General features: G+C 39.1%; 3 protein-coding genes across 3 annotated transcripts; all 3 read right to left on the reverse strand.

Annotated features, from left to right (window-relative positions):
* Positions 1-444: 444 nt before the first annotated feature.
* Positions 445-159638, reverse strand: DNAJC13 (DnaJ heat shock protein family (Hsp40) member C13). The gene is made up of 56 exons (XM_069565527.1): positions 159206-159638; positions 136818-136898; positions 112899-112974; positions 111968-112117; positions 111503-111544; positions 104324-104524; positions 101339-101545; positions 101152-101247; positions 100694-100785; positions 98619-98785; positions 98435-98514; positions 98183-98352; positions 97620-97719; positions 94597-94704; positions 93731-93886; positions 92917-92973; positions 90439-90560; positions 88298-88373; positions 85281-85376; positions 84392-84535; positions 80864-80946; positions 79297-79450; positions 73976-74079; positions 73734-73893; positions 72433-72495; positions 71557-71658; positions 66719-66823; positions 64389-64591; positions 63237-63321; positions 60250-60404; positions 59531-59576; positions 57487-57641; positions 55819-56020; positions 53065-53180; positions 51285-51363; positions 49533-49668; positions 47342-47526; positions 46846-46920; positions 45391-45510; positions 42459-42638; positions 33216-33383; positions 32108-32221; positions 30560-30676; positions 29260-29437; positions 24469-24560; positions 22592-22691; positions 20604-20678; positions 20260-20372; positions 16901-17070; positions 16689-16731; positions 16048-16221; positions 14657-14836; positions 14091-14231; positions 12360-12503; positions 6779-6878; positions 445-1311 (listed from the first exon to the last, which is right to left on the reverse strand). Exons 2-56 carry the CDS (start codon positions 136883-136885, stop codon positions 1205-1207), a joined length of 6732 nt encoding a protein of 2243 aa, XP_069421628.1. The 5' UTR covers positions 136886-136898; positions 159206-159638; the 3' UTR covers positions 445-1204.
* Positions 76038-79242, reverse strand: LOC138427022 (large ribosomal subunit protein uL30). Its single transcript, XM_069566196.1, has one exon. It carries the CDS (start codon positions 77848-77850, stop codon positions 77107-77109), a length of 744 nt encoding a protein of 247 aa, XP_069422297.1. The 5' UTR covers positions 77851-79242; the 3' UTR covers positions 76038-77106.
* A 19754-nt stretch (positions 159639-179392) lies between the features above and the next one.
* ACP3 (acid phosphatase 3) lies at positions 179393-239381 on the reverse strand. The gene is made up of 11 exons (XM_069550523.1): positions 239187-239381; positions 228166-228261; positions 224072-224158; positions 223464-223616; positions 218918-219016; positions 215407-215499; positions 214304-214436; positions 208304-208386; positions 206010-206113; positions 201487-201653; positions 179393-182405 (listed from the first exon to the last, which is right to left on the reverse strand). The coding sequence occupies exons 1-11, from the start codon at positions 239310-239312 to the stop codon at positions 182287-182289; spliced, it is 1260 nt and encodes a 419-aa protein (XP_069406624.1). The 5' UTR covers positions 239313-239381; the 3' UTR covers positions 179393-182286.
* Positions 239382-288358: the final 48977 nt, after the last annotated feature.

The raw sequence follows: 288358 nt of genomic DNA on the forward strand, positions 1-288358 counted from the left end.
AAGTGTCTACTCCAGTTCTTCTTGCACGCCAACCCTGTAATAAACGTGGTTCTTATACGTATTTTACATGTTTATATTTTTCTTTGTAGTTTGTGATCATATAAGATGACCTGAATGCTGAAATCTTTATTTGAAACCTCCTCTCCCTCTTTAATCTCCTCTTAAAAATATTGTAATTAATGTGTCACACACATTAAACTATATTTATTAACAGTTTGACCCCTCCTTGAATACTGTGTGAAAAATAAATGAGATGCTGTGCCTGGAAATATAGATGTGCGGAAATATTAATGAAGGGATTTAGGAATGATCAGGCATGTCAATGTAGCTGTCTGTATGAGATATTGGAATTGTGAGGCAAAGTCTGTGTTTACTACCACTACTAAATCTATCTTAGAAATAAAAATATAAAGTCTTTAAAGGGAAAAATTAAACTAGAATGGATATCATTAACAAAGCAGTCAATTCCCTTTATTTTTAAAATTTTATGTACACATATGAATGATCTGTATAATGTACATTCAATATAGAAAGTTTTATATATTTGATAATGTATAGAACATTTCACAATTACACTAATTTCTTACATAACATCTTGACATCTGTTTTTAAATTTTTTTGCACAAGCTCCTTTTTCATTCAATTTGGTAAAGCCAGTTATATATATCAACGTGTACTGTGAGCTCTCAGGAGGTTAAATGATTGAGGAGAGGATACCAGTGAACAGCTGCAAGGACAAAACCTCAAAGTGTTCAACAATGGGAGAACAGCCAGGCAGACTTGAGGCAGGAGAGGGAGATGCCCTTCTAGGGGCTGAGTGACTTTGATTTCCCAATCTCTGTAGACTGCAGTTCAACCCCACAGTCACACTAATTCGAAAAAACATTATAAAAACTAGGAAGAAAGCTTTGTCTTTTTGCTTCACAGTCTTGTAAACAGATATAAAGGAACAAAATGTGCTTACATACATCAAGAAAAAAAATTCTTGTGTATCCACTTAGGTTGATCCACAGAGTGCTTTCTTACAACGTGATACAATTAGAATCACTGACTTTTTTCCTAAATAAAAATATATTTATAGAAAAAGGAATAACACTGTCATGAAACCAGGAGAAAGGCAGTTAAGAGTTTTCTTCAATGGGTCAGCTGGAGGAATGTGGACAGGGCTCTGGCCTTTCAGCGTTTATTGTCTCTCATGAAAGTTTCATGTCTGATAGCCAAGGTCACCTGCCTCATGGTCTACAGGAGGCGGCAAGTTGGACATGACTGATGAGGATGTCCCTGCAGTAAGGTAGCCAGCAACTCCAGGTCCTGCAAGAGAAAAAAAGGAAAACCTTCTAAAGAGCAGTCATGTGAGAACACGGACCTTTATGAAAATGTGAGAACCAGGTCAAGCATCCCATTACAAGGACCTGATGCAATCTATTAGGATTATCTAAGCATACAACGAAATCTTAAACACCTGCAACACCATTTTCATGGTTTGCCTTTACTATATGACAAAGTTAAAAATCATTTCAAAATTTATGCTAGACAGTAACACTGGTGAGGGAACATGGAAAAATTTTCCCGTCTCACATCTGGGAAGTTCATTAAAAAAAAAATCTTGGGCACTGAAGGATACAGCTAATGTCAAAAGAGAAAAAAAAAAAATGGGAAATAAACTCTGTACTTGAGTTAGCCCATTTAAAAGTCATACTTGATGAAATTCACAACAAAAACACCTCCATCTATACTTAAGTTAAACCTATTTTCATTTGGCGAAAAAAAAAAAAAGCTACTGTAACAAATAACACCAAATGAACAAGGGTCTCTGAGAAAGATAAGGGAAACTCTGGACACCTAGTCATAGGTCAAAACATGAATGCTATGGAAAAGGTATTAGTATTTTAGTTTTATATGTCTTGACTCTTAAGTCTCTAGTGCATAAAAATGCCATTATCCCAGCATTTATCAAGATGTGTCCTATGAGCATATAATGGCTTTAGCCTTCTAGTTTAACTTAAGACACTGCAGGGACATTTAATTACACCTCAGAATCATTGCACAACTGTACAAAGTATTTGTAAAAGACACTGTACTATAGCATAATTCTACATATTGAGCAATATTTTTAGCTGAAATCATAGGAAACAAAGCAAACAGCTAGGGAACATTGACGGGTTAGGACTAGAAAGGCAGAGGAAGTGGCATGCATTTAGCAAAATGGTTCTCTACCTGCTTCAGAGAGCTACACAGAAGTTAGCAAGCTGCCTGGCAGAGCGGATCTAAAGTCCGCTCCTGAGGTGAAGGGGGCTGCTGCCAGTGAGAAGGGAAGGAGAGACACCTGAGGGGAAAAAAGAAATATAAGCAGCAAGGGAAGTTGTAAGGAAGTGCAAACAGCAGAGCAGGTTGAAAGGCTAAGGTGTAATAGGGACTGAAGTAGGACAAAAGGGAACAATATAGATTCATCTTTTTTTTTTTTAACCTCTTGAGCATTTGTACTGAGGATTTGAAGAAAGCAGACACTGTAGCACGTGGTTACACACAGCCAGAGACAACTCAGCCTGCATGAACTGCCACATGCCACCTGGAATGCCCAGGCACCTGGAACTGTGAACTTAGAAAACTTAAGGATTTTCTGCCTTTTAAGGCATGGTGGGCTTACATCTATCAACCCCTACTGTGAATTAATCAGGACACCAGGCCTTATACAGACTGCTCAGCAGAGACAGTAGGGAGGACAGGAGACACACCCCCTTGACAGGCAGAGATACACCCCGTTGACAGGCAGTTCAGAGCTACAGTGCCACACCATTATATTACTTCCTGCCAATGTTCCACTCTGGACCCTAGGCAGCAGCAAGATTGCTAGGGGATAAACCCTTAATAACAACCCCCTGAACACTACAGATTGGTATAGTCCCTGAGCACTTCTGATTGTGGGGTCAACTTTGTTCACATCAAACGAATTGATTATGAGACCAAATCACGAGTGCTACATATACAAAATGGACCAAGGACGTAGTTCTCAGACTACATGCTGAGGCACTCAGGCAAATTCTGGGACACCACTGAATATTTTAAATCTGGAGACACAGTGACATCTGTTGGATACCGTACAACTACTCTCAAGTTGTTTGAATGTAACTACTTAATAAAATTAATTACTATTTCTTTTGGTCTAGGGATAAAGAAAAAAAATCACTAAGCTATGAAGGCACTGTGAACTGAGAAAGTTTGGGAACCTCTGGGCTAAAATATAAACTGTGGACAATGGACCCTGAAGGATTATCCAGGGGAGATCAAATTCTAGTGCCACCATTTGCCTCTTTAGGAAAGACAGGTCAATTCCTGATATTTCTTTAAATGAAGTCTGAGATGCTCTCTCCCTCACATCTCTGGCCTCTTCCAGACATGTCTGGTTTCTAGGGGCAAGAAGCTACAGTCTGCTAGGATGGAGCAGTGTTTTCTCCAGAGACATGTGGGAACAAAGAGTAGGGCCTGCCAGAAATGGGGTACATGGCACACCGTGTAAGGCTGCTGGACTTAAGAGGGAAGAGAAAAGATAAAAATCAACAAAGAATCCCACAGAATGGAATTGGCTACCACAATAGAGTAGTGAAAGGACCGTGGGCTTTGGTGAAAATGAACATGGGATATTCAGTGCGGAAAATTAAAAAAAAAAAAAAAAAAAAGGGAAGCCCTGCCTCGGCAGCAGTGTCCTACTATAAACTGACACTGACCTTAGGAAATCTTTCCTAACATGGCTCCCATTGTGTAGTCTTGGACATATATAAAGACAAAAACAAAAGGTAATAAAAAACCCAATTGTGCAAAGATCTAATGAACTAGTCTGATGAGAGGCCCAAGAAACACTCCCTCTCTCCCTCTGATGACCTTAGGAAGCCAAGTTAACTATCCTACCTGCCTCTAATTAAGTAGAATAATTAAGTGTACAGTACAAAGTTCTCCATCTCCAATTCCAGCTCCTAAAAGCATCTTTGCCTTGGCCTTCTCTCCCTTTCCCTGTTTTTTCTTTCTCTATTGATTTCCTAGGTGAGGAAATTTGAGGATTTTCACTGCTGAAATGCTTGTCAGCACCAAGCTCTTCTAGAACCTAAGAAATGGTTAAGTAACCCAGGGCCCTGGACAGTGAGCAGATACAGCTAATCCAGACCATGGGTAAAGTTCCATCGAGGCACTTTTGATGAACATTTATCATAAGACATAACAATATGCCAGGCTAGGGAGTCAGTCCCATCTCAATTTATCAACACTGAGTAATCTGGCCTAGAATATTTTAATTTTTATTCCAAACTCTGAGCATGTGACTGAATGACATTTCCTCAGCAGCCAGGAAGAAAATCATAAATGTATTTTTGGTCATTCCAATCTTATTTTGAAATAGTAATTAACTTTATCTCCATCTCCTAAGTAAGTCCACATATCAGAGAAAGGGCTGATGATGACTTGTGTTTTCCAGTACCTTATTTTATTTGCAAACTGATTAGAGAGGGGCTTGGTACAATCTGAATCTTCTCAAGACTGAAGGAAGTATGGAATAAATTTAAAATTCCAATTCAATACAACATTGTATACACTCCATGGAGTTTCACATAATGAGCTCTTATCATTATTAGTAGTACTTGCCCCTTTTATCAAACAATGACACGCAACATATCAACAGAAAAGTTCAAACACAAAAATAACTGGTAACCCGAGCAATAAATAAACATCAGTTCAACTGGCAGTACTTTCACAACAAAAGAACATACCAGCTTGATGATGCACCATGAAACGGACAGTTTGGGGGCCAACACAGCTCAGAACTAGTCCAGATTGTCCTGTGTTGACTGATGTGACTGCAGGCTTCAGCAATGAGGTTCATAATAGACACAGTAACCCGAGGCCCTTTCCAGGGTGGGATTTATACCACCCTCCACTTTGATGGCTTTATTAGAATTTCTGCCTCTTGAGCTGGACCAAGGATGTGAAAAAATTCACAAACTGAAGCCTTTCTCCTCTGCTAACCTTCACTCTTTACAGCTCATCAAAGCTGCTTCCCACAACTCATTCAGAAGCCACGACAAGGATCCCAGTAAAAAGAAAGGTAAGACAGAAATCTTTTTAATCCCTGAACTTTTTCTATAATATTAGGAAATCCGAGTCGGGCTGAGGACCCAAATGATTTTGAAAGAAACTCTAGGTCTCTAAAGATAAATCCTTCTCTCTTCTGTTTTCTAACCATAGACCACTTGACCCACAGCTGTTAGTACATCAAGGACCACCTGCAGTCTTTTATTCCATCCAGTAAGGTCAATGGATGTGAAGGTCACTCAAGGACAAAAGAATTAGATGATGCCTTCCTAGGGATGCTTATAACCTACATATCTCCCTATTCTTCAAGGTCAAATTTTAAGTAAGTTTACTCTGAGCTAGAAAAAAATAAGGCAGATTTTTCAATCATACAATTCTTACTTACAAAAAAGGTGGCATTGTGTAAACTTTCTGGGCAGAATTTAAAGAGGTAAAGTTCTTGGTGTGTCTATGAGATCATACTCCTACTTAGAAGCTACAGCTTGAACGATCTGGAAGAGACTAAGACCATATTCTAGGTATCTCTCTCCATAGTCAACATGGGGCAGGTGATGGGAAAGTGAGAAGGGAGACCTATGGTACTCTACTCTTATGTACACACATGGCTGGCAGTCACAGCACCCCATGTTTGTAAACTCTACAGCTCTGATTATAAATTTGAGTGGATTAATATTAAAGAGGTCACAGTGGAGAAAAAAGCAGTAATGTCACAATCAATTCTAAAATTAAAACCATGCAAACTTTCTCCAAAGTCCCTATTTTGGATTATTCAAGATTTAGTCTTCAGGATTTATAAATTTCTATACTAGCGATGAGGATTATTAAAACAATCACACTGGTATGAGAAATACTGGGTAGTCATTTTTTCTCTTAATTTACCTACATCATCTCTGGTTAGAGGAGGTTGCAGGGCTGACATTTTAAAAAATACACTATAATTTCAGGCTGGCAAGAACTACTTAATACTCCTAAGGTTAATTTCAAACTAAAAACTTTAATACCAAAGACTATATTTCATTTTTCAGCATTTAGTAGTTTAATGCTATGACCTTCTTTTTAAACAGAAGCTAATATGAAAATGAGTATTTCAGAATTATTATGTTAAAATAAGTGTGCCAAATGGACAAATATCTGGAGCTTCTTTTGACCCCCAGGCAGCAAAATATCCTTTCCTTCATGGCATCCATATATTTCCTCCCATGAGCATACAAGCCCTAAATATTTAACAAAATTACAGATTAATCACTGGTAACTCAGAAGAAAAAATATTTGACATGTGAGCGTGCACAGGTAGAACTTCAATCTATTAATCTGACAGAACGGAATGATGCTATCACGTTTCTGATACTGATAATTCTGAGTAAATACTTCTCCAATCTTTATGTGCATGTTTAAGATAAACATTTTAATACAGCCATACCCAAAATATTAAGTATGACATCCTGGATTAGCTGGGTTAAAAACTGATCAGGGTCCGCTTTGCAGTCAGCATACATTCAACACCACAACAGTCCGTATGTTGTCTGGGCTAGAATCAGGGGTCCACTGCATGTCCATGACATCTCCAAGATGGGCAGTTATAATAGGAATCTAGGAAAACTCTCTAAACGCTGTTTTCAGTCTAGACAGGGCAAAAGGAAGGTCCATATGGCTACTGCCGTATGTCTTAGGAAAGAGAATTGGGTGTGCTTTGGTTTACCTGTGAGGTATCCTGCTGTTTGTGACTCAGAAATAAACAAATCATGTTTCTGATCTTTGAAGGCACTCCAGACTGAAGAACGAGACAGGATTTCATTCACCTAGGGAAGTAGAACAAACTCTTTGAACATAAACAAACTGGATGTTGGTAGATTAGATTAAAAAGAAAAAGCAAACTTCCAAGACAAACCAAAGAGGCCAACTCAGGAAAGGGGCAAAGATGAACCGAGACCTCACATTCATCAAACATTCTACACCAGGCAGATCTCATTAAACCAGACCCAAAGAAATGCCTAACTCAGTCTTCCCTCTAAACTTGGACTCGACTATTCAGACTTATTGGTTTGTATGTAATTTGGGCAGTAAGATATTCATGTGATAGTAACAACTGGCTGACCGTGGTGTCGGCTCATGAAGTATTTCTGAGGAAGCGATTTGGGGACAAAGTATTGCAAAATTCAAGCTAAAACTTCAAGCACTCTTTCAAACTATGGATGTGACCTGTTAGAAGGAATCAGTGAACTAAAATAGACAGGACTGGGTGAATTTAATTCATATGACCATTATATCTACTCCTGTGGCCAAGAATACCCTAGAAGAAATCCTCAGAGTCAACAAAGAGTCTGAAATGCAGTACTTGGGTGCAATGTCAACAACAGAACCTGATCTTGGTTCATTTCCAAGGCAAAATATTTAACATCACAGTAATCTAAGTCTATGTTCCAACTGCTGATGCCAAAGAAGCTGAAACTGAGTGGTTCTATGAAGACCTAGAATACTTCCTAGAACTACTAATAATACCCCCCAAAAGATGTCCTTTTCATCATAAGGGATTCGAATGCAAAAGTAGGAAGTCAAGAGATACCTGGAATAACAGGCAAGTTTGGCCTTGGGGTACAAAATGAAGTAGGGCAAAGGCTAACAGTTTTGTCAAGAGAACATGCTGGTCACAGCAAACATGCTTTTCCAATAACCCGAGAGATGACTCTACACATGGACATCACTAGATGGTCAATACAAAAATCAGAATGATTATGTTCTTTGCAACCAAGGATGGAGATGCTCTACACAGTCAGTCAAAACAAGACCTAGAAGTCACTGTGGTTCAAAGTATCAGATACTTATTGCAAAATTCAGGCTGAAATTGAGGAAAATCACTAGGCCATTCAGGATGCCCAAAGAACTATGAATGGAAGTTCATAACATTGTACAGGAGGCAGGGACCAAAACCATCCCAAAGAAAAAGAAATCCAAGAAGACAAAATGGTTGTTGGATGAAGCTTCACAAGTAGCTGAGGAAAGGAGAGAAGTGAAAGGCAAAGGAGGAAGGGAAAGATATGCACAACTGAATGCAGAGTTCCAGAGAATAGCAACAAGGGATAAGAAGGCCTTCTTCAATGAACAATGCAAAGAAATAGAGGGGGGAAAATAGAATGGGGAAGCCTAGAGAGCTCTTCAAGAAAACTGGAGGTATCAAGGGAATATTTCATGCAAGGACGGGCACAATAAAGGACAGAAACAGTAAGGGTCTAACAGAAGCAGAAGAGATCAAGAAGAGGTGGCAAGAATACATAGGATAACTATACAAAAAAGGTCTTGATGACCCGTATAAGCACGATGGTATGGTCACTCACCTAGAGCCAGACATCCAGAAGCATGAAATCAAGTGGGTCTTAGGAAGCATTACTATGAACAAAGCTAACGGAGGTGACTGAACTCCAGCTGAATTATTTAAAATCCTAAAGGTTGATGCTGTTTTAAAGTGCTGAACTCAGTACGTCTGCAAATTTGGAAAACTTAGCCATGGCCACAGGGATGGAAAAGGTCAGTTTTCATTCTAATCCCAAAGAAGGGCAACATCAAAGAATGTTCAAACTACTGTACAACTGCACTCATTTCACATGCTAGCAAGGTAATGCTCAAAATCCTTCAAGCTAGGATTCAGCAGTATGTGAACCAAGAATTTCCAGATATACAAGCTGGGTTTAGAAAAGGCAGAGGTATCAGAGATCAATTTGCCAACATCCACTGGGTCATGGAAAAAGCAAGAGAATTCCAAAAAATTCACTTCTGCTTCACTGACTACAAGAAAGTCTTTTGACTAAGTAGATCAAACTGTATAGCTCAAACAAACTGGAAAATTCTTAAGAGATGGGAGTAACAGATCACCACTCCTGTCTCCTGAGAAACCTGTAAATGGGTCAAGAAGCAACAGTTAGAGCCAGACATGGAACAACTGACTGGTTCCAAATTGGGAAAGGAGTACGTCAAGTCTGTATATTGTCACCCTGCTTATTTAACTTATATGCAAAGTACATCATGTGAAATGCCAGGCTGGATGAATCACAAGCTGGAATCAAGACTGTTGGGAGAAATATCAACAACCTCAGATATGCAGATGATACCACTCTAATGGCAGAAAACAAAGTGGAACTAAAGAGCCTCTCAATGAGTAAAAAAGCTGGCTTGAAACTAACCACTCAGAAAACAAAGATCATGGCATCTAGTCCTATCACCTCATGGCAAATAGAAGGGGAAAAAGTGGAAGCAGTGACATATTTAGGCTTCAAAATCACTACAGATGGTGATTACAAATATGAAATTAAAAGACGTTTGCTCCATGAAAGAAAAACTATGATAAACCTAGACAGCATATTAAAAAGCAGGGACATTACTTTGCCAATAAAGATCCATCTAGTCAAAGCTATGGTTTTTCCAGTAGTCACGTATGGATGTGAGAGTTGTATCATGAAGAAGGCAGAGCACTAAAGAATTGATGCTTTTGAACTGTGGTGCTGGAGAAGATTCTAGAGAGTTGCTTGGACACAGGGAGATCAAACCAGTCAATCTTAAAGGAAATCAACCCTGAATATTTATTAGAAGGACTGATACTAAAGCTCCAATACTTTTGCCACCTGATGTAAAGAGCCGACTCACTGGAAAAGACTCTGATGCTGGGAGAGACCGAGGGCAGGAGGAGAAGGGGTAGGGAGGAACAAAGGATGAGATGGTTGGACGGCATCATTGACTCAATGGATGTGAGTTTGACCAAATGCCAGGAAATAGTGCAGGACAGAGAAAACATGGTGTGCTGCAGTCCACGCGGCTGCAGACTCAGACACGACTTAGCGACTGAACAACAATGAACAATCTAGAAAGTATCAGTCTATCACATATAAAATGTGCAGTATAAATGACTTGTGTGTAAATGTATCCTAAGAGGCAAGACATGTTTCTTTCTAGGAAAAAGATTAAAAAAAAAAAACTTAGGAAATTCCAACGTAGAGGGTATCTTTCACATATCAAGGTTCAGATCAAATATTTATGGAGCGCCCAAGTCATGGGTTCCACAGTGGACACAAAGATGAGAAAGACATTTTCTGTCCCTGAAGTGCCTATAGTCTAGGAAAGAGATAGATGGTGCCAGATAACATAATGGGAAGCATTAAAGTAGATACACACATGGGGACCATGAGAGTCCAAAAGACTCTCTGTCTTCTGGAGCAAAGCAGTGGTGAAAGTGATTTGCTGTGAATGTGCTGAAGGTCCTACTTTGGAAACTAGTGTAATTCTTTCCTTCCCTTGTGAGTGGAAGGTGGTTATCAAGAGTTGCTGCGTTAATTCTCATCAACAGGAATCCAGTGGCAAGTTGAGGGGAGCATGACTGGGGGTACATGGTACAAAGGAATGCCTGTGCTTGGCATTCAGAACACCCACAGTAAGTTTAATAAACATATAGTTAATGACTGCAATAGCACATGCCATCTCTCTTCTTTATTTTCACCCCAAACAGCTCAAACAATAAGTCTGCTAGAAGGGAAAATGGCATAAAAAATGCTTTAGTTGGAACATACACACACAGTGGATTCACTAAAGGAAAGCTTTAAGTCAGTTTAAACCTACAGAAGAACATTAGTAAATAGAAACAGTCCAAATACCTAAGAATGGATAAATGGGTAAACATGGCATATACATACAATGGAACATTATTCAGCCTTAAAAAGGTATTAAGTGTTGAAACACATTGTAACACAGTTGAACCCTGAAAACATGCCAAGAGGCAGAAGCCAGACACAGGTCACATACTGCATAATTCCACTTATGTGAAATGTCCAGAATTCCTAGAAAATAAGAGTGGTGACTGCCAGAAGCTGAGGGAAAGAAGAAATGGGAAACAACTACTTAATTACTATTTGGGGGAACTAGGTAGGCAGCAGTTATGTAACTTTTTTCGGCTGTGCTCATATTCACTGCTGCACGTGGGCTTTCTCCAGTTGTAGAGCAGCGGCTACCCTGCTTGTGGCGTGCATGCTTCTCATGCAGTGGCTTCTCTTGTATACAGGTTTTCTCTTGTGCACAGGTTTCACCTTGTGCTCTAGGGTGCGGGGGTCTCAGTAGTTTTGGTGCACAGGCTTAGTAGTCCCGAGCCATGTGGGATTCTCCACATGTGGGATCAAGGATCAAAGCTGCAACCTCTGCATTGGCAGGTGGATTTTTAACCACTGGACCACCAGGGAAAACCCACAACATTGTTAATGTACTGAGGATCAGTGAATTTTTCAGTTTAAAAGGGTTAATTTTACATTATGTGAATTTTGCTTCAATTAAAAAAAAAAAAGAGCATTACTAAATGGACTATATAATAATACTGAATGAGGAATTCCTCAGAAGCAATATTAAGAATAAAACCAATGAGGAAAATAAAATTATTGAACTGGTTTGAACTAGGTGTGTGCATGTAGCTGAAACAATTGTAGAGTGGAGTGTTACTCTCAGCTATGTCTGACTCTTTGCCACGCCATGGACTGTAGTCCCTCAGCCTCATAAGTTCATGGAATTCTCCAGTTAAGAATACTGGAGGGGTAGCCATCCCCTTCTCCAGGAGATCTTCCTGACCCGGGGACTGAAACTGGGTCTCCTGAATTGCAGGTGGATTCTTCACTGTCTGAGCCACCAGGGAAGCCCAGCTGATAATACATTAATACACATCTAAGTTACAACAAAAGAGACTTTGTTGGGCTAATAGCCAACACTTTGTAAGTGCTAATGAAAGAGATGAAACTAAAATGATATTCTGTATCTTTTTAAAGGTATTATGGTAGAGTCAGCAAAACTGGTTATCACTATTCCACAATATCTTCTAGAATTGAAAGTTAATCTTAGTCAGCACTAAATGTTCAACATTCTTCTACGCTTAAGAATGTACAACATGCTATCACTATCCAGAGAAAGAATCCTCCTGCTGACTATTTGTTGTTTAGTTGCTAAGCTGTGTCAGACTCTTTTGCAACCCCATGGACTGTAGCCTGCCAGGATCCTCTGTCCACGGGATTTCTCAGATAAGAAGATTGAAGTGGGGAGCCATTTCGTTCTCCAGGGGATCTTCCTGACCCAGGGATCAAACCCACATCTCCTGCACTGGCAGAAGGATTCTTTACCGCTGAGCTACCAGGGAAGCCCCATTTGAGTATGTGGTTTGTGTTTATGAGGCAGCTATGCTAGTATCACCAACAGTCAAGACCCCTGGTTCGAAAATGCCTTGTCATAATTAACAGATCAAAGTTACCTCTGTGCAGACTCACCTGTTCTCCATGCTGCAGGCTTCTAGTCATTGCCTTGAGAGCTTTAACAATCTGAGCCTTTGTGGCTGCTGGGCTGTCCAGATTTTCAAGGCCAATGCCTTCAAGTAATTTTAAAAGGTATGGGACCAAATCTACTTTCAAGGCCTAGAAGAAAATATTAAGTATATGTGTGTGTGTATGTATGTGTGCATATACACATACATATGCTTTAAAAAAAATGTAAGCCATCCACTGAGGAAATAATTTCACTCCCAGGACCCTACCTGGAAGAGGACACTCCGATTTAATTCCAGAGACAGAATTTAGGGGTAGGGTGGGTATCTAATGATAGAGACATTTTTACTAAATGAGATGTTATTCTCTTCCATCAACTATTCTAAATGTTATATGCTGATTATTTTACTTAATCCTCCCCAAATTAAATGATGAAGGCACAATTATTATTGATGGAAAAATCAACACATGAAGGCCTTGACAGTCACAGAGCTAGGTGGCAATGGACTCTGTATCTAGACCTATTAAGAACAGAACCTGGGCTTATAGCCAGTATACTGGCCTGCCTCTTCTAATGACATATACTGATGTGAAACAATATTTGGAGAATATTAATGTTTTTCACATTCTCCTAAAACATCAACCTTTACAGTCACCATACATTTTCTACCAGCCTAATAAAAGCTAAGTAATACTCTGGTACCACACAATTTTCAATGCCCACTCTGAAATTCAAAATGAAGAGGTGAAAAAGCAACTAACATTTAGTAAGTGTTCCTCTTTTTACAGATATTATTCTCAGAACAACCTTGTGAGAAGCCATAGCTTTATTTTACAGATGAGGAATCTGAGTACTGTTAAGGCTAAATAACATGCCTGAGGTCACAGAGCCATCAAGTGGCAGAACTAGCTCATGTTCTTTCTAATACAACAATCCGCCTAGTCAGTTATAAGTCTGAACCTCAAGCATCTAATTATCTCCTTGAAATGTAGCCAGTACTTCTAACTTGCGTGAATGAGGAACAGGGATGGAAGCAGGGGTGGGTGGAGAGAGATGATCTGAGAGGAAAAAGGGCTGGAAAATAGGAGAGCCAGATAATAAGGATGTAGGGCCTTGTATTCAGGTTCAGGATGTCAGATGTAACTTTGTCATCTGGCAGATAATGAGAAACCACTGAAGAATTTTTAAGTGCAGAATGACTTATATTTTAAAGAGTTATATTTTAGAAGGGTAACTATTTCAATGCTTTTTAAATTGATTGTATGTTTTTTGTTCCCTTGATGTCTGCTACTACTTTACACTGGAATCCATCAAGTCTTCATTAGTCTTCTTTTATATTCTCTTTGAAAAGGACTATAAAAACCTTGGTGTGCTTTTCAAACGTGACTTAAACAAAGAAATGAGTAAACAAGAATGAATCTTTCAAAAAGGATAAACCAAATTTTATAAAGCTAGTTAAGGATAAATGCTTAGTAAACAATCAAAATTTAAAATTCAAACATCACAGAAGTACTTTGACACTGGAAAGATTTTTGGTAGCTGGCCCATCTTTTCTGTGTGTATATAAACATGTTTCATCTGGTATGTGTATCTGTATAAAATAAAAAATTGTACATGCACCAGCTCACAAGTTACCTCTCTGCCAAGTCAGGGAAGCCAAAATCAGTGCTAAATAAGTGAAAATCTATGTTTGGTATGTTGCTTTCCCTAAAATAGGAATCTAGAAAGTTATTTACCTGTGCTACTAATTCACTCTGCTCCTTCTGAAACATTCTATTAATTGCTTCACAGGCTAGACCAATGGTATCTGGTCGTTTTTTCATTCCATTTATCAGTGGGCCAATGGTCTCCAAAGATGCCATGGTTCGAACACAGAGCTAAGAAAAGAGAAGGTTACTTGTAGAAAGCAATAATTTATGTAACACAATAAATACCACAATAATATACGAAAAACCTACATTCAGTTCAAGTTTTGTTTGGCCATGCTGTGAGGCATGCGGGATCTTAGTTTCCCAACCAGGGATCAAACCCATACATCCTGCAGTAGAAGCATGGAGCTTTCACCTCTGGACTGCCAGGAAAGCCTCATCAGTTCAAGTTTAATAATGAACTGAGTCAAATTCAGTCTCCTATTAATCATATCATTTAAACCAGTTTAAGAACCTTTACAATATCAAGCAGTTCATATGGATGAAGGTACGTGGCAGGAAAGGGATTGATTCTGCAATGTACATTAGTCAGGAAGAGGGAGTACAGATAAATTCTACAGTTATAAGCTACCAAATGGATTCATCATCAATACCTCATTTTCAGATAGGGCATGAATAACTCGAATGGCGCTCTTAGGAATGGCATTGTTCCTATGATTCATTGCCTGGATAATTTTGGGAAGATGGCCCAATGGTGGAACCTGATCAGCCAGCTGAGGCTGTGCACTGAAGAGACATACTGTTGCCGTTGTCAAAGTTTCCAGAGTCTCTCCCTGGAGGAACAAGCAAATTATAAAAAACTGATAAAGTCTTAAATGTCCCTGGTAATTATTTTGTGTTCAAAACAGATTCTAAATGCTGGCACTTGAACACTGATCCATAAATCCTGAAAGAACAACAAACATCTCCATCTTGATAAAAGCGTAAAGGACTCTACGAAAGTGATATCTGAATCTACACAGATTTTCTCTGGGCATTTCTATTTTTACATCTCATTTCTACTGCAGACAGATATCTCTATTTAGAGATCATCTCTCAAAAAATATTAGTAGATATTTTTAGGTAATGTTACAGAATTGTCAGTACTGGAGAATATCAATAATTCAGGAAAATGCAACAACTAGTGGAATGTTTTCCCCAGTTCTGTAAAAATCAGAGTAAAGGAAATCGTGACTATAGAAATGAGATATATATAAATATCTGGCATACTGTTTATATTTTTTTAAAAGTCTTGAAAAGCTAATGATACCAACTAATGATTTCTAAGTACTTGAGATTATACTAAGTGCTTCACATTTATCAAAACTCATGAAAACTTCAGCCTTAGAGGCAGATGCTGTGACCTTTCTATGATGCAACTGAGGCAGAGTCGGGAGGTATTACTCCAGGCCACAGAGCTTTATCATAGGCTAACAACACAGGCTCTTAGCCACCTCAAAAGCCAGCTTTTTAAATTAATTCAACAACAATCACATACCTCAGCCACCAGGGAAGTCCAATTATTTTCAATATGTAGATTCAAATAACAAAACTTTATATTTCAGGGTTTATGACTGGCCAAACCAAGACCAAATCTACTTTCTTACTCACTCTTGCCTTCCTGCTAGCCTTTGAGCACAGGTACAGGGTTCATTCATTTATCAATAGTTAAGACTCTCCTGTCAATTTCTTTAGCTGAGTGAAGAATATGCCCTAGCAGGACACACTTCCATTTAGATTTCTACACTAAACCTTTAGGTTTCTCCTTAAAAACCACACAATCACTGGAAACGGGATGGCAGAAACCTTTCAGAACCTCTGCAACTGTTCTTCAGACTAAAAAGTTTCACTTTTGATCAAGCATATACGAATTTAAGTGTGGGGGCTACATTGAAAGAGGTAGCCAATTCTTAATGCGTGGTCAATGAGAATGGTGTTTTAACAGAAACACTGTCAACATATTTAGCAAAATATGTGAAACGTCTGACTGATGACTAAAGCTTACATGAGGACTGTTCTTCTCCAGAAGCTCAGTTAATTTTTCTAGCAGTGCAGTAAGAAATTCTCTAGGCTTTCTTAGAACCCAAGCTGGTTGTGCAATAAAGATTCTCAAGAAAACTCCTCCAACAGCAAGTTCACCTTCTGCTTCTCCAAACACCACAGCAAAATCTTCAGGCAACTTTAAATAGAGAAAGAATAGTCAAGTCATTTACTAATCATTAGTTGTATTGAGTTGGGCAAAAAAAATCTTGTTTGGGCACCAAACAAACTTTTTTGCCCAGCCCAATACATTAACAAGAAAGAAATAAAAAACCCTATTAAAGAAATCTTCATGCAATGAACTAGGCTTTAAATAGTCATTAATACAATAAAGTCAAAATTATTTCTTTTCACTTGATAAATTTCTATAAAAGTTCCTTTGATTAAGTTACTCTTTTCAGGAAAAAGTCCTTTGATTAAGATACTCCAAAAGTGAATATTCCTACTTTTTTAAAAAAATGTTTAAAACCTTGTTTTCCAGGGGAAGATTTAAGTATCTTAGTAACAAAGCAAAGGATGGTTTTATACTCACTTAGCAGGAACTTACAAACAATAAATTTACAATAAAATGTAAAATTCCTTCCTCTGAATAAAAGTATACTTTACCTTCCAGGTTACGTCAGGGTTGTCTTGCTGATTTTTAAAGTGCCTTGGGAAAAAAAAAGAAGGACAGGACGTCAAACTTCAGTCACAAGACACCACGTTCATTACCCTTTATAGAGTAAGTCCTGGAGAGCTGACAGACGATGCGGAAAATGGTTGCCTCCCTGGCGACTCCACCTGAAGGTCCTAAGCTGTTAATATGTGTCTTTACTTACTCAAGCATCATTTCTCTAACTGTTGTGGACACTTTATCTCTGGAACTATCATTCCAAATTAACTCAGGATTTTCATGCGTTCCTTCAAAAATATGGACAGCAGCTTCAGGGTTGTCTCTCATGGCATCCATAAAAACGCTTGGGAGAAATTTCATCAATGTAATTCGAACCTGGACGAGGAAATTTGAGAAAATAAAAAAGACCTATTGAAAACATCGCAATATTTGGTTTGCTTTACATTTCTCTAAGAATGATGCTATAATGTGTGTTAAGGCTGATACGGGCCATAACTACCATCCAAAAGTCCCGGATAACAGATAAACCTTGGTTTATGGTGGCTCAGTAGTAAAGAATCCACCTGCCAACGCAGGAGATGTAGAAGAAGACTCAGGCTCGATCTCTGGGTTGGGAAGATCCGATTTCCTGGAGAAGGGGATGGCAACCCACTCCAGTATTCTTGCCTGGAAAATCCCATGGACAGAGGAGCCTGACAGGCTCATGGGACAGCAAAGAGTCAGACACAACTGAGTCCGTACACACATACAAAGGTCACAAGACTCCCTACGACCTCCTACTTCTTACCTATCTGGGTTAATTTCCTCTCTCCACCTCAAATTTAAGTAACGTTAAGAAATTCAGCACCACGGGTGTTTGAAGTTCCCAGAGCACATCAACCTACCAGATCCTGCCCTGTACATGCTGTCCCCTCTTCCCAGAAAGTCCTCAGCTGATCTGTACCTCCACCTCTCCCCAAAACCCCCGACACCCTCACAAATTCTTCTCATGCTTTGTGTTACACAAGTAATTTTTAGTACCATGTTTTACATTTTACTATGCCTTTCCCCAAAAAGGATTTAAAAAGCAACTTAAAAAAAGAACATCCAACACATATATACAAACAGAAAATTAGTGTGAGACGTAAGGACAAAGGGAAAGTGAAGGTTGAGAAGACAAGCTTTTCCCTCAGATCTTCACATAGTTTTATCTCCTTTGTGTGATTCAAGTCTATGTTAAATCTCATCTTATAGAAACCTTTCCTGGCCCAGTCTGTCTTGTCAGTGCCTGTATTTTCATTCCCTGGCACAAGCTGATAGTCAAGAACTTATTTGAATGAATGAGACTAATGTACGAATTAGTACATAAAGAAAATATCAAAAGCTCTGTATAACTGCAAGCAATATATAATAAATTTAGCCCTGAACTTCCTGGCAGTCAGGTTCATGTTTGGGAATGCATGTACACCCGTGGTGGATTCATGTCAATGTATGGCAAAACCAATTAAAAAAAAAAAAAAAGGAAACAATATTAGTCACATGATAGAGAGCATCCACAAAATAGGATGTATGTCACTCTCTTGGTGAAATTGATCTAAGATGTAAATACAACAGTTAAAACTATAAAACACCTAGGAAAAAACATAGGCATAGATTTTTTAACTCTGGATTACATAATGGCTTTTATATAATAAAAGCACAAGCTGCAACAAAGACACATTGGACTTCATCAAAATTAAACAACAAGAAAGTGGAAAAACATCTACAAAATGGGAGAAAATATTTATAAATCATATATCTGATAAGGGACTGGTATCCAAAATACATAATGTAGGGAACAAAGTATAAGGAAGGTTGAGAAGAACAATTACAACTCAACAGTAAAAAGACAACTCAATTAAAAAATGAGCAAAGAATGAGAATAGACATTTCTCTAAAAAGGATGTTCAAATGGCCAATAAGCACATGAAAAGGTATTCAACATCATTAGGCACCAGGGAAATGCAAAGCAAACCCTGATACAGCACACTTCACACCCACTAGGACGACCACACTCAATGAAGATCTATATAGTAAGTGTTAAAGAAGAGGTGGATATCACCATCAGCGGTGGTATGTAAAATGGTGCAGCCACTGTGGAAAATAGTCTGATAATTCCTTGAAAGGTTAAAAATAGTGTTACCATATTACCCAGAAATTCTACTCTCAGAGAAATAGAATACATATCCACACAAAAACTTGTCCACATGTGTTCACAGCATACAGAATAGCCAAAAACTGGAAATAATCCATGTGTCCATTTTCAATCAATAAATGGAAAAACAAAATGTGGTGTAAGTATAGGGAAGTGACTGCTAAATTAGGAAATGGGTCTTTTCCCTGGCTTGATGAAAATGTTCTAAAACTGACTGTTGTTGCCCAAAACACTGAAGTGGATACTTCATGTGTGTGAATTGTATGGCATGTCAATTATATCTGAATAAAGTTATAAAAATGGAAAAGAAATTTACTGACCCCACTTCTAGGCTCTCTTGTTGCAAATCATTCAATTAAGGAGCTGACACTTATATTTTTTCCTATATAGAAAATTTAAGTACAAATATATTCACTTTGGTAAAATTTGTCCCTCATGTATTTCAAAGGTTAAAAAATTACTAAAGAGCTCAAAAATTAATTCTAGTACATATTTTAAACATCTAAAACATTATTTAAAATATAACAGCAGACATTATAGTTATGGGCTACCCAACTCTAGCTTTAAGAAAATTCAGTATTAAATATCAATATTCATGATTTTATGGGCCCTTGCTACAGGCACCCAAATGTAATGTTCCTTATCCATTAATCCTACTGATGACAGATTATTAGCCATATTCCCCAAGTAAAACTATTCCAGGTCTTGTGACATATTCTCAATATCTAAATCAGGAGATCAGGTAAGAAAAACATGCAACTGAATCTAGCTTGTTTTCTGTAAGGGGGTGCTCAAGAGCCTTTATTTCATATTTGGGCTGGCATAGACAGTGCTTCAGTGAGCATTACTTCACATGAAACTGATTCAATAACAGAAGAAAGAAACTGAGTACAACTATGTCTGGATGCAATTCTACTTAGAAGTATTATTCTAATAGGTTTCTGCTCTATGAACTGAACCACAGTTCCAGAGATCATTTTGTCTTCTTCAGATTCTTAATGAGAGATCTCCCTGAGGAGAGGAGAAGCAAAGGCACTGTAATACTCACTTTCACAAGCCAGTTTTTTCAAAGTGTGAAATCTAACCTATCTATCTTCTGTCACAACTTAAAATATACTTTCAAAATATGTTTTGGCTCCTTCAAGGGAGATGAACAGTCACTATAATTCAAACACTATCTTAAGACTTCTCAATTCTAGTGCAGGCTTCCCTGATTATAATTTTTCTCTAACTAGTAACATATAGGAATAATTCAGGTATGTCAATCTTTCAACTTTCATATCAAGTCACTTCTTTACTATTTCAGACTTTGGTAATCCTCATGAAATTAGTTACCAAAGTAATAGAGCTTTAATAATTAATTTCTTTCTAAGAACCCATTTTGTGCTCACCTTTGGACCTATTAGTTTATCTGCTGTCATTTTAGCAAAAAGTTCTGCTGTCTGGGCTCGAACCTGTGGATGTGTTGAATTGCAGAACATATCTAGTAAATAAATCAAAGCTCCTGTGAAGGAAAAAAAGCGTTAGCGTTTATATGCTAAATAAAAAAAAATATGACTTTTCTAGTCAGTAGAATTTACTTTCAACCTTATTTCAACTCAATGCAGTTTGTTTTCTTAAAAAAATTGTAAGCCTTCTAAAGCATTCTTCTAATTTATCAGACTATATAAAGTAGCTCAAAATAAGCTTTACCATTACGAAGCATGACTAGATGAGAAAGCACTCTATACACTACCTCTTGCCATTGCTTCTTTGATAATTTTTGTACTTGATGTCAAAGCATAAAGAGTCTCCAGAACAAGCTGACGACCTGCAGAACAAAAGAGATTACAAGAATCGAATCATCACACTACCTTACATTTACTAGGCATCAGTGCCAGCCATTGAACAAGGTGCTTTACAAAGGGCATCATACTTTCAACTTCACAACAACCAGCTAGACAGGTATTGTGGTCTTGCTATGAGTGAGGAATCTGAGATCCAGTTTGAGTAGCCCATGAAGTCACAATTAGTGAGTGGTATAACTCACTATACCACTGAGGTATATAGAGGTTTACAGAGGTCTGACTCCAAAGTCCACAATCATAAGCACGATGCCATACTGTCCTCCTACCTCACTGCTCAATATGCAAACAAAATCTCACCTCCTGACATTCTGAGGATACTATATTCAGGATCTATTATTTTTATATGGTGCTAGTATCTTAGAGAAATGAGTAGGAAGTAGCAGTTGCAAGACACTGTTCCAGTCTAAAACACAATAGCATCTTTCTGCACAACGTCTGTGTGCTTCTCACCCCTTCCTTGTCATTGAAGTAGACTGGACAACTGGACTTTACTCTTCCAAAGTCAAGGGGCAACAAGAGACAGGTGACCAGAGGAGTGAAGAGTTGGCAAAGAGGGTGAAGGCTGCCAGGTATTAGGCCGAGATGAAAACCAAGGATGGTAGCCAGACTGAGCTAAGTTAACAGGCAGGAGAATAAACACGCAAAATGAGACTTTTGTTAAAATGAGACTTCTTTTAAGACAGGAAACAATATTTCACTGAAAACCAGTCACTGTTCTAACCAAAAGTTCAAAGGAAAACAAGACTTTGGAGGGGACAGAAGAAGTCAATTATTTTATGTTTTTAATGTTCCTGAGCAAACAGTGAAAGATAATTTAGTCTAAAATATAAATGAGAACAGAGTAGGCTGAGATATCTAAACATCAGCTATTTTACCAGAAAGATTAAAACCATGACTGCAGTATATAAATTCAGTATGAGTATACTTTTAAACCATGACTTCTGTAACATTCAATCAGTTTAATTTTGCATTGTTTGTAGCTGTTAAAAGCTAATAAAAGAGAAAAACCAACTAAGGCTGTAGGAATGACCAAAAAAAAAAAAATCTGCTAGTAACTTTAAAATGCTGTCATTTAAAAGCTAACAAAAATATTCAATAATAATTGAATTCCACTCAATTCACTGAACATAACACATAACATGTGCAAGGTACTGGGGCAGAAAATGAGTGAGACTGGTTGCTGCTCTCAAGGAGGCAGACAAGTGTGAAGTCAAGATTAACGTTGACTTCTGAAGGGCTGGCAAAGCTGACTGAGCAATGCATGTTGATGGAGAAGTGACAAAGTTGGAGTTATATCACAACTGTCTTTGAAAAGCAACCTCAAGGTAGATCTAACACAACTACACACTTATGTGAGACATAACTACAGTGTGTAAGGAGTCTATATTATTGCAGGCTGTACTCAAGAAATCAGATTGCTATATTTTTAAAAACTGATCTCATCTGGTGCTAAGTTACTATTAGCATGAAATCAGTAAAGGACAAATAATGCAGGACTGAACTTTAAGTAAAACATAAGGTGATTTTTATATTAAGCATTTTTTTCTATCACACAAGTTCAACTGAGTGTTTTTTTAATAAAACATGGAGTATCAGTTAATTCTCAATCATTCATATATAGCTTATACTTAGCAAATTGAAAATCCTAGATTATTTTCATATTGCTTTTGGATCTCTATCATCTCTTCCAACTTTGGATGTGGAAATACAAAATAGTTAACTTCTGTAAAAATAAACTAGGAAGACAAATCTAATATAAAGAATACCACTTAAAATATTTTAAAACACTATGTTGGAGGTTTTGTATCATCTATGTAACTGCTCCCCTCTATGCTGACTGTGCTGTGGTTCTGAAAATTCCAGTGAATATACATACTTGATGGCAAAGAATGCAGAAGAGCCAATAAACTGGACAAAACCATTGATTCAGCAATATTGTTGACACAGTCTTGGTTAGATGTCACTATATTCACAACCTGAAAATCAATCAATAGGACAGTAAGAGTTCTGGAAATAACTTCAAACCTAAACAAATTAAGGTAAATTAGTCAGACCTAAATAAACTTAAGGTTTATTACCAAAATGAGAAAAATGCTTGGAGGACAAAATATTTAACTTTTAGGCAAGAATTTAATTCTTAAAAATTGGCTTTATTACTTTGCTCTTTTGAGAATTAAAAATGTTAATGCTAGTGTGTGTGTGTTTGTATATATAAGTTTTCTATTAACTTAAAGGTAACAATCAAATATAACAACCTAAACAAATATTTTAGCACCAATTCACAATCCTTAGGCTTATAAGAAGCCTTCAGTCCTACACCAGTTCATGCTCCAGAATTATGGTGTACACTATCGTGTTTTCCAATTGGTGATTTGGGGTGGGAAGTGATTAGCAAGATAATCATCTTCACTACTTGGACTTTTTCTTTTAGAGGGAGAAAGTAAATGTCTCTGGTGTCCAGTACAATATATTAGTCTATCTTTCTATTATAAAGAAATAGGCATGTTTTTTGAAGATGACCGCTCAAGTCTAACTTATACATCTAAACTTATACATCTAAAGATTAATGCCACAACTTGAACCATGTGGTCAGCATCTCAAAGAAAAATATCACAGACACAATCAGTTCAGTTCAGTTACTCGGTCGTGTCCAACTCTTTGTGATCCCATGAATCGCAGCACGCCAGGCCTCCCTGTCCATCACCAACTCCCGGAGTTCACTCAAACTCACATCCATCGAGTCTGTGATGCCATCCAGCCATCTCATCCTCAGTCGTCCCCTTCTCCTCCTGCCCCCAATCCCTCCCAGCATCAGAGTCTTTTCCAATGAGTCAACTCTTCGCATTAGGTGGCCAAAGTACTTATTTTAAAAATTACAAGGTACTTGAAGGAATTAAGTGGAGAAGCATGCTTTTCAAAGAAAAGACTATGCTTGTTAAGCTGTTGACCAACTTAACCTTTATTATTTTATTAAACATTTTTAAACTAAAATGCAATCTAAGAACACTTAATCATTCATAAAGTTCATTGTTACTGAAAGGTTGAATTTGGTGTTCTTTATAATAAATTGTGTGTGTTACAATAAGCAGGATCACATGAAAAAAGATCCTGGGTATTCACTCTGGATTGCCTAGACAAGGAGTACCCTGTGACCAAGGTCTTCCTGCTTCTTCCAGAGGAAAAGGCTCCACACAAACAGCTTCCTACAGGACCAATGATTTCATTCTCCTGGAGGAGGGCCCTCCAACTACTCTTGGACCTCTAAGACCCACAGGTTCTGGGTAGCTGGAAAGGATGCTTTTGTACCAGACCCATAAGAAGGGAGAGCAATTGAGGGAGATGGAACACAAACTCACAGTGTATAGTTTGGTCTCAACATGTCTCTCTGTGGAAAAACAGAGATCTTGGAAAGTTCTGCTCCCTTTTTTTGTCATCTGTGGCTTTCAAGCATCCCGAGTAAAGTCCATTCCTTAACTCATCCCATATGACACTACACAAATGCATCCCAAGTTCTAATTCATGACAGATGATGACCACAGAGGGAAGCACCTTGAACACTGTACAATATTTGCTCTTCAAAATGGGCATATAATTCAAGTTTTAAAGACATTCACTTGCCTTAATAGGCAAAATGAAAAAAAAAAATAAACCACACAAATTTCCATGCAACTTTAGATGATGATTAACGAAGGTTTAAACCATGTACAGTATGTTGCAAGAAAGACAGCATGCTTTAGAACAAAATTCTTTTACCTCTAAAGCCAACTGCTGCACTTGACCAGCTCCATGGACTCGAAGAAGAGAAAATATTAACTTAAAATGACCAATGCATTCACTTTCAGAGCCTACAAAGAAAAATAAAATGCTTATCTTTTATTTCCAAGCGATGTTCTATCAATCTTCTGGAAACAGATATATTTTGTTTACTGTCAAGTCTGTGGTAAACTTTTCTCAAAAATTGTGACATGAAGTGAGTACAGTATCACTAAGGAGAAGTAAATCTTAAGAAGTTAAACAGTATTAAAGTTTCTCTGGTTTGTTTTGTCTTCATTTCCATCCCAATGCCTAACTAACCAACAGGCTAAAAACAAGAAATTTATCAAATACAATTCAAAAATTGAAAGTGTATAGTGGTACTTTTACACTTTACCTGTAGACCTCAGAGCTAACCCTGTCAGCCTAATTACATCTGGAGACAGTGTGACATCATTCGGCTTTTAAGTAAGACTGAGTTAGAACTCTGTCACTTGAGAACTACATTACAGACAAGTTCCAAATCAATTCCCAGGTTTGCAGTAATTTCTTTGTACCTAACATGCCAAAATCAAAAAATGAAGTTTTCTTCAGATTTTATAACACTGCCTTTAAAAACATCTCCATGTATACCATGGGAATGAAATTTTGTTAGACAACATTTAATTACTGTTGGTTATTTTATTTGAATAATTTGTTGGCAATACAACTATAAATAATAATAGTACTGTAATACATACTGGCAAGAGCAAAGGAATACAAGAAACATTAAGTGTTAATAAAAAGTTTTGAGGTCTTCAGGTAAGAAACTGAATATTGAATGTAATTTTATAATCCATATTTTATTTCTACATAATACTCTATTTTATATTCTATAGTTTATGTTTCATATTTTATATTCAGGTTTTATGTTCGGTATTTTATCAATATATTCTATCAATTCAGTTGAGCTGCTCAGTTGTGTCCACCTCTTTGCGACCTCATGGACTGCAGCACACCAGGCTTCCCTGTTCATCACCAACTCCCGGAGCTTGCTCAAACTCCTGTCCGTTGAGTCAGTGACGCCATCAAACCATCTCATCCTCTGTTGTCCCCTTTTCCTCCTAACTTCAATCTTCCCCAGCACTTTTCTAATGAGTCAGTTCTTCATATCACACGGCCAAAATAGTGGAGCTTAAGTTTCAGCATAAGTGCTTCCAATGAATATACAATATTGATTTCCCTCAAGATTGACTGGTTTGATCTCCTTGCAGTTCAAGGGACTGCCAAGAATTTATCCAACACCACAGTTCAAAACTTCAATTCTTTGGCGACCAGCTTTCTTTTGGTCTAAGTCTCATATCCATACATCACTACTTGAAAAATCATAGCTTTGACTAAATGGACCTTAGTTGGCAAAGTAATGTCTCTGCTTTTTAATATGCTGTCTAGATTGGTCATAGCTTTTCTTCCAAGAAGCAAGCATCTTTTAATTTCATGGCTGCAGACATCATCTGCAGTGATTTTGGAGTCCAAGAAAATAGTCTGTTACTGTTTCCATCATTTCCCCACCTATTTGCCACAAAGTGATGGAACTGCAAGCCATGTCCTTTGTTTTTTGAATGTTAAGCCAGTTTTTTCACTCTTTAAGCCTGCTCTTTCATCAAGCGGCTGGCTCTTTAGCTCATTTTTGCTTTCTGCCATAATGGTGGTGTCATCTGCATATCTGATGTTATTCATATTTCTCCTTGCAATCTTGATTCCAGTTTCTGCTTTATCCAGCCTGGCATTTCATATGATGTACTCTTCATATAAGTTAAAAAAGCAAGGTGACAATATACAGCCTTGATGTACTTCTTTCCCAATTTGGAACCAGTCTATTGTTTCATGTCCAGTTCTAACTATTGCTTCTTGACTTGAATACAGATTCCTCAGGAGGCAGGTAAGTTGGTCTGGTATTCCCAACTCTTTAAGAATTTTCCAGTTTGTTGTGATCCACACAGTCAAAGGCTTTGGCGTAGTCAATGAAGCAGAAGTAGATGTTGTTTTGGAATTCCTTTGCTTTTTCTATGATCCAACGGATGTTGGCAATTTGATTTCTGGTTCCTCTGCCTTTTCTAAATCTAGCTTGAACATCTGGAAATTCTAGGTTCATGTACTGTCAAACCTCACTTGGAGAATTTTGAGCGTAACTTTACTAGCGAGTGAGACGAGTGCAATTGTGTGGTAGTTTGAACATTCTTTGGCATTGCCTTTCTTTGATACTGGAATGAAAACTGACCTTTTCCACTTCTGTGGCCACTGCTGAGTTTTCCAAATTTGCTGACATATTGAGTACATGCAGCACTTTAACAGCATCATCATTGAGGATTTGAAATAGCTGGAATTCTATCACCTCCACTAGCTTTGTAGTGATGCTTCCTAACACCCACTTGACTTTGCACTCCAGGATGTCTGGCTCTAAGTGAGTGATCACATCATTATGGTTATCTGGGTCATTAAGATCTTTTTCTGTATAGTTCTTTTGTGTATTCTTGCCACCTCTTAATATCTTCTGCTTCTGTCCTACTGTGCCCATCTTTGCATGAAATGTTCCCTTGGTATCTCTAATTTTAACGAGATCTCTAGTCTTTCCCATTCTATTGTTTTCCTCTACTTCCTTGCACTGATTGCTGAGGAAGTTTTTATCTCTCCTTGCTATTCTATGGAACTCTGCATTCAGATGCTTACATCTTTCCTTTTCTCGTTTGCCTTTAGCGTCTCTTCTTTTCTCAGCTATTTGTAAGGCCTCCTCAGACAACCGTTTTGCCTTCTTTCTTTTCTTTTCCTTGGGGATGGTTTTGATCACTGCCTCCTGTACAATGTCACAAACCTCCATTCATAGTTCTTCAAGCACTCTATCAGATCTAATCCCATGAATGTATTTGTCACCACTGCATATAATTGTAAGGGATTTGATTTAGGTCATACTGAATGGCCTAGCAGTTTTCCTTACTTTCTTCAATTTAAGTCTAAATTTGGCAATAAAGAGTTCAAGATCTGAGCAACAGTCAGCTCCTGGTCTTGTTTTTGCTGACTGCATAGAGCTTCACCATCGTTGGCTGCAAAGAATACACTCAATCTGATTTTGGTATTGACCATCTGGTGACGTCCATGAGCAGAGTTATCTCTTGGGTTGTTGGAAGAGTTGTGCTTGCTACAAACAGTGTGTTCTCTTCACAGAACTCTGTTAATATTTACCTTGCTTCATTTTCTCCTCCAAGGCCAAACAAACTTGCTCGTTACTCGGTAACCCTTGACTTCCTACTTTTGCATTCCGTCCCTATGATGAAAAGGCCATCTTTTTTGGGTGTTCTGGAAGGTCTTGGAGGTCTTCAGAGAACTGTTCAAGTTCAGCTTTTTCAGCATTAGTGCTTGGGGCACACACTTCAATTACTATGATACTGAATGGTTTGCCTTGGAAATGAAAAAGATCTTTCTGTTGTTTTGAGACTGCACCCCAGTACTGCATTCTGGACTCTCTTGTTGACTATGAAGGCTACTCCATTTCTTCTAAGGGATTCTTGCCCACAGTAGTAGATATAATCATCATCTAAATTACATTCACCCATTCTGCTTCATTTTAGTTCACTGATTCTTAAATGTTGATGTTCACTCTTGCCATTCCCTGTTTGCTCACTTCCAATTTACGTTGATTCATGGACCTAACATTCAGGTTTCTACGCAATATTGTTATTTACAGCATTGGACTTTACTTTCATCACCAGATATATCCAAAACTGGGTGCTGTTTTCACTTTGGCTCATCCTCTTCATTCTTTCTGGATCTATTTCTCTGCTCTTCTCCAGTAGCATACTGGGCACCTACTATCCTGGGGAGTTCATCTTTAAGTGTCACATCTTCTTACCTTTTCATAGTGTTCCTGGAATTCTCCAGCCAGGAATACTGAAGTGGTTTGCCATTCCCTTCTCCAGTGGACAATGTTTTGTCAGAATTCTCCACCATGTCCCGTCCATCTTGGGTGGCCCTACATGGCATGGCTCATAGTCTCATTGAGTTAGACAAGGCTGTGGTCCATGTGATCAGTTTGGTTAGTTTTCTGTGATTATGGTTTTCATTCTGTCTCCGTCTGATAGATAAGAGGCTTGTGCAAGGTTCCTAATGGGAGGGACTGGCTGTGGGGCAAACTGGGTCTTGCTCTGATGGGTGAGGCCATGCTCAGTAAATCTTTAATCCAATTTTCTGTTGATGGGTGGGGGACTATGTTCCCTCACTATATATATATTCCATATTTAGTATCAAAGTTAGAATTGGAATAAGCTTTCAGACTTTCACTCCAGCATATTCCCTGAAGTCAGGCAAGAGTGATAATGTTACTATAAATGTCTTTCTTAAAGATGTTTTAAGAATGACAATTCTCATTATTTCAATTTTTAAGCACCAAAAACTTCAGGCTTTTTTTTTTTTTTTAAGTATAGCATTGTAGGGACCAGTGGTGGAACTTAAATAATCTCATCAATAACTCTAACTTAAGCACTTATACCTTGTATGTCAATTTATGTCATCAATGTGGTTTTACACTATCAAGTTATTCTGCCTTTTCAACTTATTAAAACTCATTTGCTCTTAGAGATATGAATTCTAAGCATGATGACTGACCTCTCTTTCCAGCTTATTATTTAGAGGTAAAAATATTATGGGGTCAATAACCAAGCATAAGTTTCCCAGAGTTTTCCTGGTAAAATTGAGAGCTGGTAATTTTAGGGCTCTTCTATTTTAAGGATCTTATTTGTCAAGGGTACAATCACATACCTGGATTATATTTTATAACATTCCTCAGAGCCTCCAAAGCCATTTCAACTCTTGGCAAGCGGTCTCCATGTTGCTCTGACTCCACTTTTGCAGCATGAGTGATAGCCATGAAGGTGTGGAGGTACTGGGCCTGGGAGCCTATATAATCCAAGAGACTTGCAGCAAATGCTTTTGGAACCTAAATCAAGTAGAAAAATATTTAAAAACATGTATGTCCTTAGAAATAACCTATAACAAAGACTTCACAGTAAAAGCAACAACGAAACATTTCAAGTCATGGAAGTTATTAAATTATACAGACACAAGAAAATACCTATGCATTAAATGAGAACTGAGGAGAAAAGGGATAAAACTCAACAGCATTAGAAAATGTTTATCACTGTGGGCCTAAATCCATTAGAAATCTGATTTACTCCCTTTGGTAATACAGTATAATAATTCTGTGATAAGAATATACCCCTACTTTACCGAGATAATTGATAGTATGATATGTAACTTCTATAAATTGGTTGCATTTTTAGATTTAAAAATTATATATATTAGATTATAAATTTAAAAGGAAGTTTTCAAAGAGACTTCACAAATCACTAAACTCATTCTTCTTAGCAGCTATTTTTATATATTATTCTGTGATAAATAACATACATCACAGTTTAGTAAATTCCTTTTTCCAAGAGCAAACTCTAAAACAAAGCCTCACTTCTTTCTTCCTTACAAACCAATCAACCACTGAATCTTTATCACCCCCTCCAAAAAGCTATAACAAAACTTTCGTATGTGATCCCTAAGAACTAAGGAAAGAAAAGATTATTTGCTTTTGGAAGTGATTAGGGGTCATCACAAGAAATAACCTGATGTGACCCAGTCATCTTCTAAAAATTCTCTTTGCTCTCCCCTTCTATTTTCTTAATTTCTTTTAAAAACTGGCCAGAGATAGACTACTGTCTGGTGGTCTGATATTTAACATAATAGAGTGAGTATGTAAAAGGCCTTACAGTTCCACAAGAGACGGCAGAGCTGCAGGTATATATACATGATACAGTGGAGTAGCATTATGCATAAAATATAAGCAACAGCTGGGAAAGGAATAAATCCTTATTCATGAATCCATTAAATTCCCCAAGATTCAAAACAAAAAGTCTCATAAGTTATCAATGGTCACCCTATCACATACCCAAGTTAGTATAAAATATTTGGCAAAAAACAGATATTATTTCAATATATACAGTGTGAATAAACCAGTAGCTTTTAATAACAAATGATCAAAAGTTACAGACAAAATCAAAAGTAGAGAGCTTACCTCAAGTGGGAAAGTAGGGACTTCATTATAGACCCTAACAAAAATCTCCCCTACAATAAGTTCTTTGGCATGATCACTGTAGACAAATTCTGATCCGTAAGTTTTGTCACAGTCACCCTTTAAAAAAAAAAAAACTAATTGTTAGATATAAATCAGAATCTTTAGTGTGTAGATTATAAATCTATCCATATTCAGTTTAATAACTTATCAGATAAATAACTTCAATAAATAACTAAAGATCCATTCATTTTTCCATAGGAGAAAAATGTGGTGGGATACATATCACAGCACTTAATGCAATTTTAACATTTATAATTAGTAATATGGACTCTGGAAAAGGCATGCATGCGTGAACGTGTGTTAGTCACTTAGTCATGTCCGACTCTTTGTGACCCTTTGTAGTGTAGCCCGCCAGGCTCTTCTGTCCATGGGATTTTTCAGGCAAAAATACTGGAATGGGCTGCCATTTCCTCCTCCAGGGGATTATTCTAACCCAGGGATCAAAACTGTATCTCCTGCAGCAGGCAGATTCTTTACCTGCTAACCCATCAGGGAAGACCCTAACAGAGTTATGTTATATATAGGCAGAGAGTTATGTTATTTTTTAGTCCAAAATTGAAACTCATTTTAAAATTTCAAAAGATCACTGAGGTCAGCCAATGAAGTATCTTAGACCTAGTTTTTACAAGTAAGTATGACATGTGGCTCTCCTCTCAGCAGACATTTGGCCTGGTCAGATGTAGGGCAATAGAATTAAGAGATGAACATGTCTGAACTGGTTTTAAAAAGTAATACATTAAGTGATAAAGTGCAAGAAAACAGGGTCTCTGAATTAAAAAAGCAAGGTGACAAATCAAGAAGAATTTCCATTTAAGGACAAAGAAAAAGATAGGAAAATAGGAAAGGAACTGGGAAAAAAATAGCCCAAAGAAGATTTTGGTTGAAATTACATAAAATTTAGATTGGACTGAAATAATATGTAAAAGTGTATAATAAATTGTAAAGAAAAGTGAATGCTCCTCTGTCCATGGGATTCTCCAGGCAAGAATACTGGAGTGGATCACCATTTCCCTCTCCAGGGGATCTTCCCGACACAGAACTCGAACCTGGGTCTCCTGTATTGCAGGCAGATTCTTTACCAACTGAGCTAGGAGGGAAGCAGGAATAAACTGTAAAGGGCTAAACAAAGAAAGAATGATATTCTCTCTCTTCTGGTAAAAAAACAGATGATATGTAGAAATCTGAGACTGGTTCTTCCTAGCTCTGCACTTCTCAAAACTTCTATCAATGAAGAGCTCTGAGTGACTATCATGAAATGAGTGGTAAGCCAAATTTTGCACAATCCAGGACACTGAGTGATGGTTACTCTTTAATGAAGTCCAAACTCACAAACATAAATGTCTTCCAAACCATCAAGATTCAACCGTCTAGTTATGTGTTATCCAGGCCAACTCCTTATTTCCCATTCTACTCTCTGTCTTTTGATTTTTTCTGACTTACTACCTTCTCCACTATAAGGTGGCAGGATGCAAGAAATTATTAACTTACTTTTTTAATCATGCTTTCCTGTTGAGATTCAAGAAATTCAAGTAGTTCTGCTCTTGTAGAATTGTTCCATATCAAATAGGGGCTCTCTGTGTTACTGTTAAGCATCTTCAAAATCTAGAAGACAGAATATTACTGTTTTATAATATTTAGGAAAAATATTGAAGTTATCATTATTGAAATTGTCTATGACACACCAAGCTCTGTAACAGGAACCTTAAGTACAATGTACTTGAATAATTTTAACGAGTTTGAAAATATAATGTTTACCATTCTGCAGCTGAGAAAAATCAAGACTTCTTTGACAAAGATCAAATTATTTGCTCCAGGTCTCACAACATTTAAGTGGTGAAACTGGAATTCAAATTTGAGTCTGTTTTCACATCTCATTTTTAACATTTGCTCTGCTTTGGTGAAAATCACACTCGCTATTTTATTAAAGCATTTTATAAACAGTAAATATAAGCTTAAAAAGACTACCACACGACCTTTATATACATATATTTGAAAACAAAATCTAAGTCTTTATGAAGCATACTCCTAGAAAGGGAAGCAGAATTTACGGGCAGAGATTCAGTTCCAATTTTCTCAGCCAAACCCTGATTCAAGGCTGCATTAAGTAGTTCTGCAGACATAAGCTTATGCCTGCTTAGCCATCTACAGTGCTTTCCCTTTGTGTCGCTCTGCTCAATTTTAAGTGTACACATACACAGTTAACTCTCCTTTAAATGTTTTTTTGTGGGGAGGGAGAGTGGGGGTGTGTGTCTCACGGCTTGCAGGATCTTATTTCCTCAACCAGGGACTGAATCCAGGCCCTTGACTTGAATCCAAATCCTAACCACTGGACCATGAGGGAATTCCCTAAGTTTTTACACTTTACATTTTCTGAGCTTTGTGCTAGGAGGAAAGAAGGGAGTTATTATCCCCAGACGTATAGAGCTGCTATCATCAGCACCAAGGCACAATAACCAAATTTCTTAGTTGAGAGAACAAGTGTGTGCGCATTTTCAATTTTTAGATTTCTGAAAGCAATCAACATTGTTATATTCCTCTATTATGTAGAGGATCTTGCAGTATCTATCAAAACACAGGCTAGCTCTGAAGCACATACCTCAGTAGCACTAATAACAGCAAGTTTTCTAGCAACATAGGGGGTCAGCATGCCAGCTAAACTTTTCCTAATGGTTGGATTTTCTGGTGTTGCTTGTTCTTCAGGCAGATAACCTCCAAGGCGACTTAGAGCTCGGACACTCAGTTTGGCAAGGCAGTTGGCTACTTCCTGTTACAAAAGAATTAACACATTTATTAAAATAGATCTCTTATCAGGAAATAGTACATTTATGGAATCAAAACAGTATGGAACATATTAAGGAAGAGAAAGCAAAGAAAAAGAAACAAAAAAGGTACTGAAGTCCCCAACACTAATGTCGAGTTTATGAAAAGTGAAAGTCAAGAGAATTCAGTACCACCAAATCAGCTTGAAAACAAATGTTAAAGGGACTTATATAATTAGGAAATACAAGACAAGAAAAAGATATTAAAAAAAAAAAAAAGAAAAACCCAAATAATTAAGAAAATGGCTAAAGGTTCATCAGTTTAGTTCAGTTCAGTCGCTCAGTCGTGTCTGACTCTTTGCGACCCCATGAATTGCAGCACGCCAGGCCTCCCTGTCCATCACCAACTCCCGGAGTTGAATCAAACTCATGTCCAACGAGTCAGTGATGCCATCCAGCCATCTCATCCTCGGTTGTCCCCTTCTCCTCTTGCCCACAGTCCCTCCCAGCATCAGAGTCTTTTCCAATGAGTCAACTCTTCGCATGAGGTGGCCAAAGTACTGGAGTTTCAGCTTTAGTATCAGTCCTTCCAATGAACACCCAGAACTGATCTCCTTTAGGATGGACTGGTTGGTTCTCCTTGCAGTTCAAGGGACTCTCAAGAGTCTTCTCCAACATCAAAGTTCAAAAGCATCAATTCTTTGGCATTCAGCTTTCTTTACAGTCCAACTCTCACATCCATACATGACCACTGGAAAAACCATAGCCTTGACTAGACAGACCTTTGTTGGCAAAGTAATGTCTCTGCTTTTGAATATACTGTCTAGGTTGGTCATAATTTTCCTTCAAAGGAGTAAGCATCTTTTAATTTCATGGCTGCCATCACCATCTGCAGTGATTTGGGAGCCCAAAATGTAAAGTCTGACACTGTTTCCCCATGGGACTAGATGCCATGAGCTTAGTTTTCTGAATGTTGAGCTTTAAGGCAATTTTTTCACTCTCCTCTTTCACCTTCATCAAGAGGCTTTTTAGTTCCACTTCACTTTCTGCCATAAGGGTGGTGTCATCTGCATATCTGAAGTTATTGATATTTCTCCCGGCAATCTTGATCCCAGCTTGTGCTTCTTCCAGTCCAGCGTTTCTCATGATGTACTCCGCATGTAAGTTAAATAAGCAGGGTGACAATACACAGCCTTGACGTACTCCTTTTCCTATTTGGAACCAGTCTGTTGTTCGATGTCTAGTTCTAACTGTTGCTTCCTGATCTGCATATATAGGTTTCTCAAGAGGTAGGTCAGGTGGTCTGGTATATATTAATAATTGCCTTAAAAATAAATGTATTAAATGCTGCAACCAAAAGACACAGACAGCTGAATGGATAATACAAAAATAAGACCCATATATATGCTGTCTAGAAGAAATCCACTTCAGACCTAAAGACACATATAATGACTGAAAGACACATATAATGACTGAAACTGAGAGGGTAGAAAAATATATTCCATGCCAATGTACACCAAAAGAAAGCTGGAATAGCAATCCTCATATTAGACTAAGGAGACCTTAAAATAAAGAATATTACAAGAGATAAGGAAGGACACTACCTAATGATTGCAAACATCTATACAAACAACATCGGAGCACCTCAGCACGTAAAACAAACACTAACAGACACAAAAGGAGAAACTGACAGTGACACAATAATAGGAGGAGACTTTAACACCCCACTTATACCAATGGACAGATCATGAAAACAGAAAATGAATAAGGAAACACAAGTCTCAAATGATACATTAGACAAGATGGATCTCACTGATCTCTTCAGGACATTTCATCCAAATACAGAAGAATACACTTCCTTCTCAAGTGCACATGGAACATTACATTCTCCAGGATACACCACATCTTGGGTCATAATTCTAACCTCAGTAAATTTAAGAAAATTGAAACTGTATCAAGCATCTTCTCTGACCACAATGCTATGAGACGAGACATCAATTACAAGAAAAAAAATGTAAAAAACACAAACATACGGAAATTAAACAATACGTTTCTAAATAACAAACTGGTTACTGAAGAAATCAAAAGGCAAATCAAAAAATTCCTAGAAACAAATGACAAGGAAAACACAACTCAAAATGTATGGGATCCAGCAAAAGCAGCTCTAACAGGGACGTTTATAGCAACACAATCCTGCCTCAAGACACAAGAAAAAAAATCACACAACCTAACGTTACACCTAAAACAACTGGAAAAATTATTAAAAAAAAAAAAAAAAACCCCGAAAACTAGCAGAAGAATCATAAAGATCAGAGCAGAAATCAATGAAAAAGAAATCAAAGAAACAATAGTAAAGATTAACAAAACTAAAAGATGGTTCTTTGAGAAGATAAACAAAATTTACAAACCTTTAGCCAGACTCATCAAGAAAAAAAGAGAAGAATGAAATCAACAAAATTACAAATGAAAAAGGAGAGGTTACAACAGACAGTGCAGACATATAAAGGATTATGAGACTATTATGAACAACTATATGGCAATAAAATGGATAAACTGGAAGAAATGGACAGACTCTTAGAAAAGTTCACAATCTTTCAAGACTGAAACAGGAAGAAATAGAAATTATGAAAAATCCAATTACAAGTACTGAAATCAAAACTGTGGTCAAAAATCTCCCAAAAAACAAAAGCCCAGGACCAGATGGTTTCACAGGTGAATTCTATCAAACATTTAGGGACGTGCTAATGCCTATCCTTCTAAAACTCCTTCAAAAAACTGCAGAGGAAGAAACACTTCCGAACCCATTCTATGAGGCCACCAATACCCTGGTACCAAAACCAGACAAAGACAACACACAAAAAAGAAAGCTACAAGCCAATATCAGTGATAAACATAGATGTTAAAATGCTCAACAAAATTCTAGCAAACAGATTTCAACAACACATTAAGAAGCTAACACACCATGATAAAGTTGAGTTTATTCCAGTGATGGAAGGACTCTTCAATATAGGCAAATCAATCAATGTGATACACCATATAAACCAACTGAAAGATAAACATATGATAATTTCAATAATGTGGAAAAAGCCTTTGACAAAATTCAGCATGCTTTTATGATCAAAACTCTTCAAAAAATGGGCACAAAAGGAACCTACCTCAACATAGTAAAGGCCATATATGATAAGCCCACAACAAACATTATTCGCAATGGTGAAAAACTGCAACCATTCCCCCTAAGATCAGGAACAAGTCAAGGGTGTCCACTCTCACCCCTAGGATTCAACAGAGCTTTGGAAGTCCTAGCTACAGAAATCAGAGTGGAAAAAGAAATAAAAGGAATCCAGATTGGAAAAGTAAAGGTCTCACTGTTTGCAGATGACATGATATTGTACATGGAAAACCTTAAAGATACTATCAGAAAATTACTAGAGCTAATCAGTGAATTTAGCAAAGTCACAGGACAGAAAATCAATACACAGAAATCACTTGCATTCCTATATACTAACAATGAAAAATCAGAAAGAGAAATTAAGGAATCAACCCCATTCATGACCGCAACAAAAAGAATAAAATATTTAGGAATACGACTACCTAAGGAGACAAAAAAAAACCGCATACAGAAACCTATAAGACATTGATGAAAGAAATCAAAGATGACATTAACAAATGGAGAGATATTCCATGTTACTGGGGTGGAGGAATCAACACTGCGAAAATGACTACACTACCAAACAATCTACAGATTCAATGCGATCCCTATCAAATTACCAATGGCATTTTTCATAGAACTAGAACAAAAAAAAATCTCACAATTCACATGGAAATGCAAAAGACCCCTAAGAGCCAAAGCAGTCTTGAGAAAGAAGAACGGAGCTGAAGGAATCAACCTTCCTGACTTCAGACTATACTACAAAGCTAGAGTCATCAAAACAGTATGACACTGGCACAAAAACAGAAATATAGACTAATGGAACAAGATAGAAAGCCCAGAAATAAACCCACATACCTATGGGTACCTTATTTTTGACAAAGGAGTCAAGAATATACACAGGGGAAAGATAGCCTCTTCAATAATTGGTTCTGGGATAACTGGACAGCTGCACATAAAAAAATGAAATTAGAACACTTTCCTAATACCGTATACAAAGATAGACTCAAAATGGATTAAAGACCTAAATGTAAGACCAGAAACTATAAAACTGTTAGAGGAAAACATAGCCACAACACTTGATAACATAAATCAAAGCAAGATCTTATATAAGCCCTGTCCTAGAGAAATAAAAGCAAAAATAAACAAGTGGGACCTGATTAAACTTAAAAGCTTTTGCACAGCAAAGGAAACTGTAAACAAGGTGAAAAGACAACCCTAAGAATGGGAGACAAAAATACCAAATGAAACAATGGACAAAGGATTAATTTCCAAAATATACAAACAACTTGTATAACTCAAGGCCAGAAAAAAAAAACAACTCAATCAAAAAGCGGGAGAAAAGACCTAAACAGAAATTTCTCCAAAGAGGCCATACAGATGGCTAATAAACACATGAAAAGACGCTCAACACTGCTCATCATTAGACAAGTGCAAATCAAAACTACAATGAGATATCACCTCACACTGGTCAGAAAGGCCATCATCAGCTAGAGGAGGTGTGGAGAAAAGGGAATGCTCTTGTGCTGTTGGAAGGAATGTAAACTGATACAGCCACTATGGAAGATGGTATGGAGATTCCTTAAAAAACTAGAATAAAACCACCGTATGACTCAGCAATCCCACTCCCAGGCATATACCCTGAGGAAACCAAAACTGAAAAAGACACATGTACCCTTATGTTCATTGCAGCACTATTTACAATGGCTAGAGCATGGAAGCACCTAGATGTCCATCGACAGATGAATGGATAAAGAAGTTATGTACATATACACAATGGAATATTACGCAGCCATAAAAAGGAACACATTTGAGTCAGTACTAATGAGGTGGATGAATCTATAGCCTATTATACAGAGTGAAGTCAGTCAGAAACAAAAAGATAAATACCATATACTAATGCAAATATAAGGAATTTAACAAGATTGTACCTAAAAATTTATTTGCAGGGCAGTAGTGACAGAATGTGGTCAACTGGAGAAGGGAATGGCAAACCACTTCAGTATTCCTGCCTTGAGAACCCCATGAACAGTATGAAAAGGCAAAATGATAGGATACTGAAAGAGGAACTCCCCAGGTCAGTAGGTGCCCAATATGCTATAGGAGATCAGTGGAGAAATAACTCCAGAAAGGATGAAGGGATGAAGCCAAAGCAAAAACAATACCCAGCTGTGGATGTGGCTGGTGATAGAAGCAAGGTCCGATGCTGTAAAGAGCAATATTGCATAGGAACCTGGAATGTCAGGTCCATGAATCAAGGCAAATTGGAAGTGGTCAAACGAGATGGCAAGAGTGAACATCGACATTCTAGGAATCAGTGAACTAAAATGGACTGGAATGGATGAATTTAACTCAGATGACCATTATATCTACCATTGCGGACAGGAAATCCTCAAAAGATAGGGAGTAGCCATCATGGTCAACAAAAGAGTCCAAATGCAGTACTTGGATGCAATATCAAAAATGACAGAATGATCTCTGTTCATCTCCAAGGCAAACCATTCAATATCACAGTTATCCAAGTCTAGGCCCTAACCAGTAACGCTGAAGAAGCTGAAGTTGAATGGTTCTATGAAGACCTACAAGACCTTTTAGAACTAACACCCAAAAAAGATGTCCTTTTCATTATAGGGGACTGGAATGCAAAAGTAGGAAGTCAAGAAACACCTGGAGTAACAGGCAAATTTGGCCTTGGAATGCGGAATGAAGCAGGGCAAAGACTAATAGAGTTTTGCCAAGAAAATGCACTGGTCATAGCAAAGACCCTCTTCCAATAACACAAGAGAAGACTCTACACATGGACATCACCAGATGGTCAACACCGAAATCAGACTGATTATATTCTTTGCAGCCAAAGATGGAGAAGCTCTATACAATCAATAAAAACAAGACCAGAAGCTGACTGTGGCTCAGATCATGAACTCCTTATTACCAAATTTAGACTTAAATGGAAGAAAGTAGGGAAAACCGCTAGATCATTCAGGTACGACTTAAATCAAATCCCTTATGATTATACAGTGGAAGTGAGAAGTACATTTAAGGGCCTAGATCTCATAGAGTGCTTGATGAACTATGGAATGAGGTTCATGACACTGTACAGGAGACAGGGATCAAGACCATCCACATGGAAAAGAAATGCAAAAAAGCAAAATGGCTGTCTGGGGAGGCCTTACAAATGGCTGTGAAAAGAAGAGGTGAAAAGCAAAGGAGAAAAGGAAAGATTTAAGCATCTGAATGCAGAGTTCCAGAGAATAGCAAGAAGAGATAAGAAAGCCTTCTTCAGCAATCAATGCAGAGAAATAGAGGAAAACAACAGAATGGGAAAGACTAGAGATCTCTTCAAGAAAATTAGAGATACCAAGGGAACATTTCATGCAAAGATGGGCTTGATAAAGGACAGAAATGGTATGGACTTAACAGAAGCAGAAGATATTAAGAAGAGGTGGCAAGAATACATGGAAGAACTGTATAAAAAAGATCTTCATGATTCAGATAATCATGATGGTGTGATCACTCATCTAGAGCCAGACTTCCTGGAATGTGAAGTCAAGTGGGCCTTGGAAAGCATCACTACGAACAAAGCTAGTGGAGACGATGGAATTCCAGTTGAGCTGTTTCAAATCCCGAAAGATGATGCTGTGAAAGTGCTGCACTCAATATGCCAGCAAACCTGGAAAACTCAGCAGTGGCCACGGGACTGGAAAAGGTCAGTTTTCATTCCAATCCCAAAGAAAGGCAATGCCAAAGAATGCTCAAACTACCGCACAATTGCACTCATCTCACACACTAGTAAAGCAATGCTCAAAATTCTCCAAGCCAGGCTTCGGCAATACGTGAACTGTGAACTTCCTGATGTTCAAGCTGGTTTTAGAAAAGGCAGAGGAACCACAGATCAAATTGCCAACATCCACTGGATCATGGAAAAAGCAAGAGAAAGTTCCAGAAAAACATCAATTTCTGCTTTATTGACTATGCCAAAGCCTTTGACTGTGTGGATCACAAGAAACTGGAAAATTCTGAGAGATGACCTGCCTCTTGAGAAATCTGTATGCAGGTCAGGAAGCAGCAGTTAGAACTGGACATGGAACAACAGACTAGTTCCAAATAGGAAAAGGAGTACATCAAGGCTGTATATTGTCACCCTGCTTATTTAACTTATATGCAGAGTACGACATGAGAAACGCTGGACTGGAAGAAGCACAAGCTGGAATCAAGACTGCCTGGAGAAATATCAATAACCTCAGATATGCAGATGACACCACCCTTATGGCACAAAGTGAAGAGGAATTAAAAAGCCTCTTGATGAACGTGAAACTGGAGAGCGAAAAAGTTGGCTTAAAGTTCAACATTCAGAAAACGAAGATCATGGCATCTGCATGGGAAATAGATGGGGAAACAGTGGAAACAGTCTCAGACTTAATTTTTTTGGGCCCCCAAATCACTGCAGATGGTGATTGCAGCCATGAAATTAAAAGACGCTTACTCCTTGGAAGAAAAGTTATGACCAACCTAGAGAGCATATTCAAAAGCAGACATTACTTTGCCGACTAAGGTCCATCTAGTCAAGGCTATGGTTTTTCCAGTAGCCATGTATGGATGTGAGAGTTGGACTGTGAAGAAGGCAGAGCGCCAAAGAATGGATGCTTTTGAACTGTGGTGTTGGAGAAGACTCTTGAGAGTCCCTTGGACTGTAAGGAGATCCAACCAGTCCATTCTGAGGGAGATCTGCCCTGGGATTTCTTTGGAAGGACTGATGCTAAAGCTGAAACTCCAGTACTTTGGCCACCTCATGGGAAGAGTTGACTCATTGGAAAAGACTCTGATGCTGGGAGGGATTGGGGGCAGGAGAAGGGAACGACCGAGGATGAGATGGCTGGATGGCATCACTGACTCGATGGACGTGAGTCTGAGTGAACTCCGGGAGTTGGTGATGGGCAGGGAGGCCTGGTGTGCTGCAATTCATGGGGTCGCAAAGAGTCGGACATGACTGAGCTACTGAACTGAACTGAAGTGAAGAAACAGACATAAAGAACAGACTTAGGAACTCAAAGAGGGCAGGAGAGGGTGAGATGTATGGAGAGAGTAATATGGAAACTTACATTACCATATTTTTAAAATAGATAGCTAATGGGAATTTGCTGTATGTCTCAGGCAACTCAAACAAGAGCTCTATACCAACCTAGGGGGTAGGGTGGCGAGGGAGAAGGGAGAGAGGTTCAAGAGGGAGGGGACATATGTATACCTATGGCTGATTCATGCTGATGTTTGACAGAAAATAACAAAATTGTTTAAAGCAATTATCCTTCAACTAAAAAGTAAAGAATTTGAAATAAAAAAATGATTAAAAGAAAAGTTCATGCATTACAGCTTATTCTTCTATTTATATGAAAGACAATCAGGATCTATGTTGTCATTTATATCCAATATAGTAACTTGTTGATAACTGGAACAAGCACCCTGGGGGATAGGATGGGGAACAAGAGATGATTAAGTAGATTTGATCACTAGAGGCACATACTCACAATATGAATAATGAATAAGAAAGGAGTGACAGAAAAAGTATCTGTAAGTTAAAAAAAAAAATCTGTAAAAAAAAATCAGGTAAGTTCTCAAGCGTTTAGGTAAACAAGCTTCAACAGGACTGTTATCACTTCCTTGTTTTATACAACCATAATTCTGCAATCACAAAGGTGATTCTGAGTAATCAAGAAAAGATTAAGTTATGCCCAGTATATGCTATTGCAAATTCCATGGTCTTGAATTCTTCTGGGATAAGTGGTTAAAATAAAAAGATTTGGGGCTTAAAGAACAATAAGCTTAATAATCTTGAAAAACAGTTTATGCCTTGAGGGCTCCAGATAGCTAGGGCTTTGCTTTTGCATTAATCTACAGTTTGGGTTCAAATTCAGTGTTAAAGTAATGTTCACATTACCTGCTGGTTTGTTTCTTCACTTTTCTGAATACCACTCTCTTCCAGGGTGTAGTCATAATTAAACAGATAACCAAGCAGATGCCACAAAATTCCAGCTTGTAATAGGTGTGTCTGTAGCCAGAAATCCACAGCAAAAGAGCTAACACATTCTACCCCAAGGGCAGCCACTCTTGGAATACTCTGAGAATAAAAGTAATGGAATTAAAGGATTTTTAAAAAAAGCTCCCAAGAGAAACAGACTGTGAATGTATGAGAAGCTACTTAACTATCTTATTGTATGTGTGTTTACCTCCTCTTATATTTTCTATTCTGGTTTATATCTGAGTCCTATATCATTTAAAGCCTAAAATTAAAGTAACCATGTGACAAGACACAGAATTACTATTTTAAAAAATTAATTTGAAAACTGAAGCATGGTTGTTTACAATATTGTATTAGTTTCAGGTATACAACACAGAGATTCTTTTTTTTTGGAGATTATATTCTATTATAGTTAATACAAGATATTGGGTATAAGTCTTTGTGTTATACAATTGGATAACAAATCCTTCCTATCTATTTTATGAATGAAAGTGAAAGTCACTCAGTCATGTCTGACTCTTTGCGACCCCATGGACTATACAGTCCATGGAATTCTCCAGGCCAAAACACTGGAGTGGGTAGCGTTTCCCTTCTCCAGGGGATCTTCCCAACCCAGGGATAGAATCCAGGTCTCTTACATTGTAGGCAGGTTGTTTACCAGCTGAGCCATAAGGGAAGCCCAAGAATACTGGAGTGGGTAGCCTAACCCTTCTCCAGCAGATCTTCCTGACCTAGGAATCAAACCAGGGTCTCCTGCACTGTAGGCAGAATCTTTACCAACTGAGCTATCAGGGAAGCCCATTTTATACATAGCAGTTTGTATTTGTTATTTCCATTTTCCTCATTTGTCCCTCCTTGCCTCCCTCTTCCTTTTCTTTTTGGCAACCATAAGTTTGTTTTCTATGTCTGTGAGACTGTTTCTATTTTGTATATATGTTCATTTGTATTATTTTTTAGATTCCACATTTAAGTGATATCATACAGTGCCTGTCTTTGTCTGACTTGTTACACTAAGCATAATATTCTCTAGGTCATTCATACTGCTGCAAATGGCAATATTTCATTCTTTGTTTATGGCTCAATAACATTCCATTGTGTGTATTTGTGTGTATATATAAAGTGTGTGTGTGTATACACATCAACTTAAGCCAACCATTTGTTGATGAACACCTGGGTTGTTTTCATGCCTTTGCTATTATGAATAGTGCTATGAACACAGGGTGCACATATATTTTCAAATGTGTAGTTTTCCAGATAGGTACCTAGGAGTGGAACTTCTGGATCATATAGTAGCTCTGGGGCTTCCCTGGTGGTTCAGGCAGTAAAGAATCTGCCTGCAATGCAGGAGACCCAGGTTCAATCCCTGGGTCAAAAAGATCCCATGGAGAAGGGAATGGTTACCCACTTCAGTATTCTTTCTCTATTTTTAGTTTTATTAGGGAACCTCCGGAGAAGGCGATGGCACCCCACTCCAGTACTCTTGCCTGGAAAATCCCATGGACAGAGGAGCCCGGTGGGCTGCAGTCCATGGGGTCGGGAAGAGTCGGACATGACTGAGCGACTTCACTTTCACTTTTCACTTTCCTGCATTGGAGAAGGAAAGGGCAACCCACTCCAGTGTTCTTGCCTGGAGAATCCCCAGGGATGGCCTGGTAGGCTGCCATCTATGGGGTCGCACAGAGTCGGACACAACTGAAGCGACTTAGCAGCAACAGCAGCAGGGAACCTCCATGCTGTTTTCCATAGTGGCTGTACTACACCAACTTATATTCCCAACAACAGTATACAAGGGATCTCTTTCTCCACATCCTCTCCAGCATTTATTATTTGTAGACTTTTTGGTGATAGACATTCTGACCAAAGTGAGGTGATACCTCAATGTGGATTTGATTTGTACCAGAATTACTATCTTTGAAGCCAATTAGTGTTAAAGACTTGAGAATACTGTTTTGTTTCACCTCTTGTATTTTTAAAAACAGTGATGAGGCATTAGTAGCAATACATGTGCCAGTAATCTTAAGTGTATCAATGAAGCCTTTAGTGTAAGTGTACAGATTTACTTCTTTATACCAGCATTTCTTTCTTATTAGACACACCTAAGTATGTCAAGTAAATATAGCTGGGGACGTGTTTTCATCAGATTCCTTATTTCTAGGTACCTTAGCCCAGGATCAGCAAGCTAATCCTATTCTATTCCAACACAACTGTCACTCTGCTCAGTTACCAGAGAATCTCTTTCCTTTCCCATCACTTAACACATCACCCATAGTCAACTTCCCTCAGCAGTGCTGGACTGGGAAGAACAGCAAGCTCTCAGATCCCTATGGCCTTTTCATGCTATGACTTGACTCTTGGCTCAGAGATTAAAAGCGTTTGCCTACAATGTGAGAGACTCGGGTTCGATCCCTGGGTTGGGAAGATCCCCTGGAGAAGGAAATGGCAACCCACTCCAGTATTCTTGCCTGGAGAATCCCATGGAGAGAGGAGCCTGGCAGGCTACAGTCCACGGGGTCCCAAAGAATTGGACACGACTTCACTTTCACTTTCCTTCACTTTACTTTCACTAGACTGATAGCTTAGTCTTCTCTCTTGCTTCCCTGCCTGTTCAAATGTTCAGAGGAAACCAACTTCCATCTAGATATGTCACTCTTGTCTTATTCTTTGTGGGCCAGCCCAGGAACAAAGTCATCATTTACAGCAAGGATTCAGTGAAAAACGTTTTTAGAGATCCATGTCATTTACTTGAAAATAATTTTAGGAAAACAACTTATTTATAAATTGAGGACTGGCTACTTGACGAGAAAACTAATTGCTGACTGAATCCAGAAAAACAGTAAACGGTAACATCTACCTTGCCGAAATAGAGCACCCGACAGAGATCCCTGATGATGCCGGGCATTTCTGTAATCTTCTCTCGGCATTCTTCAAACTGGGCAGCCACACTATAGCATCTGCTTATGTGTCCACACACCTGCAGATAACACAACAGAGTAAAAAAAGGTCACTTGTGCATTCCTGTTTAAGACAGTGGAAATCAAATCAGCAGAGATTCGTAATAATGTTTAATGATATATATGACGCTCCAAAATTAAACAGAACATTTCTACTGAATTATCAGTATTTCTGGTTAAGATACCCTATAGATACAAGGTTGGCAAACCACGGCCACTATATGGCCACAGGCCAAGTCAACCATGATCTGTCTTTGTATGGTCAGGAAGCCTTAGCTTTTACATTTGCAAAGAGTTGTAAAAGTCACAAATAAGAAACATGCAATAGGATTTCCCTGGTGGTAGTGGACAAGAATCTATCTGCCAATGCAGGAAACACAGGTTTGATCCCTGGTCCAGAAAGAGTCCACATGCCGTGGGGCAATAAAGTCCATGTGCCACAACTACTAAACCTGTGCTCTAGAGTCCTCCAGCAGCAACTACTAAAGCCCATTCACCCTAGCACCAGTGCTCAGTGACAAGAGAAGTCACTGCAATTAGAAACCTGTGCACCATGATAAAGAGAAGCCCCCACTTCCGCAAGGAGAAAGCCCATGCTCTGCAACAAAGACCCAGTCCAACCAAAAATAAATAAATAATTTAAAAGATATGCAACAGACTACATGTAACCTGAATGTCTCAAATAATCACCCTCTAGCCCCTTATAAAAAAAAGTTTGCCAACTTCTGGATTAAAGTATTTTTGCCCTGAATTGTAATAATGTACTATACTTATTAATAAAAATACAGATGAAACTCAAAAGCCTGTACCGAATTGTTTTCTATTCTAAATTTTGCTGGCATACACAAAAGGTCAAAAAGATGCATTTTACAGTGATCTTAATGTTCCTGATGGATCTTCTACCAAATAATCCAACAGAAAAGAAGAAAATGAAAAATTCTAGGTATGGGAGTAAAGTATGGAAGTAAAGAAGGAATTAAGGAAGGGGATGGAAGATTAAGTGAAACAAAAATGGAAAAATTACAGATGTTTGAAACTGGGTAAAGGGGATATGGGATTCATTATATCACTCTATTATAAGGAAAAAAAATTAAGCCAACAGATTACATATGATTTACCACAGTGCTTATTAAAGTGTGATACACAGAATAACAGCATCAGAATCATCTGGGAATTTTGTTAGAAAAGCATATTCTCAGGCTCCTACCCTAGCCTTTCTGAATCAGAAACTTTGGGCAGAGGACCTGGGAGGCAGACCTCAGCAACCCAGGTTTTAATGAGCCCTCAAAGTGATTCTAAAACACACCTAACATCTGAACTACTAGTCTAGAGTAACTTTCTTGGAATAGCCTTACCTGTACTGACATGTCACTTGGTTTACTAGAACGATTCAAGATAGCCACACAGCGACTAAATGCCTCTTGTAACACCTGCACAGAAAGAAGTCTGCAGTTAACTCTCAAAGTTTGAAACAAGCCTCCTCTGCTAGGAACAAAACATTAATTAACCTTCTAGTATTAGAAACTTGGCAAATAAATGTTGGCTCAATTAACATTTGATAAATAAACAAGTAAACAAAGAACCCTGCAGTTTTTTCAAAGCATCCTGCTACACTATTTTGCAAGTAATATTAAGTTCACCAACTTTGAATCTAATATTCTCCAATTCATATTATGCAATAAGGCTCCATTTATTTTAATTTTGGTATTAGAATATAAAGAACATGGTAATCTGTTGCAATAAATTAAAGAAACTGTATCAACTGTATTCATACTTGGTGAATTCTTTATTGCTAAGAGACAGTTTGCCTAAACTAGCTTTAAGACAAGGACAAAGATCATTCCATATTACCTCAATCCCATTCTCCCGTCTAAGCTCTTCAGCATTGAGGGCTGAGCAGTTAACCGTATGGAAAGCCAGCTCTGCAGCAGCAGGCAACAATGGTGATTCTTTTGAGAAAAGGAGGTCATCTGAAGTTTCCATTGTTATAGTCCTAATTAGCATGGGGTATCCTGCATATTTATAAGGCTGTAAATCTGAGATAATTATGATTTTAAGTTAATTTTTAATTACATTGTCAAAAAAAAATTAAAACAGTCAACATCTTAAATGTTTCCTAATTCTAGTTTATATAAAGAAATTAAACTGAGAACAAATCCCTTGGATCTTTTCTACTAGCAAACTTGTTTGGTTGACCTCTCTAAAATGCTTCTACTAGAAAAAGAGTATTTCCTGGTATAAACTTTGTGTATAGTGGTTTTGATCCTTCGCAGAGTATCTACTTTCTGTATGGTCCATGTGATCTTTATAACTTTTACCTTTTGAGAATGACCAATAATCTACTTTAACCCATTTTTAAGACAGCTTAAATAAAAAAAGCTCCTTGGAACTGGTCCTGGTAGTCCTAACACATACATACATAAGGAAAAGAGTGAATGAATTAATGTTAAGTTCTATCAGATGAGGACCCACTACCGTAGAACTTACTGAGTATAAACTCCCTTTGTGAAAAGTAGAAGACAGCGTGAAAAAAAATTCTCACCTTGATAACACATAAAATGAGCTACAGCTGCACTATGGTGGCTAAAATAGAGTTATCAGCCAAAAAACAAACCAATGGTTTGAAAAGACTTCTTTAAATTTATTCTCATTAGTGATAAATGTCATGTAACTAAATGTTTTACAAATGCTTTCTGTTGAATTTATATGCAAAACTCAATCAATTAATCACTGCTCTAATGTCCAAGCTGCTCAATCCCCATGATGTCCCCTCCAATAAACTAGAATCCTACTTATCTTAAATTACCCAACACTCCTGTTTATCTCAGATTTCTCATTATTCTCTTATCTCCCACCATCCTACAGAGCAAATAGGTTTCCCATTTTGTGTGTAAGCCAAGTTTAGCTCCAAGCCAATGGACACACCTGTTATACTGAAACTAAATCCAACCTCCCCAACAAAGTCTAACTGTTAGGCTACCACAAATCACCCTAAAAACAACATCGGAAATTCCCAATAACCTGTACCAAAAAATCACTTATTTCATTTATAAAATTTTCATAGTGTTCCACAAGATCAGAGGATTTTGAGAGCTACCACAGAAAAATGAAGCGTGAGGGGATATATATGACCATTTGAAAAGCCTCTCTTGCCTTTTTTTTAAAAGATTTATTTATTTAATTTTTTGGCTGTGGTGGGTCTTCATTGTTGCACACGGGCTTTCTCCAGTTGCATAAAGCAGCGTGCAGCTTCTCATTGTGGTGGCTTCTCCTGTTCGGAAGCATAGCTCTAGGTTCAAGGACTTCAGTAGTTGCACCTTGCAGGCTCTAGAGCATGGGCTCAGCAGTTGTGGCACACAGGCTCAGTTGCTCCAAGGCATGTGAAACATTCCCAGGCCAAGGACTGGACCAGTGTCCCTTGCACTGGAAGGTGGATTCTTAACCACTGGACCTCGAAGGAAGCTCTGTTGCTTTTTAAAAAACAGAACACCCTAGATGTTTTCAGCCTTTAGACGTTTATAGATAGGTGGAGTCTTACAAAAGACATGATCCTTAAATTCCAGGTCCATTTTAGATCTCATTTAAATATGTTTATTATTAAATGGCTAAAGACAAAACTAACCAAGTACCTCCACAGAACAGAAATGTCCTTTAAGAAGGAACAATGAAATCTTATTGAGAATGTAAACTACTGAAAAACATAGGCAAGAATTGTAAGGTATAAAACAAACATTTTGGGTCTAACTACAGAAAACTACTCTTTTACTGTATTTAAAATGGAATTCCAAGAGTCTTCTGCATAAATAATTAGAAATACGTAGGAGGAAGGTTCAAGAGGGAGGGGACATATGTATACTTACGGCTGATTCACAGTGTTGTACAGCAGAAACCAACACAACATTGTAAAGCAATTATTCTCCAAATAAAAATAAATTTAATAAAAAATAATAAAAAAATATTAACCCCCTCCAAAAGAAATAAGCGGCAGAAACAAGGAACATGGTAGAATTAGCTAGAGGAAAAATCATAACACATGCCTTACCTTCTTTATGACGGTTGAAGAGAATGCTCTGAGTTTTCAGAATTAAAATTATATTCTCTGGATCTGGTCCATCCATAATTTTTGCTGATTTGGTACATAAAAATTCATAGGCTTTATTTACCTTTTCAAACATATCCTGTATGTAACCAAAGACAATCAACCTTGAATTCAGAACACCTAAAATCACAACTTAGAACACAGCTAGTTTGTATTTTACTAATAACTTTAGTTACTATTTTGTTCTGTTTTTTATATTAAGGAATTCATTAGAACTGTAATTTAGGTGGCATAGTTTTCAGATGAAACAACTTTTTTTTCCCCATAAAAGGTATTCAATGATCTCAATACCATTTACTGAAAATTTTTTCTTCACTGGCTTATACCATAAATGTTATATTAAATTCATATACACCAGATATAGTTTCTGAATTATTATAAAAAGTTATAAGAGGTACTATTTTTTAAGCACTATGGCAGGCACTTTGCTAAATGCTTTACATACATTATTTCACATAATTCTCAAAACACTATATAAGGTGTGTACCCTTAATAACCTCATTTTTAAGATGTTACATAACTTGCCTAAGGTCACAAAGCCCACTGCTGACAGAGCTAAGACTCCTATATCCATGCTCTTAATTACTATTCTATAATGTTCCTTGATCTATATGTTGATCTTTGTGCCAGTAGAATACTGTATTACTATTGTAGTTTTACAGAGTACTTAGTATCTGGTAGTTTAAGTCTAGAAATATAATACTGATTTCAAAATTTCTTCCTATATTGACTGTTTTCTTTCCTAGATTAATCTGAACTGCTTTAAATTTCTCAAAAAATGTCCCAGGTTTTTTGATTAAAACTACCTTAAGTACATAAAAGTGATTTTTTTTTCAATGCTATCTTCCTACTCAGGAATATTGCCTATCTCTAATAAAAAACACTAGCCTTGAATCAGGGGAAACTACCTGAAGTTTTTAGCAACAGACTATGAGCACTAGTTTTAGGGGTCCTTATGTGATTTTATGAGTGTCCACTGGCATTATAGTAGGAAGCTGCAAAAGACAAGATCAGGGAATGCTGGCAGCAGATGACTTTAACTCTGAACCAAATTTTCTGTTTTTTCATTAACAGTCATAAGAAGTTGGATGTCATTAGAAAGAAAGAAACTACCCAAAGCAATCTGAGTGGCAATGGATCACCGACAAATGAATTAAGTTCACCCATCTCTTGGCTGTCTTCAATTACTCATATGACAGCTCATTAGAGTTCATTTTCAAACAAACATGGGTAAGAAAAGAGAATTAAAACCTTAAGTTACTAGTCGTGCTTCCCCAGTGGCTCAGCTGATAAAGAACTGGCCTGCCAATGCAGGAGACGCCAAGAAATGTGGGTTTGATCCCTAAGTCAGGAAGACCCACTGGAGAAGGAAATGGCACCCTGCTAAAGTATTACTTATTCTTGCCTGGAAAATTCCATGGACAGAGGAGCCTGGTGGGCTACAGTCCATGGGATCACAAAGAGTCAGACATGACTGAGCACACTCACACTAGTCAAAGAACAGTCCTTTTGATAAAGTGAGAGATGACCATCTATGCAAAAAATGAGCACGTCGATCAGAAGTTAATTTAACCTATACTAGACATATATTATGAGGCAGACACTGGTGCATAAGTATATCTTTTCTCTACCTGAAACAGCAGTAGAACAAAAGCAAGTCAACCCCAAGGCCCTAACTCGAAAGGCAGTACATACCCTCCCTTCTGGATTTTTATCAGGATGATATTTCTGTGCAAGTCTGAAGTAAGCTTTTCTAACTTTGCTCTCATCATGCCTGCAAAATAGGAAAACTGTTTCATGAATTGAGTAATGTACAAGAAAAATATTTACACAATCATCTAAAATGATTATTTTAAGAACCTTACTTTTATTGTGTATGATCATATATTAGGCACCTAATTAAATCAGTAAGACTTAAGTAGGTTTGTTCTTTTTTAAAAAATGTTTTATCTATTTTAATTAAAGGATAATTCCTTTACAATATTGCGATGGTTTCTGTCATAAATCAGTATGAATCAGCTATTGGCATACATGTGTTCCCTCCATCTTGAACCTCCCTCACAATTCCTCCTCACCCTATCCCCCTAGGTCTACACAGAGCACCAGCTTTGGGTGCCCTGCTTCATGCACCAAACTCTCACTGGTTATCTATTTTACATATGGTAATGTATATGTTTCAATGCTATTTTTTCAAATTATCCCACCCTCTTCTCCTGCTAAGTCCAAAAGTCTGTTCTCTACATCTGTGTAGCCTTTGCTGCCCTATATGTAGGATCATTGATAAAGATTATTCTTATGTATAATCTTTACCCTTAAAAAAAAGTTGCCTATACAAGGTTACCATATTCACTTCAAATAACAAAACCATATTTGTGGTTCAAATAACTTAGAATTAATTTTAAATCAACTTTTCAAAATGTCACTTCAAACTATAATTCTAAGTTATTTTAACCTTCAGTTCAGTTCAGTCACTCAGCCGTGTCCAACTCTTTGCATTCCCATGGACTGCAGCACACAGGTTTCCCTGTCCATCACCAACTCCCAGAGCTTGCTCCAACTCATGTCCATTGAGTCCATGATGCCACCCAACCATCTCGTCTTCTGTCGTCCCCTTTTCCTCCTTCGTGAATCTTTCCCAACATCAGGGTCTTTTCTAATCAATCAGTTCTTCGTATCAGCTGGCCAAAGTATTGAAGCTTCAGCATCAGTCCTTCAAAAGAATATTCAGGACTGATTTCCTTTAGCATAGACTGGTTGGATCTCCTTGCTGTCCAAGGAACTCTCAAGAGTCTTCTCCAACATCACAGTTCGAAAGCATCAATTTTTCGACACTCAGCTTTCTTTATGGTCTAACTCTCACATCTATACATGTGGTGTTGGAGAAGACGCTTTAGAGTCTCTTGGACTGCAAGGAGATCCAACCAGTCCATTCTGAAGGAGATCAGCCCTGGGATTTCTTTGGAAGGAATGATGCTGAAGCTGAAACTCCAGTACTTTGGCCACCTCATGCGAAGAGTTGACTCATTGGAAAAGACTCTGACGCTGGGAGGGACTGAAGGTGGGAGGAGAAGGGGACGACAGAGGATGAGATGGCTGGATGGCATCACTGACTCGATGGACGTGAGTCTGAGTGAACTCCGGGAGTTGGTGATGGACAGGGAGGCCTGGTGTGCTGCGATTCATGGGGTCGCAAAGAGTTGGACACGACTGAGCAACTGAACTGAACTGAACTGGAAAAACCATAGCTTCAACTATCAGGACCTTTGTCGGTAAAGTTTTAACTTTCAGCCTATACTTAAAATGTTTTTCTTTTTTTTTCCTATCATATGTATTCTACTATAAACTTCACTGATTAATAAATCTGCATTCTTTCCTATACGTATTTACTATCCTAGACACACTGCTATCAAATGTCTTCCTTAGGTATAAGACAAATTGCAAGGAGATGGGAAAGATGATACTAAAAATGACTCACGGTCCCTGTCCTTGAGGGAGATTAAGCAGTTCATAAGCATCATCTATTGACATTGTAGGTGGCTTCTTTTCTACTTCCTTCTTCCAGGCATCAAGGGTATCTTTTAGAAGCTTGACCTTAAAGACAGAATCAAAAGTTATGTTTAGCAGCAGCAGCAGCAAAGTAAAACTATTTCAGAATATAATTTGTAAGTTATGAAACTGTTGTGTTATATTTACTTAGATTGACATTTTAGGCTAAACAACGAACAGCTTTCTAAATACAAATAACCAGAATTTCCTTCTAGTATTGTTAAATGTTAGGTAGCAAAGTATTTGTTACAGGGCTATTATTTTTTTTAAGTGGTATCTTAATTCTCGGCCAATTTTTGCCTCTCCTTTTAATTGTTAAAGAAACAGAAAGTATGGAAAATGTAGAAATTAGTAATGAACTGGCAAAAATAAGAGTGTCCCAGGAATTAATGCTATGCTTTTTATGTGAACTCTCAGTTAATCTTACCAACCACCACAGGAATAGCTGCTATTAGTAGTAACAGCACTATTATCATACCTGAGGTTTAGAGAAGCCAAGCAATACACTCAATAATATGTTGTTGTTGTTTAGTTGCTAAGTCATGTCTAACTTTCTACAGCCCCATGGACTGTAGCCCAGGCACGAATAGTGGAGTGGATTGCCATTTCCTTCTTTAAAGGATTTTCCCAACCCAGGGATCAAACCCATGTCTCCTGTACTATGGGTGAATTCTTTACCTCTGAGTCACCTAGTAAGTAAGTAAGTGAAGTCACTCAGTCGTGTCCGAGACTGAGTGACCCCATGGACAGTAGCCTACCAGGCTCCTCTATCCATGGGATTTTCCAGGTAATAGCACTGGAGTGGATTGCCATTCCTTCTCCAGTGGATCTTCCCGACCCAGGGATCAAACCAGGGTCTATCGCATTGTAGACAGATGCTTTACCGTCTGAGCCACCAGGGAAGCCCATAAATAGGTGACCCACAAAGAGCCTGTCCAGGATTAGAAACCGAACCTTACACAACCAAACAGATAATCGTACCCTAGACTGATGAGCTATCAATCACCAAACAAACTCAACCCCAAACTGCCTAACTTCAGCATCTGTGAGCTTAATCATTCTCTTATAAAGACAAGCTCCCACCAAGCTATTATAACATGTAATTATATTATATAATTACCTAACCTTAGTATATTATATAATCTCTTAATAGATTAAGAAGATTAAGAGATTAAGGAGAGGTGGCAAGAATACATAGAACTATGCAAAAAAAGGTCTTAATGACCAAGGTAAGTATGATGGTGCCGTCACTCACCTAGAGCCCGGCATTCTGGAGCATGAAGTTAGGTTGGCCTTAGGAAACACTACTATGGACAAAGCTAGTGGAAGTGATGGAATTCCAGCTGAGCTATTTTAACTCCTAAAAGATGATGCTGTTAAAGTACTGCATTCAATATGTCAGCAAACTTGGAAAACTAAGCATGGCCACAGGACTGGAAAAAGGTCAGTTTTCATTCCAATCCCAAAGAAGGGCAATGCCAAAGAATGTTCAAACTACCATACAACTGCACTCATTTCACCTGCTAATAAGGTTATGCTCAGAATTCTTCAAGTTAGGCTTCAGGCAGTATGTGAACTGAGACTTTCCAAATATACAAGCCGGGCTTAGGAAAGGCAGAGGAATTTGTTGGATCATGGAGAAACCAAGGGAGTTCCAGAAAAACACCTACTTCTGCTTCATTGACTACACTGAAGCCTCTAACTATGTGGATCACAACAAACTGCGGAAAATTCGTAAGAGATGGGACTACCAGACCACCTCGTCTCCTGAGAAAACTGTTCGCGGTAGAGAAGCAACAGTTAGAACTGGACATGGAACAACAGACTGGTTTAAAATTGGCAAAGGAGTATGTCAAGGCTCCAAAATCACTGTGAACAGTGACCACAGGCATGAGATTAAAAGATGCTTGCTCCCTGGAAGGAAAGCTATGACACATCTAGACAGCATATTTAAAAGCAGAGACATCACTTAGCTGACAAAGGTCTGGACAGTAAAAAATACGGTTTTCCTAACAGTTATATACGATGTGAAAACTGGACCATAAAGAAGGCTGAGCGCCAAAGAACTGATGCTTCTGAATTGTGGTGTTGGAGAAGACTCTTGAGAGCCCTTTGGAGAGCAAGGAGATCAAGCCAGTCAATCCTAAAGGAAATCAACCTTAAATATTCACTGGAAGGACTGATGCTGAAGCTGAAGCTCCAATACAACCTGATGGCAAACAGCTGATGCAATGGAAAAGAACCTGATGCTGGGAAAAACTCAGGGCATGAAGAGAGGGGGGCAACAGAGGATGAGATGGTTGGATAGCATTACCAACTCAATGGATATGAGTTTCACCAAACTCCAGGAGAGGGTGAAGGGCAGGAAAGCCTGGCACACTGCAACCCATGGAGCGGAAAAGAGTCAGACACAACTTAGCGATGGAACGTCAACAAATTTTGTTACATGTATGAAATTGAGTTTGTTTTTTGTCAGAAAAGATCAAGATTGTAAAGTCCTTTTATGCTCCCTGTAAAAACTTTCAGTTTAGGATTTACCCAAATACAGTCAAATTACAGAGTGCTTAAGTAAAAAGAACTATTTAAGAAATCTATTATCCTTCTTAGAAAGAAGAAATTACCCAGAAGCAATTAGAGGTTATTTTTATGATTTAAGAAGGCACAAATTAATCTGCTGACTTACCGGGTCTTTAATTGGCCAATCTGGAAACCGGAGTGTATCACAAAGTTGTTTGAGATAATAAATACTACAAAATAGTTCATTTTCTAGTTGTGGGTAGTTGATAACTGGGATGGGGCAATATTGATAAAGTGCTCTTGTGTTACTCTGAAGACGAGGTGTAAAATCAGCAAGATGGGCAGCAATCTTCTCTATCATGAGGCGCCTACAATTAGAAAAGTCTCCAAGCATTATGATGACATTATTTACTTAAAAAAACATTTACCTATTTGGTTGTACCCGATCTTAATAGAGACCTGTGAGACCTAGCTCCCTGACCAGGGATTGAACCTGGGCCCTCTGCATTCGGAGCATGGAGCCTTAACCACGGGGACAACAGGGAAGTCCCTATTTTATCTTTTATGTTAAAGAAAAGTTTACGACAGGAAATCATGCAAGATAATTACATGGATCTTCTTCAGAGTAACTCAGTTATTGACCTAAATGAGAGCTTTAAGAATGTTACTCAGAGTATTCTAAATTTATTGTGTACAAACACTTTATGGATATAAATTTGTTTGTAATACTATCTGTGGAGAAAACCAAAGAGAAAAAGACTGAGAATACCAATCCTTCTTACTGAAAATTCAGTCATTAGACGGTCAAAAGGTATGGAATCTGCACATGTGAGGGCACAGCCATGGAATCAAGTCAGCTCTCTCGCCAAAGAAGCTCACTCTGTGGGCTTTATTTTAGTTAAATTAGCACACCTAGGATCTGGCCCTCAGCTAAGCAGAAACCGGATCTGCTCAGGATACACAAAGCTTCATCCTTCAGATGAGGGACTCATACCAACCAGTCTCAGAAGAAAAATATTACACAGAATAATTACAATAAACTTATTCATATTCCTATACATTTGTTCCCAATGAAAAATATGACAGTCATACAGAATATAGTCAAATTGGTGGCTAGTACATGTCAAGCCTATAGGTCAAACTGTTAGAGAAGCCAAATGACCACCAGCAGGTAGCACTGTGAGTGTGGGCCAGCCAAAAAAAGTGGGTAACTGACTCAGAAAATCAACTGCCATCCAGCTAGGAAGACTGAGGGGTTGTCCAGAGAGGCAAACTTGACACTGGAATCATGAACTGCCAAGTCTTTACCAGACACACCCTGTATAGATACTGATATAGGCTTCTGGGCCTCTCCTTTTTCTTGGTGGAAAATGGACTTTCCTATAGCATTCCTCTGGCAACCTCCAGATTACGGTCAATGTGTGCTGGCTAGGAAGCCCTAATTAAAATGACTCCAGTATCTCTAGTCCGATCTACTTTTTGTGGGCATAGTTTTTAAATGGGACAGAGTTCTAGTTCCAAATACTCAGAAGAAGTATCTAAATTTAAGCCCCATATGTCCCATACATACACACTAATTCACTGCCTGAAAGTCCGGTGGTAATAGGCTCCACACCCTTATGTAAAACTCCACTAAGGTAACAGTAACTTTGTCACATCAAGTTAGAACAAGAAAAAAGCTGAGGGCTTTGTGAACAAGTCACTTGATTTGGCACCAATGACTACTGTAGCTTGAGATTAAGCAACTAGTAAAAGTAAATCTTTTCACAGAAGTCAAATCAGAAGGCAAAAGGTTGAGAGTCTGTGTATAATATACAATCGACTAGCTATTTACCTCATTTCACTGCTCCAGATTGCTTCTGGAGTATCAAATTCTCCTAGAAAGATCTCGGAAAACTTTTCAGGCTCGTAATTTTCTAAGTAACAAACCATTGCTTCCGGTAGAATGTGCCCAAGTATACTTCTCTGAAAAATATCCTGTCCTTTTGTCTTTAAAACGAAACAAAACAAAACAAAACAAAATATAGTTAGAAACACTTTAAAACTTTAGTTATCTTCCAGTTTTCTAATAAATGAATTGGGATTAGAGAACATTTTAAGAAGCTAATTGGAACATACTGCTTTTATGCTTTGGAAATTTGATGAAAAAAATGGCAAAAAGAGAAGTGCAAGGTTTCTGGTATGAACTGCCTTGGCATGAGCTCCAAGATGGAACTACCCCCTCTAGCCCTGCAGCAGCCTTAATTCTCCTCAGGGGTCAGGTACTGCCAACATTATTTAGGGCATCTGGCCTCTGACCATGTGTAATGGTAGTGACCCAGCAAAGATTTACATCAATTATTCTATTACACTGTTGGCAGTAGTTCCCAACCTACACTTGCTTCTGTTTTCAAAAATAAGTCTAGAAAAATCAAGATCTTAAAGAGTCTATCGTCATGAAGTGTGGCTAAAACTTAGACGGAGAATTTCTATTAAAAGTAATTATAATTAATGGTATTAAGAACTTCATATTCTCTGGTTGGCCAAATGGAGTCAGGGTAATGTTCATACTTTTACCATGGTAAATTTTTAAACTCATTTCTTTACCTAACTAGGAGAGGAGAAAAAAAAAACCCTACGGACTATAAATACTTTTCTTATTTCCTTCTAGGCAAACGGAGAACGTTTTGTTCCTCTAGGATCTGACAAAGAAGTGAAAAAAGCCCACATATGGTTTTACTACTTAGTGCACAAATTAGATGATGAATATTTCAGGCTTTTTACTAATAAAAGCCATAAATTCATTGTTAAACTTTTAGGTGAGGAACTGCTGTTCTGTCCTTTAGAACAGAACCTTATTTGGTTCTACATCTAGAGTTCTGCTATAAACAAATACTGTTTTGCTGTAATTATTCAAAAGTTAGGTGAAATGATTTTATAATATAAAACTTGAAAAAAGATTACATATACATAACTGCACAGAAAAAAGGGGAAAAAAAGAATGACAAAAGTGCTTTATGTTGCGTTAATGTGGTAGCATTAGAGGCAACTTTTTAAGAAACTTGTTATTCTCATTTTCTATTTGTATAGAGCTATAGAAACCATACTTCCATGGGCATCACTTTAATATTATTAGATTGTAGATAGATTACTTTCTAGGATTTTACTGGCTTCTCTATAAAATAGGCAGTTTTGGTCTTGTGTCTGTTGTCAAAGTAATGTAACACTCTTTGGTTAGTCTCTTAAACAGAGGTCCAGTTTCGATTTATACCACTCTCAATAAAATCTGAAAATCAATGTTTCATGAAAAGTATAACAAAATTTCAAACAAGATTCAGTTATTTATTTACAGTAAACATTCCTGCAAAATGTAGGTACAAAGTTACATTTGTCAAAGCTACCTGGATAAAGTCTCATTTTTTATATTCCTATTATTCCTCCCCAAGTAAAATGGCAAGAATACTTGAGAGCACCTGAAGAAGTAAGTAGCCTCAAAATAAAAACTTAGCACGTCTCCCACACTGGGATCTGAACAAAAAGAATGTGAAAGTCTTACTAAATCTGAGCTGACTATATGAGACTCAGGCATATAATGAATTATTTATTACCACTACTAATTAAATTTTACACAAAGGGAACAAATTATACTCATAGATAGCAAATGTCAGGTTATAACCACATCTATAATTTAAATATTAAGTCTAATAGGCAACATTTATTTTAAAACATTAGGTTAGACTTTCTTTGTGCAAGGTACCACAAGGAAAGCAAAATATCAACAAAAGAATATCTGCCTTCAAGCGCTTATAATCCAATAAACATATACAACTTAGGAAACATTAGTGCCAGGACAGGTTCCCAGTATTAAGTCCCATATTCAGAGGATTAATCTGGCTTACCTCTTCTGACTTGAAGGCCTGTTTGGTATGTGTGTACTTCAAAAATCTAGGGGAAAAAAAACTACTTATCAGATACAGGAACTGATTTAGATTTAATAACCTTAATTTTCTAAGACTGGGTGGGTTTTTTTTTTTTTTTGAAGTATCGTTGATTTACTATGCTGTGCCAGTCTCTACTGTATGGTGAAATGACTCAGTTATACACATATATTCTTTTTATATTATTTTCTATTACAGTTTATCACAGGATATTGAATATAGTTCCCTGTGCTATACAGTAGGACCTTGCTAAGACCAGACCTTTTTTATAAATAAAAGCCATAAAAGGCTCTTAAACTTGTAAATCCATATTCTCAAACTGCTGAATTTTTCTTTAAGGCAAGAATTTATACAAATTAGAAAAATTTTTAATGATGGTCATATTATAATTAAATAATATAAAAAATTACCCAATTTTAAGAAAAAAGCAAAATGTAAAACAATATAAATATATTAAATCTATCTGATTAAAATACTAGATGATGATACAATTTTTATGTTAGATGTGGTAAAATGGTGTGATTCTGAATAACTTTTGCCCAATCTTCTAATTTTCATATTTTCAAACATATAAACACCTCTTAAAATGAAAAATGTAATAAAGGCAATGGTATGCTCACAAAATATAAATTTAATAAATCTGTCCATGTACAATTAAAATAATTTCAAATAAATTTTACCGAGCAACAGGAAGCACATTGGAACCTGTATACATCATGATGAAGAAAAATACTCCACTTAGATAAAGTCGAGGTAACTGTGGGTTATCTTGCATAATATGGTATAACAAAATAGCAACCTTCTCAACAAGGATAGGGTCAAAGGTCAACAGTAGCTACAAAAAGAAATAAAATGTTTTTGTTACTGGGCTATTAAAACTTGCAACATCATCATTCATCTTAGGTTTATGCATTTCATGCGCTCAAGTTACAGTTTCTCCTAAGTAGAAAGTGGTGGTGGTCTAGTCGCTAAGTCGTGTCCGACTCTTACGATCTGTGGACTGTAGCCTGCCAGGCTCCTCCGTCCATGGGCTTCTCCAGGCAAGAATACTGGAGTGGGTTGCCATTTCCTTCTCCAGGGGATCTTCCCAACACAGGACTCGAACCCGGGTCTCCTGCATGGCAGGCAGATGATTTATCAACTGAGCTATGAGGGAAGCCAAGCAGGAAGCAGTAAAATAAAAATCAGACTGACTCAGTATGTTTGTCTACTAGCTTCTAAGCAGATTTGAAAAATATTTTATAGATTTAATGCAGAGATAGTAAAATATTAATACAGAAGTAATCAAAACTTATTCATTAAAAGCCCAACCATGCCTGAAGCTGTTTTGTTTGATTAGAGGGAAAATTGTTTTTTGTGCAGGACTCTTCCTGAATGGACTTCTCTGTTAATGATAAAAGGAAAAAGAAGAGTAGCTACACTTTGGGTTAGTTTCAGGTCAGTTGATTTGAAATGAAGCATCCTGTGAAGACTATTTGGGAACTCAAAGAACTGAGCAGAGCACAGCTTTCAGTGGAACAGCACTAAAAAAAATAGTGCAAGTGCAGGTACAAGGCAAGAGGGTAACCAAATACCAGCAAGGCTGCTACTACCAGACAGTACCAAGAGGTGCCATCTCTAGAAACCTGATCTAGCAATACTGAAGGAACTATTTGGAATCTCTGGAATGCCTCTGGACTAATTAAAAAAAAGTGTCAAGTACTGCTATGACTAAACCTGATAAATTTAGTAAGTTTTATCTTAACAAAAGTAACATTTCAATTTGCTATGAACACTTACTTCTGAGGAATCCCCAGTTTGGAGTCAAACGCTACCAGTAAAAAAATTACAATAATGAAAATAAGTATTAGCTCAGACTAGAGGCCAAAGTTCTAGACTCAGTATATGAGACTGCATAGCCATATGTCTTCAAGTAATTTAAATTTTTCTGTTTTTGGTGTCTTATCTATTCATCAAGGTATTTTGATTGTACATAGTAAAATAGTACTATGACGTATTTTACAAAAGAAAAACTGAGACACAATAACATAGGATTTTTCCTAGAGTTAATGGTGTTAAGATTAGACATCACTCTAACAAAAATATGGAAATTAACAGGCAACAACCTACAATATCTGAAATAGTGACTATACTAAAAACCTTAGGATATTCATTTGCTATATTCTAGACCATTCCAAAAATCCTGAAGTTGTATTAGATGGTAAAACTGGTTATTACTCTTATGGTCAAATAATGTACAGAAACCTGTACCGAGCAATGTAGATAGATAATGTTCCTGAAAAACACTACAGCTGCCTAACTATGCTTTGCAAGCATAAGGCCTCCCAGAATATAGAAAATTAAGTGAAAACAAAAACAGCTTCTAAGAAACTTTTTTTGTTAACAGTATAAAAAAATAATGGAGGCACAAACTGCTTAAAAGCAGCTAGGTTTATCAATAAATTTCTTCTATCATTCTATTGATACTTGCGCAGATATTACCAATAATTTTTGGTTAATTAAAATACATCTTCCCCTCAAAACTTCATGGTACGCTGACCACATCTCTTAAAATTTGTTTTCCAGTCAATCCTTCCTGGCCCGAAATTCAACCTTATTTACATCTACTTCTTTCCTCTCGGTTTCTAAGTATTGGAAAATGTTTGGCAGAGGCAGATGTTTTAGGCATGGTCCTTTATCTACATGAGGAGAGAGGCCAGGATGGAAAACAAGCCCTTCCCCTTGTACCATGTCACATGTGCAGCTACAGAGACATCTAGGCTAGGGTGAGAGTAGCTGCAAGAAATAACTGCAGTGCTCTTCAGAAGAGTGCACGAACACTGAAAAGCTGGCATGCTTAAATAACAGAAGTTGGGAAGATTTTTTAAAAAGTTGATAGGGCCCTGTCACTGTCATATTCACAATTTTTTTTTCATTACCAGTGACTTTCACAGGCATCTATTATTTATCTGTGGACATAAAATGATACTCTCCTCTCCCTTCTCACACCAAAGTACAACTGAAAGATACAAACTGCACAAGTTACTGACATATTTTAAAGTCACAAAATGTGTGGTTAATATAAAAAATTAGATCTGACAACAGAATAATCAACAGATAGGGAAAACAATGACCTGAAATCTCAAGGGCCGGACTTAGTTAGGGCTCATCTAGAGTTTAGGCAGCTTACTTCCCAGAGTAGAATAACAATAAGGAATAAATAAAAGATACTTTAGTACATCCTACATAATTTCAACTCAATACTCTGGATCATCTGAGATCCATGGAAACATATAACTAAGAAGACTCAAAACGCTGACAAGACCGCTGCATCCATATCTTAAGATACAACCCAGCACGTCTCCATCTGTGGCCTGCTGTATGCTTCCCTGAAACAGTACCCCTAAAACACCATCATGCACCATGAACTTGAGCATGTCACCTTTCAGTTATTATGCTGTTGTGATTTTTAAGAACAGATAATAAATAAAACATCTTGAGAATAATTCTGGAGCTTGGAGGCTTCCCAATTCTAGGCCCTTGGATGTGCAGCCTTCCACAGTAATTCATGTTTTTTGAAAATGGAACAGACTACAATAAAACAAAGACCGGTGCTCACAATACAGTTAAATAAGGGAAAACGATTCTTAAAATATTATTCCTAGTTTATTACATAAAAGTAACTTACCTGAATAATATGGGGAAGGCAAGCATTGTCTGACAATAATCTTTTCACTCTGGGTAAAGGCCGAATGATGGCATTATCTTGATCCCTAGAAAAATATTTTCTATGGTAAATATTTAATACATTTATTAAAATTTGTATGTTCAGAGCATGTGACATTCTACTAGGCATGAAGCATTATTACCTTATTTTTTTTGTTAATGAAGACTAAGCTCTCATACAGCTGGGAACATGATTAGGTATTTTGGTTTAAATCTATTTGACTGCTTATAGGATTTCATTTCCTTCCATAAGATTTCCTTGAAAAACAGTACCCTAAAACAGCCAGAGGTTCTTATTTACTATTTAACTGATTAAATCTGATGTTATCCAAAACACTGTCAGTGGCTACTACCCCCAAAGGGCATATCAAACCTTTTCACATAAATTTAAACTTTAACTACTCAGTATTTTCCAGGTCAGGCCTTAATTTTTATGATACATCACTTATGAATACTAATTGTATGTTTTTAAGCCTGACCTGAATTCATATTTTAGAGAACTGGAATTATGAAAGCCTCAAGTGCTATAAGATCAACAACTAATCAGTAAATTCCATGACAAAACATCTTTATTATAGTAACAAGATGATATATATTCAAGTTGTATAAAGATTGAAAAGTGCTATGTAAGGATTACACTTATGACTATCACTGGATACCTTCACTAGTCAAGTGGGGCAAGATATGGGCCTAGACTCAGGTTCTTAAAACAGGAGAGATTAACCTGACAGATCAGGAGCAGGCACTAGGCACTAACTACCATGAACTACAGTGTTTATTTCAAAAGGTTCCTACCCCAATCACATGAATATGACAACCTGTACTGTTGATAGAGAAGAGCTAGTAAACCTCAATTTTGTAAGATTACTTGAAGTTTTCCAGAGGAAGTTGCTTTTTAGCTACCCTATTAATAAAATTTGCAAATTATTTCATTATATCTTGTTTCAAGAAGCTCCAAAATTCAAAACTGCATTCCCTCAAAAAACCACAAATGGAAAACTTTTGCTCTAACTCACTAGAAAAATCCAATGCCTTAGAAAACATCCATAAAAATGAGGAAAACAACATGTTTTAGAGTCCCTGTTAACCATGGAAATATTCAGTTACATTTTACCTGCTTGGAAAATATCCACACATTGTGATCAACATGTTCAGTATAAGGGTGGCAAGGTCAGTTTCATTTAGTACAGCCTGTCCACTGGCTAACAGACACCACTTAAGCTGGGGTATTGCCTGAAGTGGTCGCCATCCATCCATGCCTTGAGCCCAGCATCTGGTTTTTGCATTTAACATTCCTTTGGTCCACAATTCTTGCATCTAAATGAATCAAAGGCATCATTACTACAAGCAGACCAAACAAAATGAAGTTTGCTAATGTTTTCTATTTCACAAAAAATACAAAGCTATGAAATATATATACAAATTCACTATTAGAAAACAACAGATTTTGTTGGGAGGGCTTCAGGCACTCAAATTTAATATTAGAAAATAACCACTTACTTGGTTAAACTGCAGAGCATTAGAAACATACGAAATAATAAAAACCATAGGCAGAGTATAAACAACCAAATTACATATAAGCAGAAGGCCTGGTCTTCTACAAAACTATCTTTGACTAAATGCCAACTTAGCCTGAAAGTCAAGAATGAGAGGGCAGGACTTCCCTGCATGGCAGGTGGCCCAGGGGTAAAGAATCCTCCTGCCAATGCAGGGAACGAACATGGGTTCGATCCCTAGTCCAGGAAAGTTACACATGCCACAGGGTAACTAAGTCCACGTGCCATAGGCACTAAAACCCTGTGTGTGACAACTATCGGGCCCACGTGCTGCAATCACTGAAGCCCACGCACTCGAGAGCCCATGCTCCGTAAGAGAAGCCGCTGCACTGAGAAGCCCATGCACCACAACTAGAGAGTGGCCTCCACTTGGCACAACGAGAGAAAGCCTGGCCTAGAAACAAAGACCCGGTGCAGCAGCAAGAAACAAACAAACAAAAAAACAGAGAGGAAGGACCAAACATCACCAGATGTTCAGATGGAAATTGCTCTTGGACTGGATATGCAATTTTCAATTACTTTAAGACTGCATATTAAAACTTAACCTGTTCATACCATAAAGAAGCATTGCCCTTTAACATAATTATTAAGATAGCTATTGTTATATAAAAGTCATTAAAAATCTGAGCACTACCTCAAAACTTTATAATTTTTATTTTCTTAATAATTTTTTGTTGAGGTATACTTGATTTATAATGTTAATTTCTGCTTTACAGCGAAGTACATTCTGTTATGCACATACACTTTTCCATTATGGTTCATCACAGGATCTTGAACATAGTTCCCTGTGCTATACAGTAGGACCTTGCTGTTTATTCATTCTATTATATATACACACTAGCTTGCATCTGCTAACTCCAAATTCCCAATCCATCCCTCCCCCACTTTTTTTCCTCCTTGGCAACCACAAGTCTCTGAGTCTATTTAGGTTTCATGTATAAGTTCACTCATGTCATGTTTCAGATTCCATATATAAGTGATACACAGTATCTCTTTCTGACGTATCTCACTTCGTATGATCATCTCTAGTTGCACCCATGCTCCTACAAATGGCATTATTTCATTCTTTTTTGTGGTTAAGTAGTATTCCATTGTATCTATGTACCACTTGTTGCATGTGTTATTCTTTATCCACCCATCTGTCAACAGACATTTAGGTTACTTTCACGCCTTGGTTACTGTGAATAGTGATGCTATGAACACATAGGTGCGCACACCTTTTGAATCACAGTTTTGTTTGGATATATGCCCAGCAGTGAGACTGCTAGATCATGTGGCAACTCTATTTTCAGTTTTTCTGAGGAACTTCCATACTGTTTTCTACAGTGGCTAGACCAGTTTACAGTCCCATCAACAGTTTAGGAGGGGTTCCCTTTCCCCACACCCTCTCCAGCATCTGTTATTTGTAGAGTTTTTAATGATGGTCATTCTGACTGATGTGAGGTGGTATCTCATTGAGTTTTGTTTTAATTTCCCTAATAATTATTAGGGATGCCATGACAACAGCTTTTAAAGTGTTTAATTGCATTCTGAGGATGCATTCCTCTTGAAATATTTTTATTGATTGATTGACTGATCATGCCATAGCATGGGGGAACTTAAGTTCCCACACCAGGGATTAAACCTGGGCCCCCTACAGTGGAAGCACAGAACCCTAATCACTGAACCACTATGGAGGTCCCAACAGCTTTTAACACTAAGAACTAAAGACATGGTTGTGTGTGTGTGTGTCTACATATGTGAGTCTTTCAAATGGAAGTGAAGTCCTTAGAACTGATGATAGTAAATTAAATCACAGATTTAAAATACTACACATCTCTATATGTGCTACACAGGAGGACATTAAAAAGGCTAAGACTTCCATGAAAAGTTTCTCTGAAACACATACCTCATGAAATCCATACGGCCCACTCCTTTCTTTGTCTGCATTGCCGAAGTACCATTCCTTTTCACTCTCTCTCTTCATATCTGGAGCAGCTTCAATCACATTGCTCTAAGTTTTAAAAGGATTTAGTTATTTTTCAAGGCAGAAGTCTAAGGGGACAGATAACATAAAAAGTTGAACAGTACCAATTTCTTGAGTTTATATATCTTTAGAAATCCATCTAGGGAGAAGGCAATAGCACCCCATTCCAGTACTCTTGCCTGGAAAATCCCATGGATGGAGGAGCCTGGTAGGCTGCAGTCCATGGGGTCATGAAGAGTCGGACTCGACTGAGGGACTTCACTTTCACTTTTCACTTTCAGGCACTGGAGAAGGAAACAGCAACCCACTCCAGTGTTCTTGCCTGGAGAATCCCAGGGACGGGGGAGCCTGGTGGGCTGCCGTATGTGGGGTCGCACAGAATTGGACACGACTGAAGTGACTTAGCAGTAGCAGAAATCCATCTAAAATTTAAATTACCTGATTTGAAGAGTTGAGAATTAGATACTTAATAGTACTAAAATGCTACTTATTATGCATTTGAAGTAAACAGTTTCCTAAATTCACTTGGCAATCTAAGCTAAATTCAAAGACATCTATATGCCTGATTAGTAAGTGTTAGTCACTCCGTAGTGTTGGACTCTTTGCAAATCCATGGACTGTAGCCCACTAGGCTCCTCTGTCCATGGAATTCTCCAGACAAAAATACTGGAGTGGGTAACCATTACCTTCTCCAGGGGATCTTCCTGATCCAGGGATCAAACCTGGGTCTCCTGCTTTGCAGGCAGCTTCTCTACCATCTGAGCCACCAAGGAAGCCCAGTAATAAATTATCAAGACACTAAAATTTTAGTAGCGAAGAACACTGTAAATAGTTACATACTCAAAAACGGGCCATTAACCAAAAATACAATGCTTAAAATATTAAAGTTGTTTTGAGGGAAAAAATTTACAACAACTGAAAATTTCAATAAACACCTAAGGTCAAATAGTTAAACAGGAAGACTTTCAGTTTTTTTAAATAGTTACTTTCAATCTACTACCCTCATGACAGATAATTCTTTTAATTTCATATACCATTGTTTATGAGAATCTAGGACAAAATTTTTATGTACTTAGTATATTTTATTAAAACATGATTTAAATACCCTCATTACTATCAGCTTTCAGTTAGATTCACAGAGGTATAGGAAAGTAGTTAAGAACATAGACTCTGGCTTCTAACTCCGGCTCTGTCCATTATTAGGTATCTTGGAAAACATACTTAACCTCTCTGTTGTTCTTTTACCTCATCTGTAAAATGAGAGGGCTGTTATGGCATTTAGAGAGTTATTACATTTTGTGTACCAGAATAGTACCTTGGTTCAGTTCAGTCGCTCAGTCATGTCCAACTCTTTGCGGCCCCATGAATTGCAACACGCCAGGCCTCAATGTCCATCACCAATTCACGGAGTTTACCCAAACTCATGTCCATCGAGTCGGTGATGCCATCCAACCATCTCATCCTCTGTGATCCCCTTCTCCTCCTGCCCCTAATCCCTCCCAGCATCAGGGTCTTTTCCAATGAGTCAACTCTTTGTATGAGGTGGCCAAAGTATTAGAGTTTCAGCTTCAACATCAGTCCTTGCAAAGAACACCCAGGACTGATCTCCTTGCAGTCCAAGGGACTCTCAAGAATCTTCTCCAACACCACAGTTCAAAAGCATCAATTCTTCAGCGCTCAGCTCTCTTCACGGTCCAACTCTCACATCCATACATGACCACAGGAAAAACCATAGCCTTGACTAGACGGACCTTTGCTGGCAAAGTAATGTCTGCATTTTAATATGCTATCTAGGTTGGTCATAACTTTCCTTCCAAGGAGTAAGCATCTTTTAATTTCATGGCCGCAATTACCATCTGCAGTGATTTTGGAGCCCAAAAAAATAAAGTCTGACACTGTTTCCACTGTTTCCCCATCTATTTCCTGTGAAGTGATGGGACTGGATGCCATGATCTTAAGTTTTCTGAATGTTGAGCTTTAAGCCAACTTTTTCACTCTCCTCTTTCACTTTCATCAAGAGGCTTTTTAGTTCCTCTTCACTTTCTGCCATAAGGGTGGTGTCATCTGCATACCTGAGGTTATTGATATTTCTCCCGGCAATCTTGATTCCAGCTTGTGCTTCTTCCAGCCCAGCATTTCTCATGATGTACTCTGCATAGAAGTTAAATAAGCAGGGTGACAATATACAGCCTTGACGTACTGCTTTTCCTAGTTGGAACCAGTCTGTTGTTCCATGTCCAGTTCTAACTGTTGCTTCCTGACTTCCATATAGGTTTCTCAAGAGGCAAGTAAGGTGGTCTGGTATTCCCATACATTGTAATTCAAGTGTTATAATTACTATTACTTGTACCCAGTAATAGAAAATGCCATTTCTGCTTTATTGACTATGCCAAAGCCTTTGACTGTGTGATCACAATAAACTGTGGAAAATTCTGAAAGAGATGGGACTACCAGACCACTTGACCTGCCTCTTGAGAAACCTGTATGAAGGTCAGGAAGCAACAGTTAGAACTGGACATGGAACAACAGACTGGTTCCAAATAGGAAAAGGAGTATGTCAAGGCTGTATACTGTCATCCTGCTTATTTAACTTATTATATGCAGAGTACATCATGAGAAATGTTGGGCTGGAAGAAGCACAAGCTGGGATCAACATTGCTGGGAAAAATATCAATAACCTCAGATATGCAGATGACAACACCCTTATGGCAGAAAGTGAAGAAGAACTAAAGGGCCTCTTGATGAAAGTGAAAGAGGAGAGTGAAAAAGTTGACTTAAAGCTCAACATTCAGAAAACGAAGATCATGGCAGCTGGTCCCATCACTTCATGGGAAATAGATGGGGAAACAGTGTCAGACTTTGTTTTCGGGGGCTCCAAATACACTGCAGATGGTGATTGCAGCCATGAAATTAAAAGACGCTCACTCCTTGGAAGGAAAGTTATGACCAATCTAGATAGCATATTAAAAAGTAGAGACATTACTCTGTCAAGAAAGGTCCGTCTGGTCAAGGCTATGGTTTTTCCAGTCGTCATCTATGGATGTGAGAGTTGGAATATAAAGAAAGCTGAGCACCGAAGAATTGACACTTTTGAACTGTGGTGTTGGAGAAGACTCTTGAGAGTCCTTTGGACCACAGGGAATTCCAATCAGTCCATCCTAAAGGAGATCAGTCCTGAGTGTTCATTGGAAGGACTGACGCTGAAGCCGAAACTGCAATCCTTTGGCCACCTGATGCAAAGAGTTGACTCACTGGAAAAGACCCTGATGCTGGGATGGATTGAGAGCAGGAGAAGGGATGACAGAGGATGAGATGATTGGATGGCATCACCGACTCGATGGACATGGGTTTGGGTGGACTCTGGGAGTTGGTGATGGACAGCGAGGCCTGCCATGCTGCGGTTCATGGAGTCGCAAAGAGTCGGACACGACTGAGCGACTGAACTGAACTGAGTATTGAAATAGCACATTTGTATACAATTCTACCCACCTCCTCAAAGAAGAAGATTAAACAAAAATTTAACATTAACACTAAAAATATCACCAATGAAACAAGTATAGATCCTTTCTCTAAGTTAGGTATTAGAAGAAGTCTTTCAGTTAAAGTATAGTTTTGATGATATAGAGTTCTATTATTTTTCTGCTGACTAATTATCAGACAATGGTATTGAGTAATAGTTATATAATCATGGGTAATTACAACTGCAAGCCATAATGAAAACATGATTTGCCTAACAATAAAAAATAATTACATACAATTTGGGGGGGGTTCAAGCAGAGTGATATGGTAAATGGCAGTGCATATATGCACATGTTTTCATCTGCTCAGGCAGTCTATGTCTTTTGCTTGGTGCATTTAATCCATTTACATTGAAAGTTAATTATCAATATGTATGATCCTATTATTTTCTTAGTTGTTTTGGGTTTCTTTCTATAAGTAGGTCTTTTCCTTCTCTTGTTTCCTGCCTAGAGAAGTTTCTTTAGCATTTGTTGTAAAGCTGAATTCTCTTAACTTTGGGTTGTCTAGAAAGCTTTTGATTCATCAAGTCTGAAGGAGAGTCTTGCTGGGTAGAATATTCCACCCGGCAAGGTTGCAGGTTCTTCCTTTTCATCACTTTAAATATATCATGCCATTCCCTTCTGGTGTGAAGAGTTTCTGCTGAGAAATCAGCTGATAGCCTGATGGGAGTTCTCTTGCATGTTCTCATTTTTCCCTTGTTGCTTTTAATATTTTACCTTTATCTTTAATTTTTGTCAGTTTGGTTACTATGTGTCTTGTATGTTCCTCTTGGGTTTATACTGACTGGGACTCTCTGTGCCTCCTGGACTTGGTTAACTATTTCCCTTCCCACGTTAGGTTAAGCGTAAGTTGCTCAGTCGTATCCTACTCTTCGTGACCCCATGGACTGTAGCCCAGCAGGCAACTCTGTCCATGGAATTCTCCTGCCAAGAATACTTAAGTTGCTTGCCATTCCCTTCTCCAGGGACCAAACCTAGGTCTCCCATACTGCAGGTGGATTCTTTACCCTCTGAGTCACCAGGGAAGCCCTCGAGTTAGGGAAGTTTTCAGCTATTATCTTTTCACATATTTTCTCAGGTCCTTCTCCTCTCTCTCTTCTCCTTCTGGGACCTCTATAATGTGAATGCAGGTACTGGTTTAATGCTGTCCCCGATTCTTTTGATCTGAAGTCATGATTCTTTTGATCCTAAATTCATATTCAAAGAAGGTTAAACTTATGAAATCTAGATAAGCATGCATACCTGCAGTGGTACTGTAGCTCGGCTTACATGGAGGTGTGCAAGGGTAAGCAAATCCACAAGGATTCTAATTCCATTTGAATCCATCAGGTCCTTAACATTTTTCTGAAACACAGAAACATGTTTATACAATTTAAAATTTTTCTCTCCAACAGATATGACTACCTAAAAGGTTCTCAAAGAAGAGAACCTTTTATGTGGAATATATGGAATATATATGTGGAATATGTGGAATCTCTTTGGAAAAACTAATGTATAAATGGTATTACTCAGTATTTTCAGAATTTTGTGTTCAAGGAGTATCAATTTAGATAAAAGTTAAAAAGGGAAAACAACATTACAGAGAGTTCACATAAAGAATTTTTACTTAAATATGTTCTGAGCAAAACAAAAATAAATTAAAGACTGGGTGGAATAAACTCTGGTTCTACAGTTATCCTCCATCTTGCCAGTATCTTTTTGTTAATAAATAGATTATTCTATAATTAGAAGTAGAATCTAGTATATTAAAGAATTTAACTCCAGTTTGTTTTTGTAAGCAAGATAAAAACTGGTAATTTCTTAGAAGTTAGGAAGAGATTATAATTGAAATTAAATTTTCATAGAACTTATTTCATTGATAAACATCTGTATTATTTACTAAAAATGAGAATGAAATTAAGCAAGTCAGTGTCAATTTCAAAAAAAGAAAACAAAAAAAATGGACATTTGGCAAGAACTCTTCCCTTCAAGAGTTGAGTGCAGAGTTTCCTGATCTAAAAAGAAAAAATGAGACAAGAACCATGTCTTGCTAATTAATCCAAACTGTAATCATTTATCTTTTCTACATATGTGTGACTTAACTTGGAAACAGCAGCATATTTATGCAAAATACTGTACCTTATTAAGGATCAACTTGTTAAGGAAGAGGATCAACCTATCTCGTTCAAGTTTATCTGTACACTATTGAAATAAACAAGAATTTAGTCAGAAGTGAATAAATACAAACACAGATTAAGACATTATCATCACTGGACAAAGCCAACCAACAGCCAAAAAGAAATAATGTCATCCTGTAAACAAAGAATATCAGAGAAGACTGTCAATTACTGCAATTCTTCGATGTCTTACAGTTTTTATAACTTTATAAAACATGTCTAATTTCTCTAGAAAAGCAGATACTTTAAGTCATAAACAGATTAATACATAGCCTTTAAGAATGCATATTAAAAACTGAAGTAAATGAAAAAATTGGCCCAAATGATACTCAAGTAAAAATTCTAAAGAACTGATTAGTGATATTTCACATAAATCACATAATCATGAACACAATAAGGAAAAATTTATCTGCCTAAAACACAAATGTTATGTCACAAGTACTCAGGTTCACTGGAATAAGAGTGAATTAGAATTCAATTGTGAAATCTGGTGTAACAGTGAAATTAAGAATTTTCATCTAGTTATTTCCTGGGTCTGTTCTCTGAACTTACTCAGAACCAGTTTTCTACCCCACAAAGCATGGCTGAGAGTTAAGGCATTATAGCAAGCACCAATGACCATTTTAAAAACTGGTGAAATGATTCTAAGGCTGAAACACTGAAATTTAAATTGTTAAAAGGAATGCAAACACAAATAAAAGAATAAGATGTATAAACTGTCTAAGAGGTAAATAATGCTCAAATTTGAGCTGTATAATGGATGGATAGGTCAGTTTGTTCTTGTCTCACCTTGCTCAAATGTTAAACAAACTTTATTAAATTAAAAGAAAAACAACACTCCAAAACTATGCTAACTCAAGGTTCCCTTTCTAAAAGTCTTACTGTTTTTACATTTTGAAGCTTAGTATGCTAGCATCATTTAAGATTCTTCCAAAATGTCCATTTCAAAAGAATATTCAACTCTAAAAGTCACTATTTATTTTATACACCTGTCCAGTTCATCCATACTTAAAGACTGGCAAATAGGTCACTAAAATTCACAAGCAGCAACTAAAAAAAATAAACTGACATGGACAAATGCTAACCCATTAGTTATTTTCCTGTTTTCCTAACTTATATTTAAATAAGTATAATATAAACAACAGAAAAACTCAGGTAGAAAGTTCTGGCAGCAACGTGATCAAATAGCACTTTAGTTCTGAAAATTTAACATATACTCCAATGACATTATCAAATAGCATTTTCTTTTAAAGACATCCTTACCCTTTCTAACATTCCAATGATATATCTTGTATCTGTAAAAGGTCCTATTTCTTCATGACATCTGCCATAAACAATAGCAAGGGCTTGTAAACATAAACACTTCATGTTTACTTTTGGGGTGAGCAGGAAACGATGATAAAGTTCATTGAAAAATTCATACCTAGATTAAAAAAAAATTCACAATAGAATTACCCATGAGACTAACAGTGAAAACAAATATAATGATATGAAGAGTAGCTTACGATCGCTTAATTGATCCACTGTCTTCATTCTCATCTTCCTCCAATAGTAATCTCAGGTAATAATCTCCTATTTTGATCTCCTCTGCCAAGCACTCATATTTAACCTTTATTAATAAAAGCAAATTACATTATTATAGTTTACATTTTTAGAAATTTTCACACAATCACTTCTTAATTCTTCCTGTTCAGAGCTTTCTTTTCTTGATGAGTTAGTCTTTAACAAACAAACAAAAATCATTTCTTAAAATATCTCATAATTAATTATTATTAATATGACTTAGTAGTTCAGTTAAATGTTGACAGTCAGAATTCCACACTAGTTTTATGGATGTAAGGCTTTCAAATAAAAACTGTCAAGAGGACTATATAGTGTCCATGAAGATTTAAGGGAAGAAAATACCAAAAACCTTAAAGAGACAATCTAGCTACAACTAGGCAAAAAGTAAATGATCGCACACCACACAGTTTGCCAAACTCATACATGGTACTTAGGGCCTTCTTCAATCTCCCAACACATCAACTATATTTTATAACATAGTACTCATTTTTATGTAGTATTCATTCTCCCTATGTCCAGGTTACACACTGGAATTAATATGTGAGGGAGTAGCCTATGACCCAGAACTGGAGTTTGTCTCAGTGAAGATTTGCGAACAACTGTAAAAAGGAATTTCTTGACCAATTTATCAAAATCCTTTTACCAAAGCCTATGATGACTGTTTCCTAAAATTATAAACTATACAGTATAAAATATATGTATATCCATTTCATTTTTTCCCATAATTTCTGAGTTTCAATTTGTTCAACTCCATTTATTAAGAACATAAGGTATGCATTATGCACTGTACTAGTTATTAGGGATGTAGTATTAAACTAACAATTCTGTTCTTACGGAAGTAGCAGATAAAAAAGAAATATATATATGATAGTTGGGTGATAGTATGTACTATGGAATGAAATAAAGCAAGGAGGGAGTGGGGAGACCGAATATGTGTGCATACGTGTGTGTGTTCACATGTGTATGAAGAAGGCTGTAATTTTAAACACAGTGGCCAGAGAAGGCCCACTCAGATGATGACATCTAGCAAATGACTTGAAAGAAATGAAACTCTCTGTAGAAAATAAGATTTTAAGCAAAGGGAACTGCAAGTAGAAAGACCTTGATTCAAGAATATGAATTTCATGTTTTCGGGGAAGCCAGAGTGGCCAGAGCCAACAGTGGGAGCATACTAGGAGATGAGATCAAAGAAACACTGCTTCGATTTAGGGGATACCTATTTTGTTTTGTAAGTCATTTTAAAGACCCAGGCTTTTACAAATGTGAGTTGGGAACCTTTGGGAAGTACCAGAGTGCTTTCAGCAGAGAAGTGACAAGATCAACTTACACTATAACAAGATCATACTGCTAACCAAGTGGATAACAGATTGTAGAGAGGCAATGGTGGAAGCGCAGAAATTGCTACAATCCCATAAAGAGAAGAGGGCTGGATTCTGGGCAAAATTTGAAGGTGCACTGAATAGAATTTGCTGACAAACTGAATTGCGGCATAAGAAAAAAGATGATTTCAAGGGTTTTGACTAGAAAATAAGTAGTCATTAACTAAGATTAGAAAGACTGTATGTGAACTAGATTTGAGGGAAGAAGCAGAGCACAGTTTTAGAGCTAAGTTCTAGAAGTTTATCAGATATCCAATTCATAAGTCAAAAGTATGAAATCTAGGAAAGAAAGTCTAAGCAGAAGATAAAAGTCTTAAAGCCATCATTGTGTGTATGTGTTAGCTGCTCAGTCGTGTCCGACACTTTGCAACCCTATGGACTCTAGCCCACCATGCTTCTCTGTCCATGGGATTCTCCATCAGTTCAGTTCAGTTCAGTCACTCAGTCATGTCTGACTCTTTGCGACCTCACAGACTGCAGCACACCAGGCTCCCTGTCCATTACCAACTCCAGAAGTTTGCTCAAACTCAAGTCCATCCAGTTGGTGATGGCATCCAACCATCTCATCCTCTGTCATCCCCTTCTTCTCCTGCCTTCCATTTTTCCCAGCATCAGGGTCTTTTCCAATGAGTCAGTTCTTCGCATCATGTGCTCAAAGTATTGGAGCTTCAGCATCAGTCTTTCCAATGAATATTCAGGATTGATTTCCTTTAGGACTGACTGGTTTGATCTCCTTGCAGTCCAAGGGACTCTCAAGAGTCTCCAATACCACAGTTCAAAAGCATCAGTTCTTCGGTGCTCAGCTTTCTTTATACTCCAACTCTCACATCCATACATGTCTACTGGAAAAACCATAGCTTTGACTAGACGCCAGCGAAGTCTGCTTTTTTAATATGCTGTGTAGGTTTGTTATAGCTTTTCTTCCAAGGAGCAAGCATATTTTAATTTCATGGCTCCTGTCACCATCTGCAGTTATTTTGGAGTCCAAGAAGATAAAGTCTCTGTTTCCACTGTTTCAGAATCTATTTTCCATGAAGTGCAGGGACCAGATGCCATGATCTTAGATTTCTGAATGTTGAGTTTTAAGCCAACTTTTTCACTCTCCTCTTTCACTTTCACCAAGAGGCTCTTCACTTCTTTATTTTCTGTCATGTGTCATCTGCGTATCTGAGGTTATTGATATTTCTCCCAGCAATCTTGATTCCAGCTTGTGCTTCATCCAGTGATGTACTCTGCATGTACTTTTTTTTTTTTTCTACCGTTTTTGTGTGCTTTCAATTTTAAGTTCTAACTTAACTCAATTCTAACTTCAAGTTCTTCCAAACACAAGGCCCCAGGAAACCCCAGGTTCAACATGCTCCTGGGCTTGGTCCACTGCTGTCTTGTACTCAAAGGTAAGTGTTCAGTCACCAACAGTACAGCCCAGGAGAGACGTGATAGAAGAGGACTTCTTCCTCTGTGGCATGAGCCTTTGCTGGTTTCAGAGGTGGACGGTGGTCACCACAGGAACTCTTCCTTGGAACTGAGGTGGGATGCAGTGCAGGCTGGGAACATCACCGTGTTTCCCCTGGCCCTTTCCTCCAGTTTCTGAAGATATATTCTAGCAGAAAACAATCTTCCCTGAAGATACTGAGTGACAAGTCCATAAAACAACAACACACGCTTCCAGTACACTATTTTCAGGTATGCTGGGTTTAGTTCAGCTGCCGGATGAGCTGATTGATGCGTTCACCTCGATAGCCTGGTGAGCCCACTTCCTTGAGGAAGCCCACTCTATTCTTGGTAGCATGACGGGCCACTGAGAGTTGGAAAGGGCATAGGAACCTTGAGATCGCCAGGAAATTCTTCCCCGGGAAGGCAATTTCATGAATGAGGTCTTCCAAGCAAATGACATCAAACTTTCCCAGGTGCTCCTCAATAACTGTGTTGTCTGTCAGAGGGATGACCTTGTTCTTGACCTTCGCTTGTCCACGTTTCAAGATGAGTTCCTGAACAGACTTCAGATTTGGAAATCCCCAGGTCACATAAGGTTCCACGATACGAAGCGTCTTTATGGTTTCAGGGGTCACTTTCACAAAGACACCACTGAAAATCTTATTTAGGCGAAGTCTGGCAATGGTCCTTTGCACCAGTGAACTCACCCCATTAATCCTTTCAATGCGTACAACAAAGGCCAAGGAATGTTTGTCTGGCACTTCCAAGCCATGCGGTTTCACTTTTAGCCGTCTGAGTCGCACTCTGTCCCGTAGTTGCCGCCAGGAATCATGTACAAACCATTCTAGTCGCTTAAACTTGATTTGTTTTCCTTTCCTCTGCTCCTTCCTTTGCAAAAGCGCCTGTTTTGCCTGGGTGGCTTTGAGGGCCTGATAAGCCTTCCTCTTTTTCAAGAGATTCTCTGGAACCAAAGGGATCTTTCTTCTTGGTTCTTCCTCCGCCATTTTTCCAACGCTGCAGCTACTTACTCCTCTGCATGTACTTTAAATAAGCAGGGTGACAATATACAGTCTTGACGTACTCCTTTCCCGATTTGGAAACAGTCTGTTGTTCCATGTCCAGTTCTAACTGTTGCTTCTTGATGTGCATACAGATTTCTCAGGAGGCAGGTAAAAAATGTCACTCAGTCATGTCCGACTCTTTGCAGCCCTATGGACTACAGCCTGCCAAGCCCACCAGGCTCTTCCATCCATGGGATTTTCCAAGCAAGAATATTGGAGTGGGTTGCCATTTCCTTCTCCAGGGGATCTTCCCGACCCAGGGATCAAACCCAGGTCTCCACACTGCAGGTGGTCTCTTTACCATCTGAGCTACCAAGGAAGCCACAGGCCAGCAAGGTGGTCTGCTATTCCCATCTCTCTTAAGAATTTTCAACAGTTTTTTGTGATCCACAGAGTCAAAGGCTTTGGTGCAGTCAATAAAGCAAAAGTAGATGTTTTTCTGGTACTCTCTTGCTTTTTCGATGATCCAACAGATGTTGGCAATTTGATCTCTGGTTACTCTGCCTTTTCTTAGCCCAGCTTGAACATCTGGAATTTCACAGTTCACATACTGTTGAAGCCTGGCTTGGAGAATTTTGAGCATTACTTTGCTAAAGTAATTACTTTCTCCATCAGTAAATAACAACAACAACAACAAAAACCCATAAGAATGGATGAGAGTACTGAGTCAATAAATATAAATGAAAAAGAAGACCAAGAACTGATCCTTCAGGGCCAATCAACATTTAGCCATTGAACAGTAAGGAAAAATTTGAGCAAAGGAGGCAGAATGGACAGTGAAGGAGAAAATCCCCAAGAATACAGATTCCCAAAACCAAAGTAAAGAAAGGTTTTTCAAATGGGAGGCGATGAGCAATAACAAATAATCAGTAAGTTTAAGAAAAGCAGTTGGGATAAAGAGCAAAGTCAGCAGAGTCATGAACATGATCAAATTTACAGCTAAAATAAAAATTTAGACACACTAGAGACAATATTTCTTGTTCTTGTTTTGTCATTATTCACATCACTATTTTAATAGAGCAGCAAAAAAAAGGCCACATTCAGAATTAAAATACACAAGAAGTCTACTGAACAAGGTACAAGAAATAAGAGGAACAGATATGTTTCAACAAAGAATCTAAAGGGAAAGAAAACAAGCAGAGCACAGATCTAGAATGCATAGGATCAAATTTATTAAAACTCCTACATGGTTTTCAGGTACAAAACTCAGGTACTTAACAAATTTAATCTTTCATTTGCCTCAGGCAAAGTGAAAGTTTTCCAATTTCTCGTATATAAAATTGTAAGTGAAAGGGAGAGATATACATAAAGCAATTACAAATTTTTAAAATGCATAACTTCAAGCTAATACTTTTAAAAAATAAATACACTACAAAAATTAACATTTACCTCAAATTCATGATGGTTCCAGGAGATAACATTAGCACTACCAAGCTCTCTATCAATATTAAATGCTCTCATTTCAGATTCAAGACTATCTCTCAATTCTTCTCGTGTTTTGAAATTCCAAATTAAGTTTGACTTGGCATGGTCCTGACCAAACCTAGATATACATGTAATCAGAAAATAGTAGGAAGCAATAAATAATTTTAAAAATCTACAAATATCCCTAACAATAACTTATAATAAGCAACAGGAGAATTTTAAACTTTAGCAAACATAAATAAAGCAAATAAAATCTCTGTGAAGTTAGTATAGTAAAATATTAATAGTAAAATTTCAGTCACAGGTATATAAGCGCCCATTGCAAAATTCTTTTACCTCTTCTGTACATTTGAAAGTTTTCATTATAAAATGATACGGGGGAAAAATGAAGCTAAACCATAAAACAAATCTGTATGGATTTCAAAACAAGGAACTGATATTTTAATTTTAATATTTATTGCTAATATAAATAAAGAAAAGAATTATAAACAGATATGACATTACAGGTTGGGGATAAGAATTTCTGGATAATTGAGTGTGGCAGTGTGTGGGACGAGCAACATTCCAGATTAGAACCTTACAAACTATCCAAGAAAAAATACTACTAAACTGTCAACCTCTGATGGATATTTTCAAAATACCTTTCTTTTATTCCTGGAATTATTTAACTATCATAATAAATTCGAATTCAAGTCTGAACTATGGGTGGGTGGGCTTCCTACCATTCACTTTTAACCTGCAATCATCTTAAAAAGTCTGATACCAGAATTTCAAGGGAATTTTAGAGAGGACAACACAACTGAGAAATTCCAGAAGAAGAAAACCAAGGAATATTTTTAAGGCCATATTATAAACACACTACCCTCATAAAGTACTGTGGGAAGATTCTAAAGCACTTAATTTCCCCTATATAATCAATAGTAGCTTCCGGACTGAGTACTATGAATTATCTCAAAAAAGTTTTTGCAAACTCTGCCAAATGTTTCAAAGTCCTTCAGTGTGTGTCTAACTGTGACTATGTGGGGAGGGTGTTAAGATGGAGGGTGTTGGGATGAAACAGTGGATGGGGAGAGATGCTACCATATTAAAAAGGCTAGAACAGTATATGAGGTCAGCTCCCTGGATGTCCATTTCCCACAAGTCTCTTTATGTTTTCATCATCCAGCTCTTTTAAGACTGTATTTCCAACAAGGCTTAAAGAAGTTACAGTTATATCTAAGCCACAATAAAGTGTGTGTTTTAAAGTAACCCTCTCTAAGCCTTAATAATTCTAAAGGTTCTTTTGGGTCATCAGACTACCAACACTCTATAAAAAGTCTTAATTTTATGAAAGCATCACTAATCATACCAATCTTTCTTTTTTAATCATACCAATCTTGACAGCTATAATTCTTAACCCTGATAGCATAAAAAATACCTACAGCATAAAGCACTGCATTCAGGCAAAAACGAACAAACAAACAAAAAACTGTCATGATTTTTCTAAGACCAATGCTAAATTTAAAAACTGGAAAAGAGGCCTAAAGTTTACCTATAATAGAAGAGATCCCAGTTTGCTTCTATTTTTATTCTTTGTCTTCTCTTTCGAAGAACTACTGGCTTTTGATTTATATTCTGGAAAAGAAAAAAATGTCATAGTGCTCAATCAGGAACTATTAAATAAGCTCAGTGAGAATATCATTATTTTGTAAGTGATGAGAAACATTTCCATTATCAAATTTTGGCAGAGACAAAATTAATGAGATAGAATCTATAAAATATAATATAGAATATGAGATTATATCACAATGTATTTATAATACTTTGTCAGCATATATTACTATAGTGTTGCTGAAATAGTTTCCATGTAGCCTGACGTTATTGTTTCAAATCCAAATTTTGTTAATAACAGTCAAAAACAGGTGACTTATTTTAAACATTTACATGCAGTTAATATAAAAATCATATCACAGCAAAACAATAAACACAAAAGAGTAGAGGTTACTAAACTGCTACCAAAGCCAAGAGGAACAAGTATAAATTGAAATAGCTGATGGACAAAAACTAAGTCACTATATTCATACACATGTGAAGTAAAACTTGAATTAATTTACTAAACCAAGAATATCTAAGACAACTTCACATACCAGGCAGTTTAGTCATTTCACACATGTAGCAGGGACTTAAACTCACCATATTGTTTCTGTCCTGAAATTAATTGTTAAAAGGGGGGGAAATTTTTTTTAAAATAAAAATGAGTGAGCCTGTATCTCTACACTGTTTCTATTACACAAATTCCACAAGGATGACATCTGTACAAATTATCTTTAGGACTAAAGGCCCACCTACTTCTCTAAAGTCTATGAACCAAATTTTAGGCAGTCATAAATGTATCTGAGAATTATGGTCCCATTTCACAGAAAGGCACATACATAAGGTTTATAACTGGAGAGGAAGGTTTCAAAGATTTTTTGGAAGTCTGAAGGTTAAGAATCTTTGTTCCAAGTAAAATATGTAGATATTTCAATCATGAAATACTAATCGTCAACGTGACAGAAGCTAAAAGTAGAAAGTAGCATAGACTAAAACACCAAAGTCAGTAACTTCATTAAGGAAGTGGCAAACCATATAAAATAAACCAATAAAACAGAGTAGGTATCACAGAAAGAATAAAGGCAAAGTAGTAAATTTTAAAAAGTAAATGCTGTTTGAAATATAAAACATATTGACTAAAGAAATACTCCCTACAAATTTTAATTCTATGCATTATCATGAAAACTAATGTTAGGTGATTTGAACACAGTATATAAGTAGCTCAAAATTTTAGTTTTAAGGACAAACCTTTCCTTAAAACCTCTAATTAAGTAATACTATCTTCCATTTCCCCTGCCCTCAGGACAAAAAGCTGGGAGTCTACAATTATAAAAATGTAAACACTGTGCAGAAAAAGGACAACCAGCTCGTCATAAACTAAGCTGACTGATTTAGAGACTTGGGTTAAAAGCTCTAAGTGGCTAAACAAACCCCTAAACTGTAAACAGATTTACATAACATAAATAAGAAAAAATCAATTCTATACATTAGCCAAAGGTTATTATTAATCCAACACAGAACATCAGCTACAAATTGAACTGACTTCCTAAACATTCTAATTACATAAGAAATGCAGGTCATTTTAAGACTAAATAGTTAATCTGGACAATAATTTTCAGACTTTAGTTGAAGCTCATTAATTAGATATTTTGATATTAATATTTCCATGAATAAAGTAGTCACAAAGATTATTCACTGTTTCATAAAGAAATTAATGTTGAAAACAGTACTCAGGGAGAAATAATTAGTTTACTACCACAATAACTTACTGACTAGCATATTAATATTTGGTGTCATTATTTGCTCAGCACCTTAGATAATATCTCATGTAAATGAAACCAACTGACTGATAAAACATTATTGAAAATAAAAATATTTCTTTTCCATCTGAATTCTTATCTTTAAATAATAGATGCCATTCACATTTCTAGCTAAAATAGCTTTGTGTTCAATTTTATACTGGATAAATGTTATGTAAGAAATCTGATGCAAAAACTTATTTTCTGTAAAATTACACTCAACAGCTTGAAACAACTATTACTTCAGCAATGGGTTTAACTACCTGAACCCAGAAGCTTGCTATTTTTAGTAACTGTGAAAATCGTTCATATGTAAAGCCTTTCATATTTTCAAATGCTACAGCAATATTATCATGACATGTATTGCCTTTTATATACATACTTTTAATACTAACTTCCTTGTACATCAAAGCAACCTCAAAGGACAGAGATAAGAGGTACTGCTATTCTGATTTTAAGAAAGAGGAAAGTAAAATTCTGAAAACCGTTAACTTACCATATGGGTTAGTAAGTGACAGAACCAGGCTCAGATGTAGGTTAACCAATTCAAAGTTCAGTCTTTTTACTACCCTAGACATTTGAAAGCCTATCTATTGATTCTTTATAATGATATGTCACTCATTCAAATTAACATTAACTCATTGTGCTCACGTTCTAAAGAACTGAATGTTGGTCTCAATTTCAGACAGACACATAAGACAATAATATTTCTGTTCTGGTGCACCTGATGCCTTACGTTTAGACATTCTGGAAATTCGTTAAGAAACCTATTTGTTTTTAGAAACATATTATTTTCCTTGAATAAGAAAACAGCTACCATAAATAAAGAGATGGTTCAAGAGAAAGAATATAAATGTTGTCAACAAATCCGAGATCAAGTCAACTTCTCCATGAAACCTTAAACCATTTTCAACCACTGTACATTCCATCTTAGAAGGATGAACATTACTGGATGAGGTTCTCTAGCACATACTACATGCTGAAGAATGAAACAAACTGTTTCAGACCTGACCTTGATTTGAGGAACTAATAATGAAATTTAAGTACATACAGTAAATTTAACAATGTTAATCTTATTTTCAAAATACTTGTCTCAAAAAAGCTAAACAAGAAGGGCCATTTTATTTGAATAGTTAACAAAACAAAGTTCAGAGAAGGAAGGAAAAGGATATATATGAAATTAGAAGTATGGAAACTGTTAAGTTATGGAAGAAAAATTAAGAGTGGAAAGTGAAAGTGAAAGTGGCGGTTGCTCAGTTATGTTCGACTCTGTGACCCCATGGACTAGAGCCTGCAAGGCTCCACAGTCATGGACCGGAGCCCACCAGACCCCTCTGTCCATGAATTCTTCAAGCAAGAATACTGAAGTGGGTTGCCATGCTCTTCTCCAGGGGATCTTGCCAACCCAGGGATTGAACCCAGGTCTCCTGCACTGCAGGCAGATTCTTTACCATCTGAGCCACCAGGGAAGCCCAAGAATGGAATTTTATGTCAAATGATTAAAATCCTAACCATTGATTCATGAAACTATGAATTAAGAATTTATATAAAATACAATCAGAACTAGGTGACATTTCTTCAGGTGTTCCGTCAGAAGTATCTGACTACCATCTCTACGAACAGTGACAACTGAAGTAACCTAGGATACATGGAAGTCTTAGAAGTTCAGAAGAAGACTTTATTTTTACCTCTTTTTGTGCAATGCCCATTCTATCCCTCCAGTGCATTAAGACAAGATCCACTTTTTCTTTGGCAAATTTTTCAACTTCTTTAGCAGCTTTTCCAGCTAGTCTTTGCCACTCTGGAACTTTATTAAATTTTCCATACTGATCCTATTAAATAATGTTGAATTCGATTACAGTCCTATATTTGTGAATTTATTTTAAAAATATAATTAGAGTGAGATACTATTTTACACGATTAAACACTCAGAAAAAAAAATGGAAAAACAAAGTGAACATTTCCACAACAAATTATATATTTTGTCCAAGAAATCTTAACTTTTCTATTTTTCAAAATGAATACTTTTAGAGGGATAGCAAGATATTAAGTGGGAGATGGGTGCAGACAGAGAAATGAGGTGAAGAAAGGAAACAAACACATTCTAATTGTTATATGACATCATTACAACAGCATATCTTGAAAGTTGAATAATTTTCTCAAAGATAGCCAACAGTCATAATTAAGACTGCTTTGTAAAGGAATAAAAGCCCTACCTAGATTAATTTTTTCAGTGTTAGCCTCTTTCACCATTTATCAATTATATATTATGTGTTAATATCACTTTATACATTTGAAACAAATTTTTTAAAAATCCATTATTTAATGTGCCTATATGCTGAGTTAGAGGAAAAAATACAAGATAATTACTATTCATAAAATTAGATTATGGTGATAACTGCTTAATTCTAAAGATTACAGAACTGTACACTAAAAATAGGTAAAATTTGGGGGATGTAAATTTTACTTCAGTAAAGCTGTTAATAGTAATAATTTAAAGGAACACTATTAATTAATAATGTTTCACAAAAAAGTACTCCATCATACTGAAAAAACACTTAGGACAAGGATATTTACCATTGCTATTTTCACATTATCTCTAACATGCATCCTATCAGTATCCTTCTCAGGAACTGGATCAGAGCTGTCCAAGTATGCCAGCAAGCCTGGGGGCTAAAAACAACAACAAAAAAAAACAAGATATACAATCCATTTTCAAAACAACTGCACACACAAAATCTAGCCTTCAAATACCAAATAAATTAATACAATGACTTAGCTGGAATGGGCAAATTTAATTCAGACAATCACTGTATCTACTACTGTGGGCAAGAATCCCTTAGAAGCAATGGAGTAGCCCTAACAGTCAACAAAGAGTCCGAAATGCAGTACTTGGGTGCAATCTCAAAAACAAAAGAATGATCTCTGTTTATTTCCAAGGCAAACCATTCAATATCACAGTTATCCAAGTATATGCCTCAAACACTAATGCTGAAAAAGCTGAACGGTTATATGAAGACCTACAAGACCTTCTAGACATAACACCAAAAAAAAGATGTCCTTTTCATCATAGAGGACTGATATGCAAAAGTAGGAAGTCAAGAGATCCCTGGAGTAACAGGTAAATTTGGTCTTGGAGTACACAAAGTACTCAATGCATGGGTCATGGGCAACACCCTCTTCCAACAACACAGAGACGACTCTACACATGGACATAACCAGATGGTCGATACCAAAATCAGATTGATTACATTCTTTGTAGCCAAAGATGGAGAAACTCTATACAGTCAGCAAAAACAAGACCAGGAGCTGACTGTGGCTCAGATGACTTCCCTATTTGCAAAATTCAGACTTAAATTTAATAAAGTAGGGAAAACCACTCAGATTTGACCTAAATCAAATTTTTTATGATTATACAGTGGAAGTGAAAAATAGATTCAAGGGATTAGATCTGATAGACAGAGTGCCTGAAGAACTATGGATGGAGGTTCATGACACTGTACAGGAGGCAGTGATCAAAACCATCCCCAAGAAAAAGAAAAGCAAAAAGGCAAAATGGATGTCTGAGGAGGCCTCACAAACAGCTGAGAAAATAAAGGAAGGTAAAGGCAAAGGAGAAAAGGAAAGATACACCCATCTGAATGCAGAGTTCCAAAGAATAGCAAGAAGACATAAGAAAGCCTTCCTCAGTGATCAATGAAAAGAAATAGAGGAAAACAACAGAATGGGTATGACTAGAGATTTCTTCAAGAAAATCAGAGATAACAGGGGAATATTTCATGCAAAGATGGGCAATATAAAGGAAGGAATGGTATATGGACCTAATAGAAAAAGAAGACACTAAAAAGAGGTGGCAAGAATACAGAAAAGAACTATATAAAAAATATCCTCATGACCCAGAGAACGACGATGGTATGACACTCACCTAGAGCCAGACATCCTGGAGTGTGAAGTCAAGTGGGCCTCAGGAAGCATTACTACAAACAAAGGTAGTGGAGGTGATGGAATTCTAGTAGAGCTATTTCATATCCTAAAAGGTGATGCTGTGAAAGTGCTGCACTCATTATGCCAGCAAATTTGGAAAACTCAGCAGTGGCCACAGGACTAGAAAAGATCAGTTTTCATTCCAATACCAAACAAAGGCAATGCCAAAGAAAGTTCAAACTACCACACAATTGCACTCATCTCACATGCTAGCAAAGTACTGCTCAAAATTCTCCAAGCCAGGCTTCAACAGTACATAAACTGTGAACTTCCAGATGTTCCAGCTTGATTTAGAAAAGGCAGAGGAACCAGAGATCAAATTGCTAACATCCACTGGATCATAAGAAAAGTAAGGGAGTTCCGGAAAAACATCTACTTCTGCTTTACTGACTATGCCAAAGTCTTTGACTGCGTGGATCACAACAACTGCGGAAAATTCTTCAAGAGATGGGAATACCAGACCACCTGACTTGCCTCCCAAGAAATCTGTATGCAGGTCAAGAAGCAATAGCTAGAATTGGACATGGAACAACAGACTGGTTCCAAACTGGGAAAGGAGTATGTCAAGGCTATATACTGTCACCCTGCTTATTAAACTTATATGGAGAGTACATCATGCAAAATATGTCGGACTGGATGAAACACAAGCTGCAATCAAGACTGCCAGGAGAAATATCAATAACCTCAGATATGCAGATGACACCACCCTTATGGCAGAAAGGGAAGAAGAACTGAAGCGTCTCTAAATGAAAGTGAAAAAGGAAAGCGAAAAAGTTGGCTTAAAACTCAGAAAAATAAGATCATCGCATCAGTCCCATTACTTCATGGCAAATAGACGGGGAAACAATGGAAACAGTGAGAGACTTTATTTTCTTGGGCTTCAAAATTACTGCAGATGGTGACTGCAGCCGTGAAATTAAAAGACACTTGCTCCTTAGGAGAAAAGTTATTACCAACCTAGACAGCATATTAATAAAGCAGAGACATTACTTTGTCAACAAAGGTCCATCTAGTCAGAGCTATGGTTTTTCCAGTAGTCATATATGGATGTGAGAGTTGGACTGTAAAGAAAGATAAGCACCAAAGAATTGATGCTTTTGAACTGCGGTGTTGGAGAAGACTCTTGAGAGTCCCGTGGACTGCAAGGAGATCCAACCAGTGAATCCTAAAGGAAATCAGTCCTGAATATTCATTGGAAGGACTGATGCTGAAGCTGAAACTCCAATACTTCGGCCACCTTATGCAAAGACCCTGATGCTGGGAAACTTTGAAGGCAAGAGAAAGGGACAACAGAGGATGAGATGGTTGGAAGGCATTACCTTCTGGATGGACATGAGTTTAAGCAAGCTTTGGGTTTGGTGATGGAGAGGGAAGCCTGGCATGTCTCAGCCCGTGGGGTTGCAAAGAGCTGGACCCAACTGATCGACTGAACTGAACTGATGATTTAGCTACTGAGGATAACATTTATTATATGATAACTCCTTTGATTAGTATATTATATTAAAAAAAAACGATAAACTAAAAAAAAAAAAACCCACCCAATTCTTAATCGTATAACTAACTTATCAATGAAATTTTATTGGGTAAGAATATATATTCAAGTGACTTACCAAAATGCGTTTCAACAAGTTTGTTGCAGTTGCATTATCAGCTGTCCAGAGTCCGACTAAATGTCTACTTAGCTGTCTGAAAAAAGCAGACGTTGAGAAAGGTTTGCTGCTTTATCTCAGCTAGAACAAAAAGGAATTTTTAAGAACAACATATCATGTAAGAAATAAGACTACAGTTAAAAAACAAAAATTCTACCTACTCAAAACTCTGTAATAACCTATATGGGAAAATAATCTAAAAAAGAGGGGATATATATATATAACTGAGTCATTCTGCTGTACATGGGGATCTAACACAACACCCTAAATCAACTATACTCCAATAAAAATTAAGGAGAAAATCATTCTGATGTTAAATACTAAAAATTAATATCTTAACTTGAGATATATGAGTTAGGGAAACAATTCGACTTGATAATATAAACAGTTTGTATTACAAGTCCTGCTATAGTGATCACATCATTCTGGAATTCTTTGGAATTCTGAACATGAACAAAAGTCAACTATGTTCTAATACATACTTCCTGGCAAGGTCAGAGATAGAAAATATTTTCAGTTTTGAAGTCTAAACAAAGATTTAAAAGGCACTTTTGAGCTAAAAGTATATTTTGATTCAAAGTGAAAATCTAAGATTCATGCTGAATCTAGGACTTAGTCATTTATTAATCTTAATCCCCATGATGATATCTGTTACCCAGACCAGAAGCTTCTCGTAAATAGGGAATATATTTTATTCACCAGAGATGAATAAAATATATGCTTTGGTAGGGATTCAACTGCCATTTGCAATAAGAATGAGGATGAATCCTGTGAGGGGAATGACCAAAGAACCACTTAAGGGCATATATGTTACACTACCACAAGAAAGCAGTTTAATAAGAAAACCCAAACTGTGCTTTGTTCTGCCACCAAAAAAACAAAAATCACTACTAAAACGGTTTATGTCTCTCTGGAAGCCTATTAACATACTGAAGTAATAACACATAATTTCCTTCACTGTCATTTGCTAAGTATAGTATCAATGATTTCTAAAAGATTTTAATTAGAGATAACATTTTATAGCAGCAATTTATAAAAGATAAAGCAATGCAAATGATAAATAGTATTTCTATTATAATTTGACAGTTTTTTAATATTGTTACTGATCACAGTAGGGAATGCAACTGATTGATTAAACTGATTGATTAATAAAAAGTAAAACAAACAGGAAAGGGCTAACACAGGGGTTTAATGGCATAAGATATTAAATAGTCTCTACTATGTAATATCTTAGCAAATATATACGGCTATCAAGGAAATAATCTTCTTTTTACATCTTTTTGTTTACACAGGCAACACTGAAGACTATTTTTATGCCTAGTATTTTCACGTAAGGGGTGCAGATAGCTTCTCATAATAGTAAAAACAGAAAACTACTGGCAGAGCAGCATACTACAGTAGGCAATAACCAAACATAGGTGATAAATAAAGGAAATTTATAGTAAGCATAAGTCAGCAATTTACACTATTATTTTAAAAAGCCAAAAAGAACATGATTAAAATATTACATCAGGAATTATAAAGAAAAATTAAAAGAGCTGGAATTCATACAGCAGGGAATAAACAGATTTGTGTGTTTCCTCATATTTGAAGGATTTTTATAAAAAAGATGATTTGCCTAAAGGAAAATTGTTTAACTGCAAGAGATTTAGGATAGGCTTGATTAGGTAAGGCTGGCTAGATAATGAAGTTTTCTGTATTCTTAGAGTAACTAACAGACCAAAGTTATTTAAAAATCACTAGGTGGGTCATCTACATACAAGATAGCCAGGAGGAAATGTAAGGAGAAACGCCCTGGGGACATGTGGTTCTAGTTTCATAAGCTACAAAGCACTCTTTTCCATGTTCCAGTCCCATGACTACGCGGTGTAGAACTTGATGAGCAGAGAGTGGGGGGAAAAAAGCAGTTTTATTTTTTTCCTCCCCAGTTATGCAGGGACAGGGACAATGATCTTTTGGGTACAATCTTTCCATAAGGAAAGGACAAGAACTAGGTGAATCAAAAGAAAATGAAACATCTGTGTAATCCAAACACTGTTTTATGTAATATCTGAACCCCTTCTCTAAACAAGTTAACTGATAACAAATTAAATTTAACCTACCTATTCGTAAGCATCCTTTGATCTGAGCTTATTGTAAACATCGCAGTATGCAAGTGTCGAGGTAAGGCACCTTCACTTAGGGCAAGCTCCTGCATTTTTGTAGCAATTTCTTTGTCACCTTCCTTTGGAAAAAGGGTAAGATGATCCCTAAAGCAACAATCTAAAGCAAGCTATTTTAATTTTGTTAATTTTATATCTCTAGATAAAATAATTATTCAGTATACAATATAATAAAAATTAAATATGCAACTCCAATTTTCCAAAAATAACATAGGTGAATAATATTATAAGTCATTTAAAAATATTATTTGCCTTTGGAATAAGGTTTTAATGTTCAAGATATAGTTATCTCAGGAATTATACATTGTTTAACTTTAAAATTAGGTTCATTCCTTGAGTATATATCAGCCAATGAAGGGGAGAGGTGACTTACAGAAATCAGTAACTCCTACCAAAGGCATCTGCAAACCTGCTTGCTCTTGTTGGTAAAGATATATTCACTTTTATGGTGAATACAATTCTTTATTTTTTTTAAAAAGAATGATGTGATGTTGAAGTAGTTCTTTGTATTCTTATTTCACTCTGATTATTTAGACTTACTTTCACAAAAGGGTAGGATAGATAGGACTACTAATCAAAGATAAACAGAGCTATGAATTAAGCAAGCACTGTGATATTTAAGATGTGTGGAAAAAGTAAAAATACAATGTTACTGAAAAAAAGTACAAGTATATAGTATAACTGAAGATTCAGAAGTATACAAATGTACATGCAGTATGAATATGTACATATGTCATTTGATACAAATGAATGTAGTATGTATATAAATATACATAGTATGTATATGTACATATATAACTTTGAACATGGTCTGAGAGGAAATTCACCAGAAAACTAACAGCTGTTGTCTCTGGATGGTAAAAATACAGGTGATTTATTTCTTCCTTGTGTTTTTTCTGAAAAAATCCAACACTTCTTAAAAAGATCATACACTGCTTTCACAATCAGAAAATAGCAACTTAAGATACTTGCCAGGATTTCGGTGTAAATTAAAAAAGCCTCCCTTACACAGACACTGCTCTAGTAACTGGCTAGGAATCTGACACCTGTGGCTTGCACTGAGTCAAAATGGCCTTTTGGTTATATCTGGCATTCACTAAATATTTCTGAATGAATGGCAATATATTAATGGATCAAATCCAGGAAGACTCTTTGGTATGGTCTCATGGTCCTAACTGTCCTTGGCAACGTCAAGCTCTGTAAGTGAGAGATGTGGCATTTACTTTGGAAACTAATATTAAGCATAGAACCCATTAGCTAAAGGGGGACAATTCACTTTTATTTCATGTATACACTAAAAATGCAAATAAACTTTGATGTTCCAACCAATCTAAGTCTATATATAATTTTCAATAGCTGTTTAACAGTATACTAATACTGTGCTTATTATTTAGCTACTTGTTATATTTATGAACTATAATGGCAGAGTTTTTTGACAAAGGAAGCACTCTTACATTTTATCCAATTATGACAACAAAAGTATATAAAAATTCAAAAGCCATTAGACTGATATTGTAAACATCCAGTAATATAAGCTCATATTAATAGCCACAATCTCATCTTCTAAAAAATATCTATCTATCTATTTATACAAAGTCGCTCAGTTTTGTATCTAATTCTTTGTGACCCCAAGGACTGTAGCCTGCCAGGCTCCTCTGTCCATGGAATTCTCCAGGTGAGAATACTGGAGTGGGTAGCCGTTCCCTTCTTCAGGGGATCTTCCCAATTGAGGGATCGAACCCATATCACACAGAGCAGGCGGCTTCTTTACCATCTGAGCCGCCAGGGAAGCCCAAGTAAACTGGAATGGGTAGCCTGTCCCTTCTCCAGGGGATCTTCCCAACCCAGGAATCGAACTGGGGTCTCCTACATTGCAAGCAGATTCTTTCTTTCCCACCTGAGCTACCAGGTGGTAAGGCTAAAGCAACTATCCTGGAGAAGCAAGAGTTCCTGTCCAACAATATCATGTCCTGATCTCTGGGGCTTAAACATATATGCAGGTTAGCATGACGAAGTTTTTGTTACAATATTTATTTAATACTACTTGGCTATAAACTAACTCCATTAATAGATTTCCATATAGACTTAGTACCTGAATGAAGTTTCAATACCATCACCACTACCACCAAGAGAGAGGAAGAAAGAATGCTAACTTTTCTTTTAAAATAAAACAAATAATGGAGGACCAGAAAAATTCATTTGCTCTAAATCTACTTACTTAAGAACTTTAAGTTCTTAGTTTATTATTTAGGATTGTTGTTACAACTAGTTTAAAAGGAATATAAACATTTTAAATTACTTTTCTTACCCAGAAATACTGCATACTTCCCATAAAAGACTGAAAGTAACTTTGTCAGCCCAAGTTAAAATAGCCAGTTAACATTCAAGTAAGTTGAACTTTCAAAATTGTTTTCTCACCTCTATTATTGCCTTCATAACCAATCCAGCTCCCTTTATAATTGCCATGGAAGGATGCTTTAAAATAGGGAGAAAAAAGTATCACAGAATAAAAGAGTTTTATTCCAACATATTTAGGGGTTGCTCTTCAGAGGGATACACAGTTTTATGCAAGGTATTAAGCCATAAAATTGAAAGTGAAACCCTTTCACCCTTTCAAGCCGTAAAATTAATAAAAAGCTACATCTCAAAGTCAGTTCACAGTCTGGTTTAAAAATTTTAGGTATTCTTATAATATAGCTTTGATACTAAAAACAAAGAGTTTACAGAAGTAGAAACAGCTAGCACTAATGTGAATACTTATATATATTCTACTTATTGGAATGATAAATATCAAATAATTATGATATTAACATAACAGAAATAGACATTTATAAACATAAATATCATATATAGACATGTACATAATAAACATGATGGCATTATATGAAATAAATGTTTTCAATTGCTCATGAAAGGCCCTGCTAAAGCTCACCTTAATATTTGGAAATTTATAAAGAAAAGAGAACTCTGAGTTGACCACAGGAAAAAAGTCAGTTTTTCACTACTTTCAAGATGGAAAAGATGGGCAACAGAGTCAAATACTGATCAAAAGCCATCAATAGAGCTCTACGTGAAACATCAAGAAGTCAGTGACATATTCTAATACAATAACATACTAGGCTGTATTTATTTAGATTACCACAGAAGCACTTATACATTATTTTAAAAATAAACTGACCGAAAAGTGGTTCTCGCGGATTAGTTGTTACCTGATAAAAGTGTAAGCTCTCACCTGAAAGAGTTTAAAGAGTGTTCTTCCATTGGATGCTACCATCTCCAAGAGCATATCGAACTGCTGCCCCTCTGTTGTCTCACTATATGGAGCACACAGGGCAAAAGTAAGGAAGTCCAAGAGTGAACTAATAACTAGCGCACCAGTCCCATGATCCTGAAACAAACATATTACCTTGGCTTAGTGCAGGGAGCTTCACTTAAAACACAGCTAATAATGGGGTTTTTCCTGTTATCTTATTATGTTAGAAGTAAACATTTAATTTCCCAAAATAAGTTTTAAAGTGCTCTCAACATGAGTACTACTCAAAGCAGTACTTGTTTTACTAATGTAGTATATCTAGTGCTTATCTCAAAAAGAAAACAGTTAAGATTCAGTCAAATTTCAAGAAAATAACCAAGACTCCTCAAACAGGTATGATAAATGTTAATGTATATTTGTATAAAAGGCAATCTTGGATAACACCTGCAAAGCTCTAGCAATCTGTTCATATTCCTTCTAGATGTTATAGATTGCCCATCTCCAAAACTGTCAACCAATGATTGAGGAATAAAGATTTTATTAGCCTTTTTTAAAGCAAATTATTTCATAATGACATTTTTAAAGCAAGTAGAAAAGTAAAAATCTGGGATATAACTAAAAAGTTAAAGGCTTTGCAATTTATCCTTTCCTAAATAACTAAATAGTCTTAAGACACTATTTTATAGTAATAAAATAAGTAAGTGAACAAGCTGAACTGTAAACCAATATTGAAATCAGGGCTACAATTTAAAACAAAACAGAACAAAAACTGTCCATGTTGTACTTCCAGAATAGCTTCAATCTGTGTGGTATCACTCATTAAGACAAATTTAACTTTAACTCACCACATGGGAATTAAATTTCTCCAGTAAGTTTTCCAGAAACTTCTTTGAAGAGAGAAGAGAAGCTTTGTTTAGCTGTTCTTGTCTTAAATCATAGTCATCATGCATGGGCTATTGATTAAAAACAGTGATAAATTCATAAGCAGTTGCATCACATAAAAGTTATTTATGAAGAGTACTCACTGAACAACTGAAAGAACTAAAAACCACATCCTTCAAGTTTAAGGCAGAAAGGAAACTTGTGATAAGCAGGAGGAAATGACTTCTCCTGGGTCTGATGAGACTGGATAATTTGCCTAACAAGTAAGGGTAGATAGTACTGCACAGGGTACTTTTGAGAGAATAAGTCACAGATCTCCCTCTTAAAAAGCAAGTAACACCCATTCTTTTTATTAAAAAGCAAATAACACCTCCCCCAATTTTATAATATAAATTTGAAACAATAAACTTAGCATTTTAAAGTAAGTACTAATATTAGCAACAAATACTTCCTTGTCTCGAGATGATTCTCTTTTGACAGTTGGAATAAACTAAGAGCATAAAAAGGATTCCAGCATGATAGTTAGGAGTAAAGATAATGCTCTAGGGGGCACGGACTTCAGCAGTTGTGGCTTGCGGGCTCCAGAGAGTGTGGGGTTCAGTAACTGTAGAGCACAGACTTAGCTGCCCTGTGGCAGCTAAGTGGAATCTTCCCTTTCCAAGGATTGAATCAAGTCCATTGCATTGGCAGGCGAATTCTTAACCACTAGATCACCAGGGAAGTCCTTCACTAATTCTTTAATGGAATACTTTTAATAAAGATAATAAAATCCACTTTGGGGAATAAATGCAAGGTTTTATACAAGTGATTTTATACAAGGTTTTATACAAGGGCTTCCCTGCTGGCTCAGACAGTAAAGAATCCACCTCCAATGCAGGAGGCCTGGGTTCATTCTCTGGGTTGGGAATATCCCCTGAAGAAGAAAGGCCCACTCCAGTATTCTAGCCTGGAGAATCCCATGGACAGCAGAGCCTGACGGACTACAGTCCATGGGGTCATAGAGAGTCAGACACAACAAAGCAACTAACACATTCAAGTGATTACTTATGCTTAATGTATATATACCACTAAGTCTGCCTAAAATACTTACTATAAGGAACGTATACTCTACACAAAATTGAAATAAACCAAAAATTTCAAAGTTTTACAGCTTTCTCCCCACAACAAGCTGTCAGCAAGTTAGAGTTTTACCTCTAAAACCACTTTCAAATGTGCATTTAGTCCATCCTACTTCAGCACTTCATTTCTTACATGATAATTTGCTCTCCGTGCCTCTAACTTGACCTCTAATCTATAATTCACATACCATCCATGAATTTTCTAAAATTCCACAACTGACATGTTACCACTTCTCTGTTGAAACAAATCAGTTATTCTTTACTATAAAGCATACAAAACTAGCTTCCTTGATACAAAGGCTTTTTATGATGGTCTCTGCACACATCTCTAGCTGTAACTACTAAACCTGTGTGGCCCCATTCATACGTTATGATCCAGTCATATTCAATTATTTTTCGCTTCCCAAATAAACTTTTGTATATGCTAATTATTCTTCCTGCCTCTTGAGAAACCTGTATACAGGTCAGGAAGCAACAGTTAGAACTGGACATGGAACAACAGACTGGTTCCAAATAGGAAAATGAGTATGCCAAGGCTGTATATTGTCACCCTACTTATTTAACTTCTATGCAGAGTACATCATGAGAAACCATGGGCTGGAAGAAGCACAAGCTGAAATCAAGATTGCCTGGAGAAATATCAATAACCTCAGATATGCAGATGACACCACCCTTATGGCAGAAAGTGAAGAAGAACTAAAGAGCCTCTTGATGAAAGTGAAAGAGGAGAGTGAAAAAGTTGGCTTAAAGCTCAACAGTCAGAAAACTAAGATCATGGCATCCGGACCCATCACTTCATGGCAAACAGATGGGGAAAGAGTAGAAACAGTGGCTGACTTTATTTTTCTGGGCTCACTGCAGATGGTGAATGCAGCCATGAAATTTAAAGACGCTTACTCCTTGGAAGAAAAGTTATGACCAACCTAGAGAGCATATTAAAAAGCAGAGACATTACTTTGTCAACAAAGGTCCATCTAGTCAAGGCTATGGTTTTTCCAGTGGTCATGTATGGATGTGAGAGTTGGACTATAAAGAAAGCTGAGTGCAGAAGAATTGATGCTTTTGAACTGTGGTGTTGCAGAAGACTCTTGAGAGTCCCTTGGACTGCAAGGATATCCAACCAGTCCATCCTAAAGGAGATCAGTCCTGGGTGTTCATTGGAGGGACTGATGTTGAAGCTGAAACTCCAATACTTTGGCCACTTGATGCGAAGAGCTGACTCATTGGAAAAGACCTTGATGCTGGGAAAGATTGAGGGCAGGAGGAGAAGGGGCAAACAGAGGATGAGATGATTGGATGGCATCACATGGGTGTGGGTGGACTCCGGGAGTGGTGATGGACAGGGAGGCCTGGCGTGCTGCGGTTCATAGGGTTGCAAAGACTCGGACATGACTGAGCGACTGAACTGAACTGAACTGAATTACTCTTCCTTAGGAAAGTCTTCTCGCAACTAGAAATTATCTACCTGCCCCTTAAGATTCAGATCAAGTGTAATATATCCCATAAAGACTAACCTAGAACCTTTTTATATTCTCATCACAAAACCAGAATCAAGTGCTGCTTCTTAGGGATCCCATGGCCCCTACTATGTATATAGTTATATACACATGCCTACCTTACTAGACTGCCAGCAATTTCAGGGAGGAATTCTGTCTTAACATCATGGTATTTCTTTTTGTAAACAGCACAGTGCCTAGTTTATAGGCTATGCTAAACAAATGTTTATTTGTATAAGTAAATGGCTGTAAGAGCAAGTTAGGAAATATAAAAACATCAAATTTAATTGAAACAATAAAATCTAGGTTTGTGGAAATTTAAACCATCAGTCACTTAGAATCAGCTTCCTTGAGAAAAACACCAGTACTTACACACATGAGGGCACAGAGCATATCCACAGCTGCATGGATTACTCCATTGTTGCTCCTCTTGAGTGCTTTTACTACCTTCACTCCAAGACGCTCCCGAAACCTCATGGGACAAAACAACAGTGTAAAGTAGCAACACCAGAGCGTCATTCTATTATTTTATTATAAAAACATAACATACTAAGTTATTTTAAGTTTCTACTACATTACTACAGCAATTAAATATTCTGAATCCCATATCTAGAACATAACAGTTTTCATAATTTTTTTTCCTTTGATGGGGGGCTTGAAGGTTGATTAAAACTAAAAGGCTTGAATTTGAACATCCCATTCAAATTCACTAAAACAAGAGTCAGTAATATCATGGGTCAATGTATACCTAAGAGTCAGCAATATCATTTCCATTCATTCATCTTGCTTTTTTATATCTCATGAATAGAAACTACTATTTCACCATATTAAAAAGTAACAAGTTTAATCAGATATAAAGAGGTAAATTTGTTGATTATTTGCTATTTTGACTTTTTCAAATTCTTATTAAAAGAAAAAAAATTAAGGCAACTTACTTTGGAAGCTGAGTAAAAGCTAGAAAACCAGCTTTGGAAGCCACAAGCCTCCTCACAGCCTGGAATTGACTCTCAAGTTCTGCATTTGAAGCAACAACATCCCCTTCTTGGGACAATAATGCCGTTATGGCATTATTGATCAGTTTTTCTTTGTTTTCTGAGAAGAGACCCTAGGTGAGGAAGAGTATTTCAAAAGAGTTTCTATACCAAAAATTAATGACAATGAACAAATTATGATACAATTTGTCTTACATCCTGCGTCACTGCATGCAGAACTCCACTATATGAAATGTTAGCGTTGAACCTGAACACAGCATCTGCAAAGTTGCCATCTGTAAGGAAATGAATGATTCAAAACGATTTAGAGGTCTGCACTATGTTTATTTATTGTTAAGTAGATGGATGGAAATGAAATTATATTTAAATCAATACTTACTTGGAGGTGTAGCTAAGAATCTGAGATGAAGGCTCTCTACTTCCTCATCGACAGGCATGCTGAGTAACCCCCATCGCTGACCTTTATGAGTTGATGTCATTTTTACACAAACATCTCGGTTACCAGAGGCTCTTACTCCATCCAGCAAACTTGCTAATAAGGAATCTCTAAGCAAAGTTAAAAATACAAAGGTTTTAGGATTGATAATCTAGGGAGATTTTCATTTAGAAAGCAGCATAGGTCCTTTAGAAGGTAACCTGCTCAGGGGGGCACCCTGGGTACCAGGGAAGTACTAAAGAGAAGTGGCAGGAGAGAACCTGACATCCAATACTTTATCTTCACTTTTCTGTTTAATATCATATTCAAATTACTAAAGGAATGGATCATTAACATCTTCCTCCTGTTTTTTAATTTTAAGATTATCTTTAACAGTTTTACTGAGGGATAACTTACAAATCACAAAAGTCATTTAATTAAAATGTAGAGTCTGGTAATTTTTCATAAATTTATACAGTTGTACAATCATTACCACAATTCAGTTTTTATACATTTCCAGCACCCCAAAAAGTTTCCTTGTGCCCATTTGCAAAAAACTCCCTAGCCTCAGGCAACCATTTATCTGCTTCTTTCTCTACAGTTTTACTTATTCAAGAAACTTCATCAAGAGAATAAAAAGCCACAAGTTGGGAACAAATATTTTAAAAAGACATATCTGATAAAGGACCATTACCCAAAATATACTAAGAAATCTTAAAATTCAACAATAAAAAGAATAACCCAATAAAAAAATGATCCTGCAGCCTGGGTGGGAGGAGGGTTTGGGGGAGAATGGATACATGTATACGTATGGCTGAATCCCTTTGCTGTTCACTTGAAACAATTAGAATTCTGTTAACTGGCTATACCCCAATACAAAATTAAAGTGGAAAGAACAAGGAAAAAGAATGATCCAAAGTCCTGTATGATGCTTTACATCATATAACATCAGGAAAATGCTAATTAAAACAAGATACCACAACATTAGTGTTAGAATGGCCAAATCTGAAATACTGACACCACCAAATGCTGATAAGGATGTGGACAAACAGGAACTCTCATTCACTTCTGGTTGGAATGCACAATGGTAGAGCCACTTTAGGAATACAGTTTGGCAGTTTCTTACAAAACTCAGCAAACTCTTACCATATGCTCCAGTGATTACATTCCTTTGTATTCACCTAAAGGAGTTTAAAACATACCCACACAAAACCTGCACACAGGTTTAGTTGTTTTACCATGTGGTAGTTGCACTGAGTGCATTTTTATCAAAGTAACTGGCTACCATTATCCAAACAATTTAAGAATCAAAGTGAAAGGTATTATTTTTAAATACTTAAAAAGTGTAAGTTTCAGAAACATACTTTATTTTCCATCCTTTGATTTAATATCAAGTAACCATTTTTATGGTTTTTCCAGAGGTCATGTATGGATGTGAGGACTATAAAGAAAACTGAGCACTTAAGAATTGATGCTTTTGAACTGCTGTGTTGGAGAAGACTCTTGAGAGTCCCTAGGACTGCAGGGAGATCCAACCAGTCCATCCTAAAGGAGATCAGTCCTGCGTGTTCATTAGAAAGACTGATGTTGAAGCTGAAACTCCAATCCTTTGGCCAACTGATGCAAAGAGCTGACTCACTGGAAAAGACCCTGATGCTGGGAAAGACTGAGGGCAGGAGGAGAAGGGGACGATAGAGGATAAGATGGTTGGATGGCATCACTGACTCAATGCACATGGGTTTAGGTGGACTCTGGGAGTTGGTGACGGACAGGGAGGCCTGGTGTACTGCGGTTCATGGGGTCACAAACAGCCGGATACGACTGAGCGACTGAACTGAACTGAACCATTTTTATACTCTTTCGAAACTTGAAAACGAAATGAAGGATATTTCAAACATGCAGCAAAATAAAGTTGTCTTTCCTTCATTACATAATTTTAAAGTTCTAGATAAAATTTATCTTTGTTTTTCCTCTTTGATGAAGCACTTTGCCTTGCACATACTAAGATCTCAAAAACTAGATGAATTTAAAAAAGATACCTCTCTGTTGAAGAGTATTTCCGTATTTGGCCTTTTATAAATTCAATAGTAAAAAGCTGTGGATTTTCTGAGTCACAAACCAATGCGAACACCTAGGGAACACAAGAAACAAGTTCCATGAAAGATGTTAGTTTTATGGTATTCCATTAGAAACACTACACATCATTTAGTTGACAAAAGTCAATATTTAAAAACATAACTTGGTTATAATATCAGAATTTAAGAGCTGTTAAAAGTCTCATTCACATTTTCATGTAATACTTAATAAATTAAGTTTTCATTATATACCTGAAAAACAAACTTTGCAATATTCATTGTTCTAAGACCAATAAATACAATGAAAAATTAAATACAGATTGTTTCCTATTCTTTAGGCCTAAAAAATATTAAAACAGAAAGAAAATTATTCTAATATATCAACAGGAAGAAACCTCATTTAAACTATTACTGAAACTTACTTCTCCTAAGGGCTTCAATGTTGCAATATTATAGGTTGCTGGATCACGTTCTACTAAACATGTTTCTGTAAGCGCTAGAATTCTTTTTACAGGTTCCTTCAAACAAAATTGAAATATATTAAAAAACTATTGAAGAAAAACGTCAAAATCAGATGAACAAACTTTTACTTTTAACATGTAAGCTTACCGAATGTCTAGGTGATATTTTCTGGACTATAAACTCTGCTAAAGATGTGATGGATTCATCAGTGCTGTATTTGCCAAATCGAAGGTTCAAATATTGCTCAAATTCTAAAGGCTCTTTTCTGATCCGCAATGAAATACCTATATAGTTGCCAGCATGATCTATTGCACTTTTGATAATTTCTTCTCTTTGCTCTGATGCAAATAAATGCTGCATAAATTTTGAAATTTAAAATGTTAGGGTTGAAATAATTAAAATGTGACCATAGCGAATCAACTCATAGGAAAGTGCCTGAAGGAGAAATTCTAGGAGGAAAAATGGGAGATCTTATCAGAAGTAAATAAGCAGTATGTTGTGGCTGATTATTAAATTAAAATCAAAGTCTGAAATATAAAGTCTTGCAAATAATCACTGAAAGGAAATTATCTCATAAATTCTCAGAGTCTGGTTCTCACCCCTGTGTGGAAAACAGCACTCTGGGGCTCCAAAAAAGGCCCCAGGAATCCCAGCCAAGTCCAATGGAGGTGCTGGATACTACGGTGGACAGAATTCCAGTTTCAATTAAGGTAGCTCTCACTTCATCTGTTTTTATACAACGCTTTCTTGCAAGATTACCTTGAAAAATGCTTAAATGCTCAGCAAGTCACTGGCCTATGAATATTACAAACCAACCTCCAGAGTGTATTAAGGATAAGGTATTGCTACTTGCATGTGATACCGGGAAGCCAAAAATGCCGTTAAGGGCAGGATAGGAGAAATCCCACAAGAAAGACCTGTCCTGCCTGGAATGCCATGAACTACCCTGTTGAGGAACACTGGATCAGATCATGTTTTAAACCTGATTTCATTTCCAACAGCTTATCTCAGTCACTATGGATGCAGAAGATATCAGTTTCTTGAATGAATCTGTTATGGTCTCATATCTGTAGTAAATTGACTCATTTTAGCTAGTGTTTTTTAAAAGGCAGACAGTATGCTTATCTTCCTGCCACTCAAAAGGTGGTCCAAGGACCAGTAAAGTCAGCATCACCTGTGAGCCTGCTAGATGTATAACATCTCAGTTCCAACCTCAATCCTACGGAATCAAAATCTGAGAGTGAACAAGATGCCCCAGCTGATATGTATGCACCTTCAAGTCTGAGGCACACTGCCACATACAATACTATGAATAAACGTGTTCCCAAACTTGCCTAATGTTCAGCTCAATTCTGGAGTTTTAAAAATTGCCATTGCTAGGCCTCCCATTATATTAATTGAATCAGTATCTTCAGAAAATGAGCCAAGGGCACAATGGGTTTAAGAAAACTCTCTAGGTGATTACAATGTGAAGCCAAGTTAAACCCATGGACCTATATATTAAGGCTACCAAGTTTGACGTCAGCTATCATTTAATAAGTAACATATATGAAAAAAATTAAAACTGCTTGATGCCAAAAAGCAGTAAAACATGTTGGCAATTGAGGAGTGTCATAATTCTTATCATTAATGTTTACCTTACACATTGGTAGGCTTGATGAATTAAAGTCATTCTGTTAAGATCTGTGAAGCCATATTACTGTAACTAGATATGTTTTCCACCAAGAGGTTAATCATTATAAACTTCTACCACCCAGGAAGAAGACAAACCTTTGGGCAGCACTATGACAGGAGGTTTCAGGCTGCTTTTAGGGTGGGAAAGGGAATGGGGTTTTCTCTTGGATCATTCATTTTTTGGGTCTAGACTCAGTGGTAACAAAATGTCTATATGCACATTCCTAGATGAGTGACACTAGGATGGTACCCATCATTGGGTAGAGTGAGGATGGGACAAGGCCTATAACTCTGAAGAAGCTAACATGTTTTGTAAATCAGATCGTTCACCCCATTCATCATTCTCTTTTCTTTTTGCTACACTTAGCCTCTTGTATGGAGAAGGCAATGGCACCCCACTCCAGTACTCTTGCCTGGAAAATCTCATGGACAGAGGAGCCTGGTGGGCTGCATTTCGTGGGGTCGCGAAGAGTCGGACATGACTGAGCAACTTCACTTTCATTTTTCACTTTCATGCGTTGCAGAAGGAAATGGCAACCCACTCCAGTGTTCTTGGCTAGAGAATCCCAGGGATGGCGGAGCCTGGTGAGCTGCAGTCTATGGGGTTGCACAGAGTCGGACACGACTGAAGCGACTTAGCAGCAGCCTCTTGTATATCCAAAAGACTTGCCCTGGTTCTGCTATCCAGGGATGGATAGTTTATCTACAGAACACTAAATCTTGGGAGTAGTGTTCCCAGGATATTAAGGTAGCTATAGGATTTAAAATCTTAAGAGAAAGGACTCTGAGAGTAAGTTCAGCTGAGCCTCTCCATCTGGACACTCGAATGTTCATCTCTGAGGTGTGGGGTTTAATCAAGAAAGGCAGGATGTTCCTTATAAAAAAAAAATGGTCATAATCTATAGCTCTGTTTCTACTGCCAATTAAAAAACAGGGTCTCAGCACCTTAAGAGGTTTCTGCTGTGTCCCAAAATTTACATGTAACTCAGAATTTCAAGACAAAAACATGCAATGAACTCCAAATTTGAATTTTCAAAGTCTATTCAGATTTCAGATTACAAATAGCTGGGCAAAGGAAAGAAAACTCTAAAAAAAGATAGTTTAATGTAACTTTTCAAAGAAAGTTTAGAAACTTTCAAGTAACACATTAATACTAATGAAAATAAAACTGTGATCACTGTTTATTAAATATTAAGTGACATACTGTGCTAAGAATTTTACATAAAGTATCTCATTTGATCAAAAAAACCTAAGACATACACATATTATTCTCCACATTTTAGAGAGCTGCAAATTGGAATTCAAGCTGAGGTCTACCTGATACCAAAGCCTGCACTCAAAATACCATACTTCCTTCCAGAGGACTCAAAGGAAATTTCAAAATTAAGTGTAAACACTCTTGCTTTCCTTCAAATGGTCATGTCTCTTTTAAGATAACTTTTTAAAAACACTACTTACCAATCTACTAAATCCTCCATAAAGTATACAAAACCCTCCTTGATAATCAGAGAGATCTACAAAGCCTTCAATATTTCTATAGTCATAGGAACAGAGAACTCTGTTTGTTGCAGGATTAATCTGATCAAAGCCTCCTGGCGTTACTTCCAAAATGACAGGTTTTCTTGTATCACTCCAGTGATGCTTATAGCAGTTATATCTCTGCAGAGAAAAACAATAATACTTTTAAATTTATATTTCAGGTTACCATAAAACACCATTACATCTAATGTATAACTCATTGCAGAAAAAAAAAAAAACACGAAAATCTGTATTATAAAATTTTAAAGCTACTACTCAAATTCTTAACGACATTTTTACTTTGGCCATCTGGAGGTTTATGTTTATTCAATTAAGAATGTTGAGGCTAACTAAAGACAGTATCATATCAGTTGAGATGCTCAATTGTGTCCAACTCTACGACCCCATGAAGAGCAGCACGCCAGGCTTCTCTGTCCAACATCAACTGCCAGAGCCTACCCAAACCCATGTCTACTGAGTCAGTGATGCCATCCAACCACCCCATCCTCTGTCGTCCCCTCCTCCTCCTGGCCTCAATCCTTCCCAGCATCAGAGTCTTTATCAGGTGGCCAAAGTACTGGAGTTTCAGCTTCAACATCAGTCCTTCCAATGAACACCCAGGACTGATCTCCTTTAGGATGGACTGGTTGGCTCTCCTTGCAGTCCAAGGGACTTGGACTCTTGAGAGGCTTCTCCAACACTACAGTTCAAAAGCATCAATTCTTTGGTGCTCAGCTTTCATTATAGTCCAATTCTCACATCCGTACACGACCACTGGAAAAACCATAGCCTTAACTAAACAGACCTTTGTTGACAAAGTAATGTCTCTGCTTTTTAATATGCTGTCTAGGTTGGTCATAACTTTCCTTCCAAGGAGTAAGCGTCTTTTAATTTCATGGCTGCAATAGCCATCTGCAGTGATTTTGGAGCCGAAAAAAATAAAGTCTGACACTGTTTCCGCATCTATTTGCCATGAAGTGATGGGACTGGATGCCATGATCTTAAGTTTTCTGAATGTTGAGCTTTAAGGGAATTTTTTCTTTCCTCTTTCACTTTCATCAAGAGGTTCTTTAGTTCTTCTTCACTTTCTGCCATAAGGGTGGTGTCATCTGCATATCTGAGGTTATTGATATTTCTCTCAGCAATCTTGATTTCAGCTTGTGCTTCTTCCAGCCCAGAGTTTCTCATGGTGTACTCTGCATATAAGGTAAATAAGCAGGGTGACAACATACAGCCTTGACGTACTCCTTTTCCTATTTGGATTCTAACTGGTGCTTCCTGACCTGCATACAGGTTTCTCAAGAGGCAGGTCAGGTGGTCTGGTAGTCCCATCTCCTTCAGAATTTTCCACAGTATTTTGTGATCCACACAGTCAAAGGCTTTGGCATAGTCAATAAAGCAGAAGTAGATGTTTTTCTGGAACTTTCTTACATTTTCAATGATCCAGTGGAAGTTGGCAACTTGATCTCTGGTTCCTCTGCCTTTTCTAAAACCAGCTGGAACATCTGGAAGTTCACGGTTCACATATTGCTGAAGCCTGTCTTGGAGAATTTTGATCATTACTCTACTAGCATGTGAGATGCGTGCAATTGTGCGGTAGCTTGAGCATTCTCTGGCATTGCCTTTCTTTGGGATTGGAATAAAAACTGATCTTTTCCAGTCCTGTGGCCACCGAGTTTTCCAAATTTGCTGGCATATTGAGTGCAGCACTTTCACAGCGTCATCTTTTAGGATCTGAAATAGCTCAACTGGAATTCCATCACCCCCACTAGCTTTGTTCGTAGTGTTGATGCTTCCTAAGGCCCACTTGACTTCACATTCCAGGATGTCTGGCTCTAGGTAAGTGAGAGTGATCACACCATTGTGATTATCTGGGTTGTGAAGATCTTTTTTGTACAGTTCTTCTGTTCATTCTTGCCTCCTCTTCTTAATATCTTCTGTTTCTGTTAGGTCCCTACCATTTCTGTCCTTTATGGAGCCCACCTTTGCAAGAAATGTTCCCTTGGTATCTCTAATTTTCTTGAAGAGATCTCTGGTCTATCCCATTCTATTTTTTTTCCCCTCTATTTCTTTGCACTGATCAGTGAGGAAGGCTTTCTTATATCTCCTTGCTATTCTTTGGAACTCTGCATTCAAATGGGTGTATCTTTCCTTTTCTCCTTTGCTTTTCGCCTCTCTTCTTTTCACAGCTATTTGTAAGGCCTCCCTAGACAGCCATTTTGCTTTTTTGCATTTCTTTTCCATGGGGATGGTCTTGATTCCTGTCTCCTGTACAATGTCACGAACCTCTATCCATAGTTTATCAGGTACTCTGTTTGTCAGATCTAGTCCCTTAAATCTATTTCTCACTTCCACTGTATAGTCATAAGGGATTTGATTTAGGTCATACCTGAATGGTCTAGTGGTTTTCCCCACTTTCTTCAGGAGAAAGTGTATAAAGAGTTCATGATCAGATCCAGTCAGCTCCTGGTCTTTTTGCTGACTGTATAGAGCTTCTCCATCTTTGGCTGCAAAGAATATAACCAATCTGATTTCACTGTTGGCCATCTGGTGATGTCCACATGTAGAGTCTTCTCTTGGGTTGCTGGAAGAGGATGTTTGCTATGACCAGTGCATTCTCTTGGCAAAACTCTATTAGCCTTTGCCCTGCTTCATTCTGTACTCCAAAGCCAAATTTGCCTGTTACTCCAGGTGTTTCCTGACTTCCTACTTTTGCATTCCAGTCCCCTATAATGAAAAGGACATCTTTTTGGGGTGTTAGTTCTAAAAGGTCTTCTAGGTCTTCATAGAACCATTCAACTTCAGCTTCTTCAGCATTACTGGTCAGGGCATAGACTTGGATTACTGTGATATTGAATGGTTTGCTGTGGAAACGAACAGAGATCATTCTCTCGTTTTTGAGACTGCATCCAAGTACTGCATTTCGGGCTCTTTTGTTGACCATGACGGCTACTCCATTTCTTCTAAGGGATTCCTGCCCACAGTAGTAGATATAATGGTCATCTGAGTTACATACACGCATTCCAGTCCATCTTAGTTCGCTGATTCCTAGATGTAGATGTTCACTCTTGCCATCTCCTGTTTGACCACTTCCAATTTGTGTTGATTCATGGACCTAACATTCCAGGTTCCTATGCAATACTGCTCTTTACAGCATCAGACCTTGCTTCTATCACCAGTCACATCCATAACTGGGTGTTGTTTTCGCTTTAACTCTATCCCTTCATTCTTTCTGGAGTTATTTCTCCACTGATCTCCAGTAGCATATTGGGCACCTACCAACCTAGGGAGTTCATCTTTCAGTGTCCTATCTTTTCCTTTTCATACTGTTCATTCTGGCAGAATGTGGTCCACTAGAGAAGGGAATGGCAAACCACTTTACTATTCTTGCCTTGAGAACCCCGTAAACAGTATGAACAGTATGAAAAGACAGTGTATCTTTTTAAAATTAACAAAGGTTTTAGTTGTGAAACAATTTTAAATCACTCTCATGCAAATCTTAAGGGAAATCTTAAACAAAAGTTACTCTGAAGGAGTTCCACTGGAGAAAAGATTTCAACTTTTGTCGATGGATTCTTTTATTTTTTTTTATTTTTATTTTTTTTTAGTTTTTTATTTTTTAAAAATCTTTAATTCTTACATGCATTCCCAAACATGAACCCCCCTCCCACCTCCCACCCCATAACATCTTTCTGGGTCATCCCCATGCACCAGCCCCAAGCATGCTGCATCCTGCGTCAGACATAGACTGGCGATTCAATTCACTCGATGGATTCTTTTAATCAAGTTAGATATGAAAAAAGCTAAGTTACATTTCAGGGCTTTTAGGGTATTTAATTTGAACAACTCAAGCTAGTTCAATATATCAATGTAGATATTTTTCTTGTTGTTCAGTCACTCAGTCGTTTCTGACTCTACGACCCCATGGATTGCAGCAAGTCAGGCTTCTTGGTCCTCCACTATCTCCTGGAGTTTGCTCAAATTCATGTCCATTGAGTTGGTGATGCTATCTAACCATCTCAGGCTCTGCTGCTCCCTTCTCCTCTTGCCTTCAATCTTTCCCAGCATCAAGGTCTTTTCCAATGAGTCCACTCTTCATATCATGTGGCCAAAGTATTACAGATTCAGCATCAGTCTTTCCAATATTCCAATATTCAGGGTTGATTTCCTTTAGGATTGACTGATTTGATCTCCTTGCTGTCCAAGGCACTCTCAAGAGTTTTCTCCAGCATCACAATACAAAAGCATCAGTTCTTCAGTGCTCAGCCTTCACTATGGTCAAACTCTCACATCCCTACATGACTACTGGAAAAATCATAGCTTTGGCTATATGGACCTTTGTTGGCAAAGTGACGTCTCTGGTTTATAATATGCAGTCTACATTTGTTATAGATTTTTTTACAAGGAAAAAGCATCTTTTAATTTCACTGCAGCAGTCATCGCCTACAGTGATTTTGGAGCCCAAGAAAATAAAATCTGTCACCACTTCCATTTTCTCACCTTCTATTTGTCATGAAGTAATGTAGATTTTTTTTCTATATACAGAAAAAAGCTGAAGCCTCAGTTGACTGTAGGCTTTTCTAAATACACACCACTGGGATGTCATCTTTAGAAGTTTGATCACATTAGCAAGTTAAATTTGATTTAGGTAACTGGTGCTAGTCGTGTTTGACTCTTTGCAACCTCACCAACTGGAGCCTGCCAGGCTCCTTTCTCAGTGGGATTCTCAAGGCCAGAATACTCGAGTAGGTTGCCATTTCCTTCTCCAGTGGTCTTCCCAATCTAGGGATCTAACCCACATCTCCTATGTCTCCAACATTGGCAAGCAGTTTTCTATTACTAGCACCATCTGGGAAGCTCTATTTAGATTACATTCCTTTATAAATTAAAGAACTTAGTATCAGAAATAATTACAAGGGTGAACATCCATTTACTCCCCAGTTTTATTCTTAGAAAAAACATTTAGTTGGGGCTGATAACCAAAATGATATGTACAGAATAAAGGAAAAATGAGACAAAGAGAAAATAAGATAATAAAATGTCAGATGTGAAACGACCATTCCCTTGTTGACCCAAAAACTCCATAAAGTTTTCTACCCATCAATATGAAGTGGAATGCATGGTCAGTTACATGATTCTTAAGGTAAAAATAAGCTGGTTGCTGCTCAAAAATACAACTACTTCTAATACTAAAATGGCAGAGAAATTTTCTTGCAGGTGTTCAGAAAAGAGAGTAAGACATTAGATAATAAATATCTCCACCTCCCAACATTAAACCCAGCAATGAGGTTCACAGAATCATATCCATCAATCCCCTCAGCATTTCTGAGATACGGCATCATGAACACGACAGTTTCATTAAAGGAATTCTGCAGAAAGACCAGAGGGCCTGCATTAACCCAAGAATATATTTAAAGCCTTGATCTGCACTAAAGGATGGAGCAGTACCACACCTTTCCAGCAGAAGTGGGTCACAAAATCTGGTGGGAAGGGAGGTCACAAAAGTTGGTGCTTTTCCCACTATGCTGGTTTACATGCCTCAGCCCAGTCTGCAGGATATTCTCCATTCTTTCAGAAGGTAATCAACTGTAAAGCAGTGAGATTTGTCAAGGGAACAAATCATTGTCCTTCAGGATTGTGGTGGCCAAGACAGTCTTAAGAGAACCTGATTTAGAATATATCTAGGAGTGATGGGAAGCCTAAGACCAAATTCAACTTACATAAAACTGCTGCCCTTCAGGCTATCTTCTATGGATACTGTTTCCACCAAAAAGTTTGAAAAATATTAACTTTCTGAAGTTAACATATATAAAGGGGAACTTATAACAAAATCTATAAATATGCGTTAGGAAGCAGTTGTTTTCCAAATAGATGAGCTATACAGAAAACTCACTTACTAACATAATTTTAAAAAGTGTACTAAATTATGATTTATAGAAATGTGACTGTGGCTTATCATGTATAAGCAGCAAGGAGCTCACCAAATACCATTAAGCTATTTTAAATGGCTCCTGAGCAACCAACCATTTGCTTGAGTTGAGATCAGTGAGGCTTCTCAGATACTAAAACACAGAACAGAATACCCATAGAAAGGATGAGGGCTTTTAAAAAACAAGGGAATGGTACTGCCAGCATATCAGAATTCAGGTCCTGCCTTTTGCCAGAAGCTACAGTTCTGGACAGTGCTATGAATTTACACATTACTCTGGATCCCCCACCCCTATTATATAAGCAATACCTTCTCATGGAAAGAAATTTCGTATTTGAAGGGAGTGAAAGAAAAGCATCAGCACCCATTTCCCCTCTCCAGAAGACTCAGATTTACTTTAAATGCTGTTATAACATGTCTAGAGAAGGCCTGGAAAAGTTAAGATTCTAATAAGCAATAATTACTTCCTGAAAGCTGTCATTGCACCATGCAAACATTCATTATCGGCAAGACCCAGGGAGTGCGAGCATGATCAGTCTCTGTCATGTAGGACTTTTTGTGATTCCATGGACTGTAGCCTGGTAGGCTCCTCTATCCATGGGATTTTCCAGGCAACAGTACTGGAGTGGGTTGCCATTTTCTCCTCTCAGGGATCTTCCTGACTCAGGCACTGAACCCACGTCTCCTGCACTGGTAGGTGACTAAGCCACCTGGGAAGCCCCCAGATTCAGGGCGAGAGCATACAATGAGACAGTTTCAATACATAAATTTTCTTACAAGTTTAATACTTCAAAAATAAGAATCTTGTACAACAAACAGCGACTGCATGTTCTAAAAACTATTATCAGCAGTGTAAAGCTTCTGTTGCTGTTAAGAACACAGAATAAAGACTTCCTAAATGAAGTCTTATTTTTAATATTTAATATTTTAATAAATATTTAGTTTTTAATATTTAGTTCTGCCTGAAGATTGTTATCTAACTATTGGCATTAACAGTCATAAATCTAATTTCTCCTATTTGAGTTTTCTATTAAACTACATTTATCCATCACATGATATCAGGAGACATTAAAATTATGTTTCATTTTCTTCACCTTTGCCACAAAGGGAATACACAGTTTATGCAAGGATTTCTAAAGTGTAACACTGATAAGCCAAAAAAGATATTAATAAATGTTAGAAATACTTGCCCTTCCTGTGATTTTTCCTTCTGAAAAATCAGTTCTAAATCTCTGAAAGAGAAGACATAAAAAACATAGTTTATAACAACAGACTTATTAAGAGAGACTCTCAGTTCAGTACTTTCTATCCAAAGTAAGTAAAATCCTAACTTGGTAATCCTGATATTAAAAAATGTTATTAAAGTTATAGTTGAAGGAGATTCAATAAAAAGTGTGTGAAATTTTATTGAAAAACAGGGTAGATTAAACATACAACTGCTTTGTTCTATATAATGCATTTAAAAAGACCTAAAAGAACTATCAAACCTAAAGGATTATCCAGTCTCTTAGTAAGAAAAAAGTAAAAGTTTCACAGTGTCAACTAAGGGTCAATTAGTGGGAAAAGGGCTCAGAACACCAGTATCTGTACTTTAATGTAACTCATTAAAAAAGAGAAGAGAGAAATTTAGTCTATTAACATGAAACAATTCTCACCAATGCTTCTGTAAGAAGTTCCGTTCTGTGCTCTGTAGAAAATTTTAACGTTTCTGACTTTTTTCCACTGCCTTTACGAAATGTGAGGTTAAACTCTGTTCCTTGTCCTTTTCCTACAGGGCTGATGCTGCAAATGTCTCCATAAGGCCACTAACAAAAAAGAGGAAATCATTCAACTGGTGCTACACTGTGATGAAATGCAACACATATTTTACCATTTTAATTTCAAATCACTGATTAAATGAAAAACTTTACGAAACAGTACTGAGATCTAGAAAATGTTTTGTTTTACAGTAATTCTACAAAACAAACCAAAAAGTTTTCAGTTATCAGAGGCAATAATAAAAAAGTTATGTTTTCCAATTTCAATGCCTGACTGATTAATGATTGATCAATCCAAAGCAACTAAAATACACAGATATGAAAAGATCTGGGGAATAACATTTTATGATTATCTACAAACCTTTAAAAACAGCAACAAAAAGAGGAATCTGTAAAACATGCCTAACTTGGACTTAAATTAGAATATTTTCAGTGTTTATTTACCCATATTCAGTTTAGTCTTGCCTTTATAAATAGCAACCTTATTTTTATGACATATATTTTCTAACCATTGCACTTAAGACTTATGTATGTCTGTATTACAGTAACAATATTGCCCTTAAAATTATAAACAATTTACAAATTTTACATTAAAATGATGTTTATAATCAAAATAACAGTAAAAAGTTATACTCCTTAGAGCCTAGAAATATGCACACATATGCTCCCTTTATTTATTTATGTATGGTCCTGAGTATTGAACATTATATAAGCATATTAATCTTTTTCAAATTTGCCATTTCTATCCTTCCTGGCCTGATTTCAGGCCAGGGAGCATTGGCTTTTAAAATTCAAGTGGAGTTCACCTAATAGCTTCTAAAATTATTACCTGATTTGTTACTTCTAAGGTATTGGGATTATATGTAGTAATCGCATGGGTTCCAACTGAAAAGACACGCTTATACCTACAAAGGAAATCAAGTACTTAAATTTAGTCTTAAAGGAAACATTTTATAAGAAAATACATATAACACAAAAGAAACTTCTCAATAAATAAATAGAAATGTATTAGTTGATTTAATGTGACTAAATATAGCTTTGTTTTATATTCTCACATTTTTAATGTTCTAAAATGCCACTGATATAAAAATCTACCCATCACTCCATCTACTGTGAAACAATAAGATCCTTAAGTAGAAAAGTAAAAGCTATGGAAGCAATCTTTGTCGTTAGTATACAAGAAGTTAAGCAAAAAACTGCCAGATGATGCCAAAATATTCTAAATGGGAAAATTTAAAAAAAAAAAAAGACACTATATACTAGTAATTCTTTCAAATATACTTTCAACAAGATTGTGATACAAATGAAGGAAAAGCTACAGCCTACAACTGTCTATCACAGTCCTTTTTCTGGAATCTTAATGATTTCTATTTAAGCAACTACCTATACTACAATTAAGTGTTGCAATTTTATAGAAGTAGGAAGCCTACATCACAGACAAGCAATTTTCACTTCTTAAGTCACTTCCTTCACTTAAAGCAACATATTTGAAGGAGAATAACCATTTGGGTATTAGTAATTTTTTAGAAGAGAGAGAAATTCATAATGATGAAAAGTGGAAACTGAATTACAAAAACTTATTTAGAACTGACAAATTAGCTCTTTGAAAATACAATGATAAACTAGGGCTGTGCTGTGAGCTCAGTCGCGTCTAACTCTTTGTAACCCCATGGACTGTAGCCCGCCAGGCTCCTCTGGTTCATGGGATTCCCGAGGCAAGAATACTGGAGTGGGTTGCCATCTCCTTCTCCAGAAAATAAGTCTAAGAAAATACAAAAACAAAATTAAGAATAAGATAATTTATAACCATAGACACAGAAGAAAAAAACAATGTAAGTCTATGATGATAAATATGAAAATTAAGAATAAATCAATATCTATTGCAAGAATTTAAGCTGCAAACAATTACATCCTACAAAAGTAGCAGGATCAAATAAGAAGATGAAACCCTAAAGGAACAGGTAAATTCTATGCTTCTTCAATTGTTCCAGGAAACAAACTAAAGCTTCTCAGTTCTTCCAGGGATAATAAAATCTGGCAAAACAAACAAATCTATTTTTAAATAAATACTATCAATAAGAATCAAATGACAGATTAAAATAGTAATAAACCATGACCAAAGGCAGTTCATTTTAGGAAAACAGCTGAATATTAGAAAAATGTATAATTAGTGTATTTATTGAAATATCTTTCAGTATTTTAGTAAGAGATTTTTAAATGATCAAAATGGATGTTAAATATAATCAGATGCCTTTTTTATATGTACGGAAAAGACTGTGCTTTTCTACTTTACTAATACAGTAAAAAGGTATACATTACCATAAACCAACAGTCACTATCTGACTCAAAGGTCACACACTAGGAGTATTCTCATTAAGATCAAGAGAGCTCTTTCAAATTTTAATTTCCTATTATTTTTTCTAATCAGTACATTATATAATAAAAATGACAAAGTTTCCATTCTGGGGAAAAATGATAGATTTTATTAATCTCTACCATTTTGCTGTATTACAAAATTTTCCCCTAATTTCTTATGTTGAAGGTGGCATGGGAAACTAAACAATGAGCACAGTTCCTTCTAATATAAAAACATTCATTTGCTGCTTTGTAAGTAGCATCACCGACGAGACGGACATGAGTTTGAGTAGGCTCCAGGAGTTGGTGATGGGACAGGGAAGCCTGGCATGCTGCAGTCCATGGGGTCGCAAAGAGTCAGTTGCGACTGAACTGAACTGAACTGAAAGTAGGGAGAGGGCTGAGGGACAGATGAAGTACACAAGGATTTATCTAAATAGCTCAAAAGTCTCGAAGTTTCAGAGGCTTAATTAATGGGAACAAAGAAAACCAAAGAAATAAAATCTTATTAAACCAGTATTTGCCTCAGAAGATAGCATAATGAAATCAAATGTATGGCAGAAATATGAATTCACAAATTCTAACTTTCAGAATCATCTTGACAGACATGCTAATACTTTTATCTTTAAAAGTTTTTATTGCAGCATGGTTGACTTACAGTGTTGTGCTAGTTTCAGCTGTACAGCAAAGTGAATCAATTATACATATAAATATATTCACTTTTTTAAGATTCTTTTCCCATATAGGTCATTACAAAATACTGGGTAGAATTCCTGGTGCTATACAGTAGGTTTTACTAGTTCAGTTCAGTTCAGCTCAGTCGCTCAGTTGTGTCCGACTCTTTGAGACCCCATGAATCACAGTACGCCAGGCCTCCCTGTCCATCACCAACTCCCGGAGTCCACCCAAACCCATGTCCATTGAGTCAGTGATGCCATCCAGCCATCTCATCCTAGTCGTCCCCTTTTCCTCCTGCCCTCAATCCCTCCCAGCATCAGAGTCTTTTCCAATGAGTCAACTCTTCACATGAGGTGGCCAAAGTACTGGAGTTTCAGCTTTAGCATCATTCCTTCCAAAGAACACCCAGGACTGATCTCCTTTAGAATGGACTAGTTAGATATCTATAGTGGTATCTAGGTCAATCTCAATCTCCCAATTTATCCCTCCCTCCCTTCCCCATCCGCCCCAACCATAAGTTTGTTTTTCACATCTTTTACTCTCTGCTCTATAAATGAATTCATTTCAAACATACCAATTTGTATAATCCTGAAATAAAACTACAGAATTTACTTTACTCTGAAAGCAAAAGTGTAAGAATTAAATCCCTGAAATGTTCCAAGTATCAACTGATATGGTGATATTCATAATCTTAAGAGAATCTAAGTCAAGAAAATATCCTTTTCAATTCTATACTAATCTCTACCCAACATAGCTCTTCCTAACATTTTTCTTGTGTAACTTTTTCATCTTGATTAGTGCTGTGCAAAAGAACTTTCCAAAATGATGAAAACATTCTGTAGGTACACTGTCCAAATAGGTAGCTCTTTTGAGCACCTGAAATGTGGCTAATGAGCAACTGTAAACAGCCACGCTTGGTTAGTGGCTGCTACCATATTGAAGAGAGTGCATTCTAGATTCTGCAGCACAAGTATGCCGGAGTGAGATGTCCATTAGGCCCAAAATACTGCCATAACTGGTAAACTCAGAGCTCTAAAGCTTCCTAAGAAGAAAGCTGTAAGAAAATTCTTAGGAAAATGTCCTGCCATTCCTCTCTCTTTCTCTTCTCTTTTCTCTAAGAGTTCCACAGACCTCTCTCGTCTAGGATGGCTGCTGCACTTCCCTTTAAGGTTAGGGTAAATATTGTACTCCTAGGTCATTTAAAACTTTTATAGAGGTGCTTTCATGGTCCAGTGGTTCAGAATCTGCCTTCCAGCCAGTGCAGGGGACACAGGTTCAATTCTTGGTCCCGGAAGATTCACACAACTACTGAGGCCACATGCTGCAACTATCCAGGACCAGAGGTCATGCTGCGCAACAAAGAGAAGCCACCACAATGAGTAGCCCTTGCTCACCGCAACTAGAGAAAGCCCACTCACAGCAATGAAGACCCAATGCAGCCCAAAATTAATTAATTAATAAATTTAAAAAAAAAAACTTTTTAAAGCACCCTTAAACCTTCCAAGTACCTAAAAAGCCCCTTTGGATACCAGATTTAGATTAAAATCAGAATGAGCTCACATGTATGGTGCTAGTGAAACTTGCAATTTAAGATTTTTAAAGTGAAACGAAGATGAATATTTTAATGCTAAAAGGTACAATTCACAAAGAAGATAGACATCATAAGCTATTAGACATCTAACAACAAAAAATCAAAGATACATAAAACAAAAATGAAAAAAAAAATAAGGGAAAAGAAAAAACATATATTCATAGTGAGACGTAGAAACATTTCTGAGAATATTTTATCAAGTGCAGAAAAAAGAATAGGAGCATCTTGAATGATGTCATTAATAATTTAAATATGCTAAATTTACATTAATGTTAATCTTATATCCTACACAAATATTTTTAAAATTTTGTTATCTCATACGTTGTTATGTCCATAGGACATTTAGAAGAACTGGCAAAAAGGTAAACATTACTAAATTTCAAAAAGCAGAATTCTTTTTCTTGTGATCCAGATATATATATATATATATTTACATACACACACATATTATTTTTGAAATTATGTTCCATTATAGTATATAACAAGATATTGACTATAGCTTCCTTTGCCGTGGAGTAAACCTTTGGTGCTCGCTGCATATGTATTTTTTTTAATTAAAAATCTAGCTTTCTATTTTCACTAAGTCAAACAAGTAGAATCAAAATGCACAATTTTTTTAGACAAAAATTCATGTTTTCTAAAATATATATTATACATTTATGTTTATGTATACAAAAGTTTTTCTACTACACTTGATAAAGGCTTGAGAAAGAACATAAGAAAAAAAGAAATGGAGAAATTGGAAAACATTAAGTAAATGAAATAGGAGCACTGAATATGAAATAGAAAAAGTAAAACAAACTCAATAAAAGTAAAAGATCTTCATACAGTCCAGTTGTTTTTAAACATGGCTGCCCATTAGAAATGTATCTGGAGCTCTGGCGAAAAAAAAGAAATACCTGGGCATCTGTGGTGGTAGTGATTTAGTCGCTAAGTCATGTCCAACTCTTATGACCCCATGGACTATAGCCTGCCAGGCTCCTCTGCCCATGGGATTCTCCTGGCAAGTATACTGGAGTGGGTTGCCATTTCCTCCTCCAGAGGATATTCCCAACTCAGAAATCAAACTCGGGTCTCCTGCATTGCAGGCAGATTTCAAGATAATTCTGATATGCATCTGGATTTGATCACAGGTTCTTCTATTTAATGGTACTCTTTGTAATATAGAATTCCATTATTTTTCTATTAACCAATCGTGATACAATGGTACTGAGTAACAATAGTTTTTCTTGTTGTTCAGTCACTAAGTTGTGTCTGACTCTTTGCGACCCCATGGACTGCAGCATGCCAGGCTTTCCTATTCTGCACCATCTCCTGGAGTTTGCTCAAACTCATGTCCATTGAGTCGGTAATGCCATCCAACCATCTGATCCTCTGTCTCTCGCTTCTCCTTCTGCCCTCAATCTTTTCTTGCTTTCTTCTTCTTTTTTTAAAAATTTTATTTTTGGCTGCACAGGGTCTTCGTTGCTTTGCACAGGTGCATGGGCTTCAATAGTTGCAGTACATGGGCTCAGCACCTGCAGACTGCGGGCTCTAGAGCCATGGGCTCAGTGGTTGTTGTGCATGGGCTTAGATGCTCTACAGCATGTGGAATTTTCCTGGGCCAGGGATTGAACCCAAGTCCCCTGCAATGGCAGGCAGATTCTTATCCACTGCACCACAGGGAAATCCTGCTTTCATCTTTGAAATAAGTTTTTATAACATGATTTCTTTCCATACAAACACTTTTTTTAGGAAAGGAAAAACGAACAATGTTAGGTCAGATATTCTATATTATCATGGACTGCCTCAATATTAAATGAGGACCTAATGGTGTGCTGGGTTCAATGATATGGCAGTGAATAAGAGTTCCTTAAAGACCTAGTTTCCTCTGGGAAGATATTTTATTTATTATTTAGTTAACCAATTTAGATATCTTAAATAAAACTTCAAAGTACTAAGAGCTAAGACAATTGTCAGTCGTTCTAAGAAAGTTTATTTCAGACCTGAATACTCTTAACTAGCTTCTATCAATTAGACATGCACCATATTATCAAAACAAAAACATATTATAAAAATACTGGGCACCATCACAAGGTCATATACTTCTGTACTGAAATTTGTACTATTCATTTCTCTCAAGAGAAAACTCAACATTAGTTTTTTTGTTAAGTACAGAAAAAACTTGTGTTTATTGTAAAGTAATGGTTCTCAGGTGGTGCAGTAGTAAAGAATCAGCCTGCCAATGCAAGAGATGCAGGTTCGACCTCTGGGTTGGGAAGATGCTCTGGAGTAGGAAATGGCAAACCACTCCAGTATTCTTGCCTGGGAATTTCTACAGACAGAGAAACCTGGTGGGCTACAGTCCATGAGGTCGCAAAGAGTCAAATATTAACAAGCTGCTGAACACACACAATGGTTCTCTATTTTCCTGTGAAAATAAAAACCTTTGTGTATTTATTTTAAAGTTAACATCTTTAATCCTTTCAGTGGATAGTCTATGCAACAGGTTTCAAATAAGCCAAAAAGATCTAAACAGAGCTGAAAGAGATGGCTTTTGTTACGTTATCTAGTCCTCATAATATACAGCTTGAACTCCTATAGCGTCCTGGGTAAAGCTGGCTACTTTTAATTGTTCACTAGCATGGTGCTGGAGTGACTGTGAGGAGATCCTCCATGACCAAGAGCAGAGAAGCCCCAGCAAGATGGTAGGCACTGGAGCAGTGACTGCGCAGCCCTGGAGCCACTTTGAGGAGATACCCCACGTCCAAGGGCAAAGGAGAAGCCCCAGCAAGATGGTAGGAGGGATGAAATCACGTTTAGAAACAGACCCCATAACCCTCCAGAGAGGCTCAAAGGACTCAAACAAACCTTTTGCACACCAGGACCCAAAGACCCCACAGAGACTGAAACAGAACTGTCTCTGAGTGTTTCCTGTGGAGGGAAGGGTCAAAAGTGGACTGCCACAGGGGCAGGGGTTCTGGGTGCAGCAGACTTGGGTATGGCATAAGCCTCTTGGAGGAGGTCACCATTAACCTCACCATACAGCCGCCAGAACTTACACGGGACTGGGAAAGAGAATTCTGGAAGGCAGAAACAGAACCTTGTGCACACCAGGACCCAGGAGAAAGGAGCAATGACCCCACAAGAGACTGATCTAGACGCGCCGATGACTGTCTAGGAGTCTCCGGGGGAGGCCTGGGTCAGCGGCGGCCTTCTGTATGGTTAGGGGAACTGAGTGTAGCAGTGCCTGCATGGGACCTTTTGAAGGTGCACTACCTCCACCATGGTTTCAGTTCAGTTCACTCTGTTGTGTCCAACTCTTTGTGACCCATGCATTGTAGCACACCAGGCCACCCTGTCCATCACCAACTCCCGGAGTACACTCACTCATGTCCAATGAGTTGGTGAAGCCATCCAGCCATCTCAAAATCTGTGGTCCTCTTCTTCTCCCGCCTTCAATCTTTACCATCATCAGGGTCTTTTCCAGTGAGTCAGCTCTTCACATCAGGTGGCCAAAGGTTTGGAGTCTCGGCTTCAGCCTCAGTCCTTCTAATGAATATTCAGGACTGATTTCCTTAAAGATGGACTGGTTGGATCTCCTTGCAGTCCAAGGGGCTCTCAAGAGTCTCCAGCACCGGAGTTCAAAAGCATCAATTCTTTGGCGCTCAGGTTTCTTCATATTTCAACTCTCACATCCTAATATCACTACTGGAAAAACCATAGCCTTGACTAGACAGACCTTTGTTGGCAAAGTAATGTCTCTGCTTTTTCACAGGCTGTCTAGGTTGGTCATAACTTTCCTTCCGAGGAGTAAGTGTCTTTTAATTTCATGGCTGCAATCACCACCTGCAGTGATTTTTGTAGCCCCCAAAAATAAAGTCTGCCACTGTTTCCACTGTTTCCCCATCTATTTGTCATGAAGTGATGGGACCAGATGCCATGATCTTAGTTTTCTGAATGTTGAGCTTTAAGCCAACTTTTTCACTCTCCTCTTTCACTTTCATCAAGAGGCTCTTTCGTTCTTCTTCACTTTCTGCCATAAGCGTGGTGTTATCTGCATATCTGAGGTTACTGATATTTCTCCCTGCAATCTTGATTCCAGCCTGGCATTTCTCATGATGTACTCTGCATATAAGCTAAATAAGCAGAGTGACAATATACAGCTGTGATGTACCCCTTGCTCTATTTGGAACTGGTCTGTTGTTCCATGTCCAGTTCTAATTGTAGCTTCCTGACCTGCATACATCAGATGGTCTGATATTCCCATCTCTTTCAGAATTTTCCACAATTGTGGTTATCCACATAGTCAAAGGCTTTGGCATAGTCAGTAAAGCAGAAATAGATGATTTTCTGGAACTCTTGTCAGTTTTTCGATAATCCAACAGATGTTGACAATTTGATCTCTGGTTCCTCTGCCTTTTCTAAAACCAGCCTATACAGCTGGAATTTCACAATTCACCTACTGTTGAAGCCTGGCTTGGAGAATTTTGAGCATTACTTTACTAGCACGTGAGATGAATGTGATTGTGCAGTAGTTTGAGCATTCTTTGGAATTGCCTTTCTTTGGGATTGGAATGAAAACTGACGTTTTCCAGTCCTGTAACCACTGCTGAGTTTTCTAAATCTGCAGGCATACTGAGTGCAGCACTTTCACAGCATCACCTTTTACGACTGAAATAGCTCAACTGGAATTCCATCACCGCCACTAGCTTTATTCGAACTGATGCTTTCTAAGGCCCACTTAACTTCGCATTCCAGGATGTCTGGCTCTAGGTCAGTGATCATACTATCATGATTATCTGGGTGGTGAAGATGTTTTTTGTAGAGTTCTTCTGGGTATTCTTGCCACCTATTCTTAACATCTTCTGCTTCTGTTAGGTCCATACCATTTCTGTCCTTTATTGGGCCCATCTTTGCTTCTGAACTGTGGTGTTGGAGAGGACTCTTGAGAGTCCCTTAGACTGTAAGGAGATCCAACCAGTCCATTCTAAAGGAGATCAGTCCTGGGTGTTCACTGGAAGGACTGATGCTAAAGCTGAAAGTCCAATACTTTGGCCACCTCATGCGAAGAGTTGACTCATTGGAAAAGACCCTGATACTGAGAGGAATTTGGGGCAGGAGGAGAAGGGGATGACAGAGGATGAGATGGCTGGATGGCATCTCCGACTCGATGGACATGAGTTTGAGTAAACTCTGGGAGTTGGTGATGGACAGGGAGGCCTGGCGTTCTGCAATTCATGGGGACGCAAAGAGTCGAACACGACTGAGCGACTGAACTGAACCAGCGTGAATTGTTCTCTTGGTATCTCTAATTTTTTTGAAGAGATCTCTCGTCTTTCCCATTCTATTGTTTTTCTCTATTTCTTTGCATTATTCACTAAGGAAGGCTTTCTTATCTCTCCTTGCTGTTCTTTGGAACTCTGCATTCAAATGGGTATATCTTTCCTTTTCTCCTTTGCTTTTTACTTCTTCTTTTCACAACTATTTGTAAGGCCTCCTCAGACAACCATTTTGCCTGTTTGCCTTCCTTTTTCTTTGGGATGGTCTTGATCCCTGCCTCCTGCACAGTGTCACAAACCTTCATCCATAGTTCTTCAGGCACTCTATCTATCTGATCTAATCCCTTGAATCTATTTCTCATTTCCATAGTATAATTGTAAGTGATTTGATTTAGCTCATACCTGAATAGTCTGGCCTGGAGAATTCCATGGACTGTATAGCCCATGGGGTTGCAAAGAACTGGACACAACTGAGTGACTTTTACTTTCACTAACTTTGTCTATGACACTGTAGAGTGACACTAGCAAATCTGTACTCGTCACATAACTAATCATTTTAACTAAACCTTTGCAAGGAGTAAAATTGCTCAGAATCTGCAAAGAGGCACTAGAACAGCATTTTAGCTAGCTTCTAAGATTGCATTCCAGGGTCTAACTGGGACACAGAAACCCTAAGAAAATTGACTGTTCTGGGCAGAAAGAAGGAAGAAGATATACTAGGTCCCTGGGGAACATTAACTAATCAATTAAATTTAAAAGGGATCTGATAATCTGGTGCTGCCTGAGGGAGCAGCCCAAGTCCAAGGTCAGGGCTGCCCAGAGGAGCTACCCCATTTCCAACTAAGGAGCAGAGGCTGTGCTTTGCTGGAGCAGCCGTGAAGAGATAACCCACATCCAAGGTAAGAGAAACCCAAGTTAAGACGGAAGGTGCTGAGAGAGGGCATCAGAGGGCAGACAGACTAAAACCACAATGACAGAAAACTAGCCAACCTGATCATACGGACCACAGCTTGTCTGACTTAATGAAACTAAGCCATGCTGTGTAAGGATACCCCAGACAGAGAGGTCATGGTGGAGAGGTCTGACAGAATGTGGTCCACTGGAGAAAGGAATGGTAACCACTTCAGTATTCTTGCCTTGAGAACCTCATGAACAGTATGAAAAGGCAACAAATTAGGACACTGAAAGATGAACTGCCCAGGTCGGTAGATGCACAATATGCTACTGGACATCAGTGGAGAACTAACTCCAGAAAGAATGAAGGGAAGGAGCCAAAGAAAAAACAACACCCAGTTGTGGATGTGACGGGTGACAGAAATAAGGTCCAATGCTGTAAAGAGCAATATGGCATAGAAACATGGAATGTCAGGTCCATGAATCAAAGCAAATTGGAAGTGGTCAAACAGGAAATGGCAAGAGTGAACGTCAACATTCTAGGAATCAGCGAACTCAGATGGACTAGAATCAGTGAATTTAACTCAAGATGACCATTATATCTACTACTATGGGCAGGAATCCCTTAGAGAAATGGAGTAGCCAACATGGTCAACAGAAGAGTCTGAAATGCAGTACTTGGATGCTGTCTCAAAAACGACAGGATTATCTCTGTTCGTCTCCAAGGCAAACCATTCAATATCATGGTAATCCAAGTCTATATCCCAACCAGTAATGCTGAAGAAGCTGAAGTTGAATGGTTCTATGAAGATCTAGAAGACCTTTTAGAACTAACACCCAAAAAAGATGTCCTTTTCATTATAGGAGACTGGAATGCAAAAGTAGGAAGTCAAGAAACACCTGGAGTAACAGGCAAATTTGGCCTTGGAATGTGGAATGAAGCAGGGCAAAGGCTAAAAGAGGTTTGCCAAGAGAATGCACTGGTCATAGCCAAAACTCCCTTCCAACAACACAAGAGAAGACCCTACACATGGACATCACTAGATGGTTAACACCAAAATCAGGTAGATTATATTATTTGGAGCCAAAGATGGAGAAGTTCTATACAGTAGGCTAAAACAAGACGGGGAGCTGACTGTGGCTCAGATCATGAACTCCTTATTGCCAAATTCAGACTTAAACTGAACAAAGTGGAGAAAACCACTAGACCATTCAGGTATGACCTAAATCTCATCCCTTTTGATTATACAGTGGAAATGAGAAATAGATTTACCAGACTAGATCTGATAGACAGAGTGCCTGAAGAACTATGGACAGAAATTCGTAACATTGTATAGGAAGCACTGATCAAAACCATCCCCAAGAAAAAGAAATGCAAAAAGGCAAAATGGTTATCTGAGGAGGCCTTACAAATAGCTGTAAAAAAAAAGAGAAGCAAAAAGCAAAGGAGAAAAGGAAAGATATACCCATTTGAATGCAGAATTCCAAAGAATAGCAAGGAGAGATAAGAAAGCCTTCCTCAGTGAATAATGCAAAGAAATAGAGAAAAACAATAGAATGGGAAAGACGAGAGATCTCTTCAAGAAAATTACAAATACCAAGGGAACACTTCATGTAAAGATGGGCTCAATAAAGGACAGAAATGGTATGGACCTAACAGAAGCAGAAGATACTAAGAAGTGGTGGCAAGACTACACAGAAGAACTATACAAGAAAGATCTTCATGACCTAGATAATCACAATGGTGTGATCACTCACCTAGAGCCAGACATTCTGGAATGTGAAGTCAAGTGGGCCTTAGGAAGCATCACTACGAACAAAGCTACTGGAGGTGATGCAATTCCATTTGAACAATTTCAAATCCTAAAAGATGATGCTGTGAAAGTGCTGCACTCAATATGTCAGCAAATTAGGAAAATTCAGCAGTGGCCACAGAACTGGAAAACGTCAGTTTTCATTCCAAATCCAAAGAAAGGCAATGCCAAAGAATGCTCAAACTACTGCACAATTGCACTCATCTCACACACTCATAAAGTAGTGCTTAAAATTCTCCAAGCCAGGCTTCAGCAATATGTGAACTGTGAATTTCCAGATGTTCAAGCTGGTTTTAGAAAAGGCAGAGGAACCAGAGATCAAACTGCCAACATCCGCTGGATCATCAAAAAACCAAGAGAGTTTCACAAAAACATCTGTTTCTCCTTTATTGATGATGCCAAAGCCTTTGACTGTGTGGATCACAATAAACTATGGAAAATTCTGAAAGAGATGGGAATACCAGACCACCTGACCTGCCTCTTGAGGAACCTCTACACAGGTCAGGAAGCAACATTCAGAACTGGACATGGAACAACAGAATAGGAAATAGGAAAAGGAGTATGTCAAGGCTGTATATTGTCACCCTGCTTATTTAACTGATATGCAGAGTACATCATGAGAAATGCTGGACTGGAAGAAGCACAAACTGGAATCAAGATTGCCAGGAGAAACAGCAATAACCTCAGATATGCAAATGACACCACCCTTATGGCAGAAGGTGAAGAGAAACTAAAAAGCCTCTTGATGAAAGTGAAAGTGGAGAGTGGAAAAAGTTGGCTTAAAGCTCAACATTCAGAAAACGAAGATCATGGCATCCGGTCCCATCACTTCATGGCAAATAGATGGGGAAACAGTGGAAACGGTGACAGACTTTTTTATTTTGGGGCGCTCCAAAATCATTGCAGATGGTGATGCCAGCCATGAAATTAAAGATGCTTGCTCCGTGGAAGAAAAGCTATGACCAATCTAGACAGTATATTAAAAAGCAGAGACATTACTTTGCCAACAAAGTTACATCTAGTCAAAGCTATGGTTTTCCCAATAGTCATGTATGGATGTGAGAGCTGGACCATAAAGAAAACTGATGCTTTTGAACTGTGGTTTTGGAGAAGATTCTTGAGGGTCCCTTGGACGGCAAGGAGATCCAACCAGTCAATCCTCAAGGAAATCAGTCCTGAATATCACTGGAAGAACTGATGCTGAAGCTGAAACTTCAATACTTTGGCCACCTGATGCGAAGAACTGACTCATTGGAAAAGACCCTGTTTCTGGTAAAGACTGAAGGCAGGAGAAGGGGATGACCTAGGTTGAGATGGCTGGATGGCATCACCTACTTGATGGACAGGACTTTGAGTAAGCTTCGGAAGTTGGTGATGGACAGGGAAGCCTGGTGTGCTGCAGTGCACAGGGTTACAAAGAGTGGGATGTGACTGAAGTGATGTGAACTGGGTTCACAGTAATATTAAACATGAGGTACAAAGACTTGCCCCATGCTCCCAGTCCTCACCCTCCACATCCTCTTCCTTTACCAAGAACCCCTACCATACAGATTTGTTTCATCTGTATCTGATCAACGTACATTGATACATCAGTATCCAACAGAGTCCCAGCTGACATTAGAGTTCACTCTTGGATGTCTCACATTCTATGCTTTGGACAAAGTATCCAAGTGTATCTACCATTACAGTATCATGGAGTAGTTTCACCTTCCTAAAACTCTTCTGAACTCTATCCTTTCTTCCCTGCTACAAACCTTGGATGCCACTGATCTTTTTACTTTTTATAAAGTATCCCTTTTCTACAATGCTGTGTAGTTGGAATTATACAGCACACAGCCTTCACAGATTAGCTTCTTTTACTTAGTATTTAAGTTTCTTCCATGTCTTTTCATGACTTGATGGTTCATTTCTTTTTAGAACTGAATAATATTCATTGTCTGCATATATTAGTTTACTTACTCATTCACCTACTGAAAGACATTTTGGTTGCTTTCAAGTTTGGTAACTATGAATAAAGATGCTGTAAACATCTGTGTGCAGGTTTCTGTGCAATGTAAGAATGTAAGTTCTCAGCTTCCCTGGGTAAATTTAGTGTAACTGCTGGATCATATGGTAAGAGACCTGGAGGAGGGCATGGCAACCCACTCCAGTATTCTTGTTTGGAGAATCCCCCTGACAAAGCCTGGTAAATATGGTACACAGGATTGCAAAATAGCTGGATAAGACTGAAGCAATTTAGCACGCACATGCATGGTAAGAGAACGCTGAGTGTTGTAAGAAACCACCGAACTATCTTCCCAAAAAGCTGTACCATTTCACATCTCCACCAGCAATAAAGGAGAGTTCCTGTTGCTTCACATCCTCACCAGCATTTGGAGTTGCCAAGCATTTTGGATTTTGGCCATTTATCTCTACGTTCTCATTTCCCCGAATTAGTTGTCAACCGCACATTTTCTTGTTTTCTCTTCTACGGCCATGCCGCATGGCATGTGAGATTGTAGTTCCCAGACCAGTGGAAGCACAGAGCTCTAACCACCAGACCACCAAGAAATTCCCGGCATACTTTCTTTGGTGAGGTCTCTGTTAAGATTTTTGGCTCACTTTTTAATCGAGTTGTTTGTTTTTTCACTTGTTAAGTTTTAAGGGTTCTTTGTACAGTAGAACAGTTCTTATCTTTTGCAGTTATTTTCTCCCAAATTGTCTTCACATTCTCTTGATACTGTCTTTCAGAAAGCATACATTTTCAACTTCAATGTAGTCCACTCATCAATTCATTTCTTCATGACTATTACCTTTGGTATTGTATTTAAAACATCATCACCAAACCTAAGGTAATCTGGATGTTCTCCCACGTTATCTAGGAATTTTATAATTTTGCATTTCACATTTTGGTCTGTTATCTGAAATTTGAGTTAATCTGAGTTAATTTTGTGAAAGATGTAGAATCTATGCCTAGATTCATTTTTTTGCAAGTGGATATACAAGTGTCAAGTATCATTTACTGAAAAGATTCTGTGCTTTTCAGCTGGCGCGGTGGGGAGGACAGGGTGGAAGGTATGCAGAGAGTAACAAGGAAACATTAAAAAAAAAAAAAAGACTGTGCTTTTAATAGAACATTGTGCATAAAATATAAAATTCCTATAAGGAGATGTGGTCCTATTTGCACTTCTGAAAGATATTCAAATATCAAGATTGCCTGATAAGCAGAAGAGATGTACAAAGCAAACACAAAGACCATTCAGGACGGACTCATACCTGGTTTAGAGGCTGGCAGGGGCAAGGGCTAAAATCAACAAAGCAGGGGAAAAAAACCTTAGGATTCCTAGACTTATCAGAGTTGGTGAGGTGTGTAATCAACAGGCAGCTAAAGACAAGAGTCTCTCTTCATTGTCCAACTCTTCCTACTTACAAGAAAGGAATCAGAAATTCACCAGCTTCCCTTCCCCTTAAGTCAAATTTCCTGTATCAAGTCATTCCAGGGTCGCTAAGAGTCTGACACTACTGAGCGACTTCACTTTCACTTTTCACTTTCATGCATTGGAGAAGGCAATGGCAACCCACTCCAGTGTTCTTGCCTGGAGAATCCCAGGGACTGGGGAGCCTGGTGGGCTGCCATCTATGGGGTCACACAGAGTCAGACACGACTGAAGTGACTTAGCAAAAATGAATACAGCGGGTACCTGCCAATGACTTATCACAGACATATCCCAATGTAGTGAAGCTAAAATCCTGTTCATATACTAAAATCCTACTTTTAAATTCAGAGCATTTGCTGCAATTAATGTATGCAAGTAATAAAGTGATCCACAGGCAGAATTTCCATGTAATTTCTATTCAGGAAAAAAATTAAGTACCTAATTTTCAACATTACTCTGAAGCTTTCCATAGAGAATCTTCACTTCTGTTTAACTGAAATGTATGAATCTTCCTTTTAACAGAAATGACTTGGCAGGTCAAAAAGGAAACTTTGCTCTTTAATAAAAGAAAGTGGTTTTTACTAATGAAATCTTCTCTTACTTTTTGCTGCTTCCAAAACGAAGATAAAATTTAATTCTGTACAAGTGGGAAAATGACAAGCATAGCAGAAAAGTTACTCTGCCAACCAAAGGGTCTATAATGATGGTGAACAGACCTGAATCATTAAAACATAAGTAGTGGCTGCAAAGTGAAACATATGAAAACTATTATAAAGGCAACATGAAATAAGTGACATGAATATCCCCAAGGGAAATACCTGGAGAGGTTATCTTTAACTTAGGTATACTAAGGAAACCCAAGTAAGATGGTAGGTGTTGCGAGAGGGCATCAGAGGGCAGACACACTGACCATACTCACAGAAAACTAGTCAATCTAATCACACTAGGACCACAGCGTTATCTAACTCATGAAACCAAGCCATGTTCGCGGGGCAACCCAAGTCGGGTGGCTCATGGTGGAGAGGTCTGACAGATTGTGGTCCACTGGAGAAAGGAATGGCAAACCACTTCAGTATTCTTGCCTTGAGAACCCCATGAACAGTATGAAAAGGCAAAATGATAGGATACTGAAGGAGGAACTTCTCAGGTCAGTAGGTGCCCAATATGCTACTGGAGATCAGTGGAGAAATAACTCCAGAAAGAATGAAGGGATAGAGCCAAAGCAAAACAATACCCAGCTGTGGATGTGACTGGTGATAGAAGCAAGGTCCAATGCTGTAAAGAGCAATATTGCATAGGAACCTGGAATGTCAGGTCCATGAATCAAGGCAAATTGCAAGTGGTCAAACAAGAGATGGCAAGAGTGGACGTCAACATTCTAGGAATCAGCAAACTAAAATGGACTGGAATGGGTGAATTTAACTCAGATGACCATTATATCTACTACTGCGGGCAGGAATCCTTCAGAAGAAATGGAGTAGCCATCATGGTCAAAAAAAGAGTCTGAAATGCAGTACTTGGATGCAATCTCAAAAACAACAGAATGATCTCTGTTCGTCTCCAAGGCAAACCATTCAATATCACAGTTATCCAAGTCTATGCCCCAACCAGTAACGCTGAAGAAGCTGAAGTTGAGTGGTTTTATGAAGACCTACAAGACCTTTTAGAACTAAAACTCAAAAGAGATGTTCTTTTCATTATAGGAGACTGGAATGCAAAAGTCGAAGTCAAGAAACACCTGGAGTAACAGGCAAATTTGGCCTTGGAATGCGGAATGAAGCAGCACAAGGACGAACAGAGTTTTGCCAAGAAAACGCACTGGTCATAGAAAAAACCCTCTTCTAACAACCCAAGAGAAGACTCTACACAAGGACATCACCAGATGGTCAACACCGAAATCAGATTGATTATATTCTTTGCAGCCAAAGATGGAGAAGCTCTATACAGTCAACAAAAACAAGACCGGGAGCTGACTGTGGCTCAGATCATGAACTCCTTAACACCAAATTCAGATTAAACTGAAGAAAGTACGGAAAACCGCTAGAGCATTCAGGTATGACCTAAATCAAATCCCTTATGATTATACAGTGGAAGTGAGAAATAGATTTAAGGGCCTAGATCTGATAGATAGAGTGCCTGGTAACTATGGAATGAGGTTTGTGACATTGTACAGGAGACAGGGATCGAGACCATCCCCATGGAAAAGAAATGCAAAAAAGCAAAATGGCTGTCTGGGGAGGCCTTACAAATCGCTGTGAAAAGAAGTGAAGTGAAAAGCAAAGGAGAAAAGGAAAGATATAAGCATCTGAATACAGAGTTCCAGAGAATAGCAAGAAGAGATAAGAAAGCCTTCTTCAGCGATCAATGCAAAGAAATAGAGGGAAAGAACAGAATGGGAAAGACTAGAGATCTCTTCAAGAAAATTAGAGACACAAAGGGAACATTTCATGCAAAGATGGGTTCGACAAAGGACAGAAATGGTATGGACCTAACAGAAGCAGAAGATATTAAGAAGAGGTGGCAAGAATACATGGAAGAACTGTACAGAAAAGATCTTCACAACCCAGATAATCATGATGGTGTGATCACTAATCTAGAGCCAGACATCCTGGAATGTGAAGTCAAGTGGGCCTTGGAAAGCATCACTATGAACAAAGCTAGTGGAGGTGATGGAATTCCAGTTGAGCTGTTTCAAATCCTGAAAGATGACGCTGTGAAAGTGCTGCACTCAATCTTCCAGCAAGTTTGGAAAACTCAGCAGTGGCCACAGGACCGGAAAAGGTCAGATTTCATTCCAATTCCAAAGAAAGGCAATGCCGAGGAATGCTCAAACTACCGCACAATTGCACTCATCTCACATGCTAGTAAAGTAATGCTCAAAATTCTCCAAAACAGGCTTCAGCAATACGTGAACCGTGAACTTCTTGATGTTCAAGCTGGTTTTAGAAAGGCAGAGGAACCAGACATCAAATTGCCAACATCCGCTGGATCATCGAAAATGTAAGAAAGTTCCAGAAAAACATCTACTTCCGCTTTATTGACTATGCCAAAGCCTTTGACTGTGTGGATCACAATAAACTGTGGAAAATTCTGAAAGAGATGGGAATACCAGACCACCTCACCTGCTTCTTGAGAAATCTGTATGCAGGTCAGGAAGCAACGATCAGAACTGGACATGGAACAACAGACTGGTTCCAAATTGGGAAAGGAGTACGTCAAGGCTGTATACTGTCACCCTGCTTATTTAACTTCTATGCAGAGTACATCATGAGAAACGCTTGTCTGGAAGAAACACAAGATGGAATCAAGATTGCCTGGAGAAATATCAATAATCTCAGATATGCAGATGACACCACCCTTATGGCAGAAAGTGAAGAGGAGCTAAAAAGCCTCTTGATGAGCCTCTTGATGAAAGTGAAAGAGGAGAGTGAAAAAGTTGGCTTAAAGCTCAAAATTCAGAAAACGAGTATCCCGGCATCCAGTCCCATCACTTCATGGCAAATAGATGGGGAAACAGTGGAAACAGTGTCAGACTTTATTTCTTGGGGCTCCAGAATCACTGCAGATGGTGACTGCAGCCCTGAAATTAAAAGACGCTTAGTCCTTGGAAAGAAAATTATGACCAACCTAGATAGCATATTCAAAAGCAGAGACATTACTTTGCCAACTAATGTCCATCTAGTCAAGGCTATGGTTTTTACTGTGGTCATGTATGGATGTGAGAGTTGGACTGTGAAGAAGGCTGAGTGCCGAAGAATTGATGCTTTTGAACTGTGGTGTTGAAGAAGACTCTTGAGCGTCCCTTGGACTGCAAGGAGATCCAACCAGTCCATTCTGAAGGAGATCAGCCCTGGGATTTCTTTGGAAAGAATGATGCTAAAGCTGAAACTCCAGTACTTTGGCCACCTCATGCGAAGAGTTGACTCATTGTGAAAGACTCTGATGCTGGAGGGATTGAGGGCAGGAGGAAAAGGGGACGACAGAGGATGAGATGGCTGGATGGCATCACTGACTTGATGGATGTGAGTCTGTGTGAACTCCGGGAGTTGGTGATGGACAGGGAGGCCTGGCGTGCTGCAATTCATGCGGTCGCAAAGAGTCAGATTCACCTGAGCAACTGAACTGAAGAGAATGAAAAATATTTGACCATCTTTACTGTCACTACCAATAACATTTTTCTGAAATGTTGGGGTTAAGATGGAATCTCTTAAAACCTAGGCCCTAAAGCCCTCATATCACACACAAAATTTGTTGTATGCAGATATATGATCTAAACAGAGGTTCGTATAGCAACTCTAAAACAACAGAAAATTTTCAATGAAAGGACATTTATTTTTTCATAAGACCGATGAGAAATACTTTAAACTTAGATTAGACGCCTACATAAAACTGTTGTTGTTAGTCACTCAGTCGTGTCCAGTTCTTTGCAACCCCATGAACTGTAGCCCACCAGGATCCTCTGTCCATGGAATTTTCTGGGCAAGAATATTGGAGCGGGTTGCCATTCTGTTTTCCATGGGATCTTCCTGACCCAGGGACTTAACCTGGGTCATCTGCATTGCAGGCAGATTCTTTTGTCAGCTGAGCCACCATGGAAGGGCTACATAAAATAGGTAATATAATAAAAGATTCAGTGCCACGTAATAATATATATAACAATGAAATAACTATCCCTATCTGGGAAATGTAGGACTTTTGAAAGGAAAAGTGAAAGTGTAGTTGCTCAGTCATGTCCAACTCTTTGCAACCCCGTGGACTGTAGCCCACTAGGCTCCACTGTCCGTGGAATTTTCCCAGCAAGAATACTGGAGTAAATTGCCATTTCCTTCTCCAAGGGCTCTTGCTAGCCCAGGGATCAAACTCATATCTCCTGCACCTCTTGCACTGGCAGGACGATTGGATTGCTTACCATTGAGCCACTTGGGAAGCCCTAGATATCCACATACAAAAGGATAAAGATGGATCCTGGCTACCCACTATACACAAAAGTTACCCAAAATCAAAACTATAAAACTCTTAGAAGAAAACAAAGGAATAAATCTTTGAGACCTTGAATTAGGTAATGGCTAACAACACAAAAAGCTCAAGTGGCAATAGAAAGAAATAGATAAACCCAATTTCATGAAAATTTAAAACTTCATACTTCAAAGCACACCATCAAGAAAATGAAAAGACAAGCCACCAAACAGGAGAAAATATTGGCAAATCATATCTCTATAAGAGACTTGTATTCACAATACATAAGGAACTCATGGAACTCAACAAATAACTCAGTTAAAAAATGGGTAAATGATTTGAATAGACATTTCATGATATATATACACAAATGGCAAGTTCAGTTCAGTTCAGTTCAGTCACTCAGTCGTGTCCGACTCTTTGCCACCCCGTGAATCGCAGCATGCCAGGCCTCCCTGTCCATCACCATCTCCCGGAGTTCACTCAGACTTACATTGTCCATTGAGTCAGTGATGCCATCCAGCCATCTCATCCTCTGTCGTCCCCTTCTCCTCCTGCCCCCAATCCCTCCCAGCATCAGAGTCTTTTCCAATGAGTCAACTCTTCGCATGAGGTGGCCAAAGTACTGGAGGTTTCAGCTTTAGCATCATTCCTTCCAAAGAAATCCCAGGGCTGATCTCCTTCAGAATAGACTGGTTGGATCTCCTTGCAGTCCAAGGGACTCTTAACAGTCTTCTTCAACACCACAGTTCAAAAGCATCAATTCTTCGGCACTCAGCCTTCTTCACAGTCCAACTCTCACATCCATACATGACCACAGGAAAAACCATAGCCTTGACTAGACACACCTTAGTCAGCAAAGTAATGTCTCTGCTTTTGAATATGCTATCTCGGTTGGCCATAACTTTTCTTCCAAGGAGTAAGCGTCTTTTAATTTCATGGCTGCAGTCACCACCTGCAGTGATTTTGGAGCCCCCCAAAATAAAGCCTGACACTGTTTCTACTGTTTCCCCATCTATTTCCCATGAAGTGATGGGACCAGATGGGCTTCAGCAATACGTGAACCGTGAACTTCCTGATGTTCAAGCTGGTTTTAGAAAAGGCAGAGGAACCAGAGACCAAATTGCCAGCATCCGTTGGATCATGGAAAAACCAAGAGAGTTCCAGAAATACATCTACTTCTGCTTTATTGACTATGCCAAAGCCTTTGCCTGTGTCGATCACAGTAAATTGTGGAAAATTCTGAAAGAGATGGGAATACCAGACCACCTAACCTGCCTCTTGAGAAATCTGTATGCAGGTCAGGAAGCAACAGTTAGAACTGGACATGGAATAACAGACTGGTTCCAAATAGGAAAAGGAGTATGCCAAGGCTGTATATTGTCACCCTGCCTATTTAACTTATATGCAGAGTACATCATGAGAAACGGTGGTCTGGAAGAAGTATAAGCTGGAATCAAGATTGCAGGGAGAAATATCAATAATCTCAGATATGGAGATGACACCACCCTTATGCAGAGAGTGAAGAGGAACTAAAAAGCCTCTTGATGAAAGTGAAAGAGGAGAGTGAAAAAGTTGGCTTAAAGCTCAACATTCAGAAAACGAAGATCATGACACAAATGGCAAAGAAGCATGAAAAGATACTCAACATCTTAGTCATCAGGGAAATGCAAATCAAAACCACAATGAGATACCACTTCATACCCACTAGGATGCCTAAAATAGAAAGACAATAACAACTGTTGGTTAAGATTAGAGAAATTGGAATCCTCATACACTGATGGTAGGATTATAAAATGCTGCAGCCACTTGGAATACAGTTTGCCTGTTCCTCAAAAAGTTAAACACAGAGTTACCATATACTTCCATATAACTCCATACACCATCAATTCCACTCCTAGGTACATACTCAAGAGAACTGGAAATATAGATTCACCAGTAAGCTTGTATGTGAACATTTATGGTAGTGCTATTCTATTCATAACAGTAAAAAAGTAGAAACAATATAAATGTCCATCAACACAAAATGTGGCATACCCACCCAATACATTTAACAATAAAAAGAAATGAAGTAATGACACATACTGCAACATGGATAAACCTTGATAACATGTTAAGTGAAAGAAGACAGTCATGAAAGATTACATATTGGATGAGTCCATTTATATGAGATGTCCTAAATAAGCAAATACAGAACCAGAAAATAGATTAGAGGCTGCCAGATGCAGGGAATAAGAGGAGGGAGGGAAGGAACTGCTAATATTTTTAAAGGAGTATTCTTGAGAGGTGAGGAAATTGTTCTAAAAAGAGGTGTGATGGTTCACAACTCTACGAATATACTAAAAACCACTGAATTGTACACTTTAAAAAGTTTTATGTTATATAAATTTTATCAATAAAGCTATTATAAAAACAAAACAAATTTAAAGGTGTGAATTAGAGGGAAGGAACTGTGCTTATAGCACAGAAATAGTTCTGCTCCTGATAATTACAAAGAAGGAAAGAAAAAAAAAAAGGACTGTCTTAAGTCATAGTCACCACTAAGAACGTTAAAAAACTTTTTCCAGATGATCACAATTACAACAAGCTCACAAAGCAAAAAGTATTGTAGTTATTTTGTTCTTTAGAATTCAACAGAATGCTATAATTGCATTTAAAAGACAAAAATTATATTACGATGATTAGAGCAATCTAAAATTTGAGAAAAAAAATAAAGATCATTTAAATATACAACATTTTTTAAGGCTTACTGAAATAACTAAAGAGAGTCATACTACTCTGGATATGCCAATATTCTAACTTTGCTTAATGAAATTAACCGAAGAAAAAAATTTCAAGACAAGTATTCTACAAGGATAACAATTAAGTAACTCATACAACTGAGCTTCTAAAAGGAAACAAAATTAAACACTCAAATCTTTCAAAATTAGTTAGTTCATTAATGCAAACCAGAAACACTACAGAATTCAGATGTTGCACCATTCTAAGAAGTAACAACACTATTACCTAAAAATTGGAAAGTTAAGAATAAGAACTATACCACTCTCTCTCCTCATCTTCCAAGGGGTGGGGGATGGGAATTAAGAAGTAAAGTTACTGGCTTTGTGCACATGTCTCGTTTTTATCTTAGTCTGAGGCCTGATTTGGAATAATGTGGTCACCTATTTGTTAAAGTGTGGCATACTCATTTTACTTATTACTACTACTCAAAATGACAACAGACTAAACTTTTTTGTAATGATCAAAAAGTGCCATTCATTGAATACTGAATGTATTTAAGGTATAATTTTAAAACCTTCACACACTCCATTATCAATTCATTTAATCCTTATATCAATCAGAGGGCTAGGAATTACCACCTATTTTACAGCAGGAAACAGGAACCATTTACACCTCAGTCTGGCCAGGCAAGCTACTGAAAAATGTCATCAACCCCTCCCAAGGAAAAGATCAAAACCAATTTTTAAATTTCATTACAGGTTAAAAGAAAAAATACGAAATGCACTATTGGCATATTTTCTTTGACTGTCAAATGGATGTGAAAATGTATTGATAACACGTAGGCTCATCTCTAGATGATAAAGTTGTGAAGTGAAAACTCCACTACTACAAAAACTCATCCTTAAGTGATAGCAGTCAAAACTATGGATAATCGGTTTATTTTCCTTTTAATTCTTATCCAAATTCCTTCCAAAAAGAGAGAAAACCAGACATATCAAAAGAAAAAGTAATTTTTAAAATACTTTACAGAAGAACAGAAAAGTAAAACCAACAAATACTTACTTCCCTCTCCATGAATGTTTTGTTGTGTAGAAACATGCTAAATCCTTATTTTCCTTAATAATGTTCATTTTGTGCTGAATCCTGAAAGATAAAAATATGGGTAAATTTTGTAATAGTGCTAACCCTTTGAGTTTTTCCTGAATCTCCCCCATCATATTTTCATAGACTGCCATATGGTACTGATTTTAAGACACCCACTTTTTATACAAGACCCTAAGGATGGTCTGTTCACCTCTCTATCAGAGAGCCTTTAGCACACTATATTGTCACAGCTCTTTTCCACTACGCTGAGTCTGAGGACAAGAATTGCCCTCGTATCAACATCCCAAGAATAGAGAATCTAGTGAAAAGTGTTAAAGTAAATGAATCTTTAAATCTCACACTGCCAAACAATATTTTAACACATAACTGTCAAGTGTCAAACCAACTCTAAAAGGTTTTGTCTGGCTGCTAAGTGCTGGCCATCTTGCTGTCACTGTCACTTTAAAGGGAACTTAATATAAATAAGGTTTAACTTGAACAATATTCTCATTATAAAAGTAATTTAGTAAAAGTTAAAATGTTGGTCACTCAGTCATGCCCAGCTCTTTCAGACCCCATGGACTGTAGCCCACCAGGCTCCTCTGCCCACGGAATTCTCCAAGCAAGAATACTGGTGTGGGTTGCCATTCCCTTCTCCAGGAGATCTTCCCAACACAGGGACTGAACCTAGATCTCCTGCATTGCAGGCAGATTCTTGACTGTCTGAGCTACCAAGGAAGCCCGAAAGTAATTTAAGTACATAGTAAAAACATTTTTAATGTTCATAAAGTAACTCATCTTTCATCCTAGCATCGAAAGATACTAACTTTCCTTCTTCCAGCTAGGAAAAAAAATGTCTTTTTTAAACAAAATTGAGACTGTCATTTATACCACTTAGCTTGTTTTCACAGAATATTAACCTTTTTCCAAGGAATTAAATATTCTTTGAGAAAAAGATTTTTAAGTCACAAGAACAATGTTACTCAAAGTGTAGTTGTCAATATCAAGTGCAGAAATTAAGTGTTCAGAAATGTCTGTTACAGTTTGGTTAGTGAACTCTCTGATTAAACAGGATATAGAACAGTTGAGGATTTCTGACTTGTATGATAAATCACACATGGTATGAGCTTCCTAACAGCCACAGGAAGAGGGACAATGCTACGTGCAATATTTCAAGATTAGTTTGTTGACTGTAACCCTGAAGTGTATAAAATCCAGAATCCATTTAGCTCAAGAAAAAATTTCAGTTTATCTAACTTTACACAATTAATTGTATAAACTGGCTACTAATGAAAGACCAATGATAAATTCTGAAAATATTACATCATTTGCTTCATACTGAATATGATAATTTTACTTCTTTTGTCACTTGGGTACTACTTCCTATCCTTAATAATTAGAAATACACTCTAAAAAATATTGTAAAATACATAAAGTGTCAATAATGCAAACTGAATGGTTAGAATTATGGCTTGCTTTTAGCTTTCTTCACATCTTTATATGTCTAAACTTTTTAAATCAACAAGTATTCTTTTCATAAATAGAATAAAACTTTTTCATTCAAAAACATTTTTATAACAGCTTTTTGAGACGATTCACATACCTTAAAATTCACCTCTTTAGAAAGTATGCAATTCAGAGGTTTTGGTATGTTCACAGAGTTTTACAACGAATACACTATTTTTACCATTCCAACAAGAAACCCTGCTGGCAGCCACTCCCCAGTCCCCCTCACACCCACTACCTGGCAACCATCTACTTTCTGTCACTATGGACCTGTCTATTATGGAATCTCATATAAATAGAATCATAAAATGCGTTGTCTTTGTGACTGGCTTCTTTCACTGAGTGTAACAAGCGAAAACATTTTCAAAGTTTATCCATGTTGTGGCATGCATCCGTTTCCTATTGTATAGAAACACCACATTTTGTATAACCATTCATCAGTTGCTGGACATATGTGTTGTTTCCATGCATGCATGCTAAGTCGCTGCTAAGAGGTACTCCCAAATAAGGTTTTGTCAAACCTTCTGGAAAAACATCAATTCATCCTCTGAGGCATAATAAAAGAACCACATGTAATAGCAAATTTAGAGAAACCTTTATTGTCACCAGAGAGAAATTTCTCTTAACAGTCAATGACATCTTCCTACTAGTATGTATAGACAGCTAAATACAGACCTGTCAGCTGGTGCGAATGACACAGGCAGCCAACCAAGAATTATTAAACCAGCAAACATTATCCCTGCCTTCTGAGTCATATGTAGTAAATGATATTGCTGGAAAGAAACTTAGAGAAGATCTCTGAAAATGTGCCCAAAAAAGTGAAGAATTATAGGCCTACAGATGGTATTTTCCCCTCATATACAGTAACTGAAGATTGGGAAAAAGAAAAAAAAGGAGGACAGAAAAAGCAAATGGCTGATACTGAGGAGTGGAGTTTGGATTCTGAGTTCACAATTTAAGATGGGAAGGACTGACTGAACTCTGGCCTATCTAGGAGAAACTGACAAGAAAGAAAATGCGTTTAAGTGAAGACTGGCTGATCCCATCAAGGGACTGTAAAAGGAAAATGAGAGAAAAATATAAAATTTTAAAGTGACAGTCACAAAGAACTTAGGACATGATCTAATAAATCTGTAGGGAGTCTAGGGGAAAATAATCTAGTAACAACAAGGCATACTGAAGAATTAAAAAAATAAACCTAAAGAACGATCTTATCACTGATTTGGGGGAACAAGTAACTCAAACGAATCTTTTAGGAGGGGAATTAAGAAGGCTTATCTACAACTTTTTGGAGACTTATGAATTCAGGGTTGATAAAAGCACTAGATGCCAGAAAGTTCCTAGGTTAGGATAGATAAAAGGGATATAACACATTAATATAAAATTAATATAGAACTGAAGACACACAAATGGGCCACAGGTATACGAAAAGATGTTCTATGTCATTATCAGGGAGATGCAACTCAAACTCAAAACTACAAGATACAGCCTCACACCTGTTAGGGTGGCTATTATCAAAAAAATAACAGACAAGTTCTGGTGAGCATGTAAAGAAACTTGAACCTTTGTGCATTGTCGATGAGAACGCAAAATGGTGTGTTATGGAAAACAGTATGGAAGTTGCTCAAAAAATTAAAAAATAGAATCATTAGGGAATTCCATGGTTGCCTAGTGGTTAGGACTTGGTGCTTTGTTAGGGATAAAATACTGACTGACCCCACCCACCCTGGCCAGGCTCTCTAGTAACCATCTGCATGAGTTATTTTACGACAGGAGGTCCTGGTAAGGAACACGGAACTAATAAGCCACCGCCAACCAGAAGAGTTCAGGGCAGGTCAAAAGACGACACCACTTGTCCATCTACCTCCCAGAATCCCTCTCGCTAGCATCCATCTTGTCTGAGCAATGTGGTGCGCCACCAGGAAGGACCCTGAGTCAAAATGATTGGCCAAAGACAACCCAGAAACTAGTCCCAGCAGTTAGTTTTTATGTTAAAACCCGAGACTGCAAGCCATGTGGCAGAGCAGTTCTCCTGGGTTCCCTTACCCTGCTGCTCTCCAGCCGGTGCCCTCTTCCAATAAAGTCTCTTGATTTGTCAGCACGTCTCCTCGGACAATTCTTTTCCTAGTGTTAGACAAGAGCCCAATCTTGGGGCCCTGGAAGGGGCTACACTTTCACTATCGTGGGCCCAGGTTCAATCCCTCATCAGAGAACTAGAATTCTGCCAGCTGCATGTGGCCAAATAAAAAAATAGAATTATCACATGATCCAGAAATCAAACTTTGAGTATTTATCCGAAAGAACTGAAATTTGGACCTCTAATGGAGGAAACAGAAGAGGCTCTATCTCAAAAGCAGGACTCCATCTTGGGCCGAACTGTGGACTTTGAACTATATGCCCAGTATCTATGGAAACATACCACCTGGAAAACCAGGCCCCAAGAAGGAAGAGCCCTGGGGCTCTCTGTTGCCTAAAAGAATACTCTAATTATCTGTGTAACCAAATAGAATCATACATTCTATTATGCTTATTGGGGTATGACCACAGGCCTATTGATGATAATCCACTGTTAACGACCTAGGCTTAAGGCATATGAATCACGGGTTAACTTTGATTGTATCTTTCTTTTTCCTTTGTTCAGACTAGTTTCAGGGAATTTCCGAAGGCGGGTTTCGGCACATACACTTGGGGTATATAAGGTTTTCAAAAAAACTGGTCCAGGTCGTTGGCTAGGAGGAGACTCTGCCTTGGGCCCGCCAGTGTAATAAACTGCATTCCACTATCTGCACTGTCCCTCTGAGTGAGTTTGTTTCCCGGAAGGTGAGGCTACAACACGAAGAGATGACACAACCATATTCACTGTAGTATTATTTATAAAACTTAAGATGTCTAAACACCCCGAACAGATGAATGGATTAAGAAAATGTGGTATACACAATATTATTCAGTCTTAAAAAAGAAGGATATCCTACAATCTTCAATAATATCAGTGAAATTTAAAAATATTATGCTAAGTGAAATAAGCCAGTCACAGAATGCCACTTACATGAATTATCTACAATGGTTCAACTCAGAGAAGAAGGTAGAATGGTAGTTGCCAGTGCCTGAGCTGGAGGGGAAATGGGGAGCTGCTAATTAATGGGTATAAAGTTTCAGTTATGCAAGATGAGTAAGTTCTAGAGTCTGTTTTATAGCACTGTGCCTAAATAGTGAACAATAATGTATACATAAAATCTGTTAAGAGGGGAGATCTTATGTTAAGCATTTTTCAGTTCAGTTCAGTTCAGTTGCTCAGTCGTGTCCGACTCTTTGCGACCCCATGAATCGCAGCACGCCAGGCCTCCCTGTCCTTCACCATCTCCCAGAGTTCACTTAGACTCACATCCATCGAGTCCATGATACCATCCAGCCTTCTCATCCTGGGTCGTCCCCTTCTCCTCCTGCCCCCAATCCCTCCCAGCATCAGAGTCTTTTCCAATGAGTCAACTCTTCTCATGAGGTGGCCAAAGTACTAGAGTTTCAGCTTTAGCATCATTCCTTCCAAAAAATCCTAGGGTTGATCTCCTTCAGAATAGACTGGCTGGATCTTCTTGAAGTCCAAGGGACCCTCAAGAGTCTCCTCCAACACCACAGTTCAAAAGCATCAATTCTTCAGCACTCAGCCTTCTTCACAGTCCAACTCTCACATTCATACATGACCACAGGAAAAACCATAGCCTTGACTAGACGGACCTTAGTCAGCAGAAAATGTCTCTGCTTTTGAATATGCTATCTCGGTTGGTCATAACTTTTCTCCCAAGGAGTAAGCGTCTTTCAATTTCATGGCTGCAGTCACCATCTGCAGTGATTTTGGAGCCCCAAAAAATAAAGTCTGACACTGTTTCTACTGTTTCCCCATCTATTTGCCATGAAGTGATGGGACAAGATGCCATGAGATTCGTTTTCTGAATTTTGAGCTTTAAGCCAACTTTTTCACTCTCCTCTTTCACTTTCATCAAGAGGCTTTTTAGCTCCTCTTCACTTTCTGCCATAAGGGTGGTGTCATCTGCATATCTGAGGTTATTGATATTTCTCCTGGCAATCTTGATTCCAGCTTGTGTTTCTTCCAGTCCAGCGTTTCTCATGATGTACTCTGCACAGAAGTTAAATAAGCAGGGTGACAATATACAGCCTTGACGTACTCCTTTTCCTATTTGGAACCAGTCTGTTGTTCCATGTCCAGTTCTAACTGTTGCTTCCTGGCCTGCATACAGATTTCTCAAGAGGCAGGTTAGGTGGTCTGGTATTCCCATCTCTTTCGGAATTTTCCACAGTTTATTGTGATCCACACAGTCAAAGGCTTTGGCATAGTCAAAAAGCGAAAGTAGATGTTTTTCTGGAACTCTCTTGCTTTTTCCATGATCCAGCGGATGTCAGCAATTTCATTTCTGGTTCCTCTGCCTTTCCTAAAACCAGCTTGAACATCTGGAAGTTCACGGTTCACGTATTGCTGAAGTCTGTTTTGGAGAATGTTGAGCATTACTTTACTAGCATGTGAGATGAGTGCAATTGTGCGGTAGTTTGAGCATTCTTTGGCATTGCCTTTCTTTGGAATTGGAATGAAAACTGACCTTTTCCAGTCCTGTGACCACTGCTGAGTTTTCCAAACTTGCTGGCATATTGAGTGCAGCACTTTCACAGCATCATCTTTCAGGATTTGAAACAGCTCAACTGGAATTCCATCACCTCCACTAGCTTTGTTCGTAGTGATGCTTTCTAAGGCCCACTTGACTTCACATTCCAAGATGTCTGGCTCTAGATTAGTGATCACATCATCATGATTATCTGGCTCGTGAAGATCTTTTTTGCACAGTTCTTCCATGTATTCTCGCCACCTCTTCTTAATATCTTCTGCTTCTGTTAGGTCCATACCATTTCTGTCCTTTATCGAGCCCATCTTTGCATGAAATGTTCCCTTGGTATCTCTAATTTTCTTGAAGAGATCTCTAATCTTTCCCATTCTGTTGTTTTCCTCTATTTCTTTGCATTGATCGCTGAAGAAGGCTTTCTTATCTCTTCTTCCTATTCTTTGGAATTCTGCATTCAGATGCTTATATCTTTCCTTTTCTCCTTGGCTTTTCGCCTCTCTTCTTTTACAGCTATTTGTAAGGCCTTCCCAGGCAGCCATTTTGCTTTTTTGCATTTCTTTTCCATGGGGATGATCTTGATCCCTGTCTCCTATACAATGTCACGAACCTCATTCCATAATTCATCAGGCACTCTATCTATCAGATCTAGGCCCTTAAATCTATTTCTCACTTCCACTGTATAATCATAAGGGATTTGATTTAGGTCATATCTGAATGCTCTAGCGGTTTTCCCTACTTTCTTCAATTTAAGTCTGAATTTGGCAGTAAGGAGTTCATGATCTGAGCCACAGTAAGCTCCCAGTCTTGTTTTTGTTGACTGTATAGAGCTTCTCCATCTTTGGCTGCAAAGAATATAATCAATCTGATTTCGGTGTTGACCATCTGGTGATGTCCATGTGTAGAGTCTTCTCTTGAGTTGTTGGAAGAGGGTGTTTGCTATGACCAGTGCATTTTCTTGGCAAAACTCTATTAGTTTCTGCCCTGCTTCATTCCACATTCCAAGGCCAAATTTGCCTGTTACTCCAGGTGTTTCTTGACTTCCTACTCCCCCAAAATTAATTTAAGAATTCAAAAAGTAAACCACTACCTTGGCCTGTCAGAAAAAAATACTGTATCCCGATGCAGATTACAATGCTAACAAAAAAATATAATGTAGAGTTGAAGGCTTCTCTGGACATCAGAAGTGCCCGGGGCCAAAATCAGCACACCTGACAATTTACGTCTCATGTTTTAGGAAACAACAAGTGATACTGCTATTCTGCATCCAATCCTGAACAACAGTACAAAAAAAGGTGAAGGCTAGTAAAATGGAAGTGTACTTTACAGAAGAATACCACTCCTCAATCTGAAAAGCTCACCTTCAGTCATGTTATATTTAGATAATGATACACTGGAGAGGTAAGGAAGGGAAGAAATACTTACCTAATAGCCAAGTCAACCCCAAAAATGACAGGTTAATTCAAAGCTCTTATAAGTGCCCATACACCTGAATTAAGATAATGCTTTTCTATTTTAAATCCTGAAATTGGCGAGGGAAGGTGCCCCTGATCAAAAAATTTATGACATGCCTTGAAATTATGCAACAAGTAGGTTTTATTAGGGCTTCCCAGATGGCCTAGTGGTAAAGAACCCACCTGCCAATGCAGGAGACTTTAGAGACACAGGTTCAATCCCTGGGTCGGGAAGATCCCCTGGAGGGCATGGCAACACACTCCAGTAGTCTTGCCTGGAGAATCCCATGGACAGAGGAGCCTGGCAGACCACAGTCCACAGGGTCTCAAAAAGTCAGACAAGACTGAAACGACTAAGCATCCAGCACAGGGTTTACTAAGTACTCATCATGTGTTAATGATGACACATAGCATTTACAACCTACTTACGTATCCCACTGTCTCCATAACAACTAAGATACAGGTATGATGATCCTCATTTTATTGACAAGAAAACTGAGAATTGCAAAAATGAAATCACTTCTCTAATTTAACAACTATTAAATGGCTGGGCCAAGCTTTTGAACTCAAACTGCTTAACCCCACACTCAAACTAAACTATAATAGTAATACCTTCCCTCAGGTTTAGAAAATCAATGGGGAACTCCCTGGTGGTCCAGGGTTAGGACTTCCTGCTTGCACTGCAGGGGGCATGGGTTCACTCCCTGGTCCACTCCCTGGTGGGGGAACTAACATCCCACATGTGATGCAGCCAAAAACAAACAAAATTCTCTTTTAAATTTAGAAAATAAAAATAAATTTATTCTGACCATGTAATTACAGGCTTATTGACAGCACATTCCTAGATTAATTTCAAACTAGTTCCAATTATTATCTTCATTTGGAAACATGATTAAGCACCTGATGCAAACAACTTTGAAACTCACAATTTTAAGCAGTAAAACAAATTACCATAATCAACACAAGGCAAAAGAAATACAACAAAGAGGATGTCTCCAGGGTTGAAATACTCTACCATGTAAAGATAAATATTTTAAATGTTTCCATCCATAGATAAGCTTGGGCTTCCCAGGTGGCACAGTGGTGAAGAATGCTTGCCAAGGCAGGAAATGTGGGATGGATCCCTGGGTCAGTAAGATCCCCTGAGCAGGCAGTGGCAACCCACTCTAGTATTCTTGCCTGAAAAATTCCACGGACAGAGGAGTCTCGTAGGCTACAGTCCATGGGGTCACAAAGAGTCAAACACAACTGAGCAGACATCCACTATAGATAAGCTTAATTTAAAAAATGTTCAAAACAAACACATGACTATAGAAATTTGCTACCAAATGGAAAAAAGACAGTCTCTTCAATAAGTAGTGATGGGAAAACTGGACAGCTACGTGTAAAATAATGAAATTCAAATACTTCCTAAACACCACACACAAAGATAAAGTCAAAATGGATTAGAGACCTGTATGTGAAACCAGAAACTATAAAATCCTTAAAGCAAAACATAGGCATTATTACACTCTTTGACATAAATCACAGCAAGATCCTCTATGATCCAGTCTTTAGAGTAACGGAAATAAAACCAAAAATAAACAAGCAGGACCTAATTAAACTTAAAAGCTTTTGCACAGCAAAGTAAACTATAAACAAAGTCAAAAGACAACTCTCACAATGGGAGAAAATAAAAGCAATTGAAACAACTAACAAAGGATTAATCTGCAAAATATACAAGAAAAATGCAAATCAAAACTACAATGAGCTATCACCTCACACCAGTCAGAATGGCCATCATCAAAAAGTCTGCAAACAATAAATGCTGGAAAGGGTATGGAGAAATGGGAACCCTCCTGCACTGTTGATAGGAATGTAAATACAGCCACTATGGTAAACAGTATGGAGATTCCTTAAAAAACAAAGAATAAAACTACCATATGACCCAGCAATCCCACTACTGGGCATGCAAGCATGCTCAGTCACTAACTCATGTCTGACTCTTTGCAACCCCACGGACTGTAACCTGCCAGGCTCCTCTGTCCGTGGGATTCTCCAGGCAAGAATACTGGAGTGGGTTGCCACTTCCTTCTCCAACTATTGTGCATACACCTGAGAAAACCATAACTGAAAAAGACACATGTACCCCAACATTCATTGCAGCACTATTTACAATAGCCAGGACATGGAAGCAATCTAGAGGTCCATCGACAGATGAATGGATAAAAGAGCTGTGGTACGTATATACAAAGGAGTATTAGCCATAAAACGGAACACATTTGAGTCAGTTCTAATGAGGTAGATGAACCCACAGCTTATTACACAGAGTGAAATAAGTCAGGAAGAGAAACACAAATATCCTGCATTAATGCATATAAATGGAATCTAGAAAGATAGTACTGATGAACCTATTTGCAGGGCAGAAATAGAGACAGAGACATAAAGAACAGACCTGTGGACATAGTGGGGGAAGGAGAGGATAGGACAAAGTGAAAGAGTATCATGGAAACATATACATTACTGTATGTAAAACAGATAACCAGTGGGAATTTGTTGTATGATGCAAGGAGCTCAAATCGATGCTCTGTGACAATCTAGAGGGGTGGAATGGTAAGGGAGGCGGGAGGGAGGTTCAAGAGGGCGGGGACATGTGTATACCTATAGCTGATTCATGTTAATGTATGGCAGAAACCAATACAATATTGTAAACATTATTCTCTTTTAATAATACATATTTTTTTAAAAAAAGGAAATATGCTACCGATCGGTGATTTCAGGAGTTTTATAAGATCAACAGAAAAATACTAGTCTAACTAACAATGAATTTTTAAAACAACCAGATTAATGAGATCTGAGTTGGGACCTAATTCCCAACAGTGTACTATCAGCCTCTCTAATTTCAAGTGAATCTATTTTATAGACTCAAAACCTCAATCATTTGTGATAAAGTCATTTCATCTAATGAAGACAACCAGTGTGGAAACCGCATTAACAGTTTCAGACCCTGAGGGTATTTCTGGATGAGCAGGTATTAATATCTAACAAACCGTGCTCCACTAGAGAAGGGAATGGTAAAACACTTCAGTAGTCTTGCTTTGAGAACCCCATGAATAGTATGAAAAGGCAAAGAGATATGATGCTGAAAGATGAACTCCCCAGGTCAGTAGGTGCCCAACAGGCTACTGAATACGAGCAGAGAAAATAACTCCAGAAGGAAGAGGCTGAGTCAAAGCGAAAAGAACGCCCAGCTGTGGAGGTGTCTGGTGGTGAAAGTAAAGTCCCATGCTGTAAAGAACAATACGGCACAGGAACTTAGAATGTTAGGTCCATGAATAAAGGTAAATTGTGAAAGTGAAAGTCACTCTGCTGCTGCTAAGTTGCTTGTGTCCAACTCTGTGCGACCCCATAGACGGTAGCCCACCAGGCTCCCCCATCCCCAGGATTCTCCAGGTAAGAACACTGGAGTGGGTGGCCATTTCCTTCTCCAATGCATGAAAGTGAAAAGTGAAAGGGAAGTCACTCAGTCGTGTCCAACTCTTAGCGACCCCATGGACTACAGTCTACCAGGCTCCTCCATCCGTGGGATTTTCCAGGCAAGAGTACTGGAGTGGGGTGCCATTGCCTTCTCCGAAAGTCGCTCAGTCATGTCCAACTCTTTGTGACCCCATGGAATTCTCCAGGCCAAAATACTGGAGTGGGTAGCCTTTCCCTTCTCCAGGGGATCTTCCTAACCCAGGGACTGAACCCAGGTCTCCCGCATTGCAGGCGGATTCTTTATCAGCTGAACCACAAGGGAAGCTGGAAATGGTCAAACAAGAGATGGCAAGAGTGAACCTTAACATTTTAGCAATCAGTGAACTAAAATGGGCCAGAATGAGTGAATTTAATTCTGATGGCCATTATATCTACTACTGTGGGCAAGAATTCCTCAGAAGAAATGGGAGTAGCCCTCATAGTCAACAAAAGAGTCCAAAATGCAGTACTTGGGTGCAATCTCAAAAACAACAAAACGACCTCTGTTCATTTTCAAGGATAACCATTCAATATGACCATAATCCAAATCTATGCCCCAACCACTACTTCTGAAGGAGCTGATGCTGAACGGTTCTATGAAGACCACCAAGACCTTCTAGAATCAAAAAAAGATGTCCTTTCATCATAGGGGACTGGAATGCAAAAGTAGGAAGTCAAGAGATACCTGGAGTAACAGGCAAGTTTGGCCTTGGAGTACAAAATGAATCAGACAAAGGGTAACAGAGTTTTTCCAAGAGAACTCACTGGTCATAGAAAACACCCTTTTTCAAGAACACAATGAAAAGAATAATATCTTTCTATAGACAGAAAACTATAAAACTATTCATAGAAAACTAAAAAACACTGATGAAAGAAATCAAAGATGACAAAAACAGATGGAGAAATATACCAGTCATGGATCAGAAGAATCAATATAGTGAAAATACTACCCAAAGCAATCTATAGATTCAATATAATCCCTATCAAGCTACTAACTCTTAGAGGAAAACAAAGGCAAAACACTCTCTGACATAAATCATAGCAGGATCCTCTATGACCCACCTCCCAAAGTAACAGAAATAAAAGCTAAAATAAACGAATAGGACTTAATTAAACTTAAAAGCTTTTGCACAACGAAGGAAACTATAAGCAAGATGAAAAAACAGCTGTCAGAATGGGAGAAAATAATAGCAAAGGAAGTAACTGACAAAGAACTAATCTCAAAAATATACAAGCAACTCCTGCAGCTCAATTCCAGAAAAATAAATGACCCAATCAAAAAATGGGTTGTATATTCTTACCTCCTTTGTCAAAAATAAAGTACCCATAGATGTATGGGTTTATTTCTGTGCTTTCTATCTTGTTCCATTGGTCTATATTTCTGTTTTTGTGCCAGTACTATACCATCTTAATGACTGCAGCTTTGTAGTATAATCTGAAGTTAGCAAGGTTGATTCCTCAGGCTCCGTTTTCTTTCTCAAGAATCCTTTGGCTTTTCAGGGTCTTTTGTGCTTCCATATGAAATGTGAATTTTTTTGTTCTAGTTCTATGAAAAATGCCATTGGTAATTTGATAGGGAACACATCGAAGCTGTAGATTGCATTTGGTAATATAGTCATTTTCACAATATTGATTCTTCCTATCTAGGAATATGGAATATCTCTCCAACTATTTATGTTATCTTTGATTTCTTTTATTAGTCTTATAATTTTGTGTGTATAGTTCTTTTGTCTCCTTCAGTTCAGTTTAGTTCAGTCATTCAGTTGAGTCCGACTCTTTGCAACCCCATGAACCGCAGCATGCCAGGCCTCCCTGTCCATCACCAACTCCCAGAGTTCACCCAAACTCATGTCCATTGAGTCAGTGATGCCATCCAACCATCTCATCCTCTGTCGTCCCCTTCTTCTCCTACCCTCAATCTTTCCCAGCATCAGGGTCTTTTCTAATGAGTCAGTTTGTCTCCTTAGGTATGTTTATTCCTAGATATTTAATTCTTTTTGTTGCAATGGTGAATGGGATTATTAATTTCTCTTTCTGATTTTTCATTGTTAGTATATAGAAATACAAATGATTTCTGTGTATTGATTTTGTACCCTGTGACTTTGCTAAATTTACTGATTAGCTCTAGTAATTTTCTGATACTATCTCTAGGGTTTTCTATGTATAGTATCATGTCATCTGCAAACAGTGAAAACTTTATTTCTTCTTTTCCAATCTGGATTCCTTTTATTTTTCTTCTCTGATTGCTATAGCTAGGACTTTCAGAACTATGGTTAATAATAGTGGCGAAAGTGGACACCCTTGTCTTGTTCCTGATCTTAGGGGGAATGCTTTCAGTTTTTCACCAATGAGAATATTGTTTGCTGTAGACTTATCATATATGGCCTTTACTATGTTGAGTTAGGTTCCTTCTATGACCATTTTCTGAAACGTTTTAACCATAAATAGGTGCTGAATTTTGTCAAAGACTTTTTCTACATCTACTGATATTATCATATGGTTTTTATCTTTCAATTTTTTAATATGGTATATCACAATGATTGATTTGCACATATTGAAGAATCCTTGCATCCCTGGAATAAAGCCAACTTGATCATGGTGTATGAGCCTTTTGATGTGTTGCTGAAATCTGTGAAACCAACCTAATAGTTTTAAATTTATGTTTGATGTCTTTAAGTTACAGCTTATGAAACTTTTGGAAAAAAGAATTTTACTCCATAAAAATAATCCCCATTCAATTATCTTCTCTGTATATTTCTTAAATAAGCTCTAAAAGTGGTCCTAACTGTTGCTTATAAGCAAAAACTCATAAGCAACCATAATTCCCACTAATAGTGATGAAAACTCTGCAGAATTTCTAGTCTCAGGTGTAGGAGCTGTTATTTATAGGCACATTCTATAAATGACAGCAAACTGTCCAGCTAAGAAAATATAAAAATTGTTAGATGAGATCTTGGTAGCAGCTGTATCATCAGCATTTGCTATCCTGCCAGTTGTCAAGGTGTTATTCAAATCAGCAAGAGCTTTTGTGTTCAAACTAATTACTGCTTAAATTTCATCTCCATTCCTGCAGGACAGTCCCACTTCAAATTCTCAAAGATCTTTTTGATAAAAACTCAAGTATACAAGCCCTTTGAAACTAAATCACCTGGAAAAGATTTCTAATTTTTGCAAGTTGGCTTCACTTGTTCTCATTCTATATCCTAATAATACACCACTAACAGAGCTTTTCTGCAACTTTTCAGTTTGTCTTTTAAAAGACCTGCATGAAGGGTTAGAGAGTCAAATTCAAGGCAATAGGCATTCTGGCTAGATTGGCCTTTTTCAATGAGTCCCTTGCTTTATCCTTTCAAATAACACTTAAGGTTTCCACAGTCTTATTACTGGCAGTAAAACTGACAATCCACTTAAAATAATTTACAGATAAAATAAGAACAATCTTTTGGACAATATGGTTTTGACACAAAAGTGCAGGATTTGAGAGTCACTGAGAGACACATCAAAATGACACTAAGAACAGAAAGCACTATAAAAGGATTCAGCATCACAGACACTTAAGCAGACTGTTGCTATTTAGTCCCAAATCCTGTCTGACTCTTTTGTGACCCCATGGACTATATAGCCTGCCAAGTTCCTCTGTCCATGGGATTTCCAAAGCAAGTATACTGGAATGGGTTGCCATCTCCTCCTCTAGGGGATCTTTCTGACCCAGGGACTGAACCTGTGTCTCCTGCACTGCAGGTGAATTCTTTACCATCGAGGCCTTCAAGCAGATTACAGTCAGGCGGTCAGGGTATAAGCAAAAGACTTTGCACACACAGCAAAATTAAGTCTATGTGCATGGCTTGTGTTAAGTAAAAACTCACACAGAGCCCTTACTTAGCCAGGATGAATGAGTATACTCAGAAAAATAATACACTAATGAATGAATGAAGGAAACGGTTTTAATCAAGGCTATTTGCCTTCAAAGCACACACTCTGCATGACCAACTGGAAAGGATTTTTACACAAATATGAAAACTTCCAAAGAGCAGACAAGATACTAACTTTCCACCTTGAATTTGTAAAATGAAAGAATAAACTTTTTCATCATTTTGCTCTCACTCTCAAGTAATGAATTAAAAATGAGTTTGTCTTGAAATGCCTCAAAAAAATATGGGTGTCTAATGTAAATTCTTTCAACCTGGCTGTTGGTGAAAACTTTTATATTGGGGGAAAACTACATTTGCTTTTATTTTCTGCAACAGAACAGAACTGCAACTCTCCTGCAACAGAACACTGTTTTTCTGCTACAGTATGAAATTACACCTGAAAATATGGTAGATATTCACATGATAGAAACTAATTTGTGAACTTAGTATTTCTTCATACATCTACGTCCTACTGAAAATGCAGAAGGAAGGAAAACCATTGCTAAGGCAAATGCTGACCCAAGTAATGACCAAAGAGAGAATCCCTTATTACTGGCTTCTTAAAGGGCCTAGTTTTATTTGTAGCTGGATTCAAAACCTAAGTGAATTATATCTCTAGGTTAGGTCAGTTTCAAATAAAAGGTAAAAATATATATAAATGGTTAACAGAACATTAATTTTTACCCATATTAAAAAGCTACAACTAGACTGTCTTAAAATGTGCTGTGTCTGAGAGAAAGGTGATATGAACTTTAACCCTGTTTTTAAATTTTTAATCTTTATGTTTTAATATATAACTCAAGTGTAGACAGAAGTATTTTTCATTTAAATAAACAACAAATCAGTAATGTGAATGACATCTACCATACAGGGATCTTTAAACAGCTATAAAAACAGATCACTAAGTAAGGTTTTAGTACACTCTATCTTAGTTTTCTTTACTTGCTGAAGAATTTCAGAGATAAATATTATAAGAAAGCCAGTTCAAAGCCAAAATGAACTTTCAAATACTTCTACCATCATAGGGTAGGGCAAACTAATCTAAGACCCCCTCATTCTCTTTATAAAATCCATTCCTATTAGAAACTGAATATATATTCATGAAATAAAAGGGCAAGAGAAATTCAAAAGCAACCCATAAGTCTGAAGAAACACTTAACATTATCTCAATGGGGGGAGAAGTAAGCATATATACCATAGCAGTTAATTTTGCTGGCCTTTCCTATTCAATGTAAATTAAATACTGAAAAAGATACCTATCTCTTCATATTTTAGATTACATCTGAAGGGATAATTCTTATTTTTCACCAATAGATCTCTATTTGTTATAAAATAATAATAATGTTTTTGCCAGGAAAGATACATAGCTATGACTCTTCCCTTTCCAAATTTAAAAATGCCTTGAAATATTCACCTCAGGAAAAATAAAACAAACTAAGAAATGTGTTCACTTAAGCAATTCTGTGAAATCAGCGGTAGTGATCATTTACATATTTCTAGTTTGCGCACATTCTTAAAGCTTTTTAGAAGACACAAATTTCTATTTCATTTTATCTTTGAATCTAACTTGGCTTATGAAAGAACAAAATATACTAATTCAATAAACTGTTCTTCAGCTCACAAACAGGCACTTAATAATCTTGCTCTCACAGACCCTAATGGTAAAAGAGATTTTCCATTGCCACATTTTAACTTGTTTTTCTTAACACTAAACACATAATGGGGGAATAAACTTCCTAGGCATATAGCAAATATAACTTGAAGACAGTATGCATCTTAATACCCAAATCCTGTTCTCTTAATACTAGTATAAGACTAGAGTTTAAGTGGCTACAATTTCCTTTTCTTTGATCCAATACAAAACAGCAACAACATGTAAACTTCTGGTTTGTCTCTTTCCAAAAAACCCCTATTATTTCTAACTCTGCCATAGAGTTTCACAGTTTACAGAACACTCCCAAATCTATCAAGTAAAAAAAAAAAAAAAGAAAATTCTACTTTTAAAATTAAACCCAGTAGCTATTAAGTTTCAGGAGGAAAATGGCTTATCTACTCTAAGATTTGATGAACATCCAAAATATAGTCTGTGTAAGTTTGAGGGAGCAAGAAACCCCACAGTACTAGTCTAAGAATTGAAGCTTAAATATAATTAGTATAGAATTTACTGGAGCTCCCCAGGTGGTGCAGTGGTAAAAGAATCCACCTGCCAATGCAGGAATCACAAGAGACACGGGTTCCATCCCTGGGTCAGGAAGATCCCCTGGAGCAGGAGATGGCAACCCACTCCAATATTCTTGCCTGGAAAGTACCATGGACAGAGGAGCCTGGTCCATGAGATCGCAAACAACACAACTGAGCATACACACACACAGAGAATTTATTACACACTAGAGAAAGTCCCTACATTCATACCTTATCAATCCTTCCATGATGTTTTCACAATTATTACTTGAAAAAATCAGGACATCAAAATAATGTAGATTGCTTTAGGGGTTTTGCTGTCAATCTGGTCATTAAAAGCTTCAGTTTCTTATTAACTGCAAAAAAGATATTACCAAACAGCATGGGCTAAATCTGTGAACACTGCTTAACCAGTGTGGCCTACTTCTAAGGGCAACTTAAATTCTGAAACTCTAAAAACCCCACGGATTTTAGACTTATGTTAGAGATCACTTTTTCTATTAAGTAGTCCATAAAAGTACACATAAAACTCAACTATGTAGTCTGCTAAATAGAGTGAAGAGCATGTGAAAAGTACTAGGAAATTATATGTTTAGCTTTATTGAATGAATCATACTTAAATACAACTTTACACAGGTAACTGTCTCAAGTTTGCGAAAATGTCACAACTATGTTGGCTTAAGTTACTTGCTACAAAGATATCCCCCAACTCACTGATTCTTAAAGGAGTTTCCAGAACAAAAAATCATACCGTAAGATAAGAGATGTTACTGACTGGCATGTGCTAAGCATCTATGAACACAGCTGAAGCAGGAAAAGGTGTTGAAAAGAATTTTTAATTCAATGTACTGAATTAAAGTAATGGTTGCAAGAGTGGAAGTTGGGGTGGGGCTGCTGCCCCTTGAGACACTATAATTAGAAACACTTCTAGGATTTAGGGGATGGAGCTACATACCCCTCAACAAGCAAGACAGTCCCACAGACTGATGAACTGTCCTCAAGTTACTTTCAAATGTCCAAGTGGTCATTCACATAGATAAAAGCCTATTTACAACTAATCCCAGAATTTAGTTTTATAAATCATGAAATACGTTTTGCCATTTAATATACACGTAATTTTCCTGGAATGCATGCATCATAAAAACTTCGTGAGAAGTCTGAATTCTCACAGCTTTTCAGAGTATCTGCATTATGTCTGCATTTTCGATGGATATTTTTTAGTGTTTTTTTCTTTCAGTACTTAAAAGCTGTCACTTAGCTGTCTTCTGGCTTGCATGGCTTCTCTGCTGTAACTCTTATCTTTGTTTCTTTGTATAGAATGTTTCTCTTTTCTTTGGTTACTTCAACAGTTTCTCTTAGGAGAAGGAAGTTTGAATTTGATGTCTTATGCAGGTTTTTTAAGTGGCAGGTGTTTAACCTGCTTGGTGTTCTCTAAGTTTCTTGCACCTCCAGTCTGATGTCTGGCATTAATTTCAGAATAATTCTCGATTATTTCCTCAAATATTTCAACATTTCTTCTGCTCTGTCCTCTTCTGGGATTCCAATTATGCATTTGTTTAAATGTGTTAGATAGAATCCCCAAGCTCTTGTTCTTTTTTAAACTCTTTGTGTTTCACTTGGATAATTTCTGGTATCTACAAATTCACTGATTCTTTCTTTGGTTGTATCAGATCAACTGATGAGCCCAAAGGCATCCTGCCATTCGTTACTATGTAGTGAAACTTCTGACATTTCCTTTTGATTCTTTCTTACAGTTTCTATCTTTCAGCTGAAACTACCCACCTGACTTTGTATACTGTCCACTTTTTGTTTATACCTTTAACATCAATTATAGTCATTTTAAATTCCCTTATCAGATAGAAGCACCTATGTTAGGCAAAGAGTAACCCTGGTGATTGCTCTTTCTCTTGGGAATGTTTTTTGTCTTTTGTATGTCTTGTAATTTTTTGCTCAAAGTGGGACATGTAATAGGACAGCAGAGACAGAGCTAAGTAATTTTTGTGAAGGGAAATGGGAACATCTTTTTTTGCTGAGTCTTTAGTGCAGGATGTTAGGAGTTGGGCTAAGTTTATGATTCACTGTTGCTATGGTTATCCCGGGAGAAGGGAATGACAACCCACTCCAGTATTCTTGCCTTGGAGAATTCCATGGACAGAGGAGCCTGGTCCATACTCTTTGGTCCATGAGGCTGCAAAGAGTCAGACAGGACTGAGCAACTAATACTTTCACTTTTGTGGTTTTATCCCCACTGTATTACAGGCTTCAAATATCTACAGAACCTGTCTAGGTCGGGAATGGTTTATTAAAGCAATATCTATTTGATTCTTTGCCCTGTGCCTCTCTGCATGATCTTATTCCTCACCCTGTACTATTTTGCAGTTGCTTGTTATTCAGTTTCTTAACTTAGTGGCAGGGAGGTGGGGTTATAGTCTCTGTTGTCCTGATTAAGGTTTAGTCCTAGACATACCTTGTGTCTCTGGATCTCAGAGGTGTAATTTTCCTGTTTCCCCAGGCTGGAATTTGGGGCTTGGTGCCCCTCCCCCAAAAATATGCTTTCCCCAGTTTCTGTCTTTCCTCAGCTCACCAACAGGGCCTGCTGGCAGAGATGCCATTCTCTCTAAAGATTAAGGTTTTTATTTTATAGGAGAGAGACAGAAGAGTTTTTTGACCCTCCTGAAAACTGCTGCTCTTCTCTGGGTCAGCACCACAACAGACACTCCCCAGATCTCATTCCAATCTTTCCTAGGAGTACCCAGCGAAGAATGTAGATAAAGAAGTGAGCTCAGCCTTCATCAACTTGTCAGCTATTCAAGCTGAATGCTCTTTATCAGTGCCCAGCTGTGTCTACTGAAGGTGAATGTGAGTTAATACGTACTCTTTCTTTCCTTAAATTTCCGGCCACTGGTTTGCCTTGTGGCCTCAGCAACTTAATAGGTTCAAAAAAAAAAACACATGAATTTGAAGTTAGTCCAGGTTTTTTTTTTTTTTTTTTTTTTGATCCTACAGTGGAACCAAAGGCTCTTTTTGTCCCAGGGCCAAAGTCAGAGGTGGTTATACTAACTTATAAACTATTTCAGGGTAGTAAAAGAGCTGTTACAAATTATTTGAAATAAAAAGGAGGTCTTTACTAGGTTTGATAAAGTTGAGAAACACTGACTTAAAGGATCTTTTTGAAAACAACTCCCCTCTAACCACTAATAAGCATTACGGTAAACATTTAGGCCTAAAACTATCAGTAGCAACAAAATTTTTGATAGTTTATCTGCTTAGATATGCCTCTATTTTTACTAATTTTAAGTATTCAGTCAGAGGATAACGGGAAAGGTATGTGCAATGGAAACCTCAAATTCAAATAGAAGTTGTTTAGGAATATAGCCAAATTAGTTAAAACAGATTTTTAAATTTCAACCATAATTTAGTATCTGCCTCCCTTCTGCAAATTCAGTAACAACGCCAGTATTGTTTCGTTCCACCCAAGTGACCAGCTTCTATTTATTTGTAGATAAAGTTAATTCTTAAAAATAACTCATCCTTTCCATAACTGCATAACTTTTTCCCTTATAACGTTCATATATTTTACTATTTACTACTGCCAGTTTAGAAAAAAGAGGAATATCCATTACCTCCCGGTGGAATACAAATTGTGGTGTTTTTCCATGAACTAGACTATAGAATGTAAAATTCCTACCTCTTAATAACCCTGACTCCACTTTTCCTCCATTAATATGTGCCACTTCCTGTTTTCAAACCAAGAGTATAATGTAATATTTCTAAACGAAGATGGGCTTATATTCCATTGTGATATTAACCCCACAAGCCAAGTTTAAAATATAGCTGCTTAAACTGTTTCACATTACATTTAAAATGTTAACATGATCTTACATTACATCTAGCCAAACAAAAAAGACCATCTAAAGCACAGTGAAATCAAGTCTTTGGGGGACACTCAATTATTGACGAGTTTTTTAAACCTTTTTTTTTTTTTAAAGGGAAGTCCTGTTTCATCTTCCCATAAACTCACAGAGTACTGGTAATATACCGAACAACTGTAATTTCCTTAGGCTCTGTAGACAGTACATTCAAACTTAGAAATCTGTCAGATCCATCAAGCAAGAAGAAAACACAGTAAGACAATCTTTGGGACAGGTCCTAAAAAAATATTCTGAAATTTAACTTTTCACCCAAGACTCTACACTCCAAGACGCTCAAAATAACTCTACAGGATAACCTCCTTCACAGTGGGGAACAGCATCAGGTAGAAGCCCAAGGGGAATCAGGGTCGGACGAAAGGGAAAAGCAGAGTGAGGAACCGAGAAATCACTTACTTCGGGAAACCACTGCCACATTTGGGGAAGACTTCTAATTTTCTCCCCTAAGCAATCTGTAAAGGAAAGTCTCACAAGAGAGGTTACCTTAACACCCTACACAACTTAGGGGAGGACACTTTTTAAGTGTAGAGTCAAATCCGCGTTTAACAGCCACTTCACAAAACGTCAAAGTCCCACTTCACCCATCTAAAGGCCGCATTCAGAGACAAAATCACAGCAGCGGAGGAAAGGCCCCTGTGAATAAGCTCTCTTGCAAAAAGGAAACGCTGAGGAGAGAAAACTTCATTTTGGAAAAGGGAGGGGCTAAAGAAGAAACGAAGCGGGTGCTCCCCATTTCCTAACAAAACGAAACAAAGCTAAGCAAATAAAGTTAAAAGTCTAACAAAACGAAACAAATACTTGGCAGGAAGGAGGGTCACTGACCCCCGGAAACAAGAGTTCCAGGCATCCAGCACGAAGAGCGCTCAGACTAGCAGGATGAAAGGGAATCCGGAGGGCGGAGCCCAGAGGGCTGCAAACCCAGAGGAATAAGGGCTGAGCGGGATAAGGATGTGCAGAGTGCAGTGGGGGGACCCTGGTGGGAAGAAACCCAGAAAACGAGGCGAAAAGAGGGGTGGGACTGAACATGGCAGAGCTCTGGGCGACTGTCACTCAGAACAGCAGGGGGCCAGGCGGGGTGGGGGTGGCGGGGTCCGACTACAGGAACCTGACCAGCAGCCTGGGGGGAGGGTAATCTGCTTTCCCGAACTGCTGGAGGTTGCGGCCCTCCACCACCCTTCCTTCTCCCTGCCCTTGGCGTCCCAAGTCCTCGCAGCGAGGCGAGGGGATAAAGCAAAGCTCCAGAGTCCGGTGCCCGTGGTGATTTACCTTCGTGGGAGGCTGGAGAGGCTCCAGCCCGAGCTCCTCCTGCCGCCGGCTCAGCGTCCAGAGTGGGATGAGGCGCCCTCCGGTCTCCTCCCCTACACCACTTCCCCTTTCCCGGCCGAGGCCCCGTAGCTCCACTGCCGCGGGTTCCTGGTGCCGCGGCGGCGCTGCCTCCCCGCCCCCTCCACCTCCTCCCTCTGCCTCTCAGAGGCTCACTCTGGAGGCCGCCATCTTCGCTCAGGCTGTGAGGATCGCGCTCCAGTACGCCTGCGTCGCCCCTGCCCAGAGAGTCACGAGACCCAGTCAGCTGATTTCAGTTCTTCCGCCTCCTGCTCCACCCTCTCACATGCGTTTCTCCGCCCTCCCCGTCGTATTCGCCTGCTTGCCAACAGATTCCGCGTTCAGCCGGCTGGCTGGTAGACACGCCCTCCTCCCCAAACGCAGTTGAGACAGGCGCAGAATGTCCAGAAGGATGGTGGGAGGAAGAGTCCACGCCCCGCGCGAAGGGAATTTGCATCTCAGCCTGTGGCTTTGAGTCCTGCTCGTGATCGTTGTGCGGGACAGGTTATGCACTCTTAAGCTCGTGAAGTGTTGTTTTAAAGCATTTACCCAGTCTTGACTTGAAACGCCGTGGAATATCTCCGAGAAGATCTATACTCCGTTTGCTGGATTGAGAGCCAGCAGTTTCGCTAGCTACTGAGACTCGCAGAAGACAGCTGAAAAGGGTTTAAATATGGCTTGGTTTGGAAAGTCACAGAGACGAAAGCTTCGGAAATACAGGCGGCCTTTTGCTGCTGGGAGTGCCAGAAAAATAATACTGATAGCTCCCATTTATTGCTAATCACGTGTCAAGGGGGTTGCTTAGTTAATCCTCAACACTGTGAGGAAATATCCTGTTTTGCAGATGAACTGAGGCCCCTCTCCAAAGTAGGGGACTCAAGGAATCTGACTCCAAAGTTTGTGCCTTCTCTATTATCTCCATAATGTATGTGGAAGCTGGAAGAGAGGAATAGGGTTAAAGAAAAGACATAGTATCGTGTGTTACCTGTGAATAACGGTATGATTAAGTTCACTCTCCACTCCCAGTCTGGGATCTAGAGACCGGAGTTCAAAAACAACTTGAAGTTAGTCTAGTTATTTTTTATCCAACACTGCAAATTTTAAAACTCTTATGGAAACTTCAAACGATAGCTGATGTACGTGGCTAGCATGGATGCATTATTTTATGAGGGTTAAAGGTCTCTAAGAGGTTTGATATTCACAGAGCAGTCCTGAGATAGTATTGGCCTTTGAGTGGCTGACTCATTTTTAGAGATGGCAATTACAGGATGGAAAACGCAGGCAATGGTTTTACAGATTTTTGTTTCCTGATTGTTTTGACCTTTTGCCCTACCTTGAGGTTGAAGAAATTGCTTTTATCTTTACAGTAGACTTTCCTGTATTGTGACAGTAAGATAAGGTACATCTCAGACCGTTCAGTTCAGTCCCTCAGTCCTGTCTGACTCTTTGCAACACCATGAATTGCAGCACGCCAGGCCTCCCTGTCCATCACCAACTCCCGGAGTTCGCTCAAACTCATGTCCACTGAGTCAGTGATGCCATCCAGCCATCTCATCCTCTGTCGTCCCCTTCTCTTCCTGTCCCCAATCCCTCCCAGCATCAGAGTCTTTTCCAGTGAGTCAACTCTTTGCATTAGATGGCCAAAGTACTGGAGTTTCAGCTTTAGCATCATTCCTCCCAAGAACACCCAGGACTGATCTCCATTAGAATGGACTGGTTGCATCTCCTTACAGTCCAAGGGACTCAAGATCTTTTCCAACACCACAGTTAAAAAGCATCCATTCTTCGGTGCTCAGCTTTCTTCACAGTCCAACTCTCACATCCATACATGACTACTGGAAAAACCATAGCCTTGACTAGACGGACCTTTGTTGGCAAAGTAATGTCTCTGCATTTTAATATGCTGTCTAGGTTGGTCATAACTTTCCTTCCAAGGAGTAAGCATCTTTTAATTTCATGGCTGCAGTCACCATCTGCAGTGATTTTGGAGCCCCCCAAAATAAAGTCTGACACTGTTTCCACTGTTTCCCCATCTATTTGCCATGAAGTGATGGACCCAGATGCCATAAGCTTAGTTTTCTGAATGTTGAGCTTTAAGCCAACTTTTTCACACTCCTCTTCCACTTTCATCAAGAGGCTTTTTAGCTCCTCTTCACTTTCTGCCATAAGGGTGGTGTCATCTGCATATCTGAGGTTATTGATATTTCTCCTGGCAATCTTGATTCCAGCTTGTGCTTCCTCCAGCCCAGGGTTTCTCATAATGTACTCTGCATATAAGTTAAATAAGCAGGGTGACAATATACAGCCTTGACATACTCCTTTTCCTATTTGAAACCAGTCTGTTGTTCCATGTCCAGTTCTAACTGTTCCTTCCCAACCTGCATATAGGTTTCTCAAGAGGCAGGTCAGGTGATCTGGTAGTCCCATCTCTTTCAGAATTTTCCACAGTTTATTATGATCCACACAGTCAAAGGCTTTGGCATAGTCAATAAAGCAGAAATAGATGTTTTTTTCTGGAACTCTCTTGCTTTTTCCATGATCCAGCGGATCTTGGCAATTTGATCTCTGGTTCATCTGCCTTTTCTAAAACCAGCTCAAACATCAGGAAGTTCACGTTTTGCTGAAGCCTGGCTTGGAGAATTTTGAGCATTACTTTACTAGTGTGTGAGATGAGTGCACTGTGTGGTAGTTTGAGCATTCTTTGGCATTGCCTTTCTTTGGAATTGGAATGAAAACTGACCTTTTCCAGTCGTGTGGCCACTGCTGAGTTTTCCAGATTTGCTGGCATATTGAGTGCAGCACTTTCACAGCACGATCTTTCAGGATTTGAAATAGCTCAACTGGAATTCCATCACCTCCACTAGCTTTGTTCATAGTGATGTTTTCTAAGGCCCACTTGACTTCACATTCCAGGATGTCTGGCTCTAGGTGAGTGATCACACCATCATGATTATCTGGCTCGTGAAGATCTTTTCTGTACAGTTCGTCTGTATATTCTTGCCACCTCTTCTTAATATCTTCTGCTTCTCTTTGGTCCATACCATCTCTGTCCTTTACTGTGCCTGTCTTTGCATGAAATGTTCCCTTGGTATCTCTAATTTGCTTGAAGAGATCTTTAGTCATTTCCATTCTATTGTTTTCCTCTATTTCTTTGCATTGATCGCTGAGCAAGGCTTTCTTATCTCTCCTTGCTATTCTTTGGAACTCTGCATTCAGATGCTTATATCTTTCCTTTTCTCCTTTGCTCTTCACTTCTCTTATTTTTCACAGCTATCTGCAAGGCCACCCCAGACAGCCATTTTGCTTTTTTGCATTTCTTTTCCATGGGGATGGTCTTGATCCCTGTCTCCTGTACAACGTCACGAACCTCATTCCATAGTTCATCAGGCACTCTATCTATCAGATCTAGGCCCTTAAATCTATTTGTCAGTAACACTGTATAATCATAAGGGATTTGATTTAGGTCATACCTGAATGATCTAGTGGTTTTCCCTGCTTTCTTCAATTTAAGTCTGAATTTGGTAATAAGGTGTTCATGACCTGAGCCACAGTCAGCTCCTGGTCTTGTTTTTGCTGACTGTATAGAGCTTCTCCATCTTTGGCTGCAAAGAATATAATCAATCTGGTTTCAGTGTTGACCATCTGGTGATGTCCATGTGTAGAGTCTTCTCTTGAGTTGTTGGAAGAGGGTGTTTGCTATGACCAGAGCATTTTCTTGGCAAAACTCTATTAGTCTTTGCCCTGCTTCATTCTGCATTCCAAGGCCAAATTTGCCTGTTACTGCAGGTGTTTCTTGACTTCCTACTTTTGCATTCCAGTCCCCTGTAATGAAAAGGACATCTTTTTTGGGTGTTAGTTCTAAAAGGTCTTGTAGGTCTTCATAGAACCGTTCAACTTCAGCTTCTTCAGCGTTACTGGTTGGGGCATAGACTTGGATAACTGTGATATTGAATGGTTTGCCTTGGAGACGAACAGAGATCATTCTGTCATTTTTGAGACTGCATCCAAGTACTGCATTTCGGACTCTTTTGTTGACCATGATGGCTACTCCATTTCTTCTGAGGGATTACTCCCGCAGTAGTAGATATAATGGTCATCTGAGTTAAATTCACCCATTCCGGTCCATTTTAGTTTGCTGATTCCTAGAATGTCGGGAGCTATCCCACATTGAAGGTCAGGAACCGCAGTGGTAAGGAGATACCCCTCGTCCAAGTTAAGGAGCAGCGGCTGTGCTTTGCTGGAGCAGCCATGAAGAGATACCCCAAGCCCAAAGTAAGAGAAACCCAAGTAAGATGGTAGGTGTTGCAAGAGGGCATTTGAGGGCAGACACACTGAAACCATACTCACAGAAAACTAGTCAATCTAATCACACTAAGACCACAGCCTTGTCTAACTCAATGAAACCAAGCCATGCCTGTGGGGCAACCCAGGATGGGCGGGTCATGGTGGAGAGGTCTGACAGAGCATGGTCCACTGGAGAAGGGAATGGCAAGCCACTTCAGTATTCTTGCCTTGAGAACCCCATGAACAGTATGAAAAGGCAAAATGATAGGATACCAAAAGAGGAACTCCCAGGTCATTAGGTGCCCAATATGATACTGGAGATCAGTGGAGAAATAACTCCAGAAAGAATGAAGGGATATAATGGTCATCTGAGTTAAATTCACCCATTCCAGTCCATTTTAGTTTGCTGATTCCTAGAATGTCGATGTTTTCTCTTGCCATCTCCCGTTTGATCACTTCCAATTTGCCTTGATTCATGGACCTAACATTCCATGTTCCTGTGCAATACTGCTCTTTCCAGCATCAGACCTTGCTTCTATCACCAGTCACATCCCCAACTGGGTATTGTTTTTTCTTTGGCTCCATCCCTTCATTCTTTCTGGAGTTATTTCTTCACTGATCTCCAATAGCATATTGGGCACCTACCGACCTGAGGAGTTCCTCTTTCAGTATCCTATCATTTTGTTTTTTCATACTGTTCATGAGGTTCTCAAGGCAAGAATACTGAAGTGATTTGCCATTACATCTAAGAGGTGGTAATAGGAATAGGTGGTTGGTTGCAGGAAGACTGTTACAGGATGGAACTAAGATCTGCTGGCTGAGGTGTGCAGTAAAGGTAATCTACTGACATCAGGTTTGGGGGAAAGAAAATGCAGTGTTTATTGTAGGTGTCAACTAAGGAGTGCAGGTCTCTAATCCTCAGAAGACCTAAATTGTCCTGTGGCTTTCAAGGAAAGATTTTTAAAGACAGCGTGAGGGAGAGAATTGCTGGGTGTGTGATTGGCTCAGGGACATTTTTTTGATTGTTTGGTGGTGAGGTAATCAGGAGTCAACATCATCAACCTCCTGATTCCAGTCAGTCTGGGGTCCACATGCTGGTAGGCAGTGTACAGTTAACTTCTACCTGGTGGAAGTTTCAGTACCTGCAAAACAGCTCAAAAGGGTGTGGCTCACAATACTAACTATAGCCCTTGGGGGGTTAGTCGCTAAATCGTGTCTGACTCTTGCAACCCCATGGACTGTAGCCTGCCAGGCTCCTCTGTCCATGGGATTCTCCAGGCAAGATTACTGGAGTGGGTTGCCATTTCCTTCTCCAGGGGATCTTCCCAACCCAGGAACTGAACCCTGGTCTCCTGTACTGCAGGCAAAGTCTTTACCAACTGAGCTACAAGGGAACAAAAACTCCTTGACTTTGTTTAATGGCTAGACTATGTCTGATTGACCATTTTCCTTTTCTTCTGCATTTACTGACCTGATTAAGTTTATTCCTAGAAACTCTGGCAAAGCCTAGGAAGCTGAAGGGGTTTTTGTTTGTTTGTTGTACAAGCAAGGCCCAGGTGAGAAAGAAATTCCCTGGCAGCTCAGTAGGTAGGACACTGTGCTTCCACACTGCAAGGAGCACGAGTTTGATCCCTGGTTGGGGAACTAAGATCCCACATGCCATGTGACCAAAAAAGAACAAAGGAGGTAATTAGAGAACATGAGGGACAGGGAATCTGTCCCAGGAAGGCTCCATAGGCTCTGTTTGGTTACAACTGGACCTAAAATAGAGTAGGAAGGGAGAAAGTGGAAGGAAGAAGGTAAAAGCAATAGGACTGCTGAGTTAAGGGGCCTTCTTGGCTTATCCCAGGAAAACAGAAATTTGTGTTTTTGTAGCATCTTACAGATTACAAAGACTTCCTATAATCCCAGAAGTAGATTTTGGGTGTATTATTTTTATTTTATAGAGGAAAAAAGCCGGGAGAATCTAAGAAACTTACCCAAAGTGAACTAACTCCTAAAGATTGAGCCAAGATTTAGTTACAGGACTAGTTACATCAAGGCCAGTAAACTATTATTCCTCCACACTCTCTCTGTTCAATATTTGGGACAAATAAAATCCATACTTGGAGTTAGGAGGAGCCTTAGCCAGTGACTTTCCCCTTCCCTTGCCCTGTCCAGCCCCTCAGCTGTAGAGCAAAATTCCCTGCCTCCCCCCAAAAAATTTTTTTTGTAGTTTTAAAAACCACTGTCTTTGTATTCAGCCAACTTGCCCTCCGTTTCATGAGTAGTTTTTCGTTGTTTGCCTGTTCCTCTTCTGTGACATCCCTTTTAAGTATTTGCCAGTGTAACATGTCAACTTAAGAAATAGTCACAATCCAAAAGTTGAGACTCATGTCACACACTAGCACAATAATACTCAGAATTCTCCAAGGGAGGCTTCATCAGTACATGAACCAAGAATTTCCAGATGCTGAAGCTTGATTTAGAAAAGGCAGAGGAACCAAAGATCAAATTGCCAACATTTGCTGAATCATAAAAAAAATGCAAGAGAATTCCAGAAGAACATTTACTTCTGCTTCACTGACTATGCTAAAGCCTTTGGGATCACAACAAACTGTGGAAAATCTTTAAAGAGATGGGAAATACCTGACCACCTTACTAGTCTCCTGAGAAATCGGTATGCCGGTCAATAAGCAACAGTTGGAACAGGGCATGGAACAACAGACCGGTTCCAAATTGGGAAAGAAGTATGTCAGGCTGTACATTGTCACCCTGCTTATTTAACTTATATGTAGAGTGCATCATGTGAAATGCTGGACTGAATGAAGCACAAGCTGGAGTCAAGAGTGCCAGGAGAAATATAATAACCTCAGATACACAGATGACACCACCCTGTAGCCATGAAATTAAAAGACGCTTACTCCTTGGAAGAAAAGCTGTAAGAAACTTAGACTGCATCTTAGAAAGCAGAGACATTATTTTGCCAACAAAGGTCCGTCTAGTCAGAGCTCTAGTTTTTCCGGTAGTCACGTATGGATGTGAGATTTGGACCATAAAGAAAACGGATGCTTTTGAACTATGGTGTTGGAGAAGACTCTTGAGGGCCCCTTGGACAGCAAGGAGATCCAACCAGTCAATCCTAAAGGGAATCAGTCCTGAATATTAATTGGAAGGACTGATGCTGAAGCTGAAATTCCAATACTTTGGTCTCCTGATGCGAAGAATTGATTCCTTAGGGAAAAAAAAAAAAAAAAAAACCCTGATGCTGGGAAAGATTGAAGGCAGGAGGAGAAGGGGACGACAGAAGATGAGATGGTTGGATGGCATCACTGAATCAATGAACATGAGTTTGAGCAAGCTCTGGGAGTTGGTGATGGACAGGGAAATCTGACGTGCTGCATCGGGTTGCAAAGAGTTGGATGTGACAGCGACAGAACTGAACTGAACTGAAAGGTTGAGAGTTTTGTTTAATTTGGTGGGAATTTGGGGGACTTCAAACCCAGGAGATAGCATTTCAAGTGACACTGAGAAAACTGCTCCAAGGAGGAAAGGAAAGGACCCAGGTTATATAGACGTTTTGCAACAAAGAGCAGATAGTCTGAACATCAAAAGATTGTTGTTAATTAAAGAAAACCAGATATCATAAGTTAAGGGATTTAGCACTTTTCTATGTATGAGAAGATGCAAGAGTCTGGACTCACTGAAATCATTCCTTTTATATGCATCTCAGCTATCCTCAGCCAGTATCCAATGATTTTCACATCCTGAGCTCTCTTGGGGCTCACCGTAGGAATTGGCTGCAGCCTGATGGCTCTTGGATCACAGGTATTCGCCCCATGAGTGCCTTTAGGGCTTACCAGCTCACCTTGGGCAGGAATTTCTGATGACTGTGACATCCTTGTTTATTGATATGGCAGGAAATATTTCATGACTCAAGAAAATCCTATCTGCCCCCCTCTCCTCTGCTTACTGGGCTTCCCTGGTGGCTCAGATTGTAAAAAATCCACCTGCAATGCAGGACACCTGGGTTCAATCCCTGGGTTGGGAAGATCCCCTGGAGGAGGGCATGGCAACCCACTCCAGTATTCTTGCCTGGAGAATACCCATGGACAGAGGAGCCAGCATGCTACAGTCCATAGGGTCACAAAGAGTTGGACACAACTGAGCGACTAAGCACACATATACCAGGCAATGGCACCCCACTCCAGTACTCTTGCCTGGAAAATCCCATGGACGGAGGAGCCCGGTAAGCTGCAGTCCATGGGTCGTTAGGAGTCGGACACGACTGAGCGACTTCATTTTCACTTTTCACTTTCATGCATTGGAGAAGGAAATGGCAACCCACTCCAGTATTCTTGCCTGGAGGATCCCAGGGATGGGGGAGCCTGGTGGGCTGCCGTCTATGGGATCGCACAGAGTGGGACACGACTGAAGCGACTTAGTAGCAGCAGCAGCATACCTCTGCTTATTATCTCTCTGATTAACCGTCCTGACCTCAAACTCTGATTTTTAGAAGCTGTATCCACTGCTCCTTACAGGATGTGATTTCAAGCCTTTTCACAATTCCCCTGGTTGTTCTTAATTGATTTGCACAAGTTAGTCGGTATACTCAAAACACTAGAACCAAGCAGCAGAGGCAGGAAAGGTAGGAGGACTTACCTCTTCTTTCCCTATTCTTCTGTTAAATGAGGTCCCACTGCCAGCCAGTTTTTAAAGGAGTGACCCATATAAGCATGACCTTCAAACTTCTCTTTCTGGATTACTCTTTTTAAAAAATTATTTATTTATTTGGCTGTACCAGGTCTTACTTGCATGCGGGATCTTAGTTCCCTGACCAGGGATGAAACCCAGGCCCAATACATTGGGAGCTTGGAGTCTTGGACACATTACCAGAAAATCCCTGGATTTATCTTTTTATTCAGAATATAAGTTTACACAAGATTTTCTGATACTTTCATAGTGTACACATATCAAGTTTACAAATTATACGAAATATACTTACAGCATTTCACAGCTTTTTTGATATCAGTAGCTTTTATCAGTGGTATACGTTACTGTACAAGGCAGGGAAGGTTTAAGATTTTAGACATGAGACAAACACCTGCTTATCAAGCTCCCTATTGCTGTTAAATGAACCTGCCTAATTATATCAAAGCCCAGATCCTAAATGAATCCCTAAGAACTTTATATAAGTATATTCAACTGTTTCCAACATAGCAACCTATCCCCAAGCTGCTGAATACTTGAAATAAAGTTAAAATACCAGATCTAATATGAAAACATCTAAAATATTACATTTAAAAGTTTGTTGATTACATGTTGAAATAATATTTAGATAAGTATTCAGTTAAAAGAAGACATTATTAAAATTAACTTCACTTTTTAAAAAATGTAGCTACTAGAAAATGTAAAATTATATATATGGTTCCTGTTAAACATCTCTTAGAAGATGCTGCTTAGAAGATCTTATGCAGACACAGTTAGAAAATACTTTCCAGTTGAGCTGGCAAGCTTGAAAGTCCTACAGAATCATTTTCTATTGGACTTCATTTTTTTGTTGTTCTTTTTAAAGTTTATTTTATTGAAGTATAGTTGATTAACAGTGCTGTATTAATTTCTGCTGTATGCAAAGTAGTTCATATATATATATTCTTTTTCATTTGATTAATTATAGGATATTGATGAAATACAGTTGGACCTTGTTGTTTATCCATTCTACACATACTAGTTTGCATCTGCTAATACCAAACTCCCCATCCTTCCCCCCACCCACCCTTGAGAACCACAAGTCTCTTCTCTATACCTGTGAGTCTGTTTCTGCTTTGTAAATAAGTTCATTTGTGTCATATTTTAGATTCCACATATATGTGATATCATATGGTATTTGTCTTCTGTTTCTGACTTGCTTCACTTAGTATGATAATCTCTGGTGGACTTGACTTTAATTTCTTATGTGGTTGTTGTTTGTCTCCTGTAGTTTTTCTCAAGCTTTATCTCTCCGCATATATTTAGTTTTTTTTTCTGTTTCTGTATACATGAAACACATGTTTCTTGCTTTCATTAGACTTGAAATTATTGACAACATTGGCAAATTATGACATGGGAATTCATATGTGTACAGTTTACAGAGCAGAATTTGCCACCCTGAAATGTTTCTTTGGCGTATTGTTTTAAGCTGGCTATTTTCTGAGAAACAGCATACATCAGAAGTGCTCTGAAAACCAATAATACTTGCACTTTTGTGAGAAACATTACATTTGTAAGGGAAATCTCCGTTTGAAACAGCATCTTCCTCCCTGACCCTGGAAGAAGAGGTTTACCAAATCTCTTGAAACTCTTATCAATAGAGTAAGCAATGACTTGTCTGTAACAAAATCACCCTCATTTATTGTGCTTTTTCCTGCAACCTTTCTTAACTGACTTTCCGTACCTGACTTTTTTTTGTTTTTAGCTGAAGATGTTATTTAAAATATAAGAGCTTTGGCCATTTTGAGAGATTATTCAGGTTTCCTAGGTCTCTCTCATATATACGATGTTATTAAACTTTGATTTTCTCCTGTTAATTTGCCTTATGTTATTTAATTTTAACCATCCAGAAGAATCTAGAAGAATGAAGGAAAATGTCTTCCTCCCCAGCATCTCCAATCAATTACAGGAAATAATCTAGTTCTGACCATATTATCAGAGTTGGGTAAAGAGGGAAAATATAATACCTGTTCTATGGTTTAACAATTTGAAACCATTAATGAAATATTAACTGATTAAGGAAAAGTCCTTTCTATGTCCTTTTCTCTTGTTAAAATTAACCCCAGGGCTTCCCTGGTGGCTCAGTGGTAAAGAGTCTGCCTACCAATGGGGGAGACATGGGTTTGACCCCTGTTCTGGGAGGATCCCACCTGCTGTGGAGCAACAGAGCCAGTGCAACTACAACTATTGAGCCTGTGCTCTAGAGCCTGGGAACTGCCAGCACTGAACCCACGTGCCACAACTACTGAAGCCTGGGTGCCCTAGAGCTCGTGCCTCACAACAAGAGAAGTCCACACGCTGCGACTCAGCCTCTGCTCCCCACAACTAGAGAAAAGCCCATGAGCAGCAAAGACCCAGCACAGCCAAAACAAATAAATAAAATTATTTAAAAAATTAACCCCAGCTCTCTTATTGCACTATATGGTTACCAAACTTAACCTGGGTCCACTCACCTGCTGTGCAGCAAAGCCAATCTACTGACTTTAGGTCGTGGTAAAGGATAGCATGGCCTTTATTGCAGCATGTCAAAAAAGGAGAATAAGCAAGTAATAATGCTCAAAAGACCCAAATTTCTAATCGCTTTCAGGGTAATGTTTTTAAAGGCAACATTTGGTGCAGGGTGAATGATTTTCTTCCTGTTGGTTGGTGGTAAGGTAAAAGGTGATGTTTCAGAAATCTTAGTCATTGACCTGCTGGTTCCAACTGTTAGGGAAAGCACACTGACTGAAACCGCCCACCCTGGCCAGGCACTGTAGTAACCATTTGCATGAGTTGTTTTACGACAGGAGGTCCTGGTAAGGAACACGGAACTAATAAGCAACCACCAACCGGAAGAGTTCAGGAAAGGTCAAAAGGAGACACCACATGTCTGACCACTTCCCAGAATCCTTCTCTCTGGCATCCATCTTGGCTGAACAATGTGTGCACCACCAGGAAGGACTCTGAGTCAGAATGATTGGCCAGAGACAACCTGGAAACTAATCCCATCACCATAAAACCCAAGACTGCGAGGCATGTGGCAGAGCAGTGCTCCTGGGTTCTGTTTCCATACTGTTCTCAGCCCAGGCACCCTTTCCCAATAAAATTTCTTGCTTTGTCAGAACATGTGTCTCCTCAGACAATTCATTTTTTGCTGTTAGACAAGAGCCCAGTTTCAGGCCCTGGAAGGGGTCCCCCTTCCTGCCACACAATGTCTGGGGTCTGTGTATTTGTGATCAGCATGTAGTCACCATCCTTTAGCTGTGTGGTAGCCTTAGCTTTTACAGAAAAACTCAAAGATATGCATCAAATTGTTATGTATATTCCTTGAGGAGGAACTAGGACTCTGTTTTATTGCTGAACTATTGTTTAAGCTGTCATTACTTTTCCTGTTTGACTGCTTTTCTTTTATTTCTGTATTCCTTCATTTCTCTAATTAGTAACTGCTTTAGTCTGCTGTTTGGAATTCAGGGAAAGGTTAGGAGACAAAGCCTTTTTCTACAAATAAGAAGGGGAAGACCCCTTAGGGTCCCACTCGGTTCCAATATGAGGACTTTCCAATTTTTAGTTAATCTGAAATCTTCCCATATTACCAGATATGAGAAAAATCTAAATCCTTACATATTTTTTTTTCTGTAGAGGATTTTGAAGTGAGCAAGTTTCTGAATCCATTGTGAAATTACTAAATTTACATATTCTTAGCCATCTGCACTTGAAGGAAATATAAGGTGGTAAAAAACTAAGGTAAGTCCCTTATCCTCTGTAAAAGATTAATAATGCAAGCTTCAGTTAAATAGAGTTAGGAGACCAAAACGGGGAGCTCTCCCTCACTGTGATGATAGCAGACCTCAAGAGGAAGAAAGACTCCTTTTATTTTCCTGGCAAGGACTCGACCAACGAAAAGCCATGGGCATATGGTTTACTATAGCCTGTCCAACTTCCTTTTTTCCTGTATAAAGCATTCTCCTTCCCTTGCCGTGTGGGGGAAATTGCACATGGCTCACCATGGTTGCAGACCCAGAATTGCAATTCTCAACAGATCCCAAATAAACCCATCTTTTCTGGATAAATACCTGGCAGCTCATTTCTTTCAGGTTAACATCTCTTTGAGTCTCAGTTCTGTTATCTGTAAACTAGGGATATTGATACTTACCTTGGCAAACTGTGGTGAGAGTTAAGTAACATTGGAGCCTCTGCTTACTCACCACCCAATAACTTAGTTTCCTCACCAAATGTAAGGTAACCTCAGAGTCTCCAGCTGGTATGCATTATACTTGATCTTGAGTTTCCTTGACTCACCATAACAATATAAATAGACGTTTTAAAAATATTTATTTATCGGGTGTACTGGTTGAGGCATGTGGAATCCTTTTTGTTGCAACATGGGGAATCTTTAATTGCAGCATGTGGTGTCTAGTTCTCTGGTCAGACCCAGGTCTGGGATCAAACCCAGGTCCCCTGCTTTGGGAGGGTGGAATCTTAGCTACTGTACCACCAGGGAAGTTCCTATAGATATTTAGAGTATTGTTCAAAAAAGCGGGGAGGCTTGTGTTCATTCTTGACAGCCATATTTGTATAGTTACGGCATGAAAAATTGTAAAATAATTCATGCCAAAAAGATGTCATTATTCCTTTATTTCTTACAAAATAACATAGAGTCAACTTGCTAAAGTCATATACATGAAAGTTAACAATGCAAAATGACTTAAATATATGAGTATTTGTCTTTACAGTATAATATTTGAGAAAACAAAATAGGAAAAGCAGTACGTCAAGGCTGTGTATTGTCACCCTGCTTATTTAACTTATATGCAGAGTACATCATGAGAAACGCTGGGCTGGAGGAAGCACAAGCTGGAATCAAGGTTGCCGGGAGAAATATCAATAACCTCAGATATGCAGACGACACCACCCTTATGGCAGAAAGTGAAGAGGAACTAAAAAGCCTCTTGATGAAAGTGAAAGAGGAGAGTGAAAAAACTAGCTTAAAATTCAACATTCAGGAAACTAAGCTCATGGCATCTGGTCCCATCACTTCATGGGAAATAGATGGAGAAACAGTGGAAACAGTGTCAGACTTTATTATTTTGGGCTCCAAAATCACTGCAGATTGTGATTGCAGCCATGAAATTAAAAGATGCTTACTCCTTGGAAGGAAAGTTATGACCAACCTAGACAGCATATTAAAAAGCAAAAACATTACTTTGCCAACAAAGGTCCATCTAGTCAAGGCTATGGTTTTTCCTGTGGTCCTGTATGGATGTGAGAGTTGGACTGTGAAGAAGGCTGAGCGCCGAAGAATTGATGCTTTTGAACTGTGGTGTTGGAGAAGACTCTTGAGAGTCCCTTGGACTTCAAGGAGATCCAACCAGTCCATTCTGAAGGAGATCAGCCCTGGGATTTCTTTGGAAGGAATGATGCTAAAGCTGAAGCTCCAGTACTTTGGCCACCTCATGCGAAGAGTTGACTCATTGGAAAAGACTCTGATGCTGGGAGGGATTGGGGGCAGGAGGAGAAGGGGACAACAGAGGATGAGATGGCTGGATGGCATCACTGACTCGGTGGATGTGAGTCTGAGTGAACTCCGGGAGTTGGTGATGGACAGGAAGGCCTGGTGTGCTGCGATTCATGGGGTCGCAAAGAGTTGGACACGACTGAGTGACTGAACTGAACTGAACTGAATGGGACCAGATGCCATGAACTTAGTTTTCTGAATGTTGAGCTTTAAGCCAGCTTTTTCACTCTCCTCTTCCACTTTCATCAAGAGGCTCTTTAGTTCCTCTTCACTTTCTGCCATAAGGGTGGTGTCATCTGCATGTCTGAGGTTATTGATATTTCTCCCGGCAATCTTGATTCCAGTTTGTGTTTCTTCCAGCCCAGCATTTCTCATGATGTACTCTGCATAGAAGTTAAATAAGCAGGGTGACAATATACAGCCTTGACGTACTCCTTTTCCTATTCGGAACCAGTCTGTTGTTCCATGTCCAGTTCTAACTGTTGCTTCCTGACCTGCATACAGGTTTCTCAAAAGATAGGTCAGGTTGTCTGGTATTCCCATCTCTTTCAGAATTTTCCACAGTTTATTGTGATCCACACAGTCAAAGGCTTTGGCATAGTCAATAAAGCAGAAATAGATGTTTTTCTGGAACTCTCTTGCTTTTTCCATGATCCAGCAGATGCTGGCAATTTAATCTCTGGTTCCTCTGCCTTTTCTAAAACCAGTTCATGGTTCATGTATAATCAATGTAAAGCAAAATAAAAGGCAACTATTAATACAATTTGAAAAATATCTTACTCATACAGAAGTAACTTACTTTTGTTAGTTGTTCTAGTCACTGCAGCCACCAGATTTCAAAAAAATGTTACAGTTACTTTGGGTCTGTTGCAGACCTGCCTGTCCAACAACCTTTGAGAATTGAAAGCAGCCTACTGTACTAGGAAGAAACAGTAGTTTCCTTAAGGCAAGTAAGGTGCCAATTTTTTCCCTATACGTTCTGACAATGTATTCAGTCACTTAGGAACATATATTTTTTCTTTTATCATTGCTCTATCTTGTAAATGTTCAATTCCCAATTCTACCACTTAGTAGCTACTTAACCTTTGAATCTTAATTCCTTATTATTGAGATAAAAGTAATATACATATCAACTACAGTTGTTTTGAGAATTAAGAGTCAAAATATTCTAATGATGAATCAATATTAGTCAATGTTATAAATGTATACAATAGAAGAGTCAAGCTCATCAACTCAAAGATGGGATAAAGGAGAGGGAGGTGGTTTAAATGAGCCAAATCTTCAACTTTCAAAACAAGAGTAAATTAATACTATTTAAAAACCCGTAAAGAAGGGCAAAAGGAAACTAACCTTTAGTAAGCACCATTCATGTTCCAAAAGTGTTAACTTCCTCTCTTCCTTATATAGTTTTTACTCTCTTAATTCTAATTTGAATTCAAAAGCAAATTCAAAAACTCTAACTTACTCTCCTTAATTCTAAAAATAAATTGTGTAACATTTGGGGGCAGTGTTGGATTACACAAGTTTAAACAAATATTAGATTACCAGCAAAGGAAATGTTCCCTTCACCCCCACCAAAGGGGAAAAAAAAAAACTTGTAAAAGACTTTCTAGCCAATGTTTCATTTTTAAAAATTAGAATAATAAGCATGGGGAAAATCAGAATTTTGTTGAATTTTCTTTATTTCTTTCATGAGTGTAAAATTGAAGACCTCTAATTTTTAATGGGGTTCCTCCAGGGGCTCAGAAGTAAAAAAAAAATCTGCCTGCACTGTAGGACATCTGGGTTTGATCCCTGGGTCAGGAAGATCCCCTGAAGTAGGGCATGGCAACCCTCTAGTATTTTTGCCTGAAGAATACCATGGACAGAGGTAGACTGGAGGGCTGTAATCCATGGGGTCGCAAGGAGTCAAACATATTTGTTTAGGGCTTTCCTTGTGACTCAGTTGTAAAGAATCCTTGAGTTTGGGTTGGGAAGATCCCCTGGAGAAGGAAATGGCAGCCCATTCCAGTATTCTTGCCTGGGAAATTCCATGAACAAAAGGGCCTGGCAGGTTACAGTCCATAGGGTTGCAACAGACTTAGACACAATTTAACAACTAAACAACAACAGCAACATATTTTTTAAATATAACTATTTGGAAAATAGGAGTTGAGATAGGCATGAGAGATCAAAAGAGAGTTACAGGGAGGGCATTCCTGTGTATCAGGGATTTACCATAAGCTCTACTCTGTGCTACAACCTACTGGTACGTGTTTTGTACAGATGGGGAAAGTCTTCAAGTTTCAGAGAGCTTATGGGACCTGCCCACAGTCTCCCAATTAAGTAAGTGCTAGTTAGAATTTTAGCTGGAACATATATTCACCTGGAAACAAAGTCCAAGATTTTCTAAGAATAATCAATGCCTGTTTTTATTTGTAGGTGAAATGGTGTACTTTGAGCCAATGGAATAGACAAATTAGATTTTCTTCTGCTGCTTCTTCTGTATTCCTTAGGAAATTTAAGATTTTCTGCTATGACCAGAATACAAACTATGTAGTAATGATCATTGCTATCAGCAGGTGGAGGAAAACAAGCCTATGGGGGTCACAGGTGATTTTAGGAGAATTACAATATATTAAATACTGATTTCCACCAGAGAGAAAATGTATACAGTAATAGCTATTTAGAAGTTTGAGAGTTAAGTTTTTCCTGAGGATTATTAACATTTCTACACTGAGGAATTTCCAACAGGAATTTCTCACTGTAAGCTTAGTTTATGACCCAACAGAATTTTTCAAAAATCATATAGATAGGTTGGGTTAAAGAAGTCTTTGAAAACACTTTACCACATCATTAAATCATCCTTACCTTTTAGACATATATTTTCTCTAATATGTATTTCATTAACCTATGTGACTACATGTCCATATCAATTATTGGAAAACTATGTAACTATTAGAAAACTTTTTTTTCTATATTTCTATATGTTAAACAGTTTGAGATTTTTTTTTACAAATACTAAAACGAAACCATTTTCATTCCTAAATTTATATTTCTGTCAGCAACCAAACTGGTTCTAAAACAAACAAGTTTTGCAAAAATGCCCCTGATGAATAATAATAGTGAGAAATCAAAAAAGATGATGGTTCCTCAGAACAAGTAAAATGTGCAAATCATTATTTTTAGCACTTTATCTTCCAAATTATTAATTCCTTATTAAGATTTTCTATACTCTCTCAAATGACCAAGAAAAAGATACTCTAGTTAACTCAGAATTCTGGTTAATTTTGGGCAAGTTTTCAAAGAAGTTTTATATGTCATATATCATCCTATCATATCTATTGTTTATTGAGTAGTTACTTTGCATACTGTGCTAAGGACTTCAATGCATCATCTCATTTAATTTTCAACACAACCATGTAAAATAAGATGCTATTTTAATCCTTATTTTATAGGCAAGGAGCCCAAGACTTTAGAGAAGTTATTTAGCTTTCCCAGTGTCTTTTCCCCAGAAAGTCAGTCACAGAGCCTTTAAAGGTCTCTTGGATCTTAAAGTCCGTGCTCTAAACTACTTACACTTCATTTAACATACAAGTTCTACTAGCCATGGTCACCTCTTTCTTTGCTCATGCAGAAGTTACTTCTGGGTATGGTTCTACTAAAAATTTATATTAGGGATTTTTAAATGAAAGAAAGACAAATAATGTAACTCTTTCACATTTTTAAATACTTTTTCTCAACATAGAAGTCCTTGACTAGTGTTTTACTCTTAGCAATGTCAATTTTATAAAACGATATTTTATAATTAAAATTCGATAAAATATTTCCTCAAAAGGGTCAAGGGTCTGTAGTTTTAAACAACAGCAATTGTGATTTACCCCCATCTTCAGTTTCCCTCAGTTCCAGCCCATTTGTAGCCTAAATTAGGAGTAACAGAAGTGGAAAGTAAGTAGTCTGTTTCTAATGAAATCAAATAAATGACAAAAGGGAAGTGAAACTGTAAAGTAACCCAAAATCAATGGAAATTAGCTGTATAGGGTTGAAGTGGAGTAAAGAGTGCATTTTCATATTTTTCTTTTTTTTTTTTAAGTAAAATGACTATACTTTGGTGTTTGAGTAAATTTATCACAGTATCACTGACTTGTACCCAGAGTCCAGGCCTACTTGATATCAGGTAGATTAACATATCATATCCTGAAAGCTGCTGGCTCTTTCATCGTTTCCCTCCATTTCATTCCTTAACTCATTCACCTGTTTTCCACTTGGTAAAAGATTTCTTGGGGAAAGTGGAAAACCTACTTCAACTTTGGGAACAATCTCCTAGTGTTTTAAGAAGTGAGTAGATGAATACGCATGAGCAGCTAATGGTGGTAACAAACCATTAAAAGGATAGGTAGTTTTATCTCTAAACATGTTTAAATGATCTCTCTCTCTTTTTCTCTCTTCAGCTTTAATTTTTTTCTTTTTGCTTAACTTTTAATCACTCCTGCAACTTGACTCAAGGGGACTTTTAAGTAAAAAATGACCAAAAGGCATTCAGTTATCAACGTACTGAAAGAGGACTCCTGTATAGCCCATTAGTCAACATTTATCACAAAAACACCCTCATTAAAGTTTGCTTTTGAACTGTGGTGCTGGGGAAGAATCTTGAGAGACAGCAAGGAGATCAAACAGATCAATCTTAAAGGAAATCAACCCTGAATATTCATCAGAAGGACTGATGCTGAAGCTGAAGCTCCAATACTTTGGCCACCTGATGCAAAGAGCCAGCTCATTGGAAAAGACTCTGATGCTGGGAAAGATTGAAGGCAGGAGGTGAAGGGGATGACAGTGGGTGAGATGGTTGGATGATGTCACTGATTCAATGGACATGAGTTTGAGCAAACTCTGGGAGATAGTGAAGGGCAGGGAAGCCTGGCATGCTGCAGCCCATGGAGTCTCAAAGAGTCAGACACGACTGAGTGACTGGACAACAACAAAAAAACGTTGCTTGTAAGAGTCCTCATTGACTTGAGGCATTTCAATTATGCAGTTTCAGATTATTAGAGTAGTTTTTGTAGAAAAGGGCACCCAACCATTCCTTGTTGTTGTCTTTTCATGACTGTGGTCTTGAACATCTTCTACTGCAGGTTTCCTGGAAGATGGGGAATTTAGTAACATAAACCAGACTGCAGGGAGTGGTGACTTAAATGTCCCCAAAGAAAGTCTGATTCCCTCTAGCTCAGAATGCAAATCATTTTCAAAAGTCATCATTGTTGTTAACTTGCCGCCCTGGGGATCACTCAAGCCTCTAGCAACTTGGACTATGAGGGCTGAATTTCAGCTCTGCCATTGAGGGGCCAGAGTGAACCATGCAGCAGCACTGGATCCTAACAAGCCTTTGGAGGCTACTTAACTGCCTGAAATTCAGAAGACCAGGGTTTGATCCCTGGGTTGGGAAGATCCCCTAGAGAAAAGAGTGGTTACCCACTCTAGTGATCTTGCCTGGAGAATTCCATGGACTGAGGAGCCTGGTGGGTCACAAAGAGTCAGACGCAACTGAGCAGCTAACACTTGATTTTACATCAAAACCTTGCTATGTTTGATAGGTAGAGTCACTTAAAATTTTAAGTATCAATAAATCAAAATGTCCAAAGAAGTTATGAAGATCATAAAATGATTTATTGAGAATAGTTGAATGCACTCTGTTAAATAAGGATAGAGATTTTACAAACTATTAATTTTTATAATACATGAAATAACTACAAAATATATGAAGTAGGAAGCTTAATAATTCCAGTCCTACCTCCTGGAGGAACTGATTTGATATTAACCCAAATAACCTTCATTTCTCTCCTAATGCTGCTTTCTATTCTCCCTCTTTCCTTTTTGTGACCCAGTACTGACATGAACAGAAACTGTCTAGGATCATTAAACCAAGCTGTTGCAAAAGCTGGTCTGTTTATTCAGTATTTGGCTGAAGAATAGAAGGCTGGCTATTCAGTAAAAGTTTTGATTCCATTTCTGTCAAGCCAGCAAATAACAGCAACACTCTAGCTTTGCTGATAAAAGGAACAAAGAAAATAAACCAATACATTTTGGTGACATTTCTATTGCAAAAAGGGGAGGTATTTTCTCCCTTTTCCATCCTTTTCTGGCATTAGGAAGTATTAAGACCTAGAACATGGTTCGTGTCTGAGTAGATGCTTATAAACAAAATCCTTAAAAATAAATAATTTTTCTTCTCCCAGCTCTTCAGTTCCAACTCTGTCCTGCTCCAGACTCTTTTCTCTTCCATTCCCACTGTGTTCCACATTGTTATCTGCTCAATACAATTACTTTCTTTATAAGCTAGCCTATTCAGAGAAGATGTTTACTGCTTTGTTACCTTCCTGCTGCATAAGCAGGGTTCTGATTTAGTTCAGAGCTGCCAGGGCTGAGAAAAGGCTTTCCGTAACTTATAGTGCCCTCTCATAATATATTCTGCCATTTTCTTGCTTATGTTTTGCAGAGGTATCAATGCTGCATATTTTCACAAGCCCAGTTTTCTACAGGAAAAGGAGTTTGTGTCCTCTGATGGTTTTCTGGCTGGGGGAACTTATGCCTGTGTTCTGGCCAGTGGAGCTGGATCTCATCTCTCTGAAAGGCAGTGCAGTGTCAAGTAGTAGGTTTTGGGTTGTCTATGGATGTTTTTCCCTTTCATAAGCTGAGAATGTAGCCAGATCTTGCAGTTCTTTGTCTTTGAGCCCTTTGCATTGCAGCAGGAAGCAGCGGATATGAGGCAAGAAATGACAACTCCTTCTAAGACTTTTGTTTGTGATAGTCTTGGCTTAGTGAGAATTATGTAGAAAGTGGGAATGAGAGGGGTAAGTGCTTGAATTTTAGTAGGTGAAATTTGTGGGATTCAAGGAGAAAGAAATACTCCTGAGACAATGAGATGGGGTGGGTTATTAGTGGGGTTTCTGTCCCACTAGGTACATTCTGGGACCTTAAGTAGTACCTGAGGAAGTAAAGAACCCTACCAATGAATGAGATTGAATTTCCCATGATAGGAGGCTCAGTACAAAATAAAGTTGTTTAGAATAAATTTCAGGCTTAGTACAATGGTACCATTTATAAAAGTGCTTGCTTGGGCAATGATCAATGCATAGCATAAAATGAGAAAAAAAATTATATATAGAACATGAGAACTAGAAGTGACTTCTATGTTCATTTAGTTTAGACTCTTCAGTTTTAGATTATGAAACCAATGTTTAAGATATTTAAAAGAACTTGTTCCAAGTTGATGGCCTAAAGCCAGTGCAGAGCTGAGAAAGTGGGTTATCATCCTACTGTGCATTTTCCTTTCAATCTCATCATTTGAGAAATTCAGATATATTTGTAGCAATTAAAATTAAAATACATTATTATTTCATCATAACCATGAGTAGCCCTTATCAAAATAAAATCTCTTACTTTTGAAATGAAATAAGGACATCAGAACTACAAATAATATCTAGCTGTAATAGTGGAGGTAAAAAAAAAAAAAGAACCATGGCTATGGGAATGTTCTAGTTTTTTCCCATTATACAAATTGTGAGGAAAATGATGAGCTACATTATCAAGAGCTAAAGTAGTTGCTATTATAGTTTCTGAGAATGAAACACCTAAAGCATCTTCACTGTAGATGTGAGTGTGTAAGTGTATGAATAGGCAGACACACACAGAGAAATCTGTCAGTTATCAAACACTGTGGGGTTTTCTTTCCAGGAGTGTGCAAACCTACTTAAGAGTTAAAGAAGAAATTTTTGTATACCTTCTGATTGAGTCTTATTTTTCAAGAATCCTCCTGAAAAAGTGAAAGTGAAAGTCACTCATTCGCGTCCAGCTCTTTGCAATCCCACGGACTATACAGTCCATAGAATTCTCCAGGCCAGAATACTGGAGTGGGTAGCCTTTCCCTTCTCCAGGGGATCTTCCCAACCCAGGGATCAAACCCAGGTCTCCTGCATTGCAGGCAGATTCTTTACCAGCTGAGCCACAAGGGAAGCCCAAGAACACTGGAGTGGGTAGCCTGTCCCTTCTCCAGTGGATCTTCCTTTGGCCCAGGAATCAAACCGCAGTCTCTTGCATTACCGGTGGATTCTTAACCAACTGAGTTATCAGGGAAGCCCTATATAATACTATTTCTAGTCTAATTTTTCCCATTATCAAATCTTTAATCTGTGTCTTTGTCATTCCTTGTAATTTTTTGCTCTTTGGAGGCAAAATGCTGATTGAGTTTCACTTCTTATTTTCCTCTGGACATTGGTGCCAGAGAACACAATTATCTGTTGCAGAATTTCCTTCTAGCTGAATGAGAAGCCTATACCAGGATGAGTACAACAATGAGAAGACCTAAGTAATCTGGGTGTTCATTCATCAATGCATCAGTGTCTGTCCCTGGGTTGCTGTGAATTCAGACCCTTCTCTAGGCAAATTCAAAGGGCAGCACAATGCCCACAAGGTGGAAGACTGTCCTTTGAATGCTGCATCACAGGGTTTGGCCTGGCATGTCTGCCCTTATTCAGCCATCTGTTCATAGGTTTCCATAAGAGTCTCTCTGCCAGCAGGGCCCATGGCGGATGAGGATAAACAGCAGCACTATCAGGACACCAGACACCAGGCAAAAGATGATGGCAAGGATGATCCTTAGAACTGTGAGAAAATAGGAAGAACATTAGCGTAAAATAAAGGATTGGGAAAACATTAAGATCATAAAATTAATGTATCAGGAAAACAGGAAGAGTACACATCAGTGTTGGTTTCTGCCTTCATTTAAAATGTCAGTGAAATTTCTAAAGCAGCCATGAAACAGTATATTTCATACAGCATAGTAAGATGAAAAAAGCACCAGACTAAGAGCCAGGAAATGACCTATGTTCCAGTTCCAGTATGACCTTTGACATTTGGGCCTCAGTTCTGGTGGGCTACAGTCCATGGAGTCACAAAGAGTCGGACACAACTGAGTGACTGAGCACACACATATTCTTCCATGATAAAGTGAGGGTAATTGACTCTGAAGTATTTCCAAAGTTCTTCAGCAATAACTTCATGCATTTTTTGCGCATTTTTCTACAGTTAAAATTAGTTGTTCATGGTGTCAGGGTCAAAGGCATTCTGAATACTCAACTGTGATCATTAATTGGGCCTAAAAGAAACAGAATATCAACTTTCGGACTCTGAATTTGATTTTCAGTAATTATCTTTTAAAGAGGAAACCTTGAGCACATACTGAGTATGGTAAGCATTTTTAGGATAACTAAATCACTGCAGATGGTGATTGCAGCCATGAAGTTAAAAGACGCTTACTCCTTGGAAGGAAAGTTATGACCAATCTAGACAGCATATTCAAAAGCAGAGACATTACTTTGTTAACAAAGGTCCATCTAGTCAAGGCTATGGTTTTTCCAGTGGTCATGTATGGATGTGAGAGTTGGACCATTAAGAAAGCTGAGCCCTAAAGAATTGATGCTTTTGAATGGTGGTGTTGGAGAAGACTCTTGAGAGTCCCTTGGACTGCAAGAAGATCCAACCAGTCCATCCTAAAGGAAATCAGTCCTGGGTGTTCATTGGAAGGACTGATGTTGAAGCTGAAACTCCAATCCTTTGGCCACCTAATGCAAAGAGCTGACTCATTTGAAAAGACTCTGGTACTGGGGGGAAGATTGAGGGCAGGAGGAGAAGGGAGCAATAGAGGGTGAGATGGTTGGATGGCATCACCGACTCAATGGACATGAGTTTGAGTAGGCTCTGGGAGTTGATGATGGACAGAGAGGCCTGGCGTGCTGCAGTTTATAAGGTTGCAAAGAGTTGGACATGACTGAGCGATTGAACTGAACTGATGCTATTGTTATTTTGTATGCTTATTTACACATGCCCCTTTGATAGCTGACCAGTCATAAAGCAGATATACGTAGTTTTTTTTTTTTTTTCATGAGATGCTATTCATTATTTCATCTGGAAAGCTATCTTCTCAGCCAACAATACCCTAGTCCATGATAGTATATATATATTATAAAAATCACCTTGCACCATCTCCAAATGTATATCTGATTTTCACTGTAAAAGTATGAGATTGCTTGTTGGCTTAGGTAATAGGAGAACAAACATCTCTCATATCCTAGTAGTCCTGTCCACAGAACACTAGTGCTCCATGGAACACGGCTGAAAATCTCTCCTTTAACCTAACCCTATCATTGCAGAGATGAAGGAAATGAGAAGCAGAGAGATTAAGGTAAGCAGTAATTGCATTTGGGTTGAAATGCATGGCGTCTTATCAGTCTTATGGGTTTAAAACCATCTATTCATTAATTCTCTAAAAAGCAGAGACATAACTTTGCTGACCCGACAATGTGTTCATCTAGTCAAAGCTCTGATTTTTCCTGTAGTCATGTACGGATGTGAGAGTTGGACCACCAGAGAATTGATGCTTTTGAAGTGTGGTGTTGGAGAAGACTCTTGAGAGTCCCTTGGACTGCAAGGAAATCCAGCCAGTCAATCCTAAAGGAAATCAGTCCTGAATATTTGTTGGAGGGACTGATGCTGAAGCTGAAACTCCAATCCTTTGGCCACCTGATGCGAAGAGCTGACTCATTTGAAAAGACCCTGATGCTGGGAAAGACTGAAGGCGGGAGGAGAAGGGGACGACAGAGAATGAGATGGTTGGATGGCATCACCAGCTCGACAGACAGGAGTTTGAGCTAGTTCTGGGAGTTGGTGATGGACAGGGAGGCCTGGTGTGCTACAGTCATGGGGTCGTGAAGAGTCAGACACGACTAACAGAGTGAACTGACTGACTGATTCACTATCGACTTCCAAATTTTAATCTTCCCCAAATTCAAGGTTTATATATCCAACTGTGTATTCAACACATTAACTGGGACATCTAATAGTCATTTCAGTCTCAACAAGTCCAAACCTGAACTGCTAGTCCCCATACTCCCCATGATCTCCCTCACTAAGTGTGTTGTTCCCACAGCCCTCCCCACCTCAGTTGATGAAAATTTCCTACTTCTAAAGTCTCAGTCCCCAAATCTTGGAGTCTCCTTTGACTCCTCCCTTTCTCTCACATCCTATACTGAATATGGCAGGAAATCCTGTTGTCCTATCAACAACTATGTCTGCAAACCAGTGATCTCTCCCTTTCTCAGCCACCATTCTGTTTTGAACCACCAACATTTTTGTGGGATAAGTACCTCCAACTTCTTCCTAGCTTCTATCCTTTCTCACCCACAATCTGTTTCTAACACAGAAGCCAAATGGCTTCAAGTCAAATCATGCCACTCCACTACTTACAGTCTGCAAAGAACGCTTATCTCACTCAGAATAAAAGTCAAAATCCTGATGATAATAGTTTACAAGGCTCTGTATTAGCCTCTTGGATTTTCTCTCCTACACTCTTCCTTTACTTACTCTCTTTTGGCCACACATGCCTTTTTGTTGCTCAAACATTCCTGGCATTCTCCCCTTTACCTCCTTTGCTATAGTTTTAGCATTGCCTAGACACTCTTCTTGGAGAAGAAAATGGCACCCCACTCCAGTACTCTTGATGGAAAATTCCATGGATGGAGGAGCCTGGTGGGCTGCAGTCCATAGGGTTGCTAAGAGTCGGACATGACTGAGCAACTTGACTTTCACTTTCATGCATTGGAGAAGGAAATGGCAACCCACTCCAGTGTTCTTGCCTGGAGAATCCCAGGGATGCGGGAGCCTGGTGGGCTGCCATCTGTGGGGTTGCACAGAGTCGGACACAACTGAAGCAACTTAGCAGCAGCAGACACTCTTCTCTGGAAAAGGTCAGTTTTCATTCCAATCCCAAAGAAAGGCAATGCCAAGGAATGCTCAAACTAAAACACAATTGCAGTCATCTCACACACTAGTAAAGTGATGCTCAAAATTCTCCAAGCCAGGCTTCAGCAATACATGAACCGTGAACTTCCAGATGTTCAAGCTGGTTTTAGAAAAGGCAGAGGAACCAGAGATCAAATTGCCAACATTCACTGGATCATAGAAAAAGCAAGAGAGCTCCAGCAAAACACCTATTTCTGTTTTATTCACTATGCCAAAGCCTTTGCCTGTGTGGATCACAATAAACTATGGAAAGTTCTGAAAGAGATGGGAATACCAGACCACCTGACCTGCCTCTTGAGAAACCTGTATGCAGGTCAGGAAGCAACAGTTAGAACTGGACATAGAACAACAGACTGGTTCCAGATAGGAAAAGGAGTACATCAAGGCTGTATATTGTTACCCTGCTTATTTAACTTCTATGCAGAGTACATCATGAGAAACGCTGGGCTGGAGGAAGCACAAGCTGGAATCAAGATTGCCAGGAGAAATATCAATAACCTCAGATTTGCAGATGACACTACCCTTATGGCTGAAAGTGAAGAAGAACTAAAGAGCTTCTCGATGAAAGTAAAAGAGGAAAGTGAAAAAGTTGCCTTAAAGCTCAACATTCAGAAAACTAAGATCATGGCATCTGGTCCCATCAATTCATGGCAAATAGATGGGGAAACAGTGAAAATAGTGGCTGACTTTATTTTTCTGGGCTCCAAAATCATTGCAGATGGTGATTGCAGCCATGAAATTAAAAACGCTTACTCCTTGGAAGGAAAGTTATGACCAATCTAGACAACATATCAAAAAGCAGAGACATTTTTTGCCAACAAAGGTCCATCTAGTTAAGGCTATGGTTTTTCCAGTTGTCATGTATGGATGTGAGAGTTAGACTGTAAAGAAAACTGAGTGCCGAAGAATTGATGCTTTTGAACTGTGGTGTTGGAGAAGACTCTTGAGAGTCCCTTGGCCTGCAAGGAGATCCAACCAGTCCATCCTAAAGGAGATCAGTCCCGGGTGTTCGTTGGAAGGACTGATGTTGAATCTGAAACTCCAATCCTTTGGCCACCTGATGGGAAGAGCTGACTCATTTGAGAAGACCCTGATGTTGGGAAAGATTGAAGGCAGGAGGATAAGGGAACGATGGAGGATGAGATGGTTGGATGGCATCACCGACTCACTGGACACGAGTTTGGGTAAACTCTGGGAGTTGATGATGGACAAGGAGGCCTGGCATGCTGCTGTTCACGGGGTCTCAAGGAGTTGGACATGACTAAGTGACTGAACCGAACTGAAGACACTCTTCTCACAAATTCCTGTACCAGGTAAATCCATCACTTTCCTTGCTCAGATCTTATATTCTCAATGAAGACTTTCTGTTTAAAAATGCAACCTATATGCCTTCTCCCCACACCCATCCCCACTTGTCACTTGTGATCCTCACCTTCCAAAGTACTTATTTACTATGTTTATTATTCATTATCCATCTCTCTTTCCTTCTAACAGAATGTATGAACCTTTGTCTTTTTTGTTCATGAATGTATCCCAAACACTTAGAACAGTATCTGTCACATAGCAGGAGCTCAATAAACATTTTTTTAATTAATTTTTTTTATACCTATGGCTGACTCATGTTGAGGTTTGACAGAAAACAATAAAATTCTATAAAGCAATTATCCTTCAATAAAAATAAATTAATCAATTAATATTTATTAAAGGAATTAATGATCTAGAACTTATATATCTTCTCAACTCTTATTTCAGTATTTTTTCTCACGGTGTCAGAATGCCTCTTAGTATCATAAGAAAGTGAATATTAATCAAATTAAGTCTTGGTGGACCAGTGCCATTAGCACTGCAGATGGAGTTAAAGTTGGAAGAAACTAAACAGAATTAAAGAAGAAAGGAAAGGACTAGATGAAAATGAGGGAAGAAGGCAGAGGCTACAACTCTTTAAAATTAATGTCCATGACTCACTTTCTGTATTTGGAAATTTATTTTCAATTTTTTTGGCCATGTTGTCATATACTTTCCCAGTCTTTCCCCTTCCTTTGTTCCTTCCTAGATATGCAGTGAGTACACACCAAACGCCAGGCCAGCTGTGTGTCGGGTTCTGGGGTTCCAACATCCTTGCTCTTGAGGAGCTCAATATCTAATGAGAGAACTAGATAATCATGAGATTGTGTAGTAGTAAAACAGAGGTGTAAAGACAATGCCATTTGAACAGAGAGAAAGTTGAGATTATCACAAAGTGTTCTACTTGGAAGAGATAGAATTTGGAAAGTCTTCTGAGAAAATGATAAGATTTGACTTGGACTTTGAGGTAAACAGAATTTTGTCATGAGACATAATGAACTGCATGAGAGTGTCTTTGGGAAATAGTGGTTGCATGTGACTGGAATCTAGGTTGTGGTGAGTTGAGGCCAGATATGTAGGTTGAGGCTCAGGTTTTACTAGTTCTAGTTTGTCATGAGGCAAATGGAAATTATCAGCAATTATTACACATTGAAGTGACATTGCCTAATTTGTCCTTTAAAAAAAAAGAAAAACTGGAAAAAGGAAGATGGTTGAAATATTCTCAGCCTGATAGCTATTAAAATGCCTTTGATAAGATACTGAGCATTGGATACAGCACTGGAAGTGTGGCCCTGACAATGCAGATGAGGGAATTCAAGAGATACTTCTAAAGAAGAATTGACAGACTCTGTGATGGACTAAATATACTGGTAAAGTGGACATTGTGGTCTAGGTCATCCCATGAGTTCTAGGTTGGATAAATAAGATAATTAGGCTGCAAAGTGAGACAGAAAGCACACTGGAAAGGATCCATTTGGAGTAGAGGAGATAATAAAATTTGTTTCAAATGTAGGATTGAGGTGGATTACTATCCTGGTAGAGATGATCAGTAGGCAACTGGAAAACAAACAAAAAAAAGGTCTAAAAGTCTATATATAGATATGATAATAAGGACGGTAGAAGAAGATAGAGTCTTCAGTAACTCTGGTTCATGGTGAAAGAGGAAAGAGTAAAGAGGAAAGAGGAAACCAGGGACAGATCCCTGAATACCGTCGTTTTGGGGGTTGGTGGAAGTTACCAATCCAGTAGAAACTCAACAAAAAGTCTGAGAACAAAGAGAAGACTAAGGAGAGGTTTTTTCTCTCTCTTGCTTTCCTTCTCTCTCATGTTTATTTTTTAAAGTATACATTCCCTTGTACTGTAAAGGATTTTGTGAGTTTGACAGAGTAATGTTCTAGAATCTGAGAAAAGACAGTGGTTACTTATATCTTCCTGCGAAGAGGTCTAGTGCCGGTAACGACTGACAATATGTCCTACTAAATGGGGACACATGAAAGCTGCTGAAGGCAGTGTGAATTGGTACTTAGTTCAGTTCAGTTTAGACACTCAGTCCTGTCCGACTCTTTGCCACCCCATGAATTGCCGCATGCCAGGCCTCCCTGTCCATCATCAACTGCCAGAGTTTACCCAAATTCATGTCCATTGAGTTGGTGATGCCATCCAGCCACCTCATCCTCTGTTATCCCCTTCTCCTCCTGCCCCCAATCCCTCCCAGCATCAGGGTCTTTTCCAGTGAGTCAACTCTCCGCATGAGGTGGCCAGCCAAAATATTGGAGTTTCAGCTTCAGCGTCAGTCCTTCCAATGAACACCCAGGACTGATCTTTTGAGAACTATTCTGGCAGTGTGTATCAAAAACTTCCTGGTGCCATAAATCCCCAAGTCCTGTCTACTCTACTTCTTTTCTGCCTTTGAATATTTTTGCTTTTCTCGTTCACATGTACTATTTTTTTTTTGTGGGGGTGGGGGGAGTATTATTTCAACAGCCTCCCAACTGTTCTTCTCTCAGAACCACTTTTCTTAAATCTGCTTTCCCCACTGGAACCAAAGAGATTTGTCTAAAGCAAGAGTCACATCATCTGTCTTCTGGATAAAACACTTTAATGACCAGAGTTAGTTAACTTGACCTACAAGACACTTAATACCTGCTTCTCCAGCATGTGAAGATTGAAAAGATTGTACTCTCACCAGACACACTTTTTCAATTCCTAAAATGCTCCTAATCCTAACCTTCTTGGCCTTTATACATTTCCCCTGTTCATCTATAACATTCTCTTTTCTCCTCCTCTCCACTTATTTGGTTAATTCCTTGTTTCCTTCAGATTTTTGTTTAAACATCTCTCCCTTGGAAAAGATTTCTCTGATAACTTAGACTTCAGATAATTGCCTCTGCTATATGTTTTTATAGTTACTTGTGTGTTCTTCATTACAGTACTCACCATGCTTAATTGTTCGAGATTGTTGAATTCTCCTGTCTCTTTGTCCTCCTTGCCTGCCTCCCCACATCTATGTCAAAGTTTACAAGACACATAGGGAAAAATTCTCTGGTCTTGTTGTTGTTTCCTTAGCAAACTTACTGACGGCTACCTAGGCACATATCAAGTACATAATAGGTACTGAATAAACATCTATTGTTTGCTTAATGTTCATAAACTTTGACCCATCAATGCTATTTTGGGGTATTTGTCCAAAGAGAATAGTTCACTAGAGAGTGTGCAAGGAAAGGGAAGAGATATAGTAGAAATATGATGTTGGAGAGTGCTTTAGGCTTGAACCCTACTACTCATGGCATATTCTTTTCTGAGGTTTGAATTTTTAGCCTGTAAAATGGAGATATGTGATTCTGATAGGGAATTTTCAAAAAGAGGCCACTGAATTAGGCATGAGTTCATTCAGTTCAGTAACTCAGTTGTGTCCAACTTGCAACCCCATGGATTGCAGCCCGCCAGACTTCCTTGTCCATTACCAACTCCCGAAGCTTGCTCAAACTAATGTCCATCAAGTCAGTGATGCCATCCAACCATCTCATTCTCTGTCGTCCCCTTCTCCTGCTGCCTTCAATCTTTCCCAACATCAGGGTCTTTTACAAGGAGTCAGTTCTTCACATCAGGTGGCCAAAGTATTGGAGTTTCAGCTTCAGCATCAGTACTTCCAAGGAAAGCCCAGAACTGATCTCCTTTAGGATGGACTGGCTGGATCTCCTTGCAGTCCAAGGGACTCTCAAGAATCTTCTCCAACACCATAGTTTAAAAGCATCAATTCTTTGGCACTCAGCTTTCTTAATGGTCCAACTCTCACATCCATACATGACTACTGGAAAAACCATAGCTTTGACTAGACGGACATTTTTTGGCAAAGTAATGTCTCTGCTCTTTGATATGCTGTCTAGGTTGGTCATAGCTTTTCTTCCAAGGAGCAAGCATCTTTTAATTTCATGGCTGCACTCACCATCTGCAGTGATTTTGGAGCCCAAGAAAATAAAGTCTCTCACTGTTTCCATTGTTTCCCCGTCTATTTGCCATGAAGTGATGGGACCAGACACCATGATTTTAGTTGTTTGAATGCTGAATTTTAAGCCTTCTTTTTCACTTCCCTCTTTCACTTTCATCAAGAAGATCTTTAGTTCTCTGCTTTCTGCCATACGGGTGGTGTCATCTGTGTATCTGAGGTTATTGATATTTCTCCTGGCAATCTTGATTCCAGCTTCATCCAACCCAGCATTTTGCATGATGTACTCTGCTTGTAAGTTAAATAAGCAGGGTGACAATATACAGCCTTGACGTACTCCTTTTCCTATTTGGAACCAGTCTGTTGTTCCATGTCCAGTTCTAACTGTTGCTTTTTGACCTGCATACAGATTTCTCAGGAGGCAGGTCATGTGGTCTGGTATTCCCATCTCTTGAAGAATTTTCCACAGCTTGTTGTGATCCACAGTCAAAGGCTTTGGCGTAGTCAATAAAGTGAAAGTAAATGTTTTTCTGGAATTCTCTTGCTTTTTCTCTGATCCAACAGATGTTAGCAATTTGATCTCTGGTTCCTCTGCCTTTTCTTTTCTGCTTGAACATCTGGAAGTTCTTGATTCACATACTGTTGAAGCTGGGCTTGGAGAATTTTGAGCATTACTCTGCTAGCATGTGAGATGAGTGCAGTTGTGTGGTAGTTTGAACATTCTTTGACATTATCTTTGTTTGGGATTGGATTGAAAACTGACCTTTTCCAGTCCTATGGCCACTGCTGAGTTTTCCAAATTGGCTGGCATATTGAGTCCAACACTTTCACAGCATCATCTTTTAGGACTTGAAATAACTCAGCCAGAATTCCATCACCTCCACTAGCTTTGTTTGTAGTGATTCTTCCTAAGGCCCACTTGACTTCACATTCCAGAATGTCTGGCTCTAGATGAGTGATAAAACCTTCATGTTATCTAGGTCATTAAGATCTGTTTTGTATAGTTCTTCTGTGTATTCTTGCCACCTCTTCTTAATATTTCTGCTTCTGCTAGTTCCATATAGTTTCTGTCCTTTATTGTGCCCATCTTTGCATTTAGTGTTCCCTTGGAACACTAATTTTCTTGAAAAGATCTCTAGTCTTTCTCATTCTTTTGTTTTCCTTTAATTCTTTTCATTGACCACTGAAGAAGGCTTTCTTATCTCTCCTTGCTAGTCTTTGGAATTCTGCATTCAGATAGGTATTTCTTTCCTTTTCTCCTTTGCCTTTAGCTTCTCTTCTTTTCTCAGCTATTTGTAAGGGCTCCTCAGACAACCATTTTTCCTGTTTGCATTACTTTTTCTTGAGGATGGCCTTGATCACTGTCTCCTGTACAATGTCACAAATCTATGTTCATATTTCTTCAGGTACTCTATCAGATATAATTCCTTGAATCTATTTGTAATTTCCTCTGTATAATTATAAGGAATTTGATTTAGGTCATATCTGAATGTCTAGTGTTTTCCCTGCTTTCTTCAATTTAAGTCTGAATTTTGCAATAAGGAGTTTATGATCTGAACCACAGTCATGAATTAGGCATGAATGACTTTCAACAAAGAAATGAAGGAAGACTAATAGAATTTTACAAAATAGTTCAGGAGTGAGAGGGAGTGAAGGAAATAGAGTTATAGGTGGAAATTACTAGTTTGAGAAAATTGGGATTGAAGAGCGTGATATGGAGCAGGTCCTTGATGGTCCTCTTGATAGAAAAAGGGACAGAGCCGGAGCAGAGGAAGAAAATGAAGCTAAGAGTTTCATGGAGGTCCAAGGGGACTGTAGGAGTGAGATGATATATTTGAGGAGAGGAGTTAGGTTGCTCAAGGAGGAACATGTTTTCCTGAAGGACAGTACAAAAGGCAGGTTAAAGCTACTGAGATATTTTGAGGCAGTGACAGGAGAACATAAGAGAGTTTTCAGTGGTTTATTTTGTTATTTTTATGACATCTCATGAGAATTAGAGAAGCAGAGATGGAATTAGAAGTTTGATAAAATCAATAAGACCTTCCTGTAGAAAATAGGAAAAGAGTCCAGTAAGGATGAATACATTTATCATGTAACATTGACAGATACAGCTGAGGTTAGACTAGAAATATCAACGTTCATAGTTTGAAATGGTGGCAGTTGGTTTCATTCAGCTCCATTCAGCAAATCAGAATGCAGAAACTGTGTGGTTGGTTTGACCTAGGCGTGTGTATTGGTGAGGTGGGCAGGGTATGGGTAAGGCCATTTTTATGACTGTCAGAATTGCCTAGATTGAGGACAGGAGTGGAGTGATGAGTGAGCTGGGATTTACCAATGCACGTTCCCAATGTCATTAATAAATGATAAGACATGTCTTAAGAAACTGATGATGATGACAAGGATGAGAAAAAGGTATGGTGACCACACAGTCTCATCTCTGGGGGAGGAGGGGTGCTGGAAGGCATATCATTGAACAAGGACTCTAAATAGCACTGGGGAAACAGGAGAATGTTCCAGCATAGGTGACTGTGCTGGAAACAGAGGCTAAAGACACAGACAAGTGGTATAAATATATGAATATATAGTCAATGAGTGGGTCTTTACAGTGCAGTTACATTCAAGGCTCATTCATAGCTTCTCTCCCCTTTTTACTGAACAACTGATATCCAGACTATTGACATCTAGGCCCAGACATACGGTAATCGGGCTAGGTATGGAAGGTGGAACATTTATTCAATTAGCAAATGTTGATCAAAGGCACCAGGTTCTAAACATTGCTTACTGACTGAAGGTTCAAGGAGGATTAAGGTAGGCCCCTGCCTGCAAGAAACTCATGACTGAATCTTGGAGATGTGTCTATGTGCTACAGATTCTCAACTTGACAAAGCTTATGAGGGGAAACTAAAACTTTCTACCAGTAAATCTCTTTCTTATCAGATAACTGGAGTTGGAGGTTGAGGTGGGGTTGGGAGAGTGCTAGGAAGGAGAGCCCAAGTGTATTAGTAAGATTTTGGAATTAAGCATTTTCAAAAAATTTTTTATTATTTTCAAGTAACATAATATGGAACTTAGACTTACTATGAGTTTCCCAGAAAAGGCTCTGATTAATCTAGTTGATATGACAATGAAGTTAATTGGGTCTACTAGCACTAGTGAAAACACTACTCATAGGAATAAATAGAATTTCATAGATGGAAATACTCTAAGGAGCAGGCTTGTCAGGCATTCTGTATACACAATATATGTCCTATTGATGGTTTTGTACTGCTTCCTCTACTGGCTTTATCAGGGCACTCTTAATGTCTTTGAATTTAGCTTTAAAAAAATGATAAGAATTTAGTAGTTAGGGTTATTTATCAAATTTATCTAGGTATCCTGCACTTTTATTTGCTAAATTTGAAGGTCCTTGTAAAGAGTCATTCAACTCCTACAACCTTCCAAGTGGGCACCCACCCCAAAGGACACTTTCAGTCTCAGAGATTTCCCAACATTGAACACTATCTTCCTGAAATGTTCACCTGCTGCCCCTCACATCACTCTTTGAGACCATATAGAACAAACTGAATCCTTTTTCCTTAAAGCAGTTCAAATATTGAATTCACTTTGTTGGAGACCACCTCATGCTACAAACTTTTAATGAGTTAAAAGCAGTGGTGTTCTGCTAAACTGGATTTAAAAAAAAAAAACAAAAAAACAAAACTCCAAATTGTGGTAAACATTGACTTCTGTGGTGGAAATACTCCCACATGACACCATGATCAATTTCAAATAGCCAGAGTGAAGTCACTGAACTCAAAGTGGGAAAGTGAGACATATAACTTTCCACTCTTGAGATCTGTGTGAGCTAACTCCAGCACACCAATCCCTACATTTTCTCTTTATTAACATGTTTTGCTGCTTAACTCTGTTTCACTCTACTTGGATATGGGTTTGCTGATGTTTGTGTTTTAAGGAAAAGAATTCTACAGATGTACTGTAGGTAGATTTGATAAGAAGAGGTGACAGACAGTTGTGGAAAATGAAGACAGATAATCTGATGACTCCCAGGGTACTAGGTATTGCTGCCAGTCAAGATAGAAAGAGTAGGTTCAGGGAAGAAAGGTAACTAACTTATATATTCATGGGCAAATATTTATTGAGAGTCCCTTGGACTGTAAGGAGATCCAACCAGTCCATTCTGAAGGAGATCAGCCCTGGGATTCCTTTGGAAGGAATGGTGCTAAAGCTGAAACTCCAGTACTTTGGCCACCTCATGCGAAGAGTTGACTCATTGGAAAAGACTCTGATGCTGGGAGAGATCGGGGGCAGGAGGAGAAGGGGATAACAGAAGATGAGATGGCTGGATGACATCCCTGACTCGATGGACGTGAGTCTGAGTGAACTCTGGGAGTTGGTGATGGACAGGGAGGCCTGGCGTGTTGCGATTCATGGGTCGCAAACAGTCAGACACAACTGAGCAACTGAACTGAACTGAACTGAACCACATCAGTAGAAGAAACCTCGATCCAAACTGATTCCATATGTTCTCAGCCTTTGTAGGGAGCCCTCCTTGGCACTCCTTTCAGCCTCTTTCCCTCCAAATCTAGGTCCAAATCTATCCCTCCATAGCAACTCTTAGAGTCGTTAGGCATAACATTTGCTGTTCTGTATAATAAGCATTTCTCTGCTTCTCTACTACAATGTAAATTTTCCCAGGTTGTTTCCTTAGACAGTTCCATCTTAAATAGATGAAGCAGAGCCACCCATCAGTTTAGGCTTTATCTGAAATAGCAAAGTCCAAACTAAATACACTTTCAATTTAGAACATTAATTTAAACCAGCCAAGTCATTTTACTTTATATTAATATTTTACTCCTCATTACATTACAATTAAACCATAAAACAAAAATAGAGCCTCTAAAATCTGTTCCTCAGGAATTTTATTCTAAGTAAAAACACACACACTTTTTAAAGACACCATTTTAAAAGTAATGCTTTTGAATTTCCTAAAATGACTTTACTCATTATTTTACATTTGGCTTACATGTGTGAATGAGAAAGGATATTTGAATGATGGCCCCAAGGCCAAATATTTACTTGGAAAAGAAATAATACAAATAAACACATCATTTGACGTCTTGTGTCAGTCAATCATCCCATGACCAACTAGGAGAGGGAATGGCTTTAACTCTAGACTGTGGCATCCAGTTGAAACCATCTCTAGAACCTGTTTCATCTTTATTTGTGCTGGTAAAGTAGCATGGTGTTTTCTAGATGTGTTGCATCTGAGCACTGCAAATCTTCAGGACTCTAAAGAGTGTTATTTGAATATGATTTCTTCTTTTATAGTAAGTGGTTTCTGCAGGACCTGAGAGTTTGCTCAGGTTTTCTGAAGATACCAGAATTAAAGCCTTACATATTCCTCTTATCCTCAGAACAAATATTACACCTATACTTTCAACATTCCAGTAAGTTTCCCCCGACCCAACCCCACCCCCGGGAGGTATGCAGAACATTCTTACATTTCTAACTTTGTTCCAGTTTTGAAGTAGGTGATAGATGGGCCCCTGTGTCTGGAGCCACGTTAGGCATTACTGACAAAATGGAGGCATGGCCCCAACTCCGTCTCTTTGTCCTGCAGGCACAGACACAGGATGAAGGAGTTAGGCCTTGTGTTTCTGCCTTGTTTTTTCCTCTCCTCGGCTGAGTTTACTGAAAAGAATATTAAGGTGCTTATTGTTCGTAAGAGGAGCATGAGAAGGCACAAAGCCTTCTGTAGCTGTGCTCAGAGAATAATTCATAAAGTTAATCATTGACATTTGTTCAAGGACTTTTGCAAAAGAGTGTTCTAGGGTGAGCACGTAGGCCGCAGCTTGAGGCCATGGATGGGATTGCTATCTGAAGCCTATTTGTGAGGAAAGTGTTTATGGCAAAGGAGTTTGTTGAATTTAGGTCTTCAGTTCAGTCACTCAGTCGTGTCCGACTCTTTGCGACCCCATAAGTAGCAGCACTCCAGGCCTCCCTGTCCATCACCAACTCCCAGAGTTCACTCAGATTCACGCCCATCGAGTCCATGATGCCATCCAGCCATCTCATCCCCTGTCATTCCCTACTCCTCCTGCCCTCAATCCCTCCCAGCATCAGAGTCTTTTCCAATGAGTCAACTCTTCGCATAAGGTGGCCAAAGTACTGGAGTTTCAGGTTTAGCATCATTCCTTCCAAAGAAATCCCAGTCCAGTCCTTCAGAATGGACTGGTTGGATCTCCTTGCAGTCCAAGGGACTCTCAAGAGTCTTCTCCAACACCACAATTCAAAAACATCTATTCTTCGGCGCTCAGCCTTCTTCACAGTCCAACTCTCACATCCATACAGGACCACAGGAAAAACCATAGCCTTGACTAGAAGGAAATTTGTTGGCTTTTGAATATGCTATCTAGGTTGCTCATAGCTTTTCTTCCAAGGAGTAAGCATCTTTTAATTTCATGGCTGCTATCACCATCTGCAGTGATTTTGGAGCCCCCAAAAATAAAGTCTGACACTGTTTCCACTGTTTCCCCATCTATTTGCCATGAAGTGATGGGACCAGATGCCATGAGCTTCATTTTCTGAATGTTGAGCTTTAAGCCAACTTTTTCACTCTCCGCTTTCACTTTCATCAAGAGGCTCTTTAGCTCCTCTTCACTTTCTGCCATAAGGGTGGTGTCATCTGCATATCTGAGGTTATTGATATTTCACCTCGCAATCTTGATTCCAGCTTGTGCTTCCTCCAGCCCAGGGTTTCTCATAATGTACTCTGCATATAAGTTAAATAAGCAGGGTGACAGTATACAGCCTTGATTTACTCCTTTTCCTATTGGGAACCAGTCTGTTGTTCCATGTCCAGTTCTAACTGTTGCTTCCTAACCTGCATACAGGTTTCTCAAGACGCAGGTCAGGTTGTCTGGTATTCCCATCTCTTGAAGAATTTTCCACAGTTTATTGTGATCCACACAGTCAAAGGCTTTGGCATAGTCAATAAAGCAGAAATAGATGTTTTTCTGGAACGCTCTTGCTTTTTCCATGATTCAGAGGATGTTGGCAATTTGATCTCTGGTTCCTCTGCCTTTTCTAAAACCAGCTTGAACATCAGGAAGTTCACGGTTCATGTATTGCTGAAGCCTGGCTTGGAGAATTTTGAGCATCACTTTGCTAGCATGTGAGATGAGTGCAATTGTGCGGTAGTTTGAGCATTCTTTGGCATTGCCTTTCTTTGGGATTGGAATGAAAACTGACCTTTTCCAGTCCTGTGGCCACTGCTGAGTTTTCCAGATTTGCTGGCATATTGAGTGCAGCACTTTCACAGCATCATTTTTCAGGATTTGAAATAGCTTAACTGGAATGCCATCACCTCCACTAGCTTTGTTCATAGTGATGCTTTCTAAGGCCCACTTGACTTCACATTCCAGGATGTCTGGTTCTAGATGAGTGATCACACCATCGTGATTATCTGGGTCATGAAGATCTTTTTTGTGCAGTTCTTCCGTATAGTCTTGCCACCTCTTCTTAATGTCTTCTGCTTCTGTTAGGTCCATACCATTTCTGTCCTTTATCGAGCCCATCTTTGCATGAAATGTTCCCTTGGTATCTCTAATTTGCTTGAAGAGATCTCTAGTCTTTCCCATTCTGTTCTTTCCCTCTATTTCTTTGCATTGATCACTGAAGAAGGCTTTCTTATCTCTTCTTGCTATTCTCTGGAACTCTGCATTCAGACGCTTATATCTTTCCTTTTCTCCTTGGCTTTTTGCTTCTCTTCTTTTCACAGCTATTTGTAAGGGCTCCCCAGACAGCCATTTTGCTTTTTTGCATTTCTTTTCCATGGGGATGGTCTTGATCCCTGTCTCTTATACAATGTCACGAACCTCATTCCATAGTTCATCAGGCACTGTATCTATCAGATCTAGGCCCTTAAATCTATTTCTCACTTCCACTGTATAATCATAAGGGATTTGATTTAGGTCAAACCTGAATGGTCTAGCGGTTTTCCCTACTTTCTTCAATTTAAGTCTGAATTTGGTAATAAGGAGTTCATGATCTGAGCCACAGTCAGCTCCCCGTCTTGTTTTTGTTGACTGTATAGAGCTTCTCCATCTTTGGCTGCAAAGAATATAATCAGTCTGATTTCGGTGTTGACCATTTGGTGATGTCCATGTGTAGAGTCTTCTCTTGTGTTGTTGGAAGAGGGTGTTTGCTGTGACCAGTGCTTTTTCTTGGCAAAATGCTATTAGTCTTTGCCCTGCTTCATTGCGCATTCCAAGGTCAAATTTGCCTGTTACTCCAGGTGTTTCTTGCTTCCTACTTTTGCATTCCAATCCCCTATAATGAAAAGGACATCTTTTTTGGGTGTTAGTTCTAAAAGGTCTTCTAGGTCTTCATAGAACTGTTCAACTTCAGCTTCTTCAGCATTACTGGTCGGGGCATAGACTTGGATTACTGTGATATTGAATAGTTTGCCTTGGAGACGAACAGAGATCATTCTGTCATTTTTGAGACTGCATCCAAGTACTGCATGTCAGACTCTTTTGTTGACCATGATGGTTACTCCATTTCTTCTGAGGGATTCCTGCCCACAGTAGTAGATACAATGGTCATCTGAGTTAAATTCACCCATTCCAGTCCATTTTAGTTTACTGAAACCTAGAATGTTGACGTTCATTCTTGCCAGCTCTTGTTTGACCACTTCCAATTTGCTTTAATTCATGGACCTGACATTCCAGGTTCCTATGCAATATTGCTCTTGACAGCATCGGACCTTGCTTCTATCACCAGTCACATCCATGGCTGGGTATTGTTTTTGCTTTGGCTCCATCTCTTCATTCTTTCTGGAGTTATTTCTCCACTGATCTCCAGTAGCATATTGGGCACCTACTGACCTGGGGAGTTCCTCTTTCAGTATCCTATCATTTCGCCTTTTCATACTGTTCATGGCATTCTCAAGGCAGGAATACTGAAGTGGTTTGCCATTCCCTTCTCCAGTGGACCACATTCTGTCAGACCTCTGCACCATGACATGCCACCATGGCAAAGGAGTTTGCTGAATTTAGGCCTTAGGAATAATTAAAATAGTTAGACGCTAAAGATTTAAGGAATGTTGTAATATTAGCATATTCTACTATAGCTTATAGAGATTAGGAACTTTAGAGATATTAATAGCTAGAAGCCATTTTTAAGAAATAGTAAGCTTAGGATACTAGAGGCAAACAGGAATTAGAAAGATAAGAATTGAGCTGAGGTTTGTGGTATGCAGCCCAGACTTAAGCACGAGTTACAATGTAATCACGAATTAAAGTAAATACTATTCTGAGAGCATCATGAACCAGAAACTCTGCTTGAAGGACAACAGTGATTTATGGAGACAATAAATCTGGGTGAGGGGAAATTGAAAATGTCAAACCTCTGGCCTAATGCTTTTGTTAAAGTATAAAAAGAATCTTAAGCTTGAAATAAAGTTACGCAGTCCAAGAAAATTGAGAGGCTGCATCATTTCTTGCCGACAGCACCCATCTCTTCAGGTTGATTCCCTGGCTTTGGAGCTGGACTCCAGCACCCCTGGACTGGACAGGTGGTGTATGTCAAGTGGAATAAAATTGAAGTTTTTGTCTCACCTAAACACTCCAAGGACAAAGCTAGTGGCAGAAGCTGAGCTCTGCTAACATAAAGATATAAGATGGCCACTCCTGAGGTCAAGGGAAATTTCCATGTCAGCACATGCCCACGAAAGCTCCTTGGGGGTCAAAAAAGGAAGTTGGACAAACTATAAAAGTTTGGACATATCCTCACAGGCTTCTGCAGTGGGATCCATCTTAGCAGAAAGTTACACATGCATCTTGGGAAGAGTCCTAGGACTGGTCAGGTGTGAAAAAGAAACCCAACATAATTGGCCAAAGGTAAACAAAGACCCAGAAGATCTGTCTTATATAAGGGATTTAAGTCACCTCTTTACTGTGCTCCTCCTCATTAGAGAGGACTCCCACACTCTTTCTCTGTGGGTGTGTATTTCTGCCTAGCTTCTCACTTATATGAACTACTTCTCTGTGTGCTCTCCCATTGGTTGTGCTAATATAAACTTTGTACCTGTTTTTAAAATTTTCACCTCCTTGAAACATTCTTGCTTTCAAAGGAGGGGAAGAGCCTGGGAATTTCACCCCTGCCTCTAGTTCCTGTGGGTCTAGTGGTTAGGATTCCTGGTTTTCATCCAGGCTACCGAGGTTCAATTCCTGGGCAAAGAACTAAGATTTCTCATCAGGACTGTTCACTACTGTTTCTCCAAGATCAGTCTGAGGCTTGTTCCCTGAATTCCAATTCTTTAATCCCACGTAAATGCTTTCTGCTTGATTACTGCTTCCTCGGTTTATATAGATTGACAAGGTTTATGGCAGGTAGAGACAGGGCCCAGTGGAGAAATAGGAGTCTCCTGAAGTTGAGGTCTCTGAAACATACAATTATCACCCAAACCCTGTTTCCCTCAAAGATGGGGGTGAAGCCAGTTTATAATCTCAAAGCACCATCCATCTGGAAAAAAGAGGTTCTGCCTTCTCTGCAGAGCTCTGCATTCACCCTAATTGATAATGTCCTCAGTACCTTTATGGTTGCTTATGGCACACTCCATGGACCAGTCTTGGGAGATAATGGGGGCAACCAGCTCAACAAACTTCGTCAAAGGGCAGCTGGGGGTGCAGCCAGGTAGCGTGAGGGGATGTGGTTCATATCGCGTCTCATTCCGATAGTACATCTCTACGAAGTATTCTCTGGTGGAGAAAGGTGGAAGGAATAGAGGGAAGAACTCTGTTAGATCTGTGCTATTGACCTGCCATTGAAAGTCTTTCTACCTGGTCTGTACCATGTCAGTTGAAGGCCTAGTGGAAGAATTTATGGGAATGAGTAGATATTAGCCAGTTTAGCTGTGGGAAGAGGGATGGATTGGGGTACGTGGGCCTGATTGGGAGGGTGGAAATGGGAGAGCTGGTTTGTTAGATGACCAGGGGCATGTGAGGTGGGACCTGGGATGCTGAGTTAGAGAAGGAGCTGAGACACAATGGTTGGGGGACTTGGGGTGATTTGGTGAAACTTCAGGTAAGAAGTAGGGCACAGGTGGGATGTTGGGGTTTCTTTCTCCTATTCTGTCCCTTTCATGCTTCTGATTTGCTCTGTCCTTTTCTCCTTTTTTCTCTCTCAGTATTTCTTTCAGTCTTACCCCTGAACGAATGTACCTTCCCTGTCCTTAACCAGGCCTGAAACATTAAAATGAATAATATATATAAGAAAAACTAACAGCATGGCATCCGGCCCCATCACTTCATGGCAAATAGAAGGGGAAAAAGTGGGAGCCGTGACAGATTTTCTCTTCTTGAGCTCTAAAATCACTGTGGATGGTGACTGCTGCCATGAAATCAGAAGACGATTACTTCTTGGAAGGAAAGCTATGACAAACCTAGACAGTATATTAAAAAGCAAAGACATCACTTTGCCATCAAAAGACCATATAGTCAAAGCTGTAGTCTTTCCAGTAGTCATGTAAGGCAGAACGCCAAAGAATTGATGCTTTTGAACTGTGGTGCTGGATAAGACTCTTGAGAATCCCTTGGACTGAATGGAGATCAAACAGGTCAATCCTAAGGGAAATCAACCCTGAATATTCATTGGAAGGACTGGTGCTGAAGCTGAAGCTCCAATACTTTGGCCACCTGATGTGAAGAACCGACTAATTGGAAAAGACCCTGATGCTGGGAAAGATTGAAGGCAGAAGGAAAAGAGGGTGACAGAGGATGAGATGGTTGGATGGCATCACCGATTCAATGGACATGAACTTGGGCAATCTCTGGGATAGTGAGGGACAGGGAGGCCTGGTGCACTACAGTCCACGGGGTCACAAACAGTTAGACATGACTTAGCGAATGAACAACAACAACAAATGTGCTTGAATATACAGCAAGACATAAAAATGATACCTCTGAAAGAGAGGGTGAGTGTATACTTAAGTCCTTACATCTGCTGATGTTGAGGCGGGCTCTCCCACTACTTTATTCATAAAACAATATATTGCTTAAGGAGGGACCACTGTCCCAAACCAACCTTGTAAAGCTAGTACAGGATCCCCTGTAGAAGTCACCTGCCAAAGAGACAGGAGAGAAGATCCTTCTTGGGATGGTAATCACACAGCTGCAACTTTTGGTTGTTTTACGAGCAAGTCTTTTGAAAAGCATCACTTTAAGAAGCCATATGTGTGCTAAGTCGCTTCTGTCATGTCCAACACTTTGAGACCCTATGGATTGTAGCCCGCCAGGCTTCTCTGTCCATAGGGATTCTCCAGGCAAGAATACTGGAGTGAGTTGCTGTGCCTTCCTCCAGGGGATCTTCCCGAACGAGGGATCAAACCTGCGTCTCTTACGTCTCCTACTTTGGCAGGTGGGCTCTTTACCACTAGCACCACCTGTGAAGCCCAAGAAGCCATGTAAAAAGTAGTAATTACAAATATTCACTTATATGTTCCTAAAAACTCCTCTAATAGTATATGAATGAGTACATATATCTTGTATAAAATTTTCAGTGACAGTACCCTTTATCTCATGGTAATATGGCAAAGAGGACTAATAGTTCATCAAAATTCATGATTCTCTTTCCATCAAATAAGGTTACAGCTGAGAAGTGAATACACTTCCCAGATTCCCCTGCACTTAAGAGGGACCAAGTGACTAATTTTAGCGAGTAGAACTGACATATTTTCCTTCTGGGCTGAGATGCTTGATAAGCAGTTTGCCCTCTTCACCCTCTCATTCTTTCCTACATGCTTTCTGCAGATGAGGAGGGCACTTTTGAAAACTGTAGGTCCAAAGGCTGGAACCCCCCAGTTCACAAATCACCACGTGTGAATCACACCAAAGATGAGTCACTTCCTGTTGGCCAGGAACATCTACATTGGACTGTTAGATGAATGAGAAAGAAATCTCCATTGAGTTAAGCCTCTGAGATTTGAGGTTCATTTGTGCAGCAGCCAAAATTACCCTTATAATTAATATATTTGGAAAATATTTTTAGAGGACTTAAAATTGGCTTGAGTGGTAAGATACAAGTTAAGGTACCTACAGAGAGTTTGAATAAAAGTATTTCATAAAATATGAAAGTGAGAAGCACTATTTTTTAACTTAGTGAGTTACTTTATATATGATTTTAAGTTTGTTTACTTAACCAAAAAATAGAATATTTTAAAAATATATTTAGTTACCTTATCTACAGCCTTAAAAGTTTGTCTGTTTAATGTAAATAAAAATCTAAAAATTTTCTTTTTCTCTTTATTTTCTAATATGGATAAAGTGGGATCACCTTACACTCAGGATCACCTAATTTGCAGGTATATACTTTATACCTGTATTTGCTAACTTGGATTCTCCTTGCTCTTAATTTAAAAATAAGCATGTTTAACTTTTGATACTCCTCTAGAGTGTTAAAAAATCCCAATATAACAACAAATTTGACTTCTACCTGTGAGTGACCCTTGGTTACTTTTCTCTCTATAGGTCAGTGTCTCTCAGATGAAAAATGCCCCAAGCTTGATTCATAACATGAATTTATTCAAGCTATTCAGTGAGACAAAATGCTGCAGCACCCTAAATAAACACAAGCTCAGGACTACTGGGTGCAGAAACCAGGGAGAAGAGGCCGAGAAAAGTGGGTAGTTTCTTTTGTCATATCCCAACGTGACAGTGCCTATTCCTAGAGTTGATCCTGGAATGTTCACTGGATTTATAAACTCTGTGCCTGGAGCCAGTCTTCAAAGCGGAAGTCTTTTGCAGGGCTTTTTATTGACAGAGCACTTGATGTCCATGTCTTTGAATTACTATTTTTGGCCCTGTTTGGATTTTCTCCATGTTATGGGCATTATCTCTCCATTCTGACTCTACATATTTGAGAGCAAAGCTTGCTAAGACCACACATTTTAGTTCTATCTCTTTATGCTTGGCACCCAGTTAGAAGTTCAACGAAGAATGAACATACTTTTTCCCTAGCTGCAGAGCTCACTTTCTTTGTAAGCAGTGAAGATTTTGGTTGAGAACGGGCCTCTGTTTTGCTACTTTCCTATTCTACAAATTCAGGTAGCCAGAACTACAAAATTTGCCAAAAGAAATGCAGGATACCTTGTTGAAAAATTATTAAGAATTTAAAAAGGGCAACACTGAATTGTTAAACCAAGCATAGGCTCTTCCGAGCACAGGGCCTTATATAACTGCAGTCAGATGGTCCTGACTGCAGCTATTGTGAATGCCTTCAGAGGAGAGAAAAATGCACCTCCCCAGCTAACTCTGAAATAAAACTCTAGAGTCCCTGCTCTAATTCAGTTCTTGCACTGTGATTATTCCATCAATAATATCCATGAGGTCTCTTCTTCCCAACAAGAATGCCAGTGTCACAGCAGACACAAATTTTTGCTATGACCTTGGCTATGGTGGCCAACTCTTTCTGGTTTGCCCAGGGCTTTACCGATTTTAACAATGAAACTTATATGTTCTGGGAACCCCTCCAGTTCTGGTTAAACTAGGACATTTGGTCTCTCTAATCATGGCCTTTCTAGTGGGCTTCAGCCAAGCCTTGGTCAGCTGGGGAGGGCCACACCAGATTGCAAAGTAGTGGACATTATGCAGAGGAATACTTTAAGAATCTTACCTGGTGGATATGAACAACCATAAGTTTCATGGATATGTTTGAAGTCTTTAACTGAAAGAACATTATTTGTAACCAGCAACAAACAATTTTTTCTTGATATCTTCTACCACCCTGTGTTTTACAAGGGAACAGTGTAATGTCCACATCCTTCTTAGAATACCTTAATCTTTTTTAAAAAAACATAATTTCTGTCGCTGATGGGGGGTGGTTCTATCAAATTTCTCATCTACTGTGTCTGTACGTGATTTCCCAATTAAAGTCTTTATGAAAATAAAGAAAAAAAGGAGTCATGACTAAGCAAAGATACAGTTACCATTCTTCCCCCTGAATATAAAACCAAACCAACCAAATAGACGAGACAACCCTTAAGTCAATAATAACACAAATGATCATAATGCCTGGTTTCCAGTGGTATTAATTTTGATAAACACTGCTTAGACACTTACCCCTCCTGGAAGTACAATTCCATCATGTGGCAGGACGCATAGGGAGGAAGGATTCCGTTGTAAACATCTAGCGCCATCTGCAGGCCACTCACAGTAGTGTCATGCTACAGAGATTTTGAAACAAACATTTTTGATTTTTATCTGTTTCAAATTTACAGTCAATAGGTGTGTAACAAGCACCGTAGAGTACCATGGTGATTTCTGATCCAACTAAATCTCCCATAACCCCAGTGACTTAAGAAGTAGAGAGGGAAAGGATGAATTTTGATTGTGCATCTCTTTGGTGCTAGGCAATGAGATTTGCATACATACAAGTATTTCCTTTAAAAAAGATGAAGAAACTGAGACCCAAAGAAATGAAGTAACTTGGGCAGAACTCCCTGGTGGTCCAGTGGTTAGGACTCTGCCCTTTTGATGCCAAGGGGTTGAGTTCAGTCCCTAGTTGGGGAACTAAGATCCTACAAGCCATGCGGTGCAGCCAAAAAGAAAAAAAAAAGGGGGGGGGAGGGGGCGGAATTAAGTAGCTTACTTTATGTCATACATCTTCAAAACGGCAGAAAGTAAATCTGAGTCAAGTCTTCTGATTTTGTCCTATGCCTACCCCATAGAACATATCTCTGTTTTAGTGTGTTTCATTGATTTTCATTAAATTTTAAAATAACTTGGAATATATTAATGCTAGATTATATTTGTTTTCTATAGATCAATATCATCTGTGATTTTAACGTTGGGGAAGAACATATGAGGTTACAAACATTTATACAGAATAAAATGAAAGGAAGGAAGTAGAGAGCGTAGCTTAAAAATAATTGCTAAAGGTTTATTTTAGAATAGCCAGAAGGCAAGGGGGACTGGTTTTCAATTCCAGTTTTGCCATTGATTAGCTACCTAATCTTAAGAAATCCTTAATTTTCATATCTATAAAATGGGCCTAACTTTTGGTTACCTAAACTATATGGCAGTGTTTACATACTCCAAAGGGATTAGAACCAATTCACTAGAGGAAAAAAAGGAGTTACAGATTTATGACTTTCCAGAAGTCATACAACAAGTTACAATTAGAAACCATATAATTTCAGGCCTATCTTTCTCTAAGAGGTACTATACTTTGTTTCCTCCATGAGACTTTTCTCTAGTCTATACCATTTAGAACCCCAGATAATAAACTCTGCTTTATCTTTAATTGATTCTTTCATCTTCTTGCAGAATGACACCAGCCAGACCACATCTGAGAAATCCTGTCCTGCAGAAGTGGGTGGGAGCCTGACCCAGCCCTCCATGTCCTGTTTCCCTGCTCATCCCAGACTCCATGGACACCCATTTCAGTACACGGTATATCCCTGGAATTCTCCTCTTTCCCTGGCTGCTGCTCCAACATGGATGTCTTTTCTGAGATCTCACTCTCTTTCCTTTTTGCACCCAAATATAACTCTGACTTCAAGTTGGAGCTTTCCTTCCCTTTTATTTTTTCTATCACCCCTGCCATCTGAAGATTCCTACTTGGATGTTGCTGGCATTTCAAACCCAATAGTCTAATCAGTATATTCACCTGGACCATGACCGCATCTGTTAATAGTTCTACCTTCCTTCCAGTCATCGACGTTTGAAACACTACCTTCATCTATGGCTTAACTTGCATACCACTGTCCTTCACCCACATTCCAGTCCATCACCAAGTCCTGTACACTCAGCTTTTCTTTTAACCTTTCTACTTCTTTCCCTCTGCTATTTTGCCTCTAATTTTAGTTTGGAACAGAAATGATGTTTCCTTTCTCTGAGGCACTAATTCATTGGCTTGTGTGACATTGCTATTCTGCTATGCTGGGTGTTTATATGCTTACTTTTTTTTGTCAGTAAAAAAAGTCAAAGCTGCTCAGTTGTGTCCGACTCTTTGCGACCCCATGGACTATACAGTCCATGGAATTCTCTAGGCCAGAATGCTGGAGTGGGTAGCCTTTCCCTTCTCCAGGGGATCTTCCCAGCCCAGGGATCTCTCCTGCATTGCAGGTGGATTCCTTACCAGCTGAGCCACAAGGGAAGCCCAAGAATACTGGAGTGGGTAGCCTATCCCTTCTCCAGCGGATCTTCCCAACCCAGGGTCTCCTGCATTGCATGCAGATTCTTTACCAACTGAGTTATCAGGGATTAGACTGTAAATTCCTTGAGACCCAGAATTATATATTTCACTAAAAAATTTTGAACATCTGAATTGGAAATGATGATGAAGAAGTTGAGGCCCCTGCTGAGAGAGCTCATACACTTGAACAGATGTTGAATGGAGACAGAATACTTACTGCAGAATACATAATGAGTTTTCTGCGGTTTGATGGCTGAGTTGCACTCTTCATGTGATTGAGGATTTCATTGATCAGGACACCTTTATGAAGACAGATCAACAATAGAGCTGAACCAAATGTGGACTTATATTTCAGTTCATAAGCTTTTTGCTCATTCGTATAGAGAGTCTCTCTGCCAGGATTCTCAAGACTTAAGAAGGGAGGGCAAGGGAGAGGGAGAGGGTGGGATGATTTGGGAGAATGGCATTCTAACATGTATACTATCATGTAAGAATTGAATCGCCAGTCTATGTCTGATGCAGGATACAGCATGCTAGGGGCTGGTGCATGGGGATGACACAGAGAGATGTTATGGGGAGGGAGGTGGGAGGGGGGTTCATGTTTGGGAACGCATGTAAGAATTAAAGATTTTAAAATTAAAAAAATAAAATAAAATAAAAAAAAGAAGGGAGGGCAAGAACTCATTTTGCTGGAGCATCTGCTATGTGCTGCTGCTGCTGCTGCTGCTAAGTCACTTCGGTCGTGTCCGACTCTGTGCAACCCCATAGACGGCAGCCCACCAGGCTCTCCTGTCCCTGGGATTCTCCAGGCAAGAACACTGGAGTGGGTTGCCATTTCCTTCTCCAATGCATGAAAATGAAAAGTGAAAGCGAAGTCGCTCAGTCGTGTCCGACTCCTAGCGACCTCATAGACTGCAGCCTATCAGGCTCCTCTGTCCATGGGATTTTCCAGGCAAGAGTACTGGAGTGGGTTGCCATTGCCTTCTCTGCTGCTATGTGCTAGTAGCATGATTTATATACATTATTTACTGAATCCTGACTTCTATCCCCCATTCAGAGGTTAGGAAGCTGAGGCTCAGAGCCATTAAGTGACTCACTCACCGGGGAAGGAGAGCTGGATTGGCACATTCAGATTTGATTCTACCAGATTTTGTTAAAACTCTAAGTTAGGAGGTTGATGAACTTGGAAGGAATTTCAGATGGCTTTTTCCAGATAGTTGTTAGCCAGTGCTCTGTTCAGGGCAGGTTTGAAGTGACAGTGCGGCATAGACCTCTCTGTCTTCATCCCTCTAGTTGCCACACCTGGGTGAAGCCAGGGGAGAAAGCAGCTCTCTGGATCTCTGCACAGGGCATGGCCTGTTTTCTGGGGACCATTGCTCCAGGTTACACTAGGTTTCACTATTGGGAGGCAGCCAGAACCTTCAGGTTTCATCCAGGGCTCCAACTGTTGTCAGTAGAGGAAAAAGTTTGCCCTTTGCCCCTGTTGCTCCTAAGGTGGTAGAAGGCAAACAGACACAGAGCAGAGTCTCCATCCTTTCAGCAGACACTGATGCTGAAGGTACCTGTGGTGCAGGTGTTGTTCTGAGCAGGTGCTGCCTCAGAGGCTTCCACACCATCCCCTGAGGACTCCTTGTGTCTTATTGGTCATCTCTCTACATACACTGCCTGTGGTCTCCCCACTTGAGGATGACCAGTTTTCTTTTGTAATGAGCAGGGCATTGATGTTAACAGATTGATTATAATCCTAGACTGTATGGTCCACTTTCCAAAACACACACTGAACAGCTACCACAAGTCAATTAGACTTGTGTCTCCTGTCCTCAAAAATCTCATAAAACAGTGAGAAGAGACTGTCCCATTGGTCTGTGTACCACCATAAGCACAAAGAGGAATGAACTAAGGAGGGAGATGATCGGCATCTGTGGCTGCTGGGACGTCTTTAACCAGAAATGGAGGGAGCTGGAGGCTACATCTCCCATAGGTCTGCATTCCTCTGCCTCAGGGCAGGTTGGCCTCTGGGAGCCCTTTGGAACTGTATCTTGAACTTCAGGCCACATCAGAAATAAACTCTGTGGCTGAGTTTCTGGGAGTGATGACAGGCAGTCACCTTCAATCAGCAATTTGTTCCTTGTCAGTGCTTTTCTGGTGGCTCAGATGGTAAAGAATCCTCCTGCAATGTTGGAGACCTGGGTTCAATCTTTGGGTCGGGAAGATACCCTGGAGGAGGGCATGGCAACCCACTGCAGTATTCTTGCCTGGAGAATCCCCATGGACAGAGGAGCCTGGCGGGCTACAGTCCACAGGGTCGCAAAGAGTCAGACACAACTGAGTGACTAAGCAGAGCACAGCACAGCATACCTGAAAGGAGATATTCTACACTGACCAACATGCATTGTCTATAACACTTAGCTAATTAACATCAGTTAATTAGTTAATGGCTAGACATGGATTTAGTTCAATTAGCAACTTGTTCCTTGTCAGTAGGTGTCTTTGCAGCAGCCTTCAGTGTTGATGATGGAATAGATCAGCTCTTGCTTCTGTGGTGGTTTCCCAGCTTGTCCCAGGAGAAAATAGGGGTAATTGTCGTAAGCACCTACAGGCTCTGGCAGGTCAATAGTCAAGTTATATATGAAGGGAAATTGAAGCTCAGAGAGGTTCAGCAACTTGCCCAAGATCCTTGTATGCAGAGGGGCTGAGTTTCTTTGAACTCAGAAGGTCCAGCTTCAAAACCTTTCCTCTTAATTATTAGGCCATACTGTAGCATAAGCTAGCACCCAAGCTCCCTGGTGCATAATTTATTAAACCTGCACACACTGGACAAAATATCATTATTTAAGGATACAAACTTCACTTCTCTCTCTTGGGCTACAGCAGGAGTTGGCAAATTTGTTCTGTGAAAGTTATATGATTTATGCTATTCTCTCAAAGCATCCTACCCTCGCCTTCACTGAAACATGTGTATTACCATATGTGAAATAGATCACCAGTCCAGGTTCAATGCATGAGACAGGGATGCATCAGTGCACTGGGATGACCCTGAGGGATGGGATGAGGAGCGACGTGGGAGAGGGGTTCAGGATGGGGGACACATGTATACCCATGGCTGATTCATGTCAATGTATGGCAAAAACCACTACAATATTGTAAAGCAATTAGCCTCCGATTAAAATAAATTAATTTTAAAAAAAGAAAGAGAAAAAAAGTTATATGATTTAGGCTCTATGGGCCATGTGTTCCATCACAACCATTCATTCTCAAATGGAAGCACAAAAGCAGTTAAATATACTGCATAAATGCATGAGTGTGACTGAGCTTCAGTAGCATTTTACTAATAAAAAATAGGTGGCAGCAGGCCAGATCTGGCCTGCAGGCTGTAGCTTGCCAACCTCTGGTCTTCAGCAAGAAGCAGTTTCCATTAAAACAAACAGGTACATGCTCATGCTTAGTCGCTCAGTTGTGTTCAACTCTGCATCCCCATGGACAGTAGCCTGTCAAGCTGCTCTGTCCATGGGGTTTCCCAGGCAAAAATACTGGAGTTGGTTGCCATTTCCTCCTCCAGGGGATCCTCTCAACCCCGGGATTGACTGAATCCATATCCTCAGCTTCTCCTGCATTGGCAGGCAGATTCTTTACCACTGAGCCACCTGGGAAACCCTAATACAAACAGGACCAGGCATATATTCCTAAATTAGTCTTAGGAATTAGTCTAGAGATTTCTTTGTGTGTGTGTGTGCTGAGGGTGGGGTGGGGTATTGTAGCGGTGAAGGCAGTGGGAGGAGGATATTACTGAACAGTGTCACCCTTGAAACCAACTGATGGAACAGAAGTTCTGGCAAAGGTAAGAAGATGCCGGGCAAAGTCCTGATGTTCCCCTGGGACTCTGTCACCAAACGGTTCATGCTTTTTCTGCAGCATTAGGTTCAGGTGCTTTATAACTCAACAAGTGTATAGTTGACAAACCTCTCTTGCTTTGCCAGATCTGAACAATAGGCTGAAATTGTGACTTGGCAGGAATTATGAAGGTAACAACTTCCTGGCTCATTAATAGTACTGAGCTTCCCCTGGAAAATAGTACAGGTGTGTGCATATGAGTGCTAGCTTTTGGAGTCTAAGACCCAGAGAATACCTTAGGGAAGGACTCTGATAGAATCTAGTTTTATGCACTCACCAGATGGGGAAACTGAGACCCAGAGAGAGAAGGTGACTTCCCCAAAATGCAATTTCTAGTAGTCAAAGGAAAAAAGCAAAGGAAGTATAAGCAAGCTGTTGGGAAAAAAAATCCCACATCTTATATTCAGATAAGATGTGGTCTTATATTCAGACCCCTGCATCTATTAACAGATTCTTGTAGATTCCTTCCTGGCTTTCCCTGGCCTTTTCTTCACTGTCTCCTACATCTAGAGAAGTGCTTCTGAAACTTTAATGGGATTTCATTAAAATGTAGATTTAGATTCAGCTGCTCTGTGATGGGACCTGGAATTCCGCATTTCTTGTCAGAGGCTTGGTGATGCTGACTTTGCTGGTCCATGGATATCATCTTGAGTAGTGAGTGGATGATTGCCTGAGCCCATCGTGACTAGGTTGGGGGAAACAGAGTCCTGTCTTCACCATCTGAAGCATTTGGCCACAATACTGTTGGCTCCTGCTGGTTCAGGAATGAGACCTGGTACTTGTGTGGTCAAGGAGGCCCAGCTTCCACCTTCTGTGTCCTTGGTTGTTTGGTTTGTAGGACTGAGTTGCATCCTGGGCTCTGTCCCTACACACAGTCCATATCCTGCCTGATAATTATTCTGAAGACACCAAGTTCCAACTATGACTCACCTCTGGGTGCTCTCTGAACCCCAAGGAAGGGCTGAGTCTTGCTGCTCACATCCTAAGCTTGGAGTGAAGACTTGTACATTCCAAGTCTCCCTCTGGGTCTTGCAACCAGGTCTCTATAACAGCAGGCCTGCAGCTTGATTATTTGTTTATGATGCTGCCCTAAATTACTTGCCCCAAGTACTATGTTCACCTCATATGAAATTACTCCCAACTATCTTGACTTCATACCTCATTAGCTGTTCTTATTACAAGTCCCTTCACTCTTTATATGAGCTTTTGTAGCTCCCTTCCTGGTTAGTGACTTAAACTCTTTCTCTTGCTCTACAGTCCTGAGTGAACATCCTTCCAGTCTGGTCCAACCCCTAGGATACTTTGTCTCTGTTTTCTCCTGGAGGTCTGTTGAACTTTTCCAACTTCATGGTGAATAGGGTCCAGCAATGATTGGAGTCCTGATTATATTGTTTTCTTCAAACTGTGTGGAGTATATGACTCAGAACATCTCCTGTGGCTTAAAATTTCTTCATTGTTATGACTGCCTGGCACAGTGGACTTCCTCTTGCTCTCCATCTTTAGTTTTAATGTCTATATGAACCACATTTGAACCTGTCATATCCTCTTGGGTCTTGGGCTGCCACTCAGCTGCCCTCAGAGCCTTATCACCTGTCCCTGTCCTGCCTGGTCCTGGCTTCTTTCTTCTACCCACCTGTCCTGATTACTAGGGTTAGGCTATTGTATTATGTTCGGATGTCCGGCTCTGTAAGAGGTCAAATCCAGCTGAGAAGAGGCATCACTGAAAAGTCAACACTTTTTAACACCAAGGAAAAAATTTGAGCAGTGTCATAAACTTGTCAATTGCAATATATGTTAATCAACAGGGCATAATTAGCCTGTAAATTATATTGTATTAACTTTAACAGTGGTTACAACCAAGGGTTCCAAGAAAACAGGCCACTTTTGCCTTTGCTCCCACTTGAAAAAATTCATCCAGTAAGCCAACAGGCATAATTGACTTTCATGGAACTCAGATACAAAATCCATGATTTTTTGATCTGGAAAGAATGAAAAGTATCATTTAGCATTATCCCAAAGTTTCTGTTTTCCAGCTGGGAAAATTAAGGCCCAGAGTGAATAATTTTGCTAATCATATAACACATAATGTTTGACAGTGTATTAGGTACTATTTGTGCTAAGCCTTTGGAATACCTACATTCATTTTCACCTTTAATACTTAAGAAGTGAGTAGTAGTATTACCCCCAATTTGCAGAACAGAAGCTGGTGGAATGATTATGTGTCTAATTCAAGGTCACATAGCTGATTAACAGTTGGACCTGAACTCAGACCCAGATCACTCAACAACAATTCTAATGCATTTCTCTCATTTTTAAAAATACTTACCCCCCTGCAATCTAGATTTTTCTTTCTGCTTATGAATTCCATAGAGGGACAGAAGGGACAATTCTGATATTTCTTTCAACTTAGTCATGGTATCCTCTGTTGCCCAGGAGGGTAAAGTGAAATTATGAACACCCTGTATCAAAGAAAAAGGAAGAAAATGTGTATTTTATTTCTGACTATCCTCTTTGTTGACTTTTTATCCTCCTTCTCCCATGAGAAGTACTGTGTCGAGCCTTTCTTGGGAGAGAGGGAGAGTTCATGAAAGAGGAAATGACAGTGAAGTAGTCTACAGAAGAATTACATAAGAGAGATGTAAAATACCTTAGCCACACTGTGGAATAGCTCAGACTGAACTGTAGTAAGGAAAAAAAAAACCCCAAAACCCCAAGACTTGAACCAGAAAAATGGGCTATTTTTATTGAAGACTTTTATAAGACTAAAAAGTCTTCCTTGAAACAGATGCTGATGATACACTGAAAATATTGGGAACGTTGAATGTGCCTGGGTCAATGACCTCTGATGTGGAAGAGGGCAACAGGTATCATTTATTATCGAGTTGGAATTCTGAAAGTAACTGTGGCTCCTTAGACACTCACAACGCCCTCAAAATCAGAAGTGGATAGAGGTCATGCGGCTGGTCAGAATTTTGCCCCAAGATTCAGTGAACTGGTTGGGAAAACAGAATTATGGTGGAGCATGATGATTGAGAAAAACACCATGAAACCCTTTAAAAAATAGAATTTATCTAGCTACAAAGATTATTTCACATGCATTGTACAGCAAGAGAGAGATTCTTTCCTGATAGATCAATCTTAATAGTGTGGTTCAAAGTTTGCTTATTTCTATATCTAGAAATCAGGTAACTTCTTTCTTTTTATAAAATATTATAAAATTTTTATATAAAATACTATAAAATATTTAAATAAAGTATAAAAATATTGCTTTTTTCATTAAAGTCCATGACAGGAACCCAGCATTTCTAAGTGACTGAAAAATAACTGGCGTGGCACAGAAAAGCAAAGGAAAATGTATTCATCTGTTTCAAAATAGGCATAAGTCATCAAATCAGATTACATGTTAATCTTTGATATTTTTACGTTTACCTCGCAAAATAAAGGGTCGTAGACTTTACTCCAAATTCCAAAAAGATCCTGGTCATGGTATCCTGTAAGTTTTGGCAAGACTTCTATAAAATCCTGAGACACACAGAGGTAAAAAAAATGTTTTATATCGGAGTTTCTCAACTTGAACATTGTTGATGTTTGGGCTAGACAGTTCTTTTTTGTGGGGCTGCCCTGTGCACTGTAGGATGTTCAGCATCATACCCTCTAGAGGCCATATCACCCCTAGTCTCTGAGTGGTGACAACCCAAAATGTCTCCAGACACTGACAAAGAGTCCCTGTGAGGCAAACTTGCCCTCAGAGAGAACTGCTGTTCTTCACATACAAGTACACCAGTAATACTGGCTATAATAATGCCAACCCAAAGATTTTTACAAACACTATTTCTGAGTGCCAAAGAATTGATGCTTTTGAACTGTGGTGTTGGAGAAAACTCTTGAGAGTCCCTTGGACTACAAGGAGATCCAACCAGTCCATTCTGAAGGAGATCAACCCTGGGATTTCTTTGCAGGGAATGATGCTGAAGCTGAAACTCCAGTACTTTGGCCACCTCATGCGAAGAGTTGACTCACTGGAAAAGGCTCTGATGCTGGGAGGGATTGGGGGCAGTAGGAAAAAGGGACGACCCAGGATGAGATGGCTGGATGGCATCACGGACTCGATGGACGTGAGTCTGAGTGAATTCCGGGAGATGGTGATGAACAGGGAGGCCTGGCGTGCTGCGATTCATGGGGTCACAAAGAGTCGAACATGACTGAGCAATTGAACTGAACTGAACTGAACTGAAATATTTCTCATTTTTACATTAAACATTGTGGGTACGTGCTGTCAGTAGCCACATGTTCCTGGTGTGTCCTGGGATCAGACTGAGGTGTACTGCCTCAAATTCATTTTGGAAACAGGTGGAGTATAACTCATATATAAATGCGTGGAAGGTGAGAAAGGAAACCATGTCTCAGGTCAAACAACCCCAGAAAAACACAACAGAAAAGGGGCCTGGTTCTGGCTATAAGTGTGAGATTTGGGTGGGATGCAAACATTTCTCCAAGTTCTGTATTGTTCTTAGATTGTCATGGTAATGAGACCCATTGGTCAGCTATCTATTCAATGAATTGACAGAAATTTCTGGGAAGCCTTTGGAAGATACTGTTTGTCTAATGCATATATTTTCTAGGAAAATAAAATTTGTCAATATTAACACAAATGAATTTCCATAAAATAAACAGAAGTAATTATTAAAGAGCCCCCAACTTCCCCCAACAAAAAAAAGCAAAACAAATCTTCAGGGCCAGATTATTTTATGGGGAAATTCTATCAAGCTTTTCAAGCATAAGTTATTCTAGTGTTATTTTAACTAGTCTGAAGCATATAAAGAAAGAGAAAACTTCCAAAAAATTTTTGTAAGCATTGATACTGACAAAGACTGGCTAGAGAAGAAAACTATAGTCTGAAGTTACTTTGAATATTAATACAAAAGGTCTAAGTAAACTATTAATAAATAATTCAATATCATACTAAAAAGAAAGAGGCTTGAATCTACACATGTAAAGATGGTTCAATAGTAGTAATCTATGAATATAATTAATCTTATTAATTGATCCAAGAGAAAAGTAACTTAATTGTACTAAAAATGTTGAAAACACCTTTCAAAAAATTAAACACCAGTACTGAAAAACACTCAAGAAAATAGGAAAGATAACTAATTCCTTAACTTGATAAAAATATCTCTATCTGGTCAAAAGGCCAGCATGTTTAATAGGGAAATACTGCTAAAATCAGGACTAAGACAAGAATGCCCACTACCAATTCTATTATGTAGTACTGAACTGTAAGTACCAGCCAATATAAACAGGCAAAATAAGTCAGAAATATAAATATTGGAAAAGTAGAGGTAAGCCATTATTATTTGTAAATATTATAAACCTGAGACAAACTTAACAGAAAAATCTGTATGAAGAAAACCTTAAAACGATCTTGAAGATAAGAACAGATAGGAAAATATTTTGTGTTCTTGGAAAGGAAGACTATACAAATTTGCAACAAAGTTTTGAATTCTCCCTAATTTATGCATTTAATATGATCTCAATAAAAACTTCCCTGAGCTTCCCCTGGGCTTCCATGGTAGCTCAACTGGTAAAGAACCTGCCTGCAATGCAGGAGACCCAGATTTGATTCCTGGGTTGGGAAAATTCCCGTGGTGAAGGGAATTGGCTACTCACTCCAGTATTCTGGCCTGGAGAATTGCATGGACTGTATAGGCCATGGGGGTCTCAAAGAGCTGCATACGACTGAGTGACTTTCACTTTCACTAAAAACACTGAAAAGGTAAGTGAAAACATAGCCATGAAAACTCAGAAAAAATAGAGAATGTGGAACGTCCAGCCCTTTAGATATTTAGGCATATGTAACTTTTAATAATTATAACAGTGTTATTTTGGTTAATAAAATGAAAGAATAATAAAAATTCTAGAAATAGGCATATGGGAATTTTAATATAAAATAGTGGGGGAAAAGATGCCCTAGTCAACAAACAGTGACAAAGCCCTTAGGTAATCTTCTGGGAGAAAACTTCAGCAGGATAGAAAGCTCACATCTAATACCAGTACAAACTGTAAATGGATTCAATATATAAATATAGCAATGAAGCTATAGTAAAATTAGAAGCGTTGCAGGCTTCCTTGTAAGCTAGGAGTGGTAAAGGCCTTTCTCAGTGTGACTATAAATATACAAATACAGCCGTGTGACAAAACTGTAAACAAGTAGTGTTGTTTTAGTCGCTAGGTCACGTCTGACTCTTTTGTGACCCCATGGCCTGTAGCCCGCCAAGCTCCTCTGTCCTTGGGATTTCCCAGGCAAGAATACTGCAGTGGGTTGCTATTTTCTCCTCCAGGGGATCTTCCCAGCCCAGTGACTGAACCCGCTTCTTCTGCATTGGCAGGAGAATTTTTTAATGCTGAACCACATGGGAAGCCCAAAATTGGCAAACAAAAAGAGGGCCAGAAAAAAATGTTAAAATATAGAGAGAAAGCTCCTAAAACTTTATGAAAAGAAGAAAACCAATACCCCGAAGAAAAATGGTCAGGTGACGTGAGCAGAGTAAAAATGAAGAAAACCAATACCCGGAAGAAAAACAGTCAGGTGATGTGAGCAGAGTCAAAAATACAAAGGGCATTTAACTAGGTGAAGATATCCAAAGATCACTCATCATAAGAGAAGAATACTGCAGCATAGTGCTCTATAATAGTGATGATACTGGGCTTTCCTATCTCAGTCCTGATTTTGGAAGGGATGCTTCTAGTGATATCATCTTTCACTTATAGACTGGCAAATATCCTCAAAGTTGTCTATGCACTGTTGGGAATACTGTGGAGAAACAGGTACTCTTGTACTTTTCTAAATTGTTAACTTTTGGAAGGATATTTTGATAATATTCAAATTGTCCCAGAATTTCTATTTCTGTATGCCAGTAATGACATACATATATATTTTAACCTTATAAGGATGTAGCCTCTTCTGGAATTCTTCTGATATCAAAGTCTCACTCTGAAGTTCTTGAAAACGAGGGCAGTTCCTGAAAGGTAGGTATAGCAACTGAGGAAAAAGAGAAATCATAGTCTTTTATTAGTTGAAAGAACTAAAGAAGCTGCAGCCATTAGATATAAAGTGACTTGAATAAAATATTCAAATATGTTTTGAGCTGAATGGAATTCTAAAATTGAGGAAAAAGATAAATGATCTGCAGGTCTTAAATAAGTTACCCACAACTCAAAAGCTTTTCTGTCCCTTTCATAAACTTGCCTAGATAAGACTGTGTTATTGGTAAATAGTCTTGCTTCTGGTCTCTCTGTGAGACAGTAACTGTTCTCTTGCTTCCTTCAGAATCTCTTTCAGTTCTAGCACTAGAGACACATCTGTGTCCATGCACTCTCTCTCTCTCTTTCACACACACACACACACACACACACACACGAGTACACAGAAATGAATTAGAGGTGCCAGAAAGAATCTTAAGAGATTCATTAATCATTCACTGAAGTAAGTTCTTGCAAATTTGCAGACTGTTAAAATAAGGGCACATACTAAAACCATAGAAAATATATTTGAAAATCTATTATGAGGACAAAGTGATCATCCCTTTAAAGGGAGTTTAAACCTGACAATCCTTTCTATTTTTAACTATAATCTATAGGCTGATAACTTCCAAGTTCATTTCATTGCTCTTCACTTTCCATCTGAGCTAGTCCTGTATTTCCAGCCCTTGGTGGATATCGTTAGTTGAATGTTTATCTTCATCCTCAGATTTGACATTTACAACCTTGAACTCAACCTCTTCGTTTGGTATTCTCTCTTCCTTTGTCAATAGCAAAATTTATCATCCTGCTTCATAGACTAATCACTTTTGCCTGTTTACTTCCAAAACACAGCTGATTCTTGAACAACACAGAGATTATGGCTGCCAACCCTTACACAGTTTAAAATTGGTGTAGCTTTAGGGTCCATATCCACTGTTTCACATCTGAGACAGCCTACCTGTTGTGGGTTTTGTAGTGCTGTATTATACATTTATTGAAAAAAATGTGTATGTAAGTGGACCCGTGTAGTTCAAACCCACATTGTTCAGGAGTCTATCCAAAGTAGACCTATCTTCTTTATCTTCATTGTCTCCTCCCAGTCCAGACCACCCTAATCTGTGTTTCAACTATTGTAAGGGCTCTCTGTGGGATCACTTTGTATCACAATTCATCCTTCATGCAGCAACTACACTAATGCTTTTTGTTTTATCTTTTCAAAGGCTAATATGTTGAAGCCGTCAATCAAATCATACCATTCTGTAGCTTATAACTTTCACCGTCTTTCCATTTTACTTGGAATAAAATCCAAACTCAGCCCCTAGTGATCTTTCTGTCCTGCTTTCCTACTGCTGCCCCCTCACTCCCTTGTTTCCAACAATGCTGGGAGCATCCTTGCTGTACCCTGAACACACAGGCTGGCAGCCTCTGCAGACTGTTCCCTGTCTGAGACATTCCCCCTCTACAGCTCTTCTAGACATTTTGCTCAGCCACTATCACATTACCTTATTTTATTTCCTTCAAGGAACTCACTGCCATTTGAAATGACTGTATTTATGTACTTCTTTATCATGTTTCCTATAAAACATAAACTGGAAGACAGCCAGGGTCTTGCCTATCTTGCTCATTGCTGTCATTTGTTCACTGTTGTCAAAGCCTAGAACACGACCTGACATATTGAATGCTACTCAAAAGTCATTTTTTGATAAGTTGCTTCCTGTCTGTCATTTCTGATTCTGTGTCACCTGCTCATACCTTGCTTTCTTTCTCTAATGTCCTTGCCGTCTACTTTCAGGCCTTCATTTCCTCACTCATGCATGGTTTCGAGTTATTTTCAGAGGCCCCAGTATCTTCTCCCTCCAAGTCAATGTCAGACAAGTGCCCCAAAGCCCTGCTCATCAGATGTGTGCACAGTACTGAGGTAAATACAATTTCTTCTACATCCACTGCTTTACATCTAAATTTCCCTACCTGCACAGGACTGTTCTTTTAAAGGTCTAGGTTTTAATGAATCACTTAACTTTTCGAGACTTTAGTTTTCTCATCCCACATATTCAAAGAGTCTAGATGAAAACAGAATAATCACCTAAACATCTGTCCAGCATTTTGTAGTTTATAAAGTCATTTGCTTTTCTTAACCAACTTGGTTTTCACAAATCCCTGTGAAGAAGTTAGGTGGGCATTAGTATTTCCATTCTATAGAAAAGGAGACTGAAGAACAGGGAAGTAAGGTCAAGTATCTGAAGTGGTGGGTGGCTCTCAGACTCAAGTTTTCCCAACTTTAAATTAAACCCTCCTTCTATATCATGCTGCCTTTATCTCAAGATTCCTTCTGGTTATTGAATTTGGATTCTCTAACATGTGTCCAACACAGTCATTCAGTCTTGCTTTCATTCTTTCTAGACAAGAACTCTGGACACAGAAGGGCAAGTGCTTTACATTGACTCAAAGCTAAGCTTTGGGGTTGCCTTCTTGTCCTTTCTTACCGTCCTCCAAGGTCTGGTTCAAGTTCTCACTCTGTCCGTGAAGACTTGAACGACTGCCCTTTATTGTTCTAAGTATGACTTCGTCTCTGAATTCCTCCAACATGGGCAGCTTGTTTTTGAAATCATTGCCCGCCCACCTTGTATTGTCTTCTACATACTTCACATGTGTGAATCTTTTTTCATCAAATGGACTGTAAATTAAGCAAGAAAACTGGTCTCATATTTCCCTTCTATTTCTGGATAGCACTTAGCAGAGTTCTAGGAATAACTTTAGTTGATTGATTTTGTTAAATTTCTTAGTTGATGTTAGAATTGTTTCATCTTGGTGAGTAGGTTTCAGGGGGCCACAGGCAAGGGGGCCATTTTTCTCATTTCTCTCTTCCTTGCCTCTCTCCTTCACTCTCAATGTTTTTTTCTTCCTCTTCTAATAGCAGTTGCATCTCTTTACTATGTAAGCTAACCATTGTCTTTCAGGACTAAGGGTGAAATAACTACCCTGGTTTATACTGGCTAAAGCTGGTGCTTCTGTCCAGTCTTTATGTTGAAAAGGCTGTGGGAAAAGTGAATGTTTTTCTTTTTCAAAGAAAATATTCATAAGCACCCCTCCCCCCTCCACCCCCAAACACTGATTAATCACGATTCACTTCTGATTCTGTGAAGGAAAGAGGCATAAATCATCTTGTCTTTTCAGGAAACACTAGAAAATTTGATTGGAGTAGATTTACCTAGAGAGGTTGACAGGGTTAAGCTATTTCTATGAAGCACTTGGGAAAAATTCTTAAGTCACCAGGCTCAGCAATTAAGTCAAATTTCTTGGAGTACTGACAATGCAAATGGGATAGTAATCTAACCCAGAGGTCACCAGGCAACATTCTAGGTCCAGTAGTCATGCTAAGCTTCAGTCATAAAGAGAGGAGATAGCCATGTTATAATGTGACTCCAGGGGAATTAGGAAGAGTTCCTTGTCCCAGACTATTTCCTTCATATAGTCTTAAATTCCAGAGAATTTAAGAAGATTAGCTAGATTTATTATTACTATTTTAAGAATAGAAATTCCTCTGAAAAGATAAAAGAGTTCTTGGTCAGTCCCAATAGTGTAAATAAATTTGGGAGTTTCTCTTGAACAACTTCATTTAGGCAACTTGGTTTATGGTACTGGTTCTCAGCTTGGCTGTCCACTGGAATCATCCAGGGGAAATTTTTAAAAACATATTGTTAAAAATAAATAAATAAATAAATAAATAAATAAATAAAAACATATTGGTGCCTGGGTCCCACACTCAGAGATGCTGATGTACTATGGGGTGTGAGCTCAGCATCAATATTTTTAAAAATTTCCAGGTGATTCTAATATGCAACTAATTCTGAGAATGACTAGTTTGCACAAAAGGAAATTACTCTGGAGTGAGATGTGTCTGGTTCTAGTCCCAATAGTGATGTTTATCAGCTGTGTGACTTTGGATCTATTTTTTTCATTGGACTTCTCTGGCTATAAAAGGAGCGCAATAATATTGTTCATTCATGGCTGTTATGAAAGGTAATTATTACGACACATATAAAGTTTTGGCCACCAATTATGCACCCAAATCTTTCTTTTTTCACCTTAGCAGGAAAGGGGATTTTCATCAGGGGAGGGATATTTTCTAGGTAGAGAGGCCTTAGGATATTTTGGAGGGTGGAGAACCTTTTGTCGGGCACCAAAAACCTGGGAATTGAAGGCAGAACACTGAGAACTGTGTGTGTGCATGTAAAGCTGAAGAGAGACAAATTGCCAGAAGCTAAAAGAATAGCAAAACAAAGTGGATAATAAATCTCTAAAGAGAAATTCTGTACCAGGGCTTTCTATGTCCTGGGCACCATTATTTAGGAAAGAATTAAGGCTGCACAGCCCACAAAGTGTCCAGACTCCCAAATCCGCAAGTCCTGAATAGGCTGCCTTGCTTCTTCCAGAACAAATGAAATCTCTTTTCCCAGAAAACTGACCTGATCTTCAGAAACAGGGACTGTGTGCACTGGGATGGGCTGCCAGGGTAGGCTGGGATTCCAGATGCTGATACCCTCTGGGGGAAATAGGGCTGCAAGGTTTGTCATAGCACTCATCAAAGTCCGGTCAATATCTGTGCTTCGAACATGAACCTAGGGTGGGAAAATCAAAGCAGATCCAATTGAGAGGAACTGTGGTTTTCCCTCCACTATGGAGTTAATAGTATATTTGAGAAATGGCAGGACACCCACACCAAAATATTAGCAGACATGGTAGCATCATAATCATAATACCTATTATGAAAAAGACAGTGTTATGGGCACGCCATGACTTAAAACAACCTGGTGTGTCAACAGTTGAATTGATAAAAGAGACAAATTAAGTAGCGGCTACTTGCCAAGCCAAAATATTTACGATAGGTGTCCATTTTGAACTTACTTATATTCATACTTTTTTTTAGGAACAAAATATTTATACAAAGAGGAGTACGTTTGTAAACAAGATATCTGACTTTTATAAGTTCCTTAGGAAATAGGAAACTTTTACAAATACATTATGTTAAATTATTTCAAAGGACAAGGTTCCCACTATTAGCTTCCCAACTTACCTGTTCATGTTTATAAGATTCATTCAAAAAGTTTTCATAACGTTTCCTTATATATTCTCCAAGTTCATAATGCTGCGCCATGCCCAACTATCGGAACAAATAAGAGAAAAAATTATTGAAAGTAAGTTCTATGAAGCCGTGAGTCTTATCACTCTTCATTCAATAAGTAGAGTGAATAATGGTATATTTTAATAGTTTCATAGTAACAACACATTTTAAAATGCAAACAGGAAAAAAGAACTGTAATCTTTAGTTATGATTAAATTAGCTCCCTGAGAAAACTCAATTCATTGTCATTAGCACTTAACATAGAATCTTGTACAGTTAATAGCTGGTGATTGATTGAATTTAAGTAAATGGTTCATCTCTTCTGGCAGTGGGTCATCTTTGTTGATAGAGACTTTCAAGGGCTGGTTTTCTTATGGAAAAAATTCGATCGTCCTATGAGATTAGACTTGATGAATCTAAAGATCACCTTCAACCTCTGAGTGAAATAATTTATTGTCTATACAGTTCACTTATGTCTGGCTCATGAAAAGTTAAAGTCTGTTATTCAAAGTGTGGACTCTGGATCAGCAGTATTAGTATCACTTGGGAGTATGTTAGAAACCAAATTCTTGGGCCCCACCCTTGACCTATTGAACCAGAATCATTGTGGGGAGAGCTCAGAAATCTGTTTTTTAACAAGCTCATTAAGATTCTAATGGCAGTTAGTCATCGAGAAGTGTTGCCTTAGCTTGATGGTCCTCAAGCATTACTGTGCATCAGAAGCAAAATTATCTAGGGTGCTTCTTGAAATGCAGATTCCTCAGTGTTTCTGTCAGAGATTTCAGCTCATTGGATCCTGAGTGTAGCCCTGGAATCTGTATTTTGACAAGTTCCCTAAATGACTCAGATCTGTGTAGTAGAACACTATGTTTTGGGCAATATTGCATTCAAGTCTGTCTTTAATTCAGAGCCTCATCAGAAGAGGAGTCAGAAAAGATGTGGTCACTGTGGCTTTGGATTGGTTCCACTCATTTACTTGCCACTCCTGGCTACCTTTCTAGATGGGAAAAGAAGTAGGAAAAGAATAATGTGTACTTTGAGGTTTGTGAGTTTCCTGAATGACCTGGATAGCTGAAGAAGCAAGTACTTTTGGTATAATTGTTGTTCTAACCTAAAGCTAAACTTTTAAGGAAATAGTCATCTTCTATAGAACAGTAAATCACCTGGGGAACTCATTAAGAACAAAGATTCCCCAGCTTCAACCCTAGAGTTTCTAGTTCAGTCGGGGGGCCAGAGAATTTACATTTCTGACAAATTTCCAGGTAATGGTGATGTTGCTCATCCAGGGACCATACTTTGGAAACCATTGAACTCAAAAAGAACCATTTTTTTGTCACTACACAGATTGGAAGTACCTAGTCAAGGGCAATGGCAAACCTAGACAGCATATTAAAAAGCAAAGACATTACTTTGCCTACAAAGGTCTGTCTAGTCAAAGTTATGGTTTTTCCAGTAATCATGTATGGATGTGACAGCTGGACTATAAAGAACGGCTAAGTGCTGAAGAATTGATACTTTTGAACTGTGGTGTTGAAGAAGACTCTCGAGAGTCCCTTGGATTGCAAGGAGAACAAACCAGTCAATCCTAAAGGAAGTCAACCCTGAATATTCACTGGAAGGGCTGATGCTGAAGCTCCAATACTTTGGCCACCTGATGAAAAGAGCTGACTCATTGGAAAAAACCCTGATGCTGGGAAAGATTGCAGGCAGGAGGAGAAGGGGACAAGAGAGGATGAGATGGTGGGATGGCATCACTGACTCAGTGGACATGAGTTGGAACAAACTCCAAGAGATAGTGAAGGACAAGGAAGCCTAGTATGCTGCAGTTTATGGGTTTGTGAAGAGCTGGACATGATGGAGGGACTGAACAATGAGCCAAGGGCAGGAGTTTGACCTTCAGAACCTTGTTACTTCAAGAGTGGCCATGTACCAGCACCATGAGCATCACTTAGGAGTTTGTTAGAAATGGAGAATCTCAGGCCATGTCAGGCCCAATTAATTAGAATTTGCATTTCAACAAGATCCTCCGATAATTCACTTGCACTGGGAAGATTGAGAACACCAGGAGAAACTGGTGGCTAGCCAAGAGAATGCCAGAAGAACCCAGACAGATCCCACAGTCTGGAAGAATCTTTTGATTTTAGTGGGACATTACAGCAGGGGAACCAGAGTCTTGACAGAACCATAGATCCCATGAAGCAGCCCTGTAGTTTTATAACCCTTCTTTTTTCCAGGAAGCCAAAAGTTATGTAGGCTATGGTGAGAAGAGCTCTGATGGGGGCCAGAAGATGCTGGCCTCAAATAGCCTCTTTGCATTTTCTCCTCATTGAGATGCTGCAGTTAGGACAGTAATTCTCAGCCTTTGCTACATGCTAGATGAAGGAGTTTCTAAAAATCCCACTGTTCAGGCTGCACCCTAGATGGGTTAAATAAGAAACTTCCAGGCAGACAATAGTATTTTGTAAAGCTCTCCAAGTAGTTCCAATATTTAACCAAGATCAAGACCCATTAATTTAGGGTAGATATTCAACTCTAAACATTCTATGATATTTTCTTAGTATATTTAAACAATATTTTGGTCAGGACAGAAGCAATACACATGGCCTTGTGGCTCCAAACAGAAGGTTAATCCACTTACACAGGTGAAGTGGGCAGGGCACAGGAGCATGACCACAGATGTCTTTGTTTCCCAGTTCACCTTCTTGGGTGCTCTTTAGGAAGTAGGGCTCCCTGTGTTTAACTGACTACTTTTAACGAAGGTTCAATCCCAATACATCCATCTAATAAAAATTAATTTTAGCAATACTAGTACCAAAGAATCGAGTTTTCCTAACTCTGATGATTCAGGATTATTTTCTACTTTCTCAGGTGGAGCCTGAGAAACTCACGGGCTGGCTTGTAAGCAATTCTTGGCTCTTTTCAGCATCTTTTAAGTTCATGTATTCTTCTGTTATACTGAGAGTACATCATGCAAAATGCCTGGCTGGATGAAGCACAAGCTGAAACCAGTTGCCAGGAGAAATATCAATAACCTCAGATATGCAGATGACACCACCCTTACGGCAGAAAGTAAAGAGGAACTAAAGAGCCTCTTGATGAAACTGGAAGAGGAGAGTGAAAAAGCTGGCTTAAAACTCAACATTAAAAAAACTAAGATCATGGCATCCAGTCCTATCACTTCATGGCAAATAGATGGGGGAACAATGGAAACAGTGACAGACTTTATTTTATTGGGCTCCCAAATCACTGCAAATGGTGACTGCAGCCATGAAATTAAAAGATGCTTGCTACTTGGAAGAAAAGTTATGATCAACCTAGACAGCATATTAGAAAACAGAGACATTACTTTGCCAACAAAGGTCTGTCTAGTCAAGGCTATGGTTTTTCCAGTAGTCATGTATGGATGTGAGAGTTGGACTATAAAGAAAGCTGAGTGCCAAAGAATATTCATTGGAAGGACTGATGCTGAAGCTGAAACTCCAATACTTTGGCCACCTGATGCGAAGACCTGACTCATTGGAAAAGACCCTGATGCTGGGAAAGATTGAAGTCAGGAGGAGAAGGGGATGACAGAGGATGAGATGGTTGGATGGCATCACCAATTTGATGGACATGAATTTGAGCAAACTCCAGGAGTTGGTGAGGGACAGGGAAGCCTGATGTGCTGCAGTCCATGGAGTTGCAGAGTTGTACATGACTGAGTGATTGAACTGAACTGATTCTTCTGTTGTCCATGCACAACTCATGCTTTAATAAACCCAACAGGAAATCATATATATATCAAAATTCTATATATTTCTATAATTCTATATAAAATTCTATACAATTTTCCTATAGTTACTAGACAGTAGGGGTGACTTGATCATGATCAGAAAATGTTGAGCACAATCAAAACACATTTTACACTTTTTAGATCCCAGGTACCTGTGCAAAACACTTCCCCGTATTTGAGTAACTAAAGTAGTTATACGGTTTCAATATATTGTAACAGTTCCACAGTTCCCCTTAAGACTCATCAGAAACCCTTAGATGAAAATTCAACCAACCTGAGTGAGTTGGCCAAATCCCTGTGGCCATGAGGATTCCTTAATGGGATCATTAGGAAAGGTTTCAATAGGACTTCGGTCTCCATGCCTAAAAACCTGAAAACAGATTGAGATAGTCATGTTACCAGCTTAGGTGTTTTGCCTGTTCATCGTGATAGAGGGCTTCCCTTGTGGCTCAGCTGGTAAAAAATCCACCTGCAATGTGGGAGACCTGGATTCGATCCCTGGTTTGGGAAGATCCCCTGGAGAAGGGAAAGGTTACCCACTCCAGTATTCTGGCCTAGAGAATTCCATGGACTGTAGTCCATGGGTTTGCAAGGAGTTGGACACAACTGAGCGACTTTTACTTTTTTTTTAAATTGTGATGGAGGTTTCTTCTAAACCTCTGGTTCTCAACATTGGATGCTTGCTGGAATCAACTCAGGAGTTAAAAAATTTCTAAGGACTGGATTCCTCCCTTGTGATTTTGGTTTAATTAGTTTCAGATGCAGCCAGGGCATTAGGATTTTAAAAACCTCCTCAAGTAAATTTTAGGTTAAAATTGCTATTCTAAGTTTACTAACACTTTCCTAATCATTTTGTTATTCACATTACCAGAAACACAGGAAAACTGTTAGTGAACTGTTATTGTTTCAAGTAATGTGAATGAGAATGATGAGTCATTAGAAGTCAGGTGACCCACAGGTCTCCACAGGTGGAGAATGATTTGTACATCATATAGGGCAAGAGGGAAAAACAAAGTTTAGCAAGATCACTTTATTACAGACAAGCTCTGATGAGAAATGCTGCTGCTGCTGCTAAGTCACTTCAGTCGTGTCCGACTCTGTGTGACTCCGTAGATGGAAGCCCACCAGGCTCCTCCATCCCTGGGATTCTCCAAGCAAGAACACTACAGTGGGTTGCCATTTTCTTCTCCAATGCATGAAAGTAAAAAGTGAAAGTTAAGTCACTCAGTCATGTCTGAGTCTTAGCGGCCCCATGGACTGTGGCCTACCAGGCTCTTCTGTCCATGGGATTCTCCAGGCAAGAGTACTGGAGTGGGGTGCCATTGCCTTCTCCACTGATGAGAAATATCCCCTCCCTAATTATGATTATAGTAGTAATAGTGTTAACATTTTGACACATAAAAGTAGTCACTTTAAAATGCTACATACAGTTTGTGACCATCTTTGGCCAATGATTTATTAGTTTTTAGGAAGAAGGATAAAGAACTTGCCAGTGAGATTAGAAAAGCTAATTCTCAACATTTTAAGAACATGCTTCTGGATTTGTGTGCATGTCATCGTGCTTCTTTGCACATTTTACAATGTCTGGACTTTTGAAACCTTGGCGAGTGAAAGTTGCTCAGTTGTGTCTGACTCTCTGTGATCGCATGGACTATATAGTCCATGGAATTCTCCAGGCTATAAATTGGAGTGAGTAGCCTTTCCCTTCTCCAAAGGATCTTCCCAACCCAGGGATCAAACCCAGTCTCCCACATTGCAGGTGGATTCTTTACCAGCTGAGCCACAAGGGAAGCCCAAGAATACAGGAGTGAGTAACCTATCCCTTCTCCAGCAGATCTTCCCATCCCAGGAAATGAACCAGGGCTGAAACCTTGGTACTTTGATTTTAATATGCTTTCTGAATAGCATATCGAACCAAACACAAAGCTATTTTATAAGCAAAAGATAAGAAAAGAAAAACTCAAGAAATACAAGATGAAGTCTGCACTGGTATCAGCAAACATTTTTAATACAGAGGAGGGCTGCCTAACACCTTGCATTCTCTGAGACTTCCTGCACTGGTCACACATACTACTTAGCTAACATGCTCCACTGAAAAGAAAGCCAAGAGGCTGTTCTTTCGAAATCTTGTAAAACAGTTTAGCAGACACAGAGTAAGGAACAGTCTCAGACTTTAGTCATCTTTGAGATGGGATTCCAGGAAAAGGAAAAGGAGGGAGGCTTCTAAGACTGGGTTGTGTCTCTGGTGTTTGAAGAAAACTTATCTTTTAGCCATCTAAACTGGTAAGAAATTGAAATCTCAGTAGAACAGGCTATGGCAAACAGAGGAACAATGGTGTGGTGGATCTTAAGAAACTATTTTGGTCAAGTAAGGAATTATTGTCATGAATGGTCACTTAGCTGTGTACTCTCTGATGGGCATCTACAGTTAGTCACTAGGGGTGACTTGATCATGATCAGAAATTGTTGAGGCTAATCATTAGTGCTTCTGTTTCCACAATCACAACACATTTTATACTTTTTAGATTGCAGGTAATTGTGCAAAGTACTTGAAGGCTTCCTTTGTGGTTCAGACTGTAAAGAATCTGCAATGCAGGAGACCTGGGTGGGGAAGATCCCCTGGAGAAGGAAAAGGCATGCCACTCAAGTAGGTATGGAGAAGTCTATGGACAGAGGATCCTGGCAGGCTATAGTCCATGGGGTCACAAAGAGTAGGACATGACTAAGGGACTAAGACTTTCCCAATCTGAATAACAAAATTACTATCTGGTTTCAGTGAATTATAAACTCCACATTGTTTAGTTTCTAGAGTTTCTCATCCTTAGCACAGTTGGCATTTTGGCTGTGGAGGACTGTTCTGTGCATAGTAGGGATGTTTAGCAATGTCCCTGGCACTCGCCCACTAGAATAGCATTCCTCAGTTGTGACATTGCCAAATGTCCCCCAGGGGCCAAAACTACCCTTAGCTGAGAGTCACTGACCCAGAGAAGTTGGATGAGAGACACTATAGCAAAATAACTTACAACACTTCCTACCCGTCTGTAATCACAATAACTCAACACTTTTAGAATGGTTGCTTTGTCCTAGAAGCTGTGCTTCTTATATATCTAATCCTTTCATCAATTCTACAAAGCAATTACTATCATTATCTTCATTTCACACACCAGAAAACTGGCCTTAGTTAAATGACCTGCCCAAGGTCACATGGTGCGTAAGTGGTTAAGCAGAAATATAAACAGGTTTTGTGAGTCCAACACCAGTTTCTGAACCCACATAAGAGGCTCATTTCTCTCTGCTCTAACATGCCTCTTAGCCTCCCACCAGTGGAAAATCTGGGACCTGCTGCTTTTTTATCAACTAAAATTGGAAAGTGTGTGTGTGTGTGTGTGTGTGTGTGTGTGTAGGAGTTGTGTTGCATCAGAGGAAACCAAAACCTTGATGTAAGAAACATCCTCAAACATTATTCAACAGATAAATCTGAGGATATGCAACTAAATGACAGAATGGCCCAGGGAGAAAAACAAGTGTAGTATCCTTAGACGAGTATCTTAAAGAGCAAAGCTGAAACAAAACCGTAAGACGTGGGCAAGCCTTCCTGCTCTGTTTTACAGGTCAGGAATAATTGTACTCCCCTACATTTCAGTGGCTTTCCAGGTGGTGTGCTGGTAGAGAATATGCCAGCTAATGCATGAGAAGCAAGAGACGTGGGTTCAATCCTTGGATGGGGAAGATCTCCTGAAATGGCAACCCGCTCCAGTATTCTTGCCTGGAAAATTTCATGGACAGAGGAGCCTGGCAGGCTCCATGACTTTGCAGAGTCGGACATGACTGAGCACACATGGACATTTCAGTAGGTTTTCAGGGTTTCTGAGGTAGTGGCTCACACACGCTATGAACTCTTTGGAAGGGGTGTTCCACAGAAACACTTAATGAACCATCTTCCACCTCCAGTGCTAGAAATTAACATGTATATGTGTGTGTGTGTGTATGTGCGCACATGCACACCTGTCCCTCAAGCACATGAAGGTGGCGTTCTCGAGCTTCTGGAGTTTCTTCACTTTACCTGGAGGCTTTGGACTATGCTCAGGAATTTTTTTTTTAAGTCTGTGGCAGGGCAATCTTCTTAGCTGCTGCCCAAATGTGTATCTTCTGTTCTCAGTCCAGCAATCACAGTATATAAAATCTTTTAGAAGCCTAAGACTAGTGGTACTACTGTACTACTGGTACTGAACCTACTGGTACTTCAGTAGGACTGTTCGCAAGTTACAAATTTGCAGATTACAAAAGGAAGACATCCAGGATAATAACAACCCCTTATGTTTGTGTTTCCATGGTTTTGTACAACTCTTTCCTCTGCTATCTCTTTTAATTCTTACAACTCTGTGAGGACAGATTGGCACTATTGCTGCACTGAAAAAATAAGAAAAGCAAGGCTTAAAGAGATGAAATAAGCCATCCAGATCTCTTGCCTCCCTCCCATGATTGCTAGCCCATTGTTTTCCCCACCATATCACATTGTCTTTACCCTTTTAAATCAAAGGGGAATTCCCTAGTAGCTTAAATGGTACAGAATCTGCCTGCAATGCAGGAGACTTGGGTTTGATCCCTGGAGAAGGAAGATCCCTGGAGAAGGGCATGATACCCCATTCCAGTATTCTTGCCTGGAGAATTCCATGGACAGAGGAGCCTGGTGGTCTGTAGTCCACGGGGTCACAAAAAGTTGGACACAACTGAGCAACTTTCACTACTACTACTAAATCAAATGTAACTTTTTAAAAAGAACCATGATTTGGTGCCCATGTGACTGATCTGCTCCACTGAGTCTGTTGACCAGATTTGGTGCACTGTGTATGATGTGGAGACCCTGATGACTGGAGGACATCTTGTCTAGTCCCCCTTCCCTGCCATCAGTCAAGAGCTCTAAAGTGTAAGTCAGAATAGTGTCTTGATTGCTTTAGAACCCTCGAATGTCCTCTTATTCTATCACACTTTTTTTTTTTGCAGAATATGGGGAGGGAGGTGGGAGGGGGGTTCATGTTTGGGAATGCATGTAAGAATTAAAGATTTTAAAATGTAAAAAATAAAAAACTAAAAAAAAAAAAAAAGAAAAAAAAAAAAAATAAAAAATATACAAAAATAGAGATTTTCATAATGAGCCACTATGAATCCATCACTTGCTCCAACAATGATCAGCTCATGTGTGGCCAGTCTTGTTTCATGTACTCCCACTGACTCAGACATTATATCATTTCCCACTGCTCTTTGCATAAAATTCAAAGTCCTTACAATAGCTCACTAGACACTACTTGATGTGGTCCTGCCCATGGCCATGCTCTTCCCTTACATTCTTGCTAAGCTTGCTTAGCCAGAGGAGACTCTGCTGTTCTATCCAGCACATTAATTGTGTTCCAGCTTCAGGGCCTTCATGTTCTATCTTCCTGGAATGTCCAGCTTCTGCATCTCCTGGCACATTCACTTGGTTGCTAAGAGAACTTGGCTTGTGGCATTAAACTCCACTTCCTATTTTGTTAGGTATGTTCCAAGTCATGAACATCTCTTGATGCACAAACCTTGCCATGAAGAAAAAGTTTATTTAATTTTATTCTTTTAGGAACTGAGAAATAATTCCTCTGGTAAAGAGAATTAAAAAGTGAAAGACTTTGGGTAGAGAGGAATGAGTTGAGTACATGAATGACACTTCAGAGGTTAGAAGGGAAGCCAACTCCTTCTTAAGGGACTCAGGGTGGGAATGCACCCTGCACTCCCCATGAGGAAGGCTGAAAGACCTGGCACGCTAATGGGATGTATTTGGGGCCCAGGAGGATACTGAGCCTGCAGGAGAGAGGAGGGATGAACCTGTATGTTAAACTGAGTGGAACTGCATGACATCTCAGAAAAGCTCTGGGCTTGAGTTGGTTAGACCCGGATTCAAACCCTTGTTTGTCAACACCTAGCCAGGTGACCCGGGGAAAATGATTTAACTTAAACTTTTTCATATCTCGATTTCCCTCTCTGTAAAATGAGATCGTTACTTCCCATATAGGAGGAGAACGAAAATTAAATGTGTAATGCATGCAAAGCTATCATCATAGTACTGAACATATAGGATATATTTAGCACATTAGATTTGTTATTGTATTGGTTACTATTATTTTGGTTATTGTTGTTACGTTATTCAGGCTTTAACTTAGTTATCCACTATATTTCCTTTCCTGCTGGCAACAACAGGCAGCATATTAGGGCAAATGAGAACTACCTATTGAGCAAAGGGAAATAGTCCTCCTCCAAAAACCATTTCTGTTAATTTCTAATCATCTCTTCCCCACTTTTATTTTCCTAACTGTGATGAATAACCAATTCTTCCTTTGGATTTAGGACGTGTTGAAAGCTTTCAAAAGCCCATGGTGCCAACCTGGCTGGCTGAAATGACTTGAGCCCAATATAATGTCCCTGATCAGTTCATTACCCTGAAAATTTGCTAAATACACAGGCATAAAAGTGAGAGAAGCTCATGAAGTAAACTGAAGTGGCTTCTTACTTGTCCCAGTACCAACCCTCAGTTCAGAGTGATCTGTACAGAAAATGACTCTGAAGGACCTACAGGTTCCCTGGGTGGCTTTTCGGCCCTGGCAATTAGGGGGCCACAGCACACGGGAAAGAGATCAGAGGGCTCTCTGTGAATTGAGGCTGGAGCCCTGGTATTGTTTTCCAAGAGAGAGTTTTATCTGCTACATATGTCTTTTATAAGCCAACCCCCAAGTAGGAGATGTACCACCTGAAAGTTGCAGCACCCACTATACCACAGAGAAGCCCCAGAGCCTCCCCATTTCTGCTGTGTAATACCAAGATGATATCACAGGCCTTACTGGATCATCTGGGGGATTCAAAATGCAAAGTGCAAGGAAACTGGCATCTAGTGGATGCTTATAATTTGGTAGCTGTAACTGTAATTTTTATGTTAATAGAAGTGAGAAGGAGGTTAACAACCCTTGTGAAGTTCCTGCCTGTGATCAAAGGTACTGTTCAAACATGGGCAGTGAAGATGAAAGCAGATAAAAGGGCAATTGTAATCCATTCTGGCAAAAGGTTAGGAAGGAACCATGTGTGTATCAAAAGTTAAGAAGGAAAAGACGTGCAGATCAACAGATTAGTAAGTCAAACAATGGTTGAAATGAGTAAAATCTGTTTAACTTGTCATGTTTTAAATATATACTTTTTCCAGTTTTTATTGGGCCAGGGGCCTAAATCTGGAAAGAAAACTGATCAAATTTAAAAGCAAAAGGACATGTAAATACTTCATCGTTTGAGAATAACAAGAACAGATAGAAAAAATTTGACATTTTAATCAACTGGTTATATGAACATTATTTTTTAAAATATGAGAGAAGCTCATGTAAATAAACTGAAGCAGCCTTCAGGTTACTGTTTTTAAAAAACAAAACACACACATGAGGTAATTGAATGAGTATATGTAGAGTATATATATAGTCAACACAACACAGTAGTTGCAAACTTTAAGGCATTTACCAGACTGGCTTCTAAGTACTTTTGTATATTAACTCAAGCCTCACAATATCTCCATGAAATACTATTATCCTAATTTTACTGTTGATGAAACTAAGACACAGGTAGGTTAAGTTACTCATCTGAAGTCCTACAGCTTGGAAGAGGTTGAGCTGGCATTCAAACACCAGTGGTCTGATTCATGAGCCTGCAGTTTTAACCACTACATTGTATGGGATTGTGTAATATACAATACTGTAAATTTCTTTGATATTTACATCCCTTTATTCTTTTTTTTGCTAGATCATGCAACTTGCAGGATCTATCCCAACCAGGGACTGAATGCTGGGACCTTGGCAATGAAAATGCTGAGTCCCATACACTGGGCTGCCAGGGAATTTCCTCTCATATTTCTTTTCAAGAGGTTCAAATGTTTAATCCCTTTGATGTATCCTGTCTCCACTATGTCATCATTTTCCCGACAAAAAAATAGAAAACAGGGTCATTTTGACTTCTTTCTCTTTCTTAATATACACAGTCAACCCAAAGAGATTCTTCTGCCTTCACAATTTTAAAAACAAATTGATATTTTTTCCTCCAATTCTACTGCTTTCTGATCTAACTGGATCCACACTGTGCTCTTTCTGACCTTTGGTAGTATCCCCTGCCTATTCTCTCTAGCTTCTCCTCTCCTCAAGCTGTGTGTGCTAAGTCATTTCAGTCATGTCCACCTCTTTGCAACCCTATGGACTCTAGCCAGCCAGTCTCCTCTGTCCATGGGATTCTCCAGGCAAGAATGCTGCCATGCCCTTCTCCAGAGGATCTTCCTCACCCAAAGATCGAACCCACATCTCTTATGTCTCTTTCATTGGCAGGTGGGTTCTTTACCACTAATGCCACCTAGGAAGCCCTCCTCAAGTGTACTTACACACAGAAGTGTGTCTCCACAAGACAAAATACATTAGAATTCACAGGTGGTAGAAATTGAGTGCAAACACCATAACCTGTTAGCTTAGTGTTCCAGTGGACATGATAACTATCTAATATCTTCAATTCTCCTTGGTGAAAAATGATGAAAGGTCAAGTAGAACCTTTAAGGACATTATATTAGAATATTAAAGACTCTGCAAAGTCCCACATTTAAGAGACTTTTAAACACAGTTTAATTCACATTTTCTTCCCCAAACTGATTTGACTATAGAAACCTATTTTTTAAAATCAAGCAAAACCTGTTAACATCTTGTCAAACTAGCATTCCACTAGATACGCACTGGTGAACCTGTTTCAAAAGGCACATGGTGACTCTGTTCATGAGAGAACAAGAACTGGACAGTTCCCTGCTATTTCTGCCAAGAACAGTTTTTCAGAATGAGGAAGATTTATTTTTCTTGGATTGCAGTGGAAAACCACTGCTGAATATGTGTGAAGCCAACACACAGACCTTGATGGGGAGGCCTCAGCTCCATGTGCTGGGTTAGACATACATGGCAGGAACAGAATATGTCTAATATTAAGGCCAGGTTTCTGAAATCATACAGCGTGGGTTCAAATCTTAGCTGTGTGACCATTAGCAAGTTGCTTAATCTCTTTGTGCCTCAATTCCTTCAACTAGAAAACAGGGTTAATAAGGTTTTTACAAAAACCTCATAGAACAGTTCCCAGATTTAGCAAACAAAAATGTAGGATGCCCCAATATTGCATGTAAACATATGTATATTAAAAAACTATTTGCTCTTTATCTGAAATACAAATTTAACTGGGCATCCTGTGTTTTCTGGTAACCCTATTTTGTAGGGTTGTTGGGAGGACAATGTAACATAATTCATATTGAAAATCTCATTGAGATTTTTGTTTGCTAAATCTGAGAACTGTTGCCCAGTGGCTCAGTGGTAAAGAATCCGCCTGAAATGCAGGAGATGTGGGTTTGATCCGTGGGTCAGGATGATCCCCTGGGGAGAAAAATGGCAACCCACTCCAGTATTCTTGCCATGGACAGAGGAGCCTGGTGGGCTACATGGGGTTGCAAAAAAACTGGACTTAGTGACTATATAGCAACAACAATCTTTCTTTCACTCTGGTTCTCCTAATCATTTTTAGGGAATTCCCTGGGTATATAATTGAACCATTTATAGTCAGATATATTCTATAATCAGTAAAAAGAACATAGAGATATCTTCTGGCTTAAGTCCTTAGATATAGTTTTATGGCAAAGAAAAATGTATTGTTGCCTCAATCTACCATTAATGGAAGAAAGCTGTGGTAGGAAAAATTGTTAACGTTAGTCTTGTATAGTGATCGTTAAATCTTTTAGTTCCAAGAGAGCTAACTTTGTAAGCTTTTTCTTAAGGAAGAATTAACTTGTAGTTCCTGAACACATGTTAACCAAGATTGAAGTGGGAGAAAGGAAGCCTACAACAGTTTGGTAGCCAGGGAAGCAAGCCTGGGCTGTTGTAAAACATGGAGGAGAGAATGGACCAGATGTAGTTAGGTGCGAGTTCACTGTAATATCTCGAAGATTACCCCTCCGCCAGCTTGTCACAGTGTTGACAGTGCAGTTTCTGCAGATATAAGTAAAAGTCTAACTCACATGGATTTCCATGTTATAAAGACTTTCTTTTTCAACACAGATGCCTGAATTCTGTGAACACTGGTGAATCTTTTGTAAATAAATTGACAATATGTTCCTTTGGTTCTCTCTCACTCATTGTTGACTCATGACCTAGTAAAGATGTACTGGATGAAGAATCATGATTTGCAAAAACATGTTGTTATGAAATGTTTTCTATAGAAGGGAAAGAAAGAAATTTTGAGTACAGCAAGCTGGAGAAAATAAGAATTTCATGTTTAATTTTTATGTAAAAGGTAACCTCCCTTAAAAGTATAAAGTTTTGGATATTCTTTCAGGAAGAAAATGTACTTATCAGCATACTTCTACTGTATCAAATGAAAAGATGTGATAAAGAAAAAAAAGATGGAGAGAGCCTATAAAATACATGGAGAGGGTCAGAGGCAGAGAGACAGTGAGAGAAACAGGAAAAAGAGAAATAGAAAAACAGAGACAATCAAAGATCAAGACAGAAACCAAGAGATATAAAAGAATCAATTTCAGGACTGTTAGTAAAGTGGTTAATCCCTTTAACTTCACAAACTCTCTCCCTATCTACTTTTTAAAATGATGCCAACAGTATATCTTCTTTCCTTGACAACATCCATTAGCCTCCCCATCCCCCTTTCATAATTTGTCATGCTTCCTAACATGTCACATGTGTGGGGAAAAACATGATTTTAATGATCAACCATATCTGTTTCAGGAAGTCATCCTAGAATTCTTGGGTTTTACTTTTATGTTTCAATGACTGCTTATAAATATATTTTCTAGTTTCCTGATAAACAAAAAGGGAAGGGGTTATTAAACAGAAAATGACAGTATTTTGGCTTGCCGACAAATAATCATTAAACTAAATGAAACCAGTCTAGCTACTGGTGCTAAACAGACCTAAAGGAGGCACCTCCTGTTCTTGTGTGGTTATCAAGAGGAAAACATTTAAGGCAGTTGTAAAGTAAGTGATTAGGTGGATAACAATTGCAAAGTAAAAAATAGCCAAACCAAACACGCTTTTGTTAGGACACGTTCATTCTTCTTTACAAGGAACTTGCAAAGCTTGCTTATTCACTTTCTAAGTTGGGTCTCTGGGAGACTATACTAGGGTAAAATGAAACTGATACTTGGTTTTCAGACCCTGTTGGTAGCAAACAGATTTAAAGGAAAAGCAATGAGAGAAGTCTACTCACCAATGTCACAAACCTCAGTTCCTTGGCTCTCACACCTCGGTCCAGGTCTGGCAGGAAGGAAAGCAGAAGCAACAGGCTGAGGTGAAGGCTTGTTGCCCTGGCCATGAGGAGGGCAGCATTTCTCATCTTGGGGAGAGCTGCTTCAGGCTAGAGTTGGGACGTGCTGCTTCCAGGGCAAAGCCATTAGAAGGGAAGCTATTTAACCAAGGTTTTGAAAGGGAAGGAGGAACTGGGAGGAGCCAGTCTCCAGGTAGCTTGGGGAGGGATTTAGCCTGTATCCGGTCAGATCAGTTTTGGCTGAGTGTTAGAGTTCATGGTCTTCTGGATTTAAGTTAAAATACTGAGGCCCAGACAGGGGTGAGCTGTTGCTCAGGGTCATATAGCACATGGCTAGACATTTCTTTTCTGCCTTATTTTTATCCTTTCTTTAGGTGGGGTGTGATACATTTGCTTTGTGGCTGTCACTTGGGAAAGGATTACACCTCAACTTTGGAAGACTTAGGTTAGTGATTCCTAATCTTTTTGGTAATCTAGAATTATAGGAAGAGAAATATGGAAGGAACTGCAGATACATATTTTGGGTATATTCTCCAGGCCAAAGATGGCTTTCTTCCCTAAAACTCTCATGTAGCCTATTCTTAAGTTGAAGAAAATTAAGAGCAACTTGTTTTGAGAATTTTTAGTCACACTTTAAGATATTTGGGGCTCATCTGAGGTATCCCAAAATTAAGATTAGAAGTACCTTTTCTAACCTGGCAGTTTAAAAACAACAACAAACTAACCTAGAGTTCTGTTATTAGTCACCAACTCTGACCCGGAGTCATATAGTCTGGGTGAGTCACAGCCTTGCTTCTATAGCAGTGATCTAATCAGGGATGCTATGAAAGAGGATAATCCAGGCTGAGGGAATTTAGATTTTTTTCTCAACCTGTCAGCCCCATACAGGCTAAAATAGGATATTGGTGCAGAGCTGCCTGTCAGGATGCTCCCACCCCATCAGCGGAGAGAGCACCTCATTCTCCGGTATAGTGCACTGGGGAGACCTCTGTTGTTATGTGATCATAGGCTGCCATAGAATGTGGCGGATGGGAGAGCTGTTGCTTCTTCTGGTGTGGGGGAATATGTGTGGAAAATGAATGCATGTATGGTTAGGGTTTGGCATTTAAGGGAACTTGTGACCCTCTCTTTACCATCGAATTCTCCACCTGCCAGTCCCCACTGTCATTTTTAATGCATGAGATATTGAGGAGATACATACAGAGAAAAGGAGATGAAAATTGAAAGGTTGCCCAGGTGGGCAGAGACAAAGTTGCCACATGGATTCCTGCTACATATTCTGGGCAACCTGAGAAAGGAAGTTCCAGCACCTGCTGACCACCTTCTTAGTTCTGAACAATGTGACTTCAATAGTGCCAGATACTTGATTCTTCACAGTGCCTTATTTTCTCAAGAATCAGCCAGTTCTTTGTTCTCCTATCTTCTTCCTTGTCTCACCCTTTGATTGCTATGTGCATGCTTGCTCAGTCTTTCAGTTTTGTCTGACTCTTTGTGACCCTATGGACTGTAGCCTGCCATGCTCCTCTGTCCATGGGATTCTCCAGGCAAAAATACTGGAGAGAGTTGCCATTTCCTCTTTCAGGGGATCTTCTCAACCCAGGGATGGAACCCACATCTCCTTTGACTGTTACCTGGGACTATTCTGACTATAGCCTTCATGCTTTCTGATAATGGCTCTGGTTCTTTAACCTATCTGTGTCATCTTGTGTTAGGTTGGACAAACTATCTCTCAGCCAGACCCTACTTTCACTGTGTCACCTCCTCTGGGCTCTTTTTAGCCTTCCAAGTAAGAACAAGAACAATAGCTTTTTATAGAAAGAGCCAGAAAAGGGCTGCTTGAACTGAATACATCTCAACTCAAACTTAAGTCAAGTTGGAGTAAGTGAATGGCTTTTCTTTCTACTCTATTTTAGTCATCATCCTAATTTCTACTTTGTTCATCAAACTAAAAATGGAGAAGATCAAAAATGTCATTCTGAACACCATACAGTTGAATCTGAAAGATGCTCTAAATTTAGATGGACCCCATTTTAGAATTTTCTTTAGTCTCCGGAACCTTAAATTAATACGGCCTTGTAAAGACCTAAAAATTCATCTGGCATAAACATATGGATATGGTATTATTGAAAATGAGACTTGAAAAAAATACTGGGATGTCTTTATTGACATTCCAATGACATGTCAATCATGTTAGCGTCAATGACTAGCAGAACTTACTGGCTAAATCACTTTTTTCCCCTTGTTGTACTTCTTTTATCATATGTAAAGTGTTCAAGCTCTAATTGATTTAGTGTGAGGAAGTTCCAGGTTGGGCTCATTGGAAAGTAAACTTCCTGGTGGAGATTTGCATATATGAAATTTATTAGGGAGTGCTCTCAGGATCAAAACAGGAAGGGGAGGAGAAATAAACAGACTTGGGAAGAGGGAGAAGGCCTCAGCTGACCATGCTATGAATTCTGAAGTTGGATGGCCTTTTGGAGTTGTCCTGAATTGGTGCAAGGAAGCCAGGCTTTTTACTTTGTGTTAGCCAGTTGTTTGAGGCAGGGGTTCCTAGCAAGGAGAATGATTGTGGGTTGAAATGACTCTTTTCTATAGTGGCAGTTCTAAAAGCAATTGACAGCTGAATGATGCCAGACAACAAATTCCCAAGAGCTTGGGGAAATTAACTCTTCAGCTCATGAAAGGAGCTCTGGGTGGTGTAACATAGAATCCATGACAATGAACAAGTTCTTATAGGAAAAAATTCAAGATCGTTGGTAGATAAAAGGCTATAAAACCACCAAGTTGACATTTGATAGTAAGAGTCTAGTTGGAGTTGAGCTCCATCAATAGGTGTATTGGTTGGTCCTAAGTAGGACTGCTGTGTTTAGACTCTCTGACTTGTTCAGTCACTCAGTTGTGTCCGACTCTTTGTGACCCCATGGAGTGCAGCACACCAGGCTTCCCTGTCCTTCACCATCTCTCGGTGAAAAGATGTTATGTTCATTGAGTTGGTGATGCCATCCAACCATCTCATCCTCTGCCATCCCCTTTTCCTCCTGCCTTCAACTTTTCCCAGCATCAGGGTCTATCAATGACTTGGCTCTTCACATCAGATGGCCAAAGTATTAAAGCTTTGGCATCAGCCTTTCCAAAGAATATTCAGGATTGATTTCCTTTAGGATTGACTGGTTTGATCTCCTTGGAGTCCAAGGGACTCTGGAGAGTCTTTCCCAGCATCACAGTTCAAAAGCATCAATTCTTCAGCACTCAGCCTTCTTTATGGTCCAACTCTCACATCCACACATGACTACTGGAAAAACTATAACTTTGGCTATATGGACCTTTATTGACAAAGTAATGTTTCTGCTTTTTAATATGCTGTCTAAGTTTGTCATAGCTTTTTTTCCAATGAGTAAGTGTCTTTTAATTTCATGCCTGCAGTCACCATCTGCAGTGATTTTGGAGTCCTGGAAAATGGCTTTCTACCTCTTCACAATTCTATCATTTGGCTCTCAGTGTCTTATGGACTGTTGGTCATACAGTAATGACTGATGAACAGTCAATATAAAGGCATTTTTTTTTTTTACAGAGAGAAATGCTCTTTATTACTGGAAATGCTTTCTCTGTTTGCAATACAAAGGAGAAAGAGAGTGAGATTGAGATGCCTTTGAAGCAACCATTGACTTCAGGGTCCTCTCTCTTCCCAGTTCTCCAGGCACACATTTCAGTGGCAGGGGCTCTTTTAGGAACCTGTGCTGAAGATGCTGCTGTACAGTGGCCACCAAAGGCAAATTTTTGTATCAGAATCTTGTTAAAATGTTAGATGCTTTAAGGCAAAATTTAATATAAAATGTGTTTATAGTAAAAGTTCTTCACTCCTGAACTGATTATTTTGTGGTTTTTGGGTGTGTTTGTCTGTTGACCCTTGGTTTAAAATAACTATTTTATTGTATAATATTTAGAGAAATATCCTTTCATATAATCATTGACTATGTCATTGGAATGTTACCAAGGCGTAACTTCAGAGATCACCAGAACATCTTTCCTGTACTCCAGAAATTAGTGTGCATACGAATCACACTGGAAGCTTAATAAAATACAAATCCCTGGGGCTCACTCCCAGAAACTCTGGTTTGGTAGGTTCAGATAATATTAGAAACAGTGCCCTGAAAGATATTACTAGAGCCTTAGGCAAGAGGAATGGAGAAGGCAATGGCACCCCACTCCAGTACTGTTGCCTGGAAAATCCCATGGACAGAGGACCCTGGTAGGCTGCAGTCCATGGGGTCGCTGAATCAGACATGACTGAGCGACTTCACTTTCACTTTTCACTTTCATGCATTGGAGAATGAAATGGCAACCAACACAGTGTTCTTGCCTGGAGAATCCCAGGGATGGGGGAGCCTGTTGGGCTGCCATCTATGGGGTCGCACAGAGTCGGACACAACTGACATGATGCAGCAGCAGCAGCAGCAGCAGCAGCAGCAGCAGCAGCAGCAGCAGCAGCAGCAGCAGGCAAGAGGAAAATTATCAGTCATACTATCTTTATTTAAATCTTTGATATTTAAAACAAATCTAGGTTGTTTTATATTAGTTTTTATTTTTTAAAATATTTTGTAACAATATTTATCTTGATTACTGAGGTTTTTGGCACCCCCTTAAATTATGTGCCCAAAGTGAGTACATCACTGTCCTCTCCCTGGTTCCTTGATGTGACTCTAAGAATGGAAGATGAGATAACTTTTTTGTTTTAAAATTAAATTATTTAACTTTCCCTTGTTCTCTCTACAAGGAAACACATGTTTGGGTGGGATGAAGCCACATTTGGAGGAGTATACTGACGTGTGAAGAATGGAAAGGAAGCAAGAACTTTTAGATGAAACAAAGCTGACTGCATCTATTTGGACAGTACAACCTAGCCTTCCTCGTAAACCTTGCCCCTTGTAATAAAATTGCTTTTCTCACATTTAGGACTAACCAACCTGAAAAAACAGAGCAGAAAGTGACTCACACCTAAGAGGGAGCTCTGAAGAACAGGTCCAGTCTTTCTGAAACTGTATCCCAGAAAGGCGGCCCAATTGTTCAGGTGCTGGCAGAAAAAATAGGGCACACATGCTTTGTCATAGTCTACCTTGCATGTACAATACTGTAATTTATAGAAAAAATATATATTTGGTGACCTGAATGACCAAATCTTTATTTCCAATATATATATTTTTCTTATTCCATAGTTCCTGGCTTTCATCTCCAAACCCTTGGAATCTTCTGAGGGACAAGAGCCCTGGGATAATATTTGGTCTTTTGTGCTCAGTTCCTGAAACTGTTTCAGGGAAGGTGACATCTGGGTCTTATGCAAAGGTGGGGGTTCACTCCCAGGAGAATCAACCATATGATTAGAGCGTTGGGACTTCCTTCCTAACACCTGACCTCTGGGCAGGAGAGAGGGACTAGAAGTTGAATCAATTGCCAAAAACCAATTATTTAATCAACTGTGCCAATGTAATGAAATCTACATAAAACCCTAGAAAAGACAGGGTTCAGAGAGCTTCCGGGTTAGTGAATACATGAAGAGTGGGGAGAGTGGCATGTCTGACTGGAGTGGGCATGCATCTTCCTTATACCTTGCCCTATGAATCTCTTTATCTGGCTTCTGATTTGTGTCCTATAATATCCACTTTGTTTAAAAAAATGAGATGTAGTTGATGTACAATATGATGTTAGTTTCAAATGTGCTACATAGTGATTTGATATTAGCATACATTATGAAATAATCACCACTGTGCCTTTGACTGTGTGGATCACAATAAACTGTGGGAAATTCTGAAAGAGATGGAAATACCAGAATACCTGACCTGCCTCTTGAGAAACCTGTATGCAGGTCAGGAAGCAGCAGTTAGAACTGGACATGGAACAACAGATTGGTTCCAAATAGGAAAAGGAGTACATCAAGGCTGTATATTGACACCCTGCTTATTTACCTTATATGCAAAGTACATCATGAGAAACGCTGGGCTGGAAGAAGCACAAGCTGGAAACAAGGTTGCTGGGAGAAATATCAGTAACCTCAGATATGCAGATGACACCACCCTTAGGGCAGAAAGTGAAGAGAAACCCTTATGGCAGAAAGTGAAGAGGAACTAAAAAACCTCTTGATGAAAGTGAAAGAAGAAAGTGAAAAAGTTGGCTTAAAGCTCAACATTCAGAAAATGAAGATCATGGGATCTGATCCCATCACTTCATGGGAAACAGATAGTGAAACAGTAGAAACAGTGTCAGACTTTATTTTTTTTTGGGCTCCAAAATCACTGCAGATGGTGATTGCAGCCATGAAATTAAAAGACGCTTCCTCTTTGGAAGAAAAGTTATGACCAACCTAGATAGCATATTCAAAAGCAGAGACATTACTTTGTCAACAAAGGTCTTTCTAGTCAAGGCTATGGTTTTTCCTGTGGTCATATATGGATGTGAGAGTTGGACTGTGAAGAAAGCTGAGTGCCAAAGAATTGATGCTTTTGAACTGTGGTGTTGGAGAAGACTCTTTGAGAGTCCCTTGGACTGCAAGGAGATCCAACCAGTCCATTCTGAGGGAGATCCGCCCTGGGATTTCTTTGGAAGGACTGATGCTAAAGCTGAAACTCCAGTACTTTGGCCACCTCATGGGAAGAGTTGACTCATTGAGAAAGACTCTGATTCTGGGAGGGATTGGGGGCAGGAGGAGAAGGGGACAACAGAGGATGAGATGGCTGGATGACATTACAGACTCGATGGATGTGAGTCTGAGTGAACTCCGGGAGATGGTGATGGACAGGGAGGCCTGGCGTGCTGCGATTCATGAGGTCGCAGAGTTGGACATGACTGAGTGACTGAACTGAACTGAACTGAACTGATGAATCTAGTAATCATCTGTCCCCATACAAAGTTACTGCAGTATTATTGGTCAAATTCTTTATGCTATCTGTATATGAGACCCCCATGGCTTATTTATTTCATAACTAAAGGTTTAATCCCCTGAATCCCCTTCACCTATTTCGTCCCTTCCTGTCCCACTCTCCTCCCCTCAGGCAACCTACCCATTTGTTCTCTGTGAGTTTTAGTTTTCATTTCAGTTTGTTTTGTTTTTCAGTTCAGTTCAGTCACTCAGTCATGTCCGACTTTTTGTGAACCCATGCCTTGCAGCACACCAGGCTTCCCTGTCCATCACCAACTCTTGGAGATGGCTCAAACTCATGTCCATCGAGTTGGTGATGCCATTCAACCATTTCATCCTCTGTCATCCCCTTCTCCTCCTTCCTTCAATCTTTCCCAGAATAAGGATCTTTTCCAGTAAGTCAGTTCTTCACATCAGGTGGCCAAAGTATTGGAGTTTCAGCTTCAGCATCAGCTCTTTCAGTGAATATTCAGGGCTGATTTCCTTTAGGATTGACTGGTTTGATCTTGCAGTCCAAGGGACCCTTGAGAATCTTCACCAACACCACAGTTTAAAAGCATCAGTTTTTGCTATGACCAGTGTGCTCTCTTGGCAAAACTCTGTTAGCCTTTACCCTGCTTCTTTTTGTACTCCAAGGCCATGTTTGCCTGTTACTCCAGGTATCTCTTGACTTCCTACTTTTGCTTTTCAATCCCCTATAATGAAAAGGACATCTTTTTTGGGTGTTAGTTCTAGAAGGTCTTGTAGGTCTTCATAGAACCATTCAACTTCAGCTTCTTCAGCGGTACTGGTCGGGGCATAGACTTGGATTACTGTGATAAGAATGGTTTGCCTTGGAAATGAACAGAGATCATTCTGTCGTTTTTGAGACTGTACCCAATAACTGCGTTTTGGACTCTTTTGTTAACTATGATGGCTACTCCATTTCCTCTAAGAGATTCTTGCCCACAGTAGTAGATATAATGGTCATCTGAGTTAAATTCACCCATTCCAGACGATTTTAGTTCACTGATTCCTAAACTGCTGATGCTCATTCTTGCTGTCTCCTGTTTAGTGACGTGAAAGTCACTCAGTCGCATCTAACTCTTGCAACCCCATGGACTGTAGCCCACAATGTTCCTCTGTCCACGGGATTTTCCAGGCAAGGATACTGGAGTGGGTTGCCATTTCCTTCTCCAAAGGTGATCAGCTTAAGTCAGGTTTAAATCCCTTATGAGTTTACCGATGGCATTTTGTTGATGCTGATCACCACAATTCTTTCTCTGATCTACCATACTACAATGCCCTGTAATTTTTTTTTTAAAGGAGGCAGGTGTTTAAAAATGGACTCTTTTGTTGTTTTTTAAAGACAATTCCACATAATGTTACTAGTGGGCTAATGATGGAATTCAGCTTGGCACCCCATCCAGGCCACTCTTCAAAGCAAGCTGCTTTATAGAACTTTCCCAACTGTGCGAGAATTTTGGAGTTTACTAGCAACAAGCCTGAAAATTTGGTTACATATACAAGTACAAAGCTGGTTCATCAAATCCCTGTTCTGACCCTCAACCCAGTGCATTTCAACTGAGGTGTCATCTACCTCCTTCTTAACATTTAACCACTTCCAATTTACCTTGATTCATGGACCTAACATTCCAGGTTCCTATGCAATATGGTTCTTTACATCATCAGACTTTACTTCTATCATCAGTCACATCCACAACTAGGTGTTGTTTTTGCTTTGGCTCTGTCTCTTCATTCTTTATGGAGTTATTCTCCACTTTTCTCTCATAGGATATTGGGCACCTACTGACCTGGGGAGTTCATCTTTCAGTGTCATATCTTTTTGCCTTTTCATACTGTTCATGGGGTTCTCAAGGCAAGAATGCTGAAGAGGTTTGCCATTCCCTTCTCCAGTGAGAACTCTCCACCATGACCTGTCTGCCTTGGGTGGCCCTCATTGTTTCATTGAGTTAGACAGGACTGTGGTCCATGTTATCAGTTTGATTAGTTTTCTATGATTGTGGTTTTCATTCTGTCTGCCCTCTGATGGATAAGGATAAGAGGCTTATAGAAGCTTTGTGATGGGAGAGACTGATTGTGGGGAAAACTGGGTCTTGTTCTGATGGGCAGGGCCATGCTCTGTAAATCTTTAATTCAGTTTTCTGTTGATGAGTGAGCTGTGTTCCCTCCCTGTTGTTTGACTTGAGACCAAACTACGGTGGAGGTAATGAAGATAATGTCAACCTCCTTCAAAAGATCCCTTGCATGCACTGCTGCCCTCAGTGCCCCTGACCCTGCAACAGGCCATCGCTGACCCACGCTTCTGCCGGAGACTCCTGGACACTCACTCACAGGCAAGTCTGGGTCAGTCTCCTGTAAGGTCACTACTCCCTTCTCCTGGGCCCTGATGCACACAAGGTTTTGTTTGTGCCCTCCAAGTGTCTGTTTCCCCAGTCCTGTGTAAGTTCTGGTGGCTCTATAGTGAGGTTAATGATGACCTCCTCCAAGAGGAGTTATGCCACACCCAGGTCTGCTGCACCCAGAGCCCCTGCCCCTGTGGCAGGTCACTGCTGACCTGTGCCTCCTTAGAAGACACTCAAACACTCAAAGGCAGATCTGGCTCAGTCTCTGCGTGGTCTCCTGGTGCACATAAGATTTTGTTTGAGCTCTCCGAGTGTCTCTGGTGGGCATGGAGTTTGATTCTAAATACAATTTCGTCCCTCCTACCATCTTGCTAGGGCTTCTCCTTTGCTCTTAGACGTGGGTTATCTTTTTTTGGTGGGATCCAACATTTTCCTGTGGATGATTGTTCAGCAGTGAGTTGCAATTTTGGAATTCTTGCTGGAGAAGATGAGCACACTTCCTTCAACCCAAGAGTTGAATGAGGGTCTCCTGCATTGCAGGTGGATGTTTTACCAACTGAGCTACCAAGGTAGCCCTTTGTTTTTTAGTTTCCACATATAAATGAGATCATATGGTGTTTGTCTGTCTCTGACTTATTACACTTAGCATAATATTCTCTAATTTCATCTATGTTGTGGCAAATTTCATTCTTTTTTATGGCTGAGTAGTATTTCATTGTGGGCTTTCCTGGTAGCTCAGTAGTAAAGAATCCACCTGCAATACAGGAGACGTGGATTTGATCCCTGAGTAAGGAAGATCCCCTGGAGGAGGAAATGGCAACCTACTCCAGGATTCTTGCCTGGGAAATCCCGTGGACAGAGGACACTGGTGGGCTATAGTCCTTAGGAACACAGCTGAACAAGTATTTCATTGTATATACATATATGAATACACACACACACGTATATGATGTGGTGTGCATATTAACAAATTGAAAGATAAAAACAATATGATTATCTCAATAGATGTAGAGAAAACCGTTGACAAAATTCAACACCCATTTATGATTAAAAAACAAAAAAACCTCTCCAGAAAGCAGGCATAGAAAGAATATACCTCAACATAATAAAAGCTATCTATGATAAACCCACAGCAAACATTATCCTCAATGCTGAAAAATTGAAAGCATTTCCTCTAAAATCAGGAACAAGATAAAGGTGCCTACTCTCACCACTACTATTCAACATAGTTTTGGAAGTCCTAGCCACAGCAATCAGAGATGAAAAAGAAACAAAGGAATCCAGATTGGAAAGAAGAAGTAAAACTCTCACTGTTTGCAGATGACATGATTCTCTACATAGAAAACCCTAAAGATACCACTAGATAATTACTAGAGCTAATCAATGAATATAGTAAAGTTGAAGGATATAAAATTAATACTCTAACAATGAGAAAATATAAAGAGAAATTAAGAAAACTATCCCATTCACCACTGCAACAAAAAGAATAAAATGCTTGGGAATAAATTTACCTAAAGAAACAAAAGACCTATATATATAAAACTATAAAACACTAATGAAAGAAATTAAAGATGACACAAATAGATGGAGATATATATCATGTTCATGACCAGAAGAATAAGTATAGTGAAAATGAATATACTACCCAAAGCAATCTGTAGGTTCCAATGGTATTTTTCACAGAACTAGATCAAATAATTTCACAATTTGTATGGAAACACAGAAAACCTTGAATAGCCAAAGCAATCTTGAAGAAGAAGAATGAAACTGGAGGAATCAACCTGCCTGACTTCATTCTATACTACAAAGCTACAGTCATCAAGACAGTATGGTCCTGGCACAAAGACAGAAATATAGATCAATGGAACACAATAGAAAACCCAGAGATAAATCCATATACCTATGGACACTTTATCTTTGACAAGGAGGCAAGAATATACAATGGAGAAGAGATAATCTCTTTAACAAGTGTTGCTGGGAAAACTGGTCAACCACCTGTAAAAGAGTGAAACTAGAACACTTTCTAACACCATGCACAAAAATAAACTCAAAATGAATTAAAGCTCTAAATGTAAGGCTATAAATCATAAAACTCCTAGAGGAAGACATAGGCAAAACACTTTGACATAAATCACAGCAGGATCTTCTATGACCTACCTCCCAGAGTAATGGAAATAAAAGCAAAAATGGGACCTAATTAAACATAAAACCTTTTGCACAATGAAGGAAACTATAAGCAAGGTGAAAAGACAGTCTTCAGAATGGGAGAAAATAATAGCAAATGAAACAATGGACAAAGAATTAATCTCCAAAATATACAAGCAGCTGGGGTAGCTCAATCAAAAAATGGGTCAAAGAACTAAACAGACATTTCTCCAAAGAAGACATACAGATGGGTAACAAACTCATGAAAAGATGTTCTACATCACTCATTATCAGTTCAGTTCAGTTCAGTTCAGTCGCTCAGTCATGTCCGACTCTTTCCGACCCCATTCGCAGCACACCAGGCCTCCTTGTCCATCACTAACTCCCGGAGTTCACTCAGAATCACGTCCATCGAGTCAGTGATGCCATCCAGCCATCTCATCCTCTGTCGTCCCCTTCTCCTCCTGCCCCCAATCCCTCCCAGCATCAGAGTCTTTTCCAATGAGTCAACTCTTCGCATGAGGTGGCCAAAGTACTGGAGTTTCAGCTTCAGCATCACTCCCTCCAAAGAAATCCCAGGGCTGATCTTCTTCAGAATGGACTGGTTGGATCTCCTTGCAGTCCAAGGGACTCTCAAGAGTCTTCTCCAACACCCAAAAGCATCAATTCTTTGGTGCTCAGCCTTCTTCACAGTCCAACTCTCACATCCATATATGACCACAGGAAAAACCATAGCCTTGACTAGAAAGACCTTTGTTGGTAAAGTAATGTCTCTGCTTTTGAATATGCTATCTAGGTTGGTCATAACTTTTCTTCCAAGGAGTAAGAGTCTTTTAATTTCATGGCTGCAATCACCATCTGCAGTGATTTTGGAGCCCCAAAAAACAAAGTCTGACACTGTTTCCACTGTTTCCTCATCTATTTCCCATGAAGTGATGGGACCAGATGCCATGATCTTCGTTTTCTGAATGTTGAGCTTTAAGCCAACTTTTTCACTCTCCTCTTTTACTTTCATCAAGAGGCTTTTGAGTTCCTCTTCACTTTCTGCCATAAGGGTAGTGTCATCTGCATATCTGAGGTTATCGATATTTCTCCTGGCAATTTTGATTCCAGCTTGTGCTTCTTCCAGCCCAGCGTTTCTCATGATGCACTCTGCATAGAAGTTAAATAAGCAGGGTGACAATATACAGCCTTGACATACTCCTTTTCCTATCTGGAACCAGTCTGTTGTTCTATGTCCAGTTCTAACTGTTGCTTCCTGACCTGCATACAGGTTTCTCAAGAGGCAGGTCAGGTGGTCTGGTATTCCCATCTCTATCAGAGAAATGCAAATCCAAAACACGATGAAGTATCATCGCACTCTGGTCAGACTGGCTGCCATCAAAAAGCCTACAAACAAGAAATACTGGAGAGGGTGTTGAGAAAAGGGAACCCTCTTACACTATTGGTGGGAATGCAAATTAGTACAGTGGAGAACAGTGCGGAGATTCCTTAAAAAACTGGAAATAGAACTGCCTTATGACCAACAATCCCACTGCTGGGCATACACACCGAGGAATCCAGAATTGAAAGAGACACATGTACCCCAATGTTCATTGCAACACTGTTTACAATAGCTAGGATATGGAAGCAACCTAGATGTCCATTGGCAGGCAAATGGATAAGAAAGTTGTGATACATGTAAGCAATGGAATATTACTCAGATGTAAAAAAGAACACATTTGAATCAGTTCTAATGAGGTGGGTGAAACTGCAGCCTATGATACAGAGTGAAGTAAGTCCAAAAGAAAAACACCAATACAGTATATTAACATGGATATATGGAATTTAGAAAGATAGTAATGATGACCCTATAGGCAAGACAGCAAAAGAGACAAAGATATAAAGAACAGACCTTTGGACTCTGTGGGAGAAGGTGAGGGTGGGATGATTTGAGAGAATAGCATTGAAACATGTATATTACCATATGTGAAATAGATGACTAGTCCAAGGTCAATGCATGAATCAGGGCCCTCAAAGATGGTGCACTGGGACAACCCAGAGGGATGGGATGGTGTGGGGGGGAGGTGGGAGAGGGTTTCAGGATTGGGGGGACACATGTACACCCATGGCAGATTCATGTCAATGTATGGCAAAAACCACCACAATATTGTAAAGTAATTAGCCTCCAATTAAAGTAAATAAATTAAAGAAAAAAGAGATTTGGTGTACATATACCACATTTTCTTTATCCATTCATCTATTGATGGACATTTAGATTGCTTCCATATTTTGACTATTGTAAATAATGCTGCTGTGAAATAAGGGTCCATTTATTTAACATCTGCTTATAATAAACGGGCAATCTAGTGAGTAAACAAGTTTTCCTGAATTCTGTGAGCTATTCTAGCAAAGTATTCAAATCTGAGTAGGGAATCCTCGAAACTTCCAGTTTGAAGCTGGTTGGTTAGAATTACAGGTATCAGCCTGGGCTTGGGACTTGCAGCTGAAGTAGAGAGTGCTCTGCTGGGATTGAGCCCCTTACCAAAAGAATCTGATTCTATCTTTGGATACATAGTATCAGAATTGAGTTGAACTGTAGGACATCCTGCTGGCATCCAAGAATTGCTGTGGGGAAATTTCCACATACATTGAGGTTGGAATTGGGTTCAGAACCTTAGTTAATATGTCCCCTCAAAGACAGGCAAATGTTGTTCTATCACTGTCTCGCCTTTAATATAGCCTTACAGACTGAACACTATATTTGTTCTATTATATTTCAAAGGTAAAGAACTCACAACTTACAAAAACATTATCCTATCTCATTTTGTATGCATGTATATTGAAGAAAAACTGAATGGACATCCATGATATTTTGATAATAAGTTTTTTCCTGGGTGATATAATTATAAGTGATTTCATTTTCTTCTTTATCTTTTCCCAACTTCCCAAATTTATTACAGTGGAAAAACATATCTTTAAAGTAAGAAAATTTTAAATGTCTAATATTTGCTATGTGCACTTTCTCACCTGTTTATGCCTGTTCTTATTCTATGGCCAATTCCTAAACTACTGATGATAGAAAATTTCCTTTCTCCTGCCTCAATTTTTACCCCTGTTTCCCACCCCCCGTCTTTTCATATGTCTTGTATTAAAGACATTCCAAAACTTGTGGTATCATGAAAACTCCAGGATAATACAATATCCATTTAGAAAGTCTTCAGTTTGTTCTTAGAACTTTTTGAATCAAATCAGGTCACTGTTTTATCAAAAATATTTAATTGGCTTTCTGCTATACTTAGAATAAAACCCCAAATTCCTCCATGGGCTACAAGGTTCCTCTTGGTCTGGCTCTTCCTTCCTCTTCAGCTCATTCCTATCATTTGCTCAGACAAGCTGCACAGGCTTCTGCTTCACACAGTTTGCATTTTATAGCTCCCTCTCTCTGCTGTGTCTTCCCTCTAATGGGCTGATTCTCTCATTGCACTTCTTTAGATGAGCCTTCCTTGACCGTCCCAGTTAAACTAATAGCTTCCAGCAGTCTCTATCATACCACCCTATTTTATTTCTGTCATAGCACTTTTTATACCTGACATTATGTTGTGTGTATGTGTTTGTTGTTTATCTCCTCCATTAGAAATTTTAACCACCATGAGAGCAAAGGCTGTGCCCCGTTGGATAGAATAATACCTGGCACCTAGTGGGGGTTCATTAAATATTTGTTGAGTGAATGAATGAATCTTTACAAGTCAACTACTTTATCTTAAAGAAAAAATTCCCAACACATTTTGAAGCTTTCTTAATAGTATCTCTAAACTGGTGTTCCATTTACTCATTTCAAGAAGGATGGACATTTTTACAGCTTGGATGACTTGCTTTGAACAAGTAAAGTCAAGTCAGTCTTTACCTCTTGATTCTGAGTCTTTCAAAGCTTTGTGATTTTCTAAGCTCCCTTCTCCTAATTTTGGCTGCTGACCTGCTGCTGCTGCTGCTGCTAAGTTGCTTCAGTCGTGTCCGACTCTTTGCAACCCTATAGACGGCAGCTAATTTCTGTCAGTTGGGATGTGTTTGGGGGGAGTCAGCTGAAGGAGGGACATTTTTTAATCCCATGGTTGATCTGAAAATTAATATAGCTTCTTCATTTTATGTGATAGTCTGTTTTATTTTACTTAATAATTTTAGATAAACATCTTAAACTTTGTAACATACTCACAAATGCAAACCCCAATTTCTTGTTAACAAGTACAGAAAACAAAGAACCTCAAAGAATCAAAGTAATGTGTCATTAGGTACATTTAGTAGAGTTCATACTGTTGGCTCTGCCTGCATTTATTTTAACAGAAATAATATTTTAGATTACTTATGGGACACACGCTCCATGATGCTGTTACTACCATCCTTCCATCCTGTTACACACTCACACATGCACACACACATACACACATGAATGCATACCCCAGAATAAATATACCCTCCCTCAGGAAGTGTGGCATTAATCATCCTTACAGGGAATTATTTCAAAAGAACATGGGGACACTTTTTGGGAAAAGTTTTGTCATAGGCAGTAGGGTGGGAGTTAAGAGTAGGCTTCCTAAAACATTCTAAATATATCTAGTTTACCCCCATTCATCCTTCATCATTTCTCAATAGATTTGTTTAATTTATTCAAATAAATCTGAGTAACCTGAAGTTCATACTCTACCTAACATTGCTCACAAGAAATAATGTTGAACACAGAAATATTATTCTTAGCATTAAAAAATTCAAGGACTTTGGTTACATGACATAATTTTGGCTATCATATAGATATAGGAATTGAAAAATTATTTATCTTCCCAATTTTGGACAACAAACTAAATTCTTCAGAGAAATTGCTATAGTTCAGTTCAGTTCAGTTTAGTCGCTCAGTCATGTCCGACTCTTTGCGACCCCATGAATCGCAGCACGCCAGGCCTCCCTGTCCATCACCATCTCCCGGAGTTCACTCAAACTCATGTGCATTGAGTCGGTGATGCCATCCAGCCATCTCATCCTCTGTCGTCCCCTTCTCCTCCTGTCCCCAATCCCTCCCAGCATCAGTCTTTTCCAATGAGTCAACTCTTCGCATAAGCTGTCCAAAGTACTGGAGTTTCAGCTTCAGCATCATTCCTTCCAAAGAACACCCAGTGCTGATCTCCTCTAGAATGGACTAGTTGGATCTCCTTGCAGTCCAAGGGACTCTCAGGAGTCTTCTCCAACACCACAGTTTAAAAGCATCAATTCTTTGGCGCTCAGCTTTCCTCACAGTCCAACTCTCACATCCATACATGACCACTGGAAAAACCACAGCCTTAACTAAACGGACCTTTGTTGGCAAAGTAATGTCTCTGCTTTTGAATATGCTATCTAGGTTGGTCATAACTTTTCTTCCAAGGAGTAAGCGTCTTTTAATTTCATGGCTGCAGTCACCATCTGCAGTGATTTTATGTACAGATAATAGTGGATTGGACCAGATTATGAAGCCATATGGTTGTTTCAATCACAAAAGTCTTATTATTCAAAGGAAAACTATAGAAATCTTTATTCATTTACCTTGCATTTTCATTGTCAGAAAGGCTAACAGAAGACAAGTGTCTTTGTAGCTGAAGGATTTTAAATTTAGGGCTCTATACAGTCAACAAAAACAAGACCGGGAGCTGACTGTGGCTCAGATCATGAACTCCTTATTGCCAAATTCAGACTTAAATTGAAGAAAGTAGGGAAAACCTCTAGATCATTCAGGTATGACCTAAATCAAATCCCTTATGATTATACAGTGTTAGTGACAAATAGATTTAAGGGCCTAGATCTGATAGATAGAGTGCCTGATGAACTATGAAATGAGGTTCGTGACATTGTACAGGAGACAGGCATCAAGACCATCCCCATGGAAAAGAAATGCGAAAAAGCAAAATGGCTGTCTGGGGAGGCCTTGCAAATAGCTGTGAAAAGGAGAGAGGAGAAAAGCAAAGGAGAAAAGGAAAGATATAAGCATCTGAATGCAGAGTTCCAAAGAATAGAAAGAAGAGATAAGAAAGCCTTCTTTAGTGATCAATGCAAAGAAATAGAGGAAAACAATAGAATGGGAAAGACTAAAGATCTCTTCAAGAAAATTAGAGATACCAAGGGAACATTTCATGCACAGATGGGCTCGATAAAGGACAGAAATGGTATGGACCTAACAGAAGCAGAAGATATTAAGAAGAGGTGGCAAGAATACATGGAAGAACTGTACAAAAAAGATCATCACAACCCAGATAATCACGATGGTGTGATCACTCATCTAGAGCCAGACATCTTGGAATGTGAAGTCAAGTGGGCCTTAGAAAGCATCACTATGAACAAAGCTAGTGGAGGTGATGGAATTCCAGTGGAGCTGTTTCAAATCCTGAAAGATAATGCTGTGAAAGTGCTGCACTCAATATGCCAGCAAATTTTGAAAACTCAGCAGTGGCCACAGGACTGGAAAAGGTCAGATTTCATTCCAATCCCAAAGAAAGGCAATGCCAAAGAATTCTCAAACTACCGCACAATTGCACTCATCTCACATGCTAGTAAAGTAATGCTCAAAATTCTCCAAGCCAGACTTCAGCAATATGTGAACCGTGAACTTCCTGATGTTCAAGCTGGTTTTAGAAAAGGCAGAGGAACCAGAGATCAAATTGCCAACATCCACTGGATCATGGAAAAAGCAAGAGTTCCAGAAAAACATCTATTTCTGCTTTATTGACTATGCCAAAGCCTTTAACTGTGTGGATCATAATAAACTATGGAAAATTCTGAAAGAGATGGGAATACCAGACCACCCAACCTGCCTCGTGAGAAATCTGTATGCAGGTCAGGAAGCAACAGTTAGAACTGGACATGGGACAACAGACTGGTTCCAAATAGGAAAAGAAGTACATCAAGGCTGTATATTGTCACCCTGCTTATTTAACTTCTATGCAGAGTACGTCATGAGAAACGCTGGGCTGGAAGAAACACAAGCTGGAATCAAGATTGCTGGGAAAAATATCAATAACCTCAGATATGCAGATGACACCACCCTTATGGCAGAAAGTGAAGAGGAGCTAAAAAGCCTCTTGATGAAAGTGAAAGAGGAGAGTGAAAAAGTTGGCTTAAAGCTCAACATTCAGAAAATGAAGATCATGGCGTCCGGTCCCATCACTTCATGGGAAATAGATGTGGAAACAGTAGAGACAGTGTCAGACTTTATTTTTTGGGGCTCTAAAATCACTGCAGATTGTGATTGTAGCCATGAAATTAAAAGATGCTTACTCCTTGGAAGGAAAGTTATGACCAACCTAGACAGCATATTAAAAAGCAGAAACATTACTTTGCCCACTAAGGTCCGTCTAGTCAAGGCTATGGTTTTTCCTGTGGTCATATATGGATGTGAGAGTTGGACGGTGAAGAAAGCTGAGCGCCGAAGAATTGATGCGTTTGAACTGTGGTGTTGGAGAAGACTCCTGAGGGTCCCTTGGACTGCAAGGAGATCCAACCTGTCCATTCTGAATGAGATCAACCCTGGGATTTCTTTGGAACGAATGATGCTAAAGCTGAAGCTCCAGTATTTTGGCCACCTCATGCGAAGAGCTGACTCATTGGAAAAGACTCTGATGCTGGGAGGGATTGGGGACAGGAGGAGAAGGGGACGACCGAGGATGAGATGGCTGGATGGCATCACGGTCTCGATGGACGTGGATCTGGGTGAACTCTGGAAGATGGTGATGGACGTTGAGGCCTGGCGTGCTGTGATTCATGGGGTCGCAAAGAGTTGGACACGACTGAGTGACTGAATTGAACTGAACTTACATTATGGAAAAGTAATGTACAGGATCATAAAGTAATGCCAAAATGTCACTTGCTCAAAAATACTATTTATCTGTATTAAAAATACCATAGTACAAACTATTCTGTATAAAATAAGCTATAAGTATATGTTGTACAACATATGGAATATAGCCAATATTTTAAAATAACTATATAAACAGAGTATAAACTTTAAAAGTTCTGAATCACTATACACGTGTAAGTTATATAATATTGTACATCAACTATTCTTCAATTAACATTTTCAAAAAGAATATATTGTAAAAACAAAAATAAAAATACTTTAGCTTAGAGAAATTCTATCAAAATTATATATGTGATTAATGTTTTTGGTACCACGTTACAAAACAATGATTCACAAGAAAATGGTAACCAAGTCTACTTCTTCTTAAAGATCTCATAGTTACAAGGGCCATAGTTACTATGTTTAATCCTAAATCATAATCCTTTCTGACAAATCTACTGAACTCAACCCCAAACATTGTACTTTTATCTGATCAGTTTGTTCAGATGAAGAATTATTATAAAACAGTGGTTCTTAAAGTGTGGGTTGAGGGCTCTGAGCTCTTTCTATGAGTCCCCAAGATCCTTTAAGAAGATTCCGGAGATCTATTTTGTGGGTCCATGAGGTCAAAAATATTTTTATTACAATACTAAGATATTATTTTCATTTTCACTGTCATTCTTTCATGAGTATTCCTTGGAGTTTCCTAAAGGTGATGACATCATTGCCTTGATGGCAAGTTGAACGTGTGTACCTTGTGTTTTAAAATACCCTCAGTATTAATTTTGGATGCAGTAAATATCAATAGATATAACCCAGATAAACAAAAGCTATTAACTGTTTTTATGAGTCTTAAAGGGGTCCTGAGAACAAATATTTGAGAAACATTGCTACAGGCAAGCTCGTGATTAAAAATGTGTTGAAGATCTTGATCGCATGAATAAGCCCTAGAATATCAAGTATGACTTTCCTAAGTCACATCCTATATTATGGGCAAAGGCAAACACTCAAAATGTATTGAACCCAGAGAAACAAGCACAGAATATTATGGTTGCTAAGAATAAGATCATTGACTTAATCATCTGTTAGTCTATTATATAGGTCAATAGAAAAGACATGGAGGAAGGAGAGATCATGTTACCTTCTGGGGAACTGCAAAGAGTTGGATCAGGATATTTTGAAGGTGAAAAATCTTGCTAAAGCTTAACTTGTTTTAGGTACTTTCATAAATTAGTGATTACTATTAGACCACATTCAAAATAATCCACTGAATGGTGTGTTTTAAAGGTTTAACAGCCACTCTGAAAAAAATTCTGATTTGTAGCGTTTGCCAATTTCCATGGTGTAAATATTCTTACTACAGGTACTTTCAAGCTACTAACATGAGGTCACTAACCATAGAGCTGGGAAGAGATGAGCACATCATTATTTACCATTATATAGAGTATCTCCATCATACATATCAATCACCTCAAGGGAACAGATAATACAGTGTAGTAAAATAATTTGGAAGTGATGAATTTTGAGTGTTATTATCTTTGTTTGAATTATAATTTATTTAACTTTATATTTCCTTTTAGGGAGCAAGGGAGGGAAAGATAGAGATACACAGGGAGAGGCAGAGCCAGAAAGAGAAAGAGAGAGAAGAGAGAGGAGGGAATAGAGAAGAGAAGAGAAAGAAGGAGGGAGAGAGGGAAGAAAAGAAAGGCATAGAGAGAAAAGAGAAGGGAAGAGGGAGGGAGAGAGAGGCAGAGAGAGTATATAGCTTAATTTTGAATAATGACTATGTTTAACAAACAGCTTGAGAATGTCCTGAAAATTTAACACCTGGCTCTTGCAAAAAGTGTAAGTTGTTTTGAGCACACCACTGAGTCCACCATCTCATTAGTACTGCATTGTTGATTATGGTGTCATTACAATTTCCTCATTCTGCAGGGGGAGGAATATGGAACATCCTGACTGAGAGGCAGGTTTGGGATGGTGAAACTCAGTGATGGGTGTAGTTACAGGAAAGTGCAGGTGGCAGACAGGTGGGTGGGGGCAGTTGAGCAAAGAGTCCACACAGAAGGGTAAAGAATGGAATTCTGAAGTCAACATGAAAGGATGAACACTAGGTGTTAGATACAGGGGTTTCTTAAAGGGATGGAGAAGAAGAGAGGGTATTCATACTTATGGAGTGCCTACTGTATGCTCTCAACTTTGCCTGGTACATCTTATTTCAAGTAATCCTCACAACATGACAGAAAGGCAGATAGCTAAAAAGTACAGTGTAAGAATTTGAACTCACATCTATCTAACTTCAAAATCTTCATTTCATCAAACAAAGATATAAAATTCACATGGTAGTAAACAGGGATATATGGAAGCAGAAGCTAAGGAGACAAATCTGAGGCTGTAGTGTAAAAGCTATATCATAATGTGCTAGATTGGAAAGGCTAGCTCTGGACAAGGCAGTCTTCCAGCTGCCTGAGGCATCTTCCTAAGAGGAGTATCTGTGATCTTTGAAAGACACAACATACTCTTGTGATGAAAGAGAATTCTTCTCTCCTTTTCAGAAAATACCCAGAGCCTTGTGCAGTTATAGCCAGCAATAAGAGAATCAGTGTGGTAGTTAAAGGAATGTGTTATAAGCAAAATGCAGGAAACCAGAGTTAAAAACATCTAATATGTGTCTGTTCATATGAAGCCCCAAAAAGAGAGGAGGAGGAAAAGACCTAGGGAGATGGTACCCACCTCTGTTTTATTCCACCACTGCTGCTATTGATGGCTTCCTTTAGATTCTCCCTCTGTTCTTCCTTCAATAGAGGGTCTCAGCTGCCCACCAAGCACAAACAGGTTGTTACCCTGAAACCACAAAGCATGGCCATCCCAGCAGCCTCCTTTCTTCCATTCTGCTTGTGTCTCATGCTCTCTTCCCTACACTGGCACTCAGGTAGCAGAAAGGTTGTTGACCTGGCCCTGCTCCTGGTCAGTGTGTTGGTTAGGTCCTCCAGGAAGCAGATGCCAAGACAGAGTTGGAAGCACTAGCTCTTTACTGCAGATAATGATGCTTAGTTGCTTAGTTATGTCTGACTCTTTGAGACCACCAGGTTCTTCTGTCCATGGGATTTTCCCCACGAGAATACTGGAGTGGGTCACCATTTCTCCCTCTAGGAGATCTTCCTGACTCAAGGATCAAATGGCATCTCCTGTTCTCCTGTGTCTCCTACATGGTAGGTGGATTCTTTACCACTTCAGTTCAGTTCAGTTCAGTCGCTCAGTCATGTCCGACTTTGCAACCCCATGAATTGCAGCACGCCAGGCCTCCCTGTCCATCACCAACTACCGGGGTTCACTCAAACCCATGTCCATCGAGTCGGTGATGCCATCCAGCCATCTCATCCTCTATCATCCCCTTTTCCTCCTGCCCCCAATCCCTCCCAGCATCAGAGTCTTTTCCAATGAGTCAACTCTTTGCATGAGGTGGCCAAAGTACTGGAGTTTCAGCTTTAGCATCATTACTTCCAAAGAACACCCAGGGCTGATCTCCTTTACAATGGACTGGTTGTGCCTGTCAAAGAAGAAAGGGAGAAGGAGTAGGCAAGAAGATCCCTCAGACCATGATCCAGGTCTGATACTTGGGGAAAGGAGATATAGATGGAAGGAGGATTAGGAAGAAAAAGCCTCAGACTGTGGGGAAGTCCTGAGGCAGTCTCAGTGTGCAAAGTGGGGATTTCAATGCAATATAGGAATCCTGAAATTCAGTATACCACCTTAGTCATTGTCTGGAGGCTGCCAGAGAAGAATGTGGCCTCAGTTCAAACACTACTGCTGCTGCTGCTGCTAAGTCACTTCAGTTGTGTCTGACTCTGTGCAGTCCCATAGACGGCAGGCCACCAGGCTCCCTCGTTCCTGGGATTCTCCAGGCAAAAACACTGGAGTGGGTTGCCATTTCCTTCTCCAATGCATGAAAGTGAAAAGTGAAAGGGAAGTCTCTCAGTCGTGTCCGACTCTTTGCAACCCCATGGACTGCAGCCCACCAGGCCCCTCAGTCCATGGTATTTTCCAGGCAAGAGTACTGGAGTGGGGTGCCATCACCTTCTCTGTCAAACACTACAGTGGATCCCCAAAGGCACTGTGACTGGAGACCGTTAACTAACGGTACTCCTTGGAACTTACTGGCAAATTTGTTCTTGAAGGTAGGTCCGAGCATCACATCTCCGTGCATGCTCAGAAAATTTGCTACTTTTATATTTCTAGACAGTGAAGGGCAGTTCTCATTTGCTTGGTGTCGATGGGAAGAAGAGCAGGGACTCAGTCTCTGTCTTCTGCTCAGGTTTTCCCCTGAAGGTCTGATGCTGTACTTCCCCTGAGAGGACACTCTCTGAAGCCTCTTGTCCACTTTATTACTTAGGATTCTTCTGGTGGCAAGTGACAGAAATCTAATTTAGTTCATCTTAATCAGGAAAATAAATTTTGTCTCATGTAACGGAACAAAGGAAAGGGGAAAGATGAAAGAATACTTAGGACTTGAGCCACTGGGGTCCATCCTGTTCATTCTTCTTTCTCCTTCTTGCTCCACTGTGGCTTCAGTTTCTCAAACTACACATTCACTCCCACCTCTATTGAAGTTAGAACCAAAGCTGCATCCAAGAAGAAAGAACTCTTCTTCTCCAACTCCATTTCAAAAATCCTGGGGAAAAATCTAGCTGGTCTGGTTTTGGGTATCAGCCTATCACTTCATATTCATTCAAACAAATATTAATTGGTTATTTGCCAGTGTTAGGCACTGTTCTAATTTCTAGTTTCTTCTTTCGTGAAACTTTGTTTGCAAGGAGAAACAGTAAATGGATAAAGAAACAGGATAATTTTAAGTAGTAATAAATACTGTAAACAATAAAATAAAATAATAAAAAAGTGAGAGACTCTGTGGGTGGGGTTACACTAGATGGGTGGTCAGAGAAGGTTATCTCTGAGGTGACATTCCAGGTGAGACTGACTGAAGCGAAGGTCTGAGCTCTGAAAATATCTGGAGCAGAAATGACTGGGCAGAGTAAACCTAAACTGGAAACAAGGCTATTCTATCAAAGGCCAATGTGGCTGGAAATTAGGTAACATGGGCAAGAGCGGAGGAGATGAGGTCAGAGAAGGGAGAAGGGGCCAAATCTCACTGGGCCTTGTTTGCAGTGGTGGAGTTTGGATTTACTTTAAACGCAATAAGAAGACAAATGAGGAATTTTCATCAAGGGCCTGTTGTTTTAAAAATCACTGTGGCTACTTGTCAAGAAAGACCCTGATTCTGGGAAAGACTGAAGGCAAAAGGAGAAGAGGGCAGCAGAGGATGTGATGGTTAGATAGCATCACTGACTCAATGGACATGAATTTGAGCAAATTCTAGGAGACAGTGGAGGACAGATGAGCTGCTGCAATCAATGGGGTCAGAAAAAGTCAGACACAACTTAGTGACTGAACAACAACAACAACTTGTCAAGAAATAGATGAGCAAAGAGATGAGTCAGGAGGTATGGCACTGACTCAGGAGAGAGATGACATGGATCAAGGTAGACGTAGGGAGGTGGAAAGATGGAAAATAAGTACATAATAAGAAAAGAAACTTTGTATCCTATTACAAGTTAATCACTAAAGGGACGTTGCCTATAAACTATACATAGGCCCATTTCTGGGAACCCTGCCACCAGAGTACTGAATGTTAAGCTAGAATATCTTTGTTCAGTTCACAGGAAACATCCTGACCAGCCCAACTGTGAAAGGTAGGACAACAGAAATTAACACAGCCCCTTCAGAATCTGGCTGGGACCACGACTTTACCTGTTTTCCTTTTAGTATAAAAGAAGCCCGAGTCCTAACTTGGGTAAGATGGTTCTTTGGAACACTAGTCTACCATCTTCTCAGTTTGCTGGTTTTCCAAATAAAGTCACTATTCCTTGTCCCAGCAACTCATCCCTCAATTTATTGGTCTGCCATGTAGCCAGCAGCATAAGCTTGGACTTCATAACAATATGATGGGGATATCAAGGAATACTCCTAGGTATTAGGCTTGAGAAATTGGATAAATATTTTTGCTATTATTGAGGCCACATATGCAAATGCTTTGGGCCATGTGTTGCTGAAGAACCATTTCAATTTTTGTAACGAGTAGTACAGAGGTAGAATATTTTGTGGTTGGTTAATTTAGGGATCAAGGATGTCATCAAGAATCTAAGTTATTTCTTTCCCTTTTTTAATCTCCCCTAGATTAGCTCTATTCATGGTCTCAATATGGTTGCTATTATGGTAGATATAGCTGCTATATCTATACATATTGCTATAATACTAAGGCATGCAGTTGGAAACAGCCAGATGCAGAAAAAGAATGGGTATTTCATTTGCATGACTCACTTAATCTGTAAAGAAAACTTTCACCTCACATTGTACTGACTTAAGTAACATCACAACATCACACTTAAATGAATCACTGGTACTGTGTAGGACCACTATGATTGACACAGACTGGTGCTCAGCCTTCTTAATGGCCCAACTCTCACATCTGTACATGACTACTGGAAAAACCATAGATTTGACTATTATGTAAAATATATACATTTAATACATGTTATTTTTTGTCTTCCAACGTTTCTAACCTTGGAAAATAGTCAGTTACTTACCAGAGCTCCAACAAGGCCCATTGGAAGGTGGTTATACTCACACAATTAGGTGAAAGCACTTTCTAAGGGAAATATATGACATTTTCTGAATGCTTTCTAATGTCAGACTCTGTGACAGGGCATCACATCACACAACAATAACCCTAAAAGTGTTTATTCGTAACCTTAGGAGTTCCCTTGGTGACATCTGATACTGGCCCCCTACACAGAGGGCAAGGAGAGAAGAGGAAAGAGGCTCCCTGTTCAGATTGGTAAATGGCAGGTTTAATCACCAAAGGAACTCACGTGAGAGGCTTGTCTTGGTTGGCTGCAAGACTAGCAGATCTCTGTGACAACTAACTAGGATCTTAAAAGTTTACATGTTGACCTTAGTAGGATTCACTTCTGTATTCAGTATAGATGATCTCATTAACACATTACTTTCTCAAGGCTACATTCTTGAAGACGACTCCCACTATGGAAATAATGGGCACAACATATATTCCAAGGACAGGGGAGCAGGGGAGGAGACTCTGACTGTTCAGGTCCAGCTTGTGGATCAACCAGAAGTCATGTCCACTTGATGACCTCCTTTAACAGAAAGGTAGCTGTTATCTCTAATGTACAGAGGAAGAAAGAAGAGTTTGGAGGTTAACAGGTATTCTCAGGATACAGGATAAGGGTCAGGTTAAATCCAGGATTTCCTGAATATTAAATTGATATTTTTAACCATTCGCCATATCTTTGCTAAAAGGTATGTGTGATGGACTTCCCTGGTGGTACAGTGGAAGAGAATCTGCTTGTGAAAGCAGGGGATAAGGGTTCAATCACTGGTCCAGGAAGACTCCACAGCATAGAGCAACTAAGCTCTGCATCACAATTACTGAAGCCCATGTGCCTAGAGCCTGTGCTCCATGAGAGATACCACCTCAATGAGAAGTCTGGGCACCATAGCTAGAGAGTATCCCCCACCACTCTCTGCAACTGCAGAAAGCCCACATGTACCAACAAAGATCCAGTGCAACCAAAAATAAAAAAATAATTAATTAATAATAAAATTAACACTGCCAGAGCTGTTCATACAAGGAAACAGCATGTGGCCAGAGATTCTGGTGGTGATTAACGATGCTGACTGGGAACTGCTGGGTGAGCTGGACTACCAGCTTCAGGACCAGGACAGCATCCTCTTCATCTCCATGCTGCAGGGTGGCTAAGGGCTCCTCTCTATGCCTGGGCCCCGTTGGAGTGGGCAGAACAGAACAATCAGATATTCCCTGGGCCCTACTTCCAGATCTCCCTGTCCCCCTTGGTGACTTTCTTCCCTACTCTGTCCCCTGGGCTCCCTCCAGGCAGGGAAAAGAAGCCAGGTGCTAAAAATGAGCCTTTCTCAGGCCCCTGAGCAGGGGAAAGGGGGCAGGAGGGCAGGCACCTGAGCCTCAACTGCTGGGAGAAGGAGTGGGGGAGAGTGCCCCTCAATGTGGTAGGAGTGGAGGGGGTCTGTGCAGCCAGATGACCCAGCTACTGTCCCTCTTTTTGTCTCACTGAGTGACTGTTTGACAAGACACTGCAATTCCTGGGCTGAGGTGCCTTCCTGGGAAAGATGAATGAACCTCAATAGCTGACGTCAGGCCCCTCCCCTCTCAAAGATTGAAGGAGTCTCCACCTCAGTTTCTCTGTCTGGACAGCAGAAGGCTCTGCCTGTCCCCCACTGATATTATTATGGAACCCCAGCTGGGGTCCCCTATTCAGTGCTGACCACCCCCTATGCACACACACAGCAACTGTTCCTCCAACCACACCCCTCCTTCTGCTCCCCCATTCACAGCCTTTGACCCTGGCCACCCTCTCCTGTGGTGACACAGGCCACCAGATGGGCTCCTGAGACTATACAGCTCATTCTACTGAGGGTGGAGAGCAGGAGGATGTGGTCTAGACTTTGGACTGGCAAATAGAGGCCTTGGGTAGGGAGGGGGTCAGTGTGCCTCAAGTTCCTCCCCAACAACTGAGTTTTTATAATATCTGAAAATTGACGGGGCTTCCCTGGTGGCTCAGACAGTAAAGAATCCACCTGCAATGCAAGAGATGTGGGTTTGATCCCTGCATTGGGAAGGTCCTGTGGAGAAGGAAATAGCAACCCGCTCCAGTAATCTTGCGTGGAGAATCCTTGGACAGAGGAGCCTGGTGGGCTACAGTCCATGGGATTGCAGAGTTGGACACAACTGAGCAACTGACACATAATAACAAAAACAGTATGCATGAGCCAGAAATTTAAAGTAGTGACAAATTTTAAAAAATAATTTTACTTACATAGGCTTTTCACATGTGTTGTTAGACTTTATTTTATAGTTTTAAAATTACAACTTCCCTTTTAATATACCTGTAACTGCTTGGAATGTGTTTATATGAACTGTCTACTCTATGCTTATGCCATAAAAATAACATAAGACACATAAAGTACCTAGAACAAGAAAGGCACTTAATCAGCATTTTCTTTAACTCTTTAAATCAGAAAGACCTATAGCAAAACATGAAGGAAAAAAGCGTCTGTCTGTGGTATATCATTACCTATTGTGAGAAGTCATTTTTACAGTTTCAATTAGCAAAAAATAATTTTGTTTTCTATCATGCATTTATTTAACCAATGTTTATTGTACTATCAACTATACTGGACACTTTGGTCGATGCTGGTGATATAAACAAAGCACATTCACTTTGGGGAAGTAGTTCAGAGTGAGGCAAGTGAGATCACATAAACTAATAACTATTTAACATGTGGTAGGCAGGAAGTGGGGCTTCCCTGGTGGTGCAGAGGTTAAAGCATCTGCCTGCAATGTGGGAGATCTGGGTTCGATCCCTGGGTTGGGAAGATCCCCTGGAAAAGGAAATGGCAACCCACTCCAGTATTCTTGCCTGGAGAATCCCATGGACAGAGAAGCTTGGTGGGCTACAGTCCACGGGTTGCAAAGAGCAGGAAGTGCTCAGAAAAGAGAGGAATTGTCTCTCTGTGTGCCTGTGTGTGTACACATCCACACACTCATCAGTCTTCACTTATTCTCTAAAATCTCATGGTCACTCTTAAGCAAATCTACCATAGAACTTGGAGTTACCTTCTTCACAACACTGCAAGCCTTTCCCTGGGCTCAGCCACTTGCTTCTTATCTTCACATAGACCATTGTTCCCTCTGCTGTCAACATGAACTCACTTTTCTAAGCAATAAATAGGCTGTGTGGGAGTTGGACAGGAATAGAACAGGTGGTTTGGAGAAAGGACGCTTCTTGTGTTCTCGAATGGACCTTTATAAGATCAATCTGTTCTGGCTTTGGTGTTAGAGTTAAATAACACTGCCCTTTGTAGAGCATGTTTGCTCCTTGGCTGCTACTTGACTTATTACCCATTTCCTACTGAGAGGCTCCAGTGAGGGGTTGCCAAACTTACTTCTTAATAGTTAAAATGTTTTACTTTTTGACCACCTTGTATAATCTTCTCAGTTTTCCCACTGCCACAGAGTTGGGAGTGAATTTAAAGGCCCAGTATTCTAATCACTTGTCCATTCTCCAACTCTTCAGAGAGCAATGTGGTATACGAACTAAGGACATAGGTGTAGATTTGACTCCTATGCCACGGCAAGCATTCTGTGTGCCTCTAGGCAAGTTCACTGAACTTGTGAAACCTTAGTTTCTTTACCTAAAATGATGATGATGATGATGATGATGATGATAGTCCAGAATTTTGGAGGATCTGACTCAATAAATAACATAAGTAATATGTATTATTATCTTAGACAGGGCTTCCCAGGTGGTGGTAGTGGTAACGAATCCACCTGCCAATGCAGGAGATGCAAGAGATGGGGATTTACTCCCTTCATGGGGAAGATCCCCTGGAGTAGGAAGTGGCAACCTCTCCAGTATTCTTGCCTGGGGAATTCCATGGACAGAGGAGCCTGGTGGCCTATAGCTGATGGAGCTGCAAAGAGTTGGACATGACTGAGTGACTGAACACATTATCTTAGACAATTAATCTTTTGACATTTGTAAATATTTGTTCAAATATTTGTTGAGCATCTTCTGTGTTTCTCAGGAGTTTTAAGTACTAGGGATACAGCAGTGAGTTATAATAATAACAATGTAACCGAGAAAGACTTGGTCTTCCTAGAGAGCTTTCCTATGAGTGGAAGAATCAGACAATACTCAGATAAACATAAATCTATGATATGACTTCAGATAGTAATAAGGATGAAGACATTAGGGAGGTCTCTTTGAACACTCAGCAGAGACTGAAAAAAGTAAGGGCGAAACATGTGGCCTTCTGACAGCAGAGTGTAGCTTATGAGTAGTTGTAGAGGGGAGATGATCTAGAGAAGAGAGAAAAATGTTTGATTCTCCCATTTTATGTTTTCTGCTTGTTGGGAGAGTGTGTAATTTCCGCAGTTCTGTCTTGCCGCAGCAAAGATTTGAAATGGTGGACCAGTGTTACAGCTTGGTTACAGCTCGAGGCATGAGGGTGGGATGACCCCAAAGGAGAGACCTCAATCTGTCTTAACTTCCTCTTTTGATACATTTTGTCTCCTTCCCTCTGAGCCTGCCCTATGCGAATTGGACTCACCAAGAAGGGGGGGTGTTTGTTTCACCCAAAGTTCTGAGAGGCTAACAGGCAGGAAGGCTAGAGGCCCCCAAATGGAGGAAATATGCTACAAGTGTCAGATGTTTTTCTCTCTCTTTTAAACAGCAAGAGGATACAAATGACATATGTCAGATTTTTTCCCTTCTGTATACAAAATTAAGAGGAAGTTTCTTTCAAAATTCTGTGTTGCCATGATGATACCTGGTCCCACCTAAGCTTAACTTTTCTCAAACCTTGAACTAACCAATGTGTTTTTCTTATGGAGATGTTTTTCTTAAACTATGTTAATAAGCTATGTGTTTACCCTAGACTCTTTCTTCAGGTCGGTTTACCTAAGACTCAGAACAGACTTGACAAACCAGTATGTTTTACTCAACAAACCAGTATGTTTTACTCATGCAAATGTTCTAAGCTATGTTAATGAGACTATGTATTTGCTTGGAAACCTCCATTTCTTCATTATTCATGTCAATCATTTTACTGCCTGGGATGACTTACTTAGCTTGTGCCAATGTTATCTCAAAATGCATGTTGTAGAGGAGGGACCTGGTGCCACTCTCTGAGTTTTGAGACATTTCCTTTCTCTAATTAGCAGCCTACTGATAGGTACATAACTTCCTGCTAAAGACTAGCATGGGGGCACTCTTTCTGCTCCCTTCTGATGTTTATGTCAGAAGCTTTCTCTATCTCTTTTATAGTTTAATCAAACTTTATTACATAAAATCTCTGAGCAATCAAGCCTTGTCACTGTCCCCAGATCGAATTCCTTTCCTCCGAAGGCCAGGAATCCTAGTATTGTTCATGGCTCAGCCATAGCCTTTCAGTTCTCTCTCCAGTCTGTGGATTTTCTTTTGTTCCATTTTTGTGGGCTTTTCCCTTTCTTTGTCTTTTAACCACCACCATTTTGGACTCCTTTTTCCTATTCTAACTACCTAACATGCTATACTTTATTTCTTTGAGCACAACTGTGGTTTTAGATTGGACATCATATGGGCTTGTTTTATATGGGTTAGAGAAGGGGGTAGTAGAGGACGAGATGGTTGGGTGGCATCACGGACCCAATAACATGAGTTTGAGCAAACCCTAGGAGATAGTAAAGAACAGGGAAGTCTGGCATGCTGCAGCCCATGGGGTCACAAAGAGTAAAATACAATTTAGCAACTGAAAAACAACACTTATTGGTGAGCTGATTTGGTTGAGTGACTGTAGAAGAACAGGGGAAATTTGACATCATCTCTCTGGGTGTTCCCTCATAGCTCAGTTGGTAAAGAATCTGCCTGCAATGCAGGAGGCCCTAGCTCGATTCCTGGGTTGGGAAGATCCCCGGGAGAAGGGATAGACTACCCATTCCAGTATCTTGGGCTTCCCTGATGGCTCAGCTGATAAAGAATCCACCTGCAATGCAGGAGACCTGGATTCAATCCCTGGGTTGGGAAGATCCCCTGGAGAAAGGAAAGGCTACCCACTCCAGTATTCTGGCCTGGAAAATTCCATGGCCTGTACAGTCTAAGGGGTCGCAAAGAGTCGGACATAGCTGAGTGACTTTCACTTTTTCTCCGAGTGTCAGTGTAACTCTCCCTTATTCAAGCAGGCTCTGTAGTACTTGGGGGTTCAGGATAAGAACTCGTATAGGTCAGTTGAGCTATGTGGTGGATGACAAAGATCTCCATTTTCCTTGGCAATAGTTGACAAGACTAAGTCATGTCTTAGAGGTGATAAAATGTACTGTGTAAAAATGACTTCCCACAATAGGTAGTGATGTATCACATGGTAGACACATTTTTCTTTCTTTCTTTTTTTTTTTTCTTTCTTACCATAGGTCTTTCTCATTTAAAAAGTTAAAGGAAATGTTAAGTGCCTTTCATGTCCTAGGTACTTTTTTTATGTGCCTGATTGAATCCTCACAATAATCCCAAGAGGTAGGATTTATATCCATATTTTACAAATGATGAAAGAAGGTTCAGAGAGGTTAAATAATTTGTTTAAAATCACAGAGGTAGTTAGCAGCAGAACAAGCACTTGAAACCCAGATCACTATGATTTCAAAGTCTACGAATTTTTGCTCATAGACAATTGTCTTTCTTAGGTAGGGAGTTTCAGTCATATTAGCCAGGAGGGAATTTTCCTCTGAACTTTAAATAAGCACCTCCCAAAGGAGGTTCCTCACATCTTCATATTGTGTTGTGAATTGAAGGAGAATTAAGTATGTGTGATAAGCAACTTAAAAAAAAAAATTGATTTTGAGCAAGGTTCATGACACTGAAGAGAAACGCTAATGCAATATGATTCTGCCATGACAGAGAAGCCTTCTTTTGAAAGACAGACTGGCTTTGACAAAGCTTTCATAAGCTGTTTCCCCATCTTATCTACACTTTGCATCCCTTGCTATTGAATGAGCAGCCACATAGAAAAGCCTATTGAGGATATATTCCTTAAGAGGAGCTACCATAGTTTAGTTCAACCATTAGCAGAATCTGAATTTGAGTATGCCAATTAAATACAAATATGTTTTAACCTCTCTTGTAATCCTATTAGGAATCTGAATTTGGAAGCCAGTGGGAAACTGAGCCAGACTTGCCTGTGAGTGTCCAAGAGTCTCCAGTTGGAGCCTTGGGTCCACAGTTTTGCCTCAGGCCAAACAACAGAGAGAGGACACAGCCCTGCCCATCAACAGAAAATTGGATTTGAGATTAACTGAGCATAGCCCTGCCCATCAGAACAAGACCCAGTTTTCCCCAGAGTCAGTCTCTCCCATAAGGGAGCATCTACAAGCCTCTTATCCTCATTCATCAGAGGGAAGACAGAATGAAAACTACAATTACAGAAAATTAACCAAACTGATCACATGGATCAGAGCCTTGTCTAACTCAATGAAGCTATGAGCCATGCTGTGTAGGGTTATCCAAGAAGGATGAGTCATGTTGGAGAGTTCTAACAAAACATGGTCCACTGGAGAAAGGAGTGGCAAACCACTTCAGCATTCTTGCCTTGAGAACCCCATGAACAGTATGAAAAGGCAAAATGATAGGATACTGAAAGAGAAACTCCCCAGGTTGGTAGGTGCCCAATATGCTACTGGAGATCAGTGGAGAAATAACTCAAGAAAGAATGAAGGGATGGAGCCAAAACAAAAACAACACCCAAGGGGCGGTCCTAAGATGGTGGAGGAATAGGACGGGGAGACCACTTTCTCCCTCAAAAATTCATCAAAAGAACATTTCAACACTGAGTAAATTCCACAAAACAACTTTTGAGTGTTGGCAGAGGACATCAGGCACCCCAGCAAAGCAGATCATTGGCTTCAAAAACAGGTAGGAAAAAATATAATAAGATGAAAAAAGAGACAAAGGAGGTAGGGAGGGAGCTCCGTCCTGGGAAGGGAATCCCGTCCCAGGAAGAGACTCTTAAAAAGAGAGGTTTCCAAACACCAGGAAACATTCTCGCAACCGTCTGTGGTGAGCTTTGGAAGCACAGAGGGCAACATAACAGGAAGGAAAAATAAATGAAGAATTAAAACCAACAGATTACGAGCCCAACAGTAACTCCCCCAGTGGAAAAGCAGCGCAGATGCCTGCATCCGCCACTAGCAAGTGGGGGATGGGCAGAGAGGAGCAGGAGGCGCAGCCGGCAGTGCTTTTCAAGAATCAGGCCGCTGGAGGCGCAGGCTGCAGTGCTTTTTTGAGAATCGGGCCAGAACGCCCCGCGCATGGACAGAGCGAACTAACTTGGGCTAGCACAACAGACTGTGGGATAGCTACCATGCAAAACGCTCGAACATAAGACACCACCAGGACCATGCACAGAACAAAGAATGGATCGGAAATAGACCATCCCCCTCTGGTGACAGGCAGCCAGAGCCTTAAGAGCTGGAAGGGGGCAATTGCAGCCCAAGAGAGACATTACCTACCAAAATACAAGCAGGCTTCTTTGTTAACTAAGACTTCTGGGGGTTCTGGACAGTCATCATCCGCCTGAGAAGGAACGCCAGCGGTACACCCAGAAAACTGAGCAACAGGGAAAGGCCATAGTCACAGCGATTGCGCTTGCCAAACTCCTGAGCTACTTGGACCTGGGAAGGGCACAAAACGCAGGCCCAACCAAATCTGCTCCTCTGAGGGCTTCCTGAGCACCGAGCCTGAGCGGCTTAGACCGGGGAGGTGCATGAAGCCTAGGGCTGGCCTCAGACGGTTCCCCGGTGGAGCTACGTAGAGCCTAAGCGGTGTGCACCGTGAGCAGGGGCAAGCCCAGAGTGGATGAGACACTGCAAGCACACGCCAGTAATATTTGTTTGCAGCATCCCTCCCTCCCCACAGCGCGACTGAATAGTGGACCTAGTGTGTCCACCACCGCCCTCCCTGTGTCAAGATGGAAATCAGTCACTGAAGAGACCAGCAAACAGAGGAAGTTAAACAGAGGGAACCGCCTTGGAAGTGACCCCACACAACCCACAACACCAGAGAAAGGGCCAGATATACCTTCACTACTTTTACAATCTTTTTTTTTTTTTTTGAGTTGATGGGGTTGCGTGATTGTTTTTTCTTCTTTTTTTTTTAACTTTTTAAAATTTTTAAGTGCTCTATTTCTCTAATAATTTTTAATAATTCTTGTGGCTTTGTTTTTTTTTGTTTGTTTTGTTTGTTTGTTTTTTCTTTCTTTTTTTCCTCTTCTTTTCTTTTTTTTTTTAATTTTAGTTTTTTATTTTTTAAATTTTAAAATCTTTAATTCTTACATGCATTCTCAAACATGAACCCCCCTCCCACCTCCCTCCCCATAACATCTTTCTGGGTCATCCCCATGCACCAGCCCCAAGCATGCTGCATCCTGCGTCAGACATAGACTGGCGATTCAATTCACATGATATTTTCTTTAATATTGTATTTTTGAAAATCCAATTTATACTTTAGATTTTTAATCTTTGCTTTTTGGTATTTGTTGTCAATTTTGTACATTTAAAAACCCAATCTTCAGTACCCAATTTTACCTGAGAGCGAGATTACTGGCTTGACCACTCTCCACTCCTTTGGACTCTCCTTTTTTTCCACCAGCTGGCCTCTGTCTCCGCCCTCCCCCTTCTCTTCTCTACCCAACCCTGTGAATCTCTGTGTGTTCCAGACGGTGGAGAACACTCAGGGAACTGGTTACTGGCTGGATCTCTCTCTCTCCCTTTCATTTCCCTCTTTTATCCTCCTGGCCACCTCTGTCTATTTCCTCCCTCTCCTCTTCCCTGTATAACTCTGTGAACACCTCTGAGTGGTCCAGACTGTGGAGTGCACATAAGGACGTGATTACTGGCTAGCTTGCTCTCTCCTCTTTTGATCCCACCTCATCTCATTCCAGTCACCTCTAACTACCCCCTCCCCATTCTCTTCTCCGTGTAACTCAGTGAACCTCTATGGGTGACCCTCAATGTGGAGAAACCTTTCATATTTAACCTAGATGCTTTATCATCAGTGCTCTATAGATGGAGAAGTCCTGAGGCTAGGGTAAAAATAAAACTGAAAACCAGAAACAGGAGGCTTAAGACCAAATCCTAAGAACATCAGAAAAATCCTGAATCCAGGGAACATTAATCAATAGGAGCTCATCAAACACCTCCATACCTACACTGAAACCAAGCACCACCCAAACGCCAACAAGTTCCAGAGTAAGACATACCATGCAAATTCTCCAGCAATACAGGAACACACCCCTGAACTTCAATATACAGGCAGCTCAAAACTACTCCAAAACCATTGATGTCTCATAACCCATTACTGGACAATTCATAGCACTCCAGAGAGAAGAAATACAGCTCCACCCACCAGAACTCCAACACAAGCCTCCCTAACCAGGAAACCTAGACAAGCCACTGATACAGCCCACCCACAGTGAGGAAACTCCATAATAAAGAGAACTCCACAAATTCCCAGAATATAGACAGGCCACCCCAAACGCAGCAACATAACCAAGATGAAGAGACAGAGCAATACCCAGCAGGTAAAGGAACAGGAGAAATGCCTACCAAACCAAACCAAAGAGGAGGAGATAGGGAATCTACCTGAGAAAGAATTCCGAATATTGATAGTGAAAATGATCCAAAATCTTGAAATCAAAATGGAATCACAGATAAATAGCCTGGAGACAAGGATTGAGAAGATGCAATAAAGGTTTAACAAGGACCTAGAAGAAATTAAAAAGAGTCAATATATAATGAATAATGCAATAAATGAGATCAGAAACACTCTGGAGGCAACAAATAGAATAACGGAGGCAGAAGATAGGATTAGTGAAATAGAAGATAGAATGGTAGAAATAAATGAATCAGAGAGGAAAAAAGAAAAACGAATTAAGAGGAATGAGGACAACCTCAGAGACCTCCAGGACAATATGAAATGCTCCAACATTCGAATTATAGGAGTCCCAGAAGAAGAAGGCAAAAAGAAAGACCATGAGAAAATTCTTGAGGCGATAATAGTTGAAAACTTGCCTAAAATGGGGAAGGAAATAATCACCCAAGTCCAAGAAACCCAGAGAGTTCCAAATAGGATAAACCCAAGGCAAAACACCCCAAGACACATATTAATCAAATTAACAAAGACCAAACACAAAGAACAAATATTAAAAGCAACAAGGGAAAAATAACAAATAACACACAAGGGGATTCCCATAAGGATAACAGTTGATCTTTCGATAGAAACTCTTCAGGCCAGGAGGGAATGGCAAGACATACTTAGAGTGATGAAAGTAAATAACCTACAGCCCAGATTACCATACCCAGCAAGGATCTCATTCAAATATGAAGGAGAAATAAAAAGCTTTACAGACAAGCAAAAGCTGAGAGAATTCAGCATCATCAGACCAGCTCTCCAACAAATACTAAAGGATATTCTCTAGACAGGAAACACAAAAAGGGCATATAAACCCAAACCCAAAACAATAAAGTAGATGGCAAAGGGATCACACTTATCAATAATTACCTTAAACATAAATGGGTTGAATGCCCCAACCAAAAGGCAAAGACTGGCTGAATGGATAAAAAAATAAGATCCCTATGTATGCTGCCTACAAGAGACCCACCTCAAAACAACAGACACATACAGACTGAAAGTGAAGGGCTGGAAAGATATTCCAGGCAAATAGAGACCAAAAGAAAGCAGGAGTAGCAATATTCATCTCCAATAAAATAGACTTTAAAACAAAGGCTGTGAAAAGAGACAAAGAAGGACACTACATAATGATCAAAAGATCAATCCAAGAAGAAGATATAACAATTATAAATATATACGCATCCAACATAGGAGCACCGCAATATGTAAGACAAATGCTAACAAGCATGAAAGGCGAAATTAACAATAACACAATAATAGTGGGAGACTTTAACACCCCACTCACACCTATGGACAGATCAACTAAACAGAAAATTAACAAAGAAACACAAACTTTAAATGATACAATAGACCAGTTAGACCTAATTGATATCTATAGGATATTTCATCCCAAAACAATGAGTGTCACCTTTCTCTCAAGTGCTCACAGAACCTTGTCCAGGATAGATCACATCCTGGGCCATAAATCTAACCTTGATAAATTCAAAAAAATCAAAATCATTCCAAGCATCTTTTCTGACTATAATGGACTAGGATTAGATCTCAATTACAGGAGAAAAACTATTAAAAATCCCAACATATGGAGGCTGAACAACATGCTTCTGAATAACCAACAAATCACAGAAGAAATCAAAAAGAAATCAAAATATACATAGAAACGAATGAAAATGAAAACACAACAACCCAAAACCTATGGGACACTATAAAAGCAGTGCTTAGAGGAAAGTTCATAGCAATACAGGCATACCTCAAGAAACAAGAAAAAAGTCAAATAACCTAACTCTATACATAAAGCAACTAGAAAAGGAAGAAATGGAGAACTCCAGAGTTAGTAGAAGGAAAGAAATCTTAAAAATTAGGGCAGAAATAAATGCAAAAGAAACAAAAGAGACCATAGCAAAAATCAACAAAGCCAAAAGCTGGTTCTTTGAAAGGATAAATAAAATTGACATACCATTAGCTAGACTCATCAAGAAGCAAAGAGAGAAAAATCAAATCAATAAAATTAGAAACAAAAATGGAGAGATCACAACAGACAACACAGAAATACAAAAGATCATAAGAGACTACTATCAGCAATTATATGACAATAAAATGGACAACTTGGAAGAAGTGGACAAATTCTTAGAAAAGTACAACTTTCCAAAACTGAACCAGGAAGAAATAGAAAATCTTACCAGACCCATCACAAGCACGGAAATTGAAACTGTAATCAGAAATCTTCCAGCAAACAAAAGCCCAGGTCCAGACGGCTTCACAGCTGAATTCTACCAAAAATTTCGAGAAGAGCTAACATCTATCCTACTCAAACTCGTCCAGAAAATTGCAGAGGAAGGTAAACTTCCAAACTCATTCTGTGAGGACACCATCACCCTAATACTAAAACCTGACAAAGATGCCACACAAAAAGAAAACTGCAGGCCAATATCACTGATGAACATAGATGCAAAAATCCTCAACAAAATTCTAGCAATCAGAATCCAACAACACATTAAAAAGATCATACACCATGACAAAATGGGCTTTATCCCAGGGATACAAGGATTCTTCAATATCCGCAAATCAATCAATGTAATTCACCTCATTAATAAATTGAAAAATAAAAGCCATGTGATTATCTCAATAGATGCAGAGAAAGCCTTTGACAAAATTCAACATCCATTTATGATAAAAACTCTCCAGAAAGCAGGAATAGAAGGAATATTCCTCAACATAATAAAAGCTATATATGACAAACCCACAGCAAACATTGTCCTCAACGGTGAAAAATTGAAAGCATTTGCCCTAAAGTCAGGAACAAGACAAGGGTGCCCACTTTCACTGCTACTATTCAACATAGTTCTGGAAGTTTTGGCCACAGCAATCAGAGCAGAAAAAGAAATAAACGGAATCCAAATTGGAAAGAAGAAGTAAAACTCTCACTGTTTGCAGATGACATGATCCTCTACATGGGAAACCCTAAAGATTCCACCAGAAAATTACTAGAGCTAATCAATGAATATAGTAAAGTTGCAGGATATAAAATCAACACTCAGAAATCCCTTGCATTCCTATACACTAATAATGAGAAAGTAGAAAAAGAAATGAAGGAAACAATTCCATTCACCATTGCAACGAAAATACTTAGGAATATACCTACCTAAAGAAACTAAAGACCTGTATATCGAAAACTATAAAACACTGATGAAAGAAATCAAAGAGGACACTAATAGATGGAGAAATATACCATGTTCATGGATCAGAAGAATCACTATAGTGAAAATGAGTATACTACCTAAAGCAATCTACAGATTCAATGTACTCCCTATCAAGCTACCAGCAGTATTTTTCACAGAAATAGAACAAATAATTTCAAGATTTGTATGGAAATACAAAAAACCTCGAATAGCCAAAGCAATCTTGAGAAAGAAGAATGGAACTGGAGGAATCAACTTGCCTGACTTCAGGCTCTACTACAAAGCCACAGTCATCAAGACAGTATGGTATTGGCACAAAGACAGAAATATAGATCAATGGAACAAAATAGAAAGCCCAGAGATAAATCCACACACCTATGGACACCTTATCTTTGACAAAGGAGGCAAGAATATACAATGGACTAAAGACAATCTCTTTAACAAGTGGTGCTGGGAAAACTGGTCAACCACTTGTAAAAGAATGAAACTAGATCACTTTCTAACACCACATACAAAAATAAACTCAAAATGGATTAGAGATCTAAATGTAAGACCAGGAACTATGAAACTCCTAGAGGAGAACATAGGCAAAACACTCTCCGACATACATCACAGCAGGATCCTCTATGATCCACCTCTCAGAATACTGGAAATAAAAGCAAAAATAAACAAATGGGATCTAATTAAAATTAAAAGCTTCTGCACAACAAACAAAACTCTAAGTAAGGTGAAAAGACAACTTTCTGAATGGGAGAAAACAATAGCAAATGAAGCAACGGACAAACAACTAATCTCAAAAATATACAGGCAACTTATGCAGCTCAACTCCAGAAAAATAAACGACCCAATCAAAAAATGGGCCAAAGAACTAAATAGGCATTTCTCCAAAGAAGACATACAGATGGCTAACAAACACATGAAAAGATGCTCAACATCACTCATTATCAGAGAAATGCAAATCAAGACCACAATGAGGTACCATTTCACACCAGTCAGAATGGCTGCGATCCAAAAGTCTACAAGCAATAAATGCTGGAGAGGGTGTGGAGAAAAGGGAACCCTCTTACACTGATGGGTGGAATGCAAACTAGTATAGCCACTATGGAAAACAGTGTGGAGATTCCTTAAAAAATTGCAAATAGAGCTGCCTTATGACCCAGCAATCCCACTTCTGGGCATACACACCGAGGAAACCAGAACTGAAAGAGACACATGTACCCCAATGTTCATCGCAGCACTGTTTATAATAGTCAGGACATGGAAGCAACCTAGATGTCCATCAGCAGATGAATGGATAAGAAAGCTGTGGTACATATACACAATGGAGTATTACTCAGCCATTAAAAAGAATACATTTGAATCAGTTCTAATGAGATGGATGAAACTGGAACCGATTATACAGAGTGAAGTAAGCCAGGAAGAAAAACATCAATGCAGTATACTGACACATATATACGGAATTTAGAAAGATGGTAATGAAGACCCTGTATGCGAGACAGCAAAAGAGACACAGATGTATAGAATGGCCTTTTGGACTCTGAGGGAGAGGGAGAGGGTGGGATGATTTGGGAGAATGGCATTGAAACATGTATACTATCATGTAAGAAACGAAGTACCAGTCTACGTTCATTACAGGATACAGGATGCTTGGGGCTGGTTCATGGGGATGATCCAGAGAGATGATATGGGGTGGGAAGTAGGAGGGGGATTCAGGATTGGGAGCTTGTATACACCCATGGTGGATTCATGTCAATGTATGGCAAAACCAATACAGTATTGTAAAGTAAAATAAAGTAAAAATAAAAAATTATAATAATTTTAAAAAGCTCAATATTCAGAAAACTAAAAAAAAAAAAGTAAAGAAAAAAAACAACCCAGTTGTGGATGTGACTGGTCATAGAAGCAAGGTCCAATGCTGCAAAGAGCAATATTGTATAGGAACCTGTAATGTTAGTCCATGAATCAAGGCAAATTGGAAGTCGTCAAATAGGACATGGCAAGAGGAACATTGACATTTTCGGAATCAGTGAACTAAAATGGACTGGAATGGGTGAATTTAACTCAGACTACCATTATATCTTCTTGTGGGCAAGAATCCCTTAGAAGATATAGAATAGCCATCATAGTCAACAAAAGAGTCTGATATGCAGTACTTGGATACAACCTTAAAAATGACAGAGTAATAGAATGTCAACGTTCACTCTTGCCATCTCCTGTTTGACCACTTCCAATTTGCCTTGATTCATGGACCTGACATTCCAGGTTCCTATGCAATATTGCTCTTTACAGCATCGGACCTTTCTTCTATCACCAGTCACATCCACAACTGGGTGTTGTTTTTGCTTTGGCTCCTTCCCTTCATTCTTTCTCGAGTTATTTCTCCACTGATCTCCAGTAGCATATTGGGCACCTATCGACCTGGGGAGTTTCTCTTTCAGTATCCTATCATTTTGCCTTTTCATACTGTTCATGGGGTTCTCAAGGCAAGAATACTTAAGTGGTTTGCCATCCCCTTCTCCAGTGGACCACATTTTGTCAGAACTCTCTACCATGACCCACCTGTCTTGGGTTGCCCTACACTGTATGGCTCATAGTTTCATTGAGTTAGACAAGGCTCTGATCCATGTGATCAGTTTGGTTAATTTTCTATAATTGTGGGTTTAATTCTGTCTTCCCTCTGATGAATGAGGATAAGAGGCTTGTGGAAGTTCCCTGATGGGAGGGACTGGCTGTGGGGGAATCTGGGGTCTTGTTCTGTTGGGCAGGGCCATGCTCAGTAAATCTTTAATCCAATTTTCTCTTGAAGGGTGGGGCTGTGTTTCCTCCCTGTTGTTTGGCCTGAGGCCAAACTATGGTAGGGGTAATGGTGGTAACAGTTGTATTCATCGCCCCTGACCCTGCAGCAGGCACTGTCAACTCATGCCTCTGCCAGAAATTCCTGGACACTCACAGGCAAGTCTGGCTCAGTCTCTTGTGGGGTCACTGCTCCTTCTCCTGGGTCTTGGTGTGCACAAGGTTTTGCTTGTGCCCTCCAAGAGTTTGTTTCCGCAGACCTGTGGAAATTCTCTAATCAAATCCCACTGGCCTCCAAAGTCAAATTCCCGGGGGGGTTCTCAGTCCTTTTTCTGGATCCCCAGGTTGGGAAATCTGTTGTGAATCCTAGAACTGTCATAACAGTGCAAGAACTTCTTTGGTATACTTGTTCTCCAGCTTGTGGGTCATCTTCTCAGTGGCTCTATCGTGGGGCTAATGGGGACCTCCTCCAAGAGGGCTTATGCCACAAGCTGCACCTCCCAGGTCTGCTGCAATCAGAGCCTCTGTCCCCACAGCAGGCCACTGCTGACTTGTGCCTCTACAGGAGACACTCAAACACTCAGAGACAGGTCTGGCTCAGTCTCTTGTGGGATCTCTGGGTCCTGGTGTGCATAAGGTTTTGTTTGGGCCCTCCAAGCATCTCTGGTGTGTTGGGGTTTGACTCTAGATGTGATTTCACCTCTCCTACCATCTTGTTGGAGCTTCTCCTTTGTCCTCATAGTCAACAAAAGAGTATGAAATGCAGTACTTGGGCTCAATCTGAAAAATGACAAATGATCTCTGTTCGTTTCCAAGGCAGAGCATACAATAACACAGGTCTATGCCCCAATCACTAAAGTCGAAGAAGCTGAAGTTGAATGGTTCTATGATGACCTACAAGACCTTCCAGAACTAACACCAATCATAGGGTACTGGAATGCACAAGTAGGAAGGAAAGAGATACCTGGAGTAACAGGCAAGTTTGGCTCCGGAGTACAAAATAAAGCAGGGCAAGGGATAACATAGTTTTCCAAGAGAATGCACTGGTCATAGAAAGCAACCTCTTTCAACAACACAAGAGATGACTCTACACATGCACATCATCAGATAGTCAATATTGAACTCAGATTGATTATTTTATTTGCAGCCAAAGATGGAGAAGCTCTATATAGTCAGCAAAAACAAGACCAGGAGCTGACTTTGGCTCAGATCATGAACTCTTTCTTGCCAAATTCAGACTTAAATAGAAGAAAGTAGGGAAAATCACTCAGGTATGACCTAAATCAAATCCCTTATGATTATACAGTAGGAGTGACAAATAGATTCAAGGGATTAGGTCTGATAGAGTGCTTGGAGAACTATGGATGGAGGTTTGTGACATTGTACAGGAGGCAGTGATCAAGACCATCCCCAAGAAAAAGAAATGCAAAAAAAAAAAAAAAAAAAAGGTTGTTTGAGGAGGCTTTACAAATAGCTGAGAAAAGAAGAGAAACTAATGGCAAAGGAGAAAAGGAAAGATATACCCATCTGAATGCAGAATTCCAAAGAACAGCAAGGAGAGATAAGAAAGCCTTCCTCAGTGGTCAATGCAAAGAATTAGAGGAAAACAATAGAATGGGAAAGACTAGAGACTTCTTCAAGAAAATTAGAAATACCAGGGGAACATTTCATGCAAAGATGGACACAATAAAAGACAGAAACAGTATGGATCTAATAGAAGCAGAAGATGAAGAGGTAGCAAGAATACACAGAAGCACTATACAAATAAAGATCTTAATGACCCAGATAACCATGAAGGTTTTATCACTCACCTAGAGCCAGATATCCTGGAGTACAAAGTCAAGAGGGCTTTAGGAAACATCACTAAGAACAAAGCTAGTGGAGCTGATGGAATTCCAGCTGAGCTGTTTCAAGTACTAAAAGATGATGCTGTGAAAGTGCTGCACCAAACATGCCAACGAATTTGGAAAAACTCAGCAGTGGCCATAGGACTGGAAAAGGTCAATTTTCATTCCAATCTCAAAGAAAGGTAATGCCAAAGAATGTTCAAACTTCTGCACAGTCGCACTCATCTCAGTTCAGTTCAGTTCAGTCGCTCAGTCGTGTCCGACACTTTGCAACCCCATGAATTGCAGCATGCCAGGCCTCCCTGTCCATCACCAACTCCCGGAGTTCACTCAGACTCACGTCCATCGAGTCAGTGATGCCATCCAGCCATCTCATCCTCTGTCGTCCCCTTCTCCTCCTGCCCCTAATTCCTCCCAGCATCAGAGTCTTTTCCAATGAGTCAACTCTTCACATGAGGTGGCCAAAGTACTGGAGTTTCAGCTTTAGCGTCATTCCTTCCAAAGAAATCCCAGGGCTGATCTCCTTCAGAATGGACAGGTTGGATCTCCTTGCAGTCCAAGGGACTCTCAAGAGTCTTCTCCAACACCACAGTTCAAAAGCATCAATTCTTCGGTGCTCAGCCTTCTTCACAGTCCAACTCTCACATCCATACATGACCACTGGAAAAACCATAGCCTTGACTAGACAGACCTTAGTCGGCAAAGTAATGTCTCTGCTCACATGCTAGCAAAGTGATGCTCAAAATTCTCCAAGCTAGGCTTCAACAGTATGTGAACTGAGAACTTCCAGATGTTCAAGCTGGACTTAGAAAAGGCAGAGGAACAAGAGCTCAAATTGTCAACATCTGTTAGATCATAGAAAAAGAAAGAGAGTTCCAGAAAAACATCTGCTTTTGCTTTATTGACTCTGCCAAAGTCTTTGACTGTGTGGATCACAACAAACTGGAAAATCCTTAAAAAGATGGGACTACCAGACCACTTTACCTGCCTCCTGAGAAATCTGTATGGAAGTTAAGCAACAGTTAGACCCAGACATGGACTAGTTTCAAATTAGGAAAGGAATATGGTCAAGGCTGTATATCATCAACATACTTATTTATTGCAGGGAGAAATATCAATAACTTAAGATGTGTAGATGACACCACCCTGATGGCAGAAAGTGAAGAGGTGCTGAAGAGCCTCTTGATGAAAGTAAAAGAAGAGAGTGAAAAAGTAGGCTTAAAACTTATGTTCAAAAACTGAAGATCATGGTATCCAGTCCTACCACTTCATGGCAAATAGATGGGGAAACATTGGAAACAGTGACAGACTTTATTTTCTTGGGCTCCAAAATCATTTCAGATGGTGACTGCAGCCATGAAATTAAAAGATGCTTGCTCTTTGGAAGAAAAAGTATGACCAACCTAGACAGCATATGAAAAAGCAGAGATATTACTTTGCTGGTGAAGGTCCATCGAGTCAAAGCTATGGTTTTTCCAGTAGTCAAGTATGGACATGAGAATTGGACTATAAATAAAGCTGAGCGCTGAAGAATTGATGCATTTGAACTGTGGTGTTGGAGAAGACTCTTGAGAGTCTCTTGGACTACAAGGAGATCCAACCAGTCAATCCTAAAGGAAATCAGTCCCGAAGATTCATTGGAAGAACTGATGCTAAAGCTGAAACTCCAGTACTTTGGCCACCTGATGCAAAGAACTGACTCATTGGAAAAGACCCTGATGCTGGGAAAGATTGAAGGCAGGAGGAGAAGGGGATGAGAGGGTTGGATGACATCACCAATTTGATAGACATGAGTTTGAGTAAGCTCCAGGAGTTGGTGATGGACAGGAATACCTGGCGTCCATGGGGTCACAAAGAGTCGGACGTGACTATGCTACTGAAAATAACTGAGAGTTGAAAAAGTATTTGGAAGGATGCAAGTAGGTTATAGGCAAATAGTAGGGCTTTTTGTGTCTGTAGTGGTGGTGAGGGGTGTCCTGGGACTAATCCCCTTCAAGTACTATTTGAACTTTTGAACAAGTACAAGATGATTATTTGAACAGTTGTGGGAGAATTTGTGGGAAAACAGAGGAGGAAATATCTTTCATTCCAGGAGATTACAATAGAGAAGGAGAAACTTGAGCTGATTTTTATGTAGGGAGAGAAGTTCTTAAGTATGGCAAGAGGGTGAGGTTAACTGGGAGCCTGGGATTAGGGAGAATTCCAGCCAGAAGAGCAGAATTAGCAGAGGCAGGAGTGTGTCAAAAGTGTGTGCATAGAGGGAGTAGGTGTGTAGGAGTTTTCGCAGATAAGGAGGGGACAGTAAATTGGGGATGTGGAGGGGTAGTGATTAGACCCCATGATCAAGATTTTGGACTTTCCACTGTAGGTATAGAAAAGCAGATCTGAGTTTAGAAAAGATCATTCTGGCATCAGTGGACAGGTAGATGGGAGGAGGGAGACTTTGTGCTGCCATTAGTACTGGTGATTAATACCCAGCTCCCCCTCCCCCTCTGTGGTACGTTTCTCTAAATTTTTACCTTTACCTTTTAATTTTTACCACTTGAATGGGCATACAAATCTCATTGAATTGAAAATTCTGATTCAGTAGTTTTGAATCAGAATCTGAGTATTTCTGAATCTGAGTGGGATCCAAGCTTCTACCACTGCCAGTCCATAGACACACTTTGAGGAGAAAAACTCCAACTTGCTTGCACACGGGAACAACCTGGATTTATAAAAACAAAAACTGATGTCTGGTGCCACTTATGAGATTCTGACTAAATATATGTAAGGTGTGGCATGGGCAATGAGAATTTTAAATGTAACCCCAGGTGAAGGTTCAGGTGTTTTTGTTTGGTTGGTTATTTTATTTTTATTATTTTACTAGAGGATACTGGAATCTGGAACTACCAGCCATGCAGGATGGATAGTGAATGGGGATTCAGTGTCCTGGGAGGTAAGGAGTAATTACTTCACACTGGATTTGTACTGGCTGCTGGAGGCTGGAGTGGGCAGAAATGGAATGAGACTTCCTTGCTCATTGTGTTCCTGAAACTGTGACCCCTGGGAGGATGGGGAAATCCTAGAGATCCCTAATGATTGTCTGGTAGTGATGGTTTAACCTGTCAGCTAAATCATTACATAAGAGAAAGGAGGGAAACTATTTTCCTAGCTTCTTGGGTTTTCCTTTTAGCTCTTCTCTCCCTGCCTCCATAATAGATATTGACTTTAAACTTCTTGCTTAAGAGCAGTACCAGCTGTCTACTCCCATGCTCTTCTGTATTGCAACAAGCTTTGTTATTTCATACGTATTATTTCTTTCCCATGCCTTAAAATGGACCCTTAGTACAGTTTTGCACAGAACTAATGAAAGCGACTTTATCGAGCCAATCTTTGCATGAAATGTTCCCTTGGTGTCTCTAATTTTCTTGAAGAGATCTCTAGGACAGAAATGGTATGGACCTAATAGAAGCAGAAGATATTAAGAAAAGGTGGCAAGAATATACAGAAGAACTATACAAAAAAGATCTTCACGACCCAGATAATCACAATGGTGTGATCACTCACCTAGAGCCAGACAATCTGGAATGTGAAGTCAAGAGGGCCTTAGAAAGCATCACTATGAACAAAGCTAGTGGAGGTGATGGAATTCCAGTTGAGCTATTTCAAATCCTGAAAATGATGATGTGAAAGTGCTGCACTCAATATGCCAGTAAATTTGGAAAACTCAGCAGTGGCCACAGGACTGGAAAAGGTCAGTTTTCATTCCAATCCCAAAGAAAGGCAATGCCAAAGAATGCTCGAACTACCACACAATTGCACTCATCTCACACGTTAGTAAAGTAATGCTCAAAATTCTCCAAGCCAGGCTTCAGCAATATGTGAACCATGAACTTCCAGATGTTCAAGCTGGTTTTAGAAAAAGCAGGGGAACCAGAGATCAAACTGCCAACATCCGCTGGATCATGGAAAAAGCAAGAGAGTTCCAGAAAAACATCTATTTCTGCTTTATTGACTATGCCAAACCTTTAACTGTGTGGATCACAATAACTGTTGGAAATTCTGAAAGAGATGGAAATACCAGACCACCTGACCTGCCTCTTGAGAAACCTATATACAGGTCAGGAAACAACAGTTAGAACTGGACGTGGAACAACAGACTGGTTCCAAATAGGAAAAGGAGTACGTCAAGGCTGTATATTGTCACCCTGCTTATTCAACTTACACGCAGAGTACATCATGAGAAACGCTGGGCTGGAGGAAGCACAAGCTGGAATCAAGATTGCCGGGAGAAATATCAGATATGCAAATGACACCACCCTTATGGCAGAAAGTGAAGAGGAACTAAAAAGCTTCTTGACAAAAGTGAAAGAGGAGAGTGAAAAATTTGGCTTAAAGCTCAACATTCAGAAAACGAAGATCATGGCATCCGGTCCCATCACTTCATGGGAAATAGATGGGGAAACAGTGGAAGCAGTGTCAGACTTTATTTTTGGGGGCTCCAAAATCACTGCAGATGGTGACTGCAGCCATGAAATTAAAAGACACTTACTCCTTGGAAAGAAAGTTATGACCAACCTAGATAGCATATTGAAAAGCAAAGACATTACTTTGTCAACAAAGGTCCATCTAGTCAAGGCTATGGTTTTTCCTGTGGTCATGTATGGATGTGAGAGTTGGACTGTGAAGAAAGCTGAGCGCCAAAGAATTGATGCTTTTGACCTGTGGTGTTGGAGAAGACTCTTGAGAGCCC

Source organism: Ovis canadensis, chromosome 1 (assembly GCF_042477335.2).
Source record: "Ovis canadensis isolate MfBH-ARS-UI-01 breed Bighorn chromosome 1, ARS-UI_OviCan_v2, whole genome shotgun sequence".
NCBI lineage: Eukaryota > Metazoa > Chordata > Mammalia > Artiodactyla > Bovidae > Ovis > Ovis canadensis.

Coding starts and splice junctions, on each gene's coding strand:
- LOC138427022 (XM_069566196.1), bottom strand. CDS start 77,850: ATGGCGGAGGAAGAACCAAGAAGAAAGATCCCTTTGGTTCCAGAGAAT.
- DNAJC13 (XM_069565527.1), bottom strand. CDS start 136,885: ATGAACATTATTAAGGAAAATAAGGATTTAGCATGTTTCTACACAACA. Junction 66,824..71,556: donor GAGCTACAGTACCACTGCAG/GTATGCATGCTT, acceptor TTTAAAACTTAG/AGCAATGTGATTGAAGCTGC. Junction 57,642..59,530: donor AGGCCTTCAAGTCAGAAGAG/GTAAGCCAGATT, acceptor TTCGTTTTAAAG/ACAAAAGGACAGGATATTTT.
- ACP3 (XM_069550523.1), bottom strand. CDS start 239,312: ATGAGAAATGCTGCCCTCCTCATGGCCAGGGCAACAAGCCTTCACCTC. Junction 214,437..215,406: donor ACGACCCTTTATTTTGCGAG/GTAAACGTAAAA, acceptor TCTTTGATACAG/GGTGTTCATAATTTCACTTT. Junction 201,654..206,009: donor GAATTGTACTTCCAGGAGGG/GTAAGTGTCTAA, acceptor TTTCTCCACCAG/AGAATACTTCGTAGAGATGT.